This window comes from Epinephelus fuscoguttatus, linkage group LG17 (genome assembly GCF_011397635.1).
Source record: "Epinephelus fuscoguttatus linkage group LG17, E.fuscoguttatus.final_Chr_v1".
Lineage (NCBI taxonomy): Eukaryota > Metazoa > Chordata > Actinopteri > Perciformes > Serranidae > Epinephelus > Epinephelus fuscoguttatus.
Window position 1 is genome coordinate 16,439,669 of NC_064768.1, and position 288,358 is coordinate 16,728,026.

Below are 288,358 nucleotides of genomic sequence, written 5' to 3' on the forward strand. Positions count from 1 at the left end.
GAAAACAGTAGAAAAAGACAAAGAAGCCAAATGCCAAGTTTCCCCGAGGCCAATTACAATAATCTGAGAAGACACTGTATAATGGTGACAACAGAAATTACTTCCACTGAGGCTTTTTGTTGAAAATGTAAAAATGACAACTTAATAATAGTTTTTGGTATGCAAAACACCAAAGGAACTTATTTTGTTTGCAAAATTGAGCCCATTTTCCACAGAAAACAGGAAATGAATTTTTGACAAATGCAGTTCAGCTCTCAACGTCACTCAATCATTTCTATTACATCAGCTGTAATTGGATGTGTGCCTTTACCACTACGAGCCTGACGAATTCACATTTTAATGGTTGTCGTTTACAAGTAATGTGTCTCCCACCTGTATCGGTCAGCTCTGTTGATGGGTTACATGAAATGTTATCCTGTTGTTGAGCAAAATCAAGTCCACTGCTGAAGGCAGCCATTAACACTGACAATCTCTCATTTGTGGTGTGGAGGTACTGTAATCTTTCTGGTTACTCTGTTGTCCTTGCAACAGAAGTTGTTGGGAACCTGCCTTGGTGAACACAGACAGGAAAATGTGGCCTGTATATAAAATACCATAACTATGTGGGCCTCTCTAGTGTAGTGGTTCAAGTACTTGTTTTCCATGCAGAAGGTCCAGGGTTTGAATCCTGCTGGGGTCGACGTCAGCAAAAGGCATGCGGTTGCAAGAAGTTCCCACTGCGAAATCAAACGGGATCAGATTCCCTAGGAAGGCTTCAGGATAAGAGAGAAACTCCGGAACTTGAACCAAATCAACAAGGTCACCTCCCACTGTAGACAGGAGGTTCCAGACGTAAACTACTAGCTATAAAAAGATAGGCTAAAACCTAAAATGTCCAAAGGTTTTGAATGTTATGGCTTCAGTGAATTTTCTTCTTTCAAACCAATCAGAATAAATGCTGGCATTGCACGTTTCTGAAAACCACAGATATGGTACATTTGACATTTCATATGCAGTGAATATGTTGAATCTTTACAGCGGGGATGCCTCATCACAGAGGAACGGGAAATTCTAGGTGCCTGCATCTGTTTGTTTCTTTATGTTTCAATTTTCTATTCTATGTTGTGACAATTATGTGATAAATATGTGGTTAGGTGGGCGGCACGGTGGTATAGTGCTTAGCACTGTCGCCTCACAGCAAGAGGGTTCCTTGTTCAATCCCAGGAGGGCGCCCTTCTGTGCGGAGTTTGCATTATTTTCTCTGGGTACTCCAGCTTCCTCCCACAGTCCAAAGACATGCAGGTTAATTGGTGACACAAAATTGCCCATAGGTGTGAATGTGAGTGTGAATGGTTGTCTGTCTCTATGTGTCAGCCCTGCGATAGTCTGGCGACCTGTCCAGGGTGTATCCTGCCTCTCACCCAATGTCAACTGGGATAGGCTGCACCCACCCCGTTTTAGCAGGAGAATTTTAGCACACTTTTCTGATAAAAACAAACAAACAAAAAAAAACCTGAGCCCAAATTATAGTGTGGCTGCTGATAGTTTAGTTTTAGTTTCTTTTATTCCCGTGTCATGCACCTAAAAATGCCCAACCCTCATGGGTTTATAAGACACCAAAAGAGATGTAAAAGTAGGCGGCAGCACTCAAAGGCTCAGCAGGACAACTGTAAATTAGATCCTTCTTTCCAGAGGAAACACCAACCACATGAACACACTTAAAATGATAGATGTTGTATGTGACACTAAGATAGTACATTGGGTATCTGATGTAGACAGAATTGTGTGTGTGTGTGTGTGTGTGTGTGTGTGTGTGTGTGTATGTATGTGTAAGAGAGAGAAATGAGAGTATGTACAGCAAATGCTGTCAAGTCCATTTAATTCATTCAGACACACACAAACATGGGGGAAAACACACACCCCCACAATCCCCTGACATCTCCGCAGTCGGCATGTTCTCCAATCCGACGTTCCCGGGTTCGGTGACAGATTGCAGACGAGCCAAGCACTTCCTGGTTTCTGCTCTGCTTCTCCTATCAGAGGCCACCATCTCATCTGACACGGCCGGCCGAAAGCCCGTCCCGTAATCACATCAGAGAGAGAACAGGGGGAGTGACAAATCACATTACAAGCACTGACTCACTGCAGTCATTGTGTAGCCTCGATCCCGTTTTCCGTCTTTGTCCGTATCTCTCCGAATGAAGATTCATGGTTTGGCCTGTGGGAGGAAGAGTAATGTGATAGAGAAGGCAGGCTGTGAGTGAGACTGGATGAGTGTGTTTGTGTCTTTGCAGGTGTATGCAGTCTATAAAGCTGACACTCGCCAGCCCACAGGCAGGTAGAACGTTTGGTGGGCTGGTAGTTCAGTTGGCCTGGTTTTGTTCAAGTGACTGTGCTGAGGTGACGTCATTTCTTTTCCACCTTTCCCATAACTTAACTTTTAATTCAGTCTGCAAAGCTAAAGGCAACATATGTGTGTGTGTGTGTGTGTGTGTGTGTGTGTGTGTGTGTGTGTGCATGCACCAAAACATATTCTTTTGATATTTGTATGTATGACAACAGTGGGTGGGGGGTTGCAGTGAAAGACTTCATTTGAAGAGATATTTATAAATCATATTCAAATGATGTGTATCACCTGATGTATGGACCCACATAATGAATGCTTTTGGTGAAAAAAATGATACCACTGAAAAAATGCTATAAAAATGTTAATAAGTGAAATAAATATTGAGATTACCTGAAACATTTAAAGGAATAATTCAGCTTTTGTGAAATAGCCTATTAGCTTGTCTTTCTTATAGGCAATTGAGCAGATAGGAATGGGCGATATATCAATGTATCACAGCTTGTTCGATGTGGGATATATGAAATGATATATATTGTGGATATTGAGTATAAATTTGCATCATTTTTTCAAGCCACTGGCACAAACATGATATGACTGATACATTCCCCCACCCACCCAGACCATTCTCTCTGCTGGGCGATAGTGTGTGAGCCGAGGAGTGTGTTTTTGTGTCTGCGGGGCTTCAGACCACGGCCATTCAGTTGCATTTTGTGACCATGGAGCACCAGTGTGCCATGCAATAATTATTAACATACAAACAGAAGAGCTCTTAGTTTGTTAATTGCTCACACTGAGTGAATCCTCACGTTTAACAGTGCTGCTGTTAATGGTTTAACGTTCTGCTGAGTTGACTGCTTACATCCAACTGTCGACAGACAAGTTCACAGCAAAAATGATTTATTTCATAGTAACAATACTTTATTTAACTTTATTACAACAGTACTTTATTTAACTGTATTCTAACAGTACTTTATTTAACTGTGTTCTAACAGTACTTTATTTAACTGTATTACAACAGTACTTTATTTAACTTTTTATATCACTACTTTATTTAACTTTATTACAACAGCACTTTATTTAACTGTATTATAACAGTACTTTATTTAACTGTATTCTAACAGTACTTTATTTAACTGTATTATAATAGTACTTTATTTAACTTCATTCTAAAAGTACTGTATTAACTTTTAAAAACAATGCTTTAACTTTTTTTTACCACAGTACTTTATTTAAATTTATTATAACATTAATTTATTTAATTTTTTTCTAACTGGACTTTATTTAAGTTGTTTGCCACAGCTCTTAATTTAACTTTTTAAAGCAGTATTATTTAACATCATTCTAAAAGTATGGTATTTAACCCTTTAAAACAATACTTTAACGTTATCACAACAACATTTATAAACTTATATAACAGTACTTTATTTATTTTTATTATAACTACTTTATTTAAATTATTTACCACAGCACTTTATTTAACTTTTTAAAACAATACTTTAACTATATTATAACAGTACTTTATTTAATTCTATTCTAACAGTACTTTATTTAAGTTATTTACCACAGCTCTTAATTTAACTTTTTATAGCAGTACATTAAGTACTGTATTTAACCCTTTAAAACAATAGTTTAACTTTATCACAACAGTACTTTATTATAACAGCAATTTAACTTTTTTATCGCAGTACTTTATTTAACTTTATTAAAATAGCACCTTATTGAAATGTATAAACAGTACTTTATGTAACTTGATTATAATAGTACATTTACTTTTTTACCACAGTACTTTATTTAACTTTTCTGTGACTGTAGTTTATTTTGTAGTTCAGTATATTAGTAGTCTACAGTTGTGGAGAAGATTTCAGAATATTGACAGCCTGGTAATGAAGCTATGTTATTCACAGGCCATATCATCCAGCTGTATGAACAGATTCTCCACATTGGTGAACTATTCTTTTAGCGGAAGTTTACAGACGATGCTATTTGATATATTTTCACTGTGGATGTAGCATTTAATAACACTTTTTGGTGGATATTGATTAAGTGGATGCTTCTTGTTTCCTTCTTTTGTATTTTTCACTCCTTGGGTTAAAAAGCAGAAGGATGCCCTTGTCTTCAGAGAAATACAATGCAGCAATAATTTGAGTGGCACTGGCAACGCACCATGAATGAAGCCAATCAAGTACAAATCGCTGTGTTTATAGATAACCCTATTAGTGCAGTGCCTTTGGAGCATAATTACAGGGATTTTTATGCTTATGAAGCTCCAAAGTGAGGGATAGCACCCTTCATGGAACAATCAGGCAGCTCAGAACAAGAGATTTTTTTTCCTGTGTAATTTACATAATTATGATGTAGACCAGTGGTAGATAGCAAGGTAAGTAGGTTGGTGGTACCGTATGAAAGTGACATTTAGAAAATGAGATGACTGTTTCTCTGTGTTAGGGTCGGTATTCATCCAGGTTTGGTGGTGCTTAACTTTGATCAGACACACTGCTAGTCATATACATTGGCCAGCCTGGACTCCTCTCCTCTCCTCTCCTCTCCATATTGATTTGTTACTAGTACACCATCGGGACACACATGAAGCCTTACCACCCTCCTGCCTAGGAATCCAATATCAGAACACACAAGCTACACTGCGGTGCTGTAATACAAAAGCACAATACAATGACAAGCACCTGGTTAAATCGATGACGACCAGGTTCTCTCTCACACACACACACACAATAAACACACCAACACCAGACCAATCTGAGGGTGCATTAGGAATGGGCTGACTGGCATGTAACAGGAGTCTGAGAGGAAATGGGCTCAGGCTCAGGGCTTTAACAGCATCACTTAGAGTGGTTTAATTTTCTACTGATGTCCTAACATCAGCACTCAATTGACCAGAATGCAGGAAATTAAATGTTTGACTCTCAAAATTTTCTGGCAGAGGACGCCCAAACCCACCAATTCATACGTCCCCCCCCAATGTTGAAACAAGACCATGTGTGTATTCACAAGTCTTTACGTGAGTGAGTGAGCATGCATACTGTACTTTTTTTGTGTGCATGTACATGTTTATGTCTGCATGTGACTGTCTATATTTGTGTGTGTGCGTGTGTGTGCGTGTGTGAATAATAGAGTATTTATGTCTACTCAAAGGCATAATTGGAGAGACTGATGTAAATAAAGTGTCAGCAGTGTGACAGCCAATATTTCTGTAAGCGTTTTCTCTATGATCGCGTGGTTTAAATAAGGACCATCACTCAGAACACCTCAAGTTGTGTGATGTCAGCACTGTCAGGGTAAAGTAGGAGAACAAAACACCTCAATGGTGTAGCCTTGCAGTTTGTCTGTGATGTATAAAACATCTGATCCAGCATCATGGCAGTGCTCCAGAGCTGTGAGTACGAATGCTGTCTAGCACAAGCTGTCTTGGCTTACACAAGGAGTTTTACTCTGCTGCAACTTGATGAAGTTACAAAGTGGACTGATGTTTTGGTCAAAGCAATAAGGGCATCCTGTTTCTGGGTCCAATTAATTTGCCACCAACTAACTCCACAGTGCTGTCTAATTCCCCAAGGCCTCCAGTGCCTATATTTGGCCTTTCATCTTGTCATTTTGGGCTGAGGAGGAGGGAATGGTTTACCTGATCTGCACACTAACTTAACTGTTCCCTCACTTTTCCCAATTTATGCGTTTAGAGGTGACTTTTACACAGCTTCTAAAGAAACTGTTGAAATGTCATTGCATTTCCCCATGAATGCAAGTGGCACACACAAAGCAATTTGAAAACCAGATGTAATCTCAAAGCATATGCACGCACTGAAATGCATATATACACATAATCATGCACACACACATAACAAACAGATAGGATCTCGGAGCCACATAAAAAGAAACACTGGCAGGTACAAGCACATGCCACACAAGCAAATAAACAAAAACAAAGTGTCAAAAGCAGACAGCTCATAAAAACTCCCGAGGAAGAAAAACTGCTGATTTTTCTTGCCTACACAACCCAAATTAAGCTTTATGCAACACAGTGTTACATATTTAATGCCAATGGAGGGTAAAGAAAGTTCAGCCAAAGTTTGAGGAACAATTTTTCATTCACACGCCTGGAGAAATCCCGGAGAGAGGGACCGCAATCGGAACGCATGAATATTCTGCTCTGGATTTACATACACTTAGCTCTTCATCCTTTGGCCCGCTCGTACCTGGCTCCATAGGCTGTAGGTGTAATCAATTATGCAAATAGCGCTGTTGTCCTAGCAAAATTGAGCACTGTCAGCGCACATTGGAGGCATCGGGGAGAGGAGTTGAAGGATGTTTACACACCTTCTTATCTTGCACTTGTAAATAAGGCAAAGCCTCCAGTAGCCAATGGGTGTTTGGAAGTTGTCAGGTGATGTCAATAGAGTAATGTAGTATGACTCAACAACTTCCTTTTAAGGATTGACAGACAGCCGAAAACATGATTTATAAGCAGTTGTTTGCTGACGTGAAGAGGAGTCCTTTGTCAGTTCTCTTATACAAGCAGTTTTTAAAGTTTTCTGTGCTGAAGAGTTTATAGCAGTTGGAAGTCGCAACGGCCTGTTGGCATCGCCTCAAGCCTTTTCATTTTGGATTTCCTGAATTGACCATATAGAAACGCAACAAATTGGCTAGGTGTGGGCTCCAAATCTTCTTGCCCCAGCAGCACTTTCAAAGGAACTTTTTGCTGTTAGTAATGGTGGTATCCGGCCTTATCTGGTGCTCTGTTACAGCCATGACTACAAAAACATAATTCACATTGACAGGCCGATCAGTGCTGACAAAGAACCTGTCCCCACCATGACAGCATGCACTAGTAATGTAGTGATGATTCCCCTTCAGCCCTTTTTTCCCAGTTTAATATCTTTAGTTTCCTGTATCATTGCTACCTCTATAGTCTCACTCACCAGACCTTTCTCAAGAAAAGAAAGGTCTGGCTGGGCCGACTCTCACTTTGAGATTGGAGGAAAAAACGCCCCGGCTGCATGTACTTCTTTCAACCAATCACAATCATTCTGGGCAGTGCCACAGCAACGGTGCGCTTGCAAAAATATTGCCGGGGTGAACAGGTTTTGGTGTAACACGCCCACAAAAATATCGCCTACAGGATGCGAACCATGGCAGAAAAATGGCTACATCCCCGCAAGATCAAACACCGCAAAAGTTAGTAAAGGACGTGTTGAAAACGGTTGAAAACTGCTACACAACCGGAGGTGGTAGGGCGGGACTTCAGCGGGTGGCTCGTTCCGCCCAGTGAGAGGCTGATCTCTGCAGCAAACTTCCGCCCACTCAGACTACTACCTCTATGGCTATAGTATGTGTGCTACAATCATCACCAGACCAGTCGTAATTCACAGAAGCCAAAGAACCTCTCCTGGGAATCAAACCCCTGGCTTCTATGATTTGTGATCAAGATTTTTAGCCCTTGTCCCACCTGGGGTCCAGGCCTTGGAATCCACCCTCTCCTCCAGGTTGACTTATGATGTGAAACAGAGGTTTCTCAGTTTAAATATAGTTTAAACATAGTTGATCAAATGAGTGCCACAAGGGGACTAACACCTTTTTCAAGCTGTAATCTAGTCTCACGTGACCAGCCTCCCTTACTTCGGAATGGGACTCTGGGGACATTCGTCTTTCGTTTTGTCATAGAAATGGGCAGGGATATCCAGACCACGTGACGGCATTGCCATAGGTGCGGCATATGTGCCGTATGCCGTATACTGTAAAGCCCTGTGAGGCAAATTGTGATTTGTGATATTGGGCTTTATAAATAAAACTGATTGATTTATTGATGTGTGTTACATGTAACAGAGATGTTGCAGCTCTGCAATATAGCTGAATCAAATGAAATCATATCCATTTTAATCTCTTCTTGCGATGCACTGAACACTTCCTTTTCTGTTGTACTACAGATAACAATTCGGGGAACAGCAATTCCAGTGTAAGGCAAAGCTAATCAGCCGTTGGTCAAGGACTAACAGAAGTACATGGATTTGGATCCAATGACATCACTGCCGCTGGGAGCCAGCGCTAATTCTATTACAACTTTCCTATTGGAATGTCCACAGATGACAGAGTCCACCAGCGTGCTGACGTCATCGGCATCTGTGTAAGAGACTAGCTGTTATCAAGCGCTGTCAAGCTGTTTTAAATAGACAGCACGTCTTCTCAATATTGCCTGACATATTAGTTTGTTTTTACTTCACTCTGCTCCACTCTGAAAACCCTGGCAAAACTAGAATGTTGGCATGTGATGGACTGGGGGCTCATCCTACTCTCCAATGTGCTATGTGTGAGCTCAGTCCTGCATGTTCTTTAATGAAGCAATAGGAGAAGATATTCGGTCTCAGTTAATGTAGTTTATTAAGCAGTAAAGGAATAAAATTACAGAGCTCTGGGTCTCAACTTCAAGTCCCTGACGAACAACAAAGGTGTGTCAGTTCACGAAGTCTGACCTCCTGTCCTTTCCCTGACCCAGTATATTTGAGCGTAACAGAGTGTCATTGTGCACGCAAGGCGTTGTCCTCTTCTCATTGGCAGTTCCACTTCCTCCTTCACCACACCACGCCCCTGCCTCGTGTTAATCTGACTCCTTCCCGCTGACAGTGGGGGCGTGGTTCCTGTTTTGAAAGACAAGAGAACAACACAACTCCCTACACGTGCTGTACCTTACTATCTGTACATCACTTTCTATTATTTTTACCATATATGAAACTAATTATCTAAGCATTGCGGTATGTGCTCCTCAGATTTCATGTCTCTTCCTCTCCTGTACTTCTCCACTTCTGCAAAGCAAACACATTCAGATCAGCTGAAATCATCTTAGTATTCTCATTGTTCACACATCTAAAACTTATATAGTGAAACACAACTGATAGTAAAATGCATAAAATCATTCTATTCCCAACACATGGCTACGCATCAGTATCGGCTTATAGCGATATTAGATTCAGGCACATATGGCGGTCTCTAGTGATCAGTTAGGGAAAATTGAATCCCGTCCCCATAGAAGTTGGTTAGGATAGAGACAATGTCAGACTCAAGATGGAACGAGCTGACAATTACGTCTGATATCAAGCAAACATGGGTCATAAGCTCCATGAAAGCAAACTTGGTATCACGTTTCTTTGTTTTTGACACATGGTAGCATGCAGCTTTACAATGCACAAACAACAAACAATGGCCATGAGGAAGAGGAAGGTTTTGTGTGTCTTTAAAAGGCAGTTGCTCACAAGTGGTGGAATGAGACTACAGAACGTCATCATGAGCTGAGCTGCACCGAACACGGCTTTACAGTCTTGTTAAGGTAGTGACGTTAGGTCATGTGACCGTAGTGTAGTTTGGTTATAGCCTGACATTAGCTTTTTACTACTGGTGATTGCATTTAGGCTTCAATCATCACAGAAGTGGTGTTCATTTGTGAAGATTATCTTGCTGAACAAACCATGTAAGTGTCATGAACGATTGTTTGCCACAAAGCTCATTTTCAGCAATAATTCAAAATCCAATGGAAAAATCTCATAGGCTTTTTGGCAAGGGAACTACTGCAGTGCTAACTTCTGCGTCGGCCTACAGAAAAATGTCATCCCTGGAGCACTCTATTAATGAAGGCACAGCCTAATACCCACTGCAGCACTTAACGATAGGTCAAAACATCATTTAACATTAACACGGGGCTTCCATTTGAATACTCACATAATATTTGTCACATGTCACTATGTGTATTAATGACGTCAGTATTTCAAGTTTTGGATTTTCTTACAATCATTTGTTAAAAATAGTTCCAGTCCATTTATAATTTCTGTGCACATATTGCAGGGCATCACTTTCAGAAAGACAATCCAAACTCTTTCTGTTGTAATCATATACAGCCCACACTCAGAGACTCTTTTCTGCACCGAGCTATCAACTGCAATCTACCTCTGGTGATTCTTTCTGTGAGAGTGGCCAGAAATAGAGAGAGAGGAAGATCTGCCATCTGTTAAGCTTCAAGATAACGGCGTGGAACGCCTCAGTTCTCACTGCAACCCAATCTATGGCAGAGTATTGATATGAGATTGGTTTATGCTGTAAGTGGACCGATGTTATTGCCAGCCTCCGACCATTATATTCATATTCATTTTTTTGTAAGATCCAATCTTAGTGCAATTTGAAGTCCTCATCATCCGGCAGCAAGGAATAAACAGGGATGATAAAAACAGTTTGACCCTGGTTGTAGACCTCTATAACACCTCCCATCTATGCCGGAGTCTGGCTGTGTGCCTGTCTCTTTCTCTTCTCCAGGCCATGCATATTTCTCTCCCTCCCTTTATTGTCCTCTCAGTTGGCCCCATAGTAACCTAATGTCTGCCAACTATCCAGTCATTGCTGGACCCCTGAGGAGCCTTTCCAAGCCTTCCAGTCAAATCTCGTTCCATATTTTTTTCATCTTCTTGCTTTTTAAATGTTTTTGTCTAGCGTTTGTGCATTTTAATATTTAAACTTTTCTGGTATTTGTAGTTGCAATCACTTTTCTCACGGGCCAGCTGGAAACTTCAAGCACATACACAATGCACAAATATTACGATATTTAATATTATTGTCATAGCTGTTCACAATACAGTGTCACACACACACTTGCATAATATCCAGATATATTGTTGGCTGACGTTAAGACATGCTAAAGAAGAATACAACGTGTTTTTGTTTGGTAATCTTATGTATTTCCTTTCTTTGTGTTCCTTCAAATGAGCTTTATTATCCTTTCCTCTGATATGCGAGCAGCTTCTTCTGTGCGCACGTCTTTGTGTGCATTATTCTCCACTGATGCTCATTACGAGGAGCAGTAGGAGGGTGAAGAGCCGATTTCTTGCATGTCTCTATGACTACAGCGAGCAGAAAGTTGGATGTCTTAATTGCTGCAGTGAAGATATTATTAAACTACCTTTGATTTGCGTAGCTGTAATCTAATTTACACACCCTGTGCCCTGTATTAGGTAGCTGCTTAATTACACAGTGTGCCACACATGCCACTGCACATTTTGTATTAGTGAAGTGAAGCTGAACCCTGTGACTCAAAGCTGTGATGAGATGACGCTTGCAAAACAATTGTGGCTGCGACTTTACGGTGACATTCTGTATCTCAATAAATTAGAGCTCTACATCCAGCAAATAAAGACACAGCTGCTAAAAGTACTGTGTATAATATATTAAAGGGACAGTTCCCCCCAAAATCAGAAATAAATATTTATTATCCTCTTACCTGTAGTGTTGTTTATCAATCTAGATGTTTTGGTGTGAGTTGGAGAGTGTTTGAGATTTTGGCCGAGAGATGTCTGCCTTCTCGAGATTATAAAAATATGGCACTCATTAGGGCTGGGTATCAGTACTCCATACCTTTAATGTATCGACCTAGATAGCAGTAAGAAATTGAAGCGTCACCAGAATATCTGCACTCAGTCTTTTTTGTGCTGGGGGTCTGATCCTGGACCACCCTGATTCCCTTCTGGATTAGCATACTTTCTGTTGCTGACCTATCAGCAACTGGTCTCCTCAGCACACAGCCAGCTCATTGCCTGACTGGGTAGCACGAGCTAACATAGGCAGCAGCGGCTAAGATCCAAATCTGAGCCGTTAACCCTTTGAAACCTGAGCAAATTGGCTTGATTTATTTTAAAAACATGGGAAGAAGGCAATGAGTAATGAAATAAGTGACCCAGAAAATTAGCAACAAATTCAAGGAGAAAATTAAAAACAAGAAAATTCGTAAAAATAAATAAATAAATGAAATAACACTAAAAATAAAAAATAAATAAGAAAGAGACAGTTATAAACAAACAAACAAGCAAATGACCTCAAAAAGAGTGCTTGAAAATTAAAATAATTCTATTACATAGTTTTAAAATTTGATAATAAAAACAATTTTTCTGTTTTCCATAGTTGTTTTTTTTTTTTTTTAAAAATAATTTAAATCTTTTATTTATTTTATTTTTTTAAAGAAATCACACTAGTTTGCCCAGGGTTCAAAGGGTTAAATGGTCCCAACAAACTCAGAGTGAGCAGACTCTTACAACTGTCCCTGGCGCAGAGTTCACACTTTTGCAACAGCAGCTACAACCCATACACACAGTCTGTGTTGAAATGACATTGAGCACAGTGTGTTTGATGGAGTTGGCAGTTCAGCGTGCCGAGAGGCTGCTGAAATGTTTGCCATCTTGTATACATTACGGGTATCAAATGAAGTACCCTGTTGGTATTGGTATCATTTTTAGGGTACCAGTACTGGTGCCATAATTCTTTAAACGATACCCAGCTATTGCACTCATTTACATTTGACTGTGGGTTATCTTGAGTAACTGGGTCATAATTTCTGGAGGCATTGCTGTTGAGTTTTTCAAATGTATTTTTTTGGCTATGGAGAAAGCAGACATTTCTATGGCCAATATTTCCAACACTCTGCAACTCACACCAAAAAAAAATCTAGATTGATAAATAGGACTAAAGGTATGAGGAAAATACTGTATGTATCATTGATTTTAGGGTTAAGATAGAAAGTAACATAAAGTAGAAAATACTTGAGTGTGTTTATGGGAGACATTGAATTCAATCTTATTTATCATACTAAACGACTAATAATAAAATTCAAATCTTGATGTACACAACCAAACAAATGTAAAAACATTTATGTCCATACACTGCACACATCAATCAGTGCTGCCTATTATTGTATCATGAAAAAGGTTAAACTGTTATTAATAATATTACTGTCATTATGCAATGCAGAATTGGAGGTAATCATGTATGACCATATGCTGAAGAGAAACAATGAAACAACCTACGTTGCACATACATGGTCACATGTGTAGTCACATACACGCATACACACACACACTAAGAAAAGAGGGATACCACTGCAATATAATTTGTCTCTCGTGATGAATTCCCAACAGTGTCCCCTGAGACATCCAGCCCATGCTGACAAACCAACACATTTTTCACTCTCAGTCTACCGCTGCTTCTTCTTCTCTCTCTCTCTATTTCCCCTCGTACTTGACTCAATTGATTTTTCATGGCCTTCTTTCTCTCACCTTGCCTCCACGAGGAGAAAAGAAATGTACATAGCCCCAAAATGTGGCCAACGGCTGCTGGGATCACTCTGGTTATTAAGAACAAAATTTGATGCTGTGGGTCTGACTGTTGCGGCACATACTGCGCTGTGCTTTATTTTCTCAGCTGGAGCCAGCAAAGTTGGTTTTGCATGTTTAGCTATGTTGATAGTTCACACTTTTTGGCACATTTCCTAACATGGCCCACTGCTGTTTTGCAGTAAAAATGAAACACTGCCGTTTTTTTCCTCTAGAGGTTATCCTTAAAAATCTTTTTTGCCTTTCCATTTTTAATGATGAAAATTTAGTTCAAGTTTCTAATGTTCCAGAACCCAGAAGCAATAAAACACTAACTTTGCATCTCATAATTTTGTCTTTGTGAAAAGCAGGAGAGTCGTCATTTTGCTTTCAATGTCACTGCTATAGAATTGTGACTGCAAGAGATAGAGAGATTGAGACAACAGCAAAACAGAAAGCAGGCAGGAGGAAAAGAAGAAGTGAGGTGGAGACATAAATGTTACAGAGGAGAAAGGGTATGTAAAGGTAGAAGAGGAGGGACAGGAAGGAAAAAAAGATGGTTAAAGGAATGAAATAGAGGTGAAGAAAAAGCACAAGAAGTCACAGTTGTTCCATTTTCTTGGCTGTCTGATGTCGCCTCTAAAAATTGGAAACAGTGGCGTTCCCTAATCTCCCATCACCTGCACAGAGTGTATTCAGTGTCTGATAAACCGCCCTGCAACCCTGAACTTCCACACATACACACACACACACACACACACGCACTGAGATTTAAATATAAAAGGATCAGCCTGCTAAAGAGGAACAGACACACAGCTCCATACAAACCAAGGCCGTCTGTGTAAACTGTATAATTGAACTTTATCTGAAGTCACGATAGGTTTGCACTATCTGTGTTGATATTTAAAAATACTGGCACAGAAGCAGTGGTGGCTGGAATAACAGTCCTTTGGAAAAAACGATATGGGATTCGGTTCCTGCCGAGTGAGTCGCCTCAGAACCGGCCTGCTGTGGTTGAGAAATGAGGCCGCCGGGCAGATGTCATATCCGGGAATGTGTCGGCGAGTGGTAGATCACACTGTATATTCCTGATTACTTAGTCATGGGCCTTATCTGCAAACTGCCACATGGCTACTTGACAGTTGGCTTGGCCTTGATTTCACTGTGTCCTCCTTTCTACCTCAACATCCCTCTTTTTTCTCTTGCTCTTTTGAAATGTTTTCATTTTGGTCCACACCTTTTCTTTCTTGGTGTCCATCTGCCCTCCTTTTGTTCAGTTTTAGTCTCTCTTTTCACCCTGCGGCAACAAAATTAAAAGATGAGTTTCACAAAGTACAGATAAAAAGTTGGTCGGTGACAACAGAGCAGGATTTGTTTCTCATGTTTATCTTTTCTGCCAAAAGGTATCTAATACTTTTCAGGATAACGTCATGCTCAATATGATCTAGCACTTTTTCAAATGTTCTTGCCCTCTTAATTTCAGAAAATTGGAGAGAATAATGTGAGCAAGATGTTGTTTGTTACTGGCATTAAAAATTGAACCCTGCTGTGCTTCCTTGTTATCCCAATTGCCGGAGTGCTGAGCCAGAAATGTCAGGTCAGAAGCAAAAAAGCGAAAAAACCTGTCTGGAAACAGTCCCACTTCAAAAGCAATATCACCCCAATTACACAAGATTTTTTATTCTTAGCCACGGTGTCTGTAAGTACTGTGATCACGCTAATTGAAGGGTCTAATTCTAAAGTGAGATATGTGCCACCTACTTTTAGAGAATTAAATCATCCAACTGTAACAAAGTCCAGAGAAAAGGACCACAAGTACTGAACAAAAATGTGGTTGCAAAAATTTCGTTTCTGCCCCCCTTTTTTCACGAGTTGAAATAAAAGATCCAAGACTTCTTCTTTGCACACTGAAGGCTCTTGAATTTTGGACACAAATTTGACAAAAATCCTTGTTGGTGAGTTTTTCTCCTTTGCCAAGATAATCTTTGGCCTGGTCACAATATGGGGTCTGTCACGGGGATGCCCCATGACAGACCTCAGATCAGATCTTAAAATTGAAGAATCTGGGTGTGGAGGTCTTGAGCTGGTGTGATTACACATGCTACGTAGTTGTGAGGCTAGTTGGATGTACTACGAAATTCTCAGAAACAACTTAAGTGATGGTGTATGGTAGTGACATGAACACTGAGTTCACAGGCAACAGTTTTAGTGAGCATTCCAGCAGTTAGCACGGCAATGGCATACTCCCTCTAAACTCGGGTCATCTCTGGCATTGTGTCATGTGATCAAACTGCACTTAGAGTGGCCTTTTGTTGTGACCAGAAAGAAAATTCAATGTTTAACACAGGACACCAACAAAAGTCTCCTGGGTGAAAGTCCTATGCTTGTTTGACCCATCCACCACCTTCCCTCCCTTCTACCCTACTCTGACTTTCTCACTCTTTATACCATGTCATTGCCGTGGATGGATTTACACTGAAGTTAACTGAAAGCCCGGTGCATCTCATGCAGACACTATAGGTGCCTTGTGTGTCGGAATCACACACCGAAGACCATTAACCAACCTGCTGTATTTGACAGCCTAGGCATGAGAAGGAGCTGTAATAGTACATGATAATTCTTTGCTATTACTTACGTAGGATTTTCAGTGAAGGACTTTTACCTGTAACAGAGTTTTCCTACATTGTTACATTTGCATTTTTACTGAAGTAAAGAATCTGCGTCCTTCTTCTACCACTGAGCCCACATTATGTCCTGATGCTCTCCAAAACTTTTGAGTGACCTTGATGACACCACAAACTCTTTTACCCGGAACTAATTGCAACACCAGGACTCATTAGCCAGTGACAGTCATCCTCCCATGGGCCGCTTTACCCATTTTTCCCAGGACGCATCACTGGGACACCAGTGTGACCTGCTTCCCAAATGAGACTGGTGTAAAGATTTTAAAAGAGCAACTCCGTGCCGTAAAGTCTCAAATGTTACTTATCTGACGAACTACAACCTTTCCTCCCTCTGTTCTCACTTGTGACGTCTTACAATCATTTTAAGTCTGATTTACAGTCAAAACACACGTGAAGGTTATTATCTCATTTGCATTAATAAAGGAAAAGTATGATTGTAATAAATCTTACGAATCACAAACAGGCTATTTTAGAAATACTAATGAAGGCAATGAAAACAATCTGTCCAGAGATATTGTTTGAATGTATCTGTAATCTAATTTCATTATGAGACGTTGGTGTGATTAACGCCTGGCAGCTAATCATGTCATAAAGGGAATGACGACTTTCTGCTCACCCATCTGAATAAAGAAAAGAGTGACGCCCACTCCCCTGTGCCCATTTAAAACACTCTGTATCTATTATAGTCACCACAGCTTTGTGTGTGGCATGATGTGTGTATGGGTGTGTTATCGCAAGACATCCTTGTGTATGTGTGTGTAAGTGCTCTGTATATGTGTGTAGGCGTGTATCTCTTTCAAAGACACATTAACACCTTTTCACTTGGCAGCGTTTGCAGGGTCCCGTCTTGGGAATAACACAGCTATGGTACAATACATCAGGGACTTGTAGCCTACTGTTATCAAACACCCGCTCTCTCCACCACCTCCTTCCCTCGCCCCGTTTCCTCTCCTCCTTCTCCTTCCCGCCTTTTCTCACCTCCCACCACAACCACTCTTCACTCCTCCTGCGCTTCTCTTTAATCCCAAAGGGTGTCAAAAAATTATTGTGACATTATGCAGAAGGAGGATAAAGTGGGGGGACAGCGGGGTTGTCAAACCTGAAAGTGTTCACCCTCGTTATTGTGACTTACACCATGTCCACGCTAACACCCCTCTCATACTGGAGACATACAGTACATATGAAATTGGTCTACTTAACAAGCAGGAGACTGCAGTCTGACATGTAGTTCCATAAACTTTTTTTCGATAAACCACTTACACTACATATAAAATAATTACCAAATAAAACTTAATGTCCCCCTCCACTCAAGAATTCTTCCACGTATGTTCCCTAACATGTCTGACCTTAACTATGCCGTCTTGTATCTGTACAAAGTTTGTCACCAGGGAGGTGTTCTCACATTCCTCTGCCAAGGAAGGCAATGTCCCTAATATGCACTTCCCTAAAATCTGAGATTCAAACATGTGCCTGGCAAGCTAGATTAGGTACGTCACTAATATGAAAAGCAATTGCTGTCTAATACAGGAAACACATACAGTATGAACGGGGGAACAGACTTCAACACAACACGGGCAACGAAACCTGAAACCTCCAGCACAGAACGGACTTGTCAGTACAGAGAGCAGACCACAACCACAAACAGTCAGTCACTGCCATTAACAACATAAACTAATACTGTATAAGATGCTAACTACAGCAGTCTGGTATGATACAGTTCAGTTCGTTTCCAAAGTGAAAAGTTGTGGATGGTACCAACGGAACCGTTCCATACCGTCCCCATTTTTGGTCCCCCTTCTGTTGGGGTACCTAGCACACAGATCTGGTAGCTACCAAAAGGTGGAGCTGTGAACACTGCAGGCCGTTGATTGGCCAATAGGGGATGGTCACTCTGCTCATGTAACCCCTGTTCATATCGTGGAGAGTTCTACTAGTAGACTGTTAGTATAAAAATGAAAGGATGTTTTGCTGCCTCTTGCAGCAGCTGTAGTCTGAGAAAAAATAACTTCATTCACTGAGCCAAAAGGTGTAACATTAACTTGTAGAGTTACTCAATGCATGAGGTGACAGTGTGAATCAATCAGCACACCTTAAATATTCCATATGACAACTTTGGCCATTACTTTAGTTTTTATATGACATACACTTAGTAATGAGTGGGTCGTCAAGCGTTTATATATATTAATTTTGGCTGGATTATGTGATCCACATATTCTTATCCTCATTCGGAGAAAATAAAAAGCATTGTGGAGTGTTGTTCCTGTGGGCTACGGCAACACCTCACCCCTGAACTTGCCTGAGAAGGACTAAATGCACAAACCTGCTATTTTTAAATATCACATGGAGAGAGACTGTCAATGCAGCCTGTTTTATTTTGCTCTGAAGATGTTGGCTTGCAGCCTCGTTCTGTGGATGATAAACGAGGTGCAGACTTTCATCTGTGTCACTGGCAATGAGGAAATGCATTGAGTGCTGGACGGAGCAGTGAGTGCCACCACCCCGCCCACATTTAAGGGCACTATTTGCAGGGGAAACGCTAGGGTCTAGGTACCATGTCTGAAGGGTTACTTTTGGTTCCAATGGTACCATACCGTCAGCTTAGAGCAAGATTCCAACCTGCGCCTGGCAGATTGAGAATTTCTTAATGAAGAGTAGCTCTACTTCTGGACCCGTCTTTGAGATTTTTATTTAATTATTATGTGAGGAAACCATATTAAACAAAATACTAGTATTAGTACAAGTATTTTACTTAAGACATACCTGGGCTGTGACTTAAAGTTTCAGTTTCACATCCCTCCAATATGCCCTCTCTTCCTCCCCTGACCCACACACAGATGCTCTTCATTTCTCTCTCCTCCATCCTTTCCTTTCTCTCTCTCCATTTGTCTCTTCAGGGAGTTGGCTAAATGACATTTAAACTGGGTTCACAATCTGTATGTCAAATGAATTTTCATCCATGCTAGAAACGGCAGTTCACTAAAGCCGAGCAGCATCTGACCTGTGTCTAACCCTGGTCTTGAAGGAGGTTTAGCCTACACACATTGATTCGGATGGACCATAGGTGTGTGTGTTTAACCAGCGTCACTGTGCCAGCCTGAATGGGGGAATGAGTCAGCTTAATCTTTTTCTCTCTGTTTTTGCCCTCTGTTCGACACTAAGTTGGCATTTTTCATATATATAAAAAAAGTGAGCTTTTGAAAATTCAGATACAGATCAGATACGTTGGAAAATGTCAGCATCATGTTTAAGTGTGGACGTTGAAAATTGGAGCTGTTCAGATACAGTTACAGTCTGTGAGGCAGTAAAGTAAAGAAAAATACTACAACTGTAGTTATTTATCTCTGTTAATGTGTGTTTTGTTAGATGACTTTGTCTTCATATTAAATTATAGTATACAGTGGGGATCATGGGCATAGAGTAGAATTAGGGGGTATTTTTACCTTTTGTTGACAGTGATGGGTAGAGAGGTGGTCAGGAAATGCTGAAATTATATAGGGAACCTTGGTACACATCTTAGCCCTTAGGCCCCCGCAACTCCTCAGAGCAGAGGTTTACCCTCCAGCAGAGTAACTGAGCTGCCTGTCCCACTCCTTACCAGATGATGGCTGTGGTGCACAATTTTGTTGTTTGCATACTGAAATAGAAGGAGGGACAAATTTAGCTTTTTGTCAAATGTTTCATTCTAAATGGAGCTTTTTACCGAAATGACCTCAATTTCAGTGTTTGCAGCTTTATGCCAGCTTTGTGTGGATGTAGTCTTAAACAGTCGCATGTGTATGATTGACAGTACACACTGCACTCACACACCTCTTCTCCCATTATCTTTTTGTTCCCCCCCTCGTTCTGCTTGGATGACTGGGGGAACGGCCAGGGAACAAAAAAGGTCAAGTGACTCTGCTCCCTCTACTCCTCCTCACCTCCTCTGCCTCTAATGAGTATGCGAGGAGGAGGAGAGGGGCGGGGCCAGCAGAGTGTATCAGCATAAAATTGTCACATAGTAATGAACCTACAAAACTGAGCTGCATGAACGTGTATGTGTGTGAGGTATGTCCTGGAATTGACCCCCCCCCCCCACCGTTATCAGGTTGTGATTCACATTTTTTTCCCCCTGGTCATTGTGTTTCTGATCAATAATGCAAACACATGGCTTGGGGGGGAGGGCGTTGCAGCAGATTTAGTCATTGTGTGGGCATGTGTTGACAGAGGGCAAAAGGGAAAATGTACTATATGTGTGCAGCAAGAGAGCAATCAAGTACAATGGAGCAGGAGATTTTCTTATACACTTAAGTCTGGCAATGTTCTATTATCTCTCACTGTCAACAATTCCACTGAGAAGACCAATTAACAAGTCGCCTTTTCTATGTTTAGCAGCTCATTCCTTAGCCCAGCCGCCAGAAGAAAATATTGGCATTGCACATTCCTGCAAACCACAGATACGTTACATTTGTACATTTTACATGTATCATAATGTTTCTAAAGTGGTGTAGCTCTGATAACATATGAGCTGAGTTTGTCAAGGGGAGATTCAGGCAATGGTGGACTGCATGGCACCTAGGTATGACACCTGCTATGCTGCAGACCAGCCCTTGTTAACAAGTAAAGTTTAGCGCTTCATAATATCCTGTTTTGTTCACGCATGACAAAATGTAGTTTAGTGACGTCACCGCGTTATCTGGGGCTCTGTCGGCGAGGGCTTGGTGGAGAAATCTTGTGGTGTGCACACAGGTCGTAACGCAGTTGGCGAGACTCTGAATGACATGTCAGCAGGTATGGTCGTGTAATGTGAAGACGCCCTCAGGATATCCAAGTATTTTGTGCCTAAATCTAACCACATGTTAACCACAGTGTCATTGAAATGTGAAGGTACATTTTCAGTTTTAGCATATCCACAACAAAATAACACAAAGCTACATGCGTTGTAGTGTTTTGTTTTTTTTTTCGTTTTTTTTTGTTTACTTTAAGCAGTACTGTCCTGCTACTGAAAAACAGTCACTAGTGTGTATTAATGCACAGTCATAGTCCCTGGCAAATGTACTATTTAGTCCTGACTGACTGATGTTTATTAAAAACTACAGTACCCAGCTGTTTCAGAAAACTGCTGAGCCTTTTCAAAAGATAAAACTTCATATTTGTGACCCTTTGTTAAAGATTTACATTCTCATAAGGAGCAGATGGGCTTGAGGCCACAGACATTTGGGAAGTCAGGAAGTATTGAAACACAGATTGTTGGTTTTGGTCTTTTATGAGTTTTGTTGACAATTGGAAAAATATAGAAATACAACATCCTTTAATTTAACTGTAACAATTCAAATGACAATATGCGCATCAGTGATTTTATAAGCTTGCTGTAAAACGTGCTACATTTTAAAATGTAGTTTTGAAATTTAGCAGATGTGGTACTGGCAAATATGTGATGTGAGACTGGGAGCATGCAGGAGACTGTGTGTATGTAATGGACTGCGAGGGGAGAGGCACAGAGTGAGTGAGTGAGTGAGCGGGGCTGTTGGCCTCTGTCCTTGGTGAGTAATGACCACAGAGGAGGACAGATGATCATGTTCATCAGCTCCCAGAACTGAGGCTACCAGCCCCCCTGCTGGGGAGGATCAGTCAGGCTGATGGTCCATAATCTGTGTGTGAGTGTGTGTTTTTGTGAGTGTGTGTGAGCCTGTGGTTGAGTAGAAAGAGCAGGGATGGAGAGGGGGCTGGGTGACGACATTGATAATGAGTCTTACTGTTGATCATGGTGCATATAGGATGGAGCGTGTGCAGCTTATACATATATTTGTGTGTGTGTGTGTGTGTGCCATTGCACGCAGAGGGGTTTGTGTTTGAGTGTGTGCGGTATTAAAAGTACTTACTACATTTATTACAAAGCTATTTTATGTCCAACAGTTGCAGGGCTTGCTTAAGGGGAAAATTAGGTGTGCTGACTAGTCTTTTCATTAGCACGTCATTAAAGTTTGAAAATGAGCTAAATAGCAGAGGCTGGAGGTACATATTGAGGAGCTGCCAAGTGGAGGCTCAATATCATTAATGCAATTCTATGGCCAATTTATGTTTTTGAGGAAGTCTCAGCTTTAAACTTTGAACTCAGCACTAAATGCTAAAAAATAAATGAAACCTTAACGTAAATTTCATGTATAGTAAATGAGTGTACTTTGACTCTGTGGACATCATTACACAATATTAAGTAATTTGCAGAGCTACATAGCCTGAATTGTTCTTTAAAGGAGCAGTGTGTAGGATTTTGTGGCATCCAGCAGTGAGCACATTGCAACCAGCTGAAACTACTCCCAGTTAGAATTCTAGTTCATTGTTTAAGAGGTTTTTACCAGGAGCCGAATTATCTGCAGAGGTCTCTTCCTCTACAAAACAAATGGACCGGATGATTAAAATCAGCAGATACACTGAATAAAGCAATTTCATGTTACAAATCACTGTTTTTCTGATGCTGTTCGGCATGTAGCACACGGGCTGCTAGCCCAGCACCTGCTAATGTGTGCTCACTTTGTTTTTTCTTCTAAAAACTAGATTCAGACATTTAGGAGGTTTTTACCAGGTGGTCTCCTCCTCTTCAAAACAAATAGACTTGGTGATTTAAACTGATAAAAACACTGAATAAAGCAGTTTCATGTTTGTTGTCTTTAGAAATTGCTCATCACGGAGAGGCTGCTAACTACGGTGGCTGACGTGAAAATGTAAATGGCCATAGCTAGAGCCAGTGTTTGGTTTGACCATTCTGGGCTACTGCAGAAACATGGTATAATCGATTTCTTCTATCCCCTTAAATCCTACACACTGGACCTTTAAATGAAAGAATAAGGGCCCGTCCCAATACCCCCCCTTAGCCCTACCCCTTGGCACTACTCCTAGATTTGCGTGTTCCCGCAAGGGGTAGGGGTGTCCCAATCCCTTTTTGCGTGTAGAAGTAGGGGGCATAACGAGGAGTAGCGGGTATTGAAACTAGCCCTTCTGAGCGAGGGATTTCAGATGCTGACTTCCCAGCGAGGGGTAGACGTCGCCATACATGTACATATAATTTCGCAAATAAACATGGAGCTTTTGTAAAAACATTTTCGAATAACTGTGTATTTGTGTAGAGAATGGTGTAATGATTTTTTATTGTTCACGAGATAGATTAGATTGGAGTTGACAGGAGGCTAGCCAGCTAGCTAATGTTACTGTCGTCAGGTTGCTTGTTAGCTAATTAGCTAGCTCGCACTATCTGGCGTCTGTCATCTGTCCTGTTCTGCAAATAGTTGGATTTTTCACATTACGATAACAGGCCAGCTAGTAACTGCTAACTGCTGCCTCGTAATATTAGCTTGTTAGCTAGCTAGCTAACTACCTAGCAGAAGTCCCCTGTCGTACATATCATTTCGTTGTCTGTCGTTCATCAAACGAAGCATCATGAATACAGCAAACGCGATCGGTAGGATGAACTCAACTGGATACTACATTGTAGATGCCAGTTGGAAATGTAGATGGCTCACGGCTTCCTGTTTAAAATAGTTATGTATGCGTGAACGTAACCGACACAGTGACGTAGTGAGTGGTGTCCCAATTCCTAGGGAAAGATTTCAACTCCTACTCCTCGTTGCTTCATTTTGAGGGCCAAGGGGTAGTGGGCAAGGGCTAGGGGTAGGGCCAAGGGCTAAGGGGTAGTGGATAAGGAAGGGTATTGGGATTGGGCCTAAGAAAACATTTTTAAATACAACCAAATTTAATTAAAGGAACTGGTAGTGTACTGAACAGTATATTTATGTTCTCGGTGGGCTTTGTTGACAAGACCCACAATCTGTTTAAAATTAGGAATGAACCATGTGACGATTTCTAAAAATGCAGTGGAGAGAGCTCTGTGAATCTCCTGCAGCCTTCTCCTCTCAGCTCTCAGAAAAGACGGAATTGATCGGAGATTCAACCAATGTTCACATCACTAGTTTTCTCTCTGCACAAAACAGTATCTAGCTTGTCAATCAGCAATATACTGTATTGCTTTCCAAGCTAAACTGTGAGAATGATCAATTCAGGGCGATGCTTGTCTACGTGTGTGTACACTCTCTCTCTCTGTGCGTGTGTGTGTGTGTGTGTGTGTGTGTGTGTGTGTGTGTGTGTGCGGTTATGACAATGAGAGATAGCGCAAGGGACATTTAAGTGTAGTCTCTGTGTTACAATGATGCAAACCCTTGAAACAGCACTTCCATGTTTCAATTCATCTTGCTCCCCTACCGTCTGGAGGAGCATAAACAAACCCGGTAGAAGAGCTTGATAATATTTGCTCAGTGTGGAATACTATGAACACATCTCCTCACTTTAAGTCAAATCAATATCCCCTGAGAAAGGAAATGATTTCCATTATAGAAATTGTCTCAAGTCAATTTGTGGAATAGGTTCGAAAAGAAAAGTGTTTAAAATGTTAAACTGTGTCAATTATGCAGATTAAACTTGACGGTGTTACTGTAGATGTTAAGTGGAATGTTTTGCCCAAGTAGGCTTGTCAGTGTTTCTACATATATGTCAAAGAATTTAGGGACATTTTTGCCGTGGAAAACTTGTTATATTTTCATTGTTGGTTTAGAGTTTAATTTGTTCAAATGTAGTACTGTATCTCTGCTGCAGGGGAGAAGACAAATCTGTATTCATTATAGCATCTTTATAGATTATTGCGGTGACATAGGTGTCTGTTTAGCAGACATGAAGTCAAGAATGATTGTGGTGCTTTTCACGACTGTATTTGATATTGTCTTGTATGTGTTGCATTGTCTATGGATGGACAAACTATAGTCTCTGCTATTAATGCTGCAGTCTGTTCGGTTTTATGATTATGTGGTAATCTGCTTTCTGTTCTTTATTGTGGTAGACAGTCCAGCAGCATTTGCATGTTGTGCATGTGAGTCCGTGTGTGTGTGTTCTACTGGCTAGCTAATCGTTGCTGCTCTGTACTACTCTCATACTGCAGTTGCTGCTGATAATGCTGACCCAACTCATGCCATTGTCATGGAAGCATAGTACCAACCCTCTGGTCCCCACCCACCCCAGGTTTACTGTTAACTGTGTCAGCACTGTTGCGGTGTTAGCACTGTTTACACTCAGCTGCCTCTATGTGGAGAACTGCAGGCTGATCTTATGCACTGTTTGTACATATACCTACTAAAAGTAATGACCAGAATTTGGCTATAACCCATGTAATCAGGATGGCTGCGATCATGTTACCAGTGTGGTGACAAGGTTAAAGAATAACGTAGTATAAAGAGTGAAAGTACGCATCACGAGGCAGCTTGGGGTGATGGATCGGTCAAACAAACACAGGACTTTCTGCCAGTGTGTTCATGTTCTGTGTGAAACCAAGTGAACTTTGAGTTTTTTTAAGATACCTTGTCACCATGTTCCTTTACTAAACCTAACCCTAACTTTATGTTAATTATAATGTGATGATGCCCAACCATGACTCTTTTCCCAAACTAAACCTAGGTAACTTTAGGCCTTAAGCTATCCTACTTAACTTTACATTAAGTATGTAACATAACGAGGCCATTCATGGGTTCTGATTAGGTAGATACCATACACTATGTTGTATGAGGTTACGTTGAGAACCATGTGCAGATGACCTGAAAATAGACTCTGAATCATAGACATGCTGTGAATGTCATATACAGCTCCTTTAAAGTCTCACTTTTTTTTTTTTTTTTTTTTACATTTTTGTCCATATAAACAATAATTAGGATAATCATAAGTGCTAATATCATAGGTAACTGGACTTGCTTGCGTTTCTTGAAGATGTTTCCTCTCATCCAAGAAGCTTCTTCAGTTCTAAATGACTGGTACGAATTGCAGGCTAAAAACCCTGTGTGGGTGAGAACCCTTGCTGAGTTGTAGGCGTCACATGAGCAGTATGTACCAGTTCTGCAGAACTGAAGAAGCTTCTTGGATGAGAGGCGAAACATCTTCAAGAAACACAAGCCAGTCCAGTTGCCTATGATATTAGCACTTACGATTACCATGACCTGGATGACTGAGAATCTTCCCTGACAATAATTAGGATAGAATTAAATTCACATAAAGCCTATAATTGATGGGTTTGTCAATTTATCAAGACTAAAAATGTGCTAGATGAAACTAAGAATTGGTCCTTAGCATTATTTCCTGCATTCCAGAGCTGTCAGCTTCTATTTGGAGTTGTTTGGGCCAGCATTTTGCCACATTCATATCCAAATTATACCTCAGTGCAGGCCACCTAATTGAAATGATAACACTAAATTTAGGAGCACCTGCTGCCCCTTTAGGATCGCCTTTTAATCTCGCACCCCACATTTGAACCAAGATTCTGAGGAGTATAATCCTCACTAAACTCTCTGACAGAGCACCCAGGTCCTAACTTACCGAACTCCCTCCACCTCCTATAAAATGACAGTCTTAAAAAAAAAGGCACTACTGCGGGCGGACTGTGTTGACTACAGTGGAAACACCTGGCGCGGAGATTTCAGGTTGCAGCTCCTTGATAGGTCGACCCTCCCGTACCCTCGACTCCACATCCCACTTCATTGCGCTCGCCCGGTGTCAATCTCGTCTGTAAAACCCTCCCCCGAGATATCAAATAGGCCGTGTGGCTCCTTGGATCCTGCACTATTTGCCCAGACGGCATCCGCTCCATTCAAACACTGAGTGCGTCTCTGCTGCGGTGCGTTGCGCGCAGGCTGGAGAGAGATGACAAGAGCCCCGCGGAACTGGCCAGACAAACATGGATCTCCGTAAAACGCTGATTTCGGTGCTTTGGATATTATTGGTGAACCTAAAGGAAGACTGTCACGCAGAGGAAGGTATGTGGAAACGTGTGCTTTATTTTGTGTGTTTGTTGTCATACCCAAACCGGTCGCCGCAGCAGGCAGTGTTGATCGACAGACAGATGTCCGCGGCGGAGATAGTTTGGCGTTTGTCCTGTGATGAGAAGCAGGTGCGTTTATTCCACTGATGAGACGGCGTGGATAGTAGTGAGAGTTAAAACAGTCTTTAAATGGCTGTTAAACAAACCGCACATGTGAAGGAGAACATCTTTTTTTCTGCTTGTGGAGAGACGCGTCTCAGAAAGCTGTGCGGTGACAGATTTACGCATTTGTGCTCAGTGAACTCAACGCGTTTTCCCCCGAATAACACGGAACAAACAAATAAATGTGTTTTTGTTATATTATCACGAGTTAATTGCTTTTAAATCAAACTAAATAAGCAAGCCACTAGAGTATTATAGTGTCAAAAACCCACAAAAATTGGTTATTATTTACAGCATTCACTCCAGCTTTACAGATTGTGAGCTGAAAGACTTATGTGGACAAGTTCCCCAATGATTTTGTCCAAAAGACAAGAACTGTACCAATTTCTTCCATCTCTGTTGCCACACAGTAGAGCCACTGTTTCCTCCAATATCCAGTTTCCGATTTATTCAAAAGTCAGTTTCCTTCAGGCAGCCGTTCCCCTTATACGAAATAAATCCCCGCTCTGTTGTCACAAAGATTTAAATTGTGCAGTGGGTTTTTGTCACGGCATCTTTGTGCAACTGGTTTCTTTGTCTTTTCATACTCTGACAGTCACTGATGCTGTGGCACGGACGGCAGGATGCATTATAAGCTGATGCCTCACTGCTTATCCCACTGCATGCAACTCTCCTCCGGTTTTTTCAGCTCAGATCCTCTCTAACAAAACAGCAGCTTTTATTGGTCTCAGTTACTTTCTTTGTCTTTCCATCAGCATTAAACCAAGAATCATTATTAAGAAGAGTAATGCAGGGGAACATTGTGAGATTCACTTTGTCAAGATGTAATGCTGATGTGGGATCCGGATTTGGATTGCTGGCTTTAATTGCCCCTGTGTATCTGCACTGGAGTGTGTGAGAGAGTGAGGGAGGTGCTGCTGTGGTCCAACAATTTACCAGCAGTCTGGCTGATTGCCACAGATAAATACTCTGTTCACTTGTGAGTTAGCCAAGATATTGTAAATCTGTGTAACTTGCATCAGCTCAAACTATGGCACAGCGCTGATTGAATGTGTGTGTTTCTGAGCGGCTGGCTCAGGTGAAGCCAGGAAAGTGTTCCTGATCAGTTCCAAGATTATGAAGTGGAAAAGAACATAATGGCTCCAGACCCTCAGGCTCTTTCTAAAGAGGGGCTTTTATTGCCAAGGTATAGCTGAGTGGATTTTGGATCCACATGCATTCATGTGCATACAAACACGCTCATCATCGCCCAAACACAGACTCACATATACAGTATCCTATATGCACTCAGGAAAAGTACATTTGGCACACTTCACAGCCGTACATCACACATTAATGCACTAGTGGCACACACGCAACTCAGTATCAAATGCACACGCTCACTTGACATGTATAGGTCTCACTTGCATGCGAGCCTTCTCATGAAACATACACACTTGTCCACACAGGGTTCTTTTGTGCACGCACATACAGACACACCCGCGCTCTTGCACCCTCTTCCATTTACACATGCACACACACTTCCTCTTGAGCATTGGATGCAGCACACGCGGACTCATTGCCAGATTGATTTGGTTCCCTGGAATGCTGGGTAGCCGGATTTGGATGCTAGCTTTTGTTTAATTGATGTTGTGACAGCGATTAATTGCTGTGAAAGCAATGTGCTCCTGAAGGCTGGTATTGGCAGCAATTCTTCTTTCTGTTCCTAAGGATTTGGGAGATAGAGAAAACACTGGAGAGAATTTCTCCCCCTTTTAAATTCACTGCCATTATATCCATATTAAATGAGGCAATTTACCTACCTGTTTATGCGTGTCCTGTTGGAGTGCAAAATGCCATGGGAGCCGTGTTTTAACAAAAGAAGAGTGTGCATAAGTCTTCCCTGTATTTGGGATTTTGAGAGTATCTCTTTAAACCTATTATATTATATTACAGTATTAATGTGTCTCTTTGATCACTATTCATTAAATTTCCATTTTGCAAACTGTGCTTGTTTGTATTTTAATCCTTAGTAGCTTATATTCACAGTATTAAATGTCCATTTGTGTTTGTCTTTGCTCTTATTTGATTTCTCCCCATGTGCCAACAGCGTTTCCTTGTGTTGCATCTATATGAGGCTGCATTCGTATGTTGTAGTTCTTCCTTCCTTAGCGCTCCTCTCTTCCTTCTGCCTTCCTGTTTTCCTTTGTTCTTCCCAGTCTCCTCTCATATGTCTTCCTCCTCATCTTCCTCTCCTCCACTCCCTCCTTTTCTCCCTCTCCTGTACATGCCTCCCGCATCCTGAGCTGACTTAGCAAACACTAATACGACCTGGGGGCTCCGCATAGGCAGAGCCGGCTGTCCACTATCCCACACCGGCACCTCACACACAGTCAATCTAGCCACTCCCCCCCCTCCTCCCTTTAGGCCGCTTTTCTCATTCCCCACGCCTCACCGCTAACACACCTTGGCATCTCATCGGGATCTCATTTACTTCCCCTCTCCTCCCCTCTCTCCCCTCCCTACCTCTGCATCCATCCATTCTGCAGCAAGCCGAGAGAGCGAGAGAGGGCACGAGCTCAGCACAGAACAATAGAGGCAGAGTGATGGAGAGCGGCAGAGTGATTGAGAGCGAGAGAGTCTTGGTGTAACCTGTGGGATCATCCTGTTTGTGCGGCCGTAGCTTTGTTTGATGCCTTGTCGTGTCAGAATTGCCGGGGTGACTGTGTTCTTGGCAGGCATTCAGCCTATTGTTTACCTGCAGCCTTATTATGCTGCTCTGCCTCCAAAACCTCTCTTGTCATGTGTAATTTCAAATTTAAAGCTGACATTTTCCACTGGGATGCTTTGCGATACTGAAGTCACAATATTTATTTATACTCTTAAATGTGTCAGAAATCTGGAAAAATATCCATCCATGGCTGAAAGTCGACTTGTTTTAGAAGTCCACTCCTCTCTTGAAGACAAATCCTGATATAGTTTCACTTTAAAATAAGCATACCTTTAGGTTTCTGTCAGAATCTGTCTTATCTTAAAGGTTAAAAGTGCTGTGCGGTCTCATAAAGCCTTTGTGAAACAGTAGGGGTTCTTTTAAGGTTGTAATCCAGCATGCTCTGATTCTGTAGTGCAGTTTGAGTTCAGTTTGAGTTTAGGGTCCAGGAAGTTATGTAGGAAAAGTTTTTGAGTTTCAGGTTGGTGGAAGGGCATGCAGCTTTAATTCCGTCTCAGCGTACCCATTGACCCCGTGTGTGTGTGTGCAAGTAGAGAGACTGGCTGTGTGTGTTTGTATAACAGCTCAGCCTATGACTGATCTCAACTTTCAGGGAACTCTGATTCTTTTCTTTTCCTCCAGTTTCTCTCCATTCCCCTCTCGTCTCTGCAGGTTCATGAAGAGGAGTCACAAGGTTTTGGCGTGAGCTCAGTTTTTTTGGTTCAAGCGGAAACATTTTCAGCGTGTTCAGTCGCTTCTTCGCCTCAATTTGCACTGCGCTAGGTGATTTTGCTGCCGCTTGAGTCTTTTCATTGACTTTATATGCAAGCCTTCGTCTCTAGATTCTCTGTTGTGTTTGGTCAGAATGTTCATAGCTACGTGACTACTGTCCATGAGCATAACCAGGAGTTTGGCCTGTGGGACCCGAATCATATATTAACCACTGTTGCAATTTACATTGGAACTTGATTAATTCATTTGAGGTTTTGCAGAACATTCTGGAGAGCAGGGTTTTCCATGGATTTTTTTCGAGACCAAGGTGGCAAAGGCCTGTGGCGGGGGGCATCTTGACAGCTGTACTTTTAAGTACCCCCCCCCCCGTTAAATATGCCCCCACATGCCTGAGCTTTGTGCTGCTGACTTGTATAATCAGAACAGACATGTCCTGTGATTTTCAGCTTTCTATGATTATATTTACCCTTTACAGCAGCCACATCCTGACAGCTGAGAATATTGCTGTCAGGTATTGTCCCCCCTCTATTAAATATGAAAGGAGGCTAAAAATCACAGGACATGTATGTTCTGATGACGCAAGTCCCTGAAGTGTGTGCTTCTCTTCTATAATACACATTCTACATCTCAGAGGCGAAGTCTTTCCACATACGGTCTTCCTTCGCCTTTCAAACGGGGTAGAGCTCCGTGGGAAACAGTAGGAGAGAGACAGCCCGAGGGGGAACCGGGATCTGACATAACACTGGAGGGAGAAGCAGGTCCGTGGAGGCTACGGCGTCGCTTTGGGTTGTGAGTGCACATGACGAGCGTCTACATTGAAAGTAATGGGTTTGTGCGCGCAAAAGACACTAAATCTGAACACCCCCCATGCACGCACACACGCTTTAACCAAGGTGGTGGCCAAAATCACCCATGCCTTTGTCTTAGATAGACAGGGAAAACCCTGGAGAGTGAGTTGCTGCAATTTAAAAAATCCTGAAATGCCCTTTTCTGTTTTAAGGTGAGGCAGAGGCAACCTGAATCAAAATGACAAGGTTTAACTCATCAGGCCTGCTGCTGTTATTTCTATAACTTCTGTGATATCAATTGTAAACACTTGCTTATCGAGATGAACAGCCTCGCTGTCTTTGTTTACTGTTAACTTGAACGCAACATAATTCAAGTGACTATTCATTATTAAACTCCACTCATACGTCATATGATTACCGAATCTTATAATAAGTGCTTAGAAGCAATCTGACTAATATTGGGTTTACCAGCAATTGCCAGGCTGGCAGAGAAGAAGCACTACACCCTCCACCCAGGCATCAATTGGGACTAATTGTCTGTGATTGATGCAGGCTTATTTCTGCCCTGCTGCTGCTGCTGGGCCTGATTCACTGGTCCATCTTTGGCTGGCAAGGACAGCTTTGGACTTGCGCGTGTTGGATCAGACGACTGTGACCTCTGCGAATATGAAAGGTCAGAGTGATTTGTGAAGACGGCAAGCGTAGCGCCGCAACATTCTCTCGTCGAGGCCTCGGGGACGCTGTCATTTCCAGGAGGCATGTGACGACTGGAGGAAGGGTAGAGGCACAGGTGCAGCAAAATGAATGAATGAAAGGGACGGCGGGGTGGAAGAAGAGTCTCATCCAAAAAATGATGCATTACAAGCAGAGAAGGGACAAGAGGTGTGTCAGGTTAAGGGGTGAGGAACGAGGGAGGCTGAATTAAAGCAAAAGCTAGCAGCGGCGGATGAGGGAGTGACAGAAATGAAATTGGAAGAGAGTAAAGGCATGTGGGAGGGAGCAGAAGCATGAGGGAATTGTAAGCTGCCACCACTGCTTTGTTCCAGAGCCACTTGTATGTTACATGTAATCAAACAGACCGACGGTTCCTATAACAAGTCAATGCAGCAGCTCAGCCGGGTCCTTATTTACCTCCCACTCCACTGGAACACATTGACTGAGGCTGATGAATTGTGTGTCTAAGAGAGTGTATGCGTGTCTATTGGATCTCAATAGGGTCACCTAATTTTGTTCAGGGTAAAGACATTACTACAGTATTGAAGCTATTCTGCTGGATCGGCAAGAATGAGCCATTGGAGAGGGTGGGAGGGATTTTGGAGAGGTGTGTGTGTGTATGTGTGTGTGCACATGTGGCAGGAAAGATGGGGGGTTTAGCAGGTGTTTCAGCCATATTGGACAGTGAGGAAGGGGCTCTGTGCAGCTGCCTGTGATAGATGAAGGAACTGCGGACGGACTGCGCATTTGGGTAGTCATTTTATTGATGAATCTATGCTGAAACACATTCAGCTGCCGTGTGTGTGTGTAAGTGCGTGTGTGTGGGGGAATGCGACAGCCGCTGTGTATGTGTTCTGCACATACTTGTGTACATTTGCTTGCATCAACATTTCAATCTAAGAGTGCAGGAGATATTTTCTGCGCCTTGTTTCTGAGAAGCATCCTCAGAACGCACAGCTCGGGGAAGAGTTAAGTCAGTATAAACAAACTGTATTCTGCTCAACGCATCTTAAGCAACTTGTTGTTGTTCTGGAGAATAATATGAAAATTAATGAAATGAATGAAATGTTATTAATTTGTGTGGTTGATAATTAAATCATCGCAGCAGCAAAAGTAATTCAGCATGGAAGAGGACGTAGAGGACAGGCTCGTATCAGCAATAGGAATGAGAGAGAGAAAATACAATTTTAGAAAATGGGATAATGCTCGTAACACAAAATTAATGTTGTTGCATACCATTCGTTAAGAAAAAACATCAACTTTCACTTCCCAAACATGGAGATTTGCTGCTCTTATCTATTTTGTTATTTTTTTTAAAGCAACCCAGGTTGGAATTGAACCTGGGCCACTGCTATAAGGACGTAGTCTTGGTAATTGGGGCACATGCTCTGCCAGGTGAGCTAACAAAGCGCTCTCTCTTATCTCATATCAATTTAAATTGAATATCTTTAGGCTTTTGACAGGACATTTTTGCCTTTATTGATAGAGCAGCTGTAGATTGACAAGAAAGGTGTGGGAGAGAGAGGGGGGATGACATGTAGCAAAGGGCCGCAGGTTAAAATCGAGCCCTGGCTGCTGCAAAGAACTCAGTTATATGGGGTGCACACTCTACCAGGTGAGCTAGAGGTGACCCTGAAGCTTCTTATATTTATAGAATAGCCAATTAATAGATTATTCAAATACTAAGTGACAATGGAAATAATATCTAGCTTCAGCATTGAAGAGAATATAAAACAAAATTTTTTGGCAATATGTACAACATGTTAAAGGTATACTATGCAGGAGGTGTCGGCTACTGTTCACTTGCAGTAGTTAAAGTGAAAGCCAACCCCAGCTGCTGTTTTTTGCGCTTTGTCCGCAATTTTCATAGCTTCATCTTGGATTTGTCACCTGCGTGCTGTTCCCAGGGAAGTCGCAAACACAGCAAGATGACAAGATAATAAGAAAATACAGAAGAGGGCAGAGTCTCAATCTCAGTCTCAGTCTCAGTCTAAAAACACCGTCACACACTTCTCGTGGGTCATGACAGAGAGGGGTTATGTTTATTTGAGTCCATACATTGGTATTTAAGAAACTCCTGCATAGTATACCTTTTAGGTAGTGGTGCAAAGACAAAATGATTTAACATTTTAATTGGTTTCTTACGTTTTCTTACTGGAGATTGTGGACACACTGTACATGCACACCCTTAATCAATAGAATTAGGGCTGCAACTAATGACTGTTTTCATTATAGATTAATCTGCAGATTTTTTTTCTTGGTTAGTTGTTTGTATTTAGTATATTCATCCAGGCAGTCGGACCTTTATGCTCCTACCTGTAATATTTGTAAACCTCAGCTACATTATCATCCAACAGAAAGGACAAGAAAAAGCGTAATTAAAGCTGCAAGCAGCGATGAACAGGCCCTCGCACATTCACACAAATCGAGGATCCTTGCAGGATGCCAGCTGATGCCTCTGGTCAAGGTCTTGTGACTATGCCGACCAAATTTGAGGTTGATCTGGTCACCACTGTGGGTGTCACCAATGAGTATGTCAAATTATACAACAGATTGCACAATGTATGCTCAAGTTACGACAACTTCCTCTTTTATGGCGAAACTTGCAAAATGGCCACCGTGCCACCGCAACCTTGTTGATGAAAACTCACAGTTTCCATTAGGAAGCATCATCGAGGCCTTGAGACTTTTCTGTGCAAATTTGAGGAGGATATGGTCAACCTGCTAGGAGAAGTAAGTGAAAACATAAAACTTGGCATTTCCTGTTGCCAGTAGGAGGTGCTATAGCTGGAGTTATAAACCTCTTCCTGTTTGGTGGCGAGACATGGACGTTTGATGCCTTGCCACGGTCACGCGGTTCGACTCTGAGTAACTTTTGATGTCAAAGGTCTTTAGGTGGTACAGACAAAAATTGAAGTCAGTCCGATCAAATCCCTAGGAGGAGTTCATCAATGTACAACCCCTGGAAATTGCCAAAATAACACATTTAATTCAAAATGGCTGACTTCCTGTTGGGTTTAGGGTGTGGTACCTCTTGGGATGTAACATGTCTACCAATTGTCATACATATAGGTGAAACAGGGCTGCTTAGTTAAAAGTTTGGAGTGGGAGACCCATAAAATATCAAATTTTCACCACTTCTGGTAAGTGCGCTGGTAAGTTTCACGAATTTTTGAGCATGTTAAGTCCCTCAAAAGAGCTACCTATTTCTAAGAAGAAGAAGAAGAAGACCTTCAATTTCGAGAGGATCTTCGCACCGCATGATGCTTGGGCTCTAATAAATGTATAAACATGTTTTTTTCATATTAAATAGAGAGCAAAAATGATCATCTACCCTTGCATACTGTAGTGGAAGAGTAGAGGAATAAAGCCTCAAAGCCCAAAATAAAGCATCAACTAGAGCTGCTTTAAAAAACTCTCTTATGCTTTCATGCCAGAGCCTTATGTAAACATCTCAAGGGCCTGTTCTCTAAAGGTTCTTCAAAGGTTATATGCAAAAAAAAAAGAAAAAAAAAGACCCTCCAATAAATGAAACTGGAAAAAAATTACATTAAAAACATTTCCTACCACCCACACCACCAGCATCCTAGAGTTAAGATATATTTTTTGCCTGATTTTTATACGGATGCCTCAAACACATTATTCATCTTTGCTGCTTTTGTTAGGATACTAATGGATTAGAGGAGTACTTGCTGGCAAGCTTTTCAGTCCTGAGGTGTCTAAAGTTGATAAATGTCATTGGTGTGTATTTGTGTGGTGCTGGAGCTGTGCTCTTGGCATAAATTTCTGCTCGGGGTGTTTTTGCATTGAGAGTAAACACTAACTGCATTAATGTGAGGCTTGATGTGGGTGGGCATGTTGGGAATTGAACTGACAACGCGGAGGAGCTCAGTCAGTCTGCCATCCTCACACTCCCAGCATTTTATTTAATTTCCTTGTTTCCCGATGGTGAAAACAGAATCTCCCACTCATTTAGGCTTAAGTTTGAAAAACAGATTCACGAGGATAGATTTACTGAGGCAAGCAGGACTAAACTTTGTTTATTCCATCTGCGGTTTGGACGAATGGGAGCTACTGGCCAAATACACTGGCAATCTACTAAACGCACCTGACAACTCCAGTTCCTGTAGAGATATGGGTCTGCTGGAAAATTTGGCTTGCTGATCCCACTTAATTTGGATAGTGTTTCTTATTTCTTTGTTCATCCGATACTGGATCTGTTATTGTAGGTTTCAAGTGATGAATGACCTTTGTAACTCAGAGTGGAGTCGGATTTGCTCGACATTATGTAGTTTTTACTACGTGTGCTCTGACACATCAATTTCTTTTGAATCAAGAACCAGCTTTGAAGTTTGTGTGAGGAAAATGCTGGGATAGGAAACGTAACCTTTGTGTGTGTGTGTGTGTGTGCGTGTGTGTGTGTGCGTGTGTGTGTGTGCGTGTGTGTGGAGGTAGATGCAGTGTTCTACCAGAGGTTAAATGCATTGCCCTCCCTCTCAGATGTTGGCTTAGAGACCATCAGACTCAATTGAACTGGTTTAGGCAGTCCCATCACACCCTCATGGAGGTGACAGAGGTCCTGGATTGCACAAAAAAAACAACCATACTGACACAGTTTAAACATATGCAGTTACACATGCCTACTTAAAGCAGAGAAGGAGTACTTCGCCCGTAAATGACAGTTTTTCTCGCATACCTCCATGAAAAACAATGAACTTATTGATTGATTGGGGACTGCCACAATAAACAACAGCAAAACTATATCAAAACATCCATTCATGAACTTTCACACAACTCGTGCAGTATAATCCAAGTCTCATTTATCCAGTCTAATGCTCAGTACTTCCCAAACACATGCATTTTCGCGTAAACCTCGGTAATTAAAACTGAACTGAAAGTGAAACTTATTTATGCTCTCTTCAAAGCAAGACTCCAATTCGATGTTTTTTTTATTTATTTTTTTTAAATGAAATGCATTTGCTTGGAAAGAGCTGAGCACACGACTTGATGACTCAGACTTGGATTATACTGCACGCGTTGTTTCAGAGTTTATAGACAGATGTTTTAATATAGTTATGTGCTTTAAATTTCATCCCAAGCAATTAATAAATGAATTGGTTCAAAGTTTTCTTCACAAATTCAAAGGAACATTTTGTGGAGGGAAGTATTCATTTAAAGAATAACAAACTTTGTGGATAATCTTTTGGCTTGATAGTGTGTGAATCCTAAATTTTGGTGAAGTAGAAATACAATTTGTTATCTACTATTTTTTGATGCTTTTGATGGTTGATGCTAATGAACAGCAGTCCAATATTTAGTTGACCGATCCATCCACCACAACCTCTTCCCTACACAGTTGTGACTTCCTCTTTGCTCTTGTTATCATAATTAGTAATGCCACTAGAGGGTTTTGTCACTCAAGGCCCTGACATACCAAGCCGATGGTCAGTCGTTGCTCAGTGGTGGTCTGTCCGTGACTGTTTGTTACCCTAGTTTTCGAGTGCGTCCTGCACTGTTGGCACTAGTTGGCCCTTGTCTGCGTCAGAGATGGCGGAGCCCATCGATGAATGAAATCATTCTGAAACAAACGACTAAAGTCAAGAGGGGATCAAAACGAACTTATTACATTAGGTAAGATTATCAATTGAGCTCTGTAGCAGGAGCAGTTTGTAACTGTATTATTAATAAGTTTTGCATGATAAATATCCTTTGTTCTTTTAATATTGGGTTGTGTTGTTAATGTGCTACTAGCAAAACTAGGGTCCTGTCGGTCTTCGGGTTTCCCTTCTTGATGAATGAATACAGACTACCACTGTCTGCTGCTATGAGGAGTTACTTCCTCTCAAGTAGGTGCAAAATGTATGTGCAAGTTGAGCGTTGGCTGTAGTCTTTGCGATGTGTTCAGGTGCAACTGTTTGACCGAGACACTGGCAATGGAAGGCCACACAACAGGCAGCCATCATTGCCACTGGTTCCTTTAAGTCAGTTTGGTGTGTCTGGGCCTTTAAACATAAAAAGTCTTGTGTTGATATAATAATTCTCAAATTCAATGTGTATACGACAGTCTGGGAGAAGGTCATCCAACATGTTTTGAACGTTTGGATTGGCTGCAGCTGAGGCAATGTTGTCCAGTAGTCCAGATCCAGTTATGTAACAGTTATGTGAGCAGACAAGTGTATTCTCATCTTGTGAAAACACGAGGTGCAGTTCTTTTCATGTGTCCATGTACCAAAGTGGCAATACACTGTACATGCTTTAAAGATACACGAGAATCCACACTCACAGATTCATGAACATGCTCCCAACAGTACTTCTCTCCTACCATCACTCTCACCACACTCATGTGGCATACTTGGAGACCCCCAACACCTCCACAGCTGAACTCAGTCCATTCCTCTGCCATTAGCCTCTCGCCTTCCTCTGTGTTCTGCTGTGTCAGTGTGCGCCTCACTGGCTCTGGCTGAGGCTCCGACCTGCTGCCTCTTAATGTGCTTTTCATGTCCGCTCTGCCTCCTCTGCCATGTCTGACCTAATGACACATGTTAGGATAACTGTGTGTGTGTGTGTGTGTGTGTGTGTGTGTGTGTGTGTGTGTGTGTGTGTATGAGAGGAGAAGAAAAAGACTGCACATAACTGTTTGCACCTGATTAAATTCTCCCTGATGCTTCTCCAGTCCCTCTCACGTTTCTCTCTCCCATCTCCGCCCTACACAGCCGAGATTGTCAATAAAAGTTTAATTATTTTCTTTACATTCTGCCAGAGCATTTTCTAAAGCTGGTTATATAACTTTTGTGCATTTAGAATAGAGGTACATGCAAGTCAAAGTATGTGTGAAGAACTACCTTTCACACTTACTTGGACACAATTGCATGCATTCACCACTATTCAGAAACATGTCAGTTGTAAAGACAGAGATAGAGTCCTTCTCTAATGGCAGCCATTTGACAACTTTGGCAATTACATACTTTGCTCAGGAATCAAGTTTCCAACTTTTTAAGACACTCAACTCAACGGAGAACAGAAAGACTGAATGCAGTCTCTGCCATGCTCTATGTATGCATGGTGCATTCAGGTTCTGACTTTAAAACTTGTGGACATCTGAAAGTCAAGTGTTGGCTGCCAAACAGCATCACATTAAAATAGTACTTGAGCAGTTTATGATTGCACTAGTGTAACATTGTTGGTTTCCTGATAGGGCTGGGTATTGATAAAAAATGACCATAGCAGTACCAGTACTACTACCCTTAAAGTAATACCTTTTCTTTTCTACTTCGTTCAATGGAATGGAAGCATTCAGTTGCATGAAATGTCACCAAACACTACAGGCGTGCAGTATAGCCATACTATTGAATGTTTTGCTGGCATCTCAGCACACTGAACTGCCAACTCTGTCAAATATACCACACACTGTTTTGGTTGTAGCTGCTGTGGTAGTTGGCCAATCAAACGTCATTAAATCAAAGCTTGAGTTGACTGGCTGCAAGAAAAACCAGATAAATTGTATTTTTCTCTAAATCTGGGTTGAACTGGAGAAAATTCAATACTACTCGGTACTTGTTTATTGCTGTTGATACCTTAAGTCCAGTTCAGACTGATGATTCACAAAGAGCTGAAAGCATTTTAGAATATTGCAGAGAAAAGTTGCAGTGGTGTGAACTGGCCAGTCTGAGCTGGACTCAAGCCGGCTGATGGTGTCACCTGCACCTCCACTGGTCAAATTGCCGGCAGCTGGTTTTAGAACATAAAGCACATTGCCTGTTCCTACAGCCAACTGGCTTGTATTGAAGTCTGCTGGTCAAGTCAAAATGGCCACAGATGGCGTGTTCACTTGCTGCAGCATTCTCATTGACCAACTAATTGGCGCTGCTTATTTTGTGACATATTTATTATGAATAGAGTCCATCTGATGGTCATTTTATGTTTTTGCCTTTTCTTCACTGTAGCCAGTATCTCACTATCACTATCCTCATTCATATTTTAAGAAGCTACAAATTATATTTAGCCTCAAAATAAGCCTGAAACCTGCAAATCAGAGCGTAAGTATCGAGAGTTGTTGCATAGAGATGATACACCATCGCATCTAGTTGCATTGGTGTGAACCAGCAGGTTTTTATATCATTGCAGAGTGGCAAGTAGTTGCCTGTTTAAACTTGTCTATTCGCAAATCTTTGATCTGAATTGGGCTGTAAAGATACTGAGTACTGATACCCAGTCTTAATTCAATGTGGACAGTTTTAAACATAGAAGATCAACATCGAGGCAGAACCAGAGACATTGGGCCTCATTCACAAACAGTGCGTACGCACAAATCTGTGCTTATACTGTGCGTACGATCATTTGACGCACAAATCCGGGATTCATCAATATTTTCTTACCCGAATTTGTTCTTACTCTGCGAACAAATTTAGAACTGCCTCAGACCATGCGTACGCACAAATGAGGAAGGCCGAACTGACTTAGAAAATGCAAACATACCTTTTAAGTACATGCAGAGTCTATAAAACCACATTCATGAAAAAGAGATTTAATTAACATTTTTTAAAATAATTAATTTACTAATATACTGGCCAAATGGATTAAATTACCATGAAATTGACACATGTTCACCCTCATCATTGTGACAATTAAAATATTAACAATAACATGAACAGAAAAACTATCACTCCATCAGCGTGCAGATGATCTGTAATGCCGACGGCCATATCCTTAAGGCTGTGGCCCGCTGGCCAGGAGGCACCCACGACTCATTTATTTTGCAAAACAATACAGTGGGAATGCGTTTGGAGGCAGGGGCTGTGAGAAGTGGATGGCTTGTTGGTGAGCATCTTTTGTTCTAGTCTTTTATTTCAATTGTTTTAAGTTAGTATTTTCAGTAAGTCTCTGTTCCGTTAATGTTAAAATGTTATATTGTTTGGGTGACCGGGCATATGACCTTAAAACATGGCTGATGACACCATACGCAAACCCTGAAACCCCTCAAGAGGTGCGCTATAATAACATACATGCCCACACACGCGGCGTAGAGCACACTTTGGGCGTGCTTAAGGGCCATTGGATGTGTTTGGATCAGATACGGCCGGTGGCAAACTACTTTATACACCTGAGAAGGTGTGCAAGATCATCCTGGCATGCTGTGTCCTCCACAATCTTACAGTGACCCATGGCATTCCTGTAAGACCCGGCGCCATCGCTTCTAACAAACTGTGAAATTTACTACTTCTCTCCTGGTGTAACCGCTTCCTTGATTCATGAATCAACTCTAGGCAAGTGGTTTCCTTATATGGAGAAATGGGGGCGTTGTAGTATGTTGATTGCAGATCGCGGACATGCACCTGTCAATTTAGAATGATTCTGATTTACTAACATACGCACGGTGGTGAGAACAAAATTGCCCAGTACGCACGTGTCATGAATCCGACGGTGATTTTGCGCAAGTACTTATTTTTTGCGGAGAGTAAGAACATTTCTGCGCAGATATTAGTGAATGAGGCCCAATGTCTTTTTTTCCCCTCCTTGTCCAAATATTACCCACAATGCAACTGTAACTACCATCAGTTTGAACAATGATATTTTTGCCATCACTTGAGTCGTTTTATCAGAATTTGGGCAGGTCCCTCTGGAGCCACAAAAGGCTTTATATTACTTTTTTTTTTATTACATCTTTAGTGTACTCCCTAGGACCTGCACACACACTTTGATGTGTAAAATCAGTGGAGTTTCCCTTTAACTAATTTCTATCAGCAGTTAGTTGCATATAAATGCAAAATCTGTTGGCAATGGGACAAAATTTTGGTATCAGAAGTATTCTGGTTTGTGTTTCGTTCAGTTTTGTTGTCCTGAGGAGTAATGACCAATCATGTTTGAGCCAGGTTTGGTTGCATGCAGGTTTAAAGTCCATGTGGAGATCAAAAGTTGCGAAACGAATTGGCTGAAATGCAGTCTAGGAACCCATTGGCTATCTTTTGATAAACATTTGTTATTTTTAGCTTTTTATTATTTAAAACAAAAATTGCCTTCATACGCACAGAAGGTGAGGTTTTGCCCAGATGTCTGTCCTCTGGATATCAGGATACCTGCAAGCTACACTGGAACCCCTGAAATATCGGTCATTGGTCCCAGAGGCTAAATTGTCGTCAGATCAATAGCTGATGAGTTCTGAGACTGTGCTTTAACAAGCTACATCTGCAAAAAAAATCCAAATTTCAAATTGGCTGCCATTCAGGTTCCAAAATTAACATTAGCCAAGTGCGGGTAGATTTTCCAATTGGCGAGTAAATCTCAGAATGCTGTCCGATCAGCCAAACCATAATTGCTGCCCGTCTGCTGCGTTGCTACCAAACTTATGAAGGTAGTGAAATAGTAACAAGGAGGCCCTGTAATCTGAACCAAGATGGCAAACTCTTAATTGCCTCCCACATTGTCAGATGTGATGAGGCATTATCGTCACTTCTTCTGTTCCTCCCTTTCACAATAAAAGCCCTAGACATAAGAAATGCAATACTGCTTACCATAGGAAACTTACTCACATATTGGGGCTGTGGTGATGAGTTACTCAATATATAGAAATCATGCTGCTTCATATTTTGCTCTGACCTCTTCTTTAAGTTTGTATTCAACATAATACCTTGTATTGTTTAAATGAAATGCACTGGAAAAAAAAATATACATGACACAAGAAGGCAATTTATTATTTTGGCCGGTAAAAAATATGCTTGGCCACATGCTTTTTTCATTTATCAGCCTCCTTGGCCAGTGAGTCAACAAGTTGATTTTGGACACTGCTGCCATTCCTTAGCTGACTGTCAAGTGCTGTCAGCTGGAGACTCCTACAGTACCTGGAAGCACAAGTGTCAGCTATGCACAGCGAGCAGCCTGAAGATGACTTTTCAAATCAGATAAAACTGGTCTTGATCATAGTCGTTGTAGTAAATGAAGAGGATTGCATATATATTTGAAGGATTTGTGGAGATTAAGGATGCTATAACCTGCGGTTATATTTATTTTCATGACAAATAGCGTACTTGTCTTTTTTTATTATATTTTGCTGTTTGTCAAAATTGTAGATTTGTAGTGGTAGAAAAAAAAAAGCTTCGCGTTAAAATATGTTTAGAGCCATAATCTGCCGACTGCTATTCAAATAAGAGATAAAACATCCAGTGGAATCTCTTATCAAAAGCTTAGAGCTGCATACACATCAACAAACATGCACAAGAATGACTGACACACATACGTCAGGTGGACAGACACACACAGTTCTCTACCCAGTGTCTGCTCCCCAGCGGTTTTGTGTCATCCTTGTATTTGCTTGTGATCCCTCCTTCCGTCTCTGCTGTGTGGTGGTAATGACCGTCATGTTGGAAATGTGTCCGGCTGGGCCTCGTAAACCATTACCCCCCATGCTTAGGAAAAACCATTAATCTTTCTGAGAGGCGTTTGACCTTTCAAACTCATTAACCACAGCCGGTGTGTAGACAGACGTGAACACGTACACAAAACTGCAGATGCACTCGCGTTTTCTCTCGTGCACAAACAAACAGCACGTGCACACAAGCAGGGATGCCTAGGCAAACTTGGCTACACACTCACACGCACACACAGAGGTGAGGTGTGAACGCAGCGATGTGTGTCCAACTGCCAATATCGCCTTTACCAGCTTGCCATCGTAGCCCCTCTCTCTCTCTTTATCTCTGTTGTCTCTCCTCTCTTGTCCTCTCCATCCCCTCACTTCCTCACCGTGTGGGTTTGGTCAGTGACCTGGAAAATTGCCCGACCTTTTAATACGCAGCTTCCTCGGTGATGAATAAATACATAAATCGCGCGGCTCCGGCTCAGTCACTTTTATGATACCCCTCCCTGCCCCCTTTCTTCTCTCCCGCACACCTCATCGCACCCCGTCATCTGCACCCTCTCCACACAGACACAGGAGAGGAAAGCAGGGTGTCTTTGAAGTGATAGCCCCCCGCGGAGAAGACTATCCATAATGAAAGGGTGTTAGTGACTGGGCTGAGGGCGAGAGAGTGTGAGTGTGAGCTGCGTAGATGGCGAAGGATGTAATGGGGTGAGTGGGTGAGGCAGGTTAACACGCCAGCATGGGACCTGCTCTTCTCAGTTTATCAGAAGGCGAGGGCGGGAGTGAGAGTGCTTTGTAGGTGGCAGAGGATGTAATGTGGCGAGTGGCGAGGAAAGTTAACATAGCAGCATGGGACCTGCTCCGCTCAGTTTATCAGAGGTGCAAGGGAGAGCGGAACAGGCTGTAATAGGCTAAGTGGAGGGGCGGGGATGGATGAAACTTACTCTGCACAGTTAGCTGTAGGTCCGAATGAGGGAGGGAAAGAGGAAATGAAGCATGCAGCGAATATGGAGGGCGGGGGCAGCTGAGTGGAAGAAGGAGACAAAGAAAGAGAAAAGGATATGGTAAGAAAAATGAATAAAGTGTGTGCAGAGGTGTTGAGGGAGGCAGTGGACCACTACACTGGCTTGAAATGTAAGCACAAACCCACTCCACAGTCCTAACCTGGCCTGAAGCACAAAGCCAATATTATAAAGTCAGGTTACGGACCTTTTAAAAAGCAAAAACATCCTCAGAAGACACAGCGTTGTTCGGGAGGGAGAGGAGAAAAGAGATGGAGAGCAGAGGCAGATATTGGGAATATTTGAATAGCTGAAAATCCAACAAAATATACTTACACTGTATGTTCTCTCAACATTAAAGGTTACCTGTGGAGTTTCCTGTCAGTGAACAAAAAGTGCCATTACATTCAGTGCTTCTCACCAAAACACATACGTGTTTAGCAAAATGATTTAAGTGCATTTTAAAAGAGTTGCAAATGCATGTGCATCCACATGAGCGATACAAACAAAACATAATACTACTCATGATCATCAACTCCACAGGGTACATTTTAACTTACTGATGTTTTTAGCATTACACATGACCTCAGTCGAACCATAGCTATGTCGCCATTTTAACTGTCATAAAGTCACCCTGTTATTTAAAGCCACATTAAGCACCAGAGGGCAGAAAACAGTCTACAAAATAAACTCAAAGCAGCAAGCCAAAGTAAAATATTCCTGTCTTTTGGGGATGCTGTTGAACCCTTTAAAAAATGGACTTCCTGAGGACAGTAGCGGGAGATCATTATTTACATAATCCTGTTTAAATCGATCTAAAATAAGAACTATAATAGCTAGAGCATTCATTCTTTTTTGCAGAAACATAAGGCTTCTGTCTTTGGAATCATCATGTCATTACCTTACCTAACCTTACCTTGTCTTACCTTGTCTTACCTTGCCTTGCCATACCTTGCCATACCTTGCCATACCTTACCTTACCTTACTTTACCTTGCCTTGCCTTGCCTTGCTTTGCTTTGCCTTGCTTTGCCATGCCATGCCATGCCATGCCTTGCCTTGCCTTGCCTTGCCTTGCTTTACTTTACTTTGCCTTGCCATACCTTGCCTCACCTCACCTCACCTCACCTCACCTTAGGTATGCAAACCAAACCTTGCCTTGCTTTACTTTACTTTACTTTACTTTGCCTTGCCATACCTTGCCACACCTCACCTCACCTCACCTCACCTCACCTCAGGTATGCAAACGTGGAATTTCGTCATATTACACCAGTATTTCCCAATAATGGCTGCAGTACATTGTTGTTTGCAATCCTGTATATATTGATCTAAAATAAAAACCATAATAGCTAGAACATTCATCCTTTTTGAAGCAGAATGCTAAGGCATCTGTCTTTCCTGTCATCACGTTATACACTCATGACGCTGTTATTATGCTATGTTGCGAGCGGTGCAAACCCATGGGAAAACATGTGCTGGTGCCAGAGGAGTCATTGAAGAATCTAGCAAAATGCCCTTTGCATTCTGCTCATAAACATGAGCATATCTCAAAAACCTAATAATGTATATAGTTTAAATAACCTATGGAGTGTTTAGAAATATTGTGTTCATGTTTCTACATCTAGAAATCTTCAGGATTAATATGTGTTGTGTGTTTATTTTGTAAACTGTGGAAACAAAACATGTTTTGCAATTTCAACACTATTAGCAACTATCATGGTTTATTGATTTAAGACATCACAGTAAGCAAAAGTACCAATCTAGGTACCGACGGGCCATTTCTATTGCAGAGTTCAATTAACTTTAATCAAAGTGAAATCTTCACTTCAGCTTTTTGATTAAATCATAACAATATTGCTTATTGGAACTGTGTCTATCAACATGTGCTACTTGTTTTTGTCCATGTGCATGTTTTATATGTGGGTTCTGTCAGCTTTGTGTGTTTGCACTCTTGTGATCCTTAGAGCTACCATATGTACATCTTGAACATATGTGTGTGTGTGTGTGTGTGTGTGTGCGTGCGTGCGTGCGTGCGTGCATGTGTGGGTGTGTATTTGTTTCTTTGTGCGCCTGGTCGTGATTGCAATCAGAGTGTCATCAGTGCAGGATAGTTGGGTGGAGCGTGCTCCTGTTGTTTCTCAGCTTCCTCCCAGCTTTAAATGCTGCCTTCCTGTTTGCAAGTCAATTAGTCTGCCAGCCAATCAGTGCACCAACCAGCCCATCAGTTAGTTAGTTAACCAGCTGGCTGGACAACCAGCCATTTAGTCAGGCACTCTGGCAAACCAAGCGGCCACTAGGACAGCTAGCCAGGAAGCCCTTTAATCAGGCAGCCAGCAGTCAATCAGAAAACTATTCAACTCATAATCAAGTTAGCCAGATGCCCATTGCCATTTTGTCTTCCGCTCTGTCAGCCAGCCAGCCAATCAAAGAGCATGGCATTTGATTAATCAGTCATTTCGGGGAGCAGCCAGTGATTGTCTGTCAACAGTGTGAGCACCAAAGGCATTTGTTCCTGTGCTGTGTCTGTAATAGATTAATACATTGAGATCTCACTGAACTCTAATCTTGGCACTCTTAACCTTACATGATGCATCATCATCCTCAAAGCATCAGTCATCCTCACTGGTATATTAAAGGAAGGAATAATTGTTCCTCAGGCAATATACACATTCAGCAAAGGAAGTGAATCCTGCTTGTGTTGCAGCACAGGTGCCAGAACCAGGACTACAGTAAGACTGCAGAGGCTTTATTTGCTAAGAAAATATGCAAATCGAGTTGTAGCACTGACAGCCATCAGAAGAGCACTGCACAAGCAAAACAAAAAAAGTAAAAATAAATCTTCGCCAACTGTTGCAAGTACAAATTGTGCACCTCAGCTGGAAGACTAATCCACATTCTGGCACCCAGGCACCCTAAAGCACCCTCTCTCACTCTAACTGGGGCATTCTCTGATCTGATTTGAGATTAAAGGATGGGAAACCCCCTTCTCTGCACATGTGACTCACTGCTCATGCCTTGCAGTAAACATTGATCTGTATACATTACTGTAATTTCAATGTCAATAACATGAAACAAAATTGCTTTTCCTACTCCCCATCTCACCTGTAGTGCATGCGTGCAGCAGGCTTGCATTAATATTGGTTTAGCCATAATACCACTGACACACATCATGAATTACAATGTCATGTTTTGCTGTACCTCACAAGTATATACATACACACACATACATACTCCATTGCAGCTTGTAGTGTAAATACGACATGCAATAATAAGAAAAGGGAATGCTTGATATAAAATATTGAAAAGCTTTTCTTTTCCTCAGCAGCTTAGGCTCTGAAACTATTATACGGTTTTTCAGTATCTCTCCTTGGTCCAGCCTGTAGCTAAACACTAGCTATGGTTATTACAGCTCTGCTGACAAGGACTGAGTGCATGGTGGTGTGTGTGTCTGCGTGTGTCTTTGCAAGAATTGGTGTATGTGCTGTAATTGGTTTGCCCTGCTATTTAACACATGTGCTGTGTGTGGTTAGTGTGTCTTCGCTCTGTTTCTGTGTGTGTTGTGGGTGCACCTTCCATGGATGAATTGATTGTAATGGGGTTACTGAAGACTATTAAAAGAGTGATAGTGATGTAGGCAATATCCCCCATTTTCTGTGGTGCGGCTGGGCACTGTTGTTGTCTGTGTACTTGCTGCTCAGCCTGAAACATCCAGTTTTTGCACTTTGCACTAATTTCCATTTGGACACATGACAAGAAAAGCATTTAGTGGTGTTTGTTCTGTGAAGTTATTTACTGAGCTTTTGTGGGGGGGGGGTATTTTTCTCATCTATTCAGATGGGATTTTATGTGCATTAATTAATGGCTTTGCAAGCGAGTAATTTGCATGTGCATGTTGCGAATGATGTAATGCAGGAGTGGTCAGATGGTCCAACTTGTATGGGGCTGAAGTGACTGGGATACTCTCTCCATGGCAGAAGGGAAGGGATGCTTTTCCTCAGGAAGTGACAGAATAAAGTCCCTTCCTCACTTACGTCCTTTTTCTCACTCGCTCTGTCACTCTGTCTCAATCGCCCCTTTCCATCTGTCTCTCCCTCCCTCTTTCTCTCATTCTCTTTCACATTCTCTTACTCCATCTAACTCGCACACGCAATTGAACTTGGCAGTGTTTCAGGGATTGAGTGGCTTGAGTTAATGGCGAATTACCTGCCTCTCAGAAGTCTTGGGTGTGTATGTGTGTGTTTGGAGGGGGGCAAAGTAATGGACTTTGCTAGAAGGTCATTTGAAGGAGCCTGCCACTAAATCATTAAATGCCACTGAGGCACTCAGTGAAGCCCATTCATTGGCCGGGATTGTGCGGATTTACATGTGAATGTAAATTGGTTACCAGTTTGTGGAATGTAATTGTTTTCCATGATGAAGACTTTGTCTCAAGCACGCACTGTGGCACTGGCACTCAACTCTCGGTACTGAAGCCAAGAGCCACTTTTCCAGCAACCTTCAACCTCCAAACATGGCTTTTGTTTCTTTATATAGTGCAGTCGAGGTGTGTGCGCTCGTGTTTATTTGTGTCCTTGTGGGACTTTTTGGGGGATGTTGATAATGACGAAGACTGGCAGCACTACTCAGATGCCGGAATCAGACGGCAGCACACAAGACTCGAGTTAATTAACCAACTAGACGTCATTTATCGAGCCAAGATGACTAAGAGCACTTTCCTTCCAGCATCAGTCTCCTGAGTAGCTGCAGTTAGGAACGCTTTCTTAGACACGTGAATGTGGTAGGTTCAGCACAGATAAAAGATGGTAGTTGGCATGCGCTCAGGATTTTTACCTGCAAGAGTTGGCAGTGATCTAGTTTAGTCACTCAAACTTATTTGTCCAAGTTGGCTCAGTATTCCAGCTTGTGACCATGCTGTAACAAAGTCTGTGTCTTAAAATTGGATCTATTGTGCTCATTTCCAGGTTTCTATTTGTATTTGGAGTTTGTACTTGAACCTATTTACATGCTTGTCCCTCCAGGATGTTGCGGTCACAACAATTAACACTAATCCAGCTGATCCCTGTGCATTCTGTGCAACTTTGCAATTTTGTCCAATCATCACAACTTTAGTGCTAATTTGACTTTTTAAAATAGGTAAAATCTCATTTCTTTGCAGAACTGTGTGCAGCATATTGATTTGCATAGCCCCTTCTAGCACCTCTCTCCCTGTTTATCGTAAGACTACTGCTGTGGGAGTGTGAGCTCTGTGCCTGGGACACACAATGACAGGGCTAAATGTTGGCATCACATGGCTAACATTACCAAACGGTTATTAACAAGTTTGAAGTCAAAGCTGAGCCATTTCAGTGTCGGTAGGCAAATTTCTGGGACCACTCTGTGTTGGATTTTAGCCGTTGCTGCTGCATTAGCCTGTGCTAACCGGGCAGAGAGCAAAGGAGGAGAGCAGCTCAAGGAGACTGTCCTTTAGTGCTACTTTGAACAACAGCAACAACATCCCCCCCACACACCATCACAAATAGATTCCAATTCAGTGGTAAACACTGAATACTCTTGATAACAAGGTCAAAATCTGAGACAGTGTTGCAGTTATTTTTACAGTTAAAACTTGAACCCCATGATTTTATTGCAACAAAACGCCTGTAAACATTGCAACATGCAGCACTCTTTTTAGCAAAGCTGCCGTAGAATTGGTCATTTCAGGCAGCAACAATCCCTAAAACAGCCTGCAAAATGCATAGGCACTTGTTTAGGGTCTGTTTAGCTCCCCCAAAAGCCAAGTCTGCTCTGATTGGTGGCACTCTCTATCGTGAAAAAAAATCACCAGTAAAAACCGCTAAACATAGAACTGGACATGTTCAATCAGGAATATGATATGAAATCAGTGAAAAATTAAAAATCAGCAACTACAATTACATGTTTTCCTGACGTTAGCATGCACCTTCATGTAGCAGTGTACTTGCAGCCAGTGAATGAATGTGTATTGTGGCACTTTATCCCATGAAAAATTACAAATAAAAACTTCTAAATAAAAACCGTCACAGCTGGACATGTTTCAGTAGGAATATAATCCAAAATAAAGAGAAATTAACCACATTAGCAACCAAGACTACGTGTTTCCCTGACATTAGCATGTAGCTACATGTAGCCGTGTTGGCTACGTAATGTAAACACTTGCAGTAGCGTGCCTGGAGCAAATCCGTCATGAGCTGATGCCAGTCTTGGTCTGAAGCCCTTTTTGCTCGCAGTTACTTTTACATACCTTATTATTTGAAAATTTTGCGACGTTTAATATGAACATCTGACATCGTAATATTATATATATGAAAATAAAGACAATAAGGAAAAGCATATTAGGTCCTTTTGAAGTGTCATACTGCATTCTCATGCAAAATAATTTTAAAAACTGAGTCATTTAATTCATATAAATTTAAGATGATCTTAACCTACGTCCCCAAACATTTCCTTTGTTCCCTGTTTTTGTGTTTAGTCCTGAGGTATCTCTCAGATTTCAGCGTCCCCCTTCTTTGTTGTATGCTCTGCCTCTTTTATTTCCTGTCTTTATTTTTGCTCCCTTATTCTCTTTGTTTCTCACAAAGCCGTCTCTGGGACTGAAAAGTAGCCGAGAGCTCAGAAAATGCCCAACAGCAGCGAAGTCAAAGTTAATAGTGAATATATTAGCATGTCCTTGTAAACGGAGTCCTCCTTTACTTTCTACTTTTCCCATATTTTGAGAATCTGTAAAGATGTTTTTTTTTTTTACATAAGCCAAAAAGATCCCCTCAGTAATAGTACATGTGTCATACCTACAGATGCATACTTCTTTTCCGCCACTCTTGCTACATATACACACACATATACAGCATGAGGACTCATGGAGAGCTTGCTTTTAGCTGGTCACCCCCTGAGAATGGAGGCTGATGAAAAATTCAGCCCAGTTAGTCAGAGAGTGGCTCAAAGGAAATGTTTGGTTTGGTTGCTCTCTTTCCTATCTACCTGTCATTTTATATTTCCAGATGTCATCCTCTCTGCTCTCATTTTCTTTTTGTTTTGCATTTCTTCTCTTAAATTTTCTCTCCATGTCTCCTCTCCCTCCATCTTTCCTGCCTGTTCCTCCCTGTGCGTGGTTAGAACGCCTTACTGTATGTGTCTGAAAAATGGAAATGGCTTGTGATTCTGCCATGTCTCAAACAGTGTAACCATTGGTCACTGGGCAGTACTTTGTGGTTAACATTTGCCCTCGGCTTGGCGTGAGCTACAAACCTTCTGCTCACTGGGACCATGTGACCACAGTGGTTGAGTGTGTTTCTGACCCGTGACTTGGAAAGGTTTGAATTCATATGGTGAAGTGATGGCTTTGTAACGATTAACAGGCCAAACCAGAATTTGTCAGTCATTAAACTCTAAACCAGTTCATAAAAGCTGATTCATGCCAGTTTTTAAAATTATAAAATGGCTCATAATGCTTCCAAATTTCCCGTCTGGGATTAAACTTTTGATGTAAGGTCCAGTAATGAAATTGTGCCTTTAAATCTTGCGGGTGAACTCATGCCACGACTTGTCACATAAACAACTTTAATCAGTTCTATGTTTTAAATTGTTTTCTAATATCCTCTTTGAAAAAAAAAGTTTTGTTATTGCTTCGCGGTGCTCATTAGGTTGAAGCCTTATTGAAGTTCTATTGAAATTGCGAGCAGACAAGGGCAGAAGGAGAGGCAGCGAGGATGACGATTGAAATGCAGCTCGGAGAGGACAATACTGAATCTAATCTGTTTATACAACCTCACCTCCAGTCTCCCTCCTGTCTCCTCTCATTTCAAACTTGACAAACAAACAAATATACACACTTGTGCATAAACACACACCAACACACACACCTACACTTTATGAAAGAAACAGAGGTCCTTTGCTTATCTCGCAGGTGAAATCTGGAAAAATGGAAGTGTTGCATTTGCATTTTAATTTGCCCTCAATCAGGCATTGTGTTTGGTGTTGCAGCGAAATTGCCTGGTGTTTGCTCCTCGTCCCTATTTATAGGGGCTCCATGAGAGACGGGCCCTAAATTCAAATCTGCTTGCTATCACAAAGTATGGAGATGAGGCTTCCTCTCTCTTTTTTTTTTTCTCATTGTCTTCCGCTGTCTTTTCCGTCTGTCACTCATTCTGTGGATGTCTGTCCTCTTCCACCTTTCTTCATTTTTTAATCACCTCAGTCTTTTATTATTTCTCCTTACTTCTTTCCCCACACACTTTATTTTCACTGTTTTTTTTTCCCTCTTCCATCACCTTTCTCCCCAGCTACTTCTCATCGCCAGGAGAGTGAATGCACAGATTTCATTAGCGATGCCATGTGCTGCGCTGCTCTGCTCCGAAGGGCTCCAGCAGTCATGGAATCACGACCCCGCTCTGCCCTCATCATCTCACCCCTCTGTCATCCCACCCCCCCCTTTCATATCTCCCGCCCTCCATCCGTTCTTTCCGCTCTAGCCGTCTATAACATGGCCATAAGCTGTCTGTGGCAGATGAAGGACCTCCTTCACACAACTAACTGCTCCCTGGAGTCCAGAGCAGGGAAAGTTTAACCCAATAGTGACTGTAAACGCTGATATGGGCAGTAAATGGTGTGTGCAGGAGTGTGTAGTAAATGGTGCCACAGTGTGCTCCCACAGGTTATTATGCAGCAATTTGATAGAAAATACACACTTAAGTAATCAGATTGTGAAATGTGTCTCCAACTGAACAAAGAATAGACGAGACACACGGTACAACGGAGTAAAGCTTGTTTGTAAAATTGCCACTGTGAACGAGTTTAAACCTCACGGCGTTCCGATTGTTGTCCTCGTCTGTTTTCCTTCAAAATCTCCTACATGAAGATGTGACTGCGCCCGAGGTTTTCTCCCCATATCAAAACCCTTTATGGCCATCTGTGTAGGGTGCTTAAAGCACCTCATGATCAAATGCCTCAGTCAATCCATCATCTATGATTTGCACACGCGGGAACAAAACGCCTGTGGGCTTGCTGGTTGTAAAATGAGGTGTACATACATTTGATCAAATCCCCCTACAAGCTGCTCCGGGTGCTCTGATTGGTTCCTGTACCTCTCGGCCTTGTCGACACGACCTCTCACTCGATAGGCTGGGACCCCCGGGGACATGACCTTTGAGCTCTACGCTGGCCGTTTTGATTCTTTCATACAAGATGTCAGAGAGGACTTTAGAGGTCAAGACAGATGACCTTTCCCCTTTAACCCTCCGGGGTTAGTAAGTCAACTGCAGGGCTATCGATGTGGATATGCGGCCTGTGTGTTTGTAGGGTCATTTATGGGGAGGGAAAGTGTGTGTGATTAAATTGTAGTGCCGCAGAAATATCCTGTAGTTTGTAGGGCTGTCAGGGTTCATTGCCCTTTAAACATCTCATTCATGTGGATCAAAAAGATCATAATTATTTTTGAAACTCTGAAGGCCGAGAGTTTAAATGATGTTATACAGTATGTTAAGTGACAAGAAATTAGGGATGCACCAATCGGATATCTGGATCGAATATCGGCCCCGATATCATCAGAATAGATGGATTGGGTATTGGAAAATGCAACCTATACCTGAGACGATCCTTTCCCTTGATCAACTGCGATGCAAGCTATGTCATACGTCATGAAGCGAAGGAGAGAATCTGCTGTGTGGAGGTATTTCACATTATTTCAACTGCTGCTGCACGGATCGGTATCGGGTATCGGCTGATACTCAAAGCCACAGCATTGGGATCGGTATCGAAACTGAAAAAGCTGGATCGGTGCATCTCTACAAAAAATTTTACCAAGTCACCAAAATTAAATGACAACACATTGCGTAGGGCTGGGTGGTAAGGAGGAAATCGAATATTAGAATATTTTTGACCAAAAACCTTGATATTGTGCAACGATATTATAGAGTTGACCACCATAATGACTTAAGTCAGTAAAGGCAAATAATAGAACGGCTAGGACAGTCTGGGAGGTTCAAAAATTACATCACCTTCCCGTTATGCAGCTTTTAAAACCAAGAAAACACAATACGATGAAATCCAAAATATAAGACCATAACTAGTCTCGTATTATGATATCAATTTAATTTTGATATATCGCCCAGCCCTAATATGTCATTGGTCCATGCCCTCTAGAACAATCCTTTTAATTATGTGACAAATCTAAGGTAAAGATCGGGTTAGGCTTAGGGAAAGATCAAGTTTTGGGTTAAAATGACTACTTTCTTAAAGTTAGGGGAGCTTCGTAGGATTAAAGACAGTCATGACCATGCTTGTTTTTACTCACATTGCTCAGTGTTCTTCATTATATCAAAGCTCCATCTCATTTGCTAATGTTCTCTATATAAAAAGTTAAACAATAAAAAAGCTAACGGCATTAAGCATTAAATAAAACCTGCAAAGGTAGGCTACATGTTTTTCTATAACATTAATCCTCTTGAATATCTCATAACACTGCAGATGACAGAAATTCCAGAAGAAAACAACCTTGTATTTTGTTTTAATCCTGCCCCATTAGTCAGGCCTAATTATGAAAATGCTGTTATTGTGGTAATATTGTAAGTGTGTACGTGTGTATATTAATGGCATGATTAGTACGAGCTGAGTTGTCATATTGATGAACTATAATTAACCAAGGCCCCATCTGCAGATTTTATCGCTCAACACGTTGCTTCTGTTGCTCACTGCATGTCTGTCCTGAGGATGTGGGACTGGCTCGATCACCACGCGTACACCCCTATGCATTTGTTAATGAACACACGCGTAATGATGCATAGTCAAGAAGACACACAGCTGTCCTCTGAATTACATGAACGTGTGTGTGTGTGTGTCACATGTTTACACAGTGTTTGTTGAAGTGACTGTAAATTGTGATTTGAGTAATGCAGCAGAGGGGGAATGTGTGTCTCTGTGTAAGGGATGTCAGTTTGATGTCAGTTAATTTTTCTTTCGATGGCCAGACAACCATTAACCAGTAAGGTATTGGTTATATTTTAAGGACGACGTGAAATACAAGAGACCTTCCCTTTTCGTCTGCCACTCCATTGACTAAGTGAGCTTTGATCCTGCATTTCAAAGCACTGTCCATTTAGCAGTGGTGAAATTTTAATATTTTATGATGTAAATATTTTGCCTTTTATGTTCAGCCGGCTAGCCGTGTCTAGCCTCGTTAACATGCGGGAACATAGGTGCAACACTGCCAACCCTCCTGTCTTCACTAGTTCTCCACACAGCGCACCACCAAGGTCGGGTAGGAGCTAGCAAGCAGCGTGGCACATTCTGCGATTATCGCTGGGTTGCTTACCATTACTGTCACTGTGGAAACATGGTAGCTTCCCTCCAGTCTCCCCCTACATAGCTCCAGTGAGTAAGCAACTTGATTTTGAGCTGCAAAAACCCTTTAGCATTGTAAACTATGTTAGCACCACTATCCATGCTGACAATGCTACACTGCTGACAGAGCCGACAGTGATAACGTAGCTAGCAATACTAAAAGCTCATTTGTACTCCTTTACCTACAAAAATAGATACGTTTGTTTCAAAAGTTGTAAACTTCACTGCTGTCATAGTTCCATGGGTCCTTTACGTTTGCATAGATGCAGCCAACAGCTGGCACTAAAGGGTCGACATTGGAGGAGGTCGTAAAATTGTACCTTTTAAACAGAGGCAACGTTGTAGATGGCGGTGGTCTGTGGTCATTCTATACATCCCGACATGTGGACTGAGAATTCTTTTCGCTATGTTACTGATTGTTCAGTTCCGCCATTATCCAGATTTTAGGGTTGTATCTTGCTTGAGCTATGCTACACTGCCTCAAGATCTCCTGTGGTACTGCTCCATTTTGTCTGTATACTCAAGCTTTCTAGAAATGTGCACGAATACGTACGAAATGAACATAGAGGACTCCATTCGTCTCCTTCTCCACATCTAACATCAAGCTTAAATGAGCCATTAAGTGGGTTTGCAGCTCAAAATTGAGCCACTCACTCACCGAGGTCACCTGCTGGGAGACCAGAGGGTGGTCACAATATTTCCACAGCAGCACAATGGGTCCGGATTGTGTTACTAGCAGTAATCACCAGGATGAGTGGCGCCACTAGCTAGGTCCCACCAGACCTCATGGGTGTGCAGTGCAGTAAATTGAAGAGAAGCAAAATGAACCTGTAGACTGACATGTGTAACCGCTCAAAAATACTCTCTGTGGTTGACCATGAACATCCCTACTCTATGTAATTAGACTGGTCTTGCAGGGGAGTACCACCACTACTGGCACTGCTAGATGGCCTCTGATTCACAATAATTTAATCAGAACACTGAAAGAACTCAGGTCCATGTGTAAAAGTTCTTGTCGTACACATTTCAGACTGCAGACACAGACAGTTTTGTTGTAGCCAGACACAAATGAATACCTGCTCTCACAGCAAAGTCACAAGCCCCCAGACGACAAACTGATAATTTAGAATGTCGTGCTGAGAAAAGACATCCTTGTTTCCTGGGGTGTTCTCTCACCGCCCGGTTCTTCCAGTGAAAGCAGTGGCTGCCTCAGGCATTAGCACCCAGGGAAGTGTAGCAGCGGTGGCGGCCCTGTGGTTAACAGTTAGAGGAAAACAAGTAATTAGCCCTGATAATTAAATCCTCCAGTCAGCCAGTCAGCCCATGCCGTAGAACCAGTCCTGCTTTCCTGTCCATTTACATAAACAGTAGAATTGGTCGGTTCAAAAATGAGGAATTAGCAGATTAATTCTGTTCTATTATCTGTGCTGTGATAAGCAAATAAACAATTGGCCGTGGAGAAATAAAATGGGATAATGGCTGGTGGAAGGGCGAGGAAGGGGAGGAGGAGGAGGACAGGGTTGCGGTGCTTAACAGCCACTGGTACAGATGAGGAGCACAGGCTGGCTGTGCCCTCTCACAGGACTGGAAAGATTTTGTTAATTTGTGTGTGCATTTGTCGCTAAGCTGTGCTTGTCTTTGCCCCTGTGTGTTTGCAACTTTATTGTTCAGAGTGTGTTCGCTCATTTGTGCGTCTGTCCGAGTGTGTGTGTGTGTGTGTGTGTGTATGTGTGGGCATATTTAAGACCAAACTATCAGTGCGCACTTGGCTGTTTTTGCAATCTGTCCTATTGGGTCCTTGTTTACCCGAGGGGGGAAGTCATCAGTAAGGGAAGTGCTCTTTGTCTCTCATTAGAGCAGCTCTTTGATTTCATTAATTACTGACCTACTGCTGCTGCTGCTGCTGTGGTTTGGCTCAATCTGGCATTCTAACCACTCACAGTATACTGCCGCTGCTCCACTCTGCATTATTTATTTATCGCCTTGATAATTAATAACCATGATTTCCCAAGGAGTCCTCCTCACTGTGTGTATGTTTGTGTGCATTTGTGTGGTTGTCGTGAATGGATCACTTGCTGAGGAGCTTCTACATTTCTACAGATTCTAGCACTTCCTTTTTCAGCTCTGTGTAGGGCTCGAGATTTTTTTCTTCTTTTTTTGTGTCTTTGTATCTGAGTGACTACAGCAGGTCTCTTGTGAAGCAGCCGGCTCAATTTTGCTGATGAGCTCCCATCTGATATGAATCTAATATCACCAGCTGCACAACCAGATCATTAAAGGGTTGTCTGAAACGAGCTCAATGGCACTGCTCTACCACAGAAATTTGGGAACTTTTTTTAAAGGATAAAAACTAGTTGTGGCACGGTTGGTACAAAGAGAACTCTCCTCACATGCACCCTTTGACAGGTGAACTGAACATATGAATCACTTTTCCTTGTTTGATTAGCATGTACAGAAGCTGAAGTCGACAGACAGCGGAACAATCCACAAAGCCTTTTTTTTGTCTCCACAGGGCGGCTCTTCCAAATGCATTGTTTGTACCTGTCCTCTAAAACGACACATATAGTTTCGTTCTTTTCTGATCCAACGTCATGTGTCAGTGCCTTCAGAAACAGATTTCTGATCTGACACTGCTGTGGGTAAGGTTTGGGCAGCGTTAAGGTTGAAGAACAATAATGGTCAGAGGCATTATTTGTTTGGAGGGTCCGTCCGTCCCATTCTCATGACGCATATTCCAAGAATGCCTCGAGGGACTTTCTTCAAAAATGGCACTAGTGTCCACCTGGCCTCAAAGATGAACTGTTCAGATTTTGGTGGTTAAAGGTCAAGGACACTGTGACCTTGCTTCCCTCTCATTCTCGTAAATGTTATATATCTTAACAAGGCCTCGGGGGGTTTCCTGAAATTTACCACAATCATGAATGGACTGATTAGAGTTTGGTGGTCGAAGGTCAAAGATCAAGGTCACTTTGGCCTCACAAAACATGTTTTTGGCCACAACTCGAGAACTCGTGTGGTAATTATGACAACATTTCCCACAAATCATGGCCATCATTCAGCGTTATAACTCAGGAACAGAAGAGGAGACATTTGGTCAGACACTGAATCGGTGACACTAATCTTAGGTATCCACCTTGAAACTGTGCTAATTGTATAGATCTTCTGCGCTGCATCCACATTTTAGCATATGTAGTTTCTCTGCAGCAACATCCACATTTGAAGCATAGTAAACTGTCATGGCTACATGTGAGTCTGGACAGACATGGATGTAAACCGTAACTGCTACTTGACTGGTTCTCAGAGGCCTACAACTGTAAATAACTCAAGTGTATATGAAATACTTCTTAATGTTTGTTTATTAATTGGCCACTTGCCTCCTGTCATTTTGCAAAAGTGACTGAGGAAAAGTATACCGAGTATCCATGGTTTACAGAAACAAATTTGAGTGTGCTTAGGAAGTGGGAAGCAATGGATCCTTCTTCAAATTTTGTGGTTCTATAACTATGTAACACTGTTTCATTCTTTGCTCCTGATGGACAAGACTCATAATTGCAGCTGCTGGAGAGCTTTGTCTCTTGAGTGTAAACACTTGTTTTTTTCAAATGTTGAAAAGACTGATGCTGTCATTGTTCTTGGATGGATTTTCTCCAAGTATACACACATAACCACAACACTGGTTTCTTATCATTTCTATTCATTCCATGTTATCTCATCCCTCATCTGTCTGTTTGATCTAATCCATGTTCTTTTCTATCCCTATTACCCTTCACCCCTTCTCCATTGTGTTTTTGTGCCATTTATACTGGACTTGTGTCACAGCGGACAGGCGGTCTGTTTTTCTGGCCTATTGACTGCTGAGACCAAACCGTCTTTTCTCCTCCCGCTCTGCTCTCTGTCCTGCCTAGCAGAGCTAGTTATGGAGCCTATTGACTGATTGGCTGTCGGCCCCATCGATCCCCAAGGTCGCACTGCTGGCTATTGACGAATGGTCCCACAATGCCCTCCCTCCCTCCTTCAATCATCTTCTCCCTCCACTTCTTACCTCTCTTGTATTTTCCTACTACTCTCTATCTGCCTTGCTCCTCTATCACTCACCTCATTTAATCTGCAGTCCCCTCCTTTTCCCCTCCACTTTCTGCATTCATCTGTTTGTCCGTCTCTCCATTCTTCTCTCCCTCTATCTCTTCTGGCTCCGTGGCCACTATCGCTCATCGATGCAGCTAGAGATCGATGCTGAGGATAATGGGCGCGGGGCCCGCGGGGAGCCGGGCAAAGGCTGTACGGGTCCACAGACGCAGTGCTGACACGACTCGGATGATAGGAGGAGAGAGTAAAGATGAATAGATGGCAGGTGAAGTGAGGTGGTGTTGTCGCTCAAGGTAAAGCAGAGGAAGAGAGAGGAACGGGACACGGAGAGACACAGAGAGAGAATCAAAGAGGAGAGGAGAGGAGAGGAGAGGGTGAGGAGTGTCTGCCTGAGGGCAGCTATGAGACACATGGGGTGGCTTTTGGGAAAAGACAAGACAGAAGGCGATGAGAGAGCTGGAAGATGCCTGAAGCTGGCAGAGTGCTGACTTTATTTTGTGGGTTTTGTCACTGAACTACATGGAAGTGGTTAATGTACCTCCAGAACTTGAGAGCTCTGCTCAGTGAAGAACAAGCTATCCATACTGCCTGAGCGTGGTGGCATGGTCACCGACAGCATAGCTGGGTTAAATATCAATATATTATTGTAATATATTGTGGATTTATCAAGGATCATCTACCACTATCGTAAAGCTTGAAAGATTAGTTCACCCCAATCACAAAAAGCCACCGTTCGCCCCTTATCCCTGTGGGTATCTAGCCATTCTGTTAGTGTTGATTTGATCTGCTGAGATTCTGACATGTATGTTACTCTGAGATTTTTTCTGCCAACTAACCCACAATCGGAGTGAATGGAATGTTGTGTGTTTTGCATAGGTGCCATTTACACTGGGGACACTGGGCACATGTCCCCACCATTTTTTGATATGGCAGATTTTGTCCCCACAAAGAAAAGATAGGGACAGCACTCCACTTTAAGTCCTTTAATATTGCCACATGGACGTGTTGGGCAAGACGCCTTTCTTCAGTGAATATTCTGTATAAGTTTTTTTATATTGAAAGAGATTATTTCCCCAAACAAAAGAGGACAGATGAGTAAGGCCTTGATCACACAGAAAGCTTTTTGCAGGATCATGGGGAGTAACAACAGTTAGTCCAAAGGCTTCTTCCCTATGATGGCCGTTTCAAGTGCTGCACATATATACTTCCACACCTGCTGTTTTCTACTGAGATTGTGGTAACAGCAGTTTGTACAGTTGTATAGCTATAGCTCTGGGTATCCAGTTACTGCTACGACCAGCTTCTCCTCCATTGTTTACCAACTGGAACGCAAGTTAGGGCCCAAGTTATGCCTACATATGTGCTGATTCAGCAGGGAAAATATGTATTGAGATGAGCTGATCTAAGAATAAATATCTAAAGAATTGCAGAATGCCTGAGAGCCTTACGACACTACATTCCACTATAATCTTACATTTTGAATTATAACCTGCTGTCTGAATTTTGCATTTACCTTTACAGAAAGACATTTCCACCATAAATTGATGCATAAAAATACACCAGAGTGCATGAAATGATGTGTTTAACGCTCAAAATTGCATTCAGCAACATTGCATCAGCCGAGCACACATCCTAAAAAAAACAGCTTAAGCATAAAGTTAAGTGGGCTTAAAGATGAGGTCATCATCTCATTCTTGAATGTGACATCCTCACCAGATGGCTAATACATATGTATTAACCTAGTTTAACGGCAGCATTTTCAAAACATTATACCGCTGTCACGGCTGTAAGACAGAGTTTATTTGAAATGAGTTGATGTGAGACTATTAGAGGATGGAAGATGGAAGGCAGCCTAGCAGACTGCCCATATAGACCCTAATGTCTTTACATTACTGCTCATGGAGGGAGGGGAGAGTGAGGGTGAGAGAAGATACTAGTTTGAGAGGGTAAGGTAAGGTAATGATGCAGAGTCTGCTGTGCTATATAGTATCAATATAGTAATAATAATATACTATATTTATATATTGCCCATTGCACATCGTAGTGCTAAGTGCTTCAGATTGAAGGAAGTGAGTCAAGGCACAAATAATCACACTCAAGACAGTTTTCAGATTTGAGCAGCGCTAGGTGATTGGTGTGATTTCATATAGGTTCACCCAGCAACACAACCAACACATGCGTGCTAGTCACATGGGGATGGGGTGATATATGAGATACATATGTATCTCTAAGTGGCGGATATGAAACAAGTTTGTAGGCAGAAGAAATCTACAGCTTTTTACATAGTTACTGCCTGCACATGTGAAAAGATAACTACCCTGACCAGAATACATGTTAAGAGACATTTGATCTTGATATAAAGTGCCAAGCCTTCTTCCCACGTCTGGCAGTGGAGGTTCTTTGCCTATATTTAGCAAAGGGCACTGTAAAAGACGGCAAACATTACTATCAGCCTGTGTGTCCTGCACAGTCTACCTGACATATACTTACCATATTTCCCCTTATAATCTATATATCACAGTTTAAAGCAGCGGTTTATGATGGAGGAATGCTGCCTACCCTGAAATAAAGAAATGAGAAATATAATACGCTTACTGAACTTTAGAGAGAGCAAGCAGTAGTGATGCATCACATATTGAGGAGGCATGTTTTTCATGAGTGAGGTGATTGTATAAACCAAGTACAGATACTTCAGACTGTCTGAATCAGCTCAGCAGGTGACTGATTGATTGATCACATACGTTCATTGTGCAGTGATTAATCAGAGCAGCACGTCTTGATGTTCGGGGAAAAATGTTTTATAGTGTGGAAGAAAAGTGGAGACAAAAACGTCTAATCAGACACAATCAGGTGCTGATGTGTCGGGGAAAAAACAACTCACTACCTCACTGCAGGTCTGGTTTGGTAGGTGTCTGTATTTCAGGACAGTATGGTGATTATTCTGATAATATAATCATAGCGTCAAAATTTGATAGCGTCACATCCCCATTTGGAAGTGGGAGAAATTGCCTTGCCTTATTACCTTATTTCAGGCAAAACCCTAAAAGGACTTCATAAGCCTAAGGTAGAGGTTTTGATTTTACTCATTGTACTCGTCGTCCTCCGCTTATCCGGGTCCGGGTCGCGGGGGCAGCAGCCTCAGCAAAGAAGCCTAGACAGTCCTCTCCCCAGCCACTTCCGTCAGCTCTTCCGCGGGAACCCCGAGGCGTTCCCAGGCCAGCCGGGTGATGTAATCCCTCCAGCGTGTTCTGGGGCGGCCCCGAGGTCTCCTCCCGGTTGGACATGCCCGAAACACCTACCAAAGGAGGGGTGTCCGGAAGGCATCCTTACCAGATGCCCGAACCACCTCAACTGGCTCCTCTCAATGTGGAGGAGCAGCGGCTCTACTCCGAGTCCCTCCCGGATGTCTGAGCTCCTTACCCTATCCCTACGGCTGAGCCCAGCCACCCTGCGGAGGAAACTCATTTCGGCCGCTTGCACTCGCGATCTCACTCTTTCGGTCACTACCCAGAGCTCGTGACCATAGGTGAGGATTGGAACGTAGATCGACCGGTAAATCGAGAGCTTCGCTTTCTGGCTAAGCTCCCTCTTCACCACAACGGACCGGTTAAGCGCCTGCATCACTGCTGACGCCGCCCCAATCCGCCTGTCAATCTCCCGCTCCATCCTACCCTCACTCGTGAACAAGACCCCGAGATACTTAAACTCCCCCACCTGAGGCAGGACCTCCCCCCTGACCTGGAGTGGGCAATCCACCCTTTTCCGGCTGAGGACCATGGCCTCAGACTTGGAGGTGCTGATTCTCATCCCAGCCGCTTCACACTGCGAACCGCCCCAGCGAGAGCTGGAGGTCACTGTTCGATGGAGCTAGGAGGACCACGTCATCCGCAAAAAGCAGGGACGAGATCCTCCCGTCACCAAACCTGACACCCTCCACCACTTGGCTGCGCCTAGAAATTCTGTCCATAAAAGTTATGAACAGAAGCGGTGACCAAGGGCAGCCCTGGCGGAGTCCAACCCTCACCGGGAACAGGTCCGACTTACTGCCAGCCACGCGAACCAGACTCATGCTCCTTTGGTACAGGGACTGGATGGCCCTTAGCAAGGGGCCACCAACCCCATACTCCCGGAGCACCCCCACAGGATGCCCTTGGGGACACGGTCGTAAGCCTTCTCCAAATCCACAAAACACATGTGGACTGGTTGCTCCCATGCCCCCTCCAGCACCGTGGCGAGGGTAAAGAGGCTGGTCCACGGTTCCGCATCTGGGGTGAAAACCACATTGCTCCTCCTCAATCCGAGGTTCAACTATCGACCGGACCCTCTTCTCCAGCACCCTGGAGTAGACCTTACAGGGTAGGCTGAGGAGTGTGATCCCCCTGTAGTTGGAACACACCCTCTGCTCCCCTTTCTTGAAAATGGGGACCACCACCCCGGTCTGCCACTCCAGAGGCACTGCCCCCGATGTCCACGCAATGTTGCAGAGGCGTGTCAGCCAGGACAGCCCTACAACATCCAGAGCCTTGAGATATCCAGGACGCATCTCATCCACCCCCGGGGCTCCGCCGCCTCAGAGTTGTTTCACTACCTCAGCAACTTCTGCCCCAGAAATTGGACGACCCGCCCCCGAGACCCCCGTCTCTGTTTCCTCACTGGAATACGTGTTGGTGGGATTGAGGAGCTCCTCAAAGTATTCCTTCCACCACCCGACAATGTCCCCAGTTGACGTTTACAGCTCCCCGCCCCCACTGTAAACAGTGTGAGCAAGTTGCCGCCTTCCCCCCCGAGGCGCCGGACGGTTTGCCAGAACCTCTTTGGAGCCGATCGATAGTCTTCCTCCATGGCCTCACCAAACTCCTCCCACGCCCGAGTTTTTGCTTCAACGACTGCCGCCGCTGCGCTCCGCTTGGCCCGCCGGTACCCATCAGCTGCTTCCGGAGACCCACAGACCAACCATGCCCTGTAGGCCTCCTTCTTCAGCCTGACGGCTTACCGCCGCGACTGGCCCCAGCGGCCTTGCGGCCACAGCTCACAACCGCTGCCTCGACAATGGCAGAGCGGAACAAGGCCCATTCGGACTCAATGTCCCCCTCCGCCCTCGGGACGCGGTCGAAGCTCTCCCGGAGGTGGGAGTTGAAGATCATCTGGACAGGTTCTTCCGCCAGGCGTTCCCAGCAGACCCTCACTGTTCGTTTGGGCCTGCCAGGTCTGCGCGGCGTCTTCCCCCACCATCTGATCCAACTCACCACCAGGTGGTGATCAGTTGACAGCTCTGCTCCTCTCTTCACCCGAGGGTCCAGAACATATGGCCGCACGTCAAATGATACGACTACAAAGTCGATCATTGACCTGGGACCTAGGCTGTCCTGGTGCCACGTGCACCGATGGACATCCTTATGTTTGAACATGGTGTTAGTTATGGCCAAACTGCGACCCGCACAGAAGTCCAATAACTGAACACCACTCGGGTTCAGATCGGGCAGGCCGTTCCTCCCAATCACGCCCCTCCAGGTCCTGCTGTCATTGCCCACGTGAGCGTTGAAGTCCCCCAGCAGAACAATGGACTCCTCGGTCGGGGCACTGTCCAGCACCCGTCCCAGGGACTTCAAAAAGGGTGGGTACTCTGAACTGTTGTTCGGTGCAAAAGCACAGACAACAGTCAGGACCCGTTCCCCGACCCGAAGGCGCAGGGAAGCAACCCTTTCGTCTACCGGGGTAAACCCCAACGTACAGGCAGAGAGTCTGGGGGCTATCAGGAAGCCCACCCTGGCCCTCCGCCTCTCACCCAGAGCAACTCCAGCGAAGGAGAGAGTCCAACCCCTCTCAAGGACTAGGGTTCCAGACCCGGAACTATGTGTCGAGGTGAGGCCGACTATATCTAGCCAGTAGCGCTCAACCTCTTCCACAAGTTCCGGCTCCTTCCCCGCCAGAGAGGTGACATTCCATGTCCCAAGAGCCAACTTCTGTAACCGAGGATCGGACCGCCAAGGCCCCCACCTTGGTCTGCTGCCAAATCCACATTGCACCAAACCCTTCTGGATCCCTCTGCGGGTGGTGGGCCTACAGGGGGACGAGCCCATGTAGCCGGTTCGGGCTGGGCCCGGCCGGACCCCATGGGCTAAGGCCCGACCACCAGGCGCTCGTCCACGGGCCCCAACCCCAGGCCTGGCTCCAGGGTGGGGCCCCGGTAACCCTCCGGGCCGGGGACACATGACCTTGTTCGTATCCATCATGAAGGGTCTTGTGAACCGTTCTTCGTCTGACCCTTCGCCCAGAACCAATCTGCCATGGGAAACCCTACCAGGGGCAAAATGCCCCCGACAGCATAGCTCCTAGGGTCATTAGGGCACTCAAACTCCTCCACCACAATAAGGTGACGGTTCTCGGAGGAGAGGTTTTGATTTTTTTTTTTTTTTTAGGCATAATTCTAACACACTGAGCACAGTGCTGTTTTTGAGTTGAGAATAACTTTTTTTTTTTTTTTTTTTACATGTCGATGATGTTGGATGCATTGATGGATAATTCAACCATCTTCAGTAACAGATACGGTATGTGGTTAAAAGTGAAACACCTCAAAGGAGCGTCAGTAGTTCACTGTTGTTGTCAGTCAGGATTGATATATACGTTTATACGTTTATCTTTATTCGCAAATAATGAGCTTTTTAGGTAAGTGGGATATATGTCATTATTTCAAGAGGAGAACAGGCACTTACATAAACATCAATTAAGGTACGGTTTGAGTCTCTGATTTCCTGGAAATTGAATTCTGACAAAGCTGCTGATGATGTAATTGCAAAGTACAGCATAATGAGGTTGGTAGACTTGGATTGAAAGATGTGTTTTTCTGGTATTAGGTAAGTATTGGATTATGAAAGTGTAGTTTGGATCTATAGCCAGAACCTCTTTTAAAAAGACTGGATGATATCCAGGCGCAGTACTTCTTTTACATTGAGGAGCTTTTCAAACTACCTGATTGGCAGGCAGATTTAAAGGTATACTGTGCCATACTTTACTGAAAAAAACTGCATGTACTCATACAGAAGTAATCCCTCTCAGTCATTACTTATAACCCACTAGAAGTGTGTGGCGGTGTATTTATCTGCAGAGACTCTGCTCCACAGCGCTCAGGTGAGGTCAGGGCTTTATAAAAAGGTTGCGACAAGGTGCCAGACCAAACGCAGCAGGCTGCTAAGAGACACTATGCCGAAAAAGTGCAAACAGGGCGAGGTGGCTGCAGTCGCTGAATCCGAGACCTGTTGATGTAGCTGTGTGTTCACTTGGTTACACATTTCTGAAATCCCTGGGTTGAGACACATCACCTCTGCCATTTTGGGATCAATGTTTATGTTCTGAATGACACAAGTGAGGTTTTCTGAAAAAGATCGAATGTTCCGACTGCACCAGAAGTGCTCTGTAAGCAGGGGTGCTGAGCCACTGCAGATATTGTTTGGGGGAGAGCTGGGTTACCCATGGTTTCATACTCAAAACATGTTTTTATGGCACTCATCTTTCTATAAAGTTGTTTTCGAAGCCTAATTTTCAGCGAAACAATGTTGCCGGTGTGTCTGCTTTTCGTTGAGGGCATGGTGTGTTTGTTCACCTCTGCACAGCGGGGTGTTTGCTTTGCAGTGCGCTATGGAAAGATGGGAGAGAGACGATGCATAGTGTTATGTCTCCATAAGTGTCTGTGTGGCGTGTGTTCATTTATTTCTTTAGTTCTGCATGTGGACACTTCTGTGAGTGCAGGAAGAGAAAAATGACCCAGGAAGGAAAACAATAGAATTTAAGATATGTCTGAGATGTATTATGGATCGTACTGTATATGCAATGGATGATTTATGGTGCACAGTGCGTTGTGTGCATGTTGACTTCCAGTCAGCCCCTGTGTGCATCAGCATCAGTGCAGGTGTTTTTCCTTCTTTCAGTTGTCAGTGAATAGAAGAAGAGGGGGCGGAAAAGAGCAAAGCAGGGAGGTGGGGGGGATAAAAGAGACGAGGAGAGGTGAATGTAGAAGAAGACGACCTAATTTAATCCAAAGTGGTACTCAAATTGAACCAGAGGGAAAACAAAGTCAGCACAAAACCCTCTGCACTTATGTAACTGCTCTGCCCTCCCCTCCCCTTTCCTCGCTCGCTTGTAATGGGGGAGAGGGAGCAAGGGAGGGTATATAGAAAAAGAGGAGGGCAGAGAGAATGAAAAGGTGAGCGCAGGTGAGTGGGAAAATGGAGGGAAAAAATTGGAGAACAGAAGGATAAAGAGTTGTGGACCTCTGGAGTTTGCGGAGGGGTGAGGGCAAAAACAGACGAGTGTTGTAACGGATGAACCTGACAAGAGAAGATGACAAAAACTTTTACTTCTCTTTGTCACACACGCTATTATATTCTCTCTCCTCCCTCCCCGTCTTGCCATGTTTTTTCTCTGTCGCACTGACATCAAACTGTGAGGCTGCAGGCTCTATTCCAGATAGTGGCCTGAATGAGTGTCTAGTTAAATAATGCAGACTGCTGGCTGCCTGGCTGGCTGGACTGAGGATAGACTAAGGGAGAAGATGGAGGAAACAGTGGCACAGTGCAAAGATACAGACCTCTATTATTTAACGGTCCTCTGAAAGGCTTGCAAGTCATTCCCAGAATTAAAACCAGGGCTAGGTGTGTGTGGGAATTTAAACACACAGGCTGGGAACGCTCCTTTTCTCACTCTCTCTCTCTCACACACATTCACCTACATATATCCCATAAATGCTGGCATTCAAAGTTCTCAGTCCAAGCATGCATGGCATACGCTGATGCAGGTGCCCTTATATCTTACATGCACAATTTCAGCTTATATTAACCTGTGGAGGTGCATGTAAAAATGTGTGTGGACACGAATGACACACATGCCACTGTTGCTTTATGCTCTGTTTTTTATGACATTTGAAACAGTCTCCTGCACTCAAAAAGGTTAACGTTGGAGCTTGTCACTGCAACAAGGGAATATAATTATGTGTTTGTGTGTGAGTGTCATTGCAAGACGGAGAGTTTGCTACTAAATCTGCCTTCAGTGACATTTTCAGTCTCCTTTTTTTTTTTCAGAACCTTTTGAGATTTATGAGCAAACAAGCGTAATATTTTTAATTTGGCACGGACTGTGATAAAGCAGCATTCTTTATTTGTTGTGCAAAATGATGTAACACTTGTGTACTGATGCTGTGCCAGTGCAGCCATCCTAGTGTCTACACATACAAATTCCACTTGAGTTTCCTCTGCATGAATGACCTCTAATTCAACTTGTTTCCATCTTCAAACATGTCTAACAATCTGTAAGATGCAGCCTATATGCAGTCTTCCTCCAACATTTACAGCCATGCGAGCACTTATATTATGCAAGCACATTTAAGTGCCGGGTCACTGAGCTCCACACATATGCACACTCACTGTTGACTGCCCTAACATATTTAAATAGGGTGATGCATACCGTAACATATGTATATGTGGTTGCATAAGAGCCAGAGGTTTAAAAGTCAAGTTTACTGGAAGTGGTTACGTCTTAATAGTTGCAGTGTTAAATGGGTGTTATTTGGAAACACAACAGCAGTAGCTCTACATCCTTGGTTTTAAGTTCAGTTCAAGGCCTGCTGTTTCCCAAAAGCCTCTTTTTATTGGCCTTGTTGTAAAGTTGAATGAAACATTTTTTTTCACTAAGATGCTTTTGATTTGAAAAAATTAAGATTTTAAATTGTTTACTTTAAGGTAGCAAGGTTGCACTTTTTGGCAAGTCATTGATATACACAGTCTCACTAATAGGACTTGGATAGAGGGTGAAAGGAAGAGTTTACCCCAGAATCAAAAACACATTTTTCCTCTTACCTGCAGTGCTTTTTATCAATCTAGATATTTTGGTGCGAGTTGTTGAGTGCTGGAGATATTGGCCGTAGAGATGTCCGTCCTCTCTCCGATATAATAGAACTAGATGGCACTCAGTTTCATATAGGATCTATTTTCTTCTTACCAAACCACATCTGCCAACCATATCACCATGCAGAAGGAAGCGTGCATCTACTATTAGCACACCTAGTACAGCTCAGCTGAGGAGGATGCCATCAATATTCACATCTCACGTTGTCATGAGCATGAGCTGATCCATGAATATGCTAGCATCGACTCATGGTAGACAGAAAATAGTTTTCTACATTAAACTGCTCACAACAAGGTCTGTGGATTATCTTGGGTAACCAGGTCATCAACCTTGAAACCCATCAGCTATCAGTCTGATGATGAGCGTCTGGGGGCGAGGGCAAATACTCTGGGGTGATCCAGTGTGGCCAGCGGACATACAGGCCAAGACTTCCTCTTCTGTGTGAAGGTCATTTTGGTTAATCTTAACAAACGGATATCTGCATTTGTGTGCAGATAAATTATCATTAGACAGTAGCCAAAGGGATTCTAAGATTGCATTTGAGTCAGCGCACTTCACCTCTCCACATGGACTGTTTATCTGCCATTCAAACATGATCGGTAAATAATGCTCTGCCTACAAATGTCCTACAAAAGGAAACCAGAATTCCGATGCCAAAATCTTGTCCCCACACCTAGACGTATGCCACGCATATGCATACTTTTTATAGACATTACCAGGTCATGATATCTGTAAAGAGACATTGCTGTTGAGTTTTTCAGTTTATATGTATTTCTTTTTGTGTGTGTATGTATGTGTGTTTTGAGCACCACAAGCCGCGAGACATGTAGTTCCATTATATTCAAGAGAAGGCAGACATGGCTGACATCTCCAACACTCGGCAGCTCAACCCAAAACAATCTAGATAGATAAATGGCACTACAGGTAACAGGGAAACATGTATTTTGATTTTGAGGTGAATTGTGCCTTTTAAATTTGCCCTTTGGAGACCATCACACCTCCATACTGTGTTGTAAACTGAACATATACCGAAGTCATGTCTTTCAAAAATCAATTTGAGTGCTGCTGGCATGATATGTAGGATGTCGTTCAGGGTCAAACTATCAGTGAATGAAGCTCCATTGGAGCTCCATATTGCTGGCTCTATTGCAACTACTGATGATGCGCAAATTGTTCTTTTTAAGAAATAAATGATTTGTGTCACGTTTAATGCCTTAAATGATAAAAAGGAAAAGAGATGAATGAACTGTCAGTTCTTCTTGGTTATTACAATCAACCAAAAAAGGTTCACTGGTTATAGATTTGGTCTGTTTCTGTAGCCAATGCATCACTTGTGTCACCCAGCCCTGCAGATTATTGTGACCAATTTTGCACCCACTGGGCTCTACTGGCAACGAGGCCATGCCCCCAAAAACAGAGCTGAGTCATTCCAGCATCTCGTCTATATTTAAGCAACTCCTTCGTCATCCTCTCACTTTTCATCCATCTCTTCTATTTATGTCTATATCTGCAAGAGTCTCTTTCACCAGCATGTTTGCGTGGTTGATTGCTGCCATGGAATATTCCAGTGATTTTATTTCCAGCACTTTGCTTTTAGAGCTGTGACTGTTCCTGAAGTGGTTTCTGCATTTGTCCCTTCGCTTACCACTCCGTCCGTCCTTTAAATAGGTTCTACTTGCATGCTCCACTCGTTCCTTTAAACGGCTCATTCCTTTTGCTAAAAACCAGGGTTAAAATGGCTTTCCTGAACCCGAGCCAGCAGTCACGGAAAGGAGGGAAGGTATTTTGGATTGTCCTAAATGTAACCTGATACATTCTTTGATAAGTGCAGTTGCTGCAGAGTTAAATCTGACGTTAATATATCAGCCCATCTTCTTTTAAATCTGTCGTAAATGTTTTATAAGTGAATTCTTTGCTGTGTATGCCGCCTTGTTCTGCTTTGCAGAAGTTTGACTTTCAGCCTAGTTGCCGGTAAAGCAGGCCTGTACCTCAGAGCCACTCTGTCGTAACAATAAGACCTGACAGCGCTCTCACGGCTCTCACTATATCAATCCAGACAACCAATTACAACCTCTTACAAGATCCTACAAATGAAAATAAGTTCCTTTGGCCTCTGGTCTCTTTATCTCTCTCTGTCTTTCGCTCTGTCTCTTGCTGCATTCTGTCGGCTTGTTTCTTCCTCTAGCTCCCAATTTTTTTTTTATCATTCCGTTTCCTGTGTCTGTCTAAGAAATAAAAAAAGGAAGGAATATCTACGCCTCGGAGCTCCAGAACATATTGTAATAAAAACGCCCCGCAGCTGTGTATTTATTCAGTAGCAGCAGGTATAACTTTTATAGCATCTCTTTTTCTTCCTTAGGTGCCCAACTCAACCTGTCGTTCTATTTTTTTTTTCTCTTTTTACAGTCAGTCCTCACTCTTTGCCTGAATTTAGCCATTTCCTCCTCTGCTATTTTTTTTTCTTCCTTAAACACACACTTGCTTTCCCCGTCCCTCTGACTCACTCAATGACTCTTTTCTTTCGTTCCCTCGAGCGCACACAAACATGCATACACACACTCACTTTATTCCCCCTGGAAGCGATTTGTCTTAACAGGTGGTCATTCAGATTCAAGGCCGGCACTGCAAGAGAGGTAGAGAGGAGGGGAGAGAGAGCGGAGAATTACGGGAGGAGCAGATGAGGAGGAAAAGGTGGGAAAGTGATTAGAGAGAGAAATGATGTGCTGGGGCATAGAGGGACATTATGTAGCATGTGATGCACTGTACTTTGACTCTAAGGTTGTGCTGTCATCAGGGTGCCATAATAACAGCAAGGGTGATTTCTGTACAGCACCTGTCGCTTTTACTTCCATGCACGTTATTCCTTGATGGCTGTAATTTCTTCTGTTTTGTGAAAAATCATTCTATATTGTTGCTGTTGTTGAAGCCTCGATGGCTTTGCTGCGCTTTTCAGTCCTTTTTTTTGCTAGTGTGCCCAACAGCCGCAGAAAATCTTCACTTTGAAAGTAAAAAAAAGAGGAACTATGACCATAAACCAGCTGTTCCCACATCTGTACACACTGGCTTCTACTGCAAGCAAGCATGGATTTCAGGATTTTACCTTTCCATATCAAGCTGTGAGAGGATAAGCCCCTTCTCTATATATCAGCCCACACTATATGTCTCTTGACACACAAAACCGAAACCCCCAGCCCGCTGCGCTGGCTCGCTCAACAACACATGCACACAGGATCTTATTTTATTATATTCCTTTTTTTCCCCAATGGAATTATCATTGTTTTATGTTTTATTACACATTTACAGAGCAAACTGAACTGACCATTAGCTGTACCTGATATAGCATTATGTCAGTTAAGTCCAATTTGGCTTTTCAATACGAATATTCAACCATACATTCCTCTTTTGCCATATGGAGTTTGAACAGTCTTTGGCAGGACATTCAGCCTGAGAGTAACATTTTTTGTAATATCGTTAACAAGCCAAGTTAGCCCTTGGAGCTAATGTGTGCTAACTACTGTAACGACTGATTGGAAATATGCACATTTTTTTGCAGACACTAACGTTAGGTATCAAACAAAAGCCAGAGACTGTATTGTTTTACATTACTCTGAGCTGTAGAGAATGTTATCCTGAACCTGATAAGGCAAAGCCTCTTTTTCCCTGGGCAGCTGCTTACGTCTTAAGCCTAGTTTACGTTACCTGATTTTCACCCCGCAAAATGCGTCGCGAGGACTATCGAGTGTTCATACCTGGCGACATGTGTTTCTGTAAGCGGGAGTCTCGCCAACTGTGTTATGACCTGTGTGTGCACACCACAAGATTTCTCCACCGAGTCCTCGCCGACAGAGCCCCAGATAACACTGTGATGTCACCAAACTTGGAGACGACACATCATAAAGGCATGGATATTCTTCGCAGTGTTGAATCAGATCTGCCTCCAGGGTCTGGGTCCAAACACAACAAGCTCCCCGCCAGTGTTGTTGTTGCTTGCCGGCTTGTCAGTATTGCTAGATCTTGGGAGAGAAACAAGCAACCAGAGCTATGGAAACAAGCCCAAAAGAAGCGATGGATATATAGAGAGAAAGGTGACATTTAGAGAGCAAGCCCAAAATAAGCAACTCCACTTTAGAAACAAGCCCAAAAAAACGCAGCCCGCAACTACCATTGTTTGTAAGCGACTTTACTGAAAAACAAGCCCAAAGTCGCGGCTAATAAGCGGACTTGGCGACCCTCCTCACATTTCTTCTGTCCTCCTGCGTGCTGACGTGGGATGTATCCCGCCTCTCAATGGCTGATGCTCTTTGTCAGTTGTGTCAGATTTCTCCAGTTGTCCACCATGCCAGATATCCAGTCCCAGTCACAGACAAGGGGGCGACTTGCTCGTAGGCTTGTTCACACATGAGGTCAACATCGCGGTGAAAATCGTGCAATGTGAACTAGGCTTTACTCAGACCCTGGTTTGGGTCTGCAGCTGCCTGTACCTGTAGAGCATGGTCAAAGGGAGGAGCACTCAATCTGCAGCTAAGTCTGGGCGCTGAAACGTCCCCAGAAGTACACTGCACACTGAGTGACAAAAAAAAAAAAACCTGCTTGAATTGAAGACTCTGGTTGACTTTCAGGAACCAGCTGTTCTGACCGTATCGAAGTAATAGCACAGACAAGAGCTGCTCATTTCTGGCTTTAAATGGTCTAAAATCAACCAAAATATCCACGTTAATAGACACTTCCCAGTGTCTGCATGTATAATGCTGCTGTAAAATGCTGCTGAAAAAAAAACCATCCCTGCGTGCATGGATCCAATTACTTAAATGTCAAGATTATTATTTTTTTTTCATTATGTTTATATCATTGTAAATTGAATATTTTGCGGGTTTTGATGGTAGGTAGCACAAAATAAGCAATTTAAATGAATTCCCTTCAGCTGTAGCAACTTATGATGGGCATTTTTTTATGACTTTCTCAAACTTAATAGACTCTAGACTAACAATCAATACAACAAAAAATAAACAAATTAAGCTAGACTGGAAGTTACCATGAGTAGTCGTAGTTTATATACTGCACACTGCTTGATAGCTTATTTGAAGACACTGCGTGAATAAGAGACACATGCTCTGTACCATGATAGCATTTAACCGTTCACCCCATTGTCATGCATCATGTAGGTAATTGCATGGTGGGCCTGAGAGAGCGGACAGCCCAGTCTCTTTACAGTATGTCACATTACCCAAGTTGAAAGTTTAATGACTCTGTTAAAAGGAGAGCCCTGTTTGAAGTTAATGTGCTCTGCTGTTAGAACTGCTATTATGGTACCGCTGGCTCTGTGTATGTGTGTGTGTGGGTGTGTGTGTGTGTATATCAGGGACAAAGAGTTCCCCGACACCATTTGTCTCAGATGGTGGCGTGTGCGTGTTTGTTCCTGATTTGTGTGTGTGTCCGTTTATACACAGCATTTATCTTTTTATGTGCCTGTTTGTGTTTTTATGTGACACTTCATATCCCCGTCCATTTATCCTTTTTTATCTGTCCTACAGAAGCATTACTGTATTGCTTCTGTTGGAGTATATATTATCTTCCCTCCCACGTTCTTTGAGCAGCAGGGTGGTGCAGCAAACAGGAAGATCATTTTTCATATGAAGTGCTGCGATTTCAGGCCCTCCAAGTCCCATGTTCCCACCCTGCTCTAGTGTCCTCGAGCAAGACTGTATATCCCAGCCAGCCTCAAGAAAGCTTCTACACCGATATTTCAGTTCAGCGGGGAACGTGAAGAAGCAGTCTCCCTCCTTGGGGAGCGACAAACTACTCCCTGCAAAAACTCTATGCTACAGGTGTACATACATGTGTATTTTTTATTTTACATGTGCTACGTACTGTTTAAAACTGTGCTCAATCATTCTTGTGTAGCTCTTGGACACCTACCTACATTTACCTTCACCATCTGTCTCTCTGGGTGATTGACTTTTTATAGACAGATGCAATTTTGTAGCTGTTTGTAGGTCTTTTGGGGCAAGTCAACACTCAGGTCATAAAGACCGCCTAGTCAGGGCTCAAGTCACATAAACAAGTCTAAATCAGGTCTCAAGTCTGTCAAAGCCAAGGCTAGGTATTGCTAAAAAAATACAATACCAGTACCCTTAAGTGATACCGATACTAATAGAGTATTCGATATAGTTGCTTAATATCTCGGCATGCCTAACTGCCAGCTCCATAAATACATTGCGCTCAACTTCACCACAGCACAGATTGGGCTTGCAGCTGTTGCAGTTGTTCGCTAATCACACGTCACATTAAATTGAAGAATGCTTGTGGTGATTGGCTGCAAGCAAAAGCATACAGATAGCCCTCTTTTTGAGATCTGGGTACAAAAAGGTATTGTTTGCCTGTAGAAGTTTCAGTACTACTTGGTACCGGGTTATTTCAGTCAATACCTTAAAGGTATCAAGTACCTAGCTCTAGTCAAAGCAAGTCTTAAGTAATTTAGACAAGTCTTACACAAGTCATAAGTTCAACAGACATGTCCAGGACAAGCCTTTGTCTGTTAAGGCAAGTCTCGGTTCATTAAGTTTAAGTCAAATCGGGCTGCAACGATTAGCCGACTAATCGATGACTAATCGGCTATTGAAATAATCAGTGATTATTTTAGCAGTTGACTAATTGGTTCTTTTTTTCATATAAAAGTACTATAAAAGTACCCCAAAATACTCTTATTGCAGTTTCTTACGTTCAAATATTGGCAGTTTTACACTCTCCCATGACGGTGAACTAAAACCCTTTGGCGTGAGTACGAAACAAGACATCAGATGACATAATTTTGGAGTTTGGGAGAGACAGACTGACATTTTTCAACATTTTAACACATTTTTTGGTAAAATGATTAGTCGACTAATGGAAGAAATAATCGACAGATTAGTCGACAATGAAAATAATCGTTAGTTGCAGCCCTAAAGTCAAACTCTGTTGATACATATGCAAGTCAATTCTAAAATTCGAGACTCAGGTCACTGAGGGTAAATCCGGGCAAAGTTTGAAGGCATGCTCAAGTCTCAAGTCATTGCAACAAGTCAAAATCAAGTCTCTAGTTTGTGCAAGTCTCAGATACAAGTCCTTCAGGTATCTATTACACTTATCAAAGCTGTAATGATAATGTTATCCCCATAGGTGAGACTATATCCCTTTTATACATAGTATATTCTATGTGTTTGGCTTTGCAAAGCGGGCCTGTGACTGTTTCACTTATTAGTTATTGCTCTGAGTGTTGTTGCTTTCAAGTCCGTCCTCCAAGTCTTCAGAGAATCAGATCTCATCACGATCAAATTTCACAGAAGTCAAGTCACCAATTCTAATTTTCTGGACTTAGCCTGGCCTGAATCCAGCTCTCAAAGCTACAGCTCTGTTTCGTGTTCTGTTTCCTCTCTCATTCCTTCCACCTCGTCTTCGGAGCATTTAAAGTCTCAGTTTCTCCTCCATTCCCCTGTTGTATACGAAGGATGATGACCGGACAATAGCTGTCCCAGTGGAACGCCAGTGGCTTGTGTTTATCCCCGTCTCGGTGCTTTCTCTCCGGGCAGGTTGAGCTTCCTGAGCCCCGTGGTCTGCCTGGGCGTAGGCTGGCTGATAAGTCGCCTGCAGGTCGCAGTGAGGACAGCCAAAGCCAGAGCTAATCCGGCCATGAAGCTATAGAATATTACCGAGACGAATTATGAAATGAGTCCCTTTCACTGAGAGGGATTTTAATCATCTGTAAGAACATACTTATGTGCGAGACAATATATTATTGAGCTGTGCTCCAGCAGAGGCGGCTTTCTTTGTTGGTGACAGAATGTTGTAAACTATTTATACATACCTTTGTTTATTAGGCATGTAGAGCATTGCACAACACTTGTTTTTGTTCTCTCTGCTCTTTTTCCTCCCCTCTCAGATCAAACACTTGGCCTTGGAAGTCTGCCTTTACCCTCAGTTCAAGAGTTGCAAACACATTTAGTTCTAGCGGAAAGAATGAGAACCCTTAACATTGGAAGCCCTTGAAATCGGCCTCTGTGAAAGAACTGTCTTCGTGTTGCCGTCCACCAATATCCTGGCAAAAATAGCTGTGTAAGAGCTGGCTACACACTTGACAAAGGCCAGTTTTTAGTGTTGGCTCTTTCTGAGAGCTATTGCTGCACCAAAACCCCCTTTCCACTCTTTCTTTTGTACACTTGACCTGAGTGCTGTAGTGTACGTCTCTCTACAGCTGTCTCTTCCCTCAGTGCTCGCTTTGTATCCATCACTGCGTCTCATCCTTGTGTGTCAGCAAGGCAGAACAGCTCAATTAATACATCACACACAAACCAGAGAAAGATGAAAGAGTGAGTGAGGCGAGGGAGGTAGAAATGGAGCCACACACTTGATATATACTTTTAATGAAACTCAGTGATCACACTTTTAAAGGGGCAACAAGCGAAATTCATCATTTTTAGATTGAAGAAATTAAAAAATTGCTATGTGAAGAACTAGAGGTGTAATTTCATCTGGAGTATAGCATGACCTCACACACCCTCTCTCTGTGTTGATCTCCAGCCCATTGTTTACAAGCCGGTCCCGCTGTGCGTTCATGTACGTTCATGTGAATGTGGTTAATGTCCGGAGCTTTGGTCCCAGCAATGGGTCAGGCGTTTCGGTTGTGTTAGGTGTGTAGCCCGGCAGCCCAGCTAATTTGCAATTAGCATTGTAAAATGTAGCCTGGCGGGCAGTCTGGCGGCTGTGTTTAGCTATTCCCCTGCCTACTTCAATGATGATGGTACCTGTAATATATTTGCTGAAATGGAGGCGAGGCTCAGTGACTAGAAGAGCTGGTAGAAGCGCTCCATAGCTGCAAGCTACTCCAGTGGCCGTAGTAGCTCTAGTGCTAACTGTGGGAGCTAAAGCTAACATTCCTCTCTCCAACCCTCTAGTGGGTTGGAGAGCAGAGGTAGAGGGAGGAGTGGCTCATGACACACTTTGTTTTGCTCTACAGGCAGTGCACAACAGCAAACCTAGCAGTGAAACGGTTTCGCTTATTGCCCCTTTAATGAAACTGCAGAACACAGAAGAAAGCAACACAACTGTCAAACATACTCAAGCACACACATGAAAGCAGTCAGACACATGAAGCACACATGATATTGTCAAAGTCTCTTCTTGTTGCATTCTGCAGCCTGGAAACCTTCATAAAGTTCATAGAGGTCTCATTTCTAAGAGAAAAAACATGGATGTTTTTTACTCTGAAGTATACAACATTTCTTTCAGTATTTCTGTTGCATTCCTCTCATCCAAACAAGTGGTTGCTGGAACTTGTGTGTTTGCTCAAGTGAAAGGTTTGGATTCCAAGGCAGGCATAGAGGTAGCCTTTGCTGCATTAGCAGGGCAGTTTCTGTGCCTTCTTGTGGGAATTGATTAAGTTTTCTTTACATCTTTTTTAAAGGTTTCTGTAGTCTACTATTTTAGACTTTCTGAAAAAAAGCTCTTTGATACCTCTCTGTCTCTCATGTCTTCTCAATTTTAAACAAAGGCGTCATCGGAGTTCTTTTTAATGTATTTCAAATGGAAACTCAGCCTTTACCAGAAAGCAGTGACATAGTTTACAGTGCTGATCCTCCCACACACCCCGCACCCCTGCTTATGGTGTAAGCATTGAGAATGAGAGAGTTTGGAGGTGGAACATGGTGCTCTTAAATCTTTTACTTTACCAGGTGAGGACACATTGATTCAATATAATACTGAGCATTTGCACTGTAGAAATGCATTAATGGATCTATAGTCAGTGTAGTACCTACAGTTAGATTGCAGTCGGCACACTCCCATTGTGGAGAAGCAGACGGGAGTACTGGGGCAAAGAAGCTAAACGGCGTGGCCTTCTGCTCTGTACCTCCATGGTAGTTTGGTTCCAAAATTCATGATATAACATAGGCTAACTAATCAAACAGAGGCAGTGGTAACTCATAACTCCTTGTGAAATAACTGTTTCTGTCAAAGGAGTGGCGGCTGTGGACAGGGCAGCAGCAAAACATATTTTAGCCTCCTTAAATAAAGATAACAATAAAAAAGAACAAAAAAACCCGTCAGTTTAAGTGTAGGTTGACAACCGACTCGATCGTGTTGTCAGAACCCAACTAATGTGGTGCCCATATGTAGGTTTAAGAAGCAGCAACGTCTTGCAGAAACCTATGTCCATGGATGGATTAATGAACAGGCCTACGGGGCATAAGCCATGGGGCCCAAAGTGTAAGGGGGCCTCTTGGCCTTCACTTATAAAAATCACATGACACACGCACCAACCAGGAAGAGACACAAAATGACTACAAATGGACACAAAACCACAAAAAGATGCATCACAATGACAAAGAGAAAACCACCACAAAGTATGTGTGTCTATGTAGGAGAGCAGGTGGGGCCCTTTGCATACTGTATCTGTGCCCAGGGGCCCCTTGTCTCATAATCCACCGAAGCCTACATCAGTTCACGTGGGAAAACGTTTTTGAGGGGCTTGTGAAAATAGCATTTTTTTTTGGCTAAAATATACATACTTTGAGCAAAATTCGATTTTTGGGATTTGAAAACATCAGGAACGCTACCAGGAAGCTTCAGAAGGATATGAAAAAAGAAGCCACCCTTTAATTTGACATCAAAACACAAGCAATCAGACGTCCAATTCTTACGTAAGGCGTGCTCTTTGTAATGTGGCTAAAGCAGATGAGGCACTGTTACTCTTAATGCATCGTCTGCCATCTGGCCTGGACTGTGTTTATCTATTGGCAGGCCTCGTCTTGTGTCCTCTAAATAGGGCTGAGGCCAAATGGACAAAAACACCTAAAATTGGCTCACAGATCCACATTGTCCCTGTAATGATGGGCAATTATTTATGAAACAACCTTTGAAATTGGTGTTTAGTAGCTAATGTGTCACAGCTATTAGTCAGAGCCATGGGTTGCAGAGAGGGAGAGCTTTTGTGTCTTTGTCACATGTTCTTTCTCTAACTTTTTCCCTCTCCCCCTCTTTTCAGTGACCCTTCTCTACCCTGCTTTGGGTTTCTTGTCTCAACTTTTTTGTCTCTCTTTCTGTTATCTGTCTTTCTGTATTTCTCTCTCCCCCTCCTGCCCCCAAAGGCCCATTAGTCTGTCTAACTAGGCTGTGATTACAGGACTTATGTGTTCAGTGTGTGATCATAGTGCCAACTTTGTCCTCTGAGTCTCTCTCTGACTGACTGACTGCTCACTAAGGCACACTGATCCCTCTGTGCATTGCCCGGAGTATTCATTTATTTGCACTTCATGTGCTCCTTTCTCTCTTCCTTTCCTTTTTTCTCAGCCTCTCTTGCCGACTTCACTTTTTTTGTCTTTCACTCTTTCAAGTCGGCTCCCTTTCTCGCTTCTCTTCACCCTCCTTCGCTGATTATTTTCTCTCGTCGTCTCTCTCCGTCTCCCGCCTCAGTCTCTCTCAGTGTCTCTCCACCACCCTTGGCCTCTTCCACTCTAATCTTCTCCAAATGCCTCTATGTTATCAGCTAACCACAGAACCATGCTTTGGGCACCCGGCAGTGTTAACCCAAAAAATAATAAAGTTAAGTGTTTAGTAAAGGATCTCCCGTAGTCCACTGAGGCCTCCTCACGCTCTAGCCAAGGCGCCAGTGTCTCGTTTTCAAGCAAAGAAGAAGAAAAAAACATTCACTGTCATGGCCTCTCAGGGTTTTGGCTTTCCAAACTGTGGTGACATTGAAGACATTTTTTTTTTTTTTTTAATGGCGCTTAAATAGCGTTTATGTAACCTTGTATTTATAGTCTACCCCTGAGTCATGGCTGTGGGATAAAAAGATGTGACAGAACACATCTGAGAAAATAGTTTTCTGCAAGTGATATGATTATTTGAAAAGTTCAGCTGGTGTATCGACGGCTTTGTTCCGACACTTGTTTCTCTGTGCAACCGTAAAACATCGAAAATCTTTAAGCAGATCATCGTGTCAGAGTCCATCGCCTCCCTGTCAACGCATTAGGCAGCAAGATTACACGTCTCAAGTCGCCACATCTGACAAGGCCCACACCATGAGTCAGACTGCGTAGGTTCCTACTCTTTGCTCACCAGTACATCCATGTGCCCAGTTCTTAATGTCAATATGGCCAAATATTTGTCATGTAGCAGTGGGTATGAGATCCAAGTCTTTGTAAGAACACCAACACTGCTTTGGATGAGGAGAAATGGTCACTTGTCAAGGAGTCTGCTGCCGACTCAAGACTGTGCCACGCAGGTTATTTTCGATGGCCCTCACTAGGCTCCTGAAATGGTAGAAATTTGAAGCAGAAAACAAAAGTTAAAGCCAAGTAACACACACGAAAGTGCAAGAGTGAAGGTAATACTTTTCGAGGATGAAAAATAGCAGCCCTTGCGCAGGGTGCTCTTCAAAGTGCTGAAAAAAGGGTTCTGTTTGGTTGTCAGACTCATATTGCCTCAAGGCTGTAGGTGTAAGACTGCAAGAGAGCCTGATACTCCTTGTGTGTGTGTGTGTGTGTGTGTGTGTGTGTGTGTGGGCAGGCAGGTGGGGGGTACAGGGGAGGGTCTTTTTAAGCGGACGAGCTTAAAGCATGGGTAACTTTAATGTCAGCAAAATCCCTTAAAAATGAGGCAGTAATGCAGCTCGCCATATGCTGCTACAGATGTTGATATTACATTATAGATTAAGATAAATGTGCTGATGATGGCTTTCATGCACGCCTGCTGCATACTACTGAGTTTGAAACAACGGCCATTCTCACTCACTGACTGCTCAAAGACATCACGACGAGTGAACTGTGGTGTCTTGGTTGCCATGCCAACTTCGGTTTCGACGGGGTGCTTAAGTACTTGGCAATGTCTCTTAGTGTAAGAACAGATATTTTCAGTGATGGACGTATTTAGATCTTGTACTGAAGTAAAAGTGGTAGCATCAGTGATGTATTTTGGGGGGGGGATATGCAGGTATAAGGCATATGCCAACCTCCTTTTGTTGCCATTTACAGTATACCTACATTTCAGCTAAAAAGCCATTGGAGTAGTTTGAACCCACTTCCTTGTCAGTAACCTCCATATCTACCTAGTAGTACAACCCCCTCATCAAAGACCACTACACCACAGGGTAGCACTACAACATAACTGTAAGGGAAGTGTTTTTTGTAATTGTTAAATTTGATGTAGGTTTGTCACAGAACTGGAATTTCCAACTTTGATGCAATGTCATAGAAAAAAGTGATATTCATTGCCACGGGGAAAAATTAACATCTAGAGTACAGCATTTAAAATATACATAGAATATATCTGTATCTTGGTGGTCATTTACAATTGGATCCCCTAAGACGTATGTTATACCAGGTATAAACAGTTTACATTTTATATAGTGTAAAGCCCTATTTGGATGGGATTAGTTTAACGTGGAGACGTGGGGTAAAGTAATTATTATGAGGGATTTTAGTCCCGTCCGAACGTGCCATGTCTCTAATAATTACGGATAATGTCAGTAAAAATGACGTCGACTTTAACCTTCTATAAAACGGTCTGGAGAAAATACCTCGGGTAATATTAACCCTGTGCGAATGCGATCCTCTGTAAAAATGTATATAAATATTTCGTCACGTCCTGTTTAGAACGATTTTTACGTGTTTACACCTAGTTTTCCACGTTTTTTCTAGAGATGCACCGATCCAGCTTTTTCAGTTTCGATACCGATCCCGATGCTGTGGCTTTGAGTATCAGCCGATGCCCGATACCGATCCAATACCATGGTTGACCTAAAAAGCTGTACATCTTTACATGTAGAACAGAAAAGACTAGAGGCATCAGGCATTGATGACTACACAGTTCTTTCCTAAGATCAAATGAAACTGATTAATGCAATGATGAACTATTTATTTCTAACAAAAATAAACAATTGTGCAACACCGTGCGAATCGGACATTCATATTACAGACATCCTGTGGTAAACTTACATCAGTTCACATCCCCATGTAAAACTAATCCCGTCCAAATAGCACTTAAGTAATAGTACAGATGTTTTAGCAATAAAAGCATAAAGGATCAAAATCAAAACTATAGAAATAAGATGTTTTTCTTTTTTTGTTCAGAGAAAAAACAACCAGTGGGATAAATGCAGGGCAGTAAAAAGTACAATCGTTCTCTCTAAACATAGTGAAGTACAAGTCTAAGTAGCATATCAAAGAAATATCTCAAATGGTACCTTAAGTCAATAATTTGGTAAATGCAAGTGTAGATAGGCTCTTTCACCGGTATTGAACGATAGACAGATATACTTTAATATAAAAAATACTCAGGTCAACTCAACTCTTAGATGTTCCTTTTAGGAAACTTCACCTTTACTGTGTCTCGTCTTTGAGCAGCATATGCTTACAGCAGTAATGTGCTGAGCTCTCTCTGGCTTGTGTAGCTGTCCGTGGTCCTGAACACAGACTCAAAGCTCCTGCTCTCTGTCCACGGTGCTGAAAGGAAAAACACACCGAGTGCAGACCTTTAAGTACAGTGAATTCTCTGCTGCGCTATTGAAAGCTAACCGAGGGCTCTCTTTGTCTCCGGGCTTGTTTTGAAAAGCCCTGTGGTCGTGTTTTGTGCGCGGCCTTTGGTGTGTTTTTGCTGCTGAAGCCAGAGGATGATGGAAAGCTCTTTGTCCGGTTTAAGTCCTCAACAGATGGTATTAATGCACTTATCAAAGGATACGTTCGCTCTCACCGGATTTTGACAGGCCTGCCTCGGTGTTAATGGCCCTCTTTCGTTATTCCAAATTTAACATGTCATATTGTCTTACATTGTTGGACTTGTAAATTTAGGACCGCTCTTTTTTTTTTTATGAGTTGGCCTTTAACATGTTTTGTTGACATGCACTTGTGGCACACTGTTGACAAACTTATTTATATGGACAAGATAAGATAAATGCAAACAAGCTCTATAATCCCTCCTAAATTGACCTCTATGCTTCTGTTTGTTTTTCCTCCTTTATTTCCCACAGTGGTGCTGCTGAATTCTAAAGAGACTCAGGCAGAGCTGGGCTGGACGTCCTATCCCCCCAATGGAGTAAGTGTGCTTACTTGCATTTTTCATCATCTTTATGTTTGTTTGTACACATGCTTGTGCACTCGCTCGGCTCCACAACACAGCTGCTTGCTCAACAGCTGGCACACACACCGCCCCTTTTCATCCCTCTCATGCTGTTTCTACTTTATCCTTCTTCTACTCATTGTTCCCTTCCTCTCTCGCACCTTGCCTTCTCCCCCAGTCCACAGCTCATCATTATCATTAATCGATGGCGCTTATGCAGGCTAGGATACTGCGGTGTCCAAACCAGAGCACAAATATGCTGCCACAGATAAATGGTCCCCCTCCGTATCGATCGTTTTGGCTTGTAAAAACCTGAACGCTAAGTTATGACTGCAAGACAAAGGCAGGAGCCCCGTTTTTTTAAAGAATCTGCCACTGAGGCAGTTTGTCACCCACTTCCCACCTGGAGTTTGGCCTTTCTTTTGCACAGCACACTCAAAATGTCTATTATATAAGCAGCAGTGTACACGTGTGTGCTGTTTAGTGTACATTGTGTTGAGTCACTGTCACCTTGAGGTGGCTGCTGGACCACATGCAAAGCTAAATCTGAGATTAATGGACCTGTGAGACTCGCCCACCATCCCCGATAGAACTGAGAGAGAACACACTGCATCCACTCTGATGAAGTCACCTCAACATTAGTGCAGTTTATCACGTAACCATTACAGATAATCTATTTCCACTGTCTGCTTCGCTTTGTGTGGATATGTTTTTGTATGCGAGAGAGCCACATTTTGTGTTCCGTTTACTTTCAGGTCTGTCAAGTCAGAGTCATTCTCAGGAATTCAAATAGTGACACGGATGATGATATATCAGATAAAGAGTTTTAAAGTTTTTCACACTTTATACAGCAAATGCTGACATGCAAAGTAAATCAAGATACTGACTCTGCCACTGTTGTACATTCTTAGGGACAGTGTGAAAGTTATGTGAGTGGTGGCGGGGGCTGGCAGGCTTAACTTAGGATGCTTCTAAAGACTAAGTTTAAACTCAGCCTAGTCAACTGGTCTAAACATACGGCAACACTCAGAAAACAGTCAGACTTGAGCACAATTTAATCTAGAAGTTTAAACAAGTTTAAACATTGTCTGAAAAAAACATGATCATGGCACACTGTCCTACGAAACATGATGAAAAATCAGTAAATAAAAGTTAACAAATAACTTTTATTTATTGTGTATTGTGCATGCATGTGGTTCCGTCCATTGAGTCTGTGAGTACATGTGTGTGTTTGTGAGCGTAAAAGAGAGAGACAGAGATAGCGACAGGGACGGAGAGACGGAGAGACAGGGACGGAGAGACAGAGACGGAGAGACAGGGACAGAAAGACAGAGACAGGGACAGAGAGACAGCGACAGAGAGACAGGGACGGAGAGACAGAAAGACAGTGACACAGAGAGACGGAGAGAGAGAGACAGAGAGACGGAGAGACAGAGAGAGAGACACACACACAGAGACAGAGAGAGAGACAGACAGAGAGACAGAGAGACACAGAGACAGACAGAGAGAGAGAGAGACAGGGACGGAGAGACAGAGACAGGGATGGGAGACTGAGAGAGAGACGGAGAGACAGAGACAGGGACGGAGACAGAGAGACAGGGACGGAGAGACAGTGAGAGATCTGTTGATGGTTGGAGCAACTGCTTAGTCTCTCATGCTGATCCAAACTCCTCCTTTTTGGTATCTTAATACGTTTAGCATAATTCAGGAACCAACTAGCGAGGGTAGCTACGTTTAATTGTCTAGTCGACTAATGCCACATATCATTAAGCCTAACCCCATTTTTCATTTCATACAAGAAAATAAAAAAAAAACACCTTCTCCATCATCTATACATTTTTTGTACCCCAGCCACCCCCACCCCTGCTTGGCTAAGAGAAAAACTGCAACACCTTCCCCCAAGTACTCAGAATAATATAACAATAGGGAATCAGTTCAGTCCACTCATCATTAATGACTTAAAGTGCATATAGAATTTAAATCTTTAATATTTCAATATACTCAAGTTTTCGTACAGCTACCAATTGTGAGAATTATGTTCTGATTGTTGTGCTGTGCACATGGCTAAACACGCTTATGACCTGAAGCACACATGAAAGCCATGCTGTTGATGTGAACTTTGAAAAAATGACAGTAACATTAACCAAAAAGTTCAGTTCAGCAAAAAGAAAACATAAAAAAACATCCACTTTCTGAACCCCCCACCTCCTAATAACTTCTGTACAGTCTCTAAACTGGTGGTAATACTGTATCTAAAGAAAGGCTACAGTTGTTTTGAATTCTACATTAGTCATTTTACTTGTGTCAGCAGATGCACCAATAATTACCACTTATTGAAATCAGTCAAAGAGAAACCCCTTTTTTTCCATCACCATTTTCAAAATAGCATCAACAAAAATCAGTTTCTTTAAGTATTTCTAGACATCAGTGCCATGTTGAGACTAAATGTGAACCCAAGAAGTTGTTTTGAAATGCCATGTTTACACTTGCCTCCTTTCATTTTTCACATCTTAGATTCATCTTACTGTATAACCTTTCTACCGTACTGTTTCTTGGGAGTGTAGCAGCAGAGCGTAGGCAGAAATATTTAACAAACACTCCTCTCAAATGCCATTACTTTTAGTGACAAAGGCGGCGGAGATGAAAAGAAACCAGCCGAAAAAGCGGCTGGGGTCTGACCCTCAGTTTCAGAAACACCACTCAAGGCTGATGTAATGACTGAGGTTGTGCGGTTTGTCATTTTCTCTGTGACGTTATTAAAACAATCTGAGTGCCGATGCTTTTCCAGACGCCCACACACCCACTCATCAGATTATGTCATTAGACTGTTAACCTGTACCGACTGTATTCTTTCCTTCTCTGACTTTTGGCTTTCTTTGTCGTTATCCTTGTTGCCTCCCACCCACCCCACTTTACTTTGGTTCTGTCTTCTCCCTCCCTCATAACTCCCCGCTGTTTTTCCTCTGTTGTTTTAATGATATCATCGACTCCCTTCCCATCTGTTTTGTCCTCCACCTCCACCTTTAATCCTCTGTTTTGTCCCTCTCTCCACCTGCGTCCGTCTCTACAGTGGGAGGAGATCAGCGGTGTCGATGAGAAGTACAAGCCTATCCGGACGTACCAGGTGTGCAACGTGATGGAACCCACGCAGCAGAACAACTGGCTGCAGACCGGCTGGGTGGCGCGCAGAGGTGGCCAGCGCATTTTCGTGGAGCTCCAGTTCACGCTGCGCGACTGCAACAGCATCCCCGGCGTAGCAGGCACGTGCAAGGAGACCTTCAACCTCCTCTATGTCGAGTCCGACAGGGACCTCGGGGGCGTGACCCGAGAGGACCGCTACACCAAGATCGACACCATCGCTGCCGACGAGAGCTTCACACAGGGCGACCTGGGCGAGAGGAAGATGAAGCTGAACACGGAGGTGCGCGAGATCGGCCACCTCAACCGCAAGGGCTTCCACCTGGCTTTCCAGGACGTCGGTGCCTGCGTGGCCCTGGTAGCCGTGCGAGTGTACTACAAGCGCTGCCTCGCCACCGTCCAGAACCTGGCAGTGTTCCCGGACACGGTGGCTGAGGCGGCCTTCGCCACGCTGGTGGAGGTGCGCGGCACCTGCGTCAACAACTCTGAGGTTGATGCTGACAGCCCTCCCAGGATGCATTGCAGCGCCGAGGGTGAATGGCTGGTGCCCATTGGGAAGTGCAGCTGCAGCGCTGGCTACGAAGAGGGACACAGCAGCTGTGAAGGTAGGAAATGAACAAATAGACAGTGGGATGCATGGGGTAGATGAAAGAGGCCAGAAAACAAAGCGGGAACAAAAGGAACAAGAAAAGGATGTGGGGAGGGGAGAACGAAACAAACAAATACAAGAACAAGGCAAAGAAATGTTTGCGAGGCAGATGTGAAGGTAGGAGAAGGAGGGAGGAAAGTTGATTTGACTGCTTTAAGTCCTGTTGATGATGTCTTTGCCAAAATAACAAAAAAAAAACCTGTGAAATATTTCTCTGGTATGAGGGGAAAAAACAGAAAGTGAGAAATCAAGTTTGTTTGTGTATTTTTGAGCCCTAAAAGTTGCATTTACTTGAAACATTTTTAAAAATCTGCCAGCACAGTGTGATTAATCTAGTTGTTTCCAGTATGATTCAGCTTGGTTTAAGGAGTTTGTAAGAATGAGTTGTCTCGTTTTGCATTTCTTTCTAACTTCACTTCCCCAGATTTGTATTCCTTCTCACAGGCAATAGCCTTGGCCGTAGCATTTTGTCTTTGGGTTGCCCCTTCATCCCATTCCGGTGAACTCCATATCTCAAGAGCGCCTTGAGGGAATTTCAAATTTGGCACAAACGTCCATGCAGACTCCATGATGAACTAATTACATTTCGGTGGTCAACACCTCAAAAAATATGGTTTTAGCCATAACTCAAGACTTTATAAACTGATTATGACAAAAGGATAAAATGATGACAATTTATACCCAAAAGGTCAAAGGTCAACTTCCCTGTGACATCATAATGTTCTGCAAAAACACTTTAATGGCCATTATTCAACACCACAACTCTGACATTTGATTAGATACTGAATTGGTGACACTCATCTTAGGTGTCCGCCTTGAAACAGTGCTGACTGTATAGATATGTGCTGCCGGGTTGAACGTGTGTGAAGCATCTGTGTTTCAGAATATGTAGATTATTTGCAGCAACATCCATACTGGAGGCATATAAGGCTGGACAGACATTGATGTTGTAACTTGATTGGTTCGCCACAAGGTAGTAACTCCAGTTTTTAAAATTTTCAAATGATAGACAGAGATGACTTGATACAATGAAGACTTTTGCAGTCAAACAGAAGAGAATCTGACAGGTGAGGTGAGAAGGGGAAAGCAGAAGTCTGAGAGAAGCTGGAAATGAAAAATGAGGCTGTGCATGTTGGAGAGAATAGAAGAAGAGATAAAACGAACGGAAAGAAGACGAGAGGGAGGAAAGGTTCGATCTATGTAAAAAGAGACACCAGAGCTGTTAAGATACGACAGATGCTGTAAGAGTGAAGGGGAACAGTAGAGGTAATTGCATGTGAGCAAGGAACGAGAGGAAGAAAGACGTGAAGAAGAAAGGACTGTTAACAAATGTAGAGACAAGGAGGATACAGAGTGGACAATAGAGGTACAGAAAAGCCTTTCTCACTCATTTCAATCCATGCCCGCTTTTGTTCAACACTGACAGTGACATCAATGTGGAGAGCCTCAGTTTATCCTTAATGTTACCTTGTTTCATGCGTATGCCCAGAGACTGTTGTCACACATATCGACATGTGAGGCGTGGTGTGTGAAGGCTGAATGGGCTGAACACCTTGGTTTGCGGATGAGTAAATGAGTGTGAATGCGGTGACTAATGTCTTTCTTCAGATGGCTGTGCCCTATTGAGTTTAACACCATCAGCCTCTCCTCTAACATTTGCATGTGGCCTGACTGTCCTTCACACACACACACACACACACACACACACACACACACACAAACACACAGACTTACTGTACACAGTACCGTACAAGTATTGCCAGTGAAAAGCCGGTGGGTGGCGTGGGGTGTTGCACTCTGACGTAAACACAGAGGGACATCACTGGAATCTTTTGTCACAACCCATTGCTCATACAGCAGCGGCAGTTTGATCGCCTGACTGTTGCTGTTAGCTTTCGCACCCCATCTTGCATTGTTGTGCAATGCAGCGTGGGTGTTGTAGTCACCGGACAGCAGACTGTGCAGACTGGGTAATTTAGTAGGAGTGCTGCACTCTTGAGTTGTTGTTCTGTCTGATGGTTGCAATTGATTGCTATTATTGGACATTAACTTCTACTGTTTTGTTTCCTTCTGCCAACAGTGTGTTTTTATGGCTGTGATTTACAGTTCCAACTCACAGCTGTTTTTTTTAATCCAAGTTGAGACCTTGATACTGTTTTTCACTTGGAGCTCATTGCCAATAATGTTAAAAGACTAATAAACTGCATAAAGACAGACAAGGAAATAACAGAACATTTGAGCTACTGATCCTGTTCATCTGCACGTACAGTAATTAACGAAAGAAAAAGATTGGAGGCAAAAAGAAACAGAGGACAGTAGAAGACAGAAAATGAAAGACAAGCAAGGTATGAGGCAACTTGTATAGAGGCAAATGTATAAAGCACAACATAGTGTTAAAGCAGGACAGAGGTGAGAAGGTTAAAATAATGGTTGTAAAGTAGTAGAGGTAAAGGGCTAGACATCTAAAGGATGCAGAGACATAAGAATCAAGCACAATCAATGGCTTTTAAAAGAAGAAGAACCTGCAGTGGGAATGAGGTTTTGTGATTTCTTTTTGTTTACATTGGAGGCATTATATTATTTCTTTATGCAAATATTTCCTTTCTTTTCATTTTATCCTTTGTTGTAAAGCTCATTGTAAAGCCTGCATTAGAAACGTTGCTATAAACTAAATCACCAACTATCTTTCTGATATTTTGACAATGTCTGAGATGAAATAATGATGGGGATACAGATTGACAGTTTCTGTGGTTTTGTCAGTGGCACAATTTTACACAAGTTTACAAAATTGTGCCACATCTTTCTTTGTGTGAGTTAACAACTGTATATAAACATGGACGACACATCTCCACTTCCTCCCACTGTAGCAAAATGAAGCCAGAATATCCTGGATACAACTGTTGCCATACTGCGCTGGTGATGTCATTTGTAGCCAGAGTCTGCACAGTAGCGATCTTCAACCAATTACAAGCAGCGCCATTGATTATGAGCTCACTGATTGGCACACACAGTTGTCAATCATGACGTCAAACCCCATTTTTATGGCATCAAATATCTTGTGCGTACATCAGCATAATAAGAACTACCTTAAATGACAGAAACCATATTTGGGAAAACTTTATTTGACGTACTTTTTTAGTTTGGCCCATGTCTTACCTGCTGACATGAAGGGGGGGGGGCGGGGTTTGTGACCTATACTGCAGCCAGCTGATCTAAATGTTTTGGCTAATGCTGTGATCCATTTACATTGCTACGAGCGGTGAGACTCAAGATAATGTCGTAAAATGTCGTAACTTCCTGTTTAAATTGGCGATATGCAAAGACGGATGCCTCCAAGAAAGCAGTCGTTGCCATTGCAGTAGCGGAGCCTTTATTATTAGCAACACTGCTAGCTACTTTCACCAACACCAACGGATAAACAACACATACACGACATTCCACGCACAACAACACATCACAAAGCATTCCCATAAGGCAGTATAATGTGTACGAGTAATTAAAATGAAGACTCAAATTTGCTAAACAGTAAATATAATAGTAAAGAGCAGAGCCACTTGTGGTAAATATAGGGCGCAGCCATCTTTGCTTCCGTCAGTCTTTCGAAACTACGTAATTTTGCGCAGCTTCCTGTCTTTCCTAGCGTCTTACTAGCGGTAAGATCTATATGGAACGCACCATTAACTTTCTTGGAGCTGTCATGTTGTTCATCTTCATATACAGTCTATGCCTGGTGTGAATAGTAGGGGCAGAAGTACTGATGAAAACAGATCATTATTTCAGGGCGTGTCTTTATCATTTATAGTCACCTTGGGAGTGGAAATGAGCCTCGTTCTTGTGCGACCAGTTGCATGCATTCTTTCAAAGACTGAGATTAAACAAACGGGAATGCACATCGAACAACTTGAAACCTAACAAGTAGAATGTGTCTGCAAACTTCTTAGAACAGAGTTGTATTCATCTTTCCCAAGAAGTTTGGCTGGTTTGGGATTGCATGATTATGATGTTTTGAGAAGCAGAATAAAGGCAAAAGAAAAAGTGGGTAATAGGAAGACAACTTGGAAAGAACCAGACAGACAGAAGCAACACTCAGCTTTTTAGAGGAACCAGAAGTTGAGTGAAAATAGAAAAAAAGTATTAGTTGAAAAGTTGGAGGAATCAACTCTGCTGATCATAAGTCATGCAGAACTTTGGCTGCGTTGCAGAATTTCTGGTCCTACAGTAAGTGTTTGACAGTTGGAGATAAGCACTGCCCACTGATATTGGCAGTCGGTCTGTGTGCAAACAAAGTATGTGTTGCTTGACCTGCTTTTTGTAATTACCAACAATGCTTTGTCTACAATAAAGGCTGAGTTGAGGACGATAAAATCTGACCAACAGACACTGAGCGCAGAGTGGTGATGAGCTATGAGCACAGTCAGGAAACACAGGGAAGACGAAGGCAAGGAGAGGAAAATACATGATTTCTGAGAGTGACAAGAGAATAGAAAGTTTTAAAGACAAAAGCAGGACTAAAGGGAAAACAAGACAGGCCAGGCTTGGTGCCAGTGGAGCAGGCTAGGATGGTGAAGTCCAGACGTGACAGCACCAATGAAGACAGGAAGCCCAGGCAGAGAGAGAAAGAGACATCTTGTGCTGCACCTTTTGGTAGCGGATCTTCCCTGCGTACAGTTTAGCATGTTACAGTGTGGTCTACCAGGTGACAGGGCCTGTCATCCCCCTTACAGAATCTACCCATACACACACACACACACACATTTACACACACATAACTTCTCCTGTAGTGCCTCATTTCTCAGTTCAGCCGTAATGGCATGAATATGCAGCCCCAACCTCGACATCTCCCACTGCACCAGAGCTATTGATCAGCCGTAATGCTCCACTAAACTGAGGAATTGCGCTGGGACTGCTCACACACACACAGAGTAAGGGCACACATTCAGTAGGATACTGTGTCAAGTGCAACCACACAGCAGACACACACACACACACGCTTGGGTTGATTTCATTGTGTGTGTTTGTGTGTACCTGGTAGAAATGGATAGCGCAACCTTGTGCGCACATGTCACAATCATGCTTATTGTGTGTTTCTTGCGCACATGCATGACTGACCACTGTGAGACATGATATGATGAATGCAAAGCAGGCAATTAAAACGTAACCGTGATGTTCAATTAATTTCTCTGTGTGTATGCAGGTTCTGTAACTACATCTTATTTACTCCAGGGTCCTAATTGTATTACTGAATGAGAGCAAATGCACTAAGCGTCTCTGTGCTGGTCAATAATATCGAATAGCCAGTGAGAAGCTACTGATAATGGTGTGAGCAGATAATGCTGTGCAGTAGAGAAGAGGATTATTACCACACGCGGTGTAACAGTCCCGCCAGACCCAGGCAACACTGGATTACTTAAGATTATAGCGTCCGTTTTTGTGACATGTATTCTCTCTCCTTTTCTGCCATCGTAATGCTGAAGTAACTTTGTTTAAAGGAATAGTTCACCCACAAAATGATCATTTGTGTATCAATTACTCACCCTGTGTTATGTTTAATTTGTGAAGAAAACAATGTTTTCCTTGCATGCCTCCACAGTGAGTGAAGAAGTTCTTGATCAACTGGAGTAAATGGGAGCCACGTTTAACAACAGCTAAAACATATGAAAAGCATCCATTTATGAACTCTTACAGTAGAATCTAAGGGCCTGCCGCAATACCCACACTTCCCCTAGAAACACCCACTTGCACTTGGTTGTGCGCGTTCACGTTTAGGCTAGTGGTGTCCCAAAACAGAACTGAGGTAGTGGAAGTGGTTTCCAACACTTAAAACCCACCCTAGATTCCAAGGGAGCCCCGACCCACACTTACAACGAAGTGGAAGATGAAATTTCCCAGAACACCTTGTGAAGTCAGCAACGTCGGCAAGTTTTGGAAAACATTTTGTTACTGTATGATCGGAATGTAGGCTATACAAACAACAGATGGTTGGACTAGCGTTAACTCATCAGCAATGTGGTTGAACACAGCGTCAACATATTTAAACAAATCAACGTACCCAAACAAAATCGATCAGAACTAGAAGACGTCGTAGGCGCCTCCTGTTTTCAGCATTTCTTCTCCGTTGATTCATCAGACGGAGAAGAATAAACATAGCACACACCACAACACAAGCGCTGGAGCCGGCATTTTCATTGCGTCGCTACTACGCGTGACGTATGCCTGCACGTTGATTTGCATGAAGTGGTGTCCCATTTCGCAGGGAAAGATCTCTACCCTAATATTTCTCACTTCCCTCATCAAGGGCTATCTCACAAACAAGGGCACTCAATACCAAGTGGAAGATTTAAGGGGCAGCAATGGGACGGGCCCTAAGTCTTGTTTATCCAGTTGTATACTCAGTACTTCTCAAGCGTGTGCATTTGAACTCTGCCCATGCATTCCATTGAGCAGCATTCAAATGCACGCACTTGCCCATGCGTGCTACTCGTCCATGCCTGAGATTGTTTGTTTTGAATAGAAAGGTTTTGGTGAAAATGCATGTGTTTGGGAAGTATTAAGCATCCGACTGGATAAATGAGACTTGCATCATAATGCACAGGTAGTGTGAGAGTGTGTGGGAGTTTGTAAATGGATGTTTTGATATAGTGTGGTTAAAGCAGGCGCCTGTGACTTCAATATATCAGGGATTTTTGTCGTTTTTGGAGTAATTAATATATGAATGATTATTTTGTGGGTGAGGCACTGCTTTAATGAGAAAATAGAGCAAATAGTCCAGGCCTGTTTGCTTGTTACATTTTTTTTCCATAAGGTCCAGGTGTGAATTTGAGTGGGTGTGTTTTTTTGGTTTTTTTTTCCTTTGTTGTTTTTACACTTCCTCTATATACTGTGGTGAGCTAGAGATAGGGATTTCAACTTCAGTTCAGTTCTTGTTTGTGCAGATGATAAAATAAGACAAACGGGGCAAACAAATACAATAACATAAAATGCACAGGTGGTAAAAACACTCCGAGGGCTTTTAAAATGAACCCACCTAACATTTAAATTAAAGCAGCTGTATGTGCTTACCACCGATTTACAAACATTGATTTTTAACATATTAAAAAAAAACAATTTCCAAACAAAGTAATACTAGAAACAGTGTGCTTTATCAGCAGCAACAGGTGCAAATGCACCTACATTTTAACCACAATTCACTCTGAATCATTAATTTTATAAGAATACAGATGAAATGTGGAGCAGCTGGAACTTTGTCAAACACAGAGACACGCCTAAAGTGAGACTAATGCCGCTATATCCATTCCCCCTAATATGCTGAGGCTTTTCTTAATAAAAAACAAAACAAAATAGATCCAAAAACACAGTTAAAGTCCGATTAGATTAAAAAAAAAAGTTTGGATTTAAATCTGTGAGAAATATGAGGATTTTCAGCTTCCCTGCTTTGTGCATAATAACTGAATGGATGTCTAATTGTAGAAAGCCGGAGCAAGAAAATTCATGCAGTGTTAAAATGCTATTATCCTCTGTTTCCCTTGCTTTGTCTCGTCAAATTGAGTCACCACAAATAAACTATAGAAACGATGAATGAATGGGGGGGGGGAAAATCCTGGCATTTTAAATGAATGAGAAACACTTTAATCCCCAGTTGCTCGCAGGACTGTAAGACAGTGGTGGCACTTGACCAGCTTCTAATTGTGAATGTGAAGAGGAGTGTAAATGTGAAGGAGGATGTTATTGAAAATTAGCATATGTGCCCAGTCAGCTTCCTCTTGTGTAATAAAGGTGTTGACGCAGGAAAAGAAGAAGAGGGAATTAAATAAAGGGAGCAGTTAGAAGTGATATAGTGCAGTAGCATCCTTTAGCTTTAGTTCTCTGTCAGCGCGTAGCATTGTTACCATATATCTTGACCCCGCGTGCATTCACAAATTTGCGCTGCGTGTACTCGTGGTGATGAGCGCTCTCACATGTTCTCCCATCTCATTATGAAATGCCACCAGCAGGAACAGACTGAGGGAGAAATAAATTATGTAATAATTCACCTCGCAAATGCTATGTTTCATGTGTGTTTGTGCATGTTTCTGTCACACTCATGAGCTCCATCCTGTTCTAATTAAAGCAGGCTGCTCTTTCTATATAATTACTGAGTGTAGCGTGTGCCTTCAGCAGATTCTCTTATTATCTCCGTTGTTTCCTGCTCCACAATCCGGCTCCAGGCACATTCGCCACCCTGCTATTCCTTCCTATTGCTCTCCTTCCTTCTGTAATTTACTACACGCCTCCCTTCTCCTCCCCTTTCCCCCCTTCTCGCTTCTTTATTTCCCTCACCCATTTACCCCCCATGCACTCCCGACGCTGCCAAAGAAGTGTGCACTTAATTTCTATCCCACTGATCCCAGCAGTGCTTCATGACTTCCTCTGAAACCTCGGTTAGTTTGCTTTCTTTCTCCCGTCCTCTACCTACTTATTTCTCTTTTTCCTATTTATTTCTCTCTATCTCTTTCCTTTCCTGTCACCACATTCCCTCTTTCTTTTCGATTTTCACTCTAACTCGCTGTTTCTGTCTCTCCACCCCTCCCTGCCTCCCCCCTGTGGGGACCATGTGGCCGGGTGAGATGGGGTGAGGCAGGGTGAGTCAGGTTAACAGGCTGAGATCTACTGGAGAAGCTTGGGGATTCATGTGATGTGTGTGTTAGGGGGAAGGGAGAGAGAGCGAGTGTGTTTGTGTGCACTCGTGTGGTCGAAATTGGCACAAGTGGCCAATCATATGTTTCTAAAGTCGCTCCCTCTGTCGCACTCATCCTCCCCTTCTGCCTTTTGTCCCTTCTTGTCATGTCCCCCCGAACTCTGTTTGTCTCAGACAGACGTCGCCTCGTATTTTCTTCTTTGACTTTTATTTTCTTAAACCGTCCTTTCCTCGCCTCCCTCCAACTGATTTGTGCCTTTATACAAAAGCCTCTCAAAACCGCTATCACTTACCACCCCCACTTTCCCTCTCGAGCTTCTGACTCCTCTTTCATGCCCCTTCTCTCTTTTATCACACTCTTTTTTTTAACCCCTTTACTTTATACCAGCTCTCCCTGGCTCAGTGCCAACCCTGCCCATCTGCTCTTTCCCCCTCCCTCCATCTTTCTCCATCCCTCTCCTCTCCAGCCACGTCACCCGCTACTGTTAGTCATCTCTCTCTCTCTCCCCAGCTTTCATTTTAAATAATTCACATTCTCCTGAGAGAAAGACAAATGTGTTCTTTTGAGCCCAGCGTCTGATGTATTTGTTTAGCTGGCCAGCCATACAGTAAGTGGGCAGACAGCACAAATACACACCGAGACTTGGAGCATTTGCACACACTGTTATAAATGTAGAAACATTCCCACATAGACATACATGCACCTGTGTGCGCACGCTCACTTGCAGAAGGACCATTAAAATGTCCTTTGGTTATTGAAAATGTGAGCTGGAGGGAGGCCAAGCATTCACCATTCATCCTTCTTCTGCCTTCCTTCACCTAGGGAGAGTGAGGCAAGGAAAGAAAGGAAGGAAGTGGGGGGGGGGGGGGGGGGGCAGCAGAGGACATTATGAGTATGGAAGGAAATGAAAATGTAAGGGGGTAAGGCGAGGAGGAAGGAGAACATAGTGATGCAGAAAAGAGAAGTCAGAATTCTAGTGGTTGCTGTTTGTTAGTTGCTATGCATAAGAGCTGAATGCATAAAATATGAGTTGTAAAAGCGGAGGACGATTTGAAACGCACACAATAGTGGTGTGGAGAGATGCCTGTGAGAGATGGGAGTGAGGGAGAAGAAAGAGGGGAGGATGGGTCGTGTAAATGAAAGGAGGGAGGACAATGCGGGGGAAGAAGTAGGAAGAAATGAGTGTTGGATGAGAGTAAAGATGAGAAGGTTGGAGGCGAAAAACTAGGAAAGATGTGGAAGAGAGAGGAAAAAGTGCCAATCATAGGGGGTGATGAAAAGTAGAATGGAGAAAAAGGAAGTAAACCCAGAAATAGAAATAGAGGAGGCACGGGCGGAGCAGTGCAAGGTGGGATAAACCAATAAATTACAACGTATTACCTCCATCCTTCCCTCTCTTCTCCTCCTCCTCTTAGCACTTTCAATCTTTAACACCAGATTCATGAATTAAACACAGCCGACATGAATGCATCAAAGTTAGAAAAGGTTGGCATCCAGCTTAATCATGTTGCTAACTCAACTGACATGACAGCCTCATTTCTCTCGGCCTCAGACATGACCACTGAGCTGAATCAAACATTCGGTTAAGGAGGGAAATATCCTGAAAGAGAAACTCTTGTATATAAGGAAATGACAGGTATGATGTTAGTAAGGCATAAAAAGAGACTACTAAGACAGCTTTGTTCCCTGTCATGCCATTACCTTCGTTTCTCTTCCCTTTTCTTCTCAGTTTCAGTTCATAATCATTCTGGGACCACTACAAAATTGCCACAGTGAACCGCAATACATTTGGTACTTGCTGTAGCAGCTGAAATTAGTTGCTCTTATTTTCGGTGCTTTTAATTAAATCAGCAGGTAAAACCTAATGTATAACCTAGCATATTAAGAAATCTGGATATATCCCTGTGGGGGAATTGTGTTCTTCAACAGGAAATGGAAATTACATACAGAAGGGACAACAGTATGTAAATCAAAATGGAACGTTGAGGGAAGATTAACAATGCAGAACTGTTTGTCCTCCTCCTGTGAGACATTTCTACCTGACTGATGGTGTAAAGAGCATGTTATTTTCTGTAGCCCAGTCTGTAAATAGATGGCTATTTTGCCATAGCCAATGGGCGTTCTGAGCATTTATTTTAGTTGTTTTTTTATTTTATTTTTTTTTTTAGCAAATTCTAATTTGCACTGCATGGCCCCGATGAGCAGAGCCAGCTGAATCGCCATCAGACCAATCAGATCAGTTTATCTGACAGAGGCGGGCTCTAGGCGGGCGTAACATGAGGACAGCGCTGTGCCATAGGAGTGGAAAAGTAAAGTAGCTGCCGAAGGACCGCGTCCATTCAGTTTAGCTTTGGAAGAAACGCTAAGCCAGCTACACTTATCTTTTTCCTTGAGAGAGGAACAGAAGACTGCCCTAGAAGCCTTCGTTTCCAGGAAGGATGTTTTTGCCGTTATGCCGATGAGATAAGACAAAAGCATGATATATCAGTTAGCCCCACTGGTCGGCAAACCAATGGGGCTTACTGCAATAAATACGTCACCTTGTTTTTTGCTCTGATTGGCTATTGTGCTATCCAATTGCGTGCGGCGGCATTTGAAATGCCTCAGTTAGTGCCGCCTCTTGGGTAGGAAGGGTGTATCGGTGAGGGCCACACTCAAAAAACTTTATAGATTTGAGTCTGGATATCCAGGCTAAGGGTTGGGGTCAGGGTCAGCTAAACTTGGGGAAAGATTTGCAGTAGTGAGAGTTAATCAATAGTCCGACAGACTGACCATGCTGAGAAGGACCAGAAAAATGCCAGGACAGTTTTGGAGCTGGTTTTATGATCCATAAAATTAAGCTAGTTTTTAGTCCTCTAAAACTTATGGAGTGGACGACAAGTAGTGTATGATTTGCCCGTGGGAGTGGCTTTTGCAATGAGACAACTGGATGTCCAACGCCACTCAAAGTGGAAATATTTGAAACTGTAAAACTGTGCAAAGATGCAAAGCAACATAATAATACTAATAATAATAACTTTTTATAGAGCACCTTTCAGAACAAAGTGACAAAGTGCTTTACAATAAAACAAATAAAGTAGTATAAAGAGTAATAGTTTATTTCTTAGCTCTTAAAAAGTAGACATCTTGGAGATACATTGTTTTCACAAGACAGTGAGTGCGTTTACATGGACAGTTTAATTCCCTTTTCATTCGGAGTGAAAGTTCATTCCTATTAAAAGTGATCTTGTAAACACCTGAATGAATATTTCCCATGTAAACTACCTGGAAAAACTTGATGATTTCATTCAGATTTATTTCATTCCAAATGAGAAGCCATCATGTAACCGCACCCAGTGATGTAAATCTTCAGCGACAATATCAATACCCATCTTGATATGCAAACATAATAAAATAGAGACTAATGGATAAATATGCACCGCAGTTAAAGATTGTGTAAAAATGAATATTGTCTTGATACGGCCTATATGTGATCGTGTGTTTACAGAGGCAGGAAATAATTAGCTGAAAGACAAACCCATGTAGTGTCAAGTCAAATCACCGTTGCCCCTGAGAGTCGATGACACTCATGACTTAAGGTCACGGTTGCTGTTAGGCACAGACTGTGAATCCTGTGTGAAACACATCAAAGGTTGGGTGAGGACAAGCTGCCTCTAAGCCCGAAAAGAAATTCTGAGTCTGCTTATGTCAGAGTGTCTAATTTTTTGTGTCCTGAAGTGACACAACAGAGGGACGCTGGTGCCCTAGACGGCTTACAAGTACTTCCGTGTTATTGTGCACATGCAGGCAGAGAGTCAAAGAGTTATATTTGTTGGGCTCTAGGGAACAGAGTAGGACAACTTGAAATTCCACACAAGATACATGCACAGGTACACACATGTGCATGCCACCTGGCTGCCATTCATGTGCATCTATCGTCTTCTGTCTTCTAATATATTGTAGGTGAGAAGGCACTGTCGAGCAATTGCCCCACTGTCCCACAATCACCTCTTTCCATCCCCATTCAACCTCCAGTAATAACTTTCCATCTGTTCAAAATTGATGTGGGATCAGTCTATAGATCTGTCCGCCCCCACTTAACCTCAGAGAAATGTACTTATTCTGTCGAAATGGTCAAAAGACGAGGAGCGCAGCAGTGCACACGCACGTGCTCTTATTCAAAAGTAAGTCTTAACAGGAATGGCATTAAAGCAGTAATTATTTTAGGCATGCAGGTGTCACCGTGGTCACAGGAGTGAAATGAAAAAATAATATCTTTAATGTATCTAGAAGTGCGAAGTCAAAGGTGACTGGATTTGCAGAATTAGTCTTGGAAAATGTGGAACAGCTCAACCAGTTCTGCTTCTTGGTGAGGTGATCTCCGGCATTTTCAATTTTTTTGGGTTGTCCACATGTTGAAGTCCCATAACTCATTAGGTCACATGGCATTAGGGTTGGGTACCGTTACATCTGAACCAATACTGGTGCCGATACCTGACCTTTGGTACTGATACCCAACGGTACCTTTTTTTGGAAGGGGGACCAAAAATGGGGACAGTACAGAACGTTGCCATTGGTACCATCCACAACTTTTCACAGTGGAAACGGACACTAAACACTAGGGATACTAGGCTAATTCTAAAACAAAGCCGAAAAGACAACAGACCAGACGCTGCTTCAGGGTGCTTGTGGTGCTTCTGCCTATTGTCTGAACCCGCCTTTCTCTCTCACAGACCAAAATTCGGCAAAATTCGGTCGGTACCCTAAAACCACCGAGTTTGATACCCAACTCTAAGTGGCATGTGAGAAATGTGCTGACGTTGCTATCCTGACATCCCATCGTGGGGTCTATTATTTCAATCAAAGTTTCTCAGGAGCATACTTTGAACAAGTTCATCAGACTTTGTTTTTTAGCCTACAGAGCATACATGTGCATTAGTCTCCATCTACCCCTCACAACTTTGTGTATCTTAGACATTTACACTTGGATCTTTAAATATTGAATAGTTAACCAAATATTCAAAGAGCCTTGTGCAAATGCAAGCATTGACAGAGATTTGAACCAAACAACTCAGGGGTGACTTTGTAACTTTTTATTATGATGAGTAATTCCTGAATGGAAGAGATGCTCAGTTTTGTAATGATTGTGACTGGGAAAAAGTCCTTGATCGTCACCACTATGCTAAAGTCAGGCCAGACTGGCTCGGTTCCCAGGGGCTTCAATCCCACAAATAACCTTGTGACATCTACATGTGATCGACCCACAAAGGTTTAAAAATGCCTGAAAACGCCCCACCAGTCGGTAAAACTAATCAAGAATCTGGTAGGTGGCAAATCATTTTCTCCATTGACTTGTCTCCTCTGGCTACGTTCAGACTGCAGACAAATCAGATTTGTTTCTCAAATCAGATCTGTCAGACTGTCTGAATCAGATTGGATTTATGTCTCCAGACATCATCAATCTTTCTGCATGGGTTGCTGTGGTAATGATGTAGGCATTAGTAGGTATGTAGCAACGCTAGTGACGCAGCCTTCCATCATGGAAACATGAGAAATAAAGGTCCATCATTTCACTATCTTAACAGTTTGTTCTGACATCTGTTCACAGACTGTTTTTCCTCATGTTGTCATCTTTAGCGTTCTGCTTGTCGCAGCATGGATCTGTTCTGCACTTCCGTCACTCTGGCTTTGACGTCATCATCGTGTGTTGTGTTCAAAGACACTGTGAAAATTGATATGTGCGGCCTGAGCATCCGGACTGAGATGCATCTGTAGAAATCCAATTTGAATCACATTTCAAACCCCCTTCAAATGTGGTTTGGATCAGATTTGCAAAAGACACATTCAATGTGTTTTTTTGCTGTCCACACTGCCGAAAGTGCCAAAAAAACAATTTGGGCTGGCAGTCTGATCATGGCCTTTGATACTTCAAGATATCCTATCACTGTGATGAGTAATAACCTGAACTGCTCATCATTACAAACCATAGAGTGTTAAGATTATTTGACTGAGCAGTTGTAATTTATTAGAAATTGTGGAATATGACAGACCTGCACCCCGCTATTGTGCATTTGTACAAAGGTTTACGTTTGTGTGTGATTGCATGTGACAGGCTGCAATGCCATCACTGTTTGCTGTCACTCTGCGTATGGGACTGTGTGTGTGTGTGTGTGTGTGTGTGTGTGTGTGTGTGTGTGAGTGAATGCGCCGGCTGTTGTCTCTGTATTCACAGCTCGGCTGAGGGGCCTGCCGTGAGGACAGAGTGCCCGCCCCCCCTGGCTACACAGCGAGCCTGGCATGCCAGCCTGTGCCAGCTTGGCTTTCCATCCCCCTGCCTTCCTCATTTTGTTGTCATTTGTCATCACCCTCCCTATCACGCGCCCTCCCTCGTACACACTGATACACGTTCACAACAGAATCCACATCCCGATGAAAATGGATGACATTTCCAGGGACACCTGCGCCTCTGTGCTCCAAATCCCCACCCCCCTCCCCCACCGACATGCACGCACTCAAATGTACACGCCCTCACATATGCATGTAGATGTACACCGGGATTTCTTGGGCACGTGCATTTGCATATCCACACACTCGTGTGTATCACATGCATGCACACATGCACGCACAGAAGCAAACAACACCACATATGCGTGCTCAGACATGGGCTTACTCCCACTCTCTCACAGGCTCATGTGCGTTATTTGTCCATAACCCTCTCCATCTGTTTCTGTCTTCTGCCTACCAGTCAGCACACTCATACTCAGACACACACACACACACACACACACACACGCACACTCTCTCTCTCATTGTTTTGATGTATAATCATGCACAGTTCCACAAACACCTGTAGTCCTCATATTGACGAGACAACCCATAATCCCCTTGGATGGACAGGCTCATTAGCACTCAGACGCTCCCACGTCGCTGAGCACAAACATAAAAACATAAATCTCGACATACACTTTCGCTAAATCTTGTTTTATATTCTGGTAGAGATTCGGGGGATTTTGTGCGCACACTATATCAATAATTGCAGCATACTCTCTTTACACACATGGACGTGTCCCTTGGTGTTTCTCCTCCTCACACACACACACACACACACACACACACACACACATTCACGGTCGGGAGCAATTTGAAGTGATTGGCATCCTGAGGCGAGTGTTATGGGTGACATTTCCACTGTGCTGTGGTATTGAGGTTTCCTGCAGAGACTCTGGTCCACTAGTGCACAGAGAGATTGGGGACATTAGTTGGGTGGGGGTCACAAAAAATCCTTTTCTGTAATCATTGCTTTTTTCACTTGAATTACTGAAAAGCTTTAACCCTTCAGGTTTCTAAAAATATTCACATTAAAATGGGACTGTGACAAGAGGTCACAAGTGCGCACAAGTCCTTTTCCTCATTTTTAAAACACCCCTTACTTTGCCTTTCCGTTGCCACAGTTGTTAACACTGCACAAGACTTCTCGAGATTACCTTGAAACTTAAACTTGTTCTCTCAAGAATAGCAAACTGCCCACAAACAGAGAAATTGAGATGACAGCATGAAAGACGCAGAGCTCGAATGTGTTTTCTTTATGCGATTTAATTTCCTGTGATGTCCTAACACCACCGAGCAACAAAGAGGAAAACTGGCCTTCTGAATAGGAGATCAGATCTTTTCAGAAGTGTCTCTAAAGAGCAGAAAACAAAACAAAACTCCCAGCACCTGAATCTCTCTCTTGAGTTTCTCTGTGCTTCTCGCTTGCTGTCTTTGTCTGTATTCTACATGACAATCTTATTAGAGGACATAACAAGCTGCTCATATGCTGTACTGTAACAGCCCACACAGATTACACACCATCCTTGTCTCCTAGTGGCCTTTGTAACACACTGTGACGTTTGGCAGTCTGTTTTGAGAGGATGCAAATATGCCTGCAATTGTGTTCCGACTGTGTATACAGGCAGCATCCATGGATGGTGAGACTAATGCCGAAATGCCTTAAAGGGGGCCTTTTCTGCTTTTCCTTTTTTTCCTAACATATATATATATAATGTTACAATGCTGGATGTTCATATTAAACATTACCAAAGTTTCAGATAATAGGGTAAACATAAAGTAATATGTATGTATGTATGTATGTATGTAAAAAAGCACTCCCTGTGAGCAAAACCGCAGGCTTTAGAGCATTCTGAATACTCTGTTTCAATTTTTTTTTCTACTCTCAAGACGAGCTGACGTCCGCTTGTGACAGATTTTTTTGTTTGGTCATCTGTTCCAGGCGCGCTACTGCAAATGTTTACATTATGTTGCTTACAGTGCTACATGCAGCTGCATGCTAACATGAAGGAAAGATGTAATCTTGGTTGCTGATGTTGTTAATGTATTCCTTATTTCGGTGTATATTCCTGGTGGAACATGTTACGAAGCTTTTATTGGTGATTTTTCAATGCAAAAAGTGCCATTATACTCCATTATAATCATACCCCATGTGCACTGAAGGTGCAGATACCAAAGACCTGGAAACACTGACCAATCAGAGCCGACTGGGCTTTTTTTTGGCAGGGGGAATTAAAGAAACAGGCGCTAAAACAGAGCGTCTCAGACAGGAAGTGAATACAGGTGTTGCAGCTCAGACAGTAGAAGGAAAATAAAGTGTTTTTTTGAACATTAAAGCATGTAAACATGATCTATTATGAATGTGAAAATGAGCATTAGGTCCCCTTTAAGCTGCAGTCCCTCAAATAGCCACCAGATGGAGGATCCAAGAAAACATAGAATGAAGTAAAATTAGAAAAATGATTTAACATCTCTTTTGTATCCTACAAAAGTAAAAATGGCAGCAGTTAAAGTCAGTTAAGGTTTTACGGCCACAACCCGGGATCCTCAGATCGGAGATCGGCATCGATCACATTATTTTTACAAAATCGGAATCGGTAATAAAAGATAGGAGGAATCAAAACAACAAAAATGGCCAGGTTTTTCATCTATGTTGTTCATTGTTGTTGAGTCGAGACAACCGGTTCAGCGGCCACCGCTTCTCTCTTTATTCCGAGCAACACAGCTACACCTAATGGGGGAACCTCGCCTACCACAGCCCTACAGCAACTCTGGAGGGACAATTTGTTTACAGTTCAAAATTTTTTTACATTTTGTGCTGCTGAACCACCGATAAGCTTTTTGGATACTATTTAAATAAAAAACAAACCTTATGGGACAACTTGGATGCATTCTTTTTTTTCTTTCTTAATGCTTTGCAAGGTAACGGATCGGACTGGGTATTCAAAACAAAAGACTTGGTATTGGATTGGATGCAAAAAAAAAATGTGATTGGGACATCCCTAGACAGAGCGTATTTAAGTCCCGCCCCCACTGGAGGGGAAACCAATTCATTGCTCTTCATTGACTTTGTGTTGCATTAAGGTGCTTTTTTAAATAAATAAAAAGGCTTGTGATCACACGCCTTGAGAAACCAACTGGTCTAAACTAGGAGAGAGAGATGTATGTGCTGATTTCAGTAAAGATTTGGGGAAGGTTAGGTCACTGGACCTTTTCATTTCTGTGGGTAGGCCTGGCCATGAGTGACAATATTGGGTTACCGGTAAAAGCTAAAACAAAGCGTAAAGGTAGCACAAGTAAAGAAGAGGCTATCTGAAGTATTCAGACATCCACCAAATTAAGCTAATTGTCAAACCAAACCAAATTAGACTGTAATTTTACAATCCTTAAATGATTTGAGTGGAATTGAGGATAATTGTGTAACTCTTTCATTCAGAAGTTGCAAAGTTTCGATCACGATTAGCCATGGTGTTTGTCGTTTGCTCATCTCAATTCAAATCTGAATCCTCTGGGTCCAGTAAAATAAAGGCTTTTAAACATCCCCTCTGACATCCATGTGTACTGTGATGGATATTTAGTCCATAGTCCATTATTTCCACCTCTTTTAATCAATTACTAATGAAGCAATGCAAATGCCACAAATAAACCCCGACGTCTAAGAGCTTGACTTCCCCTCCTCCCTTATTCTCTCTCCCACTGTGGTGTTGTGTTGCTCGCCATCCAGAACAATGTAAATCTACTGTTGAATTAGTTATTTTCCCTCCCTATCATCCATCACGCAGGACACACTGAGAGGGCGGAGTGCGGAACAGTGAGAGTCTGTGCGGTGCAGTGAACCGTCGCCCTGTTTGCACAGATTGAAAAATCGGACACGGGAAAACACAAGTACACACATGCCCGCCCATGAACACTCTTGCCAGGCAATGCACACACATACACGCAACACACACATATGTGCAAAGAAAGTCTTGCACAAGGTTGACCTGCTCATGCACAACATACATGTGTACACACAAGCTTTACATTCCACAGTTTGGTCTCTCTGCTGTGTAAGTGTGCTTGGATGTGTGAATGCCTGTAGTGCAGTGGACTGTGTCTTTGTGTGCATGCATGTATAATACCTGGATGCAAGCACACAAACAGTACACACACGTACCTGCTTGTCAACACAGACGTTCAGCGTTGCTTCTCATTACACATGGAAACTCAGTCAAGTGATGTGTGTACATAAGCACAGGTGAATGACCATGTTTTCCTTCTTTTTTTGGCTCTACAGTATTAATGTGTTGTGTCACTGAGAGGACACATTACACACACACACACACACACACACACCAAATCAATGGTGTGCGTGTCATGTGGTTTTAACTGGCCCTGCCGGCGGTGATGGATGGTGTATTTATGAAGCCCCCTTTCCGAGCTCTGGATCAAGGACTGCAAGCGTCATCCAGTCAGACACAGAGAGAGGGACGGGTGGATCAAGGGATGACAGAGGCAAGGATGGAGAGAAGGAGGAAGGATGGATGGCTGGAGGGAAGGAGGGGATGGCAGAAAACAGGGATTTAGGGATGGAAAGAGAAAGTCGGGGGGGTAGTGGGGAATGAGAGAAACAGGACCGCCTGCTTGGAGGGAAGGTCATAGTCAGCAGGGAGGCTCGGAGTCCTGCTGAGCCGGGGACACGTAACATGAACACACACACACACACACACACACACACACACACAGTCGGACCGTTTTTTAAAATCCAAATATAGTCCCACATCTTTTGTCACTCACTGACAAGCATTAGTACATTTTTTTAAAAACATGAAACACACATAAAATAAAACTAAGAAGACATGCCAGCTTGTTACGAAGGTGTTTGATGGACATTTATTGTCTTCCCAATGAACTCGACAGCTTTACCTAATGCAGTGCACATGCTTGCACACACACACACACACACACACACACACACATGCAAGAAGCAGCCTCGCCCCCTCACTGTTTTTATTTGTCCTTCCTCCTGTGCTATCTCATCTATCCAGGCTCATCTTTTCCCGTGTCGTTATTCTCATTTGGCACGAGGATAAATCTGGTGCCGGTTTATGAGGCAGCACTTGTAAGGCAGATAGAGGTAGAGATAGACCAGCTAGTGAACTATTAGATGGAAAGACAGATGGGCAGAGGAGGGACAGACGGAAGAAACGAGCAGGCTAGCAGCTAAATAGGAAGATGAATAAGCAGGCAGGAAGAATGTGAGACGGACACACTCACATTTGCTTGCTGTTTGAAGAAAGACGAACATTTTCCATGACAGGTTGCAGGTTACATGACTATCTTATGAAAGTAGAGGCACTCTGGAGGGTGAAATGCTCTCTATGGTCTCATATTTTTGTCTTTGTGAGAACAGATATAGTTTACAAGAAATGAAGGAGGAGAGGAGGGTGACGTGCAACAACTGTGGACTTGGGACGTTGCGGTTACATGGTTAGCATTTAAAACTCCTCGGTCAGGACACCCAGGAACTTTTTAATTTTGAATATGGAGCTTAGGGTTGGGCTGATCCAGTCATCGATCACTAAGCCCCCTTGTGATTTAAAAGCCCCTGCCCCCATCCATCTGCCCATCCACACCAACTCCAGGGAACGTGGTGCTAATGGCATTAATTGTGTACTTCAAATGTAACAATTCTGATTTTCATACCAGGTGAACTGCCCTTTTTTTTCTTTTTAATCTTCTCAGCCACAGGTATATGAATATCATGGGCTCTAAGTCCTTGTGTCTCTGTCCTTAGTCCTGACAGTTGTTCTACTATAACTGTGCGTTCACACCACAGGCTTCCAAAGAGGCAAAGTCTGAAAGAAGCACGACTGTCGAAAACATTTATGGCAGCTTTGGTCGCTGTAGTCGCTCATCACGTGAATCACTGAATGTTCGATCGTGCTTGTCAATTTAAAGGAGCCGCAAAGCGTACTGTAGGCTTGAAAGCAGCGTAGTTGCTGCTTGCTGTTGTCCAGTCAAAAAGCTCATAGTTCAATGAAAACAGAAAACAGAAATAGAACACCTAAAATGGTCATAATTAAACAATAAAGGCCGCAGTTCTCTCCTTTATTATTAACATTACACACTTTAAAACTCACCAGACCAACCAACTACCTCCGCGACGCGGTCCCAAGCCTCATTCTTTTTATTTTGGTCTCTGTAACCCAACAGCGACACATTATAAAGGACTGAATGGGCGCGAACGCAAGTTATAAACTTCTCGATATCCATTGTCGGAACAAGTGTGCTGTAGGAACCAAAGTTACATGGCTTGTTCTCTGGGACCCGCTTCATTGAAGCACGTCAGCATTCCGACTGGACCGCTCCGGTCGCTTTGGTCGCCCAAGAGGTGCGACTGACGACCAGGTCGCCCAAGTTGCCAGGTTCTCATTGAAAGTGAATGACCTCCGTTGCTTTGTAAGCTCTGGTCGCTGTTGGTGTGAACGTACAGTAAAGCTGGCAGTTTGCAATACAGGTTCAAGCAGCTGATAATGTGGTGATGGAATTTAAGATTTTAACTCACTGTATTAACAAGCCAGCCATAGACATTTCTAAATATCCAAGGGTAATGACTATAGTTCTAACTTTGAGTTCGGACACACTGCTCTTGCCTTTCACCGTGGGCTTCAGTGGTGTTTTGGCCTGGAATGGAATACATGATAATGTGCAGCATCTAGTCCCAGGCCACCAGTACAAGCGTTTCCAAGCCAAAGAGCTGTTTGAGTGGGAGTCCAGCTCAAATCCTTTTATAGCAGGCTGTAACAAAACAGAGTTTCCTTTCAGTTTCTTTGAACAGCCTACCTGCTAGCTTTAGAGTTACAGTTTTGTACTTTACAAGGCTGCTGCTCTGTATGTGGTATCTATAAGAGCACTGGTCAGGGAGGCCTGTAGAAGGCTGTGTCAGGGCTGTAAATGCCAATAAATGAACTTTCTCCTCTTATATTTTTTATGCTCTGGGGGCCTGTATCCTCAGGAATGAAACTGACCCAGGAGTTGATATACCAGTGGGATCAACTGTACAACTCTTCCCTTTTTTAGCTGTTACAAATTTGTTAAAAATGTACCATTTTCCCAAAGATATAAGTCCTCTTTTGTCAGCTCTCACAATAAAATTGCCATTGCAGAGCTTGCTGAAATAATTGTGCCTTTATAGCTTTTACATTTTGGTATTTTAAGTGATTATCCTGTATACCCTCAGGGACTGGTGATTTTCATAAAGAAAGACCGGATTGATTTCAGCGGAATTAAATACCTCTTAGTAATGAAATTAATTTGAAGCATGCCTCGTATTTACTCAATATTTGATAGTGCTATTAAAGAAAAGTGCTCTCTATCCCCTCAATCCGACTTGTTAATTTTAAAGAAATTGCCCACTGCTGCAGGAATCAGTCTGCACTGGTGCGGCAGATGTCTCTCTCTCTGTCTGCCAACCTGCCCGGCTGTCATGGAGGTGATGTCCTCTATCAGGATAGCACAAATTGACCTGGCCCCCGGGGCTGCCTGCGGGGACACTGCTGACTGTTCCTATACCGTCTTCAGTAGCTGTCAACTGCAGAAAAAGCTCTGCCAGCACATCTTACTTAAGGGAGGACACAGTCAAGCATAGTTCACACTGAAATGTCAGGGCAGGGTATTCAGCATGTGACTTATTTCCATAGTAATTATGAAGCAGGTAACTTATTTATGGCTCTTAATTTCTTCATAATGAAATTATTTCTGGAAAAGAACAATGTAATTTTGTTCTCAAAGGATACATAGAGCCATTTTGTGAGACAATGCATATTGAAAGTAACTTCTTTTAAATTTTAAGGCCCAATCCCATTTCAAATTTTACCCCTACCCCTCATTTTTTAGTGCTACCTTGCCCCTTGAAATAGTGTTACAATGGGTAATGGTTGAAAACATCTGTCTTCTAATTGAAGACTAATCAACTATTAAAATAATCGGTGACTATTTTAGTAGTCGACTCATCGGTTTGAGTCATTTTTCATAGAAAAGTACTATAAAAGTACCCCAAAATACTCTGATTGCAGCTTCTTATGTTCAGATATTGGCAGCTTTACACACTCTCCCATCACGGTGAACTAAAACCTAGTGTTGTAGTCAAGACGTTACCGAGACCAGAGAGTACCGAGACCGAGACAAGACCAAGACTTTTGAAGGTCGAGACCGAGACAAGACCAAGACCATATATATCAAAGGAAAATCATAACAAAACATCAAAATGTGAGTTTATTTTTATTTAAGTTTGCTTTTAAATAAATATAACAACAAAACAATATCTGCTCTGTTGTTGCAGAGCACAATGAAACAAATCTTAGCAAACTTGTTGTTTCACTTTTTGAAAAAGTTCACCATATCAAAACTGAATTGACCTGACAAGCCACAATAAACCTTTCATTTCAGAGAGAAAGAATGAAAAACAGTAAAGAACAAGACCTAAATTAACCTTTGTATTGTCCTCCGGGGTCCCCATCTGTTTTGACTGTTCCTTTTCTCCTTCCTTCCTCCCTCCCTCCTTCTCTATTTCTTTCCTCCCTCCTCCCTTCCTTCCTCCCTCCCTCCCTCCTTCTCTCTTTCTTTCTTCCCTGATTCCTTCCTTGTTTCCTTCGTTCCTCCCTCCTCTCTTTTTTCCTTCCTTCTTCCCCTCCTTCCCTCTTTCTTTCCTCTCTCTTTCCTTCCTTCTTTCCTTCCTTCCTCCCTTTCTCTTTTTTTTCCTTCCTTCTTCCCCTCCCTCCCTGTCTTTCCTCCCTTCCTTCCTTCCTCCTTTCCTTTCTCCCTTCCTTCTTTCTTTTCTACCTTCCTTGCTCCATCCCTCCCTTCTTCCTTTTTTCCTTCCTCCCTCCCTCCTTCTCTCTTTCTGCCCTCTCTCCTTCCTTCCTTCTTTCCTTCCTCCATCCTCCTTCCCTACCTTCTTTCCTTCCTTCCTCCCTCTCTCTTTTTTCCTTTCTGATGATGCTTCCTCTCGAGGTGACGATAAAAGTTTGACGTCGTCCCAGCGGTTTCAGTCAGCTGCGCACTGCAACTGGGGGAAATCTTTATGCTACCAGTGATTTGAAGTTATTAGCTGTTTTTGAGATGGTGTTTTTCACTCTTATCAGTAAAGCACGGACAAAAAGCATCAGTGGTGGTCTCGACCAGTCTCGTTCAAAAAACCCGAGTCCGTCCAGTCCGAGACTGAGACAAGACTGAGTAAAAATGCCCTCGATTCCGAGACGAAACCAAGACCCTCAAAAAATGGTCTCAAGACCGGTCTCGAGACTGAGACCAATCTCGAGTACAACAACACTACTAAAACCCTTTGGCGTGAGTACGAAACACGACATTGGGGTTTGGGAGAGACAGACTGACATTTTTCAACATTTTAACACGTTTTTCAAAAAAATGATTAGTCGATAATGAAAAAAATCGTTAGTTGCAGCCCTAGTTGCCGGACATTGTGAATACTGTTTTCTGCTGTGGTGATTTGCGAGGGCACCTGCGACTTGTTCACAACTTAGGTTTCATGCTATCAATCAATCAATAATTCAATCAACCACTGCTGCATTATCGGGCAACTATGCTATGTAGGCTAATGTTAGCATCCTGTGCTTGTACCCTGCCAGCCTGCGCTAATATTAGAGGAGTGGTGACAAGTGCTGCAACTTTTCTCTGCTGGACCTCAGTTACATTTCAGGTGTCACATGCCATCAGTGTGGGGGGAATGTGTCATGGGAATGTGTCAAAATGTAGGGCTGTCGTGCACAAATCAGCCACGACAATGTAACAGTAGCCAGCTATCTTGTTACTTACGGAGACACCGGCATACGATAGCAATTTCTTTTTTTATATATTTTTTAAAAGGAAAAGGACTGTAATACATTAAAACATCAAACTAAGATAATAGGATGGTAATCACCTTTTAAATATCATTATTAACAAAGAGGATACTTATGTGAATGTCTTTTATGCTTGTACAGCCATCTTGCCAAGATGTGACTTAAACACAGGCATGTGCCTCGGACAAACTGAAAAACTTTGGAGGGCCATGTTGCCCTTACACTTGCCCTACACTTCTATCCCAGCAAGAATCGGCACACCCTGAGGCTAGACGTGAACATGCGAAACGGAGGGCAATCATACAATATTTATGCTGTTACATTTAGTTTATAAGTCCAGTGGCATTTTGTTGAAAGATAGCCACGTTCTAACTGGCTGGGAAAAGGGACAGAGATCCATTTAAACTCAAGTAAAGGTAAATTTGTTCTAACTTTATTCCCCATTTTTGTTGAATTGTGGACCTGTGCCTAACAGCTGTCATGCTAAAACACATTTGTAGCCGCTGTGTGCAGAATAAAAGACTCTCAGGGTATAATTAGTACCACACGACATAGCTATACCCAGGAACCTTACTAATGTGGTTACACAATCCGTTCTTTTCTCGGAAATCCATGGGACCTGTGAAATAAAGTGTCGCCAAATTATTCTTTGTACATTACAAGAAGTGCAGTGAACTCTGCTTAAAGTCAAATTGTATCCCTGGTCGTCGCTGAGCTTTGACTAGTGGCTGTGGTAAATGTGGTTAAAGCATGTTGTAGTATTTAGCAAATACCCGTCTCAGAGCGCAGACAGTTTTAGTGTCATCGTTATATGTGTATTTGTGCGTGTGTCTTGAGGGAGTCGTGTTAGTGGCAGGCCTGCTTTGGCGTCCCCTCCATCTGTATGCTTTGTGCTATGGTTCCCCAGAGGCCCTTACACACTCTCTGATGGCACATCAGAAGCCTCCACCTGTAAACACCCGCATCAATAACCTCTCTCTCTCTCTCTCCGTCTCCCTCACTCTCTCCCACTCTCTCTCTCTCCGCTGGCTGACTGTTGTTTATATGGCTGTAAAATTCAATTAGGCTGCAGGGGAGCGGGCCGGCCTGCATTACTGCCTGCCAGGGTGACATTTCATTTGCAATGAATCATGGGCCAGAGGAGGACCGGGCCGGCGAGCAAAACAACACTTCTCCTCCTATCTGTCCCCCTCTCCTCTTTTCTTTTTTTTCCCTTTCTGCTTCTCCGTGCCTCTTCACTTACTTTACATCCTCTCCCTATTCCTCCGGTGCATAAACCCTTCTCCCCCTTTATTTCCCGCCCAGAGTCGTGACGCTCCGAGAAAACCTCCAGGGCTCGTTCTTGTTTACTGCCTGCTGTCCATGAGAAAGTAGTTGCATATTCACCACTGCTTTGATTTTCTCAATCTTTGCCTGCTACTCTCTCTGCTTCTCAAATCTTCCCGTTGTCTTACTGTAATCAAGATGGTTCATCTGATGCTTTTTTTTTCCGTCATTCTCTTCTTTTCCACCATCTTTACCAAACTAAAGCACTACATTTATCTTCCTTCCTTTCTTCCTCACTCCTTTCCATCTTTAACTCTTCTCCGACTTCTGTCAAGATTAGGATTTTAAGCCCCAGTGAGCCTCTGTTCTCCTCTCACCTGCCTCATTTTGATTGAGGCCAGGACCTCCACATTTCAGGTCCACTTCAGCTCCAACCAAAACCCCACAGACGAAGAAAATGTTTTCATCAAATTTTAACATGCATCACTTTGCCCGGCCAAAGCGGTGTCAGGCCACTGCCACCGCCGAAAGGGGTGGGACAAGGCCGGCTTTGCCTGGGGACATGAAAAAGAATTAGATAAAAGATTGCCCAGGGGCCCCACTGCAGGAGCTTGGAAGTCAGAAAATGATGGATTTAGGGAGTTTCCCATTCGTACTATGCGAGCGTGCTGACTGCATTATTCTAGAATAGATAAAAAAAATTCTGCTTAAGACCACAGAGAGAACTGTAGGATGAGAAATTGCCTCTTGTGCTCATTAAGTCGATGTAAACAGAGAAGAATGAATAGGGTGGCATTGAGAAAAGCGTGCAATAACGCTCTAAATTAATGCATAAACTGCCGCTCTGATTACACAGCGTAGGGATTCTACTTAAATCGGGGATAAACTGTGAATAATCTTATGCAACGGCAGCCACTCTGAGGAGGTATTAGTGTCGCCCTTGGAAGCGTGCTTCTGAAAACATACCAGTACTCTTGTAGTTTTGAATTCAATCTACCAGAAACAGGCCTGGGACTCATTTTGGGTTCTGGCCTGTAATTCAGGGAAACCTAGTGTACACTGTTAATAATGCATGTTAAGTGCTCTGATTTTAGCTCTGGTTTGTTCTTTTGTTCTTTTCCTGAGTACAAAGTTAGGGTTGTTTTAGTTTTGTTTGTTTGTGCGAGTCAGGTCAGGAGTGTTTCTGGCATTTGTATGGAGTTTGTGTGTCTTTGCATGTTTGTATTTGTGTGCCTGCGTGTGTTGTAATGCAGCTGCATACACGTGTAAAGGAATGTGCTGCAAGGCAAAGTCCCTTTCTATTTAAAAGACTGATGTATGTGCACAGTTTGACATGGAGTGTTTCTTTGTGCATGCCTTAAGTCAGAGTTTCATGCTGAGTAGCAACTCAGAGCTTGAAAATTTCCATCCACCCACTAGAAAAAGTTCAGTGGAACACCACAAAAGTCAGAGTTCCTCTTTGTAAACTGGTTGCAAATCCATCTGCCCAGATTTTACAAAGAAGCAGTTGTCTGACATCACACAACAATGGCAGCACCCATGGAAGAGCACATTGTTAGTGGTAAACCATCAAGTAAAAGGCAACGAAGGCTATCACATAGCTATTTAAATGTGTTTAAGTTTAAAAGTGCTGTAAAATAAAATGTATTTGGTTATATTTGGTGTGATGCACCAGTTGTTGGAAATTTTACCTTGGGAATTTTGACTTCCGACTGGACTTGAATTGCGCATTAGACGTGCGCAAAGGATAATGATTTTGTGACATCACAACTAGTTTCGAAGCCAGACTTTTCTAGAGGTAGGAGAAAGCTTGCATCCAGTTGTTAAACTTTTGAAATAAACAGTGTTTGCATATTCATGGATTCTTGATTTTTAAATGAGGGGAGAATATTGATAACTCTTTGTAACTTTATTTTTTAACTAAGTAATCATATTTTTTCTCTGTGTGTGGGAAAACCATATCAGACACAGATTATAATTCAAAGCTGAGTTATTTTTTTATGTCTTAAAATATGCCTGGAAGGGATCTCTAAGCAGGCCGTAGCCCCGTATGTACACTAAGTAGCTTGTTTATGAACTGCTCTTTGCTGTGCTCAAAGCCAGTGTACACACACAATTACTCTTAGTATTGATTAATCTGTCGACTGTTTCTTTTCCCAATCAAGAAAGTTGTGAAAAATGCTCACCACAATTTCCTAGAGCCCAAGGTGACATTCACATCTTCCAAAGCCCAATGGTATTCGGTTTCCAATAATATACAGAACAGAAAGCTGCAAAATCTCCCAGTTGGGAACGCAAATTCAACAAACATTTGGCTAATCATTCCAGCGCTGTTGTCGTGTGTGTGTCTGTCAGAGTGAATGCTGAGAGTCTTTTGTCCACACAGTGCTATCTGACAATCTCAGTGCTGTTTACTGGATGAGTGACAGAGATAACATGTCCTCTCAATTATCCGATACTGTACCAGATACGGTGATTGCTATGATGGTGTGTTTGCATGCAAATAGGCTGGAAGAATCATCACTCTATTTTCCCGTAAAACTGCCCAGTATTCAGTTTCATGTGATAGTCATGTGACACAGGAATAGTGTGAGTTCAGGTCGGTGGGGGGGCAGGAAGGAGGCGGTTAATATACAGCGACAGCAGATAGAGAGAGCGGTGTAGTGGGACGGGGGTGGGAGGGGTTCACTCCATGTGACACCTCCGATAAGGCCAGCTCAGGGAACAAACGCTAAATTCTCTGCCTCCTCCCACAATGCATTACAGTTCAGCAGGAGAGAGCTGCAGCTGACCTTCAGGTGTCAGTATTTGCATGTTATCAGGCAGGTGTATGTGTGTGCTTGTGTTTGTGCATGTATGATTGTTCTCTGAACTCCGCCAGCTTAAAAAAAAAAATCTCATTTTATATTCTGGTATAGATGCTCGGTGCAGATTGCTTTTATAATGCAGTTATCACCATGACATGCACACACACATGCATACACAGAAACACACACATGAAGGCAATTTTGCACTCTAGATCATTCTCTCTTCACCTCTCTCTCTTACTATTCCTTCATCACACACACACACACACACACACACACACACACACACACACACACTGCATGTCCACAGTGGGTCCGTCCTCGCTCCCAGTTTAGCGGTGAGCCCCGTAGGGAAGGTGATCTTTATTTAAATCCAGTTGTCTGTGCTCACTCCTAATCTCCTCCCTCAGAAAGAAGGGATTTCTCTGCTCTGCTCCGCTCACTGATGTGATTTGCACCAGGAGGGGGAGGGAAGGGATGGAGGGATGAAGGCCTGGTGGTAAAAGTGAGTGATGGAAGATGGATAGGATGCAGGGAAATGTTATCCGTCTATGAAAAGGCTGTGAACATAAAGGAAAAGGACTGTAAATAAGAGATCGCGGGGTTGCTGAAATCCACTGTGAGAGAATACATATTGTGGTGTATCTGTGGTGCGGTTTAACTTCTGGGGTGAATGTATGTGACTGCCATTAAAGGAATACTTCACCCCCCAAATGACCATTTGTGTATCTGTTACTTACCCCGTGTTATGTTGAATACATGAAGAAAACTTTGTTTTTCTCACATGCCTCCACAAAGAACGAATGATCCAAAAATGGGGGAAATTGATGATGAATTAAAGTCATAGGGGTCCATGTTTAAAAGCAACAAAACTGTATCAAAACATCTGTTTATAAACCCTTACACAACTTGTACAGTATAATCCAAGTCTCATTTATCCAGTCTAATGCTCAGTACTTCCCAAACAGACAGTCCTTTCCAACTGGGAACTGAAGTAAAAGTGAAATTAACCTATGCTCTCTTCAAAGCCAAACTCCATTGGGAAAAACAGTAATTTTTCCTCACTACATGGGAGCTGCTGGTCAACCACTGCCTTCATCAGTTAGTTTGTTTGTGTTATTGTGTCATTTTGGTGTTTTTAAGGGGTCGGTACAGATCAGAGTTGTTACAGTTTTGTATTTTTCAATTGCTTTTTTTTTCATATAGTTCATGGAAGTTTTCAGTTCAGTTTAGTTTTAAGTGTTAAAAATGTTTAGTATTAGTTTTCTTTTTATTAGTTTCAATAGCAGTTTTAGTATTAATATTATTAGAAGTAGTAGTAGTAGTACTAGTAGTATTTGTATATGAGGGTTATAAGGGAAGATTTAGGAAGATTTAAGAAGTTAAGAATAGGCATTACAATACAAACACAACACTTTCTAAAGGCAGTTTACTCACATCCATGTAGACATCCCAGTCTCAGTAAACATATGCATCAGTGACAAAGACTGTGATAATTTTGTAAGTACACAATTCCATTATTATTCCATCCATTATTTCAGTTAACTAAAATGATTTTAATACCTAGTTTCAGTTTTAGTTAATCAAAGTCACAATTACGTACAATTTTTGTTGTTGTTGTTGTACACTGGGGGAGTAATTGACATACAAACGATACTTTGTGCTGGGGGAATAGCATTTCATTGATGTGTTGTGTAGAAGATTTCACCGCCTTTCTTTTTATGGCCCTAACTCAAACAAAGTGGAATACAAAAGTGTCACATTTTGGTATCGATACAACAGGTTTCAAGGAGTTAAAGATACAGAAATTGGCTCTGTTGGAATGCAGTTGTGAAAAAAAGGACATGTGGAGGTTAAACAAAAGAGCATGAAAGCAAAGTTTGTAGGTCACTGAAGTTATTGATGAGTTTTTGTAAATTCATGCTCCAGTTTAGTCCTGTTTTCTTTGTGAGCATGAGCAGCGTGGAGGCTTACTGCTGCATGCATGTGCTCGGCAGCTCTAATTAAAGTTTGACTGGCACTCTGGGTGACACACTCAGCGTGTTCCCCACTCTGCATCGCCTCGGCATTCTGCATGGCCAAACAGCATTACAGAGCTAATTCCTATTACTCCTACCGCCCTAACTGTTCACCTCCAGTCTCCTTTCAACTTCTCTCCCTCTCTGTCATTCACTGGCTTGCTTGCTCACCCTTACCGCAACTTTCTCCCTGTCTCCGCCACCCTCCTCCACCCTTCAGCCGTTCTTTCTCAAAGACGAAAAGTTTTCCACCCGTCTGAGGGATTGGATCGATCCATCCTCAGACCTCCCGCCAGCGCCCTCGACCGCTGGGCCGAACCATTAAACTCCGCATGGGGGGATTACGCCTCGTTCCTCTCTGTATTCCCCTTGACTTGTCTTTTCCCGCTACCCCATCGCTCCCCCATCCCTCTAACTGACACTCTGATACCGCCTGAATCCCTCCGTCTTGCTCTCCTTCGTTTACACTCGCTCCTTCTCTTTGATCGATACCTTTGCTTCCTCTCCACTTTTCTCCCCGCTTGTCTGGGCATCTCCCGTGCCCCCGCGTCCTTCAGCTGTGGCGTGTGCTCTTATGTGTGCGTGTGTTTGTCCGAGGCCCTCCCTGCATCTCGCAGGAGGGAGGTGCCAATTAGTGCATGGGCACGGGATACTTCAGCTGCCAGCTGCTGTGTCTTTGTGCTCCATATGACTTTTGTTTCTGTTTGATCAGCTCCTCATTGTAAACTGCAACAAACATGAAACCACAAAAGTTAGGAAAGATCAGTGTGTGTGTGGGTGTGTGGGTGTTGTGTGTGTCCGACACTGCGACCCAGAAAGGCCCACCCCCTGATAGGGTGAGTCAATACACAGTGTGAGAAAGGCAATAACCCCTGGTGGCAAACCTCTTATCTCTCATCTCTTCCTCCTTTCTTTTTTCCCTCTCTTTCTTTCTCTCCATCCCTATGTATCTCTCTGTCGCGCTGCTTCTTTCTGCCTCTCGCTACCCACTTCCACTCGTGTGTGTTTTTGACCCAAAGGACGCCATATAAACACCCCTGGTAAGAGGAACCAAACAAAACACATAAAGTGAGAAGGGGAAAAAAAGAACAAATCAATAAAAGAGAGAACACAGTAGGTTGACATGGTCGAGCTCTCGGGAGAGTGTGTGTGGAAGTGTGTGTGTGTGTGTGTGTCTGTGAGAGAGAGAGAATGAGAGCAGCTTGTCAAATGCTGTTTGGGTCTATAGTGATGTATGCTGTCACTACTCGATCACAAGCATTGACACGTCTGACAAATGGAGATCATGCACAAATGCAAACTCGCACACGCTACAGAGAACAGGATATTCACACAGCATGCGTGACCAGTCACTTGGCCTTTACATCACTCTCTCCGCGTCTTGACACACTCTGTCGACTCTCCTTGTCTATTTGTGTTGGTGTGGTGTGGCAGTGTGGAGTTTGTGTTTTCCTCTAACCCTGCAGAACTCTCAATTCCTGCTGCCCTGCTCCCTAAAGACACATTTGTCACTTTGTCATTTGTCATTCTGGAGTCCCCACGGCTGGCTGGCTTCGGTGTGTGTGCGTGTCTTTGTGTGCTTGTGTGTTTTCTGCTGGACACGACACAGCTGCAGCCCTCATTCTGGCCTCATTACTTCACACTTCACCCCTCTCCTCTCCTCCCAACTCCACATAATCGCCATCTCCCCAGCCTGCCCTCCTCACTCTTCTCCGGCTCTCTGGGATGCCGTCCTTTTCCCTGGCTGTACCTTTCTCCGTCTCTCTCTCTCTCGATGTGTTTTTCTACTGCAGCATTTATGGTTTTGCCTCTCAAGCTCCTGTCATGCTCACAATCATATAAAATATTCTGTATTCTAACTCATAACTGGCCCATTTCCAGTCGCTTAAAGAGTCCCGTGGGTTTTCAGCAGGGAGTTAAATGCAAAGACTTCTCGAGGAAGGGAAGAGGAAATAGTTGAAATCTATTAGAAATCTAGTTCAGCTCACCTGTCAGTCAGTTCAGTGAGTTCACTTCACCCAAATTAAGAAAACATTTATTGATTTTCTCACTTACTTTGTTTTGTCTAGCCATGCAGATCATTTGGGTTTCATTTGTTCCCATTTTGAGATTACCTCTGAGATTTCTGCCTCCACACAAATGCAATGGAAGTGAATGGAATCATTTGTGGCGCACACAGTGATTAAAGGTATACTAAACAGGATTTTCCTAAGAAACAATCTTTAGACTCATTTAGAAGTAATCCCTCTCAATCATCACTTAAGACCCATTAAAATGCGTGGTGGTTTATTTATCTGCAGAAACTCTCCCCTTTTCTTATTATTATGCTGTGTTCAGGACGTTCCTTGGCACAGCACACAGGTGAAGCCGGGACTTATAAAAAGTAACTATCAGGTGCTAGGCTGTGAGCAGCACACATCCAAGAGGAAGCTATGAAAACTGTGGACGCAGTGCCGAAAAAAATGCAAACATAGCGAGGCAAAACACCGTGAGGAGTGAATCTGTTACTTTCACTTCCGCTGGCAGGGATATTTACAGACACCAACAATTCCCTTAAAAACATATTTGAGAAATTCAACACTAGCATATCTTGCCAGGAGCAGTGTCACCATTTCGCGTCCACGGGCCTCACAGTTTTCCCTGGAACTGCAGAAGAAATAGTCCCCATGAAAACCACCTCCATAAAATATGGGCAGATAAGGTCATGGTTATAAACAGGAAAAAGATAAGCAAGGGGTAGACCAAAGGTATTGTAAAAATGAATTGGTACATTAACAACAAAACTGGATGCACATAATTATAAAGTAGCTGTCAATCCTGTTAAAAGTTCCACCAGTTACAACCTACCATATACCATTTTTCTACCAAAATCAGCACCTGTATGGGGATTTTTTATAAAATGGGTAATTCTGCTAAAATTGGCTATAGACTCTTTTCCATTGCCAGTAGACCAGAACTGTGTCCATGGCTCTGTAGCAGACCAGTGTGCCTTTATTTGTGTGTGTGTGTATTTTTCTGTTGTGTCATATTCAACGTCACAGACAGGCTGGATACCAGAGTACTGAACCTGTTACAGTGGTTACTTCTTTTTATATATCTTTAACTTATTCAGTCTCTCTTTCAAACTTGGAGCAGACTAATTTTTTGCAGTGTTTGAGTGCTGCTTTGGCAGAGACGGGTGGTATTTTGTGGTGGTGCATCATTGCGTCTCGCTGGTAAAGGAGCTAAAATTAGCACTGTCACCCAGTTGTTGTGTTTCCGTCAATGCCAATCAGAGGCGATAAATACCTGTGATTACTGCAGAGTCATTTGACCCGGGTGTGTGTGCTGATTGAAACATTTCCCATTGCATTAAAAAGCCAGATGTTGATGATATTTGTGCAGTGGGAAAGTGGCTATAGTAAGAACAAAATGATAATGAATCTTGTAAAGAATCCACAAGAGTAAAATTAACGAGTAAAATACATCAGTTAGCCCAACATTAAATTAAATCCCTACCCCAGTGTATTTAAGGATTTATATATTTCATACTTAAAAAACAAAAAAAAACATTGTTGCTAAAACAGGAAGAGGTTGTATGATTATAGAAGAAGCTGCAGGACATACCTCATGCTCCAAGCCTGTGCAGGTGACTGTCATGCCTCTGTGTCAGAGTGGTGAACCAATAAACACTGTTGTGAGCTAGCTACTCATCATGAGCACAACCCGACACTGCTGAACCGTGAGTCTTAGTTAACTTGTTCATAAGCTCACACCCTGAATCAGAGACGAGTGAGAGCTGCTGCTCATCAGCACTCTTGTTAAGCAAGCTAAGTAGCACTACTGGCACTAATATCACTACAACAAAAGTGTAATTTGGGTGAACTGACCCTTTTAATTCCCCTCTCATTAACCTCCTCCATTTTTGTAATTTTTCTGTCTCACTGTGTTTCACTGTCTTGCTCACTTTCTTTCTCAGGACTCTGGGTATTGCTAATTCATTCCACCCATTACCTCCTGTGCCCCCTCCAGAGTAGATGACATATTTAATTCATTACTTTGTGTGTATGAGAGTATGGAGCATTTCATGCATTGGCATTATGATGAGATAAATGTGCATGTTTATGTGTGTGTGTGCAGCTTAAGGCTACCTGGAGTGGAAAAGGGAATCTGGGAATTGCAAAAAAGAAAGAGGCCTTGGCAATCCTAAGTCCCAAGTGGACACACGCGCCCAACACACTCACATGCAAACATCTAACATTCCCCTAGATCTCCTCCTATAGCATAAAACTGCCCTGAGGCGCAGAGTAAAGGCAAAATTGCACATACACACAACAGACATGTTGCTCACGCTACAGAAAAGCTTCACACACACGCACACACAAATTGGCATATGGCGTATATGTTCGACACGCCACAGATTAGCATGCACAGGAAATCACTCCACCCTCTCCACATTTACCCTGTATATTCCAATTACCCAGCTATACACACACACACTCATCTATACTTTGAAAGCAGACACAAATCTCAGTTGTACACGTGGAGTCCCAAGCCAGTCATTGTGTATTCACAGTGTTGTCATTCTGTCTTTATCTCAGCTGAAGGCTCCTCAGAGCAGTGCGCTGTGCCTGTCACGATCCCTTCACCTAGGCATCAGTGATATCTTCCCAGAAAAAAACACCATCATTAGCTCCTCCTCAAGGGAGCTCTCTGCGGGGGAGAATAAGCGGGCTTTTACATTTGCTAGACAGTGGACGAGCTGGAATTCCTATTCACTCAATTTGAGGATTGAAACCACCATCAAAGCGAAACAACCATCAAAGCTTATCACTGGGCTGTGGCTGTGGCTGGAGGGCTCCATTCTATGCTTGTAACTCTCGCTGATCTTCTCTCAATTGATTAAAGCAGCAGTATTATCATCATTTTTCCTCCGAGCTCCCATTCTCAAACTATGAGACAACAAAAGAAATGCCATCTTCTTTGTGATTTATTTAACACCCGTGACTGGCCGTGCATTTTATCAGCAACTGAGAAACGGCTAGGCCGATTGCATCGAGCTGTCATAATGACAGCGGCGCCATTAGCGCCGGCTCCGTACATGAATAAGTTCGGCTGTGTGTATGTGTGAGTGTGAGCGCAAGGTTTATAGACCATGCTAAATGTCCCTGGGATGTGAGCCATGTCGTATGGCCGCTGTCTGTCTGTCTGCTCTCTGCAGCACAGATCAGCACAGCACTGATAAAGCGTGAAGATAACAGTGGCACTAGTCAAGGACACACTCATCCCTCTCTCTCGCCGTCTTCCTCCTCCTGTATAGATTTCTTTGTCTTCCTCGCTTGCTCTCGCTTCATCTCTCATCTTTGTCTCCCTCCACACCCATCTATCTCTCTTTATGCTCACATTGTCATCTTTTGATCCCTCTCTCTCTGTTTTTATTGGCTCTGTCCTTCTCTCTTTAGCCCTAATCTTTCCTCCCTCTGGATTCACAATGCTCTTCCTTTTTTACTCAGCTCATTCACTGTCTTTCTTTTACTTTTTATCTTCCTTTAGGCGTGTCACATTTGAGCATTTCACTGTTTGTTCACAAAAGAAAAACAAGACATGAACATATTGTATGGGGAAGGCCCTTTTCTGTTTCAACTTGACAATTCGTGCGTGCGCAAAGCCCTCATCTCAACCCCTTCCAACACCTTTGGGATGAGCCAGAGTTTATTGCCCAACATCAGTGGGGCAATAAACTCAGAAATGATCCTTCCTCAGGCTCTCCTCCGGAAACCTTGTTACAACTTTAGCTTCCTCCAGATAGTCCAGTTGATCATGTGGAGTATGGACCTCACTCATGCTCTTGTTGCTGAATGGCAACACATCCCTGCAACCAGGTGGGAAGAGTTCACTGAGTAGAAACAAATGCCTGTGTTCTGTGTTAGATGCTAAGATACTTTTGGCCATAGCTGTGTATTAGGATTGGGTACCAAACTTTGGTACTTTTAAGGGTACTGACCAAATCACATCAGTACTACTAAGTACTGATAGACTATTAATCTATCTGTGCCGAATGTCATTACCTGAGAGCACATTTGGCTGAGAATGCCGGGTTTAGACAAGAGTTGGAAGTGCCACAAAGCGCTGCAAACCCTGGAAGCCAGCAACAGAGCTCTGTGGAACCGCCGGGCTCAACTTCAGAAAAGAAAGCATAAGTGCCCCAAAGCCAGGAAGCCAGCCATGGAGCGCCGCGGTTGCTCTGTCGGCTTCCCAGCAAGCCAAAACTATCACTGCTACAAAGTTTTGGTGTCAGGTCTATTTTCTTTTCTGCATTATTGTAGTAACAGCGCAGTATCACTGCCAGACGAGCAGACACACATACACAAATTGCTTTGTCGGCAGTGTCTACTATGTCACCCCCTGCAGCTTATTCAAATTGTACAACTCTGTTATTGCAGAAAAAGTAAAGTACAGAAAAAAGATACTGTTAGGATTCAGTACCAGTATCGGTATATACATCAGGACCCCTCATATCAGCAGTTATTGATTGTATGGTGGTGGCAGTTTAGCACTGGTTGTATAATATTAATCCTAATGTGATACTTTATTGATCCCTAAAGGGGAAGTTCTATTTCCGTTTGCACCCAGACCTCCACAGCGAGGTCAAAGGTCAGGGTCAGCCTCACACTAACTGAAGGACATGTGTGTGTGTGTGTGCTGTGCAATCCACTCCCATTTACTTTGGGTTTGGTAGAGTATTGACAGATTGATTGATTTTTGCATGTGTGTGTTTCCAGCTTTTCCCTGTGAGTGCTGTCAGTTAGATTGAAGTGCATTTTCCCCCACAGAGCGAGACAAGCTCCCCGCTGCTCCTGACTAGAACCGCCTCTTTAATTGCATGCTCTTTCCCCCTCTTTCTTCATCTAACACACATACACCTGTTTGTGCACAGGCTGCACTTGGAATGAACCCTTTATTATCTGTTTGTTATTAGAAAACTGGGGGAGACAGATGAAAGGAGAGGAACATGAGTGCCCATGTAGCACTCCGAGATGAAGGGCGTAAGGAGGGAGAGCAAGGGAGGAGTCGATGCTTTGGAAGCGTCGTCCGACTGTTAAGTAGCTGTCAGACTATGAAATATCTGTCCAAGCAGATCTGAGCGAGCATCTGACCGAGCCAGGGTTGCTCGCTGTCACGCGGACCGAAGGAAGATGAAAGATTCTTTTTGCATTTCAGCTCCTCGTATTACCATAATACCAGATTTACTGCCAGTTAGAGATGGACAACACAACTTCAGTGAAACACTCACATCCTCAGCGACTGATGTTTTGCTCCTAACATGTGCCTTACAAGTGCTACCCTCGAGTTCAGACAAAAGCCTGTTGCGCGCCATCAAGACAGTCACACACCCTCTCTCTTCCTCCTCGTCTTTCTTTTTAAAGTTATAAAGAAAACCACTCGACATCAGAGCGAGATTTAGAGGGCGAGGAAGCTGCGAATCAACACCCTGAGACTGAGAAAGGACACAGAGAGGGAAAAACCGAATGACGAATGGAGATGATGATGCGAGATGTAACGCCCACAGCTGCCAAACCACTTGCCCTCCTACCCTCCTTTCCTTCCCTCCTTTCTCTTTCACCTCCTTTTCCATCATTCTGCCTCCCCTGCTCTGCCTGAGGCGTTTCCACTGGATCAGATCTGACTTGTCACGAGAGCGCAGTAATCCCTCCATTACAAGTGACCTGCCCAGAGTGTGTGTGTGTGTGTGCGTGTGTGTGTGTGTGTGTGTGTGTGTGTGTGTGTGTTAAAGTCAATGTCTCTAGGGCTATGGCCTAGATTGAATTATTCATGAAGCATGTTTATTCCCTCTCCTTTACTCCCGTTCTCTCTCATTTGCGGCTTTCTATCCCTGCACCCCACCACTCCGCATGCCATCACCCTCATTCTCCTTGTCTGACCCTGCTGCCGGGTGCTAACCGACAATTCCTCTCACGCCATGTCAGCATATTTCATACACACGTTATAGGCTATACACTGCATCTATACATTACAGTAGAGATGTGGCGTGCATGCATGCTTGGGTATGTGTGGTGGGGGAGGCTGAGGACAACGTGTGAGTAAGTCTAACAGACAGATATGTCAGCGGGGTGGCTTGCGAAGTACGACTCTGCCTAGACTCACAGAATGACTTGCGTCTTGCACATGTACAGAGCACACACACAAAGTCAGGGATGAACTTAGCTGACCCGAGGGTTCACTCAAGTCCTTGGTTGGGTTTCTCTTTCATGTCACATTTTGTCTCTTGGTAGTTTTCAGGGGGTTTTTTGTATATAAAGGACAGTTGAATGTTACTGATTTAAAGGAACAGTGTGTAAGATTAAGGGGAAACCAAACATTAGCTCTAGATATACCAATGGTCTTATCTAGAGCCACTGTTTGGTTTGTGTGTTCTGAGCTACTATAGAATCACAGCGGTCCAACATGGCAAACTCCATGGACGAGGAATTGCGTCCTATATAGATCTGAATTGCTCATTCTAAGGCAACAAAAACACAACAATTCTCATTTTCAGGTGGTTATACACTGACGAAAACATACTTATTTTATCATATTCCATTTCATACATCTCCCTAAATCCTACACACTGGACCTTTAAAGGCTGTTTCCTTGATACCGAATCATCATCTCATCTTGTCTAGTGTCTTAGTTGATTGACAGAAAATGTAAATTTTGTGAAGTGATGAATTGTTTGTCATTTTTCAAGCCAAAAAGCCAAACATTTGCTGATTACAGCCTCTTAGATTTTGACCGTTGGTGAAACAAAGAAAGCTATTTGAAGAGGTCAGCTTTGGCTGTGGTAAATTGTGATGGATTATTTCTGACATTTTATTGACCACTTGGTTAACGGATTAATCCAAAAAATCTCAGATCTCTTATCTCATCTCAATAATGGGTGTCATCGTATGCCTGCCTCCGCTTCATGTGTATATACACATGTGTGGCTGGCGTCTGCTGTTATTGATCTGCAGCGACCCGCGATCAAACACAATTAGGTGTGAATTCCCCAGATTGTATATCGACATGTCTCCTTCTGCCGCTGCTGTTGCTGCCGCCACGCGTTTGTGTGTTAGTACTGAATCAATAGGCACGCAGACACTTCACACACACGTTCGAGGTGTTATCACACTGAGCTTAAGCGCTGTAGTAGTAAGAGCTGTTAAATTAAATGCAGGGGCTCGGTGTTGTAATGCGCTGCCCATTTGCAGCATGAAAGTGCAGACATAACCACGTCTCCATCCACAGTCTTTTCTGTCCCCTTGCACTTCATATCTCCAAATCTGGCCTCTTCACTTTGTGTGTGCGAGCTCTGGGGTTGCACTTGTCTCTGCATTGATCAGAATAGTCTGCATCTCAACATCTCAATTCATTATTGATTCACTGGTCACTGTATGTGTGTGTGTGTGTGTAGTGCGTACCACCACTGCAGGCTAGCTTCATGCCTCAAGCCAGAGTGAAAAAGACAGCGCAGATTCCTTAGTGCCCCCTTTTCCCGGTATTTTTGTCCAACCCCCTGCCAACTGTTGTCTTGACAACCTTTGTTTACCCCGTCATTCCAAGATCAATCTAATTGGCGAGCCCTGTCTGCTCCAGAGTCCCCCTCCCTACTTTGCTCTCTACCACCACCAGCAACAAATCACATTCACTCAATGAAAGACAGGTATAAATAAAAGGAAGGATGGATGGAGGAATGAATGGCTTTTGTCATTTATTGACCACTGTGTGTTATATCCCAGCATGTTGTGGTCTTTTGTCTTACTGCATTCGTGTAGATGCATTTTTGTGTAAGTGTGTGTGGGGTACGGTGGGGGTGGGGGGGGTTATGAAATGTGGTTTTGCAGCACAGCAAAGGTCATGCATTATTTGGCTGTGCCGCTGAGTGAATGCAATATGATGTATTTCCTTTTCTCTCCATTGTGGATTTTTCTTTTTGTGTTTGGCACTCGCACATTTATGTGTGTGTTTGTGTATTCTATGTGTGTGAGCAAGGAGCAATATAAAGGGCTTGGCACTGTGTCAGCTGAAAAACAAGCAGACTAATTCAGACAAAGGTACTCAGCTCGTTGTATCCAATCACGGAGAAGCATGCCTTCTCTTTGTTTGAATGCTACCCAGCAGGTTTTGTGGCCATTTAGCTCAGTAACTATGAGTGCGGGGCCCATTTAGAGTCATCAGATCCCATTCTAGTCCAATTATACCGGCTCTCAGTGGTAGATATTATAGTAGCACAACAAGTGTCTTGAGGAAATACTAATGAGGACTCTTCATAGACACAGTGGGACACACATACTCGGAATGCATGCCCAAATGCAAACCAACCAAGCAGAGAGAAATATTTTTATACACAGAGTAGCATAGCTGGGCCGGCCTGGCAAAGCTAATGCATTAAATTGAATTAGCAACTCCAGTTAACAACTCATTACATAGCGACGGCAGTTATGGAATTTATTCATCCAATAAAAGAACAATGAGGCCTCAACAAACAATATTAACTCTTAAAAGCTGTTTAATCATGTATAAGCAATGATTGTGTACATTTTTACGGTTTACGGGCTCCACTGTGGGTGTTACTGTAGAGTTGGACCATAATCAGAATGTGCCGCCTGTAATCAGCCCACATCAGTTGTGTTGTCTAAAGTAATTTGCCGTAACATGTTCTGCTAGCAACACTGCTCATGCTAATTGTTTGTGTTTGTTGCCAGATCCATTTACGGCCACAACTGTGATATAATTATGCTGAAGCTGGAGGAAAACATTTTTCCTGTGTCACTCACTTTCTTCAGTCCCTCTGCTGGCAGCCTGTAGCTGCTCTGAGTGAATTCAGAACCCTGCTGCCGGTGTTGAAGGCAGCTCCGTACCTCCCAGGCCCGAGGCCCAGACCTGAGCACCAGCCTTTGATCTCTGCTCTGCTCCAAGCAGCTGCTCCCCTGCCCTACTCCTTCCCATGCACACTGACACATAGCTCTGATCCTTATGTCTTCCCAGTAATAGAATGACCCTCCTTACACCCTCTTAGAACTACAGTCATACCCACTTCCCGTCATGGTTTGAGAACTCGTCTCTGAGAGAGTAACTTTCTTTTTCTTTGCCGTGTTGTCTCTGTTGCTCAGTGGCCTTTGCTGTCGCACTGCAGTGTTTCTGAACTGCACTAAGGGCCTTTTCACACCTGAAAGTCTGAACCAGAGTTTGCATGTTTGTGACATCATATACATTTGATTCAGTAGTTTTGGTTTTACATTACAATTTTGCGAACGCAATAAAGAACCATACACGACATACCGTTCTGTCGAGAGTTGCATCTCCTTATACTTGACATCGAATGGTTTGTAGACAGACTTGTCTTGTATCCCCTCTCTCCCATCCTCTTGGAAAATTATTGAAAATAGTCTGAGTTTATTTGAGTTTTACTAGCTGATCCTGTCCCCATGAGCTACCGTGGCTCATTTTTTTTTTTTTTTTATGTCATGTTGTTCATGGACAGACTGTACACTGTACATTCACTATAACTTGACAGTTTTACCACTAATTTCTCCTCTGCTGCGATCGGCAACACGTGTCTGCTCTGAGTACAGTCACCGTCTGTCTCTCTCCTTGTTGCTAAACCACACATACACACTTGGACTGAGGCACTACACTACTCTTAGCACATGATGATAACCTGCCAAAACTTCCTGTAATTGTTCCGAAAGTCCGACCACCTCTTATTGTCGGATCAAGGTTCAGCTGTTTGGTCCGGACCATGATTCGGGGAGATTTCACACCTGTGATTTTGGTTTGGATCAAACTGAAAAGTCCAAAGTCCAAACTAAATGAGCTAGCTGTTAAAGGGCTGTTAGATACCTCCACTTTACTGTGGTGGACCTGGGCAGGTAGTGAACAGTGGGTATATCAGAGTAGTGAGACTGAACCAAAAGTGTGAAGTTGCAGGCTGTAAAACCAAAAATCTGTAAAACCAAAACAATGAGCTGATAGAGGTTAAAACATTCCATACATAGCACTGAGAGAAACTGCAGTTGAGTTGAGTGATGATTCTCTGTTGGTACATCACTATGATACTCTTGGTACTAACAGCAAAAACAATGCTCACAATGGCAACAGTGCTGACAGAGCCAAAGGTGTTAACGCAGATTGAAACCGGGGGATGAGCGCTTTACTTGCACGACAATGCCATCCTGCAGATATGAGTTGGGACGGCGTTATCAGTGGCAACTGTGGTGTGAACGCACTGCAGAGTGGCAGCGATTAGCTAGCCATTGGGATATACGGGTCCATGTTATTGGTCCGACAGCCCATTGGTCCGACATACCATTAGTCTGACGGTCCGCGGTACTGAACGGCTCCCGGCGGGCGTATTTCTACCTTGATGGTGCGCCGCGACCGGCTCTGGGTCAGCTGGGAAAGGCTTGAGGCGGAGCAGGCTCATGGCTTATGTGTTTGTCACTTTCTTTTTCATTTTAACCCACACCATGATCTTTTCCTGACCCTAACCAAGTGGTTTTTGTGCCTAAACCTAACCAGACCTTAACCACAGGGCATCATGATGATTTAGGAAGGGACTTCGGAACAATGGGTTTAATATGGTCGGAACAATGGGATGTTGGACCAATGGGCAGTTCCCGGGATATACACACAGGGACTCGCAACAAAGAGCCAAGAAGCGACTTCATTATCTGCTCAGGATGCCATTACTCCACTGTATCTTTACATAGCAAATGGTGGTTTGCTGCTATGTTAATGCTCTGAATGTTATATACAGGGCCTTTGAAGCACAGCGACATATGAAACTGTTGTTAATTAATGCTGGGCAGCAAGATAGGAAGGCAGTTGAGGTGGAATGATGATGGAAAAGATGAGATGGAGAAACATGTTTCAAATACCTCAGAAGTTTAAATGTTCCATTAACTGTAAAACTGACATATGGACACATTCTGCATCTTTGTGGGGATGCACATATTGCAGAGATCTCTGATGTCCATCTCTCTGTGTTAACAGAGCTGACATCTGCATCTTTTGAAGGGTTGTATGTGTGTGTGTGTGTGTGTGTGTGTGTGTGTGTGTGTGTGTGTGTGTGTGTGTTCTGCATTGAGCTGAAGTGGACTTGGCTGTGCATGTGATGTCTGCGCTGTTTCCTGTCTTGCTCGTGTCATTTCCTCTCTAATAAACTGTCATATCCTCTAATCTGCCCAGCTGGCACTGTCGGATCATATGTCTGGAAACGCAGGAGTGTGTGTATGTGTATATATGTATTTATACTGTGTATATTTGCATGTGAGGAGATGTTGAATTTCTTTTTTCTGTTGAGTTTTAGGGTTGCAGTCATTTTTTTATGCTAGAATTAGGGCTGTGTTAATGTCCAGTTCTTTGCTGGCGTTAAGTGTTGCATTACATACATTAACTTACAACCTACTGTAAATGTAAGGCACATGTCACACTGAAAGCACCAGCTCAGCAATGTAAGCATTCCACCTTGTAATTACTGCTACCTATTGATTCTTAAGAGCAATGCTAACAGAAATACTGAGTGCTAATAAGCTCCTTGGTTAAGCTTCTTTAGCACTTGATGCTGAAATGATCCTGTGATGCTGGTCTGTTATCAAAAGCTCAAATGGGAGGCCAATATTTGCTGGCAGCTTGTTCTCCCACTTATCAAAGCCCACACAGGCTACTGAGCTCAATTACAGTCTGTCTTTGTGAGTACATTCTTCATCATCATTCCGATCCAAGGTTTAAAATGTACTGGGAATCAAACCAACTTTTCACCAGTCAAGCATCTTGACACAAACTCCAGAAACTCATCCCTCAAATTGCATTAACTTTGTGACCCTGTCTTCATGGATCACTTATGAATAAAGTTTTTGTGTTGTTTGTTGAATGACTTAGCAGCTGACTGTGACCAATTATAGCACACTGACAACACTGATAATTTGTGGTTATGTTTAGGCACAAATACAGCTTGGTTATGGTCAGGGTTGGACTGGGAACAAAATCCAGCCCTGGCAACTTTCTTCTGGATCAGCCCCATAGCTACCAGCTACAGGATTCACACTGCAGATACACTCAATTAAAGCTGAATAAGAAATAAATTTAAGCCACCTGAGTAGTACAGCATTGGCATGGCAGTTCTGCTGCAAACTGGTAATCTCTGTTAACTGTCTACTTCATGAGCTAGCCTCGCACTGCTATCACCTGCTGAGAAGGTGCCATGTCGTTCTTCCTCAGCAGCTGGCAGCAACCTCTTACAGCCCCACCGGTGATGGCCTTGCAGCCCACAAGAGATAGCCCATCTGGCATTTGCCAGAATTGCCCAATGGCCAGTTCGACCCTGTTTATAGATCAGGGATGGATGATTTTTTAGCTTAAAAATCTGTTTTGTTGACACAACTGTCACTGAAAATGCAGCTAAAAAACATCTGGTTTTGCTGCTGTCTCAAATAGTCGACTGCAGGTCGGCAGCCTCATCAAAAAGCACAAAACCTACTTGATTAGGGTTAGAAAAAGATTATGCCATAGCTTAAAATATTTGGTTTTGGTGCCACAATCACAGCTGGACATGTTACAATGTCTCGCTATCACTCCATCCCCAACCTTTTCCACCTCCCAGTGACACAGTCAGCTAAAATGTATGCAACTAGTTACTTTAAAAATGTTCATATGCTACCTAAATGTACAAATGTGTCTGTAATCTGTCTTTAAAATCACTCTATGTGGGAGTCAGCTTATTAGCAATTGACAAAGATTTAAATAACAAAACTGTATTCAGATGTCAGGCAATCAGGCAGAAAATGACTAGGTGTTCAGCTCAATCAAAGCACATATGCACATTTTATTTTATTTTTTGTATGTGACTTGGCCAGTGATGTAAGTGTCACAAATTATGCTTCACTGCATTAATTGGTGTACGTGCAAAAAAAAAAAAAAACAAGTTGATTGAAGTATGTGGGTGGGTGCATGTCATGCAAATGGACAACAGCTGAGGTCTGAAAAGTCAGATTTTCATCAGCTAAAATTCCTAAAACAGAATGTATTTTACATGTGTTATTGATTTAATTTCTTCCTTATTCAAAGTACAAGTTTTTACGAGAGTTCCACTTTGCTGAATCCTTTTTCATCAGTGTTTGAGCAATTGTATTTCTCCTATACATTTTTCTTCTGCGGCTGTAATTACTGCCTACAGGGAGACGTAAACAAGTGTGTGTAACAGCCATCATTCACAATCTTTCTACTGCTGCTTTGGCTTTTTCCAGTGGGAGATATTCAAGTACATCAAGGGAGAAGGGAGGAAGACGTGGCGAGAAAAGAAAAGAGCAGAGAGAACGCTGGGAGACATTGAGTTTGTGTACATGTCAGTTTTGAGTGTCTCCTCAACTTTCCCGCTGGCTACCACACATTTCTTTCCCTCTGCTCTCACATCGCTGCTGTAGGTTTCACTTTGTCCTCTGACACGCAGCAGGATGTCTGCAAAGAAAAAAAATCAGTATGTCTACAACCCACCTGAACGCTGCATCAAGCACTGTGTGCGCTTGTGTGTGTGTGTGTGTGTGTTTATCATGTGCCTGCAAATCCACACTTTGTGACAAAACTGCTATCTTACACTTAGCAGGGAAGAAACTAGACCTTCATATAAAAGTTGGCACTGTCCTTGTAGGAGATAGACTTGTCTCTGTGTCTCCGCTTTCAGTGCAAGAGAAAAAACTCAAAGGGGCAAGACTGATGGAGAGAGACGGGGAACATTAAATGCCATAAACCCTGTAGATAAACAATAAAACTGTCCAGAGGGGCTCATATTGTGTATCCTTATATCTCTGACACTTCCACACTCAGTCAACCTCTTTATTCCTCCTTCTTCCTGTTCCATACTCCTCTCCAGCCACCCACCTTCGTCCCTCCCTGTGCCCACCACCTCATCTCTACAAGCAGCTAAACTCTGCAGGGGATTCGGTCCAGACAGGCTCAATTCCCTTTGGTCATGTTGTGGTCATGTCGCATCAGGCTCCAACAATTTGTGTATCTGTCTCCCTCAGCATCCCTCTTTGAGTTGTTTACAGCATTCAGCCCTACAGTCCACATGCCACTGCCTCCATTATAACTTTTTATTTGCTTGCTGTGGATATCTGTGTGGGCCAGTGTGCTGGAGCTTGTATTTCGTTACAACAGCATGTCCTTGAGGCTCCAGACGATTTGTCCCTAAATGGTGCCGGTACACTTTGTTCCAGTACAAAGTCAGGAGCTAACAACTTGAGTAAGACTTAGTGTTGTACACACAAAGCTCTGTTCTGTTGTGGTTTATATCAAAAGTGGCAAACTGTATCATGCTTACATCAGATAAGGTCACCAATGCTTTAACCATACCTCACTGAATTCCACAATACTCCTGTCAACATCAAAAATCATCTGTTTCAGAATATAGCAGCTAAATGGTATCAAATAAAATGACCAAATGTACTTAATTTTAGTATCTATCCAGTGGTTTTCAGCTAGATATAGAATTAATGTCAAGGCATGTTAATCACTGATCCTTGATGCTTACCCATTAGCACCCCTTTGGACCTTAAGGTAGGGCCTTTTGATTCGATCTGGATCAAATCTTGTCTGCCTGTGCTTGACAGTGGTCCAGAGGCAGCATCTGATTTTCTGCATCACTCTCATATCTGTGGTTAAACTAGGCGCCACCGAGTGCCCGTGTATTCGGACCCATAAATGCGTTGAAACAGTTCAGGATATATATATATCCTGAACTGTGGTGAAGGTCTGAAAGGGGCGCACAGGATGGGGTGGTGGATGGGTTAAACAAACACCGACGTTCACCCGAGAGAGCGGTGCTTGTGTCCCATAAGATTCTAAAGCCAAAGCCTGTTCTTTTGTCCTAAACCCAGCCACGTGTTTTTTGTTGTTGAAGGAAGAAAAACATCAATTTGCGATCCTTGATGCTTACCCATTAGCACCCCTTTGGACCTTAAGGTAGGGCCTTTTGATTCGATCTGGATCAAATCTTGTCTGCCTGTGCTTGACAGTGGTGCTTGTGTGTGCGATGTTTTACCGATGTAGTGGGTTTATTGTGAAAGAGACTGTATGGAATTTCTGTGAAAACGGGAGTATGTCTTGAAAGAAGAGAACTTGACACGGTGTCCAAGAACGTCAACAACCGACGCACCCAATGCACGTCCTATGTGGATGTGGAAAGTCCATGACCAAAACGTCAATATGTGACGAGGTCGGAGTGAGAATGAGTTGTATAAGTGCAACCCTTATAAATTAGGAAATCCCACTAAATTGTGGGGGAAATTATTTTATGATGGGCTGTTGGAAGAAAAATCCTGACACTGAATGTTATTTTTGGACCCTGCAGTCAAGAAACAGAAGAATTCGACTCTTTCCACTTCCTCTTATATCCCTTAAACCATTCCACACTTCTTTATTCATGCATATTCAAACATTTAATGTGTTTTGAAAACTTCTGGACTTCGAGGCAAACAATCCAAACAAACTTCCAATTCTGTAAATATTATTTTCACAACCTGTATGTATTCGTAGCACCACTAACATGGTAATTTAAGGCATTTATGAGTAGTCTAACTTCTGTAAATAACACCACCTGGCATATGTAGCTGATACTTGCAGTGATTTAGCCATAAGCTTGTAAGTTAGTGAAAACCAAAGAGTAATATAGATCAAAGGGTTAATGTCAAGTGATGTTACTCACTGGTGGTTAAGGCGAATCATTGCTTGTTCTCAGTTGTTCTTGAGGCCCTTAAAATGATCTCAGCTTGGGGCTTGTATTCATTTTATTGCAGTTTTAGCCATAGCAGTGCAATTGATTCCCTCATTACCATGGTAACTGCTCACTGCACTCTGTATACAATCCCCAAAGGCTCAACAGGGATCATTATTATTTTTGCAACATGTGTAAAACTCACAACTTCTATTGCAATTTCATCAAAGTGTATATTATTTGTGACACCAAACCATGCATATTTATTTCATCTAAACTATAGCAATGGACAGCATGCGAGCTAGTGAAAGGGAAATTACATTAAGCAAACTGCCAGCTCTGAGTTTTCAGAGTTGCCAACAAGAAAGCTAGAAGCATATTTGGAGAAAGCCTGCAGATTATTAAGTAGTAGAAGGAATGGTGGTGGGTGTTTCTGCTGCTGGGTTTCTGGGTGATTGTGTGCGTGCGTGCGTGTGTGTGTGTGTGTGTGTGTGTGTGTGTGTGTGTGTGTGTGTGTGTGTGCGTGTGTGTGTGTGTTAGGTCCCGATTTGGTGTGTGTTTGTGCGCACGCGGATGTTTTCATTTTCGACTTGGATCGCGGCCGCTTCTCACAGAGTCGGAGTGATCCCACTCACTCGCTGCTCTTTCCTCGGGGCACGGAGATAGCGAGAGGTATTAATGGTGAGAGTGGTGGGAGGGAAGAGAGTTAGTGAGTGGGAGAAAACATGTTAGAATGAGACAAGAGATGGATGGGCAGAGGTGATGGAGAGGTGAAAGAGCGAGATGGATGGATGGATGGAGGAGAGTGGGCGGACGAGGTCAGCTTGGAGAGCGATGCAGATCAACAGCGGGCAAGAGGAGGTGGAGGGGTAGAGAGGCTCGGATCCAGATGGGAAGGTATTTTGGCAAGCAACCCCCCGACTGGCCCGCTGCAGAATCTGCCAGTAATGACCCATCCGGCCCCACCAGAAAGCAATCATACAGCAGTTTCATCTCTCTAATAAAATCGCTCTCACTCACTGTCTCTACAGCCTCTTTGTTTTCTTCCTCCTTCCTGACCTCTCTCAAGTAGTTTCAAATATTTCTCTCTCTTACTCTCTGATGTACTCATCTTTTGTTCTTTTTCCTTTTTAATCAGTGTGATCTGCCCAACCGTTTAGGCCATACGTGACCCCTACAATGCCGAAGCAACAAAAAAAGTAACTACATGTAAGATAGATGAGCCAAAAGCAAGAAATCCTGAAAAAAAAATCACACTCTGTCCTGTTCCACTCTGCTCTTGGTATTTGCTGCCTCTGCATAAGCTTGAGTTGTCGTGTACCCGAGTCGACCCTTGTGCGAGGACAACTGGCTGATGTGCCAAAGGCAGGATTGTAACAAGGACACGGCACAGCAGAGGGCAGGGAGCAGGACTCTGCACGTGTGAAATGGGGTAGAGGGAGAGCGAAAGAAGTGCTAGAGACAGAATAAGTGTGTGCAAGCGACAGAGGTGGAGAAAGGGATGGTGAGCGTGTGTGTGTGGATGGGGTAGCTAAAACCGTGAAGTTACAGGGTTTCTAAATAAGCTCAGTCGACCATACGGAGGCATCTGCTAGGCAAATCCAAGACCCCAGGAGCTTTTTTGCAGACAAAGGGGCAGACACTTGAACTGATGCTGAAGGTCGAGAAGTGCAGCTTAAAAATGACTTGAATTTGTAATTGTTGGGGAAGGAATGTCTGTCCTTGTTTACTAATACTGGGGACAGACTTTGAGATTGTTGAATCCCACAAAGACCAAATATCCCACATGTGCTGACTATGACTACAAAGATACATGTTTTTTTAGTCTTAATAGTCAGTAGGGATGCACCGATCCGATATCTGGATCGAATATCGGCCTCGGGGCCATCTGTCAAAGTAGATGGATCAGGTATTGGAAAATGCAACCTATACCTGAGGCAGTCCTTTCCCTTTAAATCTATTGCAACGCGAGCTATGTCATACGTCATGGAGCGAAGGAGAGAATCTACTGTGTGGAGGTATTTCACACTATTTCAACTGCTGTTGCACAATTGTTGAAAATAAATAGTTCATCATTGCATTAATCAGTTTCATTTGATCTTAGGAAAGAACTGTGTAGTCATCAATGCCTGATGCCTCTAGTCTTTTCTGTTCTACATGTAAAGGTGTACAGCTTTTTAGGTCAACCATGGTATTGGATCGGTATCGGGCATCGGCTGATACTCAAAGCCACAGCATCGGGATCGGTATCGAAACTGAAAAAGCTGGATCGGTGTATCTCTAATAGTCAGAAAAGAGCAGATATTGAAGGGTTGAAACAAGTAAAATTAGGAATTTGGTGAATAAGGTAGCAAAAGCGATACAGCCAGCTTCAGTTTTTCATAGTACATGGGGGTGTGGAGCACACCAACATGGCTGTGATTGGGCACCAGTCAAATGTTTTGTTTTATAGATGAGTGACCAAAACTCTAAGCAAATGTGGGCATGAGTAGTGGGAGATCAACTGCAATGATTAGGCTACATGAGGTACTAACGTCCAGGAAGTCCTTACAGTAGACTTTTCTTTTTGTGTTGTCCAGTTGGTGTGATGCAGGATTTCACACTGCATTATGTAATACATGACACAGCTTGACAAGGTATGGAATCTTTCAAGATAGACTGCCATAATTGTAATCTCTGTAATATTAAACGTTGAGTATTATGAAACACTCCACAACTGTCAGCACCAATTGGCCCAAGGTGGGACTCACCTGAACTTGCTCTGATCAGTCGGGACGTCCAAATCACAACTATAATTGCCTCAGAATTGCAATATGTGTATCGCCTTATAAGAGGGAAAGGCAAAACTCTTTCTAAAGTTACAAAGTACCGTGTAACAGAGCAGCATTTACATCAAAACCGTTGCACATTTTGAAGAACTCTTAAAAGGTTTTCTGTGCCTGAATTATTGAATAGTTGAGCCTTTTCATTATAACGACAATGTAGAAAAACTCAATAATGAGTTTGTGTACTGCATCTATGATCCAGTTCTTTTGTACTGAGTACAGAAATATCCCAAAGTAAATCATTGGGAAGCATGGTGTTGGATCGATACTGCATACAGTTTTGGCTGTATGGAGAACAAGGACTTGAACTGTATAGTAATCACTGTAGCCTTTTCTTACAGCAGTGCCCCCACAGTGAGGCTTAGTTGGAAATACAGAGAGAGGGTTATATTGAACCACTCTGCTTTCACACACATACACACACACAGACACACCTACACTCGGTCCACTTCGGCTCGCCTCCCAGCAATAGAGAACTCCAAGTGTGGAGGGTGTGAGCCAACAGGAAAGCAAGGATTGAGGGAGGGAAAAGAAAGCACAACAAATGCAAAGGGAGGGATGGTGCTACAGCGCTTCAGGGGAAGGACAAATCGATACACTCGCACACATAACACTCCCACGCAACCACTAAATAATGCTGGTAGTTTGTCTTGCCTTCTCCCTCTGTGACCTCTGTCATCTTTACACACTGTGTGGAAGAGCTTATTCTTGTTTTGCAGAATTACAGAGTTTTAAACAATAGTTTCTGTAAATGTGTTTACAAAACTTTGCCTGTCTGCCTTCTCGCTATTAAAAAGCTTTTTTATTAGCCCGCAAGTCTCTTGAAGGACTCATTTGATATTTTCTTTGGCTCCAACGCCTCTGTTTCAGTATGTTCTGTGTGCATGTGATTTGCTTGGAGAAAAAGATCTTTGGCTGCAATATGACTGGAAATTTTTGCTCATTAACACGTAGTTATGTCAAGGGCGTTGGCATGGGTGTGGCATTGTTTCCATACAACCATCGGTGGTGCCCCAGCACATAGGGGTATATGAGTATGATTAAGCTTGTTGTGAAAGTTATAAGTATTGTACAGTTTTAGCTCCAGCTGTGGCCAATGGCTGTTGCTAAGTAACTTGACTGTACACGAGCATTTATTTCAGTAATTGGCTTTTTTCCTCACATTACCATTGAGAAGGCAGCTAGAAAAGAATTTGGAGTTTTTCAGCAACTGCATCTGAACCCTTCCATGTCTGCAGTTAAAGACCTAATACATCAAACTGCTGCTGTTTACATGCTTTGCCAATCCTTTTAAATGTGGTCAAAAATGTAGCCTCATTTTGCCCAAATTTGGGGAACACAGCTGGTTTATCTTCCACTTTCACTGGTCAGTGCTTTAATGAGACATTTGCACATCCCTCATTAGTTTGTAAAGCTTGGAAATGTGCATAATTTTCCAGGCATTTGCCTTCATTCATTTATTCATAAATAAATACCTTACTTACATGAGTCAATGCCAATAATTATTTACCTCACTACAGGATGTTAACAATGCAAGACGGCATACACTTTGCTGCTTGTTCTTGTCAGCAGTCTAGACACCGTAATCATACAGTTACACGGTAATGGAAGTTAAATGGAAAAAATGACCATCAACCTGGCATTTTTCCAATCAACAACTCAAGATATCGTTATAGTTTCCTGGTTGTGGCTTATAATGTCTCCTATGAATATTATTTGGACTTTTCTGTTATCACAATAGGGGAAAAATGTGGGGGAGGCTTTGCTCCCCAGGAAAGGTGGATTAATTTAACATTCATTTGCAGTCATGATCAGGCCAGCCCGCAAAAATGGCTGGGTCTCTGAAAAGGTCCAGTGAATGGGCCCTCCCGAGATCTGCTTTACTCATATCACTGCATGTCTGATCATGTGACAAAGCCACCCACAGTTTCTTTCTGCAACACTTGCATACAAAATAAAATAGACTAATTTGATTTTAAGGAGAGGGGTTTACATTCTAAAACAGGCTACTACTAAAGTAGCAATAAATACAGTGTTTATTTTTTGTTGTTTTGATAATGAGTGGTTCATTTTTTGATTTGAAATAAAATGTGGTTATCATTGGTTATATTTGTGATGAAAAAATACATTCTCACTCACAGCGCATCACATACTGGATGCTAGGTTAGTGGCCCTATATGTCAAACTATGATGCTTTAGGTACCCTCGGATGCCCAGGGAATGCGCGTACTAGCACACTATGTAGTTATTAAAACAACTCAATTGACTTTTGGTTTTACACAGGAAATGAACAGTTGACTCCCAGGTGAAAGTCCAGAGTTTGTTTGACCATTCCACCCTGTGCCGACACACACTAGTGCTCGAAGCCTCCAAAAATGTCGTCAATCAGTTGGTCTCAAACTACCGCTAAAGGTTGCCTCGTTGCATCGATGATGAGTATTTGACGAATTTTGATTGAGACAAGGTTTGACAAACATGATTTTTGATGTCCTCCATCGACCCCCTTGCAGCTGGACCCCAGAAAGCTTTCCCCTTGTCCCCCCTTATGGGCACCCCTGGCCATGATAGACAACATCTCTTTATATTGAAGTGAAGCAGAGGCAGTGGAGAAATACTTGACCGCCTAAGCAGTAGCAGCAGTAATGTGGATGTGCAGCAGGAACGAGTGTGAGACAGGCCAGTTTAACTGGACCGCCTAGTGTCTGCATTTGATTGTAAGCGGTGCTGATGGCTACTGTGGTGTGGATGTCTGCCTGTTCTGCCCAAATTATTGAGAGTACTGTGGCTGTCTGGTCAGTAGATTTTAACATCAGCCAGTGCCATTTTGCCTCTAAGTGACTGGTTTGTCAGCAGGCTGTCTGACAAGTCTTATTTACCAGCAATTTATGTTGGACTCCATTTAATAAAGTAGGATATCAGCATGTAACTGCAGTCTCAGAAGTGCCTAGAGTGGGGTTTTAAGGATTTGTGGCCTTTAATTAGAAGAAGCTAATGAGTCAGATAGTGTTTATTATGCATCACCCTTAGGTTCTGTGCTAGCACTGTGACAGAATTGATATAGAAAAAAGCAAATTTGGGGATTTGGCTAAACATATATTTTTATTGACCACAAAAGACAGGATGCTTGATGTGTTCTTACTGCACTCTTGGCTGCTGTATCCAAAGTTTATGGTCTTACTACTTACCTTTCAACTGTTCACACACCATTTTTAAGTACAATCTGACTGTGCTGTGAGTCTCCAGCCACCTGTTTGTCTACCTCTCTTACCTGTTTCAAGCTGAGACTCACCATAGCTCTCTGCCTGTATTAGGCGATGGTTGTTGACAGCACTAAGTGAGGCAGTAAATAGCACAGTAAAGTGGGTCTCGGAACGTCTGTCGCATCTGCTTGTGCAGCACGATTCTTTTTAGTTGCTCTCTGCTCTGTTTGAACAGTTGGTTTTAGGCAGCGAGGCCTCTTTGAAGCACAGATTGTAAGGTATCGTGCTCCTCTACGAATAGCTTGCTGTGTCGGATGCACCCAGACTGCCTGAGACCCTCATACACGTAAACAGAAACACACACCAAGCAGGAAGTGAGCACACCCAATTGCAGTCACACAGAAACACACACATGCAATGCAACGCTTTCTTGAGTCACTTCGGTCAATGACTCACTGTCTGGTTCAGTCTGTTTCCACATGCTACAGCGTCTGGACCATAATTCCCAGCAAAGACCTTGGTAGAGTTGTGTGTGTGTGTATGTGTGTGCTTGCTTACATGCCCGGAGGGAGTTTGCACTCAGAATATAGTGAAAACCCTTCTAAGCAGCAACAAACAAACAGTCATTCATAGATTTATATTCTAGATGACTGTTCTCTGTAAACTTTTTGAGGAATACTCAGAGGGTTCAGAACAGGAGGATGTTGTGACAGATTGGTTGAGAAAATAGTTGCAGTCAGGGGAAATGAACAAGATGCAAAGAGCATTTTTGAGGTATAAAAACACAAACAGAAACAAAAGTGAATGGTACACCGAGACTATTGTAAAATAGAAAAAAAGTTCTGAGAAACAAAGATTTCACTTTCAGTTCATCTCTTGTCATGTCTTCTGATTCCCCTCATCTTTCTTTTGCCCACATCCCTCCCTTCATCCCTTCTTTTCTCCGTCCCTTAATTGCTTGACTTCTTTCCCCTGACTCCTTGTGACGCCATCTTGCACGTCTTAATTAAACGACTGCTTAGAAGAAGGAAGGCGCTAAGTGAACGAAGAAGGGATGTGGGGGGGTAGTATTGGGGGAGGGAAGGGATGGGTGGCGGGGATTAATGAAAGAAGAGTCCGTTAATTACACAACAAGGTCAAGGCCGCTTTACCTTCACAGCTTAATTGCGGCCCCTGATTGTGTTGCAAGGCCTCATTTTTAATTCAAACAGCGGGCAGACTAAACTATGTTAATTGTCCGTGTAGTGTGTGTATGTGTGTGGATATGAATGTGCATTTATGTTTGCGTGCATATTTTTATTCAACGATGCATCAACTCACCCTTGACAGTGTGATTTTAGGGTGGGGTTACATTTTTTTAAAGAACTTGTTCTTTAGGAAGAACTGGCCGTATAAGTGTGTATGTTATATTTAATCACTGTTGGGCAGAAAGCTTCATTGGCTACGGTTACATGATGGCTTCTCATTCAGAATGAAATAAATCTGAATGAAATCATTCGAAATTAAAGTGTTTCCAGGTAGTTCACATGGGAAATATTCATTCCGAATGAGGGTTTACACGGGAGATCAGTTTAATCACCTTTTAATCGCCTTTATTCGGGTCTGCGCAAGGTTTGGGGCAGGGAAGGTTTCCGATTGGATAGGGGGCGGGGCGGATGTTACGTGTTTACGTTTACCAGAAGAAAACACTGTAGACCTCGTTCCGGATAACAATTATTATCATCATTCAACATGTAGAAAGAACGTGTAATCTATTATGTCGATTTACACAGATGGTTCACAATCATGAACCTAATATGGATCTTAAACCTGCTAATTGCCAACTAATTTAACTAAATGTGTTATATTTTTAATATTTTGTCATTTGTTTAGATTACGTGTTTCAAAGGCATCTGTGTATTGTGTACATAACAGAGCACAATACAAGTTAAAACTGTAATTTCCAATAGTGACAAGCAATATTTATGTGCTTTACTAAATGAACACAAGCACTACGAGTGGTCAGGAGCAGGAGTAGATTTTGTTAGTAGCTACGAAAAGATCTTGATGAATATTGATGAATGCGGACATGCACGTAAATTTCCGTCTGCGAACAGTTTACACACAAATTCCTTCTGCTCACGTTTCATGAATGAGACCCAATGTCCAAAACTGCCAGGCAGGCTTTTCCAAGCAGGCTAAAAAATTAAACCAATACGGGAATGCCACAAAACTGCACTTCCTCTAATGGCCACTTGAGGCCTTCATAGAATGTTTCTTGAGTTAAGGAACTGCTGTACCTATTCAAACAATCAGTTTTTATTTCAAGTCTGACAAAATCACCTTGTTCCAACTTACCTTTAGTTCTGCTGTGTGTGACATCAATGATAATCTATTACAGCACTTATTCAGTGGAGGCGGGGTGGAGTTATGAGGTTTTGCTAACAGTTTATAGATCCAGTTTAGTCACAAGCTCTTCATATGTTGTACTTTTCATTAGTGAAATATTTTGTAAAACCCACATACAGACATAAAGGGTGACCAATAGCATTGATTTATAAAAAAAAAAATGGATAAATGAAATGACAAAAAAAGGGAGATACAAGGCTCCTGCCTGACAGCAACAATTTGTATTTACTAGTGTGTTTATGTACAAGCAGTCTCATCAGTCTGGGTCTTTTTGGAATTTGGAACCATGCAAATTTAGCTGTGTTTATTTTTGTTTATTAATATGTTGCTGAAAATTGCACAAAAACACCAATAATAAGAAAATTTGGGCAAAAATCACATTTCAGAAATGCAATTTGTAGTGAAAACACTGCGATTTCACAGTTTTTTTTCTTTTTTAACTTTCTCACACTGATGCTGGTGGATAATCAGCAGCTCATTTGCATTTCCTCCTCTCACTTTTTATTACAGGAAGCGTCTTCTGAGCTGTGATTGTCACAGGAAGACCCTGTTGACTGTAAACTGCGGTGATTACTGTGTTTTTGCAGCAAGAAACACAGTCATTTTTGGATGCTGGGAGACATGAAATCCTGGCGACAATCAAGTGAAATAGATTTTTTTTTTTTAGATGTATCATTTTTCACTAAAAGTCAGTAAGAGCAGAAAATGATGAGTCTAACACTTAATGTGTGTTGGCCATTTATAGTTGTGCTCCTTTTGATTCCCGTTATGAAGCTCAGCCATTAAAATCATTGGGGGGGTGGGAGGAGTTGGAGGATCAGCCCGCCTCATCCGTCTCCTTGATAGACCAACTGCTCCTCATCACATGGGGTCTTGTGCACACATATATACACACACCCTCCAAAAACATTTTAACTGTCGGATCCTCTTGACCGTGACTCCCCCCGCCAGTGGAAACACTTAATCAGCCTTATGGTCCAAGTGACCCCCCACCACCATCGCCATCCATCTCTGCAGCCGTTCAGCTTTTTAATAACTTTGGATCAGAACGCTGGATCTCAAATGTCGCAGGGGATGAGCGATGAGCAGGGGATTAGGTTTGCCTTCAATGGTCAGCCGGACACAGGATGTTATAGTGAAGAAATCATAGAAACCTGTGTTGGACATTAATATTTTACAGCAGGAAAGATGTGTGTCTGTAACATCTAAAATTAATAGTATCATCATGTATTTAGAGAGCTGATCAGTGATTCAGAGCTCTGCCTTTCTGAGCATTTTTTAGACAGTTTGGGGAAAAGAAGGATCCCTTTTGCTACTGAGACAAGCCTCCACAAACACTAGCACACATTATCAAGATGAAAACATCTTCTCGTTTCCTTCCCCAAACCCCTGACATTCATTGTAATTTGTATATTTAATAAGAGGAACAGCTCTTTGTAACGCCTGTTTAATAATAAGGATGCTAACACTGCTTGACACTCATAGAACTACACTTATAACTTTAGAAACCAAGCGCAGTGCCTGCTGACATACGTGGTTTGTGTTTACATGAAAAGGAAAAACGATTGATTTCCAGTTTTCTTTGGAGATTACTGTATGGCTTCTGAGATTTGACCCCTTGGCCTTGGTTAATACATACAGGTCAGGTGCTGAATGAGGGTCAGGCAGGTGGATCACTGAGGCACTCATTGTGTATTCCAGCTTGTGCATGACAGAACAGAGAAGAGCAAAGAAAACAAACACTGACAAAGAAGTGAGCTGAATGCTTATATGTCTACATGCACAAAATATTCCAGTTCTTGCCCTTATTCTGACTGAGAAAATATTCCTACAAAACTCCTACACGGTTAATTAGTATTGCTTAGTATTGTTGTTTATCATATCAAAATATGGCAAAGTGAAATGGCTGGAGCTGCTTGTGCCATTATGTAGTTTTCCTCTGGTGGCAGATTTGTTCAACAAAGCAAACGTAGCCTACCACTTTTGTTTAATTATCCTCTTGAAAAAGGTCAGTGTTGCGATATTTGCTCATATTATTCAAAAACCTGTTGATATCTAAGTCTTTCATAGGGATTAAAAGTAGTTTCTCCTTCTGACCGATTTTGTTTTGGGCATGCGTCTCTACCCCACAGCCTTACAATTTGTGGGCGAGTTGGTTTGTGTACAACACATCTAAAACAATGCACAGAGTGGACCGCAAACAGGCGAAAGGCTGTCTGCACAAACTGGGTCAGAAACGCCAATTAAGATGCATGTTCTGAATGCACTGTGAACAATGAATTAATTAATTTTTATTATTTTGTCATGCATACAGCTGTGCCCAGTCCACATGGGCCTTAAAGAAACCATAAAATCAAGGGTCAGGGTCCAGTGTACATATTTTCAGATGATAATAAAAGGATAAAAAATGGTGCAAAACAACAAAAGCATCCTATAGAATCAGATCATTGTTATGTGAGATTGAGTTCATGAATCATTCTCAAAGGCATTGCTTTGTAGCACTGAAAAAAATACAAAGAAATACTTCCAAAAACACCAATAATACCAGCATATCGCGACCCACATCACATGACCTGTATCAAATTCAGAATGATGTCATATTCGGAATAATAATGGAATATTGGTGTGCTTATAAATGTAGTGTCAAGCAAACTTAAACTAAGTGATGAGAAATACAAACACCTGTATGATGTAACACAATGCAACCCAATTACTCGTCAATAAATACTGCTGCTAGTTGTTTGTCTTGACAGGTACATTTTTAAGATGTACTTTGTGGATGTGGTATAATGGACTGCATCATACTGAAAGGTGTCATTTGCATGCCTGGACGTGCAAGAATCATAGAAACACCTTACAAAATAACTCAAATCAGTGGAACAGCATCATGTGCAATACATATCCCCACAGACATCAACAACTCCCATGGACAGTGTCAAAAAATACAATTTGTAAGTTTGAAAAGGTTGTATTTATCGCAGGGCTGCTGTATCAGAATGCATTACAATGTGCAGTGGTTTCTATTATAAGCAGATGGTTGCTTCTACACAATAGTCTGTCAGGAGACTAATGTCTGCAACTGGAATTTGCACCTCCAATCCCCCTTGCATGCATGTCTAAGCACACACTTTTTTCATTTACACACATTAGGCACTAATATGCTGTAAAAGATACATACTCATATAGGCCCTCATATGCATAATAACACTGCATAAGCACACAACCTTACCCTGTCCTGGTCCCCTCTAAGTGACTCTAATAGGTGAGTCATCCAGGGTTGAGGAGCTATCTGATTACCCTTGACCTCCACTCATTTAACAGTTTGACAAGACAGACACTAGATTGAATGAACTGCTATACAGCTTCTTTTTTCCCTCTCCGTCCTCCTCTCCTCCGTCGTACTTAAGGATCTGCAGCAGCGCTCATCTATCCGCACTCATGGGAATCCAATTTATCAGGCCGTTTTGTCTATATCTGGGTCACAGTCTTTATGAAAATGGCAGATTCGGATGAGGCAAATGAAAATGGAATGTCATTAGTAGTCGAGAATCATTCAAGTTCACATCCCAGATTTGAATAGCTGATTTAAAAGAATCAAATGAAATCGGCGTGTCACAACAGACTGCAGGCGCAAGATTATGCTTGTTAATTTCCATAACCAGGCCATATCCAACACACACAAACACGGGGTCTGCAAGAAAAGAAAAACTCGCTTCTACTCTCCATATCCTTCCTAATGCCTCCACCAGTGAATGTGATTAGATTCCAGTTGCATATATTATTAAATGTTTAGGAAATGTAAGATCTAGGCGTATGTGTCGCAGTGAATTATGATCCGAATCGACTGCGCCAAACACATTTTTACTCAGTGTTTTCTTTGTCTGAGGGTTTTAGTTTTTATTTCAGCCTCCTGCAAAAACACACAAATTGACAGAATTTTCATTCGATACTTTTTCACGACTCTGTGGTTATTACATACAGCATACTTACTGCTCAGACATACTGTCGACAATGCACTTGATGCATTTTTATACATGAAAAATTGGAAGTAGTGAAGAATGACATTACATATTGCCGTTGCAAATGGGGAGAGATGTAAGTGTCTAAAAGGCTGCTGTGTGTATAACCTTCAGCAGCATTACAAATCAATATTGCTTCTCTTACCTAAGCTTATCTTCGCTCTCAGTTTGAGGGAGGGAATTGTATTTTAGTGAAGTATGACAGGCAGGGGAGACGGCGTGCGCACATGCACAGACTCACACTCTCAGACACACACATGGAGCACAACAGCATGACTGTTCAAAAAGAGCAGAACATTGAATCTCATTTTGTGAGCGCTCAACCTGAAATTGCCTGACATTCACATGCAAACATGTTTGCTGACTTGCGGCTGATATGGTTATGATGTAAATGACTGGGACGCGTCCCGTTTTTGCTCAAATGCACACACACACACACAAACATACACAATATATTACCCTAACATTAACATTAACTGAACCCATCTTCTGCTGCAAGCTGTTTTCCATGCAGGCCGGGCATGTGCAGTAAGGAGTGGGACTGTGCGACTGTCCATCTGGATGTGATGGTGGTGGTGATGATGATAATGGGTATCAGTGGGACGTGAAGGCTCAGACCCTGCAGGCCACCAGGCTTGACCGATAAGCACTGCATTTTGTTTTTACGGTGTCTTACTGTCCCCCTTTCTCCCAAATCTCTTTTCATTTGTTCTTCTTCTGTGTCCTTCAGTCAGACGAGTCATTTCCTGTCAGTCCACTTTGGATTTGATTTTGGATTCTTAGACAGCAATGCTGCTTTGTAGTCTACAGGGTGTTTTGTGTCTGTATATGCACATTAGCATTTTGAGACATCCTGTGTGTGCTGTGCGCTGGCAGCCGCCTGCAACCTAAATGTGTCTGTTTGCTTTTTCCACACACGTGTGCTTGTATGCCGGCGCCACGTGACTAGGATCAACACGAACATAAATAAATGCCTGTGTGGTTGAGCTAAATGGAATCCATCAATCACACACGTGGGGAAACAAAAACAGCACACGCTCTAACACAGTAACCACTGGACAAGGTTGCCAATCCCACAGTCAGGGTCTCATGATTTAGATGAGGTTTGATAATGTCAAAGTTAGACTGTGAGGCTTGAAGCCTAAGCTGATGAAAACGCTGTTTAGTATTTAGTACGTGACAGAGACAGTCAGAAAGCATGATAAGAGAGAGTGTGGGGCAGGCGATGCAGCAAGGGCCTCGAGCCAGAGTCAGAGCAGGGGCATCGTGATTATATGGTATGCACCCCTGACAACGAGGCAGCAGGAACGTCACAAAACCAGATAACTTTTATCACATTATATTAAAGGAATACTTCACCCTCAGAATGACCCTTTGTATATTAGTTACTCACTCCATGTAATGTTGAAATATTGAATAAAAATATATTCGTCTTGCATGCCTCCACAGTAAACAGAGAATCCAAAAATGGAGAAAATGAGTCATGTTTTGAAGTGAAGGGGGCCATCCATTTACACACTCTCACACCACTCATGCAGTATAATCTAAGTCTAGCTGTATGCTCAGTACTTCCCAAACACATGCATTTTCACTAAAGCCCTACTACTTTAAATCGCTTCTGCATACCAGTGGTGCGCCTGGGCATTTGACCACTGACCAGAGTTCGATCACAAGCCCTCGCCCAGGTATGCTACTTGTCCATATGTGAGACTGTATTTTAAATAGTAAGGTTTTAGTAAAAATTCACTTGTTTGGGAAGTACTGAGCATGGGACTGGGATTATACTGCTAGAATTGTGTGAGAGTTTATAAACAAATGATAAAGTTTTGCTGTTGTTAAATGCAACCCCCATTTACTCCAATTCATCAAAAATTTTCTCCGTTTTTGGACCCTTCCTTCGCTGTGGAGGCATGCAAGAAAAAAAAGACTTTTTCACAAAGTCAGCATAACACGGGGTTAGTAATAAGCCAGGGGTAGTCAACCTGCTGCTCTGGAGCTGCATGCAGCTATTTAGCACCTCTCCAGTAAAAAAAAAAATATAAAAATAAAATAAAAAAATCTTATGTAAATGAATGATAGTTATTTCTTATTCTCAAAATGTAAAAATGCGTAGCCTATACAGAGAATTTAAAAGAAGTTTTAATGTTTTGGCAACTAAAATATACGTCTACGGCCTGGCGCCTTTTCCTCTAATTTTTTTCCAAATCTCAATAGCAGGGCTTGTCTTCAGTCTCTCTAGCTAGGCTGGCTATGGATACTGTGTCAAAAAAAAGTTAAAATTTTTGAGGACAATAGAGAATTTATTACTGCATGGACAGATTTGTTTGCTTACAGCACCAACACTGCAAAGTTCAAGTCACAAAATAATCAAAAATAGCCCGCTGCAGAGTAGGGATGGGCACCAATTTTCGATTTTCAATGATTGATTGTTAAGGGTTTTGATCGATCACAAATAATTTTGCTCAACAGTTGCAGTGTTTCCCCCACAGTGCTACAGGCCTGGCGAGCCGCTGTGCCTACAAGACCCCCCTCCGGACCTATGCCAGGCAAAAAATCATAAACAGACAGAGGCTCTCATCGCTCTCCAAAGCCTCGGCAGCTTCCCTTGAGGCCTCTGAAAACACTACGCCATTGAAAGACGGCGGTTTCGCTGAAAACTGAAGCCTGTAACCCCTGGCTGACAACGGTTGTAAACACCCAGGGGTGGACTGTGCATGCGCGCCGTTCTTCCTCTTTGGCCTGGAGGGTTGAAGCTCAAAATTGGGGCAGCTGTGCTCTCTTGCGGCGACAGTTTGCACTGTACTGTTTTCTCTCTTTTGAAATACTCGCTTATCAGTTAATCGATAATTGGTCGTTAATTTTTTTGATGATCGAATAATGAATTTTGATCCTTTGCCCATCCCTACTACAGAGTAACCACCTTTTGGTATAACATATTTATGAATTTAGACCCATTAGTTATGTTGATGGGCTAAGTTAGACTCACTAGGCTGTGCTACCTTCATTATAAGGCTTAATATGCTTGTGGCTCTAGAGAGATTGTTTTGTATTGTTATTATCATTGGTCAAAACAGCTGTTTTGATAAAGTTGGGCAAGTTCTGCTTTAAGTCAATGACTGCCTCTAGCCAGGGTCAGTGCTTCTGTCTGAAATCACTTTATTTATCTTTTAGTGATTGTATTTACCATCTGCTATTTTATTTGAGAGTCTGAATTCTGTGTGAATCATCTGCCACAACACAAGCCATTCACAAATGTCTTTAGTGAATAACTGAACCAGACAGTGATTTTGGACACAGCCAGTGACACAGCCTTCTTTGGCCAGTGTCTCAATGAGGCTGAGAAACTCCATGCCAGAGTTGCTGATCAGGGTGTAGAACTCGAGGCCTAATCTGAGACGTCACGGTTAAGATGTGGAGCATGAGCTTTAGTTGATGATGTTCGAGTGAGGCAAAGATTAAATCAAAGCGGCAGTTCACCCAGCTTACAAAGCAACATATTTTTACACTTAACCCGAGAGGTGCCTACACATGACCATATCTGTTTCTTAAATGTCTGCCTCAATACAGTGCCCATATGTGAGCTTATGCAGCTCACCATGAATAAGAACACTGCTAAATACCTGAAATGTAAATGAACAGTGTGTCTGTGAGATGGGTAGGGGATAGGGGGAGGCGATAATATCCTGAAATTGTTCCCTCTCAGGCTTTTGTTCCACGGCCTCTGATAAATCTGGCAAAAAACAAAAAAAAAAGATAGCCGGAGCAAAAGTAGGGATGGCGGATAATAGACTAAAAGGGAGGGAGGCTGGGACAGAGCAAACATGATAGAGGGAGGGCAGGGAGGCACACAGGGGAGAGTGGGTAGCATTTGGCAGGGAGCAGAGCTGATAGCAGTCAAGAGCTATTTGAGAAGATGAGATGGGAGAAAGGTAAACGCCAGAGTGACACGGATATTAGAGAGAACAGCAAAAACATAGGAAAAGAAGAAGAAAGAGGCTCTGTCAACAGTCAGTGATTGACATCAGTGTGTATTTACTTGTGTATGTTGCATCTTGTGCAATGGGCGGCACAGTCTAGTGAGTGCGTGCGTGTGTTCATAAAATACAGATATGCATGCATCCTCCACCCATCTGTCTGTAAACATGTATAGATAGATAGATAGATAGATCGCCATGTCTACTAGCTCAGCAGCTGCCTGTTCCACCAGTAAGGCTGACCTCTGGTGGCATATGATGTGCACTACATACAATACATCCCAAATACAGCATCTCCGAAAGGGTGTAATAGAAAGACCGGCATCAGCAGCAAAAAATATCTCAACAATTATTGGATAAATGGCCGTCAAACCTTGTAGATATTCATGCTCCCCAGAGGATGAATCCTCCTGACTCTGGTGGTCCCCTGTCTTTTCTTCTAGCGCCGCCATGAGGTTGACATTTGAGGTTTTGACATTTAAAACTCTCGATGCAACTATTGGATGGATTGCAATGGCATTTGGTTCGGACATTATTATTCCACTCAGGATCAATTTTGATCTTCTGGGTGACCCCCTGACTTTTTCTCTAGTGTCATCATTAGGTCAAAATTCAAATTTGCCCAACACTGTGCTTTATGACCAAATACCTGCAACCCTAATGATGTGTTGTGCTGTATTTTGATCTCCTCTGTCCTCAGTTGTTTACCTGTTTTTGTGTCTGGATTTATTTGTTGTATGTCTATATGTCTGGCTGAGTGTGAGTACATTTGTGTTTGATCCTCTCCTGGTTCAGGTGCATTTGTGTTTGTCTGTCTGGGTTGCTGCTTGTCTGTTCCTTTCTGCACCTTCTGTGTGATACAAACAGTACAGAACTGGCACTTCGGTGCTGTGATGTAACACAGCAGCTCTTTGTTGTGTCCGTTTTGTGATGTAACCACTCTGGTATTGTTAAATGTTGTGTGTCTAAGTCCATGCCTGTGTGACAAAGCCAGTGAATGAATCTGCCGCTGTTTACATTCGCACAAGAGTGTGTAATTGTGTGCTTTTGTGAGTGTGTGTGCACATCTGTTGCTGTGCATACGTGCTACACTCTTCGTTGGCAGAATTAGACTTGTCTCTGGCACCGCTGACATTAATACCTCTGGCGGCATTGTTCACTAGTTATCCTCCTGTGTTCTGTGTGTGATGTCAGTCTGTGGTAACCAGGGCAGAACAGAGAATAAAATGATAAAGCAAAGCGTTGACCTGAATGGCATGGCTCAGAGCTTTCTCCCCGATTACACTGTGAGGCAGCAGCCAGTCAGTGGGTAGACTTGAATGAGGTCTTTACTTTGAGCTGATAACAGGGATTTCTGCTGTAATTCAGGGCTTGGTCATATCTTCAAAGCCGCTAGAGGCACAGACAGGTTATGACACTGCATGTAGCGTGAGAGAAAATTGTTGTCTCCAAATAGCAGACCATGGAAAGTGTCACAAAATTGCCTTTTCTCATCAGTCACTTTGTGTCAGCCTAGGGCATTAGAAAACCAAAGCCTGATGACGCACTGTTAGCAGTGGAGCCTGGAAGATGTCATTGAGAAAAAAATTGCAGTTTCAATGTAATAATTAATGCTTTGAAATTGGTAGTAAGTAATTGTACAGACAGTCCAACCCATTCTTATTGCCAGGTTGTCACTCTTTGGTGTCTTTATGAGATGCTGCCTCTGTGATGAAACACACTGTAACACATTTTTAACATTGTGAAACGGTCATGGTTCGGTTTAGGCAACACAACTACCTCGTTAGGTTTAGAGAAAAAGGTCATGGTTTTGGTTAAAATAGGTAAATGTGTCACTGGTTTAGGGTTATATGTAACGTGACGTAAGGTAAATAACTTCCTTAATGTTGCATTAATCACATAAAGTTGACTTTTGGCGTCACATGGGACACGAACAACGTCTCTACGGTCAAAGTCCTGTGTTTCATTGACCCATCCGCCACCCCTCCCTTCCATCTGGGCTCCCAAGAAGTGCACCAGGGTTTGAAGCCAGTATTCATAGTGGCAAAAAGTGGAATTACACATTATGAGTCTGTCAGGTGATTGCCATCGGGCCCAGAAGATGAGGTGAGGTTTTTACAGTAACGACAAAACAAGGAGGGAGGTAGTATAAAGCATGGAGAGACATATGTTGTGTGTTATCTCTGTTGCCTTGCTGCTAGAGGGGAATACATGATTGGCCTTACATTTCTATTGGTAGATCATCAAATTTTATTGATTAGTGTGTGAAAATAGTGAGTGTGGCACATTTTGTGTCCCCACTGCCGTGAGTTGTCACCATAACAACTAACAAAAATCAGATTTGTCTTCGGAGACCACAGCAAACAGTTCAGTTTCCAATCTACTCTCATTCTATTTCTGTGGTCTTAAAGCTTTTCAGAGATCAGAAGTCAGTTATTACATCTAACACACACATTCTGCTACTTTTTGCCAGGGCAATTGGCTTGATCAATAGAGGGGGACAGTATATGTGCCTTGACCCAGGTGCTTTAGTAGTTGGTTTTGGGGAAAGAGAGCTTTTTCCATTCATTGTTCACACTTCTACTGCAAGTCTGGGGATTCACACTGGCAACCCTCCAAGCCCATTTCCCTAAGCTCTAGGATATTTTAAGTCTACTCTACATTTGGGCTAGAATTAATATCTTTAGTAAGTACTTGGTTTTTGGAGTGGATGAGTTCACTCCAGTTCAGTCCAGTTGTAGCTGGTCCAATTCAGTCAGACTCATCTGGGCACCATGACCTCATCATTTCACAATTGTATAATTTGACCCAACCTGAAACACTACCAACATACAGTCAGTCATTTCTCTCTAACCCGCCTACCTGTCTGACCCGAAGTTTATTACGTTTGTGTGTGTGTGTGTGTGTGTGTGTGTGTGTGCGTGTGCGTGCGTGTGTGTGTTTGTGTGTAAAAGAGACCTTCAAAACAGTTTGATGGTAATGAGAATTCATTTTGCGGATGTTAAAGCTGCCTACCAGCTGAAAGAATTAGCATCAGAATCAGCATCAGCCACACAGAGGGCACTGATCTGAATTAAAGCTCTCTGAATTATTGATTTCCACCTGCTGGGATCACATCCTGTCTCCTTTGTATCTCTCCTTCATGCCTTTACCTCTTCCCCCCCCCCTTTTTTATCCTCCCATGCCTGGTAAACCTCTGCAAAAAGAAAATTAATAAAAATGAAAAGTGTCAAACCAGTGCAGAGTAAAACCGCAGCCAGAAACCAATGACGGTGTCATTTGGTATCTGTGTGTTTTCGTCTGTGCAAAGTCAGTTTTTCGGTTTTGCCTGCATATTTGTGTCGATTTTGCAGTGAATGTGCATCTCAGTGGAGGTTAAGATTTGTATGTGTGCAAATGTCTAAAGCAAACCTCTTTTAGTGTTATTAATATTAATTAATGTGAGCTGTCAGGGAGGCCAAGAAACAATTCATCGCTCACATTATTGTATTAAGTGCTTCATGATTTATTAATGGGCATATTTAAGGTTAGAGAAAAGAAAAGGAAGGGAAAATAAAAAAGAAGGGCAAACTGTAAATTGATTCCTCCCACAAATACAAAAGTCTATTAAAGTAATTAGCGGGCGCATTGAAATGTGGATTCTTTGGCCTTTTTAGTTTTCATTCATCAGACGATCAAACTGTTGACACATCTCAAAGTGTAATTTTGATCCTGAATATTTTACTTTATTTATCTGATTAGAGCGATGCTGAGCTTCACATTTCTCTCTTTGTCCTACCACCCACAGGCTCTCAGCAAGTATACACACTGAATAATGCTGCAGTTGCATATATTCCCACTATAGATGACCTTAGTCTCACTCGCTGTCACTGCTTCTTTCATTGCTCCTCATCTGCATGCGTTACACGTCTGTGCTTATCTGTTTTCCGCCTCTGTCTATCTGTCAAGCTGAAGGAGTCCATTCTCCCTCCCTGTTTAATGTCCCTTCTTTGTACAGTATGTGGCCCGCCGTCTTTCTGTCTCTGACGCACCATCTGTCTGTCTGTTCTTGACTAACTAACACCAGTTGGTCTCCTGCCTCATCCCCCTCCCCAACCTCCCAGACCCCCTTCCTATAGGACTTGGCAAGATGCTGCATATCTATATTATTACACCTTGAAGAAATATGTCTGTATATGTGTGTCTGTGTGTACATGTGCTGCCGTGTTCCGTTTAATCGAGGCTCCCTGTTGGCGCATAGGACAAATTGATCAGTTGGTTTGCCAGCTGTCCTGGCAGATCTCTCCTTCTGTCTCTCTATTTCTCTAACAACCCCCTCTCCCTTTCCCTCCCTGACGCTCTCATTTCCAGTTTAACTTGTATACCTTGGCAATGAAAAGGCAAAGACAGGATAAAAAAAAACATGTCCTCTAATGATTTGAGTGGTCTTCCTTACAAGAATCATCTTTTCTTCACTGTTGGATGCATTTAAGGGATTCCACGTTCTCCCATTGGCAGGTGGCTGCTGGCCCATTTTTGACTGACGTGACCTTTGCTGGCATTGGCTGCTGGCGTGCCTTCGAATGATCCCTTGCTGTGGAAAATGATGGGCAGCGCGCAAAGCCAGCTCCTTTTGTTATCTGAGCTGCACATATTGTCTTGATACACCCCTATCATTAGACGCACGTTTCCAAGGTGGGCCGGCTAAATGTGTATCCACGCTGAATTGAAGAGATAAGTCAGAATTGCAGCCAGCCGCACATGTGGCTAGCCTGCTTTTAAGCATGATAGGTAGAAAATGCAAAACCCATTTCTGTTCTCATAGATCTATGCATAATTTTGCCTTGATCCGGGTGCTATTCACGCTTGATGTCCTTGGCGTGGCGAGGGAAGGATAGTGGCAGCACGGGCAGGAACAAAGAGAGTCTACTCCACTGCCGCTTGACAGGGTGTGTGTGTGTTTCTGTTATGTCCCCATGCTTCGCTGTGCTGTGAGCTGAAAGCGAGAGGCTTTTCTCTGTGTAATGACAGACATTAGAAAGTCGATTACAAGGTTCTTACAGCCGCGGATACGCAACTCGCAGGCATACACACATGTACACAGGCGCAAAGACACACTCGCGTGCACGCTCACTCTGGTCTGAGCCAGGAGAGGCTGACGAGGCCTGCTAATCGATGTGTGATGGCAGGCCTTTTGTGCGTGTGTGTGTGTGTTTTGTAAAAGTGGCTGAGTAAAAGAGGTGGGATAACACAGGCCCCCTTCATTATTGTGCTTGTTCCTTGGTGAACGTCCATAAGCCAAAAGCATTTTGGGACAGCAGCTTTGTGTGTGTGTCTCTGCACCTGCTGTGTGCACCTAGACTGGCCTGTCGTCTCCTCTCTGCGTAATTGACACAGTGCCAGAGGAGTGACAGGTGCTCTGGTGTCTTTCTCCACAAAACTTCACTTTCTGTTTAGCCTGGTTAGACCTCTAAATCTCTGCTTGTACCTCTAATTCTGTCACACTATTCAGGTAGGTCTGGTGACTTACATTGCTATGCTAACATTGGCTAATAATTTATTTAACTTAGTTGGCCAGCTCACTGATATATGAGAATCAGCTGGGACAACCTTGAATAAATCTTCTTAATTGCTTTAATTATTTGTCCTGACTTCATTAAACAGTCTTCTAGATGTTTTTGGTAAGTGTCCAATAGTGAGATTGCTCTCTGAGGTGTCCTCACACAGAAAAATTATTGATTTTGTGGTTTTTGCTCATCTATTATTTTGTTACACAAAGGCCCTTCATTGTGTGTTCTCATTTATTTAATCAGCGAAGTCTTTAGGGAAACAGCATGCATTTTCAGTAACAACTACTATTCTTTTTATAATACACTAACTGGGCTAACAGGCTTGGCACTATACATACATATTAAATTAATATCATGATATTAAATTTGATATTGTCTTAGATTTTGAATCTTGTAATATCGTTAGTTTCATTTCCTGGTTTTAAAGGCTGCATTACAGTAAGTGTTCTAGCTGTTTCATTGTTTGCCTTTAGCCACTTCCCAGCAAGTTCTCATTCCTGGGGCTTAAAGTACTGCCACACTGTCACACCCCTCAGCATGTGATATCGATACTATGCATGCATATCAATGCAGCCTTTATGCAAAGGTTTTGAAGATATGTCAATCCATCCATGGGAGGGACTGATGTCATAAAAAGAGTGAGAAAGTCCACATCTGGGGGAGGGAAGGTGGATGGGTAAAACCATGCAAGATTTTCATCCAGGACACCATTCGAGACAGTTCGCCTTTTGTGTGAAATCAAAAGTCAGTGTTGTGTTAACAAAACATTAGGTCACTTACGTACCTACATCCAACTAAATGTCAGTGTTGTTTAAAATATTGTTACACAATTTCCATAGAGTCGTTGCACACTGACATCACACATGACATAGTTATGTCACACTACATTATGTAACAAACATACTTATTTCAACCCAAAACATTATTTTTGCCAAGTAGTTTTGTTGCCTAAACCTAACCACAATAGTCTGACAACATTAACTGCAATGTTACAATGTGTTTCAGCTCTGCGTCACATAGACACGCTAAAGGGTGGCCTCTGCTGACACCTGGGCCACACTGCCTATGTGGGCAGTGCTTAACAGCTCCCTAGCTGAACTGCTGCGGTTCACATGCGAGTGGTGTTCACACAGGCAGCATTGCTGCTGCAGAGCTGCCTGCTGCTGTGACTACTGTATTTCCATAAATAAAAGCTGGTACTTTGCTCGTATAAGGAGATGTGCAAGCCATGGCAACAACACGATCATGACAATCTTTCACAATAACAAGTCTTGTGTTTACACGTAAAGGGATTCTGTCGACAGACACATTGTCAGAGGGCTTTTATTTTGAAATGGGAACAGAGGGCTTGATTTAAAAAGATTATACTTTTTCATGCCTGTGACAGATATAGATATTGAAACTGTACCAAGAGGTCAATACAATAACACACACATTCAATAATGACGTCAATACAGTTATCAAAGGACCATTATTGTGTTTATTTTTAGGTGAGATTGCTATTCTCTAATGTTCCGCTGCTGAGCTGCACCTGAGCAGCACTGCTCATGTGGGCAGCGTGGACATCTAATCTGTTTACACAAGCGCCAGAATAAAATAAAAAAACGAGGTTCCACAACGCACATGCACTGCTCACACAAGCAGTGTGGCCCAGACGTGAGGAGCACGACAAAGTGTCAATATTTGACAACCTGGGAATGAGAACTGGTTGTATATCCACATGACTGATGATTATTTATAAAAAATCCGATTAAATAAATATTTTGTGAAAGCGATGATAATCAACGCTACAGTATTTCAGTGCCAAGATATCACCCAGCCCGACGCTAACTGCACACTGGCTAACGTAGTCTTAGTGTTGAGTGGCAGGCACTTGTGATCAGTGAGGCTAAAAGTCCATCGTTCACCATCAGAAAATACCTAACAGAAGCCATAGCTGAATAATGCAATGGTAACAACTTGCTCAGTCATTTCAACGTCAGCTTTCCCTTCTTACCACTCAAACTGTGGGAGTTAATGCATGGAAACCGAAGCCTGTTGGAGGTAATGTGTTTTTAATTGGAGAAGGGAGAGAGAGGGTTATACTGAGGGAATAAGACAAGAGAGACGAGGAGGGGAGAAAGGGAGAATACAAAACAGAGAAGAAAAGAAAACCATGAAGAGTGGGAAAGGAATAAGAGAGCCAGATGTATTAGGAGAATAGAGAGAGCGCAGAGGAGAGAAAGGAAAAGAGGGAGCGAGCGTCCCAGAGCTGTTAATGTAGACCCGCTGTTTAGTATACAGTCTCAGAAGAGAGGGGAGCAGAGCATTGAGCGGTAGCTGGCTGCCTGATTTCACACCCATTATCACCTGCTACAAAGGCACGGCAAGTGGAAAATGAAACTGCATACAGGGAGAGTGTAAAATAACCTGTTTTATTCTCTGAGTGTTTGTGAGTGCCTGTTTACGCACCGCCCATTGTCACACATGCATTGATAAGCTTCTGTTACATGGTTTGTATTCTTGCGTGCTGCACATGTAAGGTCATGAGTGTTTATCACCCTCGCCCACATTCTCACCTTTCATAGTCTCTCTCTCTCATGTGGAGTTGTCGGGTATCACTGACTGTACAGGGAGATGTGTGACAAGAAAACTAGCAGATAAAGTTTGAAATGTGGAAGACAACAACAAAATTAAGTTTGGGGTTTTGCAGTTGCGTGCCGGCACATTGCCTCGGCTTGTTTTCGTTTGCTTAGCTGGTTCAATCCGGTGGCAGCCTTTGATGCCATTTGCCAAGGCCACTGATCACACGTAATGTGAGAATTGTGTTTGTCAGATGGATTTAGCCAAAGTCTCCTCTACTTTTCTCTCCTAATCATATCTTTTATCTCATCTGTACTTCCCTCTGGATCCACTTCCTTTTTGTTTTTCTCTGCATTCATTCCTAATTTGCTCTCTCATAAATTGAAAGAGAGATTAGAGCTTTTTTTTTTCCTTTGGCTTTCAAAAGCTGCTGTGCTTAGTGGAGTGCTGGAGCTTCTTTGCAAAGAAGTGAAAGTGCAAAAGTTATATAAAAAAAACTTTAAATATTTTTCTACAGAGCTGAAGTTTTTTATTGACCTCTCTGCTATCTAATGCTTCTAAATGTTTTTTGCACCATGTGTGATTTATGTATTCATCCCCTGTGTACAAAAAAGGACTTTCAGTGGGATTTCTCTTGTTAAGACAAAGGAAGTAGGACTTGTTGTATCAAATTGCTCATGTAGTATATTTCTGTGTGTTCTTCTCCAGCGTGTCCCCGTGGCTCCTACAAGATGTCCTCCAGGCAGCAGGAGTGTTTTCCCTGCCCAGCCAACAGTGTCGCAGAGGAGGAGGGATCGGTGGTGTGTGTGTGTGAGGAGGACCACTTCAGAACCCCGCTGGACACACCCTCAGCACCATGCACAAGTAATATGATAAGAGATCTTTATAAACTGCACCTTTTCCCTTTACCAGTGACTATCACACAGTGTCACTTGTGCACTATGTCCTTTTATCTTTGCACCAGTGCTGTGCCTGCTCAAAACATGCCTAATCATAACGGGCCAAAGTTTGACCTGTGTTGTTGCTGCTTGCAGCTTTCCCGAAAGCCGCTCATAAAAACAGCTTCACACTTAAAACCATGCTTCAGTGGGTCTTGGCCCTAACAGCTTTGGAGTTATCATGATTTTTAGCTATGAAAAACACTGAATTTTGTTGCTACTCTAAGTCCTTGTACCCCGAACTTAGTTACAAAAAGCCTCACAAAGCACTTTAAAACCTTGCAACTAAAGGGTATACTAGTTACTGTGATCTTTTAGTTCTACTTCAGAGGAAAGCATTGTACTACTTCAGTTACCTGACATAAACTGGTTACGTTGCACATTCAGACTTTACTTACAAAATATAACAATTAAAATATGATGCATTATTATTAATTAAATTAAAGTAGATTGTGCTGAAATTGCCTTTCTTTCACTCTAAGTAAAATCTGAATGTAAGACATTTACTGTTCAAGTGTGGTTTTATTAGTTTTACAATGATTATTAAGGGGCGGCAGTAGCTCAGGCCATAGGGACTTGGGTTGGAAACCGGAGGGTCGCCTGTTCGAGTCCCCGTCCGGACCAAATATGGAGCGTGGACTAGTGGCTGGAGAGGTGCCAGTTCACCTCCTGGGCACTGAATCCCCCAACCGCTCGGGGCACCTGACCAAGGCAGTCCCCTCACTCTGACATCTCTCGACTTTGTGCATGTATAGGTCCTGTTTGTGCATGTGTGTGTCTTTCTGACCTGTGTGTTAATGACAAAAAGAGTGAAAAAATTGAATTTCCCCTCAGGGGGATTAATAAAGTATATAAATTCAAAACATTAAATTAAATTAAAAAAATTCGAAGTTTTAATTCAGAAAAAAAGTTAGAGAAAGGGGGCGATCACACAGAAATGAGACGCTAGAGACGCGGACGCTTCAAAGACACTTGAAACGCTGGAAGCGCTTATTCAATGCGCACTAGACAAAAAAAAAAAACAGTAAAGAGCGCCTGTGGAGCGGGGGTGCGTGCGCAACACACACACACACACACACACACACACACACACACACACACACCTCCTGTCATTTCCCTATGGCTCCCCTTGAATATAGTGTTTCCCTCAAAGACAGTAGAGACAGTAGCTTACATGAAACTATCACGAGCTATCAAATCAAATCCAACTTTGTTTATATGGCACTTTTCATACATAAAAATGCAGCACAAAAACTGTGAACTACGAAATAAGGTCACCAGCCCTCTCACATATCCCATTGTCTGAAAGTTAACTAGCTGCTACGACGATATCATCGTCATCAATTACATTGTACTCACCAGACAAATTCGTTGCGCTGCTCGCACAGCTCCATGCATGTCTCCTCCTGCGTTTGTTCAAGTACTGAGGTGTGCGTGTGTTGTATAATTCTTAAAAATCAAATATTGTCAGGATAAATTTCTCGTCTTCGGATTGCATTGTGTTGTCTGTCGCTGGTAACTGCCGTAAAATGCCGTAACTGACCAAACTGCCGTAACGTTAACTGACACAACAAAACAGAAAGGAGGATTTGATTGGCTGCCTGGGCCAATGACGACAATGACGAATGGTGCTACTGGCGTCTGACGCTCATAAAGTTGAAAATATTTTAACTTCTCAGCGTCTACACACGTCTACAAAAACGTGCGTCTAAAAAGACGCCGGAAAAAACGCCTGTCTAAAAAGACGCTTGAATGCCGGTCAGACGCGCGGTATCATAGGAAAACAATGGTTTTACTGGCATCGCGTTTCTGGCGTTTCTTCTCAGTGTGATCGCTCCCAAAGGGTGAAAGTAAAGCAACATCCCCAAATTACTGAATCTGCCCTTGAAACACACTCTGTCACAGCCACTCATGGTCAGAAACGTGTGAAATACTCTTTAAATAAGCATATTAGTTGCTTGCTTTGACATAACCACAGCAATTAAGTAGATAATTGATTAAATTAGCAAAGATATATTGCCAATGGGAACGCTATTAGTTTCATAAGTTAGTAACATTATGGCAAGCTTACACATGGGATGAAGGTAAAGACATCCAACTCAGTCCGCATGAGTGTGGCTCTAAAATCGAGCGTAGATTTTATTAGTGGGTGTGTTTTGTGGATGGTATTGTTACTAGTTTTATTATTTACCATGGCGAAGAACACAACCCAAGTCGCAGCCATTAAGAAACATGGTGAAATACACGTGGTGAGATTCATTTACTTATTCAAGTTTATTAATATTGAACGTTTTGTGTGTCCAAATGGCACCAACTTAGACAATGCACCTCCTTGGGTCCTCAGCAATACACCCGCCAAGTGTGAAGGAGATCAGATGAACCAGTCTGAAGATATGTCAAGGACAGATAGGCAGAGATTCCTTGCCTTTTGGTTAGCTCAAGAGAGCAATTTTTATGTTTTTGAGCTAATCATCAGCCTTTCATATGTCTGCCCTTGCCTCTTTATCCTTAAAGACCACTCTTACCCGTCCTTCACCCTGCATCCTTTCATCCACCTCCCCCTTTTTTCCATCTTATCATCTCTTTGTCTGACCTGCACCCACCTCTCCAGTCTCTGTCTCGCCATCTATCCTCATTCTCCCATCCCCATCTCCTCCTCATCACCCTATTTCCATGTCTCATCTCACCCAACCTTCACCTCTCCTTCACCTCACACCCCTCCTCTAATATCGCATTCCTTTCATGTAGAAAAATCCATCCGAAAACACGTCAGATGTTTCCTTTAATCATCCCTGGAGCAAGGGAAAGGATTCATGCCTTGTGTTGCTCTGCTGATTATAAAGTTGCAAGATGGTCAAAGAGTTTTTAACAGCTAAAAGCTCAAAGAATGTGCGCACTCAAACACATGTCACTTTTTCTTATTTTTCCACTGATAGCGTCAGTAAACACTGAACATTTGCTGTCTTGTTTGAGATAGACTTAAAAAGTAAGGCTTTATTTTGAATTATGTTTAAGATGTAGTAGAGGTTAAGGACATCAGATGAATCCAGTCCTTGTTTGACAATTATTTGAGTTAATCTTCCATAGAGAAAACATCATAACATGTATGATCATCATTGATCATACATGTTATTTTAGTTTTTAGTTCTTCCCCCCCTCGTGACCTCTAGCTACACCCCCTTCTATTTCATCTAATAGTATACACACATTATGTATCCATCCACTGCAGCAATTTTCTCTGCCTCTTAACCTTTATCCCTTTTATCACTCACCCATCCTTCATCCCTCCTGCCATCTCTCCTAACATTAGGCCCACATTATTTATTCGTCCAAAAAGCCTGTCGCCCCATTTTCTCCATCTTTTTGCTTAACCTTGGACATTTTCCATATTCCTCCACTTTTTATCCTGACATTACAGATCCATTTCCTGCTATACATCCATTACCCAACCCTTCACCGGACCTCCCCATCTTTTTCTACCCCCCGGCCACTTTTCCTTTTTGACCCCTAAACACACGTGTCCCTCCTTTCCCTCTCTCTTTGTCGTCGTAACTCGGCCACTCATCGCTCTTCTTTCCACCAACTGCCTCGTCACATTTTCCTTCCTCTTCATCCTTTCATCCATGTGCGTTATCACCCCATTATTCTTCCCTGTGTCAAACTAAAATCTCATGCTTCTATCCTCAAGCGGCAAACTCTATGATCTCATCCCCAATGTCCGCGCATTATCCGTTCATCCGTCACCTCTTACCTTTTCTCGCCCCTTCTCACATACTGAATTCTTCTCCAATAAAGATGCACCACAAGGCCAGTAAGACAAAGACCATACAGGGTAGCCCTATCGATTCCTGCGTGGGGGAGCAGCCCATTGATATAGCTTAGTAATTAGATGGAGGAATAATGGGCTCTGTATCCTGTGAGCACTCAGGGCGGTAAAACAGTTGGGTCACAAGGTCTGTGTTTGTATACATTCACATTCGCTTGTGTGTACATGTGTATGTGTGAGTGTGTGGTCATATAGCTTTTATGGTAACGGTGATGGAGGGGTGTAATTACAATATTGATCGCGGAGCTCTCTGATCCCAGTGTGATAACATTTATAGCAGCCTAATGACCACATTAATTACACTATTGATTTGGTAATTATGATCATCCCCAGATTTGGCTAATCCACCACATGGTGCAAATGGAGAAAGAGAAAGCCTGATAAATCTGGAGTTGTAAGAATAATAAGAGAAAAAGGGAGATTTCTCCAGATGTATGATATTTGATAAATGCACCTTATTATCTCAGCAATTAAGGAATAATACCAGTGTAACTTTATCCTTCTCCCTCTGCCATTAATGCCTTTGAAGTACCTATAGCCTGCTGCGGTCACGACAGCTCTCTCTTTGAAATAACAAATGCTTTATTGTATGAAAAATCCTTTCAAAACAGGTGATAGAACTTAGCTACATTTTTTCAAACGAGAGCCATCTTGTAATACTTTGCGCTATGACTAATTACCATCGTTAGTGACGACTATTTACAAATCATCCATTACAGCGCATTATTGAATATTCCTAGTGGCAGTGAAGACTCAGTAAAACTTTGGAAACAGTTAAAGGAAATGTTTCACTGGGGACACAAATATTTCTATGTAGTCAGTTTTGGCAGAGTGGAGCTACTGCTGACAGGACTGCAATGGTAATCATTGTAGCATAATAACTGTTACGACTACAAAGAAAGAAAATATTTTAAAGTAATGCATAATGTTTGGCAATGCGCGTCTCTGCAAATGGATTTCTGAAAACAGTGGGAGCCGATGGCTTCCAGGAGGAAGGATGGAGTTGTAGCACAACAGTTTTAACTACTGATTTATAGAAATACATAAATGCAGACTTTTCATAGGCCTTAATGGCATTAGTCTAAAAAAACATCAAGAGCAGGTTTGGATTTGCTTCAATACATCGTAAAGGAATACTTCACCCCCTAAGTGGTCATTTGCAATTACTCACCCAGTGCTATGTTGGATTCAAGAAGAAGACTTTGTTTTTCTTGCATGCCTCCAGTGAACAAAGAATCCAAATATGGAGAAAATTCTTGATATATTGAAGTGAAAGGGCTGAATCTGAACAACTCTTTAAAACACCAAAGTCACATATCAGCCCTTTTTAAATAGGAATTGTGCAATTTTGCAGGAAAGCCCAATCGGCCTTCGTTCAGCATTGGCAGTATAAAAACAAAATCAGGGAGTGCAGCAAAATGCCGCCTGCCTACTTTTGTTTATACAGAATGCGCCTTTTTCGGCGAAATGGAGGGAGTGAGCAAGTAACAAAACGTGTAGCTCAGCATGTGACATAGAAAGTGACGTACTCTGAGGGAAGCCGCTGCTGGTCAGTCCTTCGGCGATTCTCTCATAAGTCGGCCCGTCCTTCACCGTTCCTGTCGTCTGACGGTTAATGGCCTCTTCGTTTGCGAGGGCACCGAAGCCGCACAATTCCTTGTCTCCCCAGTTGCTCATCTTTACAGTGGTGGTTTGCATTTCGCCCATGCTCATTCCTGCTATCAGCTGTTTCCTGTTAGTCCACCACCAGTGGGTCGCACGTGCAGTGTCATCAACAGCTCCTCCCACAAGTCTTCAACAGCCCCTCCCGTTGCAGAAGGCCGCCTCGCTCTTTTTAAACCAAAAAGGTTCCACCAATATGTCTACCCTACGCGGCGGAAAATTGGGCACCTCGGATCAACTCGCCAGTCTGGCTCTGTGTGTCTAAACGCTCGCAGCTTGCCGGCAAAACGGCCCAACATTCACTGAAAACCTGGCAGTGTAAAAGGGGCTAAAAATACAACCTAACTGATTGAGGCAGTGGTACACAACAACTCCTGCGTTAAGTGAGGTAAAATTATTGTTTCTGTCACTAGAATCTGTCTTTAAGAGCGCATCGTTGGAAAGGGCTGCCTGTTCAGGAAGTCCTGCATATATAGGTATACAACTGGGATATGAAATGAGACTTGGATTATACTGCACAAGCTGTGCAAGTTAGTGAATGGATGTATTGAGAAAGTTTTGTTGTTTTTAAAGGCGGACTCCTTTCACTCCAATTCCTCAATAATTTTCATCATTTTTGGATTCCTGATTCAGTGGAGGCATGCACGAAAATCTTCATGAATACAACATTAGATTCACACTATGCCATGGTATTAATATCGATGTTTATCATACCATGTATGTTTGGGTATCTACAAACTGCAAGCCTGTCAGATTTTGTCATTGATTTGTCATACCCAGCATGCTTTGCAAAACCGCCCAATGAGGCATTCTTGTGCCGTAACAGTTACGCCCCATGCCGCAGATCGACCCTCCTCGATTTTTCACACATACTTACTAAAAAATGGTTTTAGGATTCATTAATATTAAGTGTTGTCCCCCTCATCGCACCGTGAAAATCTCATACCACTGAAACCCTGTTGTAAACACCACATCAAGAGCAAGTTCTGATTTGCCATGATGCAGTATGTTGGAGCAGCAGCAGAGAGGGAGTCACAGACTCATTTGGATGGACAGGGGGAAAAGGAGATGGAAGACAGAGACAGATGGAGAGTGAAAGGAGGCAAAAGATGAGAAAGAGAGGGGGCAAGAGAGTCGGGGAGGTCAGGCTTTAATAACTCAGATTTGAAGATGATGCGAGAAAAAAAGGGAAACTTCAAGAGAAAGAGGCAGCACAAGGCCGAGAACGCACTATAGCAGAGAGAGAGGAGAAATAAAAGGCCCAGCTGTGTCTGCATCAAATGTGTGTGTACGTGTGTGTTCACACTCCGAATGCTCTCTGGGCTTATGTAACTCTGTGCGCCACGTGTGTCTGGGAGCGGGACGCAGCTGTGGTATGTGACGTGTTTGACAGCACGCACAGAGCAGCGCACCTTCACTTATTCATTACACAGCACATGCACACACATACAGGGACACATATAAAATTCATGGCCTTTAATGGACCTTCGCTCTGTTCAGCCTGAGTGTGCAGGGACCTGCAGGAAAAGGCGCAGGTCATTCAGGACACTGACTTCGTGATGAGATACAGTCCTCCAGTGTGACATGTTACAGCCCTTTAAAGGAGCAGTGTGTAGGATTTAGGGTTCGTCACATCTAGCTGTGAGGAGCTGAAACTTCTCCAGGTTGGAATTTCTTTAGTGTTCATTTTCAGGTGATTATACACTAAAGAAACATATTCGATATGGTATATTCCATCTCTGCCAATAATCCCCCTAAATCCTACACACTCAGCTTTTAAATACTGCACTGTATATTTTAGCTTTTGTATCACATGTGGTGGTTGATCTTAAAACACTTGAGGTTTTACATTTCATAAAAAGCCCTGTGCATCAGACAGTGATCCAAAGACGGATGATTTCATTGCTTGTGACAGCTCAAATATAATCCAGAGAGGCACTATAATTGTCTCATTTTTTTTCTCAAGCGTCCCACCACACATTTTGACATACACAGCCGTATAGTAGGCAGTTTAGACTCTCGTGATGCTTCTGGCACATCACAACCCTCATATCAAATCGGGTTGATGTTCCAGGAGAGTTAAAAGCCTTCTCCATGGCGGCGCACCTTTATTTACTGATAGTAAGTGGGGGATTTGTTCCATGCAGCACTGTTGACATCAGCACATAATGGACAAATTTGTTATCCATGCTCGAGCCCGCACATGTTCAGACAAAAGGTAATGTCACTTCTGACTGAAACACATTCCCGAGTGCCTTTCCCGTCTGTCTGCATCATCAATAATCCCTCCTCCATCCCAATCCAATAAATGTTTTTTCTGACTCCCACTGCCAAAACAAAAGTAGTGCCACTTGTACCCATGTAACCCAGCAACCACCCCACATTTTTAAATGCCCTGTTTCCATTAGGGTCAAATGGTTCTCATCAACTCAATTGTTTCTTATCAGCAAATCCTGGATAAGAAGGATCACCAAATCCTGGATAACCAAATCCTGGATAAGAAGGATTATCGTAGCGTAATGTGCAAACGGAGCATCACACCTTAATATCCAATGCATCCGATGAGTCCATCATTAATGTGAGAAATGTCAAGCTTTCAGCAACACCATGTTTGAGCAGTCTCTTGAAACCAACATTTATACGAGCCTCTTTTCCAGAAATGCTCACACTTACAGTTAAAGGGATGATAATTACTGGGTAACAGGAAGTAGTCTTTGAGTGCAACATTAGAGTAAAGAATGGCTTGTAATGACATGATTAGACAAAGTGTAACATCCTTTTGTCAATTTCAATTGCTGCATAACCATCGCAGAAGCAAGGATGTGTTTGATTAAGTATTGATGTTTACAAAAATGGGAACACACATTCTTTAGTTCTCTCTCTCTCTCTATTTCTGTGTCTGTCTTTGTTCTCAGAAAAGACTAATATATTCTCCAGGGCTTCTAACAATAAACCAAAATGCAATTTTCTTACTCCTGTCTCTCCAGGGCCCCCTTCCCCACCTAGAGACTTGGTCTACACCCTGAAGCAGTCCACGCTGATCTTGGAGTGGGCCGCACCATCTGACACAGGAGGCAGGGTGGATCTGACTTACAGCGTAGGGTGTCGGAGGTGCGTCCTGAGGCAGTGCGAGCCGTGCGGGGCGAGCGTCGGCTTTGTGCCTCAGCAGGTCGGCCTGACGGAAAGAACGGTGACCGTGGTCAATCTCCTCCCCAACACCAACTACACGTTCACCGTCGAAGCCTTGAACGGAGTGTCGGAGTTGCTGCCCAACAAGAGGTTCTACACCCAGGTCAACGTGTCTACGAGCCTGCCCGGTCAGTCCTGGTTTGACCTTTTAAAAATAGCCACACACATTACACAAATTCACATACATGAGAGCGGGTACGAGGAAAAGGACATATTACATTTTAAATAACACTGCAAGTCTGCACAGTCAGGAAACAAACAACAGCTGAGCAAGAATGAGGTCACACTACATTTACAAAAAGAAGATGAAGCAAATTGACTCAAATGAGACAAACCAGCACACTTGGATGTCTCAGCTGAAAATGAATTTTTGATCAGCTTGCACCACGTGTCAATTTGAATATCTTGCCATAGGCTGTATTTTAGGGAAGTCCATGAGGATCTTGCTGATTTGACTGATTTAGCTTTTTTTTTTTTTTTCCCGGAAGGTTAAGATACCATATCTGTGCTGTTTTGCTATAGCTTGTGCTAACGTTTAAAACCGGGCTGTAAGAGATTATCTTCAAAACTGGGTCTGATTCTGGATGTAACAACTGCCTATGATCTTTCTGCTACAAGGCAGTCTAAAAACTAGCTTCACACAAAAAATATATTGACTTAGCTATGGGAAATAGCACCTTTGACCTCTTTCAAAAAAACACATTAATCTTACTATATAATGACGAAAACTCTGTCTTTGGTGTGTCTGTTCCACGTTTTTCACCTGACTGACTTGGTCAATCCATGTGAAATTTGGCATAGTGGTAGAGGATCATGGGAGGATGGGAATGAAGCAAAATTACATCAATTGGCCAAAGAGGGGCGCTATAGCAACCGATTGAAATTGCACACTTTGAATGGGCATATCTCATGCCCCGTATGTCGTAGAGACATGAAACTTTGCACAGAGATGCCTCTCCTCATGAGGAACAAATTTAGAACCCATAACTTCCGGTTATATAGATTTTCCGCCATTTTGAATTTTTTGAAAAACACTTAAAATTGATCTCTTCCTAGGAAGTTTGAGCGATCTGCATGAAACTCGGTGAATGTAATCTAGGGACCAATATCTAAAGTTCCCTCTTAGCAAAAGTTGGAAAACTTACTAAAACTGAGCTTCTATTATATATTATTGCGGAGGGCGTGGCTCATCACATAAAGGTGTATAACATCTCAACGGTTTCACTGATCACCACGCAACTTTGTAGGCATATGACCTCACATAATCCGAGGGGACCCCTCCATTAAAAAATGGGGGCGCTAGAGAGAGATTTTACTAAACTTGGTAGATATGTAGAACAGGATGCCTCAAGGTGACTGGAGAAATTTAACTCTAATTGGCAACTGGGTGGCGCTATAACAACAGAAAAATGCTTAAAAATGGCTAAAATGTGACTGTGGCTCCCCCGGTGGCCGAATGTTTGGGGGTTTTTTTTCTAATTTTTGGCATGACTAAGTCATGGTATGGTATGCTGTACATAATCACGGAAACTGTCAGTGTGTCATTCTGTCAGTCAGTCATTCTGTCTGTCCCACATGTTTCTACTCACTGACGTGGTCAATCTATGTGAAACTGCACATAGGCATTGAGGATTGGCATAGGTAGAATGTGACAAAGCTGCCAGTGGGTATGGACTAGTTTCTGTTAATATGAAAAGTACATTTAGCTCTCTTCCCAGCGAGTTATACCAACATGGCCTTGGTTTGTCGAGCTCTACAAGATAACACTATCTTTGTGCTGGCTTACACAATGAGCGTACAGCAGGGGTGGGGGCGCACTTGTCACAGTGGCCATGGTTCCCCTCAGCCTCCCCTTGGGACTCCTCTGATAATTGGAGGCAGTTGTCAATTCAGCAAATAGGTTGCTCATGCCTACACACACACCTACAAAGTATATACATTCCCCATGTGGATACATGTGCACACTTGCAGGTGCTGTGCATGTTTCTGTTCATAAATAGATTTATGCACACAGTGACCTTTGAATACGCTTTACTTTATGTAGACTCTCAGCATGCATACATCAACAACATGCAGTACTGTACACACATACGCAGAGGCATTCAAAAGCAAATATGCATCCGGTAGACTGATTTTCATTTGTATGTATGCTTACGGCCACACAGACTTCTTCCCCATACTGTGCCCATCATTGCAGACAGAGCAAAATGTCTCGCCCGGTGGAGGTGATCTCATTCTCATCAGCAGAAGTCTTCAGCAGGCCATTAGCCAGGGGCTTGAAAAGCACTTTGCCAAGTAGCCCTGTCAACCAGCACTGCAACAGCACTATTTGGAGGAGCTCAAGTGTGAAAAGACCCAAACACACACACAGTAAAAAATGTACAAGAACACACTCTGGCTCGGATGCTGACAAACACTCTCTAATACACTAATGCATCGCGCACATACATTTACCTGTCATGCCTACCGTGCATATTTTTGAAAAATCTTGTTTACTCTGTTTGTTTGCAAATCCTTCATTTGAAAATGCTGAAATAAATATTAGTCTGAAGGGACTGGAAGGTGCTGCGTGAAGGAAGCAGGTGATGGAGAAACAATGAGAAAGTGAGAATGGCAGCGTGTTTTTGATTGGAAATTAGCTTAGAGAAATGAGCTGCATAATGAATGGGGAACCGTTAGTCATATGTAAGTGCTGAGATGGCAGCAGCACTCTGAGGTAAGTGAGCTATAACAGTTTGTTTTGATAGACTCTCATTTTAGAACTTAAAGGACGTTAAAGGTTGGCATACAGTCTTTTACCTTTTTATATGTTGAAAGTGGGGCTTGTGACTGACACTGTGCCTCTTGGTGTACAGAGATGATGGCCTTAAGGAGATTGCAGAGTATTCATAATGATTGTGTCCTCCCCAGTGACCCAGATTCTCCTGCTGGCCAACTGTAAATGTTATGTAAGAGTAACATCTGGACCACATAGGGTGAGTGAGAGGTTAAAGGACGGCTTAATGTTCGTGTAGTATGCACCCAATCTCTGTGCTATACAACATCAGTGACATGGTTCAGAGTTGATATCATAGTCGCTCTCCTGAATATGAGACTGCAGTATTTTACAGGGAACATAAATTTATTTTGCAAATTTATTTTTCCATTTTAGCCTTAAGTTACCCCATTCAACATATGTGCATTCCACTAATGTTGTTTTTAACTTAACGCTGCATTGAGCAATATTTGACAATTAGGGGCCAGACAGGCAAAATAAAAGCTCAATGCAAGGTGTTGTAGCAAAGTTTGCCTTCTTACACATCCAGCAGACACAGAACACTCAACCCTTGTTTTGTGTGCGAAATGCTGGTATAAGATGTCTGCAACTCTTAGCTTGCTACATGCTCAACTTTCTCCTCCAGTCACGGGATTACTTGGAATCTCTATGTCTATGTGCAGGGTTGATTGTGTATTGATGCTTTGTCTAAGCTTGTTAGCTGCAAAATGTCTGCTTCCACCTTTATCATGGGAGGGTTAATGAGAGCCACAGTACTCAACCGTACAACAGACTTCCCAGCCCTGAGAACTCAAAAATAGTTAGATATCGAAACCAAAGTTGGGGGTCAGGGGGTTCCTCCCCTAGAAAAATTTGAGTTTCAGAGACTTTGTTTTCTGCAATCTGGTGATTTAAAACTAATTCTAAATCCTGGTACTCCTGCAGAGTAACAGGAGGAGGAAGGAAGGTTGCACTACCACACTAAAGGCTTGACCTGCGCCAGAAACCTCCCCACCCCCTTGCAAGAGCGTCCAATCAGACTTTCACATACGTAACGCGGTCAGCATGGAGACAAGGTGTCTTCCGGCAGTCACATCCAACTCACACACGCCTGGCGGGGAGCCCCTTTACGGCTTAGGAAGGTCTGAGAGAGGGAAGGTGCCAACAGATAGGGAACAGAACACTGTTAGAGTCATAGGGCTTATACTGGCTGTACAGTGCCAGGATCAGGCTGTGATAATGAAAAAGAAAAAAGGTGCAAAAATTTGTCCTAAAATGGGAGGAACACGTGAGAGTTCAGACTCTAGGAAGAAACATGAGAGGGCTGTGGTACTGTCAGGTTGGCAAGTGTGCCCACAAGCGAAAGTGTGTGCTGGAATAAGAAAATGAAAAGTTTTAAAATTGAAAAAAAAAATAAATAAATCAAAGCCTCGTGCTTTCGACAACTGTTCGACACAAATATGTGTTTTCTGCTCATACGGCCCTATCAGTGATAGTATGGCCGACACTAACATGGCTAATAAGCTACAACGTGGCCGTCTCAGCCTCCTAAAGGGATTTAACTCCAAGGTTAGGGACAGTGTATCAGAAAAGGACAAACCTGTGGTGATTTATTTTTCCCGTCCCCACAGTTCTTTCAACCTTTCTCTCTTTTATCTCCCCCCTTCCCTGTCCGTCTGTCTTGTCAGCAGTTGCCATGGCGTTGATTTGTGGTTATTACGGGGTATTAGGGTGTGAGTTGTCCCGCTAACCGTGTCATCCAGAGGGATTGGACAAGGGGTTAGGGGAGTGTGTTTGCAGGGGTTTCAGAAGACTTTCTGTGTCAGGGAGGATTTAGACTGACATTTGGTGTGGGGTGTTTAATGCTGCTTGCGTGTGTGTATGTGTGTGTGTGTGTGTGTGTGAGAGAGAGAGAGAGAGAGAGGGACAGAGAGGGAGACAGAGCAAGTATTTGATTTTGAAATGTGCTTTAGAATTACTTTGCTGCGTGTCTTGTCTTACCTCTCCTGACTTTACCAGTCGCGTGTCAGCTTTTGTTAAAAGGCCGGCGGTTACCACACGAGACCAGTAGAGCATATTTCAGATCAACAGCTAACAAACTAAAGGACATCTAAACCCTCTTGCCCGCTCTACACAATGGGCAGATTCCCTCAGGGTCAAGTGAGATTGGGCTGTGTGAAGTCTGTGTGCACATGTATTTTAGTTGGTCTCGTGCAACCTCTTGCTTCATCTCTCTCTTTCTTTCTGGATGTGTGTATTCAGACTGATGCTTGTAGTCAGTTAGACTTCTATTTTTCAAAATCAGTAGTAAAAAAAAAAAACTATATAAAATTGCATCCTTAATCCATATCTGATTGTTTCAGTTTTACCCGATGTTGGCAGTAGATTGATTGTAAGCTCACCTCCCAGCTCTCCTGTTTACTGCTGGGAGCGGATGCAGACCCTCAGTATTACTATGAGTGGAACCGTGTGCGCATTCACGTGACAGCAACTGTCTGCAGACATTCACAGTGGAAGGTATGTTTCAGCCTAAAGAGGGACTCACAGATTGCTAACGTTTTTGTCCACTTTTAGACTATACGACCTCAAATTAAATCCATAAGGACTCCGTGGGTCTCATTTTTGCTGCAGGATAAACCCAATAGATTTCCAATAGAGAATATTAGCAGGGTTAATCAGAGTCAGTGTGCACTGCGATGTAGGGTAGCTCGTCTGCAGGAGCGGGCAGTTATGGGAAATGCTGTGCAGCCAGGTCAGGTACAGAGCTGAAAAAAAAACCCCCATCCCTGCACAGACCCCAACCTTGTGTCCGTACATGTGTGCGCGCCTCCACATCAAGACTTTACACCATCAAAACTCACTGACCTTTATGAATACTGCAGCAGGGATTTGGAGCAAAGCTAACACTCACTAGCACCTGCACATACACACACACACACACACACACACACACACACACACACACACACACACACACACACACACACACACCGCTCACCTCATCATCTCTTTATTACCTTTTGCTCTTTTTTTTTTACCTCCTCCTTCCCTCTCTGCTCTGATCTCTTCTTTTTTTACCCTCTATTTCCTTCCTCATTTCCCTCCACCCTATCCTTTCCTGCTCTCCCCATAAACTCACTATTCTTAGATGGTAATTTCTCTCCCTCCTCCTCCCACCACTTCATCCACAACCTCTCTTCCCACCATCTACTCTTTCTCTCTCCGCCTATCTTGGCATAATCACAGCTGGCCTCTCTCCCTCCTCACCTCTCTGCTTCCCTCTATCCTCTCTACAACTCTTTTCCCGTCTTCTCTGACTGTATTTGTTTTTCTGGGCACGGTAAGCTTGTTAGCAGCGGGTGGTGTGGGTTAGCTGGCAGCGGAGGGGTAAGAAAGCCTCAGGATTTAAGGGCACTGACTGAGTTGGGGAGAGAAGGTGCAAACAGGTACTATATTGTGACCAAAAGAAAACACACACACACATAGGCACACAGGGGGGCAATTTACATCTATGCATACGCTAAGATTTTCCTTCTTAGTGGATGAAAAGCATTTTAAATCTAGTCACATTAAAGCCCTCCATTAAAACTAAATACAAATTGAATTCTTTAAAAGCATCCCTTCGAACCAAATGCTTGCACACGCACAGCGGAGGAGTGGATTTCCCTCAGACAGATGGTTTTTATCAGGACTCTCCAGGCCACCAAGGGGAATGGGGGGAGTTTTGCGTGGTGTGTCAAGGATGGGCGGATGAATAAAAGGAGAGGAGAGAGGGGGATAGAAACATGACTGGAGTTGCGTGAGGAGACGGGGTATGGGCTGGGTAAATGGGGGATCAGTTTTGCCCAGGGCTCATGGGGCCCCTTATCCAGCTGTGGATTAGGGACGCATGTATATGTGTGTGCGTGAGTGTCAGCTCTGAGTGCACCAGGCCATACATGTATGCCGACATTTTCATGTGTGTGCTTTACCGTGCTTGCATGCAATGCGCTCTGTGCACTGCTTCATGCTTGATTAGTGTGCGAGCAAGAAGAGATGCGATAATGACATCTTCTTTCCTCGGCATCTATTCAGTGTGTGTGTGTGTGTGTGTGTGTGTGTGTGTGTGTGTGATCAGAACACACTTGGGTTGAATGTCTTGGCCCCCAGTGGTACATCCAAAGCGCTTTAGCTGAGGCAGGGAAGAAGAGAGGGCTGCAGGAAGGCTGTAGAGATGGGGTGGAGGTGCGGGTCAGGGAGGAGGAAGGATTGGCATTTCAATATCCTGAGAGGATTACTGGCTGGGCTTTAGATGGCTGGTCCCCGTGGAGTTACATGGGCCTGAGAGGTGGATGCATAAAGGGAGGAGAGGAGAGAGGGATGAATATAGAAGTGGAGGGATGGGGAGAGAGGTGAGCGGTGTAGCATTGTGAGCAGAATGCCTTCTGGGTGCAGGAGAAAGGAGGCATGTGGTGAAGAGCAAAAGCAAGAATACATGTTTTTTTCTTTTTTTTTCCCCCCCAAAAAATATTGTGCACACAGTTGAAACTTTTTTTTGTCTGAACTATCTGCAGCTACCTGGTACATTTACAAGTTCTTGTGTGTGGATAGAAGTCAGGAGATGAGAGGACAGTAAGGTCTTGAGATAAAAGGCAGGAAACAGAAGAGGAACATAAAGAGTCAGGAGATGTGCAGAGGCAAGCGAGAAAAGGTGAGACGAGCTGCACAAGATATACAGTGTAACAACTGGAGAATAAAGCTGTAAAGTTGAGGGAAGCAGAAATTGGAGGGAATGTGGGAGAATAAATGGTGTAAGAAGTTCTCAGATTATTTACGCAAGTCAAAGCACCAATAGCTCAATTTGAAAGTACTCCATTACTCCACTCCAGTAAAAGTCCTGCAATTAAAACCCTACTTCAGTATTTTTTAACCTCAACCCTATTGACACGTTTCTGTGTCTAAATGACGAATGGAGACAACAATTTTTTAGATTGGTCTAGTATTAAGAGAGAGTGCAGCAGCAGCAAAACAGGCAATTGTGCACTGTTAGTGTACTTCAATTAAAAGTGCTTGTTGCTGCTGCTGATAGATTGTTATCATAAGTGTCTGACAACATTTCAGAAAAGACCCTGCAGAGAAATGAAACATTTTCTTTTACCTTTCGCTGATCCGGTTTGTTGTGTGTAACCAAGTCTTGCTCCAGGAGAAGTCTCATTCTAAAATCTCACGGACTTCACCACATTGTTGAAATCAGCTGAATATTCAGCCATGACATTGAAAATATTTTAGGTAACACTAAGCTGCGCTTTCTTTACTCCAACATGACAAACTCTTCCTTGCACTCTTCTCTCCTTGAGTGAGACTTGGTCACAATAACAAACAGACCGGATCTGTGAAAAGTAAATAAAAATGTTTTATATCTCTGGTCTTTTTCGAAATGTTGTTAGACACTTAAAATAACAAATTGAGCCTGTCAGTGACAAAAACAAATACTTTTAGGGCCTGTTTATATGGTTCCGTATATTTCTGAAAACAGGTATATATCTTTGCGTTTGCACCTATCATTTACACGTAACCGAAGTTTTTCTCGACGAAAACGGAGATTTTCAAAAACGGCCTCCAAAGTGAATGTTTTTAAAAATATCCGTGTCTATGGAGACATGTAAACAGGATAGACGGAGATTTTGGAAGACAATGACGTTGCAACCCAGTTCGCGCATGCCCATTAGGCCCCCGGGAACCACAACAACAATGGCGGATATATGCCGGGTTGTTTACGTTTTGTTAGCACTTTTGGGACTACTGATGAGCTTACAAATGAACTTAGCACTGCTGCATCAACATCGCCGCTACATCGGCGCACAAGACGTCTGCAGTGCCCAATATTAGTAAGCGCATTGCAGCTAACTATGCTACATAAGGTTAAAATGTAGTTTATCATTGTTTTTATCACTAGTGCCAAGAGGAAAACAAATCACTGCATGCACAGAACGTTCTTCTATGGTGTTTGACGTATGGCATATCACCACCTACTGGCCTGGCATGCTAATTGCAGCAAAAAGCTGCCGTTTTTGCGTTTTCGTGTAAGCAGGGATATTATTTTCACTGTAGACCCGGAATTTTTTTCATACAGGATAAATAAAAATCTTTTTATTTGTATCAGAATCCGTGTAAACAAGGCCTTAGTGCACGTAAATTGACCGTGCACAATTGCTCGTAGGAATTGCCACAGCGCTCTGTTATATACTGTTATATTAGGCACTAAGACACAAAAACATGAGGTTTCCCTTTAAGTAAAAGTACAGTACTTTCAGCTAAATTTACTTAAAGCAACAAAATTAAAGGTACTCATTCTGCAGAAATTAGCACATTATTATTATATTAATGGGTTAGGAAAGGAGAAAAGTTTTTTGAAACGGATCTAAATTTATTTTTTGGGATATTATAACATGTTTGTTTTTCATTTCCTTTTTGTCTGAGAACATTAGGAGGGAGCTACTCCTTTTTTTGTAAACCGAAAACTTTTTGAACAACTGGTAAATTCTTGAACACTGTATTGTTTTTATTGGCTTATAAATAAATTTCTTATTTCAATGTAAAATCTGAAAAAAATCTAGCTGTCAAATTAATGCAGTGGAGAAAAAAAACAGTATTTCTTTCTAAAATGTAGTTAAGTAGAAGAGTAAAGTAGATTAAATTGGAAATACTAAGTTAAGTGAAGTAAACATACTTGCCCAGTGTACACTGCTTGGATAAATGTACTTACCTACTTTTACAACACTGCCTGGTATATATGCCATTTGAGGAGTAAGTAACTGAGGCAAAAAGAACATTCGGATGTTGGAATGATGAGAAGAGTGGCTGAACTGAATGAGAGAGTCAGAAACGACTCTGACTAGTAACACCTCATCATTTCCTGAGAACTCTGATTGACTTCTGAGTACACGCTTCAGTTTGACTGTTTGAATATTTACAAGTTTGAGCCTGAGTTAATTTGGGATCACATCTTCCCTGCATCGTGACAGAGACAAACTGCGGTCAGCTAATGTGTTTTTTGTTTGTTTGTTTTTTTTCCATTCCTCCACTGAATGAGAGCTCCTCAACTGTCAATGTACAAAACTTTACCACTTTGTCATTTCGTGTCTAATACCCTTTTTTTTTTCCACACCTCTCTACCGTCTCTCCCCTCATCCCCGCCTCCAGCCCTTTGCATAGAGGCGTTTGGATCCTCTTTGCCTCCTTAATTAGAAGTGATGGGAAGGTGAGGCTTCAGCAGGCACCAAATGAATAGAGTCATCAAGCTACTTTTCAGGACTATAGCCCAGCCACTTAAGATGCTTTTTCACCCTGTGATGGGAATTTTAATTGCCTACCTCTTGGCTTATAATTGGAGTCTATGAAGAGGCACTCTGAGGGTCTTTAGTATGTGTGCTCTGTATGTGGATTTACAGGCTGTTTCTTGTTGTTCAGGGAATTGTGGTGTTCAGTTAGGAAGAAAAACAAAGCTTGGAGGTAGCTGATGACACACACACACACAATAAAAGGCACTTCTTTTGCCAAACCCAGGAGGGGAGAGAAACAGGAGAAAACACAAACTCTTATCGTCACGAGGAGACACAGGGAAAAAAAAAAAAAAAAAAAAAAAGAGTTGAAACTTCAAAATCATTCTCATCTCTCATTTTCTCCGTCTAATACTTTGTGAGGTCTTTATCGTGCCACTGTTGAGGGAGCTCGGCTGTGTTTGTGTGTTCGTGCCATCTTTGTTTTTGTTTTTTTTTTCACGAGGGTTGTTGCTGGAGGGGAGGCGAGGTTGGCGGCATCCTGCTGCGAAAGAGAGAAAGTAAGTTGTGTGGAGATGCAGCTGTCTTTGTGAATGACAGCGTACTCGTCTCTGATACAACAGTAGGTGGGTGACAGACAGTTCAGCTCATCAGACCAACACTGTACACACAAAGACACAAACACACTTCTTTGTCATTCTCTGCGCCTCTTTTACACCATTTCCAAACAGTTGTCTTCAAAACAAAATATACAGTATATTTTGTGCAAGACTGTATATTTGCACTTTTTTTCAACATCTTAGTATTCATCAAAGTTTTCATCTTCACTGTGTGTTTCTGTCTTTGCATTTACAATAGGAGTTTTATTCTTTACTTCAGTGCAGTTACTCAAGTACTGTACTGAAAGGGATTCTATACTGATTTTCAACCAGCTCTGTATCATAACAATGTGAGTAGAATGTATAAATGAACTGCGGTAAACTTCCCTCCATCTTACCAGCACCCAGATCTCCTGGAGCCTGTTTTAGAAAGCAGGTTTAACAAACTCTGAGTCTAACCCTGAACTCTGAGTTGACTGACCCTGAGATGGAAAACTCTGAGTTCTCGGTTCCAGAGCAGCTCGTCAGAGTCAGATTAATCAACTCTTAGTGTGTTCACTCTGTGTTGAGTTAGTGAATGTTGACTGAAAAAAGCCATCATCAGCGGAGCTCTGATACAATACCATTGCACCATGGTAACAGGTAAATAAAAGGCAGAGCCTCCATTTTAATCCAGTGGACATGGAGGTTTTACATGCATGTATGTGTCGACTGTGCACATTTATCTTAAAAGAAGTCTGAGTCAAATGCCAGTAAAATAAGTTCAGACTGTACCCAGCCTCACTTTAATTTTGTAGCTCACTTAGAAATAGTAATGACCTCCAGTATAAGAATTATGTTCTATTACCGATTTTTACAATTAAAACTAAGATTACACATGATTTGCATTAAACATGCCCTGTGTAAGAGTTGGCTAAAAAAAAAAAAACAACAGTCACAGAAAAAAAAAGGAAAATTAAATAACTTCTACTGACAAAAATCCAGACATGCAGGGGTTTGAATTTGAGTTGGGGGTGACTCAATCTCAGAAGTCTAGATACGGTACATATGCAGACATCTTTGTGTAAAGGTTGGGGCTGACTTGACTTGACTGTGTATAAAAGCCAAGCAGGTTAGTTTCACAAAGTCAGTTACCATAGTCACTGACCCAGAGTTTAAGTTACCTCTCTTTCTGAAACGGAAACCCAGAGTTTCACTCATCTCAGGGTTAACTTACTATGAGTTTTCACATAACCGCTTTCTGAAACAGGGCCCTGCTCATCTGCACGCTCAAATCCACTGGATCCGGTGGATTTTCGCTGGCTCTGGGGCTGCTGCTCGAGCTTCAGTTTATACTTCTATACTTTTTGTGAGCGTGGCAGCGGAAACCCAAAAATGCAGAACAGATCAAACTCACACCAAACTCAAAACAAACGGTAAAACTAGGCAGCACTTGTCAAATATAAACAAAGATTCTGTCACTGCATTGCCTATTTCTCACCTCAAATGGTTTCCAAATATATTTTAGCTCACTGTTTAACTGCTACACGAGAATTGTTTTCTCTCAAGCAAAAGCAAATGCCACAGCTGTTTTCCTCTTGTTTCCTCTGGTCATATAGCACCAGTTCAAAGACCATCTTTTAAGCAGTGAAATACTTCTATAAGTACAAAGTTGAGATGATTTTACATGCATTCCATGTCATGCTACTATAAACCTCTACTCATTCAGAGCAGAATTCTTTAAGAGGCTACTTACTTTAATTTTTTTGGCTTTATGTGCTAGTTTACTTTAAATGAAGATTTGACCAAAAAAAATGATGCATTGTTATATATTAAACTACCTGACACATATAAATAGCTCAGATTTGCTCCACCTCAATCAAATACAACAGTAAAATACTACTTTTACTTTTTTAAGTACGTTTTGCTAATAATACTTGTGTATATTGACTTTTCCCTGCAGTGTTTTTTACTGCAGTATTGCTATTTTTGGTGAAGTAAAGGATCTGAATACCTCCTCCAGCACTTCATTTTCCAAACCCAGTATGTACTGTATGAGCTCACCTCTCTCAACATGTTTGACTTGCACTATGTCAGAAGTAAAGAAAAGAGGATGTCGAGATGTAAGCGTTTGTGTGCGTGCCTTTGCTCTCCTTGCGAGTCTGTCAGGGCAGATAGGTCTTTCTTCACCTTCTCAGCCAACCTCCTGCAGCAGACTTGGGTCAGCCACTCTATGTGTGTGTGTGTGTGTGTGTTTTGTGTGTGTGCGTGTGCGTGCGTGCGTGTGTGTGTGTGTGTGTGGCCTGTGTTTTTATTTGTTCGAGGCTCCGGGCAGAGTCTGTCTGGCTTGACGGATGTGTCGTGATCAGACCATGCCTCTGCCTTTAGGCTGAAGCACACTGGGCCTGAAGAGTGTTCAGAATCAGTCAGCGAGCAGCTGTCAAGAGCAGTTTAAGCAACTCGGCCCGAGTCGCTCTCCCCTGGTGGGTGTGGGATGCCAGGTTTGACAGATTTGTAAGTGGTAAAGTCAGAGCCAACAGGTAGTAGGTGGTTTTTGACATACAGCAGGTTGTCCTGTTAAATCATCCTCTAAAATGACCCAGCTCCCCCTCATCTGACTTTAATTGCATGCATGTGGACAAATGTGTCACCATTTCATTGAAAGCTTACATTTCAGGACCTGGTGTTTTTCCACAGCTGGATTATGTTGATCGGGCCTCTTTTAAATATATGATACAGCAAGACGCTTTGTCCAGCTTGCTTGTTCACCTGCTGTTCTGGTCTTTCTCTCGCCCACCCACCAACTGACTGACACATTTAATCATTCCATCACTGAGACTCTCTTCTCTGCCACACAAACACACACACATGCACACAACTTGGTGGATCATGTCCCTGCAACATATAATCTTGTAGTTTAGATGGAAATGTGCCTTATCCAGGTGTCTCTCCTGCACCAATCCTCCCCCTCACAGACAAAAACATCCAAATTTGTGTCTGTATGTGACACCTAGACAAGACTCTTTCCCTCTAAACACCTCCCCTCCCTTTTTGTTCCTTCACAGATATGAATGATAATAACCACAGATAATACCCGTCTCTGACTGCATCTGCTCACCTCGCCTTTGAAGCATGATCCTGGATAACATTTTTCCTTTCTGACTGTTGCTCCGTCGTACTGTATGCTCCTACTTTGCTTATTTGGAGCAGAGCAGAATAATTGTGGGTATATTTGTGAATTCTGGATGAGGCGTCCGGGCAGTTGGATGCTGATCGGGCAGATTAGACTGAGTGGCGAGCAGGGACGGGTTGCCAGGTAGCGCTCCACTGCTGGGGCAGGCAGATTAAAACAGCAAGACTTGCTGCAAGATAGTGAGACCTGGGTGGTGGAGCTGCTCTTTATATAAAACATCATTAGATTGGGATGCAATCGCATGCATGCACATATAACCACCTGGGGAACTGTGAAATAGAGATGTATGATAAAAGTATGATAAAAGCTGGGAAGCTAGAATGCTTTATGCTATAATATTGTATCTTTGCCTCACTGACTTCATCATTGTGTTATACTGTTGAATAGGTTTAAAGTTGGGGTGCGGCAAAGTATAATTCAGCCAGATTTACAGGCATGGTAAACAAGAGAGACCAAAAAAGGGGTGACTCCCTATCTTTGAAGCACTCTCAAAGTCCAATATGTGTCCATTCATTGAGTATTTATATCTTTTTAGTCTGTAAGGGTCCACCGATCAAAAGAATCCAAAGGGGTTTTCATGACACGAATCCAAGTTGACTGAGGACCCATCCGTCCATCCATTTTCATCCGCTTATGCAGGGCTGGTCGTGGGGGCAGCAGGACGAGCAAAGCACCCCAGACGTCCCTCTCCCCGGCAACGCTTTCCAGCTCCTCCTAGAGGAACCCAAGGCGGTCCCAGGCCGGACGAGATATGTAATCCGTCCAGTGTGTTCTGGGTCTGCCCCAGGACCTCCTACCAGTGGGACGTGCCTGGGACACCTCCACCAGGGGGCGCCCAGGAGGCATCCTGATCAGATGCCCGAACCAACTCAACTGTCCCCTTTCGGCGCGAAGGAGCAGCGGCTCTACTCCGACCTCCCTCTAGGACCCATTGCAATAAAATGGGGCCTAAACTGGACCCCACTGGCCATGATGTAATGTTGACTTGAATCTGTACAAGTCCCAAGTCGGGTCTCAGATCCTAGGGTTCACGTAAATCTGCCTGCAGGTTAGCTTGCTTTATATTCTCCATCCCGAAGAGCGCTCTCTTTCAATCTTCCCCAGCAAATATTTTGACTTTAATCCTTTGTATGAGCACTAAGTTTTTGTATTATCTGGAGCGTCAACCCCAGAAGCCTTTCTCAGGCGCTTTAAGGATTTTCCGCTATAGCTTCCTCCATACTTGTTGTTGCTGCTCCGTCACTGTCTTCTAACATCAGTGATCCGCTGACCAACTGTTGTAACTGTGTGCTTGTAATTCAGTCAGTACAAGTGATGCATGGCTGTAAGACTACCATCTGAGAGGATACTGCAGTATTGCTCTACACAAATGGTAGTTGAAAGTGTGCAGCAGTGGATTCTGGCTTCAGACAATCAAACATGTTTAAAAATCTGAGTGAAATCTGGCGAGGAACTACAACAGACAGACGTTACTGTAAAGTCAAAACGAGTGGAATATACTCGAAAAAAGTTAACCACACAACTACTTGTCTGTTTGAAACTTTAATGACTTTATTAAAGTATCGCACATGCAAATATAAGCTCCACTGGGAATATGGAACCACTGACAGCAATGCTTGCGGCGGTAGGTGTATAAAAAGCCCCAGGGATAGCCAAACCAAAAGAAACTAAATGTTCCCACTCCTCTGCTGTCAGTCACATAAATCGTTGCACTATCCGTTTAACCCCAGGTAGAAGCCAGTGGTGCAGTGCCCAGAGGGAACGACGCTCTTGCTTCCCATTAACCCTTTGAACATGAACAGGCTTGACAGATACATTCTCTCAATCATCTCTCTCAATCATCCCCGCCTATACAACTTATAGCTAAACACCCTCTGCTATCTTGTCTCTTCATTCTGAACACACGCCATTGCTTAATATGCGAAGGCACATGGGAGTGCGTAACGTTGCACACGAGGCGGAGATGGTGAGAAGTAGAACAACGAAACCCCCTCCTGACAAGATGGATGTCATCTCAGCAGAGGCACAAACAGGCCTGCGGGGAACAGCGGATTCCCCCGAGAACAGAGATGGAGACGGAGCTGTGTTGGGGGAAATGGAGAGATAAGGAGATGGAGAGACGGCGAGGGAGAATTTCCAGAGAGAGGACCCATAGAAGTGTGGAAGAGAAAGAGGGAAAAGTAAGAATGACTGCGAGATGTTCAGCCCTGCTTGTGCCGACACCCCTGGGGACAGCAGCTCCTCTGCCTGTCTCCTTTGATAACGGCACAGAGATGCCAGTTGCACCTCAGCTGCCTCTGTACACATGGATGCAAGAGCCTACAGCAGCAGCTGCCATTTTGTGCCATAGCCTATTCATAGATCTACCTGCCATGGAGACCTGAGCATAGAGCTGCCACATAACCCCCAGTGTCTGCAGGATTGGGTATCAAGAACCGGGTCTGAATTCAAAATTAAATAAACCACAGGATTTGTTAAAACACATGCTTTGCAATTGGGCTTTTTTATTTTTGAGGGCAAGTTCAGGCCCAGGCTCACAAAACTGACCATCAAAGAACTAGTGGCATCTTCTCACGTCATCTGTTTCTCGGCCAAAAGCTGCACCTGAACACACAGCGAGGACTACAGCCAACAGCCAGCTAGCACATACATTCTGCACCTGCGTGACAGGAGATAGCTCTCAATAGCAGCAGGTGGCGGTAGTCTGTATTTGTTATTCAAAAAGGGAAGCCAGAAGACAGACAGGGCAGATTTAAGACACTTGTTAGCCAGTTAGCTCATTAACACCACAATCTGATGTTGAAAGAACAAAGGATATTTATATCCTTAGGGCAGCTGTGGCTCAGAGGTAGAGCGGGTCGTTCACCAATCGGAAGATCAGCGGTTCGACCCCCGGCTCCTTCAGTCTGCATGCCGAGTATCAAGCAAGCAAGAGCAAGACACTGAACCCCAAATTGTTCCCAATGGCCAATGGCCAATGGCTGTTCCATCGGTGCATGAGTGACTTAAAAAAAACAACTAAGTAGCAGGTGGCACCTTGTATGGTAGTCTTGGCCACCAGTGTATGAATGTGTGTGAATGTGACTCGTAGTGTAAAAAGCTGACTAGAAAGGCGCTATGCAAATGCAGGTCCATTTACCATTTACCATATATAACAAGTTTGAAACACTCTGCCAAATCCAACACTGTTTCAACATGCTAAATTGGACGAAAAAAAGTCGACAAGGGCCAACAGTGTGGGACACACCGCAAAAACAGGGCCCTTAGGACCACCTGTGCTTCTGTCCATATGGCTAATTATGCATGGACCAACTCACGTGTATGCTGTTTACAATATAGCCGACTGTTGCGAGAACCTTAAAGGGCGAACTGTTATCACCACTGGAAAATAATTTAATCAAGTCCATCAACATTATGAAGGGTGTACTGTAGTGTGGTGTAAGCATTTTCTATGCTCCCAGTCGTGGTCATGACTTAAGAGAAGCGGCTAAATGTGTATTCAAAGTAAAAGATAGCAAATATTTCAGTAGTCCGTGGAGAATATTCATATTTCTCCTTTAACCAAACAGAATCTTAAAACATCATAACATTCATGAAAAATAACCTTTTACGGCATCCTAAATCTGCAAAATATGAAAGTAGTTTTTGCTTTCTACATGTGCTTTCAGTCCTATTCAAACAAGATGAAAAGGATCGGCACTTCCACTTTGTTGTCTGGAGTTGTCTGGCCTTCAGTTTGTGACAAATGTCTCACGGGTGTAGAAATGTGCTAACAGTTTGGATTCAACAGAAACTGGAATTGATGAGCAGAGTGTATAAAACCTAAATGATACCCAGCTCTAGCTTGTACTCACAGCCTGTGGGAGTTTAATCACTGAGAGGTACAGCTGTGTGCTGCCTGTTTGGCATTTTGTGCCAAACTCCATCTATTATACTTCCTCTTGCCTCACTTTTTCGCTCTCATCACAGCGTCCCTTTGAAGTCTATAGATCATTATCTGTAGCAGTGATTGGTATGTGTACAGCAAAGCTTTCATACTGGATGGAATCAGGAGCTGTTTGTCTTTGTGACGACTGCCTATCAGTGTGTCTGCCATGTGATTTCTGCTGTGTGATGAGGCTTTGAAACGTCTGCTGCGTACTTCCACAGCCGAGCTGAAGAGGCTTATTGCCCACAAGGCCATCACCTCTTCTATATTACTTGTGAAAATCACTGTGCAATTGTGTGTGTGTGTGTGTTTTGTGTGTGTGTGTGCGAAAACCATTTCAGACGGCAGTCAGCATTGATTTCTTCCTCTCAAATACAATGCCAAAACCAACACTACTCGCCATTTGCTGCCATACACTCTCTCGTGTGTTCTGTATGTGTTGAAGTGGTGGGTGTACAGTATCTGCCAACTGGACGTTTGTGTATGTCTTGGAAACTGTTATGTCCACATAGTAATCATTGCTCTAGTGTTGAGGCCAAATTCCTCATAGATGCACAATCAGTATTGCAATGTGGAATGTTTGAAGGCAAATTCTGCAAGAAATGGACAAAAATCTAGTGATCAACAGTGAAGTTGATGGTCCCTGAAAGATTGAACCTTTCTCGTCATTCTTTGACTTCTTGTTTCCTAGGAGACATTTTTCTAGATGGATAACAAAAAAGGAAATTCAATTTCTGGTACTTTTAGGGATGACATTTTTTTTGTAGGCCAAACACAAAGTTAGGTTACCTTGACAAGAAGTCAATGGGATATTACCTTCCCATTGCTGAAGAAAATAAGCTCTGTGGCAAGATAATCACAATAATGTTGTCAGAATACTGGCATTTCTAACTTCGATACAGTAACTAGTAATCTATATTTGATACCAGTTTTAATACAAAGTAAAAAATTGCCAGTAAGGGCATACAACCTACATTTTTTTTATCAAAGAAAAAAAATGCAACATGGCTATAACAAGACAATGGCTTTTCTTTTCTTGGTTTGAAGCAGAGAATAGCTGAATGATTATAGTAATCATAAAGAGAGCACAAGAAAGCACAGCCAGTATTGGTGTATTAATACTGCAGAAAATTTGTATTGAAACTGTTTCACATATCCGTAATGGACATGTATCAATAGATCAGTATTTTTAAACACCAGTGTGATGATTTTTAAGTGAAAATTAGGCTATAAACGAACTGTACTACAGTTGTATGTCTTCATCCCCACCCCATCAGGGCTGTAAAGCCATGTTCGGTGAGATGATGCTCTGCAGTCTTATCTAGCCACTTGTTCACATCCGCCTTTCATATGACACGTAAAAGCTTCAAAATTCATAAGTGGGGTATTTACTGACATATTTTTTGCCATAGAACAAAACGTGGCTACACTTTGGTGCAGTGGTTAGCATTGTCACCTCGCAGCAGGATGGTTCCTGGTTCAAATCCAGGCTTCGAATCCAGGGTGGGGGAGCCCCTCTGTGCAGAGTTTGCATATTCTCCCCAGGTCAGCATGGATTTTCTCTGGGTACTCCTGCTTCCTGGAGCCGATGTGAGTGTGAATGGTTGTTTGTCTCTATGCGTCAGCCCTGCGATAGTCTGGCGACCTGTCCAGGGTATACCCCGCCTCTCACCCAGTGTCAGCTGGGATAGGCTCCAGCCCCCCCGCGACCCCCAACAGCATAAGCGGTTACAGAAAGTGAATGAATGAAGAACAAAACGTGCAAATCTCTCCCTACGAAACAAGTTAAACCATCATTAGCTTCTGTTCTGTGACATATTTCCAAGTGAAACGGAATATTTAGGCTGTGTACAATTACAGCAGGGATTGACAGCAAATCATTTGCATTTGATTGGGCCGCTAACAAAAAGGGCAGGGTTAGAATTTAGCACAACACGGAGCAACAGCAATTCACTCCTGAGCAGACTGGCTCCACATGCACCTCCCTCATTGTTCCATCAGGAGGAGGGTGAATTCGGAGGTGAATGAATCAGACTTTGGCCACATTGTTTTGGAAATGAAAAGTTTTTTCCAACTGATATCAACACGCATCTCTTCCTGTTTCTCTCTATATTGCTCCATTAGCTAGCGACTACAACCAATAAGTGGTGAGGTGCAGCTTTATAAGACCGGTGTGGCTAGCTAGTCGCCCAAAAACTCATTCAAGTGGATAAAGTTTTGTAAATACCCCTGAGTGCACGATGAGTCATGAGACATTTGAAACACTTTTAGCTGTTTTTTGAAAAAGAGAAAAGTTGGGGATTTAAGTGTAAATATGCTTTGGTGCTGATTTTTGACATATATTTGGCATATAACAAGAAAGAGATATATGATCAGTTAACACAGGGACACAGGATTAAAACTGGAAAAATGCACCTTAGGAAAGGTCACTTCCACTTTAATATAAATGTCTGATATATTTATTAGTGTACATGTTACACACTGCATCTTGTATCATATACACTTATATGTATGGCGATTATGGTGAATGCCTCAAGGCTTTAGAAATTGTACCAACAGTTCGGACACTGCTAGTTTGTCTGCCATACTTCTGTTCAGCTGCAGAGGTGGAAAGACCACTTAAACCCCCATATAACTTTGTGTTTGAGCCGTCAGGTGACCGTGTGTGTGTGTGTGTGTGTGTGTGGGTAGAGAACTCATGCTCACCTGTTTTTTATGTGTCAGATTGAGCTGTGATGTGATTTGGTTTGGTTTGGAGGCAGGCGCCGGTCCTATGCATAATTCAGCACACAAGACAGGAAAAAAATAGCAAACAATAGCCTGCAGATGTAGATGGGGGAGAGCAGGTTGACACTGTGTTCTTGGTTTAGTGTGTTTTTGTGTGTTTCTATGGCAGGGACTTTAAGAAAGGGGGTGTCTGTCAGAACTTCCTTCCACTCTTAACTTTCATCTTACTACAGAGCACCTTTCTCTTTTTCTGTTTCTCAATTTCTTTAATGCGAATTCTTTACCACCTGCCCATCTCATCTGTGCACTTTATGTTTTCTTCCCCCTGCTTCTTATGTACGGTGGGAGTAATTACTTTATTTTCTAATGAGCCAGGCTGCAGTCTGTTTCCTCTACGCTATATAATAAATGCCTGTACATATTCATTAATCACTAAGAATAATCTCTCTGCGAGTGTTTATTTACATTCCTGTATACTGTTCATTAGCATCTTTCCTTTCCCTTCAGTGGATTTTTTTTTTCTGCACCTCCCCTCCTCCCACCACTTATGCTTATGTTGCATTATGGGAGGATGTTACAATGACTTGATGCCTCAAAGCAAAGTCTTCATTCTTTCAAAATGCCACTAATTGGTATGATTAGCATTTGAACACTTTGAATATGTATTTGTTTACGTGTTTTTCAAACCAGACCACTTATTTACTGGCTGTATTCTGCATATATATGTGTGTGTGTGTGTGTGTGTGTGTGTGTGTGTGTGTGTGTGTGTGTGTGTGTATGTGTATGTGTGTGTGTGTGTGTGTTTATGTGTGTGTGTCCTGTCAAGGATCAGAGAAATACCAAACAAATGCACAAGAAAAATGGACAACTAGTTAATTATTTTGGGTAATGCTGCATTTTACTCTCATTATATGTAATTCTACATGTTATACTAGTTTATTTCCCCATTTTTATCATTTACATAATTAGGAAAGTTACTAAGCCTGAATAGAAAAGACACAATGATTATGTTTACATGCACAAAATATTCCAGGTTTAGCACTTATTCTGAAAAAGTAATCCCTTGCGAAGCTGTTCACATGGCTAATGACAACTATAATATTCCCCTCCACATGGAGCCATGCATATTCTGATTGGTATGCCCTAGCATGCTGTTTATGTCATACTATGGAAAAGTGGAACAGCTGGAGCTGCTTGTGCCATTTTGCTTCTTTGTGTCAACAAAAAGGTTTTTTCCACTGGTGGTGAAACTGTTCAACCGTGCGAACACAGCCTCCGTCTTTCAATCCTTCAACCACCTTGAAACAATAAACTGTAATATTTGTGCATTTCCAAAAACACTGTTGAAATCCAAGATCTTTCATGATGGTTAACAGTAAGCCTTGCAAACTGTTGGTGAGTTGTTCAAATGCACTGTATACATGTCCAAAGATTGCTCCCAAAACCCAAAAATTATGCTTAATTTTCTGCTTAATTTTTTAAAAAGGTCTAATTCAGAATATCCAAACAGAATATTCTGTTTACATGACCCATATCAGATTCAGACTAATGTCATATTCGGAGCAATAGTGGAATATTAGTGTGCATGCAAACATAGTAACTGATGGCTGTGAACTGCAAAGGCTCAGTGTCACTGAATTAAACTGATTTTTTTATTATTACTTTTTAGTTAAAAATGTCATCGTGAATTATTACTAGATTTCCCTTCATGATTCTGAATGTGAGGTTTTAAATATTTTAATTTAAAAAGCTTGATAGTCTTAATTTTTTAGATTAAGAGCAGAGTCACACTGTACACCAGTTAAGAGACAATCAAACACACACACACACACACACACACACACATGCTTATCTGTCATCCTGCCTGGATTTTCTTCCCCCTCCATTCAGCTTTACTGGGCAGATATAAAATGCAATGATAGACGCAATGATACAAAAATTTGCAGAAGTCCCCATGAATAATAAATAATACCTGTGTTTTCAGACATCACAAAACAGACAGATGGAGACGGACAGTGAGAGACAGATACAGACAGATCTAGTGTGTCTTTGATCCGCTGCCTAAAATGACTGTATTATACTGCTGCTCCAGAGGAGGACTGAAGCTGCACAGATGCTTTGTGTGTGTGTGTGTGTGTGTGTGTGTGTGCATATGTGGACAATTTTGTGCGTTCCCTCAGTTCCACTCATGTGTGAGTGACAGGCAGAACATATTCATTAGTGTGGCTGTTTTCAGCAAGGAAAGAGATGAATTGATGGTTAAAGGTCAGGAAAGAGATGAGCAGGAAGTGAGAGGAGCAAGAAAGAGGAGCCGTGAACTGATGGGGTGACTGAGGGGAGGAGGAGGAGGGACGGAATCAAAATGGAAGAGAAACAGAAAGAGAATCGGGGACTTCAGTGCCATAGAAAATCCTGAGCATCGTGTATTTTTAAAAATTAATTGAAAGGCATTAAAGTAAGTGAAAAACAGCAATAATTATTATCCTGTACAAGAAAGAAGACAGGGAACACCCCTAACACTCCCCTGCCACTAAATTTAACCCTAATGTCCTTAATGGTAGCGCTCCTCCAAAACATAAAGGCCTTTCGACTAAGCTAACTACACCCCTTTATTTTGCATAGTATTTCTGAGTGACAACCCATTTTGCTACTTCATTATACATGGCATAATTAGCACTTAAGCAAGAGTGGGTGGTGCTTGTCGATTATCATACTACGTGCTGCCTGTCATTTGTTGACAGTGAAACAAAGAACTGGTCTTTCCACAGTAATGAAATTGTTTGCTTAGCGAGCCCGCGGCATCACACACCGCATCTGAATTTGGAAAGCTTTGTGCGGATAATTCATCTTCAATTTTGCTCCTCCGTCGTAATCAATAAGAGATGAGATATCTGTCGGGATAAATTTCACCGCGGCTCTCGCAGATTGAGTCAGAAAAAAGTTCTGGGGTCAGTTTAATTGAGAGACTCGGAGAGGAAACGGGGAGTCCAGATTAAGAGCGTCTCCATCCGTTAGTCTCGTGTCGATACGGACTTGTCAGTCAATCCATATCTGTATTGATCTATTGTCAGTCCCAGTGTACTGACCCAAGCACTGTTCAATGCCACACACACACACACACACACACACACACACACATACATATACACTCAGACAAAGAAGCGTGTGCAGTGTTTATCCATTCACGGAGTGCGATGAAGCTGTCTGCTCTGACACAGCTCAGCTTTAATAATTAATCCGTTACCTCTCTGCTACCTACTTTTGTCCTCGTTCTTTCACTCCCTTTGTTCCTCTGCTCTCCTGCATCCTTGCTGGACTTTCCCCAACTGTCCTCTTACGTCCGCAATCCACATTTGCGTCCTTCTTCTTTTGCTGTCTCACCTCAGATCTGTGAATACAGTAGGGTAGACTGTATATATATCAATGCCTGCTTTCTGGCAAAAGATAGTTATCTGCATTCCTCCCTTGACCTTTGTCTGCACAGTTGGTCTGCACACAAGCTTTGTGTAAAAACTGGAAATACAGGAAGGTAAAGACTTGTTTCTGATGTCCTTGAGAAGACTCCTCAAGCCATTGCATCTATATTAAATGAGACTGGAATCCCCAAACTCATCTCTCTTCTTCCTCTCTCTCTCTCTCTTTTCTCTTCTTTGTAGCACCATCTCTGATCAGTGAGCTGCGAGCAGAGAAGATTGAGCAGAAGAGCATCACCTTGGTGTGGAGGGAGCCTTCTTACCCAAACAGCAGCCGCACAGAGTATGAGGTCAAATACTATGAGAAGGTAAATCCACTGGTACATCCTAATCTGTGCACGTTGTTGTTTTTTCACTGCTGTTTTTCTGTTACCAGTGAGCTGTCATAAATTAAATTTGGTAAGAACCAACCAAATGGAGGAAACCAATAAAGGAAAATCAATGTCTAAGGAATATATTAAGTGCTTTTGTTAATGATCCTTTGGTATTAGAACCCAATAGATACATGCATGACTGATACTGTGCAAATGGGGGTCACTGAGTAGCTCGAACTTGCACTCCAGAAATGCCAAATATATGTCTGATGAAGAGGGAAACAGGGAAATCACAGCAGCAGAGGCTGGGATCTCCTGACTGTATGGCTCAAGCTCCAAAAATGCTGGATCCTACATCTTCTGTACTGCAATTCAGTAGACCTTCTCTGCCTCTTAAATGCTTGCTTCTTTCAACAACACCGCTCCAGTTTATGATGCAGATGTTCTGTTGCAACATTTTTTATAATGCATGAACACCGGAGTCACAGAACACATTATACAGCTACTTTCACAGGCTGAGGTAAGGTTCCTCATGATGAGTAAACTGAACTTCATTTGTATAATTGATTGAGTGCCCCTGTAACGATTTTGTGTACGACATTCAGAGCGCCAATACAGTAGCAAACCACTATTTGCTATGTAAAGATACAGCGGAGCATCCTAAGCAGAAAATGAAGTCACACGCCCTCTATGTGTGTGTTGTAATCTGAGTTTCTCCGTGGTTTCTTTGGAGTAAGTCAGTCCAGGCACGCATGCGTGTTAGTGCACGTATGTATCCCACTGGCTAGCTCATTGCCACCACTTTGCCACCACTTTGCCCTGCAGTCATACAGTGGTTATCAGTGATATTGGTATGGCGTTATGGCGGATGTGTAGTGCCCACTTTATGGTTCCTCCAGTTAACACTTATTGTTTTTCCACCAGTGTGGCACGAGTTTCTGCACCTAATTTTAAACCGTCCAGAGCTGAATTGGTTCGGAACCTGAAAAGCTGGCTCCCAGCTGGTACCAAAAAACAGCACGTTTTTCTTAGTGCGTACTGTGATGACATCAGTGGATTTGTCATATTCTGTAGATTGAAAAACAGAAGTCAAGTTAAAAATTGTCTGGAAAAAAACAGCGTTTATTGGTCTCATCAATAGTTGGTCCATGCTTGTTTTTTGGATTAAAGCAAATATCTGTTACAACAGGACAAAAGCTCACAGGTTATCAATGCGATCCGCCATTTTGCTGCTTCTGTTTACCTCCATTGTGTGTTGTGTAACGCCCTCCATTGATGACTCATCCTTGATTACAATGGCTCTGCTCAGAACTGGTGGAAACTTGAGTTGGTTTACCAGATAGCACCAAGGTTCCAAAAATCCCGAATGGAACCAGTTCAAGAGCCAGAGCTAATTTGTTTAACACTGTTTATGGAGTTAGCGCAGTTAGCTTCTAGCCGCCGGCTCAGGTTCAGGTCCACGTTCAGAACTGTCTCCACACAACTCGGACGTTTTGAATTTCCCATAGAGCCCCTTTAATTTTTATTTTATTTTTTATTTGTTGATATAGTCATCAGATATTTGTTTTAAATATTCAAATATCATCATCTGCGTCAGATTCAAAAATCCTGTGGTGAAAGCTGAGACAAAATCTTAATGTTTCCTTTGGTGCACCTGCTAATTTGCCCGCAAACCCCATAATGAGTGACAATGCATGTTGAAATGATGAAAAATTTAAGGAGAATAAAAACTTACCGTAAAGGCAACAAAGGGAAGTAATTTAGTGACTGTTGTTGTGTGGCTTTGGAGCAAATTAGAGGTGGTATTTTTAAAACCCTTTCCATAAATGAAATCATTGTCTTAAAAACCTAGCTACTGAGAAACTGTTAAAGCAAAATGTGTATTTTTTCATCCATTTACAAGGGCCAATTATGTCTAACCCTGAGTCCATATTACTGCCACATTTTCTTTTGCTTTTATGGATAACCACTGTAATTTCATCGGCCTTATCACGCTCATTTAACACAGCACTTAGTCAGATTGTGGCCACCACGTCAACAAGTCATAGTCTTCACAGTAAATCTGTCATGCACGTAAACCACAGCTGTCACGCTCGCACTCCTTCATTTTCATACGCTGCGTTTTTTGGCAACGCCAGGTCTTTGTGTTTGGCTCTGTCACACTCGCACCCATTTTCACACCACCTACTCTTCTCTATGCTTCACCATATTTAATAAAGCCCTGCTCCGTGCTGCTCTACTCCCACAGCTTTAGAAAAAATAGGGAAAGATTTAGAGAAGGGATGGGCGAGGAAAGACTTTGGGGAAAAAAAAGAGAGGAGATAGCAAGAGGTATACAGTGTGGCATTTTGAAAGAATGAGGTGCCTGTGTGATAACTGAGGGCAAGGAAAGATTAGAGAGGGTATTAGGTACAGATGAGGGGAAGATGACTTGGCGGAAAGATGCTTGTAAGAGCAGAGTGATAGAGAAAGGAACGAAGGTGCTTTGTGGGGCCGGATGCAGAAGAAAAGCAGAATGAGGGAGGTAGATGAATGGAGAGAGTAAAGGATAGATGGAGAATAACTGAGAGTGAGACAGGAAAATTGGTGACAGGCCATGAAATGAAAAGGTAATACAACTACACTGCAGCAAAGAGCCTATTAAAGTATGAAATATGGCTTTGCTTAGTCAGTGTATAGCCTTTCTTTTCCTTCTTTTTTTATTTATCAAGATGCAGCTTTACAGTACGGGCCCACATGGTGCTGTATGAAATATTTAAGTGTTTAATCTGCCTCATAGCAAATAACAAATTGTTGACGACAATAATGACCAACAATGATGATGACTAATAATGATTAACTCACTGTTTATTCATAACTCGATGTTACAAAGTGTCATCTGTGAATCTGTTGTTGTTTTCCTCCCACCAGTCATGTCTGAGGACTCTGTGTTTTCATCCTCCTGTGTCCGTCTCTTCTCTGTGTCGCAGACTTTATTAGCTCACGCCACAGGAGTCACTCATTATACAGTAGCTGCCACTCTCATTCTCACTTAATCTCTCCTGATTTCATTCTGCTTGCATCCCTCTCTCCAACGTTCGTTCTGCTTTCTTTATTCCTTTTTCGTGCGATGCTATTCTCGGACATAAAAAGGCAATAAAGATCATGCTAGCAGCACTGCGCACACTCAAAAGCTCACTTTCACTCGCTTTACCGTGACTATTAAATCAGATTTATCATCAAAGCTCTCATAGAAGCTCAGTCTCAATTGGAATGATCTTGTTGACGTGCAGAGGCATGACGTGCAAAGATACAATAAGGACTACTTTTTGAAACAAGGTGTGAAACGGATTACAACAAACCAACATTATGAGGCAACAAGTGGAGTAGTTACGTTAATGTGTCACCTGCCCACCGTCCCTATTGTGCCCACTTTAGCAAGATATGAGTCATTCTCACAGAGAGAAACAAACAAGCACCGCCTTTGGTTTATTTTCCTCTTGAATGAATAGAGCCATGCTTTTATTGGGTTTTCATCATTTATATCCAAAGCACAGAGGGATACTTCTTTACTGAAAGCTGGTTAAAGGTACTGTATGTAACTCTGGAGAAATATGGTTGATTCCCAGGTCGTCAAATACCGATCTATGCGGTTGATGATTCAGTCCGACTACCAACCCAAAGCACTGGAATTTGACACCCTGGGAATGAGACTCAAGAACCAACTTATTCCAGAGTAACATACAGCACTTTTAATCTAGAAAGAAGTTTCAGCCCTGGATTCCACCAGGTGCAGCTGCACCACGTTCTGACTTGGTATTGTTCCGTTGTCCGCGCAGCGTCCTACCACATCGGTTGTTTTTTGCCTGCCCGATTTTGTAGACTCTGTCATTCTTTATCGATGTTTGTGCTTTTACCATAGGTGGGTAATTAGGCAACATAGTTATATGGTTTCCTTTTGTCCGTTTTTATTGTTGGTATTACTACTATTAATGCTGTAGCCTACAGATGAAGTTAACACCTTAAAAGTCCAGATATGTTGGCTCAAAGATATGTAGTTTTTTTCAAAAATGCATTCATCCTTATAATTATTTTGTATCTATATTTACATATATTTCTGTTTACAGTGTGTTTATTTGGAAAATTGACCAGATGCTACCATTCCACTTGCTGTTTGGCTGAATTTGCACTTTAAAACACGTTGTGACTCTGTCAAAAAAAGAATAGAGGCTTTTTTTTTTTATTTTTTATTTTTTAAGCGGTGCAGAGTGGAGAGTAACTGCTGGGTCGCTTCCGAAATGCTCAGCAGTGCATCTGGTGAAATAGCAAGCATTGTCTAGAGTGGCCCAATCAGCTCCACCCAACCTGTTCTTATTCCAAAGGTGTCAAATATTCCCATTCCCTACATAGTGGCTCAGACTGTTGGCTCTTAGCCCCTAAGTGCAGACCAAACCATATAAGGCCTGTTTCCACCGCAGGAACTTCAGGGTAATTTTGCGGGGCCGGGGCCGGGGCCGGGGCCGGGGCCGTTGGTGTGTGTCTCCACCGCAGGAACCACCCCCGAAGGACAGAGTTCTGGAACTTTTACAGGGGCTAAACAAGTCCCTGCCTCGGGGTAGGTACTCAGAACGGCCTCAAAAATCTCCTGGGTGGGGCTTGGGGTTTACTTGGTGCTGATTGGATATACTCAAGGCGGGATGTGACGTCAACAGAAAGCGCCAAAATAGCCGGCATTTTTAAAACTCAGCAGACAAGGGTTAGCTCGTTCATAGCTTCCACCGTCATGTAAACGAAGAGACACGCCAGAAACCCAGCAACCACCTCAGCTCCTTCCATGTTGATTATCGTCTTTCTTATGTCTGCTTTCTTCTTCTTACTTCTGCTTTCGTACTTCTGCTTCTTCTTCTTTGTTGTTCTTCTTTGTTTGTTTCTTTGCCACGTTGCACCGGTCAAAATGGTCGTGCAACGATTATGTCACATCCAGAGCCCGGTAACTTTACAGGAACCCTCCTCCTACTCCCTACTCCTACGCCCTCTCAGTGGAGACACGGTGGTTGAGAGGGCCGAGCGAGAGGACGTTCCTGTAAAGTTCCTGCCCCCCAAATAGTACCAGGAACTTCTTCAGTGGAAACGGGCCTATAGAAATACATTTGTAGGAGTTCTTATGCTTTGATAAAAGATGATACTTGTTTTAGTGTGTTGTGTTTTAATGTCCTTTAAATCTGTATTGCTTTTGAATACTGAATTTCCCATCTGCATGATAAATTCACCCTTGGGTACTAATAAAGAAACTTTGTTGAGTAATCGCAGTTAGGTTTAGGCCACCTTGCAGCTGGAACTTATAGCTGCGCTCGTTGGAATCCAGGGGTAAGACCTCAGCTTGGCCTAGAAAACCGTATAAAAACTTTGCCTGACTCTTTGAAAAGCTGTTCCACTGTCTCAGTAATTGAAACATTACCAAGGCCCTTGATTCAGTTACAAAATTGTCTCGCACATCTCCCGGCATTACAAACTCTGCCATGGAAATGAACGAGGCATCTGACAAATGGATTCCACCTACTCGTCTCACTCCTCCTCCTGTTTTTTCTCATTCTTTGTGTTTTCTGTCTCTCACTTCACTTTCTGTCTCCGCAGGAACAAAAGGATCAGAGTTATTCTACTGTGAAGACAGCCGCCACACGGATCAGTGTCAACAACCTCAAGCCTGGCACCACATATGTCTTTCTCATCCGCCCTTTCTCCACGCCGGCCCCCTCCTCATCCCTGTCGTCTTCGCCTCTGTCATCCTCTTCTTCCTCCTCTGCCTCCTCGTCATCCTCCTCTACTTCTTCCTCCTCTTCATCATCCCCCTCTTCATCGTCCTCCTCCTCCCCGCCACCCATTGACTACGGAGCATACAGCGCTCCCCTGGAGCTGCAGACACTTGGCGAGTGTGAGTAGCCGTTTTACGCCTTCTCCCCCCTTCTCCTCCTCAGTCTTCGCTCCCTCCTCTCAGCACCGCCAGGCAGATTGGGATAGGGGGTTTGTGTAGGCACCTGGCCAGCCCACACAATGAAGCGTGCTGCTAGAGTGAGAGAGATAGGCAGAGACAGCGAAGGGGATGTGACTGTGTCTGAGATTATGTGTGAAGACGCAAGATTTTACCAGTAAGCTGTGAAATGGTTCTTCTTTGTGCAAGTTGATACTGTGTCCCTTGTGTCACCTCAGGGTCTGGTTGGGACTCTGTGTGAGTCGAATGTGTGTGTATGTGCGGTGTAGGGCTTGTACTTCTCATGAATTCTTTGTTTTGAACCGTTTATTTACCAAGGAAAAGGGATTTGTTGAGCATTCACAGTCTAACTCACCCGAGAGCTGCCCTGCACCACCACTATCTTCCACAGTTGGCCAAAGACCAGCTCTACCAAAGATTATTTGTTTTTAAGCGAATGAGGTCTTGCACTTCTTTTGTTTTGCTTTAGGGTGAGGGATCTTGGTTGTACTGTAACTTTTTTTGGACGATGCATATTCAGTTTGCTTCATTCGCCTCAGGCTGGATCAAGAGTCAAGTGACTGACGACCTGACACACTCACAAGGCGGCAGCACAGCTACCTCTAGTGGTCATGTATGAAACGCAGGCACGCAAACAGATAAACAATATTAACAACACACTATCATCAACCTTTGTCACATTATTGTGGCATTTATCTGTCAAGTGCATGAGGCATGAAGCAAGTGTAGGTTGATTGTAAGCAAACAGAGTTGGCAGGTGCACAGCTACAATATTGAGGGTGAATGTCAAGTGCTTACAGTGAGGTTCTGAAGATTAATATTCACTTTTGAGAAGATAACTAATGGCTACCTCATGCTCTGCCGTGTCCCAGGGCAGTAAGTGTTGCAGAACTGTTGAGGCTCAAAGTTAATTTTTGACCTCAAAAACAGCAGAAAACAAAACTGTTGCTGTTTTTAATAACTGCACAAGTTTCTGCAAAGCCAACAGCAACCTCAACTTTGAAATCAGTGTGGACAAGAATTCCTTACATTGCTTATTAAAACTAGAAATGTGAAAGTCTGCAACTCCATGGCAACTGGCAAACTTGAAGAGCTGCCATCTGCTGATGAAGATAATGTTATGTGATTAAAAGTAGTTTTACTGCAACAGTATTTTCTGCATTACTGAAACACATGGTGTCGTTACATTTGTTCCTTTGAGTCATTTTAGTGAAGTATGCAAATGCTTTTCATACAGTATAATATAAGAGGGTCAAGTGTGATATTAGTAGGTCGAGTGGAGTGGAGGTCGTGGCTTTCTGAAAAAGGACAACGTCAGTTTACCCTGTGCTCTAATCAACTGCCTATGAAATTAATTCAGCCCTGAAGGTCATTGCATTATTATTTGTCCTTATCACCTGCTCATGTTCACACCTAATACACAGTAATTGACTCACTGCATGCTGGTGTGTTAAAAAGTGTGTTTTTGATATGATGAGGAGTGTGCAGTTCTTTGTCCAGCTAACTGTTGCACACCCAGTTCAGTAAGGTGTGTTATCAGTGGTTAAAAGTGTCAAAGATTTGGGTTAGAAAGGGCCTGCCACACCTAATAAGAAGGCCATTAACAGGCCATGTGAAATGGACTCTCGTAACTGCAATAATTATGACAGGAGCAAAGGAAGAAGTCAGGTGATGTAGTATAAAGAGGGAGAAGGTCCACAGATCAGGTAGGTGTAAGGGCTTGTTCATGGGTCAAACAAGCACAGGACTTTAACATAGGAGAATGGGGTTTATGCCCTGTGTGAAACCAGTTGTCTGCATTGACTTATTTTGACTGAAGACGTTTGTTTTAACTGACGTATTATTATATTGTTTTTGTGCGCAGCTGGGGGGAAGTTTGCCAGAGGGCTTTCTAACAGAAAGGGATTTATTGGTTAAGGTTAGAGGGAAAAAGTGGTGGTTTGGGTTAAAATTAATAGATTCCTGGCCGATAGCCTACAAGGAAAATTTCTGTCTTGTGCGTTTTGCACCTAAACCAAACAGTGACCTTCAAGGCTAAAAAATGAAGCCAAGTGCCAAAAACCGCAGTTTCTTAAATGACCACTTGAGGCTCCAGAAGCATGTTACTTCCCATGTTGAAATGCTCAACTTTATGAAATGGACATGTTTAAAACTTGGTACAAGAGATGGTTTTGGTTGCTATAGCTAAATGTACATATGTGACAGGCTGTTTGCAAGCAGTCCCTACAGTCTGTGAGTCAGGTCCACCCCTCGGTCATTCACAGCTTCACCCTCTCATCCAACTATGGTCACTTCTGGCTCCAAAAAGCCTAGTTGGTGACGGCCAAAATTCCGAACTCAAGGATTCAAAACGGGATTTCACAAACACATGGGTGAAGTCACGGTAGTTGCATCCATTATTCTACACAGTCTCTGGCCTCAACCTAATGAAAGTGAAAAATGAAACTCAACAAAACTGTGCCTGTTTCACAATTTTGGATAAACAAGCAGCCATTTAATGGGTTGATAACAGCTTTTAAAGCTAATGGTAGATGTGGCAGGTCCCTGCTAACCCATATTTATAAGGCTAAAAGATAATGGCCATTAAATGGACTAATAACACCTAAATCAGGTGTTTTTGTTTATAATGTCTAACAAGTGTTTTTTGTCATTTCCAGTGGCACTGGCGTCCAGTGAACAGAGTCCGGTGGTGATCATCGTCGTCGTGTCTGTGGCTGCCCTGATCATGCTGCTCTCTATGGGAGTTGGGCTGCTCATCTGGAGGAGGTATATATGTGACTCTTCACAGATGTAAAACATGCATTAATCCACTATATACTTCCTATAGCTCATCCTGTCACTCTCAGATTTTAATACCCTTTGTGTGTTACACAAACACACACTGACATGCAAATGTGTTCAAACACTCAATCACATACTCCGTCAACTGTCACACGATATTCCGTTATAATCCAGATTACAGTAATCCAGAGACAGAAGGAAGTCCCTGTGTGAAAGGAATATGCAGTGGCGGAGGGAGATTGGCTGATATTACAAGATAACGAGTTACACTCATCGTTTAATATGCAACCTAAAGAAGTCAGCTCGATAATGGCGCTGTCTGCGTTGAGGGGGGAATGTTGGCAGGGTCAAAACCTCCTTTGATCATTTTCTTGGCTCGGAGTTCATAGTTCTTTACTATTTAATTAGTTTTCACATAGAGAAGTAGGAATTGTGAAACAGCAAAGAAGATGAGAGAGAGGTTAAAGCAATGGCACTTGCATAACAGCTGACACATGGTTTACTCAGACCGATAATATGCCTGGCCACCAAAGAGAGCTTTTTACAATATGAGTGGACAGTCATAATTTATTCTTTCACCACATTTTGAAAAAGAGACCTTAAAAAGATCAGACAACTGAGGTATTTCACCTGTAAGCAGATGGTTGGAATTGCAGGTAATTACAATGACATCTATGACTGTGACCTGTGGGCGTACTGCTCAGTCTTATTAAATCAAGCTTCTTTCAGTTTGGAGAGTTTTGTGGTGGCGTGAAGAGACCAGCCAGACTGCAGCAATCAGTTTAAGAAGCTTTTTGTTACATTTTTTTAATTTGAAGTGGCAGTCTGGTACACTTAGCCCCAAATACTGGGTCAGTTTGAGTCCACTTTAATACTCAAGTGCATGAAATGTAATGACCAGCATAAAATTGGGTCAAGCATTGTGTTAGAAGTAGGACAGTTAAAAGATACACACCTGCAATTTCAATGGGACAGTCCACCCAAAAATAAAAAATAAATATGTTTCCTCTCACCTGTAGTGCTGTTCATCAATCTAGATTGCTTGGGTGTGAGTTGTCGAGTGTTGGAGATATCAACCGTAGAGATCTCTGCCTTCTCTACAGTATATTGGAACCAGATGGCACTCGGCTTGTGGTGTTCAGAGCTTAAAAAAAGACAGGAGTTTCATGTAGGGACTATTTTCTTATACGTAGCTACACCTGCCAACTGTATCACTGCGCAGAAGGGAGCGTGCATCTACTGCTAGTTCACCTAGCACCACTGAGCTAACTAATGTCCCAGTTCAGGCAAGGGTGTCATTGATGTTTAAATCTCGCACTGTTATGAGCACAAGCCTCTCGTCCATGGGTGGGTGCATGCTTCCAGTGGGTGCCATCTAGTTCCATTATATTCAAGAGAAGGCAGACATCTCTACAGCCGATATCTCCGACACTCAGCAGCTCACACCAAAACAATCTAGATTGATAAGTAGCGCTACAGGTAAGAGGAAAAATATGTATTTTTGATTTTGGGATGAACTGTCCCTTTAAATTTGTTGTTTGATAGCTTTACAGTAGAAATACAGAAGAGAACTAGGGTGTCGATTTTGGGGAGAATCTATTTAAAGTTAATACTGTAGATACGTTTTATTGGACTCCTTTGGGGGCTAACTTGCAAGTCCTTGCAGGCAGTGGTCTGATAGGATACTTAAGACAATATAGACCAAAAATTAGTAACAATAGAAAGCCTTGTTTTTACTTTTGTTATTATTTGCGACAAGTATCACATGACTTAATTTGTCTGTGAGTTTTATGATGCTCCTAAACTGAGAGTCACACGCAATCAACCAGTCAATCAACCAGACACTTAATGAATGTCTTGTTTCAATTCAGCGCTGCCAGTCTGTGTCATCTGGGGTGCTTTAATACATGTTTTATAGTCTTGTTTACTGCACTGAGTATATCTCACCATATACTTGCATGTTTTATTCAGCTGAGCAGATAAAAGGGGGGGGGGGGGGTGCATTTCTCCTCGCTGTTCCAACCACTTTGCTCTTTGACTCCTGTCCAATTCTACATTCTGCCAGCTCGCCTCACACACGCCCACACAGACACACACACACTCTAACACAATGTATAGTATACGCGCCATCGCACATGAGAACACATAAGCAGGGGGCACATATCTCCTCCCACACAGTTACACACATGGCCAGAAAACCATTGTTTTTTTGTTTTTTTTCATTTGGCTGGCATTCAATTGATATCTGTCGAGGGAGATTTTCAGATACATCGTGAAAGTGTTTGTTTGCATAGTTTGTTCGCATTCTCTTGGACTTTCCTCTACATACATGCTACCTTTCATCCGGACAAAGCAAAGCAAAGGGAACGCCTACTTGTATTAAAAGGGAATTGCGGCATAGAGACCACCAAACCAAATCAAGATAGACACAAACAACCCAATGATTGAGTCAGCCAGGTGTAGAAATGGGCTCTATTCACGACCAGGAGCACCATACAAACTGGTGCTGTCAGTGGAAGGGAATATATGGGAATAGATGTACACACATGAAGGACACAGCCGTGAGACAGGAACAGCCCTGTAGTAGAAATACTGTGCACAGAATGTACAAAAAATGTGCTTACTATTTGTACACACACACACACACACACACACACACACACACACACATAAGTATTTAAACACATTGTTGCTTTGAGGAAAGGCAATGTCATCCCCTCATGCACAGCCAAGTAATGAATAATAATGCCTATCTTTCTCTCCTTTATTTCCATCACTGCATTCATTGCAAGTGGTCTCCATTGTTCATCGCTGCTGGACCATTAGCTTGCTCTTCATGTTTTGCATAGAGACAAAGAGGGAATGGCTTGATGCCTCAATTACCATGCTCTCCTGTTTGCAAAGACAGCCAGCTCCTGGCCACAGCTGGGGGGGACTCAGTTACATCGATCTGCCTGCTCACACAGAGGCATGCAAATGAGTCTCAGTGCACACACATATGAAAGACACAGGCGGCCGTGTACATGTGAGGCATGCGTTTGCATTTATGGAAGCCCACATAATCAGATGTCTCACTTTTGATGTAAGGTACGTGTCAGCAGCAGGTTGGCTCTGACTCTTTTTAAGACCAAAACACACCAGCAGCTTACTCACCGGTTGTTTGCTATGTAAGGGTATGTCATAGACAGAATGCACCACTGTTCTTTTTTTCCAGTATTTTTGCTGGTCCATGATTCAGAAAAGTACCATGTAGTAGCCATGTTTTCATCAGATTTGCCTCTCAGTTGGCGCATCTATACTGACTTCTTGTCTTGTTTGGTGGTTTTATGTCTTTTTCTTGGGTCTGACACCTGTTACAGTGGATAAGATGAAAGTTACTGAGGTATAACAGTGTCCTGACTTTTACCAGGCTGTTCCTTTACCGCTGTCCGTCAGCCAGACAGCAAGATAGCTGGACACTGACACATTTTCTGCCGACTACTTTTTTACTGTTTCAAGTCTCGTCATCTTCGCTTTTCTAGATTTTGGTTGTTTTTAACTATCTTTTAACGAGCTGAAGGATTTTAGTAATCAGACATCTGGGTCTAAAGTTATCAGAGCAGCTCAGCTAGCAGCTCCTCCTGGTGTCTGGCCACCAGAGAGTGTCGGAGAAACACTGATGTTTACGTGGAACTGCTTTAGTCAGTGTCTTTACAAGTTTTAATTATTTGGTCCATTCAGAGAAGGAGGAGACCTCTGTGGATAATTTGGCTCCAGATGTCTGGACTACAAGGCAGGACTTGGGGCTAGCAACTCTAGCTAACTGGGGTTAATGCTGGTTTCCAGTACTTCGAAGCCAGCCCACTTTTTACCTGGCTAAATCCCCATAGTACCTTAAATGCCTATTCCACTGGACAAAAAAACCCACTAGCACCCTCTAATATCTGGCTTTTGTATAATCTGCATTCATACCCAGGACAAATTACCCTGAAGTAGTGATGGGTATTTATTGGCAATGATGGAGATTAAACACCAAGCTGGATGCGCTCAAAGGTCGTTCCAAATTAGTTGGAACCAAGTTTGAAAAGAGAGACGAAATAAGTAACATTTACACTGGCCTCCATGCTGCTTTCTGCTGTTTACTAACCTGCTTCATGATGCTTATCGTGACATTGAACGTGACACACCAGTAGAAAAAAAAAAAACAGGAAGGCATCTCACCTACTGCAAAGCTGTGCACAGGACTCTGCTCTACTAGCAATGGGAAAAGTGTATTACGCTGAATAGCTGATCTGCTCTGGAGCAGGTTTCAGAGGATCAGATCACAACCTGTCAACACCTCGACCCCCGACGAATCAGGTAACTGGGGATAAAAAATATCCCAACATGGATTGAAGTCTTGAGTGACAGGTAAAAAGAAAACATATTCTTATAGCTTAGTTGAATCTTTTTTTTGTTCCCGGTTTTCTGTTCACACTCCGGTTTTAAAACAGACTGTCTAACAAACTGTGAAATCGTTTAGGACACTAAACACACAGTAATGATTATGGCTGCATTTTAATTTTGCAAAGTTTTTTATATCCCCCGAGTGATGGCTGACAGTGTGGCTGATTTTACACTCTGATTCCATCACTGCAGCTCAGAACAACACCAGACACCTGTGTGATGGGAACTGGAAATAAAAATGTCTGTCTTTTACTAGAATAATTATCCACACGCTGTTAATCTGCCTCCGTGATTATAAATGCAGCACTTTGGTCAGATAACCAAATCAGTCAGCAACTACTTTTCCACTCTTTCCTTCAGTAGCAGAGAGTTTTTTGTATTTAGAAGGTAAAGAATGATGTGGGGAATAAAAATGGAGGAAAATTATAATGGAACAACGAGAAATTTTCCATACCCTCTTGTGACACCTCATCCCATCACACACACGCGCGCGCACGCGCACACACACACACACACACACACACACACACACACAGTCCATTGGTGCCTGACAGACTTTGATAGAGCCAGAGTTCCAGGGCATCACCCAAACATTCTCCAGGAAGCCCAGGCTTGACTGGTCAGTGCGGGGATTGTTTACCCTTCAGTGGCCACACCAGCGTGCACGTGTCTCTTGTGATTGAGCGAGTGTGTACGTCTGTGTCTTACAAGTGTGTGAGAAGTTATCAGCAGCAGGAGATGGAGAGGAGATCAAGAAGAAAGGAGGAAGCGGGAAGTAAAGCAGAGGGTCGTTTCATAGGGCCATTGACTCTTGGCGACACAGCGGGAAAAAAAAGTGGGATACGAGGGGAGAAAAATGAGACGAGGGAGAGACGGGCAGGCCGAGAGGAAAGGTCTTGAGCGCTGTGGTGTAGTTTCCTGCATGTCTAGTACAGATCAGTGCTTTCATGTTTTAGAGAGCCCCCCCACAAGCAGACACAGACATCTTCCATTTTTTATGTGAGAGCTGTCTTTCCAAAGGGCTCTGCATCAGTTTTGAAAATGTGTTGCCATTTAGTATAGTCACAAATGAATAAATTATTACTTTATCTGTAAGTATGGAGCTGATATTGATCCTTAACCCAAACCTAAAACTATATTTGGCTGGCATTCAATTTGTGCAAGAAAATGGGGGAAGGTTATGTAATCAGCAGGGATCACTCTAATGTTGATTCTCAAGGAGCAGCTTCTTTCAATGGAGGAAAACAAAGGTGTCAAAGTGAATTTCATAAACCAGAGTCATACTAATGGATGAAAAGTATGATAGATAAAAGTGAAATTGGCTTTATGAAATTCCCCTATTCTCCATGTATTTTGCCCTACATAGTAGCTTTCCACTGGCCTAATTCCTCTCTGCTTCACTTTCACCTGTCAGCCAAGATTCTATTCCTGCTGTCTCACCTATTATACATATTATTTCCATAACTGCACTTTATTTTAGAGGAGAATTCAGGTACAGAGAGGCAGTGAATAGGCTTCATTTACATGGCATCCGTTCCTTTTTCTGCTTAATGTTCTTTCCCGAAAACATGAGTGAGTGAGCTTGTGCTTGTACTTGAAAATGAGCAAAAATCTGAATTTGCCATTGAGATGCATAGTGTATAAGTAGATGAGGTTACAGCTAATTCTGTCAGCCCAAAGCATGATATCTTTTTTTTTAAAACAATCATCACTACTATTACAGCAATGCCATTTAAGAAAAATCTATGCCTCATATGGTTGCTGCTTCTTCATTTATTTCCCTAATGTTGTTCCGAGTTAGGTTTTTTACCCTCAGTATGAGTGTAAATCACTAGCGTTATCATGATACAATATTATATCAATTCTTTAGGCAATGATATCACAGTATATTTGCTGCTATCACAAAGTCTGCCACAACACAAGTTCAATTTTATTCAATTCAGGAGCCTGCGATCAATATCATATGCCCATTTAACATGATCTGTTACATTAGAAGCTGCCACCTCTTTCTCTTTTTGCTTTTGAACATAAAGATAGAAACAACACATAAAATTTGTGTATAATTGTAACTGATTAGGTGCAGTAAATTTTACTTCAGATTGACTCCACTAACTCTCAGACAGCACATGGGATAAGTTAAGCTTCAGGGCTTTCTATCAGAAAGACCTTTCTGGGGAGATCTGGCTCAAAGCCACCAAGGGGAAACTTCTCCCAACAGCCATAAAAGAATAAAATTCAGCTCAATAACACCTGTCAGGATTCATAGACAAATCAATTGTTTTTTGCTAGTCACTCATTATGAGCTTAAGCACTTTTACATCTCATAAAGTAGACTGTGGCTAGTGGCAATTCTGGCATTATCATCCAGCCTACCTTCAAATTCAGATACCCATTCATAAGTCAGGGATTTTATGTTCTTACAGACTGTAATTTTCTTGGGTTGGTTTAATTTTCTCTATGGCCAGTATACCATACTAGGCTGGTGACCCCCCTAGTATGGTATACTAGGGGTGACCCCCCTAGTATACCATACTAGGGGGGTCACCAGCCCCCGTGTTAGCAACATGACCAAAATATGTCCCTGCTGCTAACCAGTCATCCGCTCTTTCCCCTGGGTCAGGACCTGGACGCTATCCTAACCGGACCCCAACCTGTAACCAATACTTTATTTAAAGTTATTGAATTTTGACGGAATGTTTCTATATTTACTTTCGCAGCATTTGTAGCACTGTTTTAGCAACCAGGAAACTCACAGCCCAGTTGAATGCATTAAATCATCTCGCGTGATGCTAAATAGCCAATCAAATCTGTGCATTCCAGTAAGCGTTGGGACTCGATTGAGTGAGACATACATGACACAGGAGAGACCAGATGAAAGACGACAGTTTGAGAAATAAGAGATTCAGGCGAAAGTAATTTTACATGACGTGTTCTAAAGACAGAGAAGCAGAAGCGTTTAATCAAGAATGGACAGACTTTTGATGTCCATTCTTCTCACGGACAGTTCAAACTCAGTATGTCCCATTATGGTTCAGAGACCATGGCGATTATTAAAAGCAGCAATGTGAAGCGCCACTATGAGACAAAGCACAGAGCATTTTGTTGAGCAAACATACCCGCTCAAAAGCAAACTGAGGGCACAGAAAATAAACTTTAGTTAAACAGTGCCTATTGTTTATAACTATTGTCCTTTCCTTATTTAAATAATAACACATTTCCTTTCTCCAAGTTATAATGTTAAAGGGGACATGGATTTCCAATGTATTCTATATTTTTCTTATTGACGAAACCCTTGGAAAGACCAAAACCAGCAATGAAGTGCTCCTCCTGTCCATGATAATAATTCAAAACACACATATGAGTGACAAGGTTGCAATGGGTGACATGTTTTGTTCATTACAATTAACATGCTGTAGTTAATTTTGAGTCAGTCCCATACTACACCACTTTGCTGCTGTAAATACACACTAAAGGGCACCAAATCGGCAACAGGACACAGCAGGGCTTTTTTTAGTCTTTTTAAAGATTGAAAATATTTATTTGAGTGCCTCACACAGACAATAGGGAAGTAGCAAAGTCTAGTGTTTTGGTCTTTTTATGGGTTCTGTTGATGCTAAAGAAAATATAGAATATGACTTTTCTTATTCTTTAAGTTTAATATTGCTATGCAGACAGTTGAAAAGAAGATAACTTACGCTGGGCAAATCTACCCTTTCCATTAATTACAGTGATGCATTCAAAATGAAATGCATTTTGCTCCATGCTCAACAAATCTCTGAAGGAGAAAGATTTAAACTAAGATGGCAGTTCTTGCCAACATTAACATTTGATGAGGCTGAGCTGACAGTGACAGAATTTGGCCCAAATCTTCAGTGTTTTGGCATCCACACGTTTCTTTCTGCCATCTGGTTCTTTAGAAGTGTTAACATTTCAAAATTGGTCCAGAATTCAAGTCAAAAGCAGAAAATTGGAACCAGTTTTTGCGAAGGATTAAAGAACTGCAGGATTTATTTTCAAAATAGAGAATATATGTTTTCAAAGTATTGGTGATCCATGAATACTTGATCATTTTTGCATGTTCTCTTGGCAGCATTCGCCATAATCCAGTGGTTAGTTATTAGATTTGGGAGAAAGGAGTCTATTCATCAATCCAAAGTTGTGTTGACTAAAGTAATGAGAAGAGCCAGAATTGACGTTGGCACTCCCCCCCCTCCCCTCCCTTGTCTTTTTCCCAGCAGCGTCTGCTCGAGCTCCTCCAATGTAACTCCTGCTAGCGTGGTGCTGCTCTCGACCTCCTTCTCCACTCTTCCTCCTCCTCCTCCTCTTCTTTCTCCTCTTCCTCCCTTCACACAGCTGATGCCCAGGTACACTGGCATGTCTGCACTCCCCTCTTCCCTCCTCTTTTTCCCCTACTTTTTTCCTCCTCTTTTCATTTCCTCCCAGTCGTCCTGCCATCTCTTCTCTACCTCTATGCTTCTTTTAGCTTTCCTCACACCCAGAGAATGATAATAAGCCAAAACCGTTTCTTCTTTTTCTTCCCCCTTTTTTTTTTTCTTGCCAAGCTGTTTGGCCCAATTCCATATACTATATCCTCAGTACTGCGGTCTACTACAATATGAAATGAACTTGAAAATGTGATGGAGACTGTTACCGTTGAATTCATACCCAAAAAAGAAGCCACCCTCCAAAAAGAACTACTTTGCATCAGCTATTTCATTTTTGTCACATCTGTGACATTTCAAAAGAAGTAATGGAAATGGAATCACGTCATGCAACAGCCAATTTATTTATTTTTTTTCCCCTTATTTCTTGCTCCAAGGCTTAGTCACCTCCTTGTCTCCTCACTTTCTTTATATCACTTAACTTGTCCCTTTAAATTTTATATTTCTGCACCCCTGCTTGCTGTTTGGCTTCATTCCGTCAACTCATCGTGCTGTGCCCTAACCGCAGTTTTCCACCCCTGCCTTCCTTCCTTAATTTCTAGCATCAGTTCTTTCCCTTCTTTCTCTCCTTGCTTCTGCCTCTGCCCCCTAACCGTGTACTTTATGGGCTATTCTGTGTGCCTCTTCAACTTTTTCTCCTTCCTTGCATACTCTTCTGCCCAATTATCCTCTTATCCGTAACCTCATATTTTCTTGTCACTTCCTCTGCCTCTCCGTCTCCCGACTTCCTCGCATTTTGTCTCACTGATTTTTGCCCTGCTTTGCCCTTATTCTCTTGTCATGTTAACCATTTGCTCCCTTACCTCTTCTACCCCCCCTTTGGTCTCTTGCATCTTGTTTCCCCTGGTACCCTCCTGCCCCACACACCCTCCCCACCCCCCTCGCTCCCTTTTCCGCTGTGCTCCTTTATCTATTCATTCTTGTCTCCTCTCCCCTGTCTGGTATCTCCTGCCCTGAGGATCTGTGCTGCATGTGTCTGCTGGTGTGTTTTGACAGACAGGGTCCTGACCTTGTCTCAGACCCTGCTGCTGCACAGGCTGAGGGATGTGTCAGCCTCACCCTCTATCACATCTCCCCATGCAAACACTCGCATGCAACAAAAGAAACCACAATCCCGTAAACGCACGCAAGCATTTGCGCGTACGTGCGCGTAAGCACATACATATACACACACACACACATGCATGCACGTAAAGAGACAGGAACACACATGCTTAAAACAGTCTATCAGGCTCTCTGTGAACTCCCTCTCAGCTGTGCACCTGTTCTGTGTGAAGTGCTGATGTGCTCTGACATTCATATTAACGCACGGCTCCCTGAGCAGATATTATATTTCACTCAGACACACACACACACACACACACACACACACACACACACACAAGTCCAGGTCTGTAGACGCATGCATGGGCAATCTCACTCCTTGACTTTCCCAGATACCGACTGAGCACCTCAGTGTCATCAATCAAAGCTCAATTGCCAGACTGCATTTTGGGATAGATATCTGCAAATCTATACGCAATTAAAAGTACAATTAGTCCCATAAAACTGACTTGAGTAAAATTTAAAAAATACCTGGTTAGTAAATTACTCACAGTACAAGCTACTTTCCATTTTAATATTCTGCAGAGTGTGTGGGCAAATGCAGAACAATGTTTAAACAGCACTTGTTTTGATGAGCAGGCCAATTTAACAAATAAGGAGAAAGTCTGTAGACTTTATAGCCCTATATGAACAACCTCCCACTCTCTCTCTCCATCTCTTCCACTCTATACCTTGAGCTTTATCATAACATCAAAACTTAACATTAAATATGAAACATTAACATAGCTAATGTTAGCTTGCTAACTGCATTTTCACGTACAGTATTTGCAACTTACTTCAATGTGCTTGTGGAGGTTAGAAGAGGAGTTTTTAAAAGCAGAGATCTCTGTGTTTTTCAGGAGGCACAGCATGCACTTCATCACTTAACTGTTGTCTTTTTATGCCTCTGTGCGAGCGATAGCCAGAGGCATTATGTTTTCAGGTTGTCCGTTTATCCCATTCTCATGAGTGCAATATTTTAATGATGCCTTGAGGGAATTTCTTCAAATTCGGCACAAATGTCTGGTTGAATTCCAGGATGAACTGATTAGATTTTGGTAGTCAAAGGTCACTGCGACCTCACAAAATATGTTTTTTGGCCATAACTCAAGAATTCATATGCTAATTATGACAAAAAAATTATAATGTGATGTTTTATATCAAAAAAGTCAAAGGTCAACTTCACTGTGACGTCATAATGTTCTGCATTAAACACTTTTCTGGCCATTAGTCAATGTCAGGCACAGAAGGGGAGACATTTGGCGAGATAACTGACTTGGTGACACTAATCTTGAAACTGTGCTGATCTTCTGTGCTGTGGAGTTGAAAATGTTTGTGAAGCATCCATGCTTTAGAATATGCAACTTCTTTGCAGCAACATTTAAAGCACTGTCAACTGTCATAACTACATATGAGTCTGGACAGACATGGATGGAAACTGTAGCTGCAAATTCACTGGTCCACAGAGGCAAAAAAAAAGGAAGCAATTGTAGTTAAGATTTTGGTTCAAAAAGGGTGGCCAGATGTGGCTAGGGATTGTCTTTGGAAACTGCCTATTGTTCTGGGTTTTGCTCCATCATCATCACATCATGGTCAAAAGACAGACGGTGCCTTTTTCCTTCCAGGCAGCTGGCAACTTGGCATCTGCAGTAGAAGTGCTCTTCGTGCTCTCTTCGCCCACTACACTCAATCCCTGCTTTTAGAGCAGACTAGTGATAATTAAGGTATAGATGGCAAATGTAGTGAAGTGAAAAGGCTCAAAAATATTCTTGAGTATAGAACAGAAGTACAGTTTTAAAAAGAAACAAGCATTTTTTCCTTAAAAAAATCTACTTTTTTAATCATGTGCGTTACTTGTACACCTGGTGACCAGACACAATAATAATGTTCCACGTTAACTTGTTGTTATGATGCTGGCAGATGTACAAACATTTACAAATATGTCATGAACCAAACAGTATATGCAAAGAGGAGCACAATATTTCCATAAATATCTGGGGTTTTATCAGCACCCTGTTTGTTACAAGAGCCTCTGATGTGTTGTCGATATTACCATCAAAACTTTCTTCAGTTCCTTGGCTGTATCCCTCTTGTCTTGTTTTTCATCCCTCTCTCTAATCCAAGTAAGCACGGCGCTGGCCATCCAGAATGTCTGTTCATCACTTGTTAATCTCTCACTTACAGTATGTGTGTGTTTTTGTGGTTTGTGTGTGTGTGTGTGTGCGTGAGCGTAAAGAGCCAAGTTACCCCTCTAAGCCGAAAAGCCGTCAGCAGTCAGATCATAGAGAGCTCTTTCCTCTTTAGACCCCATATGGTGGCAGGGGATGAGAGATAACAGTGTGCACATACGTGTAGAAAGTACCGTTGCCCGTGTATGTGTGTGCACGCAGGCGTGTGTGTGTGTATGTGTGTGTGTGCGCGCGTGTGTGTGTGTGGGTTCATCTTTTTCATAAAAACTCCATCAGGGTGAAACAACAATAGCGTATCAATTCCCAGCCTATCTGAGTGTATCTGTGACTGGCTCAGTCAAATCAGGCAGGATTTCCACTTATTCAGCCTCAGATCTTTCTGTGGCTCATCAGTGCTGTCGCATCAGGGTTTTTTGTGAATGCCTCTCCGTATCCTCTCCATCTCCACTGTCGATACTCTTGTCTCCACTTTCTCTCATCTCACAGTTTTTGCACATTCCATGTAATCTATTACGTTGCCAGATAAACAGCGTCTGATGCTTGTATTTGTTTGTGTCGGTGGGATAAATCAACTGTCTGATGCCTTTCTTTGTTTCTCTTTTCAGACAATGCGGCTACAGCAAAGCTTCACAGGAAGGAGATGAGGAACTTTACTTCCAGTGTAAGTGACAGTCGTCAATTAAATATTACAGATGTTTGTGTATTAATCTGCAGGAAAAGCAAAACTGTGTTAGCTGCTGGTGAGAGTCGGCAGCTGTGTGGCTCGTTGTTCAGCTTGTGGGGTGTGTGTGCTTCATGCTGCTGAGTTAAGGGGGATTTATGCACGTGGTCTACGCCATGGAGAGCATTTATAGTTGTACAGTGGTGAGTTGCACCTCCAAACCACTAGTTGGCAGCGGAGGTTTCTGTGAAGTGCTGTAAAGTTTAGTTGATTCAACCACACCTAAAGCATACATTAAACGTGGCTTAATAGAGACAATCTCAAACACAAGTACACAAATTGGCTAGCGGACTTTTCCTCTTCTCATATAAAACCAGGGACCACAACAACATTTAACAAAGGTAAAGTTACAAGATTCGTCTCCATTCCTCTCTCCAACTCACAAGGTTCACTGACAAAACAACTGTCATACACTAAACATGTTTTCCAAACAAATATGTCATGCTAATGTTATTAGCATAAGCCTATGGCATTTTGCATTGTAAAAATTAGCCTAGCAACGAGCGGAGATTTTCTCTGCTCATATGAAGCCAGGATAAATCCTGAAGTATAAATTCCCATACAATAAATCTCACACAAGACTTAAGATGCTATTTTCGTGGAGGCGACGCATAGATACATTTCTGGGGAGGTGCACGTCAGGCTAAGGCTTAGGCTCTACGTCGACGCAGAGCCTACGGCGTAGGTACAGCATCTATTCGACACAGAAGTATAAATTCCACGTTATCTGCTACTTAGAGTCCATCACTTTGCAGTAGCTAGATCTTTGTTTCAGCTCCTTTAGTGGACACACCCTCAGCGTCTGCTCATTTTTTTCACGATTTTAAAACTCATACTTGACCATTATTTTACTCATTCAAATTTGGCTGGGTGGCTGCACACATTTTGGTGGCATGACGGAAGTCATTACACAAATTAATTCTTTACCCAGACTGCAGCTGTGAATTTTTATGTTCAAACTCTGATGATATGTTGAGGAGTCCGTCAATAAATTCTTTGTCTTTGCTATTCTATGTGCCGGAATGTACGCGCGTGTATTACACATGACTTTTGAGGCATTAAGTAGTGCCACGGCATTAATTCTTAATTCTGAGTGCATGCTTAGCCAACTCTGAACACACTGACACACTCCATTAGGTGGTGTGTGCGGCTGAGTTTGATGGAGAGAGATTGAGATCAGGAGGAGGGGGAAGATAAAGAGCTGGAGACAGGGGGAGGGGAGAAGGAGAAAGAGGGTAAAAGCTCCAGAACAAGGCGGGCAGCAGCTTAGGTTGCGCCTCCAGAACAGATATTAAATGTTGTTGTTGTATATGTTGTACAAGGTCGTAAATGCTGCTTCTTTTTTTAAAAACTCCACTCACAAAACTCTCAGTGGGCTTTTTTTGTTTGACAGTGACAGAATGGAAGTAGTTTGACATATCTCTTCCTGTTTGTGTGTATGAGTGTGTGCCAGTGCTTTGCTAATGTGGTGGATGTACGTGCGATTTTAGAGTTTCCTTTTGTGTGTGTGTGTGTGTGTAAATGCAGTGTGTGCGTGGGTACCCGTGTGTGCGTGCTCATTTGCGTTGTTTAATCTCCCAGCATGCTGAGCCCTCTGGAGAGGTTTGGAGCACTATGCCTGATGAATAATGAGCCGAAGCCATGCGGCTAGGAATTAAATCTGCCCAAACAAAGACATGCCAACAGCTGACAAGCACGCAATACACACAGAAACACACAAACACACACTTTTGGCCCACTCTTCAAACACACACATCTTTTTTTTTTTTTTTTTTTGTAGAACACGGACACTCACATAAATAGGCACAAAGACACGTTTTTGTTCTCTTCATCCAACACACACACTCTCTTGAGTCCACTTCCTGTTCCGTGACTGTGGACTCGGTACAACATCCTCTCATGGCACTGCAGGTCTGATGTGGACTGTGTGAGAGTGTCATGTAAGCCTGATTTAAAAATTTTTCTCCTCCCATCTGTTCGCCCGCTAGACTCTTAAAAACACATTCCTCGACCATATATTAACACAGACGGACAGGGGAAGAGAGAATGAGTGAATAAATGAGTGTGCGAGTAATAAAGTAGAGGAGGAAGGAAGGAGTGAAGGGCGCAATAAGAGGGAAGAGAGTTGGAGTATGAAGAGGTGAGTTGGCGGAGACGGAAAAAGACTCATCATAAGTGACACTGCTCAGAACATTAGTTTTATGTCGGAGTGTGTGACCTAGAAACATGCAATGGGAAGGATGGGGGAACGGATCATCTGCACTCTCCAGTTTTTAGATATCATCCTGAGTTTGATTCTATGTAAGAGAGTGACGAAAAGAGAGGATGTCTGGGGAAGCAATGGAGAGAGATAGAAAAGCGCAATGGATTTTGCGGCCTTTTGTTTAGAATGAAAATATTTGGGGCTGGGCATGCTCACTCCATGGTCCACTGAAGATTATGCAGCCGAGTGTGAACATGCTTCAGTTTCCCCTCAATCGCTCCTGGCATTGACACAGTTAACCCTGAAACTAATCAGCCACAGAGCCAATGAAGCGTGCACCTGTGTGTGTCATACGTGTTTCTGAGTGTCTGCAGTCATTTTCAGCTGATATTGTTCATTTTATGAGGCATGTGAGCACCCCCTTCTGTGTGTGTGTGTGTGTGTGTGTGTGTGTGTACTGCACAGCTGGCTGTTAGATACAAGAGTGTGTTTGAAAACCCTATTTGACAGAAAAGACTCTTCGATCCTCCACTCACTTCTGGCCTTGAATAGAAAAGGTTTCATTTGCTTCATAATTGGACTTTTGGCTTTATTTGTCGATGAGTGTGTATGTGTGTGTGTCTGTACACAAACATATCTGTGAGTGTGTTTGTGTTGGATCAATAAGCCGTTATGAGGCAGCCAGTATAGGGTCCCTCCAGTCGATCTAGAGCTGTAATCACATCTCGGAGCCTCAGCACCGGCATTTGGGAAAACTACCATGCCTTTTCCTGGAAGATTAGCCTTAACGTGTAGTAACCAGGGTCAAAGGTCGACTAATTGAGAACTATAGTCCACTGGTTAATGATTATTGGCTATCTGCTGGCTAGTTTATTTGCCACTTGTTAGTGTTTGGTAAATACCATTGGCAGTTGATAAAGAAAACAAGAGGCTCATTGAGAAAGTGCTTTTGTTTGGTTGTGTACAGTCGAACAGTCGGGGTCAATATCACTCACAGTTTAAATGTCACCTGAAATTTCCAATTGTTTTGTCTCATTAGTGAGTTAATAACAACCTTTTTCTTTTAAGAGTGGATAGGGAATATGAATTCATCTATTTGGAATTATACTACAATGCCTAACGTGTACTAGAAGACTCTGAAAGTCTGACACCCACTCACATCTAAAGACAATGTGTCCTTTTAGTCACACACTATAAGATTTTACAAAGACTGGGGATCTGGCAGGGTCACTATTTGCAAGATTATAACTAGGTTCCTTTTGGGATCATTCCCATCATGCACTGGGTGGAAAATATTTCACCTAACTCCCTTTAAGAAATATGATATTTAACAATGCCACACTTGTCTGCAAAACATTTTCCTTGTCAAGTCGGCATCAATATAATCCATAAAGATGAACTGTATTTGCATACAAACTTTATTTTTTTTCCACTCACTGCCAACCTCCATTTGGTAGCTGCACTGTTTCTGTAGGAGGAGACTGTGGGAATGAGAGGCAAACCATTTCACAAAATAAGTGCCGGTTGGTGGATCAGATACAGGCTAAAAAAATGCTGCTGCTCTTGTTTTTCTCCTTTTACACAAAGAAAACTTTATTTTCATTTGCAGGATTATATTTGGCGGTATGGCTCCGTTCTAGGGCCCCTCTGTCTTTTCTTGGGCCTACATAGAAAGCCTCTTCCATGCTTCTACGTGGAAAGCATAAGGCAGAGAGAGCACACCTCTCTGCCCTTCCACGTGCAAATGATGAAAACCTGAGAGGCAACCCTCCCTGCCCTTCCATGCGCCTACATGGAAAGCCTAAGGCAGGGGGGAGCAGCAGCAAAGACCCTCCGGGAACAGAACAGAGCAGCATCAATGACAAACAGAAATGACATTGATAAGTCAGTCAGCATAGAAAGGAGGAGCTGGGGTGGAGGCAGGTTGCTAAGCAGCTTGCAGAGGAAGCAGCAACAGTAGGCAGGCCAGAGCAAGTTAAAAAGGGCGCCCTGAATGAGATTTGCCAATAGTTGCATAGAAAGGAATCATGTGATCTATCAACTGACTCACTTTCATTAATCAGCTGCTCCATCACTTGATTGGCTGTTTGAGATCAGCTGATGTAGGTGCGATGTGAGCTGACGTTGACATTGTGTCCTGCCTAAACTAATGCTATGCTCAGTTTTAAGCCAACACTAAAAAATGCATGATAATATTAAACATGTTTGATTTTGTTGGGACGGCAAGATAAGAAAGGATGACTTAGGACAGCTCAGAGTGAGTTTTATGACCACCTTACACCAAACAATTAAGATCACAGGAGTGTGTACCAACTGAGTAAAACTCTCATGACTTAATTCCAACATTGGACATTTGTCTCCAACAGTGAAATGGCAGTAAGTCATTTAATTTAGGCCAGCGTGTTGCTATTTTTACTGATATTAAACCCTTGTCGTTGTTAGCAAGTTATTTAGCCCACAACATGTCACTTTTATACTAACTAGGCTATTTATCAAATGTCACATTAGGGATAGAGGACACAGAGACATGTTATTTTGGGAGATTTTTTTTTGCAGACGTACCTGTGCTGTCACCTAAGCTGTCATAATTTTTGGGAAGTACCAGTAACCCCAAACTCTAAAACTAACAACAAAGCAGCAAGCCAACTACAAGCACCCTGCCACTTTAAGGTTCCTCTGCCTCAGCATTTCACTGTCTATTATGCCCTGTCCCAATTTCTGCCTGAAGATTATATTGTGTTTGTGTGTGTCTGTTATTTTGCATATGTGTGTGTGTGTGTTGGCGAGATAACATTTTGAAGCAAGCAGAAAAGACAAAAAGCCTCGTGGAAGAGCGCTGTGATCTCACTAAAGCCATGCGGAGGAAACCCAAAGTCAGATTTGAGTGCTCGGGGCCTTTGATCTTGGTTTTTCTCCCTGCCTCTGGAGTTCGCAAGGTCAAAACAAACAAAAACAGAGAATTAGACAAGTTATGAATACATAAACGGAAGCATCTTTTAATGGAAAAAAAGCAGTGTGAAAAAATCAGCTGTTATTAAAGTATATTCAATTTTGTGTTATATTTGGTTAGTACAACCACAAATAATTGTCTTAAAACGCCAATCTGAGATGTTGAAAGTCGGCCTACAGTTATAGTGGGGTTTGATAGTAGAAAATGTTCCAGCTATCTCAGACATCAACAGTAAAACTGAGGTATTGATTTCAGTCTTCAGATCAGAGAGCAAGGGCTTCTTCCCAGACACAACATTTTGGTCTAATGTTCAACAATCATACAGAGAGGAACTCTTTGTTGGAGGAGGCAGAAATACCAATTTCTCCACTGACTGTAGTCTCAATGGAGCACAAAGCGATGCAGACATGAGAAATATTTTGCTTTGTGTTGAGAGAGAGGTACCGCCAGGGCAGCAGACTCTCTTTATGCTACCAGAACAGTTGACCAGCTATCTCTATTTACTTGCTTATACGCAGTTTAATGGTATGTCAATCTGAGAGTGGCTTCTTTTATCTGTTTTGTGCCTCATCTGGACATTTTTGCTGCTGGGACTGCAGACTTCTATCTTTTAATGTGTTTCTTTGTGCAGACAAGCATGTGGGCCATACACTTTCTATTGCTGTCCTTTTGATTTGATGGACCGGGGAAAGTCTTTCCTCACTGCTACACTTCTGAATTAACTTTTTTTTTTTTGAGGTCTTATATTGTGTGTTTGTGTGTTCAGTTAAGATCCCAACACGGAGGACCTACATTGACCCAGAGACTTGTGAGGACCTCCTGCAGGCTGTGCACGCCTTCGCCAAGGAGCTGGACAACTCAAGTATCAAGATAGAGAGAATTGTGCACACAGGTACGTAAAGTGTGCACGGAAAAAAATACAGAATTGTTCCTGTTTTTAAAGGGCTACTTCAGCAAGTATTTAGTATTGAAGTATTAAGTTTTAGACCCCCTTTTACACCTTGCATTAAAATGTGTCTCGTATCCAGATTGTACCTAGATATTAACCTGGTTACAGTATCTAATTAATACAGTATGTGTCTCCAGTGTCCACACTGAGACCCATTTGAGATCCAATCACCCTGTGTAGTAGCCATTCTAGACCATTTGCACAGCCCCTGCTTCATAAAAAGCTCAGTTGTTATTTGAATTGCCAAGTTTCACGAATATACTTTCATCAGACAAAATTGAAAGCAGACACTTGGTCTCATCTTGACTCAGTCCTGCAAAGTAAACCCTCGCAACCCGCAGCAGTCCAAATGAGTCCCTGCCAACAACTATTACGATAAGAATAAAACAAAATATTTTTTTTTTATTGGGAAAAAAACATAGGTTGAACTTTATGCTATTGTCTGCATTTTCAGAGTCAATATTGGCATAAAAATAAAACCAATATCTTTTGAAAAATCTTAGCTTCTCTACAGTTTTCTTTGTTAAATACGTCAGAGCCAGTCAGGGAGGTTTACAAGGCAACAGCGAGGTTCACAAGGATGAAACAAGCCTACCTGATTGTAAAGACAGCAACTTACAGGAAGAATATATTACAGATGGCGGAGACATGGCAGTACTGTTAGCATCAGATGACAGAGAGACCATCGTGCATCCCGCAGCTTCAGCGTCAGGTTAGAGCGAGTCCCTGCTACCGCGAGATTATGTATTTCCGCCTACGTAGTTGTTGTATGTGGATTGACAGTGTAGTTACATTTACGCTTGTGTTCAACCTCCTCTGGTGACAGTTTGGCCAATTGATCACAAACTGTCCTCAATGCATTTTCAGTTTTATTTATAAAGCCCAATATCACAAATCACAATTTGCCTCAGAGGGCTTTACAGCATACGACATCTCTTTACACCAGTCCTTTCATGTGGTCAAGCACTATCTGTTTGCAAACCATACACCCAAACAGATTTTATTGCAAGGTGTAAAGGGGATCTTAGTCTTAAGTATGGGTCAAGCTCCTAATACACTGGACTCTACATTTCCCAGAATGCGAAAGCATCTTTTGTTACACCCTGCTTCTGTAGTAAATGCCCATGTCTTTCAAACCCCACATCCAAAATTAATTGCACAAGCTGTCTCAAGGCCGTCGTCAGGGTTGTTTTTTCAGGCTTTAGAAAGCTCTCTTCAGAACCATAGCAGCCATTTCACATCTGTTTTTACAGGATGAGTAGCAAGTAAAATGATCTTCATGTGTAAAACCAGCGGAGTGCCCCTTTAAATTTACAGCAGGATATGAGCACCACATTGGGTATAGAAGAATATAATAAGTATGGAGTGTATGGCACAGTGGGAATGATGCAATTGAGTTTAAATTGTCCAAAATGGTAACAGAAGCAAAATTATTTTTTACCATTTCTATTGTGAAATCTAAGAAAGATAAGGCAAAGACAGACGGCAGAGCAGGGACTATCAACAGCTGCAGTAATCTTGAGGCAACTCGAGTTATTTTTTGCACTTTCCTTCAACCTGCCTTGAGACAAATTGGAGAAACCAGTTCAATCAGTCTGGCAACTTACTGATCTGCCAAAATCGAGCTCCACTGTTTGCCTCGTCTGCACTTGATGTTCCACTGTTTCACCTGCACCCTACTCCATCTTTGATCTCTCTTTGATCCCTTTGTATTTCATGTCTCTCTCTCCCTCAATAGTGTCTGTTCATTTGCGTCATCTCTCTTCCTCCACAATGAGTTGGTATTTCTCCATCTGAATCTGACCTGTTTCCCCCTCTGTCTAACTCCCATTCAGTCCTTCTCACTTTCTTTCAAACTTTGCTCAGATTACTCCATGTCATCAGTCCGACCTGCAACACACTGCCCTATTCTCCCCCAGCTCTCTGTAGTATTTCATCAATCAATAGGGATCATGATCTCTGTTTGTGTGTCTCCCGCTGCAGGCGACTTTGGGGAGGTGTGTCGCGGCTGCCTGAAGCTCCCCAGTAAGAGAGAGCTGCCGGTGGCCATAAAGACGTTAAGGGCCGGCTGCTCAGACAAACAGCGTCGCTCTTTTCTCAGCGAGGCCGGCATCCTGGGGCAGTTTGACCACGCCAACATCATCAGACTGGAGGGAGTCATCACCACTGGTAAGAGGGATGGATGGATTACTGAACAGGCCTAACATGCACAGGCCAGGGTCCCAAAGCATCAGGGGGCCCCCGTATCAAGCAGAAAGAGACACACAATGGCTACAAAGAGATGCAAAGGAACAACAAAAAGACACAGAATGACTACAAAGAGACACTTAATTACCAAGAAAAAGACACAACTATCCTCCAGAGAGACACGAATTGACCTTTAAAGAGACACAAAACAACAACAAAGACATCAAAAGGAACTACAAAGAGACACAGAATGACTGAAAAAATATACAAATACAACTCAAAGGGACAAAATAGCTCCAAAAAGAAACAAAATGACTACAAAGAAAAACACAATGACTAAAAAAAGACACAAATATACCTCAGAGAGACAAAATGTCTCCAAAAAGACAGAAAAAGACTACAAAAACACACACAACTACAAAGCGAAACAAAACAACCAGAAAAGACACAAATATACCCCTAAGAGACACAAAACTGTTACACAGAAACACAAAACAACAAGTCTATTGCTGTGTCTCAAATCGCGTACTTCTGTTCTTACACTTACACTTAATATTTTGAGTGCATAAGTGTGTTCGCACTGAGAAGTATGGTACAATGCAGTGCACTATGAGTACCTGGATGGTGCACTCAAAATGGTCAAGAAGTTGAGTGTGGAACTATGGACATTTCTCACTCTCAATAGTCGCCATCTTGGCTACGTAGCGAAAGGGGAGGGACCACTTTTCAAACTGGAAATGGTGGCCGAGGACTGTGCGACCGTGAACGTTGCTACATTGTACAAATACATGGGTTTTTTGCAGTAAGCACCACTATACTGTTGTCGGGTATGAGCCAGCAGTATGTTTATTGGGTTAATTTAACAGTCTGTAATGATTTGGTACCGCGAACGATAACACAAATGCTAATGCTAGTTTGCTAACTAGCTAATTTGCGGCCGTCATTTCCGGTGAGTGTACAATGGGTGTGTTTGGTTTGAGACAACACTACCCTGTCGAAATTCACACACTACGCTAAATAGTACATAGTGCACATAGTATACTACACGGAAGTGTACTAACAGAAGTATGTGATTTGAGACACACCATAGGTGTCTTTGTCATGTGTAGGAGGGCTTTTGGGGCCTTTGGCATGTCTGAGCCCAGGGGCCCATTGTCTCATAACCCACCCATGGTAAGGAGGATGGGGATGGAGATCAAGAGATCCTGGTCATCCAAGGATCAAAGGAGGGATGGGATAGTTTGACCCCCTTGAAGATCATAAACAGGGTTCATCACCTCCATTACCAAGGAGGAAGGGATGGCAAAGGCTTCACGGACGCAGAATGGGGTAAACAAGGGAATTGGAATTCGACCATTTCAATATCGCACATGTGGAGGGGGTCACCACTTTTTGTAACTGTGGAGAGAGACGGGAAGAAAACGGGAAGAGGAGCACAGACAGGAGAAGACAGGATTGGGAAGAGCACTGCACTACTCCGACCACTTCAATATCACACGCACGGAGGGGGTCAACGCTTACAGCGAAGAGGGCGGGACGGGAGGATGGGGAAGAAGAAGAGGTTGAAGAGTAGAGAGCAGGGTGGCGGGATGGATGCCGTACGCTGGCAGCAGCTGAGCTACATCAAGGCCCATTTTCCGCTGACAGATAGCAATTGAGGTCCTAGAGCGAAAACAGGATGGGAGAGAGGAGGGTGTGGAAAAAAAACTTGAAGGGAGGAGACGGAGGAAAGAGACATGAGAGACAGAGAAGATGAGGTAGAGGTTAATGGGAATGGCAGGTGAAGGGAGAAGCTTTAAAGAGTTTGTGAAGTTTTTGTTACTGCCGCAGTGATGCTCAGTGTGGTGTTTGTGTGTGTGTGTGTGTGTAGGTGTGTGTGTGTGTGTGTGTGTGTGTGTGTGTGTGTGGGTGGGCACGGTGCCCGAACACACTCTGCGCTCAGTAGGATGGCAGCAGATGTGCAGGGTACAGTAATTGGTGCTAGAGACCCAGCGGGGCACTGAGATCCACTCCAATCTCTCCCACCATCACGTGCGCAAACACACACACACACACACACACACACACACACTCATTCACACACAACTCACGTGCATGCTCCCTCACACACACACACACACACACACACAAAAAGGCGGTCCCATATGCTCACTCTCTCTTTCACTATCATTGACACACACACACCTGCTTGCTTGCCTCCTCACTTGGCATGAAATCACACATCCATGCACACAAACAGTAAACACACACCCACATACTGTTAGAGTACAAATCACCTGCTTTACATCACTTACCCCCCACCAGATCCTCACTCAGCCATCCTCCATCCCTCCCCCACCACATCTCACCCACCTGCCAACAGCACCCCCCTCCTTACTCATCTCCCCAGCCTTTCATCATAACTCAAGGCCTCATGAAACCCTGGGTGTGTCCCGTTAATTTGAAAAGCTTCCACCTTTCCTTTCTACCTCTGTATGCTCCTTTATTTTATGACCCTGCATTCGCTCCACCTTCCTACCGGCAGTTCAAGGATTATAGGCAGTGTTGGAAGAAGCACTGAGATCCTTTACTCAAAGTCCAGATCAAAAGGCATGTCAACAGTATCTAGCTTCAGGATTGTGACGTATTTCTGAGTGAAACAGGATAGGCAGGCAGGATATAACATGGGAAGGAATTTGATTTGATTTGATTTGATCGTTGGAAAGTGAGCGTGTCCTAACAAATATGGAGAGGATAGAAGGTGTCAATCATGCCGGGGGGGCAAAAAAAATTCCAACTATAGGCCTAGACAGTTTCGAGATCTGACCCTGCCACACTGGGTGAAGCATAACAATTTTACATACAACAGTGCATTACGACTCATAAATGCTAAATAAACACCACAGACATTAAATTGTAAAGCAGATTTTAATTTACATTGCTAAATGTCCTAGTGGAGAAGTAAACGTCTTTGTTTGCGCCCTGCGTATACGGCCACTATGGTCTCAGGTGATAGCTGCAGGGGACGAAAATCTTGTTGCCCCCATAGTTGATCACAACAAGTTCCAAAGAGTTCAGATTTGGATAGCTCTGTTTTTTGCAGATGTTCCAAGGACTCTTTGACAAGCTCCATTTCGGCTTCAGCAAGGTCAGAGTTCACTCTAAGTGGCCGGGCATACTTCTCTGTGTCACATGACTGGAGCGCCAAAAAAAAAAAATAGATATTTTTATCTAACAGTCAAATGAATTCAGGTATATAATCTGCTGTCACTGTGTGTGTTTTGTGTCACTTAAAATAATGTATTAATTCTATTCATGTCAGAAGTCATTTTTGAAATTAATTTGGAAACACACACACACACAAACTCCGTGATGGGTAAACATGATTGGAAGAAATGTATTTTTTGTGGAAGAGATCACACAATATTATGGGGATGTGAGATAAAGGGGTTAAAAAGCTTCTTTTTTTTACTAATACAACCATGTAAAAATATTCAATTACAGGGAAAAGTCCTGCATTAAAATCCAATTTAATTCAAAAGTCCAGAGTATTCCCTGTCAATCATCACTTAGAAACCACTAGAAGTGTTTGGTTGGTGTATAATTCTGCAAAGATTTTGCCCTCTGCCTGCATTTTCTTTTTTCATTCCCTGTGTTCGGGAGGTTAATGGGCATGTATCTCTACAGCCCACAGCACACAGGTGAGGTCAGGGCTTTATAAAACGGTAGTGACCAGGTACCAGACTGTAATCAGCAGGCATTCAAGAGATACAGCGCCAAAAAAAGGCAAAACACTAAACGAGAGTGAATCTAGGGTTGGCCTTTATGTTCACTTTTGCCAGCGATCGTGTTCACAGACAGTAACTGATAATCCTGCACCTTTAAAGTATCAAAATAAAAGTACCCATTCTAGTAATTTAAAAATTTGAGGAACATGTTTTATTTTGTAAGATTATCATATGTAAAATATCAATATATAAAGTAACCAGTGACTCCAGCTGTCAGATAACTGTTGTGAAGTTAAAAGTACAATGTGTCCATCTGAGATGTAGTGAAGTAGAGGTATAAAGTAGCAGAAAATGAAACGCTCAGGTGCCTTAACTGTACATAAGCACAGTAGTAGAATGAAGGTACCGAGACTTTCCATCACTGGTAATAGGAAATGCAATAAGGTGATGTTCGTAGGAGGTATTTTCACATGCAGCACCTCGAGGTAGGAACTGCTAACACTTCCTGCACTCGTCTATCAAAGGGCAGATCCACCGTGGTCTTAATCCAGTGAGTCCACTGTGGTTGCTATTTTAGCGCACGTCTTTTCCAACAAGAATGTGACATCTTGGATAACACCTAGCTCACCTGGTAGAGCAGGCACCCCATACAGGCTGAATCGTTTGCAGTAGCACGGGTTTGATTCCAACGTGCGTCTCAATTCCCGTCTCAAAACGTGGATATTTCAATTTTCATCGGGTCCGTAAAAGATACAGTTTTGCTGCGCACTGTAGAGTACAGTAAAATGTCAAGGATTTGCTTTTCAATATGTATTCAAATGTTGACATACAAGCGTGTATGACTTTGTTTGAATTTGTATTTGTGCGAGGGAGCAGACAGCGCTCGTTACTCCCTCGCTCTCTCTGTCACACGCTCAGCCTTCCTCCCTCCGCATTTCCGTCAGACTCTAAAATACGTTTTCAGCAGGTAATCACATAACACAAATTATATAATCCTTTTAACTAGGTCCTTGTTTGTGGCTAAATGTATCTGTCATGCCAGCCCTGCTCAACCCACCAACACACGGTTTAAACCACTCTCCAGCTCGCATTAATTACACGATGGCTGCCGAATGATGCCGGTGTCTCTGTGCTGACTCACAGTTCCCTCATGTTGTTGGTAACCTTTCCAAATAGCTTCCTGAAAGCCCAGTAATACTGGCAAAGCATGAATTGTGGCGATTACAAAGCCAAGTTGTCATTTTTTGTAATATGCCTGCACAAACTGTCAGCACTGATAGCCTACAGTAGCATCCTTTTTTTGGGACATATCTAGGATTTCTAGTCGTTTACATATCTATGAAGGTTTATCTTGCTCTCTCAAGCTTCCATAATCCACTCCTCCTTTCTTGTTGTTCTCTTCTTCTCCAACTGCTGCAGTCTTATTTTCCTCCTCTGTGCACTTCATAGCACTGCTGGATCCCCGCCATCTGGGCCTGGGCACAGTGTGTATGTGTGTGAGCATGCATGCATGTGTGCAGTGTATACAAACATGCACACCTGGGCTGTGTTGGTCTGTGTGTACAGTTGTGCCTAGACTGTGTGTGTGTGTGTGTGTGTGTGTGTGTGTGTTTTTGAGGGTCGTTAAACTTGCTGAGACAGCCAGGGCAGCACACAGGTTCTCCTGGCTTCACCACAGTTCACTGGGTGAGGAATGGCTTTGCACAATGCCTGCCGTGCTGCCAAGTGGACTAGACTCACTTTATTCTCTCCCTCCCTCCCTGTCTGCATCTCCGTCTCTATTACCTCTCTCGCTTTCTTCTCTCCCCTATATTCTCTCCATTTTACCCCAATTTCACGTATTCACACACTGTGTTTTGCTCTTTGTCTTCCTCAGGTAACACCATGATGATCATAGTGGAGAGCATGTCGAACGGCGCCTTAGATTCCTTCCTTAGGGTAAGTTGTGCGTTTATATTGAATATGCACGCTGACATGTTTACTTATCATAAAATGACTAAATTAAGCCCCATCATTATCGTCTGTTTTGGAGCCGTTTCACAAACAAGGCAGTTTGTTCTAATGATCCTAAATTCACTATTATTATAGTGCCGTCCTAGGGCAGCAATACTTGTGCTTATTACAGTAATAAGGGAAACGCAGCATAATTAACAGCACAAATGGAGTGTTCCTGCTTAAAGATGCTGTAAGCTTCTGTAAACTGTTATTGTGCCCCTCTGCTCTGTGAACCGCTGCGGCGTGGTTTATAATGATATGAATTAATGGCCTGTTTGTTTTTATTCTCCAAATAAAGGGATTCAGCTCAGTGAGCACAACATGGTAGTGTAGTAACAGATGTGCTACCTTTTTTGGATCACTACATACATACTATGTACACTCAACTTGTTTTCTCCTCCCCCTCCCTTCTCCTCTTCCATTTCCTCCCTCTCTGTTCGTCCGATTTCCCATCTCCTTTCTACCTCTTGCCTCCCATAACTTCAGAAACATGAAGGCCAGTTGAGTGTAATGCAGCTGATGGATATGCTGACTGGTGTGGCATCCGGGATGAAGTACCTCACCGAAATGGGCTTCATCCACAAACGGCTGGCCGCACACAAGGTAAGGGAGCAGGTGGGAAGAGGTGATAGAGGCAAGGGTGTAGGGTGATGTATTTCCCAGGCTATTGCAAGTTTTCGCAGGTGGCTTTTGCAGAACACAATTTGTCCTCGCCTGCAAACATCTTTGACAATCACTTGCCTGTAGGTTTTTATTAGAGTAATACACGGAGCTGAAAATGACTAGACATCGCTGTCGAAATCATTTTGCCACGTTCAGGATTCACTGTGTTGTGTATCCCTAAAAGAACCCATCTGTCAAACTGCAAATGCAGTGGTCACGTTGCGGAAAATGAAGAACAGGGCCATTTGTGCTTGTAAACAATCAATTGTCCCTGGTGCGATAAGAGCTTTGCCCACCAGGGTGGCAAGCTCTCACACTGAGATTGTTTCCTCTCTAAATGTAACCAATGCTAATCAGTTTGTTTTCCCCAAACCTCAGGTGCTGGTTAACTCCAACCTGGGCTGCAAGGTATCTGGCTTCAGACCTCTCCAGGAGGACAAGATAGAGGCCATTTACACCACACTGGTAAGAGAAAATGTGTGTGTATGAATGTGTGCGCACTGCAGCCAGGCAGTTTTTATATTGTGTATTTTGCATTCTACTTTCCTGATTAAAGCTACAGTTGGTAGTTTTTAGAAATGTAACTTACTGCATAAAACTTCACTGTGTCCTGACAGTAGTACATAAGGCAGGTAATCGGGGAGAGAAATTATGTTCCCCCTCCTGAGTGCTTCTAATGGCACTGACAAGAATTGACTGCATCTGCACAAAACAACCAATCACAGTCTTTAACACAGCTAAATTTTATCAATTATGGCTCACACTGCGGTCAAACTGTCAAAATATAAATCAAGATTCTGTTACTGCATTGCCTTTTTCTCATCTCAAATGTTTTCAGAAACATGTTTTAGTGTACTGTTTAGCTGTAAAATGAGAAAGCTGTTCCAGCCAGTGGGTGGTGCTTGGTTTGGGCTCAACTGTTTCCAACATTCTCATTTTACAGCTAAACAGTACACTAATATAGGTTTCTGAAAATTTGAGGTGAGAAAAATCATGCGCCTCCTGGCCTCGGACTGCTTCTAATGGCAATAGCTAGAATTGACCCAGTCAGAGCTGAGGAGTCTCTATTGCAGCAGTCACTTATGTCAGCTGTTTGTGAACTGCAGTCAAACTATTATACTAGGCAACACTGATCAAATATGAATCAAGATTCTGTTACTGCATTGCCTATTTCTCACCTGGAATGTTTTCAGAAACATATGTTAGTGTACTGCTTAGCTGTAAAGTGAGAAAATTGAATTTGGTTGTTTTCATTCAGACGCGGTTGATTCTTGCAAATGCCATTAGCAGCATTAAGAGGAGGCAGAGGAGCATATTTTTTTCACAGATGATCTGCCACCTGTACTGCAACTATCAGGATATAGTGACAGTGTTATCAAATATGACAAAAACTTTGGTTTATAAATGTTACCGACTGTAGCTCTCATGACAAAGTGGCACACAGCTGGTTGGTAGGAAGTTCACACATGTGTGGTATATTTAATGAGCCTTGGACCACATGAGAGTTAACACATGCCAGGTTCAGTCGAGGTCATATAATTAAGCTTTCACAAAAACAAGAAAAAAAAAATGGTGATTTATTTCCCTGGATATTTTGGGGTTCCACTCAAGGTGAACCCACTCCTCTAAAGATTCTTTTGATCTACTGAAAATATGTTCAAAGCTGTTCAAAGAGAATATTAAAGCTTTACTTTTGTGAACTCTCCGCACCCTCTTACTCCACGTCTTGCCTTCCCTTTTCCAGCACGGAGGGAAGAGTGTGGTGCTGTGGACCGCTCCGGAGGCCATCCAGTACCATCGCTTCTCCTCGGCCTCAGATGTCTGGAGCTTCGGCATTGTCATGTGGGAGGTCATGTCCTATGGAGAGAGACCCTACTGGGATATGGGCAACCAGGATGTAAGAGTGTGTGTGTGTGTGTGTGTGTGTGTGTGTGTGTGTGTGTGTGTGTGTGTGTGTGTGTGCGTGAGAAAAGCTTAGAGATAGGAGGGTGCTTTCCATTAATCTCCCCAGTCATGTCCTTTTTATTCCTCCCTCTATTTTTCATAGAATATCTGCACTTTACCACTCTCCCTCTCTCTTTCACCTCCCTCTATCAATGAACTCTGTAACCATGCCCAGCTTGGATCTTATTAAAAGAAAGCCAAGAAGCCACAGTACCTCTGAAAGCTTTTGCAGGGCCTAAGTCCCCCTCTTTAAGTCTGCATCAGCTCCATGACCAATCCTGTTTTCTCTTAAGGACGCATTGACCCCCTTCTAGTGGCCTCCGCCGGTCCCAGAGTGCCATCCTGCTCTTAAAAGTGTTAAAAATCCCTCTGGAAAAATTCCTTTTTCAGGAAATGTAAAGCGCTTGCTATTTGAGGGTTGAAGAGATTGTCCAGTTGATAGGATCCTGCAGCTTGTCCCTAGAAACCTATCATTTCCAAGTCAATGTGGGTGGATGGTCTGTTTGGCTGTCGTTACTCCTGCCTTTTTGCCCTTCAAAAAAAGGTTGTTTTTATTCCACTCCTTTGAAGGAAGTCGTGCTTCTAAAGAGACGAGAGAGCAGATTATTCTTTGTGACTCTTTGTCTTTTCACTGAGGCCAATAACACACAGGGCACTGAGAGGATCATTTTAAGGATTATTATCATTCATCAAGTCCGAAAGCTTCATCATGCTAATGCCCTCTTCAATTACTGTCATCAGAAAATAATGCCTTCACTTAATGCAGGCAGGTGGATAGTTAAAAAAGCAACAGATTATTACCATGTTCCATTTTTGAATGTCCAAAATTAATATGCATGAGTTATTCAGCAGGCACAAGAATAGCCTGCTTTTTAGAGTCCTTTTTTTTCTCCCCGGTGCCCTTTCACAAAGCAGGAGAAAGTTTCCTCTCAGCCTGGTTCATATTATCAAACTTTCCAATTGAGAGGGCAAAGGTCAAGCTTGTAGAGCGCCAGGGATATTAATCCACTTTAAATTGATACATTATATCATAACGGAATTGTTGGTCGGCCTGTCCACCTGTGATCCATCGTGCCCTTTACCTACCGGCTTTGATTAAATGGAAAATGTCAAATGCTGAAAAGCATTTTATGAATGCTCTTTAGTGAGATAGGAGCTTAAGGGGCTGAGAGGACGCTGGAGTGGGGTGGTGGGTGGTTAGGTAGAGAGAAGAAAGAGTGTTTTAGGAAATAATGCCGCTGATGGATGTCATTTTTGTGATTATGCTCCGACTCTTTCCTCCTTTCAGGAGATTGTATTTCTTAGAGTGATACAGGAGGAGGACGTATCGCATGTCCCTGGATATACTGAGAGGAAGTCTCTTGTGAGGTGTAACAGCGAATGGTTTATGAATGGGGATAACATTAGTTTGATGGAGGAGTGAGGAACATTGAGGAGGTCTGGAGGGATGCTTTAATGCTCTGCTGTTTGAAGACGGTGAAGTTTCACGGGGCTAGATGGAAAATGCTGAGCTGAGATGAATCATTGTGTTTAGTAGCTTATCTTTTAGAGTGAGTCAGCTTCTCTGGTCTGTTTGTTTCATTTAATTTCTCTTCTTTTTCATACCTCGCAGGGTTGTTTTTTGTCTTCACAGGCCTACAGCATATTATATTATAGGAAATTAAAATGTTAGAATGCATTTTTCTGTCGATAGAAGCCCAACTATTGTGATACCCCATCAAATATCCTGTAAAGTGACACTGAGACATTGAATATCCTGTTAAGTGACCTTTCAGTCCGCAGACAAAGTCAGTCAGTCGTGATGGATTTTGCATGGTTAGGAGTACTTTTCTTCTTCTTCAATAATAGCTGCCCATTGGTTGTATGGGTTGGTTTTTTTGTAGCAGTCTTAGTCAGGGCATTACTGCAGATTTGTACTTAGCTCATATTGTTTAGGTTAGCAATAGCTCTCAGTGAAATTCTGTTTATTTTGCAGTTGGTGCTGGCTCACAAGGTGCTTGCTAGCCTCAAAATAAGTTCAATTACCAAAAAGCAAAACAATGCGACGGAACTTTTTAGGTGGTGTAATTAGTGATGGGAAAATGAAAGCACCAGCACTTTTCTACTCTTATTTATCCAAGCAGGACCTGTACTGTCCAAAGGCATCTATTCTTGGCAACTAAGCCACTGTAAAGAAAAAAAATAGGGTTTTAAATACCTTACTCAACTTTTTTAAGTAGGACAGAACTTTTTTTTTTACATTCCTATCCACTTTCACACACACATGCTCTTTGGGAATTTGTCCAGTTAATAGTACAGAGGCAACCTCTTACAATGACCACATCTGTCTGGGTCTAACTGATCACTATAAGCAAAGGATTTCTCATGCAGATTACCCTCTAACTGACATTTGTCAATTATTACATGAATATAAAGTAATGGCAGGGACAGCTTTGCCATTTAGTGAGTTTTATTGACTGTTTCACTGCACCGAAGGCCCTCTTAGGGGGGCATTTCGTGACCATTGCATTCCCTGATCAATCTACTTAACGAGGGCGTGATCAATCGGCTTCAATCAAAGGGTGTTTTCCTAGGGGGCATATATTCATTGTTTATATCACTAGTAGCCATGACTGTTTCTCATTGTTTGAGGAGACAACAAAAGGTAGCCATAACACTAAGCTTCACCCATGCATCTTGTTGACTTGCTTTTGGCAGTTTGTCAGAAGTTTCAAGGAGACTGACTACGTGTTTCATTGAGAGAATAAGACTCTTTTTTGATTTCAGTTTCATAGATTTTTATGCCTCCACACCGGCGATAATCGTGGCTAGAGATGTTATGTTTTTGAGATGTCCGTCCATTCATCTGTCCTATTTTAGTGAGCGTGGTATCTCAAGAACGCCTTTGGCACAAACGTCCACTCAAACTCAACAATGAAATGATTACATATTGGTGGGCAATGGTCAAGGTCAATGTGACCTTGCATCTTTCTCATTCTTGTGAACATGACATCTCAAAGATGAAGGTCACTGTGACCTCACAAAACATGTTTTGGGCCATAACTCAAGTAGTCATATGGTATCATGACAAACCTTGACAGAAATAGGACATAATGATAAAGTGATGACATTTTATACCCAAAAGGTCAAAGGTCGACTTAACTGTGACATCACAATGTTCTGTAAAAACTTTTCTGGCCAACATTAAACGTCGTCACTCAGGAACAGAAGGGGAGACATATGATTGGAATAAGCGGTTGATCCTGAATAGCGACTTCCACTGTGTGAGTTCTGGAGAAATCACAACGCTGCTTCCAAATTTTCTTACCTGAAACCTATAACCGTTTTCTTCTTTTTGCATATCCCATAGGTGATCAAGGCCATCGAGGATGGTTTCAGGCTGCCGGCTCCAGTTAACTGCCCTCCACATCTCCATCAGCTGATGCTGGACTGTTGGCAGAAGGAGAGGACAGAGAGGCCCAGCTTCAGCCAGATCCACTCAGCCCTCAGCAAGAGCATTCGCTCCCCTGATGGCATTGGTTCCTCCACACTGGCACGCAGGTATGATCTGGTAATATATTGGCTCAGTAAATGGATGGCTGTATAAATTAGTTTCTACAAATTTCCTGTCACCACACAATCAACCTATTTCTTTTCCTCTAGAACCCTGAGTTCATCCATTACGCTCGCAGAGAGGCCTCTGCCCTCCTTCCCATCCTTTAACTCAGTGGGAGAGTGGCTGGACGCAGTGGACATGGGACGATACAAGGACAACTTCACCGCTGCAGGATACTGCTACTTGGAGTCTGTGGCACGAATGACTGTACAGTAAGTGTCTTTACACAACTCTCCCTCAGTGACTCTATGTCTAGAAAGGATGATGGGCAGTAAGGTACTAATTTGCATTTGCTCAACTAAAAGGTATTGAGTTAAAAAGTGCAGACCTGATATATTCAATTGTTAAGTTGTTTCCCGCTTTTCACTTATGAGGATTTGCTTCTTTTTCCTGTCATATGTAATAACGAACTAAAAATGTTTAGGGTTAGAGTGTAAATTTTTGTGACCTTTTTTGTTTAGTTTTACATTTTACATTTTATGTTACATTCAATACAATGGCTTTTTTTCCCTGATACATTTTTATGCCACACTGTACTATGATTTTTTTGCTAGATTTCTATGGCTGTGACTTTTTAAAAACCTTTTTAGTTTCATTTTGCACTGTGATTCCCGCCCCATTTTTCTGACAGACTATGACTTTTTTGTTACATGGCATAATATACTGGGTTTTTTTAGACCTTTCTTGTTCCATTTTTATGACATACTTTACTATATAGCTACATTTTTTATGACATACTGTTTAATGACTTTCTATGACCTTTTCCGTTACATAATTAGGACATTTTGCATTATGAATTATTTTTCTAAAATTTTATAAAATACTATTACTTTTTCGTTAGATATTTGTGACTAACTACACTATGACTTTTTATGACCTTTTTGCCCTATGATTTTTTTTTTCTTAAAATTTAATGAGATACTTTGACTTTTTGGTTACATTTTTATGACATATGAAACTATGTTTTTTTATGATATACTATACTGTCACCTTTTATGTTACATTTTTCTGACTTACTACACTGTGACTTTTTATGACATAATATACTGACTTTTTAATGTTACATTTCTTTTGATATGCCATACTGACTTTTTTATGATCTATTTTTATGACATTCTACAAATTTATCTACCATTTTATGGCATACTTTACTATGACCTTTTATGTTACATAGTTATGACTTACTATACTATGACTTTATATGACTTTTTTTTATTACATTTTAGGACATTTTGCACCATTTGTTTTTCTTTTTCTGGCATACTATACCAGGACTTTTTTCATGTTACATTTTTTTTGGCATACTATACTATGGCTTTTTTGACATTTGTATGACATCATTATGGCATATTGTACTAGGTCTTTTTGTGACATTTTTTTTTACAAATACTATGACATTTTTATTACCTTTTTTTTAGGAAATACTTTACTGTAACTGTGTGTTATTTTCTTATTTAGTAATAAATATTTAATTTTATTGAGAAATATTTAGTATTTAGAGCCAAGTTTTCAGGGGCTTTAAAATCAGTGGCATGTTTATATTTATTAGAAGTATATATTTCTCTTGAGTTAGGGAGTCAGTGATATAGTACAATAAATGTCTCTCTCTGTTTCTTTTCTTTTCTTTTTTTTTAATTAATCTTGTGATCCATGTGTCCACAGAGATGTACTGAGCCTTGGCATCACTTCCCTTGATCACCAGAAGCTGATACTGGCTGCCATCCAGACCCTCAGAGCCCAGGTCATTCAAATGCACGGCCGTGGTGTGCAGGTCTAACAGACAGTCGACACACCTACTCTCACACTGCTGCTGCAGACCCACACGTGTGTGCAGGTGGATAATGGGGTGGAGAAGAGGAGAGAGAGAGGGAGAGAGAGAGAGAGCTCTTCTAAACTGAAGGAAAGAAGAGCAGATCTTTCAGCTAACTGCACTCTATCTACTACTCCTTCCCACACTTCCTCATGCCTCCCTTGATTCCTTTCTTCCTTTTTTCTACGAACGCCCTCAGAGACGAGCAGCGTGTCTGTCGCGTCTGGGGCATAGCAGAGGAGTGATGTCACCGGACTTTTTTTTGTGACCTCCATCTGCACTTCAGTAACTGTGTCAGCTCCATCTCACTGATTCTGGATCCGTGCATTAGGACAAATGAAATATTGTCTCTAGTGGGACGAGCTGTGTCTGAAGCTGACCTCTGGGCTGCTGGAGGGGACACAGATGTATTACACTGCAAACAAACCAGTTACGGACAAGTGCTCAAAGAAACATTAAAATTTTGGGTGGAATTTCCCTTTACCACAACATCGAACATTGATTCACTTAAAAAAAAACAAAAAAAAAAAACTATTTGTCGTCAAAGCCAGGAACTACTTTGGCCTTGGATCAAATTACTCTCCCCTCAGAACTGGCACTGCTGATTTCACATCAAACAGGAGCTGATTTACTATGAAGATACAGAATCATATCATTGTACGTCAGAGCTGATCTCATATCAGACGGCACAGGAGCAATTCTGAAGATAAAACATGGCTGCAGTAGCTTAAGGAGACTGTGCTGTCCCACGTCAAGGGTCCATTAAGAGTGAGGTTAGACAGTAAGGCCTCAACAAAGGCTGGATGAACAGGGCTAGCACACAGTATAACCCTGTATACAGTATATATGAAGTGTGCTGACAGGATGAACGGAACTGATGGCATACTGTACTTTCAGGAACATGAACCTGATTTTTTTGGGGTGCTGGCGGGGGGGGTTACTAATGTTTGAACAAAAGCTGCAGGATACAATTGTAAAGGTTAAAAACGTGTGTTTGATTGTTCATTAATTTGTTGTACATCGCTGTCCGTTTCACTACTCTCATCATTTTACTTCCTTTCTCTTCTCCTCCGTTCTCTCCAGTTGTTTTCTTTGTGCATTTAAAACATCTGATTTTCCCTTTCTCCTGCTGGATGTCATCTCGGTATCATAATCCTCCTCTCCAAAGCCTCTCTCACTACCAATGTTTAATACTCCGTATGGAGCGCGGGCCAGCTCTGGAAGATGGTCTGCGTCAGATATTTATCCATATTTATTTATGTTTACAGACTGTAACACAAGCCTCTGCAGAAAGAGGTTAGAAGGGTTTATTTAACTTATTTAAAAAAAAGTTGTCTCCTTGTTCTGTTTCTTTTTTGTTGTAAGATTATACCTGAGCAAATGGTTTTGTACACAGGCAGTGAGAGGAACACTGGAGGGTTTTTACTGTCAGCACACAGTATCTGTGTATTCTTGAACACTGGAGTTGGTACAGTTAATTTTAAGGTCCATTATCATTGGATTTGCTGTATGCATTTCAGTGTGTGTGTGTTGCAGTATGGATACAGTATTACAGAATGTCATATGGACTTTATTTTCTTCGTAGCTGTTGGATTATCATGTTTAATTTTACGATGCTGTTAATATCATGCTCTGCCATACTACGTGGTTGCACTTTTTCCCCCCAAGATAACTCTCCCTGTACAGTGATCTGCCCCTCGCCTTTCCTGTCCTATTTCAGTACAGGAGACTTGAAGGATGAAGTTTATTGGGGCATTATTTGACTATCATACATTCTCACAAAAGAAGTACATACATTTTTGACGGGGATATTGTAACTGGTTTGTATTTGGTACAAAACTAGTTTTTTGTTTTTTCTCCTCCTACTCTTCTTCTCCCTCTGTGAGTCAAATGAAATAAACTCATATGTCCTTTTAGATGTTATCACGCACATGTTGACATATCTGAAGAGACACACTGATGGTCCCTACACACACACACACACACACACACACACACTACAAAGACACACACAGTCGCTGACACGCAACAAGCTGGACCTCGTCACCATGATGAATGAAATGTCGTTTCCCCTCTCTGTCCCCCTTCTCTGTTACTGTGACCATTATGATATATGTTTAATACTGTACATATGTATTTGAAAATGCTAAATCTATTTTTATAATTTGTTTGAAGAACAATGTGTTGAATATAATATCTGCTCACTGTGTAAGGGTTTTATTTGTTTGAATTTAGGGCCATAGCCAAGAAAACAGTGTTTGGAATATAAAATGGAAAAAAAAAGTTTCTTTTTTTTCGTTAGTTTTTTGATGATTTTTACCTGTTAGAAGAAAATCTGATGGCTGTTGCAATATTGAAACGTGTTATTAAAAAATCTCCAATACAAGCAAATGGTTTTGCTCTTTGTCTTGTATTTTGGCACTGATGTAAACCTCTAAACTAAATTTGCATTATAGATTTCATGAGCACATAACAGTTGTGACCCAACTACTGTTATGTGCTTTTTACAGTTAAAAAAAACTTAAAGTTGTCAATGATCTCTAGTGAACAAACTACATAATCGCAACATTGTTTCTAACAGTTGCTAACGGTTAGCCTATTGTAGCCTAACGTTGCCTGAGCCTCTGTATTATCTTCCTTGTTCGTTGCCAGTCACCAGTAATATCTAACGTTAGCGTTTACGTTATATTATAAAACTCATCAGTCATCACTGATCCCGGATAGGTTTCAAAACTCCAGGGTTGCGTTTGACTGTGTAGGACATTAAATGACAACACAGCATCCAGTTGCTAACGGCTAACATTAGCCTACTGTAGGGTAGCCTCTGAATCATTAACGTTATCTTCCCTGTGCATTTCCACTTAGTAGTAACGTTAACGCTACATCTAACGTTAGCACTGTAACCTTATTTCTAAAACTCATCAGTCATCACTGACTCCGGTTGAGTTTTAAAACTCCGGGGTTGCGTTTGACTGTCTTGGTTGTAACGTTACACTCACTCTCCTCTTTCATGTATCTAACACTACCTTGCCAACGCCTACGTCTATCATAGACGTAATGGAGGAGGAGAGAGTAGGCCTTTGGAGGGAGGTGGAGTTGCAGGTGGAGGGGGATGGGACTTTGGAGGGAGGCAGGAGTTGTGGATGTTCAAATTTTTTCTAAGTGCTGTGTGAAATGCAAGAAAGGTAAGAGTTGCTTGAAAGGATTATACTTTGACTTTTAATTTGAAAAGCTGTTTTTTGACATCCTTAACAATTTGATAATTATAACAAGATTACATTATAAATGCAACTTTATGACAGAAATTCTATAAAAAATATTTGTATTCACCAAAACTCTAAACTTAATTTAAATCTCACATTTAAATTTTAAAATCCACTTTTGAATATTTAAATGTAGAGCAGCAGAGTATCCTTTTTAATTGTCATTCAGGATGTATTAGCAAAATAATTCACATTAAAACTTTTTCTTTTATCTTGGTTTCTTTCTTAGAAAAGCTTACTGTACAGCTGTCTAAAGGGGCAGTTCACCCAAATTACTAAAAAACAAACATGTTTTCTGACTTTGCATGCAGGTAGTTTTGGTTCAAAGGTACCACAGGGAGTTTCTGACCACTAAGCACTGACCAGTTACAATAAAGCACTGTTTATATGAGTAGGCCAAAGTTTAGACTGTATCATGCAGGCTCATTTCACATCATTCCGCTTGTTGACTGTCAGTGGCAGTAACATGCACACAAGCACACTAAAGAAGATGAATGCTAGCTACTAGACATGTATGTAATTAATACACAAATTGGCTTTGCAAATGAGTTGACAGGTGTTGGTGATATCGGTCGTAGAGATATCTGCCCTCCCTTGCATATAATGAAATGAGAAGGCACTCAGCTTGTGGTGCTCAAAGTACTAAAAAAATTGTTTTGAAAAGGTCAACATCAATGTCTCTTTCCAGAAATCATGACCTGGTTACTCAAGATAATCCACAGACCTTGGTGTGAGCAGTTTCATGTAGGAACTATTTTTTTCTGCCAAACTACACCTGCCAACCGTAACACTGAGCAGAAGGAAGAGTGCATCTACTGCTAGCTCTCCTAGCAGCACTGAGCTAGCTAACATCACAGCTCAGCCAAGGCGGACAGCATTAGTTTACATCTCATGCTGTCAAGAGCACAAGCCATTTGCCCATGTGTGGATGTAAACTTCCTTCTGCGCGGTGATATACTTACACGTCTAGTTCCATTATATTGGAGAGAGGTCAGACATCTCAACAGCCGATATCTCCAACATTCAGCAACTCACACCAAAACTATCTAGACTGACAAACAGCACTACAGGTAAGAAGAGTAATTTAAAAGAAAAAAGTTGATGTGAACTGTCTCTTTAATGTTAAAGTTTTCAGCAGAGACTGTAGAAATCTCAAAACCTGACCAAATAAACCCAAACTACAGGTAGATAAGAAAATGTTTTTTGGGTGAATCAACCTTTTAAAAGAACCTCACAGTTGGTTTCAGTGTCTCGCCTCAGGGAACAGGTTAGAGCAATGAGTAGCTGAACACTTGAGGCGAATGGGGTCTAAATGATAAACTCCCAATTATCTGTCTACCCTTTAACTTCACTTCTGGTGCAAATAAATGAACTGACGGCCTTTAGAGCTCAATCAGTCCTCTAACCTTAAAGCTACCTGGGCCTCTTGTATGACTTACTTATCTGTGTTACGAGGTTAATGCCCTGTATTCTCTTCCAACACAACTTGCAGCTACCTCTCCGAGCCAACTTCTGCGGTTGGTGGTTTTCTCTCCTCTCTACCATGTAAACTTATTAAGTATCTCTCTGTGGGACTGCGGTTATATTACTTACTGTTTTATTACACAACGCCCACCTTTAGACTAGCACCGAGCGTATGGGAAATTATTGTAAATGCAAATTAACTTAGCGTGGGATTGCTGTGGGCAACTGTGTGGGTGTGCAGAAGTGAGTGTGCTGGTACATGCTTCAGTGCCTGCTCACATGGGTCAGTATGTGAGCACAATATTGTGTGTAACTGCATATTATTATGTGTGTGTGTGTGCGAATGTACTCGGAGCTTGATGACAGTCCACGGGCATACATTTGAGAATGAGATCTTTTTATTTATCTCACACAGTTGCAGCAGCAATCCATACTTTTTATATTAAATTCTTATTAGAGTTGAGGATTGGAGTTTGAGACTTAATGAGTTTCATCTCGGAGCTATCGCAGGCTGCCGCTTTCTAAACCTCCCACGCAATCAAACATCACCTCCTTCAGATGCTGCTTAGCAGACCTTGGCTAAGCAACATTTGAACTCCAGCAGCAGCAACACTGGATTTTGATAATTCATTATCAGAAGCTTAGAGGAAATGTTTCTGCTCGCACTGAAGATGTAATGTGATGAAGAAAACACAAAAAGCTTATTTACATGTCAGGCTCATCAAGATTATGTGTGGTAGATTGCAACACCAAGAACTGGTGCCGCAAAGAAATGTTTATGCAGCCTGCCATTATAGGCACACTCCTGTATTTGACACAAAAAATATAAACTCAAATCTAAACTACAGCTGTAAAAAATGTTGCCGGCTCTTATCTACATAATATAAATGATGAAATCCTAATAGCCTTGACACTTGACTCCTTCCTGCTCTGGGTCATGAGCCATCTTAGCAGCTGCACACACGCTAAATGAACCGAATAGCAGGCCTAATCAACTGCTCCCTGCCTGCTATTCCCTCGTGGTACGATATAATAAATGCTATTGGTTTGAGAGTGAGGTCTTAGTATGCAAACAACATATCCCACAGTAACTCTCCTCACTGGCGAGGGGGGTTTGTGTTAGTTGGTATTTTATCCGGCTTGTCGCGGTTTGAGCGTAAATCTTCAATCAGATTTGCCTGTTTATTCACTGTAAATGAGACTGGGACAGGGAGACAGGCAGGGATTCTTCCAAGAGATTAAAGCAAATCATGTTTCAAAATGCAAAATATAGATTGTTGTACCTGGATTCCTTCACTTTTTCAAAACCAAGACTGCACTCAAGATGGGTTTCAGGCCTTCACATAACTTAACTTATGCTATGACTCTCAGACATTTTGTGAGATGCTATACTATGATTTTTTTTTTTTAATATGTCATGACATATTGTGACATTTTATGGCACACTAATACTATGACTTTTTTTTAACCGGCATTTTTGCAGCATACTATACTATACTATACTATTATTACTATACACTACACTATGGCATTTTTAAGGACACTTTTTGTGGCATACTATACTATGACTTTTTTATGAAAAACAATGGTATGACATTTTTTATAGCATACTATTCTATGGCATTTTTAAGGACATTTTATGGCACACTATGGCATTTTATAATGTTTTTATAGCTTACTATACTATAGCATTTTTTGACATTTTTTATGGCATGCTTCACCATGGCATTTTTTTATGGCACACTATAATGTTGCATTTTTATGACATTTCTTATAGCATGCTTTACAATGGCATTTTTCACAATGGCATTTTTTTTGCATTCTTTATGGCATACTATACCATGGCATTTTTTATGATTTTTTTTATGGCATGCTATACTATGGCATTTTTTTTTTTTTTTTGACATTTTTTATGGCATACTATTCTGTGGCATTTTTTAATCAGTTTTTTAGAGCATACTATACTATGGCATTTTTGACATTTTTATGGCATATTATACTACAGCATTTTTATGGTATATTATATATGTTCATTTTTTATGACTTTTTAGTGACATTTTCCTATTGCATTTTTTAAGACAATTTTATGGCATACTATACTACAGCATTTTTATGGTATATTATTATGTTCCTTTTTATGACTTTTTAGTGACATACTTTCCTATGGCATTTTTAATGACATTTTTTTTATGCCATACTATTCTGTGGCATTTTTTTTGACATTTTTATGTGGCATTTTTGGATGACTTTTTTATAGCATACTATACTATGGCATTTTTTTGACATTTTTATGGCATATTATACAACAGCATTTATTAATGGTATATTATATATGTAAATTTTTTATGACTTTTTAATGACATACATTACTATGGCATTTCTTAAGGACATTTTTATGACAAACTACCAAGGCATTTTTATTAAGTTTGTCATGGCATACTATACTATGGCATTTTTGTATGAAATTTTATGACGTGCTACACTGTGGCATTTTGATATTTTGTGACATTCTTTATGACATACTATACCATATCATTTTCTAAGGCATTTTTAATGATTATTTTATGGTATACTATAGTATAGCATTTTTGTATGAAATTTTATGACATACCATTCTCTGGCATTTTTTAATGACTTTTTTTGTCGCATACCATACTACAGCATTTTAAGAACAGTTTATGGCATCATATTCTATGACAGTTTATGACATTTTTATGACACTTTTGATTGACATACAATACTATGGCTTTTTTTGTTTTTTTACATACTATAACAATGCAGTTATAACATTTTTATGCCAATTTAGGAAGCCAATATATGACTGAGGGCCGCACAGGAAAAATGCACACACATGCAAACAAACTATGTTTCAGCAAGTAGCTTTCTGTCATTCCTAATCCGGCAGATGCTTGTTAGAGGGGTGCAGTTTGACACAGTGGCCAAGTAGTGCATTAAATACAAGCTGCTGAAAGTAAAAGTATAGAATTGGACCATGAATGGTAAAATTAAAATGCATGTGTTTCATTTCACATTCAGGGGACACACAAAATGTGGCAATGGCCCCTGAGCTGCACTTTTGGGAACTATGCTCTAGAGTCAGCTATCGTGATGGCTTTGTTTTTCTTTTTAACTATTTTCCGAAGTTTAATAGACCATACAGTTCATCTACTTGGTGAAAAAATAGATTTACTGACAATGAAAGCAAATCATTTTCAGACTGCAGCCTCTACAATCTGAGGATTTGCTGCTTTTTCTCAGTTTTATATAATCAAAAATTGGAAAACATCTTGAATTTGGACTGTAATTTGACAAAAATTGCAATTTAAAGGTGTCACCTTTGGTTATAGGAACTGGTAAGGATGTTTTTTTCACTTTTTTTCTAGCATTTTGTAAACTAAACAATAAATTATTCATTAGTAAAAATAATTGTTCGATGACTCAAAAGTAAAACCCTGATAGACTCTCTACATACTACAACATCGACTCTTTCTCTATCAAATACAACCGTATAATAAAATAAATGTTTGTAGTTGGAAAAAAAAGAACAAACAAGAGCCCAGAGATGTAAGAGGAAGCAATGCCAGAGAGCGGAGGAAGCAAAAGGATTCAAAGAGGCACATGGGAAAGCAGATGACACCTCTGTAAAGACATTAGTGATTCCCAGCTGTGTGTTGAGAGCCCTCTCCCCTTCTTGTCCTCCCTCTATCCCTCGCTCCCTCTGCTCCGTGTGAAGATTAAAGCAAGCGGCATAAAGGGGAGCGCAGTCCACCTCTAAGCTACTGTGAAGGGGAAACTTCCCCCAGCACAAAAGTTCTGCTCTCCACTCTTTGCCGAAGCGTGCCGCAGCTCAAATCGGCTTTGAGAAATTAATCCCTGCATTATGGAGGGAGTAAAGTAAACAAACGGAGGACAGGATGGGGACCTGCGAGTGTGAGACGGTGAGGCTTTTGTAGGTAAAAGCTTGTGTTTCTCCAGAGGGAAAAAAGAGCTGCAAAGGCTGCGTGTGCTTGTGTGTACAGCGAGAAGAGAAGGAAGGGTGAGCTCAAGAGGTGACGGGGGGGTGAATGAAGGAAATGAAGCAGCAAAAGCCTGCTCAATCCTCTGGGACACTCCTGGGAGAAGAGCGTCACAGTCTTTTCGCTGCATGGTCTTAAACCTCTCTGTCTCTCATATGTCCAGCTTATTACTGGCTTTGTCTTTCTCTGCTTCATTCAACCACTTTGCCCCTGTGGCAAAGAGTCATTGTCTGCAAATCCTCCTCCTGCAGCCTTCTCTCCTTTTCCCATCCTATCTATCCACTGAGAGGGTACTTAGATAAGGCCCGGGGTTCAGACTGACGAAATCAGAACTTCCCACTGAGCAGAGATTAAACTCTGAGTGACCGAACGGACAACTTCTCTCACTCTCTGTGGTTGGCAGAATGGAGGCTGGCGGAGTTTCTCTCTGTCTTTTTTTTTTTTTTTTTTTGACAGTTAAAACACCCGTCTGTCTGGGTGCCTCCTGAGACTCTCCATAAGGGCACTTTCAGTCTCTCTCCACTTGTCTGCTTGTTGCCTCTCGCTGTCTTGCCATATAGCTACCGTCTATCATCATTCTCCATCTCTTTTGACTGCTCTGTGCATACTTTTAAGATCTCCTCAGATCTTTCTCTTTCATCTGTCTCACTACACCTACATCTTCCTTCACAAGTACAAGTCCTGCCCCCCCCTTATATAAGTCCCTATTCTTTCTGTGTTCTATTTCTGTTGTGTTATACAGCTGTATCCTACTGGTCTCTATGTGCCAGTGTTGTGATCCTCCCCACCACCCAGCAGGCAGACAGATAATATTCAGGGTTTAGCAAAGTGCATCTGCTGTTTGTGTTTTTCCCCTAAAATCCCCCTGAATGAAGCAGCCAAACAGAATGACACTAAACTGACACCCAGCCTTTGACCTTGAGGTGTTAGTAGAGGGTCAGGCTTGTAGGGTACATTTTGTAGTCCCATACTGCCACTAGGTGGTATATGTGAGAACTGCATCCTATAGAAATGACTCGTGCTCTGAAGAAAGGTGTAAAGCACTCTTATTGGTCCTTTGCACATAACTAAACTAAACTAAAACTTTTAACCACTTGTAAAGATTGTCTGCCTAACATGTTTTGTATTATTGCCGGCTTTTAGAATGTCATACTTTGCATGATGCTGCCTTATTTCTTTCAGCGCTTTATCCTATTATTTTATAACAGTAACATTTTTGCTTTCTCAGGTGCTAATTCTAGTGTTGTGTGTTTCTTTGTTGTTTCTATTCTTTCACTTATTTACTGATCAATGCACACTGTCCCTGACAAAAAATAAATAAGATAAATAAGCAGGTAAACTTCATCAATTACACTTCTGTGATATGTAACTCTTACTTAATTTAACATTTTTAATTTCATGATACTTTATTTCAGAGGACAGAATTATACTTTCTGCTCCTACTAATTTAGCTGGCAGCTTTAGTTACTCTGCAGATAAAGATTGTACACACAAAACATATGACCATGTTGTAAAGTTTTAAAGGAAGAGTTCAACAAATCGTGGTTTTACAGGCAGTTTTGTGGTGACTTTTTTTTTTGGCCGGAACATAACTGACAGTTAATTTTGTTTGGGGTTTTTTTGGTACTGATTAATTATTCATATAATTTACAATAAATGAGTTTTAGTGGTGCCGCTAAGTTGATTTTGTAACATTCAAACAGAGCCAGACTCTGTTTGCCCCATTCCAGTCTAACTAATCACTTGCTGGCTGTAGTTTCATATTTGATCTACAGATGAGAGTGGCCTTGATCTTTTTCTTTAACTTTTGTCAAGGAAGTAAATGAGTGTATTGTGTATTAGTAATAACAATGTATAATGAGTATATTGACTAACACTCTAAAAGGGGACATTTTGATCATACTTTTTTTTTTGTTTGTTTTGTTTTTATTAATTTTTATTTATTTTTTTTTTTTCTTCCAAAAGTATTTGTTCTGATAAGCAACTTGGGAGAAAAAGGAAAGATTCAAACAGAGGATGGTGCAGTACATTGACATCCAAAGCCTCCAAAACATGTTAAAACCCATGATCAGCGTGGCATTGTTGCCTTTGCAAGGCACATTCTGATGAGAGTAAAAGGTAAAAAAGGGTACATTTGTTATGATTTTACTTTAAAAAATAATTTTGACACTCAAGTATTATTTCTTTTACTCATTTAAATTCTTTTAAATACTTCTTCTTTGAATGATTCGGAACATTTCAGATCTAATTTAATCTAGTTTAGAACAGAATTACAATTAGGACACTATGGACTGTAACACATTAGACAGCAATCATTGAACATTTTTTTTTTTTTTTTTAGATTTTATTAAAATACTTTAGTTCAAAGTTAAATTTCAAGTCCAAACTTAAAGTATGCATTAAAATATAGTTATTATCTCAATTGTTCTTACTTTTCTTACAGTTTCCCTAATCATTACCGCTGTACCAGTGTGTTACAAAAATGTAAATCTGTGTTTTCTTAAAAAGCCTCCCTTACTGCGTATATCCTTTACATAACATCTTTATCTCTTCAGTCCTTCCAGCTGAGCCCAAGTGTCTCAGCGATGAAGGAGAAGATGTGCGCGTCCTCCAAGATGGCCTTGGCGGTGGGTTTCCCTGCACCATGCCCACTGCGGGTGTCTACCCTTACCATCAGAGGCTGACGCTGCACGGGGCTGCTGCCCACTCCATGCTGCAAAGCAGCGCAATACTTCAGGGTGTGGAGAGGCACCACGCGATCATCATGATCTGCTGTCAGAAGCAGGATGGCAGGGTAGGAAGGCCCGGAGTATGGTGGCTGAGGGAGATTATGGAGAGGAGAATACCTGGAGAGAAGGTAGGAGAGAAAGGTTGGAAGGAAAACGTGAGAAAATCAGAGAGAATATGGGAGAGATTCATGAATTTAGACGTGTGATTCAGATGCTGTTAGCATATGTGGGAAAGTGTGAAGTTCCCTTGAGATTATTGAAACCAACACAGACTAAACACCTAACACATAATGACTGTTTAGACCACACTCAGGTTTCTGGTCTACAGATTCAGATAGATGAAAATACTGAAATTAGTAAGTACAAAGAACACACAATGACGACTATGAATAGAGATGCACCCCCACTAGGGGTCGCCAGAGCTTCACAGGGCGCCACAAGGCCTTCTTGTTTGAAAGGGGTATAAAAAAACTTTAAAAAATAAAATAAAAATACACAGTAGCCAGCTGTATGTTTTTTTATAACTCATCTTTTTATATCTCAGCATTTCATTTATTTATTTAAAGAAAACTTAATGAAATAGTTATTTTTAAAGTTTAGATTACTATGCAAGATAAAAGTTTTTAACATAATCTCACAGGATAAGGACACGTTGAAGACCTGAACGCAAGCTCTATTCACATAGCATTCACTCTCTGCTAAACAGCCTCGTCCAGCAAAAAAGAACCCTATGAGGTACATATGATTGTTAACAATAAAAATACATAGTAGACACAGAATCAATTAAAAAGTTCCTAAAAATATCAGGATAACTCTGATACTGTATTTACAGGAAGTAATCTGATCAATTTCATCCACATCGCTTGTTATACACAAAATTCCTGCAGTTACTGAGTTCATTATTTGGGTGAATTGCACAGTTTATCAGTTGTTCTGTATTGTTGTTATGCATTGAATATAATATGAAATATACATAAAGCATGTCACTTGGTCAGAGGTTGTTGAATTACTAACAGAAAAGAGGTCCCTCAGGTGAAAAGGCTGGGAACCACTGCTCTAGACAACCCCCCCAACCTCCTAAAATCCAGCAAGAAGACAAATCTTTACGTCTGACTATACCTAGACAGAAATGAATATGCATTAAAACTCGTTTCCTTACTAATTTAGGCTGCAATCAGAGCAGCAAAGGCAACAAAATGCCCACATCTCTCCATGCACCATCTCATCCAAAAGTAACATTTTACCGCATTTTGTTGCCTTTCCTGCTCTGATTGCAGCCTAAATTAGTAAGGAAACGAGTTTTAATGCATATGTTTCTGGGTGGTATAGATAGAGAGAAGTGGGCAACAAGGACTGTAAACTTTACAGAGAGAGCACACTGCAGTATTTTACTGTTTACTTGCTGTTTTTGGTTTGTTTCTTCTTTAACTATTATTTTTTACAACTCACATTTGTCATACTGTTGGTATGAAGTGTACAATAAAAATGTTTAAACTAATGTTAATGTCACTGATAGGAAGCGAATTGATCATGATATTATTCTTAGTTTTTATTTTTGTTTCTTCCCTTAGTGCTACTTTTATATAGTTTGTTCTATTTTACTGCCTATTTTGTTGTTTATATTGTAATATAAATAGCTGAATATCTGATTTGTTGTGTCTGTGTGTTTTCCATACTTGATGAGCCACTTGAACTGCTCCGGGTCGTCAGCACAGCCATAATCGGTGGTCCAGGCGTGGCCGATGGTGAATTTGTGGAACTTCAGCATATCCATCACCCCCACCTCTGCCACAGCACAGCCGAACAGGTCTGGACGCTGGTTCACACATGCAGCTGTGTGTGTGCAAGGAAAACTTGGGTTAATTCTCTTTCAAATATACACACTAAAGCACACACACATAAACACCCCTTACTTCACACAATCACTCCTAAATGGCCACTTACACACCAGGGAAGAAGGCATTAGTTGGGTTTGTGCGATGCCATATGGCAGCCAGCCTTTGGTAAATGATGTGACTAAGCACTGTTTAATGTGCTGTTTAATAGCTAAATTAATTGAAGCTAAGCAGCTAACTACTGCTTGATGAATTTGACATTTGCAATTATGCCAAAAATGTAATAAAAAGAATGCAATGCGTTGTGATCAATGCAGATGAGACTAGGAATGGATCAGTGATGTTTGCTGGCTCTTCTTTGGTTTTAAAAAAAAACTGTAAAAACATGGAGATGTAAATGTATTATTAGTAGCCTTGAGGTTAAATTGCACAGGAAGTGGGAGCTGAGCTGTTACAGGAGGTAAACGCAAAGCTCCATTAACTGATTCTAGCCATAAAAAATGAAAGGCAGGATTTCCCCACCTTCACAGCTCCTTAAAGCTAGATAACACAACTTTTGTTTTCCTCTCTGACAGTGGAAGTAGTAACACAAACACTGTCAACACATGCTTAGGACACGTGCCTGCAGGTGAGCTCACATGTCCCTCACCCTCAGGGGCATCTCTTCTAAAGCAAATATTGTGACTTTAATCCCTTCTCTGAATGCAGAGTTATATTTTTTTCTGGAGCATCCACTTTAGAAATATTTTTTGGATGTTTCTAGGATTTTCCAACATATTCCTAGCCTCTGCTCCGTCAGTTTTGTCTCTCTCTCATTCCTTTAAAAAAAAAATCTTTATTTCAATCTGTCAGCATCACAATTACACATATACAGAGGAAGCATTCAACTCATTCTTCAGCTCTGGCCAGTTAAGGTAAAACACATCACTTTCGATGCACCAGCGCTAGAAACTCACCTCAGACAACTCACACCACAACTCCAGCATTCTCAGAAATTTCTTGTTCTCCATTTCCTGCTTTCATGTTAAATACATCAACATATCACACACAGTTGATCCTGTACTCACCCACTAGCAGCCCTCCATTAGAAGCGCCGTTGATGGCGATGCGGCTGGCTGTGGTATACTTCTCCTGGATCAGATACTCTGCTGCACACTGGAAGTCATCAAAGCAATTCTGCTTGTTGCCTAATGTTCCACCTGAAAACACACCATACAGTAGAAGATGTGTAAACACAGAAGCACATGATAGCAAACTTATCTTTAATGTTTCCTAATTAACACAGTCCATCTCTCTGACACAGTCCGTAGTTCAGTAATGTGTCTCTGGGTGCATTCCCTGGATATCTGTACCTTTGTGCCAGGTGAGACCGTACTCTCCACCCCCTCTGATGTTGGCCACTGCCAGGATGCCTCCCAGGTGTCTCACATACAGCAGGTAGGCAACACTGACCACAGACAAGGGGGAATAAAGCTTTATAAATACAAACAATGTTACAACATAAATGGAAAATTAGATATAGCAAATGTTGCATACATAGGGATACAGATAAATCGTATTCATCGTATTACTTATTCAAAAAGAGAAACCAGAAGACCAACAGAATGGGTTCAAGATGCTAGTTAGCCAGTTAGCACATCAACAACAAACCTGATGTTAATTTACAGCGCACTAGCACACATTAACACAGTTCCGAACTCTTTCCGGTAAAGAGCTCAATGGCTAAAAAAAAAAATCACCTAATATAAGAGCTTTGCTTTAATCTTACACCATCTTGACATTAGTCATTTGTTTGCTTCCCGCACTTTCACTTCTCTTTTCGTGCGCGAGTTGAACTGCCAACCGGCATGTCCGACACAAATTAGACACAAAGTAGGCCATTATATTTTTATCCCTGTGTTTGAAGTATTTGACCAGCAATCAGCTCACGGTTAAGGTTACTGCATAACTTAAAAGCCAGCAAAGATGATGAGTTTAAGAGTACAGGAGGATTTTGCAAGAAAAGCATGACAGCTGCTTTGCTGTTATAAAAAGTTTGTATATCCCTTAGTCCTTATTGCTTACACTGCGGACATTATGTAACTCATTGGTGTTTTAGAAGAGAGTTTAAGAAGAAAGTGGACACACTGGGGTAAGAGATTTCTAGCAAAGCAGTTGTACTCACTTGTAGTATGGTTGTATGGAAGCCTCAAAGCCTCCGTAGCCGTAAAGGAAGACAGGATGAGTCCCATCCGTCTTTAGGCCCTTTGCATGAACTAAGAACATTGGGATCTTCGTTCCATCTTTACTGGGATAAAACACCTGTAAATGCATGAGAAAAGATACATAAAATCAGTTTGTCTTTCCAAACATCTCCTATGCCAGTGTTATTAAACAACAGTTTTCACATAAACTATTTTGTTCTCAATAATCTATAGTGAGCTGTGCACAAACACTTTTTACCACTTCCTCAACCAGAGTGAAACACATTCTGGGAATTCTGCATCACGATATGAATATGCAATCAGTAGATGTGATAAGACGACAGGAACAAGAGTAAACTTAAAGAAGAGGGGAACAAGAATAACAGTACTAAGAAACAGTAATGAGGAAGTTTGAGTACTGAGACATGACGTACTAAAGACATAAAGGAGATAAAACAGGAGGATGTTACCTGTTTGGTCTCATAGTCCTCTTGCTTGATGCCTTTGACCTCCACCTCCCTGAACACTTTGGGCTCTGGGTTGGGCTCGCTCAAATCACAGTGGTAAATGATACCTGGGTACCACAGAGCAAAGGACACACATGTTAGAGGTCATTGTGTGTTTAACTAATTGCATGAGGCAGTGGTGTAGTGCTGCTGGAGCACACTGGATCGTCACTCAGCCACCTTTTATCCTCTAACTAAGGAAATAATTACAGCTTTCATCAATAAGGCGTGGGACCCCATCTAACAGGGACTCTGCGCAGCTTATTCTGACACAGCTATATTGTACACATTTGTTTTGTTAGAGTATTTTTTAAAGGCAACCTTTTTTTATTGTCATTTTTCTATTTTGTATAGAAGTTCTTGAGTGTTGCAGTACTTTGCCTTATTTTCATTCCTGCATGTTTAATGTATGCACCAAAAAAAAAAGGAAATTCCTTGTAACTTCCTTGCACTTGGCAGTAAATATTTTTCTGTTTCTAAAGCGTATGTCAGGCAGAGAAACAATAAAAACAAATAAAATGGTCAAGGTTTTCATATTGACATTTAAGGTGTGCTGACGGATTGACAGCATCGCTTTATGCACTGAGCAACATGCAAGAAAACATTCCATCTTAAAAGTTGAGTGAATGTAAGTATTTCTTCTCAGTCTATAGCTAGTTATCTGTTAACCACGGGCACTGTAACGGGGGGAAAAGTGGGACTGATTACCCAGGGCCCCAATGGGAGAGGCGCCCTCAAAAAGCCTGAAATGAAAAGTTTGGTTTTGTTTGCAGTTTTGTATTTAGTCCCATAATTAAATTAAAACTGGCTGAGTTAGTTAAAAGACTAAAATTTGTATTAAAAAAGTAGCGGAAATTCTCTGAGGCCCCTATCACCTCTTAAGGGTGCGACATGGTTTAGTCCGTCCCTGCACTAGGATTCATCCCTGAAATGGAATCAGGGCTCCAAAAGAGAAGAGAAAGACATAAGGAAAAGGGAAAGAAAGCAAACTGACTTTGTAAAAGAAAAAATTCAAAAGGTGCATGAGAGAGACATAGATCAAGAGAGGAAGGGCAGGGTGCCCACAGGAAGTGCTCTGCATGGGGTCCACAATTAGGTGCCACACCTCTGCTGTTAACATGTAAAGATGAAGCAACAGCAAAACATCCTTTCATTTTATTGTAAGAGTTAAAAAAGTAAAAGTTTACAATGATGTAAAATTATAATACAATAAAACCATGGCCACACAACAGTAGTTAGATAATCTTCGAAACAAGACATAATTTAACTGTGCATATCGTGCATGCAAGCGCATCATAGGTGCACACCAGTACTTTTACAAATAGCACTACAGCTTTGGCATGGGGACTTTTTGATGACTAATTTTTCATATTAAGTGAGATAATCTGATAATGACGTGCTCATTACATTCCAAATGATGTAACAGTGACAGGGAGTTACAGTTAGATGAGCTATTTAATGTAGTGATTCATCTCATCTTCTTGAGTATTAATTTAAATTTGACTTTTTAACTAACATTTAATTAGAGATGTACCGAAATGAAAATCTGTGGCCGAAGCCGAAGCCAAATAATATTAAACGCTTGGCCAAATACCGAATACCGAATATCGTTGTTTAGTTGTTCATTAGTTTTTGCAGATGAACCCCCTCCAGATTAGTGTTGTCACAGTACCAAAATTGGATGCCACTGTACGATACCAATGAAAATATCCTGGTTCTGAGTAATATCACAATACCACAGTGAAAATGAGGCACATGTGCCTTTTGTCATTTATAAAAAGATAAATCACTTTTCTACAATACATCAATGATATTTCAATGGAATAAATTACTTATTGACTTATTCATACTTCAAAAACAGCATCAATAAGTGATTAACATAGGGGGGATCAAAATAAAATAAATAAATAAAATAAGAATCAACCAGCCACCCTCCTCCCCTGACGGTCCCTTCATAAGTAAAGAGCAGTCCCTAAAGTGCGGTGAGGTTTGTGGGCCGTGAACGGCTCGTTTCTCCTCTGACACGTCACATACCTGTGTTCGGCTGGCTCGGTTGTTCAGGTACTTCTGGGCAGTCATGACGCCAAGAAGAGGATATTATTGGAACCGACTTGTCCGTCGCCGGTAAGCCGATGGCCGATGGCCGCCGTATTTGACAGGAATACATTAGGCCTACTGTCTGTGTCTGTGACCCCCATTCAACCCACAATCGGTGGGATTCGCCTTTCGTTTCTGCTGCTGGTTGAAATCTGTAGTCTGCTCGCACAGCGTGCTGAATGATTTAAGCCTATTTTGCTTGCTCAAAACTATTTTTAGTCACAAATGCGAGTGCAGTGACGGACGGATCGTCACACTGCAGACATTTTACTCCGCCTGTCACGGCACGCTGTTTGATTGCGTTATCAAAACACTCCACTATTATTCGGCCTTGCTTTTAACTTATTCCACCGAATACCGAATGTGTGGTTTTTTTGCAATATTTGGCCGAATATATTCGGTTACCGAATATTCGGTGCATCCCTACATTTAATGTATTTTTCTCTGACATTTGTTGTATTAAATCAAAGTATAAGAAGTAGTAGTTGCAATTACAGTAGTGATAAAGCACTTGCAGTAAAGGATTATCTTAGGTGTTAATGTGTTATTATTAAAGCTGGAAAGAGTAGTCAGTTAATCAATTAGTAGATCAACATAAAATAAAGCAACAATAATTTTTAGTTTTCGTTTAACAAAAATGCCAAAATGTCACTGGTGCTGATGTCTTGCTATTCTTTATATTTAAATAGACCAAATATAATTTGTTTTTTTTAAATTTTGATGAACAAAACAAGGAATTTGAAGAAGACACCTTGGGCATTTTTCACATTTTTTTTTTATATTGTACAGAAAAAAAAAAAAATAATATTCAGCAGATGAATCAATATTCAGTAATCATTAGTTGCAACTCTTTTTATTTGACTGTGCTTTAAAAAGCTTTGATAGTAACGGTTATTGCTTTCATACTGTAGTTCCTTTTCATGTGGGATAAGTAGCAGTATTTTATAGTATGTTACATTTAGATTTTACTGCATTAATTTTACTAACATGAGAAAAATAAGAACACTTAATGAAATGACAGACTTACCAGGTGTAGTGAAGGAGGTGAACTTGTAGAAGAAGTCAGAGTGTTTCTTCTTGCAGCTCACTCCTGCCACAGTGCCAACATCCAGCGGCAGGTCCCTGACCAGTTGGCCTGTAGAAAGCTCATACACCTGCAGGGTGTCCCTCACGTCATGAACATAGTTGACCAGCAGGTGGTGCTGGTTCACACAGGAGACAGAGCCTGCAGAGTGATATAAAAAGGAAGTGATGGAAAGTTTTTGAAAACACTGTAGCTAAGGAAACCGTCTCCTTGTTGTGTGTTTTCCTGTCTATGTTACTACCAATGTCAACATCTTCTTAGCTAATCCTCCTGATTCATCTTGATCGTAACAAGTCACCTCATAATCCTAGGCTGAAGCCAAATAAAGTGGCTATGGATTAAACTAGACCTTATTGATTAGTTCAGTTAATTTAAATATTACTGCGCAGGTTGTGCAGGGATTTAATACATGTATAGACTACAGATCCATTCACTGATACATGATGAAGTCAAGAGCCAGCGAGGGGCGGTCTAATATACCATAAGTGCAGTACCTTTGCATGACTGCTGCTCACACAGGCCGGTTACTCTGTTTAACACACACAGTAACCACAATTCCAAAAAAAAAAAGTTTACATAAGTAAAAGCGCAAAAGTATTAGCATCAAAATATACGTAAAGTACCAGAAATAAAAGTACCAACTATGCAGACCTGCTCATTTCCAAATCTTCTATATTATACCACTGGAATACAGTTATCGATGCATTAATTTGCACATCACTTTATCATTGCAGCTGGTAAAAGTTGAAATTTAAATGTAACTTACTGCATAATAACACATCATCATTCATTGGTTGATTTAGATTTTGTTTTAGCAATTGGAATCTGCAAAGTAACAAGCAAGTGGTGTGTTTACAAGTGTTAAGGGCCGCTAGATAAAATTGGAGTTATAGCTGTTGACAAATACATTATAGCCGCTTACAGCTACATCATAGTGCGCTAAAACAACATGTATCAAAAGTCTGTATACCAAAAAGTGGGAGCTAGAGATAAACGTTACTATAAAAGATGAAACATGGGAAAAAGTGTGTGAAGGGGGACATTAAGACTTCAGCTGGAAATTAAAAATGAGTTATTTTAGAACTCCTCTTGTTGTATCAAAACATAGTAGCCTTAAAACAAGTTTGAGCTTGAGGGATTGTAAATGGGTTTGAAATCACACCTTTTTTGGGACTGTTCAAAATAAAAGTCCTACTGGGACAGGAGTTATATTGAAGTACTGGCCATTAGACACAAAGTATATAACTGCACGAGCAATCCCTAATAAAGCTCTGGACAAGGGAAAAGTGTACACGCTGCATATCATTTTATTGGTACCAAACAAATGAGAACTTTATCTTGGCTAAAAACCACTGTCTTACACCTCAATAGCAAGACAGGTAAATAACAGTGTACTCAATGGAGAAAAATAAGGGCAAAGCTATAAAGATAAACGTTTTTTTAACCTATGGGCTCCTGTAATTTGTGAATTTGTATATTTGTATGATAACTGTATTAATATTTATTTTTGAGACTCTTTAGGTAGATGCACACGTTGCCATGATTCATAATTTTTATGTTTATGCTGAGCTATGAATAGTTCATTTTTGTTCTATCTCCTGACAAAATAGCATGTTAAACAGGGGGGCTTAAAATAAAGTGTTGCACAATGATTCAAATAACTAACCTTAACACACTTTGAATTTTTTTTCATTCCAGAATTTCTACTTGCGTGTGCATGTGTTTTGAACGTACCTCAGTCAAAACATGGACATTCACTGTTGTGTGTTTCCCTGATCTCCAAGTACAGTTACCATCATTCGAATGACTCATTAAAAAAAAAAAAAAAAAAAAAAAGTCAAAGCAAAGCGCTTATGGGCCAAGTTTCACTTTTTGAGCAAAGTTCCCTCTGACGAAGGCCTTCGACCACAGACAACTTCCCAGTTGTTGCAGTTGGACTGTCATCGAAACATTGGGACAGATATTCTGTGAAAAAGTGTTTTGCAAGATTTTAAGAGCTGAATTGTGGAACTGCGACTCCACGTATGAGCCCTTTACGTATTTCTAAGACCTGTGGAGTTTTCACATACTCCATCACAAGCCCACAGCTGTCATACAAACAAAGGTCTGTTTTATGAATTACTGGCCAAACTGCTGAATGAACTCTCAGACATATCACACTTCTTTTGTAGAGAACTGATACTGTATAGGTGGACCACATAGCTGACAGTGACTTTTACTCATGTTCTATTAAAAAATTCCACTCAGTCTCACCCAGGACGTCCTTGTCATGCTGTGGGATGAGAGTAGTCCAGTTCTCCTTGTCTGGTTTCTGGATGTCTATGTTGATGAGACAGTACCGAGGAGCGTCCAAGTTGGACTGGAACGTGAATACAGTTCCCTCATTGGTGACATATGAGTACTGGGCTTCAAAGTTGTCAACGAGTTTGACCCATGGCAGCAGGCCTGCAGGAGAAGATTAATAAAATTACAGAAAAACTTGATTATAAAAGATGCTTCATCTCGATCACTGAGGTTGCAATCAACTAGATCTCTAGCACAGCCAACAAAAAATAAAAAAAAATCCACACCTATCCACCTGAATTATGGTGGCCTGTAAAGATACATGTATCAATAGGCTTGCACTGAAAAGTGTCAAAAACACATGTAACCAGAAACAGACTGCAATGTGAATTTTGAAATCTCAGCATCTGATGAAGTAACCGCTGAGTCACTGGCCCCGGCGTCACCTCATCCTCTGCTGATACAGCTTGGTTACTGTTAAAGCAGCACTTACTCATATATTCAATTAACTCATAATACTTAACAGGAAAACAAAATGAAAGTAACAAGAACCTAACAACGGCTAATTTTTGAAGTAGGGTTCTATGAGGTACTCATTCACATTCAGTGTATTATATACAGTGGGTGGCAGTTTGCACACCGTCAGTCTGGAGAAGCTGGCTGTAGTTTAACATGGAAGCTGAACTGAGAAGAGGGGCAACAGCAAAGACCTATTTTAGCTATGATAAAGAAAAAATCAAAGTGTGTGCTTTATTTAGAATATTTTCACTGCTTTACATTATTGTTAGACAGTGATTTTCAACAGGGAACTGAAGCCATAATATCGCTTGCCTCAAAGCCAGACTCCATTGACAAAAACAGTCATTTAACATAGCTGGACACAGACGGTGCTGGTCTACTGCTGACTTAATCAGGAATTTTGTTTGTGCTGTTGCTTGTCTTAAAGGGTTAGTTTGGATTCACAAAAGTCACACAACTACACAAACCAACTAAGAGATCGAAGCAACTGTAGATCAGCAGCTCCCATGCTCAGTGAACCAAATCATTGTTTTTGTCAATGAAGTCTGGTGGTTTTGATAAGAGCACTGACTCTGTCTGAGCACGTCTGAGCAGGCTGTCTGATGGAAAGATAAAGCTGTGAAAATATTCTCACTGTAGTCACAGATTTTTTTCGGCGGGACTTTTTTTAGGTGGTTAAAATACAGTTTATATCGATAAAGGGTCAAGTTGCGCCACATGACATACCAGTGTACATCTCTACTCGCTCACACTCTCCGCACAGCTCCGCCTCACTTACTCAATCACAGTTTCTCCATCAACACTCAGAGAGACACAGAGCTGCTCCTCTGTTTAATCTGTCTGTTAATTGAGCTACAGTGTGACATCACATTATAAATGGAAGTAGGAAGGCTTTTTCTCCAAAACATTTTTTTAACATTTCATAAACTAAATGATTAATGGAATCAGACATAAAAGGACAGATTTAGGCTCCGATCAGAAAGAGCAAATTTAGTAGCTTGCCGCACCTTGTTTTTAAATTGTTGCCAGGCAAACACCAACTCATCTCTTACCTTCACTGCTATTTTACTAATTAACAGATCCGTGCCTTAAAATCTGCATAAAAAAATCTTGCCTGGATGATGGTTGGTTCAAGGCTTATTTCAGGATGAGTCGGGGACAGTTTGACAATCTGCTGTCAATCGTTGGTAAAACTTCAGAAAGTTGTTGAGGCAACAATTTGTTCAGATATGTCATGCAACTTGCCTACTAAGGCAATGTTGAAATTGAACACAAACCATGGACACCACTACTTGCTGTCATCACCATCAATGAAGGCCCACTTCTTAATTAATCTGATTGGAAAACAGGAAAAAAATGCCAATTACAATCTCACTCTGAGTTGATTCTTTGATATGTTACATGATTGAAATACACATTAACTGCAGCCCTAAAGAATATCCTTTGAAATAAAGAGCTGTTTCTGTCAATTATGTATTTTTTTCCAGACAGATATTTGCTTCTCATGAAATACTTTATTCTACAAAGATATTTCTTATTTTATTTGCACACACATCCGTAACTGCTGTCAACCACCAAGTTGGATCACCCTGGGGATAATTATTCATGAGCGCTTGAAGACTTTATGAACCGTTTTTAGTCGTGAGTTTGTCACAGGATACAGACCTGTGATGCCATCGGGGAGCTGCTGAAGGTCACAGTACCACAGCTGGTTGACGGGTTCGCAGCCTTCAGTGATGGACATAACAGCATATCTGCCATCATCTGATATCTAAAAAAGAGGAAGGAATGAAAACAGGTAAAAAGAAAGCAAAGAAAAAGACAGAGAGAGATGCTTGTGATTATGTGAATGAAGTCAGAGGGGAGTGTGCATCTACTGCTAACTTTACATCTCAGGCTGTCACAAGCACGAGCCTCTTGTCCATGAGTAGATGCACACTTCCTTCTGTGCAGTGATATGATTGGCAGGTGTAATTCAGTGGAAAGAAAATAGTTCCTATATGAAACTGCTCACAACAAGGTCTGTGGATAATCTTGAGCAACCAGGTCATGATTTCCAGGAAGAGACATTGCTGTTGAGTTTTGTGCCATCTAATTCCATTCAGGAGAAAGCAGACATCTCTACGGCCAATGACTCCAGCACTCAACAACTCACAGCAAAACAATCTACAACCGTGTTGTGTTCACAGACCCGCAAAAACCTTAGAATTTAGAGAGCTAACATAGGCTGATAGACAGGGACACCTGGGGACGTTAATACTTTGAGTACATTTTCATACTAACATACTTTTACTTCAGTGAGCTTGTACATGTGGTGGAGTATTTATTAGTGTTGTACAATTTTAATCAGTAAATGATACCTCAATACTTCTTCCTCCACTGCCTTGGTTGCAAATGAGTTATTATAAGTGATTTACGATACTCTGGACTTACGGTTACTGAACTGTGCCACTTAGGATGTTCGGGGAACTCTGCAACCAGAACGTCTTCTGACTGTTTGGTGCCGATGATGTGGTAGTAGAGCTTCTGATTGATGTTACTGGTGGTCTCTGTGCCTTTAGTGAAAAAAAACAGGGCTTAAGTCTTTAATAGTCTTTGCATGGTGAATGGTTTGGGTAAATGTGGGGGTTTTTTTTGGATGTAGCATGTGTTTGTGTGTATGGTGACTCTTCCTAACCGTCAGTTTTGCCTTCCTGGGGTGGGTAACAGTTGTAGAAGATCCCCTTGGCATCATGGGTCCAGGCCAGGCAGCTGAACTTAACCCTCTCCAGTACATCAGGCAGTTGGGTGAGGTCATCAGCTTTCATGAAACTAACCGTTACCCAGTCTGACCCACTGCTGCTCAAACCATACGCAAAATATTCACACTCCTCTGACAGACGGCCCACTGGATGGAGAGAGAGAAAAACAAAAGGAAGGATTCAGCACTATACATCTTTTTCTTAGTATATGTGCATTTGTCCAGTATTCACCTTCTGCTGCCCTGCCCATTTTTTACTTTACAGTTTAGCACTAGCTGTGCTAGTGTGCATTGTAATCAATGAATGAATTTGGACAACATACAAATAAAATTACACAGACATTTTTAATTACTTTGTAGTGTCTCCTGATGTAGATGGCTCTGCTATGAGTAACCAGAAGCAAAATTTCTGCTAACGAGACCGAACGGGCTCAACTGTCCACAGATTGAACTAACCACCCAACTGCCAGGCAATATTTTTGTGCATCGTGTAAGGAGTCCCAAATTCTTAGCCACAGAAATCTGGAGTCTCAAGGAGAGCCGTTACACTACTGTTACTACCCCCATACAGATATCGTTAGCTCACCTGTTGCCAAACAGTAACAGCAAGCACCTTAGCCCAGCTAGAGCCACCTCACTGGCATTAGCTAAGCCTGCTGTCAGGTAACTTATATCGACTTGCCAATCATAATCATCTGTTTTATTGTTCAACATGTTTTGGTTTTAACTGCCAACAGTGAGAGTAATTACATTGTAAACATGTGCTGCTGTGAAACTGTGACTACTGGCTGGTTTCACACAGCCAGCAGCTCCAAAAACATGGGCACAAATTTACATTTTAAATTGTTATTTCTGGCCTGAAAAACAATTAAAAATTAATAACAGCTTTTTTTAAAGCTTAAAAACAGTGTTTTTTCAAGTAAGGGATGATAAAGCTAGTGACACACCTTCATTTGGCTTGATTCACTTTCACACTGCGCTTTTTAAAGTGGACCAAACCGCCTGGATGACGTCACGATTTTAACAATTCCGATTCCTTACCAATTCCTTCTTAACGGTCCGATTCCTCTTACCGATTCCTACATTATATTCATTATACTTGCTATACTTAAACAAGTATATAATAAACACAAATGCAATCATACAAATACAAAAACTTTATTCTATTCTATTTTATTAGATGAAAACAGACATTTGTGTGTGGTGTGTATTTCAGATTTAGAGCTTGTATCATCTCCCTGAGAATATATAACAACAAAAAGTGATTCTCTGATTTCTACAGCAACACTATTACCTCATATTAACCACAGCAATGTAATAAAAAATACTTCTATGCATTCATGCTTGGGCACTGTTATTTACGTGACAATACCTGAACATAACACACACAGACACACATTGGCTGTTTGTTTCTACCTCTCCCCTTGCGGACCTCCCGCCGCCAGCCTCCGCCTTAATTAAACGCTGAAAATTAAATAAAAGAGGGAGACAGGTGTCTCCTATTTTATCTTATTTTGTTATATTTCTCCCTCTCCCCTCGCTGGAAGTGTCGGACCTCCCGCCGTCCGCTCCCGTTGCCTGCTCCCGTCTCAAACACGGAGGTCTCTCTCCGCTGAGTACCCAGCGCATGCCCAGCCTGTTAAATAGCCTGTAACCATGACAACTGTGTGACACAAACTCAGTGGTTTAGTGATTAGATAATGTCGGGCTCGGTCAGGTTCGGACAGAAATATGCAGCCGTGCCGCACTCTAATAGAAATGCACGTGACGTTTTTTTTTTGTTTTTTTTTTTTTACAATCTAGGAATCGTTTGCAGGAACCATTACGCCAAATGTGATGGAACCGGTTCCAGAACCGGAACTTTGGACCCGGTTTCAAAAAAGAACCGGATCCGGATCCCAACCCTAGTCATGCAGTTACAACAGCTGCTCCTTGGAAGAAGAAAACCTGTCTCATCGATTGGCCAGAACCAAAAAAGGAAATCCATCACCTTCAGCCGGCTTGGTCACCACAAAAACACCAAACACTAAAATGCACATCACTCTACGTTAGGGCATTAACAACTTTGAATTTTTTCAGGTCGACTTATCTGTCAATAAAGTCGAGTCGAGTTGACAAGTCATTTGATGATGTCATCACATTGATACGGCGGATTAAAGTGAAGTATCTCCACACATGTTATGTGTCTGTCAAGGCCCGAACATACTCGGGCGAAACGTACACAGAACGGACTCTGTGGAGGTCCGCGCAGACTCAAAGTGGACGTCCGCAAGCCCTGTGCGCGCAAAGCTCAGATGTTACAACCGCGCGGACTCCGCTCTGCGCACCAGTGACTGCTCGGCATGTATTTTTCAAATCGCAGGATTTTTCACGGACATTTTTACAGGAAACTACAAAGCGGAAGTGCGCTCGATTATGAAAGCCCGAATGACTGCGGACATTCCTCGCGGAGTCTGCTCCGCTTATAGTACACCGTCAAGGATAAAGTATCAGCGTAATCAGAGGCAGCGATTGCATTCCATACACAAACCCATAGAGAGAGAGAGACAGATAGAGGGAAAAAACACACGCCTTGTCGACTCCTCCTGGGGGGTGTCAACTTGTGCCACTGACGTCAACACGTCGACAAATGGACTTTTCTGTTAATGCCCTACTCTACATCACTTACTGTCTTTGGTTCACCTCCTCTCTTTGGTTCTCTGGATAGTCTGTTTGCATTTCCCACTATGAGCGAACTGCACCAGTGTTCACTTGCAAGTGAACTGAGACCCAGTTTTCAAGCGGACCAGGGTTTGCTCACTTGGTCAGCACCAGAGTTCTAATGAGCGGTCACACTACTCCAAACGAACTGAACTATCCCTGGAAGCGGACCAGGGTTCGTTTCAAGCGGACCAAAATAGCGCCAGTGTGAATGCGTCCTATGTGCTCTGTAGCTTGGCTTACTCTTCAGTGCCACCGTGCCATCTTCAGAGAGTTTATTTGGGTCAAAGAATACGGTGGCCTCTCCATCCAATGAGTCCTGCACATACAGCACATCCTGGTTCTGGAGACCTTTGTTGTGAAAGTAGAAATACCTGGAAATGGAAAACAGGAAATAACATGACAACAAGCTCTTTAAAGTGCAGAGGTGCAGTTTGAGTTAGTCCCTCTGATAAGTGCTTTTCAGTCAGGGTCAATCCTTTAAATTTCAACTAGCACCTCTTCCCTCTTTTGTAAGGGCAGCTATATTTGGGATAGTCATAGAGCTCGGTAAGACGCTGGTGGAATTGAGCCCGCACAGCACACTGCTCCAGGTATGGCATGGTCAATTTGTTCTGCTCCTCAACAAAGGCCTGTGATACAGAAGGAGAGAGAGGAGGGATGAAATTTGGAGAGTTTTTGTAAAGACACAGCTTCAGCTTTCTGCAAGAGATCAACACACACCATTGTTTCTGCACCATCAGGGTCTTCCAGCCATGCGTAGGGATCGCAGATCTTTGTTCCATGGTAGTCATCCACCTGCAAATTAAATAAGAACAAACACACACAAACAGTTGCGTTAAATCTTCAGCATTCAAATTTGATTTTCTGAGAGAGAGAGAGAGAGAGAGAGAGAGAGAGAGAGAGAGAGAGAGAGAGAGAGAAGATTCTTTTGTGTAATACCAAGGTTGTATCTTCCCGCCCAAAAACTATTTACTGTATTTTCTGAGAAGACATGTCAACAGCTTTTTAGACGAATTTCCTGGGAAGCACCTGCATCGTTATTCCTAAGAATTAAGTCTGATCTTGGCATCACTTCAAACAACATAAGTCTCAGAGTAGGTGTGTGCGCACGTTCGTGACTCAAGGTGAGGCTGTCCGATGTGCTGATTCAACGTGACTAATTATCTCTACCAGACATGAGCCTGGAGGGGCACAAGTGTTTGTGGGTGTGTGTATCTGTATGCTTGCAGCTAATCTTAAAAACTACAAGGGTTAGATGTCGAAATTGGCACCTGTTATCATACCCCCATCGAATAGCGTTTACCCTCCAGTAAACACCTAGCCGTCGCTGTCGCCGTTCCCCCCCCCAACGGTTAGGGTTTGGTCAGAGGGTTTGGTTTAGGTTAAGGTAGGTGGAAAAACACAGCTGGGGAAACAGTCTTCAACATCCTCATTGTATTAGGTTAGGGTGATTGATCCCAAATTAAAATTGATTTTGCTGTTGTCTAGTGTTAAATAATTATAGTTAGGGTTGATTACATTCACTGTATTAAGTTAAAACTATTAAGAGTTAGGCCTAATATATTGTTCAATTTTAGGTTTAAATTTGCCTTTGCAATAAAAAGCAGTTATTTAAAATCATAAACCATGTATGGTGCTTTATTTTTTCTAAGTACTGGTTTAGGCACCAGTATTGGAAAAAACCCAAACGAAACCCAACCCTACAAACTACTGCAGAATATTTTGTGTGTACATTTATGACTGTCTTTTTTAATGACTGTTTCATACCGTCATTAACTGCTGATTCCTCATGGACTGATAGAGGACGGAAGTTTTCTGGAAATCTACAAACCACAAACCCAGTCTGTTGCAGGCCACATTTTGGCCTTCATCTTGGCTCAAAAACTGACATCCATAAAAAGGTTTGGTCTCATTTTAATTCCATACCCATATGTTGTGATCCATTTAAGTTAGGCATGATATCAGATGAAAAAGTCAACCGTTTTTCTGTTACCTTAACCACCATCTTGACTGTGGAGGTAGCACAGTGCACACCAGTGCATAGCACACCGGGAGACAAGGGGAGAATTTCGTCAGCCAGATATTTTAGACTTACAGATTCTGCTGATTTGATCATTTTTCCTTGATATTTGTGCCTCTACTACGAGTCAGTAAGCAAGCTATGTAGTTAAATCTTTTTTTTTTTTTGTCTGTTTTAGTTGTGTTTATTATTGTTATTTACCACTTTGTTGTGCTGTAGCCAACAGACAAAGTTAATAGCATTAAAAGTCTAGTTATGAAGGACATGGATGAAGGATTTGTGGCTCTGTTTCAGTTTTTCAAAGTACATTCATCATCATTATTAATAATTACACTGTATCTATATTTCACATACAATGCCTTTTAGCAAGGACATTCAATCAGCTCTGTGCAATGCGCTGCAGCTCCATCAAAATTAGATGAGGCATCTGTTTTTATCAGCTTTTGGGACACTTCTAAAACGCACTGCAGTGCATCTGCTGGAATTACAAAATCTGTACAGGTACCGAGATGAAGAAATGCAGTTGTGAAATCTCATGTGAAATCTCAGATCAGAGATATTATCAATGCTATCTGTGAGAAAAAGCTGGCTGGGTACATACCCAAACCTGAAAAGGAAACAGTAACCAAGAAGAGAATCACCTCTCTGTATCCTTTGTCAGGACAGGAGGCCTGTGCAGAGCTCCACCACTCCTACATTCTGGTTCCCATGAAGTCAAGATAGCATTTGCCAAATTCTAAACCCACACGTTCAGAGCAGTCATATCACACAATGTAGCCGCTGGAGTGTGTCCATCTCTGTGAATGGAAATCTCCAACCTATCCTGTCATAGGAAATACAAGTATCTACATGTTACATTTAGGGTAGAGTGAAGTCAGCTTCATTTGTATTATCTGATAATGTATCAAGGCTTTGCAGACTGGCAACAGGTTCTCGTGCACTATGTGCATTTTTATTATTTCACAATATTCAATCTATCCGGAGAATTTATTGTGATTGATCATTGTTTCGGTAATGTAATTAAATCTGAATAAATTAGATTATTTATCAGATGGACTACATTTTTTTGTCTTTAAAATTTGTCATGAAAATGATTAACTTTTCATCTTCTGTCAAGCAGTAAAATGGTGTATTGAGTGCACAACAGTGAGACTAATTCACCTCAATTAGGGCTGCAACAACAGACTGTAAAAATAATGGATGTAGCTACCTATCGTCATCCATGACTCCTGTTTTAACGCCTCAAGTTCAGCACTTAAGTTGTGCCATCTTGGCTTTTTTGAACCAGAAGTAAACATAAATTTTGCAAAAGGCTGGCATTTTGGAGGAGCGAGGAATGAATCTGACTATGAAGCCAAGGACACTACTGGCACAAAGCCTGACACTCAAAGCGGCCTCACATTTAAGAAGCTGGAATCAGAGAATTTCGACTTTTTTCCTTTCAATTTTTTTAAACTTATTAATTAATAATCAGAAGTTAACAACTTGATTAATTTTTGCAGCTCTAGTCTTAATTCTGTTATTGTATTCTTTAAGATGTGTAGGGCTGTCCCGAATACCATTTAACATTCGGACCAGAATTTATAACGAATATCTGAATGTTCGTTCACGGCGGGGGAGGGGCCTAAAGATGTGACATGTTTTCAGTGTCTGTGGGTCAGAGTGTATGAGGGTCTACTTCCCTTCTGTTCCTCTTTGCCAGTGAAGCTGTCCTTTATCAGACATGCTGTCATGTTTGAGCAATTCACTGTTGTTGTGTTACATAATGTTGGTTACTTTGCAACTGATGCACCAACAGTTCAGGCAATGTCGGTTTGGAAACGTTCTCTAAAAGCTCACTCAATGAAATGGTGATACTTGTGTGCAAAGACTTCTGTACTTTGGCACACTGGCAAGTTTCAGACGTAATAAAAAGATACACCCAGCACAGCCGTAGTTACCATTGAGGACACTGAGGTCATGTCCTCATTTACTGGTTGTAATCACCTTACGAGGAGTTTACATTCTGCAATGACACAGAAGTGACATATGGTGGGCTCTGAAGGCTCATTCTGATGCTTTTACCGTTAAACACAAAAAATATCAATAATGACTCATTCATTCAATTAGAGCTGACATTTTTTTTCTGACAGAAGACACAATTTTAAACATTTGTCATTTTTAAATGCCTACAATTCTTTGTACCAGTTTTTTTTTTTTTTTTCTGTTTGTCTTAGGCGTCTTTGATAGTAAAATGACTAGGCCTATATTTGGGTTTTGGACTCTGCTCAGATAAAACCGGACATTTAAATAAATCAGATATTCTCAGATATTTTATATAATATTCAAGTAATTAAAATAACAGAAAACATAGTTAATCAGTTGAGTGAGTAAATAAAAATAAATAAATAAATATGGGGGGTGGGCAGCAAAGATTTATTTCAATTTAGTGCCTGATCAGAAATGTTTTAGGGGGCTGGGCTGTGCCTTGGAGATAGGAAATAGTGACTCAGTATTGATGAAGTCCTGGCTACAGCCCTGCAAACACCAAACCCAGAAAAACAATATTATTAGAGGAACCAGTGGCAGATCTTCCTAATGCAGACATGCAGAGAAGGCTCCATCCATTTCTTTAGAATAAAAAAAATCAAACACAAGGCAAAAAATTAACCTATAATCTAAAGCTACCACTCTGACGGGTTTAATGGAGTGGATCTGGAAAGCATAAAGGCCCCAACACACCAAGCCAACGGTCCATCATTGGTCAAAGTTGGACTGTTGGTACTGTACCATTGCGTCACCCCTTGTCATGTTTTTTACTGCTGGCGTTGGCGACACAGCCGAAGTCATTCTGACTGGCAGTTCAGCTCCATGCACGAGACAAGAAACAGAAGTGAGGAAAGTAAACAGTTGAAGTCAACAGCGAGTGAGACCAAAACTACGGAAGCATATTGCTAATAATGGATCAGAATTACGTTATAATGTGAAAGGTTTATTGTTCTAACAATGTGAAAAACTTCTTGTTAGAACAATAAACTTTTCACATTATAACATAACATTGACCCATTATTTTTTTCCTGGTGTGGCAGCAATACGCTTCTGTACAAAACAAACGTGTTACACAAGGTAAGATTATTTTTCTTTAGCCGTTGACCTCTTCAGCATAAATGACTCCTGATGGTTTGTGTTATTGTTCACTATTGCACAGCAAATATGCTTTGTTATTTCAACATCGGATTGTGTCGTTAATGTACTAACTGGCCAACTAGCATCAAGACAGTGTTCCAATTTCCCTTTTTGAATGAGGATTACAGACAATCGGTGTCTGCTGGTATGGAGATTTATTTCCTCTCACATAGACGCAGAACGTAGCTACGTGTGGGTTGACCATCAGCAGCAGTCTTTGCAGTGTGATCATGTACAATTTTTTGGCCAAGAAACGGCAACATCAGGCAGGGGGCCTTCGTCGCCACTAGTTTTCTGAAGTCGGTTTGGTGTGCCTGGGAAAAGGATAAGTTGAATTTTGCAAATTTGTTCTTATCATTTGGTTATTGTCCGACATTTATTGATTGTCACCTATGTTGTTTATTTGTGTGTATTTGTAATTAGCTATTGTTCTTGTTTGTAACATTAAATATTAAAGTTGTGTGTGTGTGTGTGTGTGTGTGTGTGTGTGTGTGTGTGTGTGTGGGGTTGGGTGGGGTCGGAGGGAGTCATAACAAAACCTAAACCAGTGACAGTAACACACTTAAACAGGCTGAACTCACAGCTCTGACAGCAAACATCCCCCTTGAGTGACTTATAAAAGTTTTGTTTTTGTTTCCTCAGTCAGCCGCCATTTGCCTTTCTAACCCTTCTGACTCTCTTTCCCTTCCTGTTCTCGCGTCTCGTGCTTGCGTGACGGCAATGCACATTAGAGTGGTTTGCCTTCAGGGAAATTATCCTCTCTAACAGAAACCTTTTTAACCCAAACCATAAACTTCTTCCAACACCTGTCCAAGAGAGGACTCACTGGCAAAACCTTTTGAAGGTGAATTTTCTCCCAGCAGCGGCTGGAACCGAGAATTACACTGACTGACAAGACAGAAAAAGGGAGAAGTCACACAGCGGGGCTTTGACACTGACCTTACTCTCATCTCTGCGGGCAGCCGGGTACTTAAAAGACATGGTGGAGTTTCCTAAAGTGTTCCTCTGTTTTCCTGAGTCGCTTCACTGCTGCTACTTTGTTTACTTATTCCTATTTTTTTATTGTTTTGAATGCAGCCTCTCCGCCGAATCAATGGCGACTGAAGTGAAAGTGAAAGCTTCTTTTTTTGCACACGTACGCACACGTTTGTTCCAGCCGCGTGCGCCGGGCGGCTGGCTCCTTACAGGAAATGACGTGTCACCCAGGGCAAGTGATGGCATAGAGACAGCTGTGGTGAACTTGAGAACTATATACTGTGCAAAACAACATATAAAATCGAATATAGAAGGGAAGAACATTATTACTTATTTTGATTTTTTTCAAAGAAAAGAAATTATGCACTATTGTCAATCTTTATTGTCAATTTTATTAGGAAAATTCCACATCCATAAATGTAAATTTCAAAACTCAACTCCATTATTTAAGTTGTTTTTGATTGAAGTTGATTATTATTTAAAGTCTTTTAAATTGATTACAAATAAGAAATGTATATCAATGATTGATATTCACTCAGAGGTTTTCAACGAATAAGCTGTCACAAATACAATTCTCATTATTTACAGAATATTATTATGAAGTCTGTCACACCAGGGTTTTTTTCTTTTTCTTTTCCTTTGTATCCTTTGTATGCATACTGTATACTGTTATACTCATATACTGTTAATGATCCTTATTATGCTCTCATATAACTGTAAACCTTGTTGCTGCTGTTGCACAAACGGTGAATGACTGATTGTACACTGTTTGTACACTGCAAACTTTGAATAAAGTTTAAAAAAAGAGAGAGAGCTGTGGTACATGGGCACGCGCGCATTTGTTATTTTGATTTAGATCATTTTCGCAGTTTATAACGCCCAACACCAAAATAAAATAATTTGCCATCAAATTATTTAGATAGTTATATAGCTGATGGCGACAAAAATCATGGTTGCCAAAAAAAAAAAAAAAATTAAATAGTGTAGTAAAACAAAATGCAGAAAAAGCACAGCAAAACACTACAGGCTGACTAAAATCCACTGTGAGCCTTGACGCAGTAAATAGAAAGAGGCAAAGAAAGTGGGATGTGATTGTTTGCATGTAAGCAGTGGTGACACAGTAAGAGGAAGTAGTGCCCTGATACTAAAAACTACAGGCTCCTGGGGAAAGGGCACTTGCACAGGATGACTTTGCTAAAAACCAGTGCTGCTAAAAGTCTGTTAGGATCAAAATCAGAAAAAAAAAGTTTCATGGAAATACACAGTCTTTCTTTTTTTAATTTCTGTTTCTGTCCTGTTTTTTTTTTTTTCAACAATTAATTGATATCTTCTCTCTTGTTTTCCAACACAGAAGTCTTATTTTCCGAACATATAATAAAATCAAGTAAAATAACAATCCCAGACCAGTCCCTCCCCCTCTCGCCGCCCGACAAGGGTGATAATAAAAGCACTGACGTCTACACCATAGCACGAGTACATATATACATGTAAGACATCTCATTGTCAACCCACAACAGACTGAGAAATATTTCCCATTTAACTCCTGAGACCAGACCAGCAGCAGTTATCAAAGACAATAAGACATATTCTTTCTGATGCCATGTACGAGAAGACTGCTTCAAGCCGCATGGAGACAAGGAGGATGTGGACTTTTCCAAAATAAAGCAATACATTTATCACCAGCAATCATGGCCAATCTGATAAACTTCACCTTTTTCTTATGGCAAGAGGGGTGTTAGATATACCATAAGGCTAGTTCAGGTGAGGAAGGGATCTTGTTTCTGTTGTGTTGTTAAAATGGCATTCGATGTTGTGAAGAGCAAATGATGGCATGTTTCGGACTCAAAACTCAAAGTTTAGGACTTGGGACTTGAGTGCAAAGACTTGAGACTTAATTTTGACCTACAACACAATGGATACCTCCCACCCTTTATATAAGTGTCAAGTGACTGTTATATAATTTATCGTTAGCTAAGTATTACTCATGCATTTTTGTAAAAGCAGGACTTTACTGTTAGAGTTGGTTGAGGTGGAGCTCATGTCACACACACAGTCTTTTAAAACCCTGCAAGCTTTCTAGGCAGCACCCAAGTCTCTGTGGATTGTTTTGATATTAATCAATTCGTCACTTAGTCTATAAAGTGTCAGAAAAAAGGGTGAAAAATGCCCATTGCGACTTTCCAAATACCAAGACCTTTTAATTTATTGTTTTGTCCAAATATCAGCCTGAAATTTAAAGATATTTAATTTCTAAGGATGATATGGCATCAGGTAAAATGGGACAAATAAGGTTAAACATCTTGAGCTCTTTGACTTATGCCGTTGTGTACCACTTCTTCTCATTGCAGACATTTTGTGTGTTTTTTTTAACCACTTCTAAAAATATTACAGATGACACAGTGAGTACATAGAAGCCACAATAGTCCAAAATTAGCCATCGTTGTTACATACATGCAAATATGCACAAGCATATTCATTGTAAACAATATGGCACCTAGGAAACAGGCAGCAAAAGAACAGGGAAAGCATGGCAGAAATATTAGACGATATTTTTCAGTGAATAGTTATTGATTCAATGAATGAATAACTGAACTGATAAATGGTTTAAACAATTTAATTGTCCCATTTTACCTGAACATATCATTAGAGTGAGGTAGGGTTTTTTATGTGTGTGAAGGTCCAAAGAGTCTTAAGTATTTTCTTCATAGACATAGCAGAGATACATAACAAGCTCTAAAAGTAACACTTGAGATAGTCTGCAGAATTTTAGGTGATCTTGTTTTGGTAACGGACCAGAAAGTGGCCTTAATAACCTGACTTCACCCAGTGAAAGAGAAAAGCAGTTAATCCTTACATTTTTTTTCTTGACATTTGACGTAAATTATTTATCAGTTCATTATTTTTAGTCAACTGAATAACAACAAATGATTTCACAAAAAGGCATTAGAGTGAACACACCAGCAGTGTATCTTTTCCATTCAATGTTAACCTGTGATTAACAAGTTACTTTCAGTTAAACATACAGTAATATGACACATACAATACCATAACCACAAGCATAATATGTCCCTGTGTTGGGGAACATCCCCAATTCTCAGTGCCAAGCCAAAGAAGACAAATGTCAGCGTTTCAAGGCATTTCCATGTTGTTTGATAAAAACAAGTTGTACAGGTATGAGTCACTTTGCCAGACCCAAATGTCAAACCACTGAAAATAATTCCCAAACTCAATGAAAGCTTCTGTATCTGCATGGTGGTGCCACACTTATTCCCTGTCTGCAGTTCCAGTAGGTGAAGTGATAAATAGTGGTAGCTTTGTCTCACAACATGAACATACGGTAAATTCATTCCATCACGTTAACTGGATCTGTTTGTTGTGTTATGATGAACTCGGCTGTAACAGTTTTGGAGGTAAAACAACACGTCGAGACTGTGCATGTTGGATTAACACCCCTGAGGATGGAAGGATGGGGACTGAAACGGAGAGAAAGAACAAAAACAGAGTTTCAGACGTGTAATCTGTCTAATCCATAAAGCTGTGAAAACGACTGGGGAGGAAAGGGGGAGGAAAAGAGGGGAAAGATGGAGGACGGGGAGTTAGGAAGAGGGCTAATTTCAAACTAATTTAGCTAAGGTGATTAAGTGAGACTGGCTTGATGAGAAAATAAGCTGTTTGAGGGCCTCTGACCTTGTTTTAGTGTATTTACCTCTCTGGCTCAATAGTTGTATACATAATGACACTGGATGGCAAGGCCTGAAAATATGCTCAGAAATCCTATGTGGCATTTTGGAATTGTTTTGTATTGTGGTTATGGGTGCATTATTTGACAATGGGCCCCTGGGCATGATATGAGCAACACACACAGACTTTGTAGTGGTTTTGTCTCTTTTTCAGTGTTGTTTGAGTCTGTTTGTGGTCGTTATGCATCTTCTTGTGGTTTTGAGTCTCCTGGTGCTCCTTTTGTGTCTTTTTGTGGTTGTTTGTCCCATTTGTCATCCTTTTGCATCTCTTTTTTGAATCTCTTTAAGTTATATTTTGCAGGTGAAGGCCAGGGAGCCCCCTTATACTTAAGGCCCTTGACCCTGTGCCCAGTAGGCCTGTTCAATAATCCCACATAATTCTGGTAAATATTTTTACAAATGAAACTAGTTATAGCCCACTCCAGTCTATTTGCTGGGCTTCACCAGTAATTATTTAGCTGCTGTAAAGTAAGGCAAGCACATTAATTTACAACAAATAATTTGGTTGGTCTTGTGTTAGCCCGTGTTAGCCCTTGACAGAGCATTTTTAAAAGCCCTGCATTTGCAGGGGGCAAAATGCTGAATGTTGATAGATGGCAAATATGGAGGAAAAAAAAATGTGCATTTTCAAATTAACCAGGTTTACATCGGACACAGGTTTTATGTTAACTTGCAATAACTGTACGCATTTTTTTTTATTACATTTCTTTAATAATTACATTTGGAAACAGTTTACAAATTGAAAAACACATGACAGTATTTCACATCATTCTGGTATTTGACAATATAATCAGAGAGGCAAGGGCCTCAAAATGTCTGTGCACGTCCCTTTATTACAGACACCAGATACAACAAGAGCATAATCTCTATAGTTTATGCACTTACAATACAATTTCTATTATAAATAGAAATCTAAACAATGATTAGGTCACTTTACTTCTACTTTATTTACAAAAAAGAAAGCAAAGCAGCTTCACTCACTGTCACAAAAAAGGCTGAGGCCGAATACATGCTAGATAGGTCATTATAGGGGTTTAAAATAATGACAAAAAATATATTTCAGTATAGTTGCAACATTAATAATAGCCACATCTAAGTCATGTTATGTTTTGCTAGCTTGTCAATAGCTTGTTTTTTATTTATGATCTTCTGACATGGATGGATTACTGAATGGGCCTGCTGAGCACAGGCCCAGGGGCCCGTGGCTGTCACCTGCAAAATGTCACTCAAATTGGCATGTACTTACCAGGAAGAGACACAAAACAACAACAAGAAGACACAAAATAACTATGAAGAGACACAAAAGTACCTCAGACAGAAGCAGAATTACCTCTATTAGGCACGAAATAACCCGAAAGAGACACAAAACACCAAAAAAAGACACAGAATTGTCTCAAAGTGAATCCCAAACAACCTCAACCAGATAAAGTGAGTCCAAAGAGACACAAAATTGACTCATATATATATAAAATTACCTCAACAAGACACAAAAAGACCTCACAAACATGCATGAAAACTACAAATAGATGAAAAACTATTACAAAACCTATAGGTCTTGCTTCTGTATAGGAGAGGTGGTGGGGCCTTTTGCATATCTGTGCCCAAGGGTCCATTGTCTCACAAACTGCCAATGCCTTCATAGGTTCTTTAAAAAAGAAAATTATGATTGTCTTTTAAGTCTGCATATCATCACATTTCATGATGCAGAAAAGGAACCTTCTTTAAACTGCAGAAGCAACAAAGATAAAGGCACCACATTTGGTGCCAAAGTAGCCCACTTACTGCGGTGATGACTCATTGCTGTGGTGATTACCTAACACACGTATAGCAACAAGTGCATTAAACTGCAGTAGAGTCTAATCTTTGGGGCCACTGGGGATGAAAGTGGACCAGGCCAAGCCACAGGCAGATGGGATGTTATGGAAGCAGATATATGGGGCCCCAGACAGCCTGAGCCGTGCAGCGGCCCGACTAGGCTGGCTGGGCCCCTACGGTGGCTGGATTTGGCCTGCATGGCGTGCTGTACAGATGGGCCCTAATTGGCTGGACAGACCCAGGTAGTGTGCCAATCTGGGAAGACAGAGAGATTAGATTAGCCATGTCAGATTACAGCAGAGTGGAGTCAGACGGTGTCATCTGACTGCCATGCAGCTCCAGACTCACCCACTGAGAGAGAGAGGGACGGGGGAGAGGAGAGGGGGAGGGAGGAGCTGTTGATGTTGTCAGATGGGGAAAAGGATGGTGATGGTGACGGTGATGGTGATGACAAAGTTGGTGGATAAAGGTTGGTAAATTAGAGGTTAAATATTAAAGACAAAGTAACTGAAAAGTGTGAGCTAAGGAATGAGAAGAAGATGCATAAGAGGAACAGGAAAAGGGTATTTTATATTAAGAAGTCACACTCTGTGGTTACAACATGTTGCAGAGCCAAAAATACATATCTGCATACTGCAAAAAACATGCACCTTACTGTAAAGACACACATGAACACACACACACACACACACACACACACACACACACACACACACACACACACACACACAAGTGAACAACATTATTCCCCCCTCTGCCCCACTCCTTAACAGATGGCGCAGAGTGCAGCCAGTGAAACAGATAATCCGTTATTGTTCTGAATATTTTGATTATTGTCTCCGGTTGTCATTTCAAAATCATACACAAATCACTGCCTAACCTTAGCTTGATCCTGGGCTTACCGCTGCTCTGAAGCTAATATCTTTGGCTCAGGGCCCAAAGCCGTATTGTAATATAACTGAGAGTGCTATTCCATAAGCTTCTCATTTTAGAAATTGACAACGTACAAGATTTGTTTTATTTAGAGAGCACAACAAGAGGCTTGTGGGAGATTTGAGGAAGGTGTTTACAATTTCTGCTGCTTTCGAGTTAATCCACAGATGTACAAAATGTGGATATTTTTCTCACATTTCCAGGCAGTCAAATATATTATCCTTCGCCCTAAGTGGTGAGGGATAATATATCATCTCTTTATTGAATTTGCTCTCGATGGAAAAAAAAAGTTGAATGAATGAACCCCACTTGATGAAATATGATTTTTTTTTAACAACAACAAAGATAATTTTGTGCATCTTCTAAAACTGACACTCCCCCACCCTCTTTTTATTTTAATTAAATTCATAATGAGTGCAGCTCGACCCTAAATTAGTTATAATCAATAATTCTAGCCGTGGCCTGATGCCAAGTATTGATCTGTGGTTAATGTTTTTGTTCTGCGGTACGCATGATGCCCGGGGACAATAAAAGACCAGTGAGATTAAGACAATTAGGGGATTGACTGTTATCCAGAAGACGAGAAAGAGAAGAAGAGGAAGATTAAATAAGGAGATTTAGGTCAAAGTGGTGATGTCCAGAGGAAGGAAGAAGGAGGGGCAGGGAAAAGGTGGGAGGAGGAGGAGGAGGAGGAGGAGGAGGAGGAGGAGGAGGAGGAGGAGGAAGGATTGGGGTCAGAGAAACTGATCACTGCAACCTGAGAGGTTGTCTCTGACTGGGGAAGAGAGTGATGGAGGGAGGGAGGGAGGGAGGGAGAGGCTGATTCCTGGCATGCCCACATTGGATTGATCAGAACAGCGACATGAGCTGTCACCTACTGTGCCTCACCTGATTTCCTCAGCAGGCACGCCTGTCTGGGGATTTTCCTTATCTGTCTAGACTCCTGAATCAGCACTAGATATTCTTATGTTTTCTTTGGACTTCTCCTCCTCCACTGTCTCACTCTCATCCCTCCCCCCACGCCCCCTTCTCTTGAAAGCCTAATTAGCAGACATTTTTATTGATCCGCTGGATTTGCTTGTGAAATCTCCTTCTCTGTCTGCCAGACAGATCTTGGCTAAAGTCTCTCTCTTTAGCTGGTGGTCTGTGCGACTGTGGAGGAGGGGGCGGTGGTGGCGCGTGGCCCACCTGTTGACCACAAACCAAAAGCGTGCAGACTTTGCTACACCCTTACATCACCCCTTTCTTATCCTGAGTCTCCCCATCATCTCTAAGTCTCCCAATACCCCCTATAGCCCCCCAGTGTCCCCCTCACTCTCCTGTTGTTGTCGCTAGTGTAATTAGGGCCTGCTAGAATTAAATGTACGTGCTGTAGGAGATTGCAAGAGTTAGCAATAATTAGGGTTTCAAGCCATTTGCGTCTCATTAGTTCAGAAAGTAGGGGATTGAGATAAACACCCTCTGATAATTGAGAGGCATGGAAGGATTATGGAAGCATTATAAATCACAAATTAGCCATAAGAGCTAATGGCTAATAAACAAACATCTGTTGGCACGGGCTGCATATGTAGGTAGTTGTACTAAGCAGCATATGTAGATAACATCTGCTTACTGAGGTAAGAGAAATATACTTATACTCCAATACGCTACAAAACAAAAGTTTTTTTGATACGCATAAAGTGCATTTTTAATTAGATAATATCTCATTTGCTTATTAAAACATAAAATTTCAGAAAAATGGTAATCCAAAAAAATAACTGTCTTAATGTAAATGATCAACTGTGGAAGTTTCATGGCAATATCTATTAGTATATTAGGATATCTCAGATTCTGAGCAAAAAATCTCCACTTAAGCAGCACTTATATACACCAGCTTTATTCCTATCTATATTTTTTCATTTTTTTCATATATCATTTATAGCCTGAATTATAGAATATTTTAATCTGAAAAACATGGCGAAGATTGATTATTTTATCACAGTTGACAGATTTTTTGGGGGGGATATTTGGAGTGATAAAAAAGAGATACCCACAATACCCTCTTTAAAAACAAACTGAAACAAGAATCTTGAACCTGGCTTTATCCAGTTTTCTGGAAATGTATGCTAAGTGTTGCATTTTTAATTGGATAGTGCTTCATTTTCAAATTTAAACATAAAACTTCATAAAAATTGTAATAAAGAAATAATTCTCATAAGTAATCAACTCAGGAAGATTCGTGGTGATATCTATTGGTCAAAAGTTTCACCTTGTTTAGCTGCAACGTCTCCCCACAAGATTTTACTTAAATAGATCAAATAAAATATAATAATAATATAAATGCATAAAATATAACACAGTGCATTATTAAAGATTAAGGGCAAATCCCAATTCTCTTCCCTTAACCTTACTCCTTGGTTTCAAGTGCACTCGCCAGATAGATTCCCCTCAGCGATGAAGGGGTAGTGTTGAGGGGCAGGGAATTTTACCTACAAATTGGGACGCCACTTCATACAAATTAGCCTAACAGACGAGTTCCCCTACGTCACGCGTATCGTTGACGTAGGCTTCATGGAGAACTCTGTAGATATTCATGCCGGCTACATCGTAAATTAGCGATTTTCAAGCATTCGTATTCTAACTCAACGCTTACCAATAACAATGTATATGCAGAAACATAACACATTCCGACATATTTTGGATTTTATGCATGCTTATTTGCGAAAATAGCACTTACGATTGTGCGATGGCTTTCTTATGGAGGCTGCCATCTTCCTGGAAAACTTGCCTGGCTGAATAGTTTCACAATGCATCCTGGGAAATCCAATCTTCCCCTCAGTTGAGATGGGTTCGTAAGTAAGGATAGACCGATACATCGGCCGGCCGATATATTGGGCCGATATTTGAGTTTTTTACTTCTATCGGCATCGGCCGATACGCGCGTGGGTTCGCGGATTTATTTTTCCCTGGCATGATTTACAGACAAGCATCCAAAGGCAGCTCTGTGTTGCCAGAAGACCCTACAGCGCACATGCAGCGAATCCTACTGTGTACAGTAGTTGTTGTTTTATTTATGCTTCAGCTTAAATATTTGTTTATTTTATAAAGACATTACTGGAAGATTTAAGAGCACTGAACTCTTTTTTTTTATTTGAATGTATAATAATAATAATAATAATAATAATAGTATTCTACCTGTTCTACCTCAACTTTCCATCTTGTTTTAGTATTTTTTACTGTGCAATAAATGTTTCTTATTTTAAACTTCATTCATTCATTCATCTTCTAACCACTTCATCCTCTTGAGGGTCGCGGGGGGACTGGAGCCTATCCCAGCTGACATCAGGCGAGAGGCAGGGTACACCCTGGACAGGTCGCAGACTATCACAGGGCTGACACATAGAGACAGACAACCATTCACGCTCACATTCACACCTATGGACAATTTAGAGTTACCAATTAACCTAGTCCCCAATGTGCATGTCTTTGGACTGTGGGAGGAAGCCGGAGTGCCCGGAGAGAACCCATGCTGACACGGGGAGAACATGCAAACTCCGCACAGAAGGGCTCCCACGCCCGGGATCAAACTGGCAATCCTCTTGCTGTGAGGCCAGAGTGCTAACCACCACACCACCGTGCCGCCCCTTATTTCAAACTTGAGACCTGTAATATTTGTTATCATTGTGTCATTTTTTTGATGTAAATTGAGGGAGCAAAAGCAGTATCGGCCCCAAACATCGGCTCAAGAAAATCAGCAGTCCATAATCGGTCATCAGCTAAGGGTGATGGAAAAAAAACGGTATCGGCATCGGCCCTAAAAAATCCATATTGGTCTATCCCTATTCGTAAGTGTGCATTGCACGGCCCTTCAAATTAAGTGGGGATTTTAAGGGCTGAAAAGCACTTCCCTAAGCCTTTTGCAGGAACGTGCAAAAACAATAGCTAGGGCCAATTTTGAGGCCCTAAGTCACTTGTACCCAACCATTTTGACTTTAAAGAGCATTAGTGTATGGCTGGGGTACTGCCATGTTTCAGATGAGTTGTCATCTTAATGTTCAAGTTAATTTTAGCTGTTTAGTTGTTTCATCATGCTGATTGTATTCTCAGGTACAGTAGGTCCATCTCATGTTTTGTTTCAGGAATGTCAGGCTTTTCCATTTAACAGAAGATTCAAAGTCTGGCAGGTTGAACAGGTTGTGGGACTTCACAAGATGAGAAAGAAAACTGGTAAACTGGCTCTTGTTACAGAAGCAGTGGAGTGAAATGCACTGCAACTGTCTGTTACTGTGATGTGACTTTTTTTTTGTGTGTGTGACTAAGGCACATTTTTAAGGAACACAACAAGAGATTGCAATCTAAACTAATCTAATAAAAAGAGCATTTGAATGTAAAGCACGGTCATAAAAATCAATATAACCCAGTTACATAAAGCCCATGCAGTCTGGTATATGAATCTGTTTTCTGTTGCAAACAGTATGTAAATATCCCCAACTGGCCCCATGCGACACCACTCATTTGTTCTTCTGCATACTGTATGCTGTTGCCAACTGGTAAGTGTGAACATTCACATATTTAAACTGGGAGAATCACAACAGATACATCAGACATGACTCATTTGATTGAGTCTTTTTTCAATCGCAAATATCTCTCCCATGCACAAAAGACACACGCTAAAAAGAAGAACAAACTGTTCCACAGAGTAAGAGCTGCCAGTAAAAACAAGATGAACAATATGCCGCAAATGTTTGTGGTTGTTACAGTGACAGGACATTGAGCACATACACGACCAAAGATATTTTCTGGCACGAGCAATGCATCCTGCTCATTGCTTCATTGGTTTCAGAGTTTGCAGTGCTGCATGGATTGTGCACAGTCTACAAAACTGTTAACTTCAAGAGGTGACAGTGATTATATGTAGAATGTGGGAGGCTTAATAAAAAACAATTCATAACACCTCTGCAAAATACCATAGATGCTCTGCTCTCAGATCAAATTAGAAGTGTGCAAAAGTCCCCTTGGTTTACTGCATGGTTAACTGCCTGATGATGACGTTGCAGATAAGGATGTTGTCTGTTGAGACCTCTGGCTGGTCTGTCTTCTTCCTTCCTCCTCTGTGATGGCATGCAACCCAGAAGAGGTGTGAAAATGACATGGGTTATTTTGGTTTGTCACAGTCGGCCCCTGAGAAACTGTGAGAAAGTGTGAGCTCTCACTTTGTATTGACCATATAAGGATAAACAGATGTGCAAATGTCTAAGAAAGTGTTAGACTTTTTGAAAGGATCAGTTGAAGTCACAGAATTCTGCACTTAAATCTGTGCTGGTTCTGACTGCAGTTAACGGCTGAATGGCTGAAAGTTGTGTGCATGCACAGTTACAGTAAATGGACTGTTGTTTTGCAATGCCAAATATTGCTGTAGCTTTGAACCACTCATGAAATAGTTTACAAAGAGGCAGAATGACACAAGCATAACCAGGGGGGCAGGTGGTGAAGAGCTTTGAAAGTGAGGAGGAGGATTTTAAAGTTGATGCATTGTTTGATGGGAAGCCAGTGGAGGGAGTGGAGAACGGGAGTGATGTGTTCACGGGACCGGGTGTGGGTAAGGAGGCAGGCCGCAGAGTTTTGAACCATTATGTTAAAGATGATAGTAAATCTTATCTTTGATCTGTACCATCAGGTCACGTCAAGGCCACAAACCTGTTTGGCATCTTCAGTAGTTTTATGTGCACCAACACCCTTGTCTTTATTTGATTGAGTCTTACTAAGAAGCAAGTAACAAAATGTGTAGCTCAGCGTGTGACGTAAACAGTGACATGGAAGGGAAGCTGCGGCTGGTCAGTCCTTCAGCGATTCTATCGTAAGTCGGCCCGCTATTCACCGTTCCCGTCACTTGGCGGTTAATAGCCTCTTCATTTGCAAGGACAAGGAGGGCGCGCAATTCCTTGTCTCTCCAGTTGCTCATCTTTACAGTGTCTGTCAGGTTTGCTTTTCCCTCTTGCTACTAGCTGCTCGCTAGTTCCTGCTATCAGCTGTTTCCTGTTTATCCACCGCCAGTGGCTCGCATGTGCGGCATCATCAACAGCTCCTCCCACAACTCTTCAACAGCCCCTCCCATTGCGGAAGGCCAACTCTGTCTTTTTAACCTAACAGGGTTCCGCCAATATGACTACCCTATGAGGCGGAAAATTGGGCACCTCGGATCAACTCGCCAATCCGGCTCTGTGTGTCTGAACGCTCGCAGCTTGCTGGCAAAACGGCCCAACATTCGCGGAAAATCTGGCAGTGTAAAAGGGGCTTAACACACAGTAGAATGAGCAACAAAGCGGCAACCTGTGAGGCTGAAAAAGAAGCCAACACAGCAGTGCCAAAAACTGCAGTTCTTTGAATGGCCACCAGAGGCTGGCTCCAGAAGTCCCCATGTTAAAATGCCCAACTTGAGAGCAACAGCTTGGTACAAAAAACAGTTTTGGTGTCTATAGCTAATATCAACATTCATGGCAAGTGTACAGGGGGTGATTTTTTATTGAACTCAACCATTTACATTTTACAACGCCACGTCCAAATATGGTCACTTCTGGCTCCAAAAAAACAAGATGGCTAGAGGTCAAAATGTTGAACATGATTCTTCAAAACCAATGGGTGACGTCACAAAAACTCAATAACCTCCCATAGTTCCACAGAATTTAACAATGACCAACGGCTAACAAAAACAATATCCAACACATTGCACCAGCCTTCAAGCAGACGGGGAAAAGAAGAATTTAAGTCTGTTTTTATTTTTTAACCTCCTACGGTAACAGACATTTGACCTCACATCTTCACATCTTAGATCACCTCAGTTGCCCTCTGTCATGGATTGTCAAAGATTATACATCAAGATTAAATTATGCTTTTGTGTTTCAAATCATACCTGGATTATATATGTTGACCCCCCTGACCTATAGATACCACATATTTTTTTTTTTTTTGCCCCATATGTAAATGCAATTGCTTCGATAAGCTTGGAAGCAGTTCTTATCTATCATTTCATGGTCTTTGTCTTCCAAGGGCTTCTTCCAGTGAAATTACAGCATCCCCGAAGCAATTGAGCAGGTGGAGCAAGTTCAGAAGCATCTGAACAAAGCCGGATAGTTGCCAAGCCGCACTTTGATGTGTATAACTTGGACAGGAAGCACATTTTTTTAAAAAGCCCTAAGTAGATGCTTCTTATCTATCTGTTGCCGTACAAACAGTAAATGAAAAAAAACCCCTCTGCTATTTGCACAATAGAGTTTACAGAAAAGTGATGACAACGGATTTGTGAAGACAAAGCACAGCAGGGACAAACTCTGACTTTAGGATTTCCCACTCGTCTGCTGATAACAGCGGGACTTCCAACCACCGAAGACCTCCACTCATTAAGAAAAGAAGCCTAACAAAACAAAGATGCTTCCAGGAAAACAATTGCCTGCGCATGTTAGTAATGAAACACAATAATGTAATCTTACATATTTAAGGTTCAGCCTTTAGGGATAATCCCTCTGGTTAAAGGGATCTGATGAAAAACTAAGCTGGTCAGGCTCAGTAAACAACAACCTTCTGAAAAGTGATGTTGCTGTGGCTACTTCCTATAGGTCATTGACTTCCTGCTAAAGTGAATCTGGTTGTCGCTGGGGACAATAACTACACTACGACAGTAACAATGAATTAACAACCAAGTAATCCTCTTTTTTTTGTCTTAGGATCTGCTGCTCAGCTGTTTACTGTTTACCAGCTGGGAAAACACCAGGGGCAGGGAGCACTGATAGAATCAGAGGGATTGGGGGCACCCAGAAACTAAGAAAGATAGAGTGAGTGATGTAAACATTGTCATCACCCAGCCTTGAGTTTCATATATTTCGGGGTGTGGTTGGATTGTGACTCAAGGCCAAGAAACTGCACGCGAACAACGTGAGCTGTCACACTGCTATCATGACTGGATTGTTTCCACTTTCATTCTCATTCTAAAAACACAAACTGGAACTCGATCTGACAACATTACTGACAACCTGTTACCTTAACAGTAATGCAGCCAAGCATGAAGTTTCTGTTATTTTGTGTTATCTCATATTCCCTTGGTAGATCTTATCACATGATCTTCTTACCAGCTTTTTTCCTTTAACATCATCTCATGGTTTCTGAACTTTCCCAAATGCTTGTAAGTCGACATGAGCTGGGATTTTTTTGTCTGAAATGATGATACTCATGCTTTTCAGACTGCCATAAACCATAGGCTTCGACTACTTGCCCTATCCTTGAAGAGCACCTGATTTTCTAACACCTAGTTTCTTGAACCAGAATGGCACTCCCTTTTTTGCTTCATTGTCAGTGACTCAAAAGCTGTCAGTCAGTTTTATTAATGTTATGTGCAACCCAGTCACCAGAATAAAGGCTGGCATTTTGCAAACCGCGGATATGTAACATTTGTACATTATTATGTAGCTGATATGTTGAAACTTTACTTTATCAACAACTCTGCGGTTATCATGTGGCTATATTTAGGCACAAAAACCACTTTGGCCCTGTCTACAGCATATACAGATATTTTCATGAGTGGATATTTTCTCTATGGTTTGGTCTCACACACACACACACACACACACACACTGAATTTTAGGTCACTAAAATGGAGATTTTTTAAAACACCTTCTTAGGTGCAGCTTTTTCAAAACTACTGTGTTTCAGTGTGGACATGTAAAATGGAGCCTTTGGGAAACTATGGGTCCGTCCCAAGTCTCTTATTTTTATAGTGCTACTGCTAGCTCCTCGCTTGAACCGAAAGTCGTTCGAGGTCCGCCATCTTCTAGGCCGTCCCAAGTCTCTTATTTGTGCAGCGAGGAGCTAGCGCTAGGAGCTAGCAGCAAGCTTTAAGCAGCTACGAGCTAAGATGGTCGAGAGCTTCCTATCCAGAAGAGTTTTTCAGCTGAACGCCATGACATTTAAATACCCGCCCTCTACATCTGGCACATTTGAATGAGATGGCGGAGAAACAGTGCAAGTGTACCCGTTACATGCATTCTTTGCAATGAAACGTTGTAATTCACATGCCTACGTGACTACAAAGAGTAACGTTAATGATA

The 288,358-nt window shown here is 42.0% G+C and overlaps 2 protein-coding genes across 3 annotated transcripts; one reads left to right on the plus strand and one right to left on the minus strand.

Moving 5' to 3' along the window:
- Positions 1-26,762: 26,762 nt before the first annotated feature.
- LOC125904788 (ephrin type-A receptor 7-like) lies at positions 26,763-241,639 on the plus strand. 2 transcript variants are annotated; one of them, XM_049602421.1, is made up of 19 exons: positions 26,763-26,953; positions 84,720-84,784; positions 87,879-88,551; positions 162,466-162,621; positions 171,171-171,500; positions 195,469-195,593; positions 201,213-201,510; positions 204,225-204,333; positions 213,009-213,137; positions 217,093-217,148; positions 223,128-223,253; positions 225,294-225,479; positions 231,081-231,142; positions 231,686-231,802; positions 232,241-232,327; positions 233,607-233,759; positions 237,156-237,346; positions 237,449-237,613; positions 239,064-241,639. In XM_049602421.1, exons 1-19 carry the CDS (start codon positions 26,875-26,877, stop codon positions 239,176-239,178), a joined length of 3,222 nt encoding a protein of 1,073 aa, XP_049458378.1. In that variant the 5' UTR covers positions 26,763-26,874; the 3' UTR covers positions 239,179-241,639. The 2 variants fall into 2 exon arrangements, with proteins under 2 accessions (XP_049458378.1, XP_049458379.1); XM_049602422.1 differs by lacking the exon at positions 213,009-213,137.
- Positions 241,640-247,741: 6,102 nt separating this feature from the next.
- Positions 247,742-272,976, minus strand: LOC125904803 (prolyl endopeptidase-like). The gene is made up of 15 exons (XM_049602442.1): positions 272,758-272,976; positions 267,354-267,428; positions 267,129-267,262; positions 266,874-267,004; positions 263,868-264,077; positions 263,624-263,745; positions 262,856-262,961; positions 260,642-260,833; positions 258,332-258,529; positions 255,172-255,275; positions 254,683-254,819; positions 253,871-253,965; positions 253,586-253,717; positions 252,360-252,516; positions 247,742-250,800 (listed from the first exon to the last, which is right to left on the minus strand). The coding sequence occupies exons 1-15, from the start codon at positions 272,797-272,799 to the stop codon at positions 250,506-250,508; spliced, it is 2,130 nt and encodes a 709-aa protein (XP_049458399.1). The 5' UTR covers positions 272,800-272,976; the 3' UTR covers positions 247,742-250,505.
- Between the last annotated feature and the right edge of the window lie 15,382 nt (positions 272,977-288,358).

Excerpts from the sequence above, each read along its gene's own strand:
- LOC125904788 (XM_049602421.1), top strand. The coding sequence starts at position 26,875 with ATGGATCTCCGTAAAACGCTGATTTCGGTGCTTTGGATATTATTGGTG. Across the intron at positions 225,480-231,080 it reads GGAGGGAGTCATCACCACTG|GTAACACCATGATGATCATA; the intron begins GTAAGAGGGATG and ends TGTCTTCCTCAG. Across the intron at positions 231,803-232,240 it reads AACGGCTGGCCGCACACAAG|GTGCTGGTTAACTCCAACCT; the intron begins GTAAGGGAGCAG and ends CCCAAACCTCAG.
- LOC125904803 (XM_049602442.1), bottom strand. The coding sequence starts at position 272,799 with ATGTCTTTTAAGTACCCGGCTGCCCGCAGAGATGAGAGTAAG. Across the intron at positions 267,005-267,128 it reads CCTTACAAAAGAGGGAAGAG|GTATTTCTACTTTCACAACA; the intron begins GTGCTAGTTGAA and ends TTCCATTTCCAG. Across the intron at positions 262,962-263,623 it reads AGTGGCACAGTTCAGTAACC|ATATCAGATGATGGCAGATA; the intron begins GTAAGTCCAGAG and ends CCTCTTTTTTAG.